Here is a 279,301-nt window from a genome sequence, read left to right as displayed (position 1 = left end):
TCTTCACTTCTCGGTTCCACTCACCCTCCGCCTTGGTGGGAGGGGCTTTTTAAAGCATGCTCGCGCTTCACAGTTACGCTGCGAAGGATTAGGATCTTAGCAAGAGCCAGGTTTGTTTGTCTGATGAGGGTTGCGCTCGAAGAAGCGAATTCATGCATGCAGCTCTTTGACAATGAGGGGCAGGCTCTGGGCCTTGGTGGTGCTGGCGGTGGGGGTGGAAGGCAGAGGGCGTGTGGGAGGGAGGGAGGGAGGGAAACTGAGGAAGCAGGAACTTGGGCACATGTGGAGTTTGACTCTGTGGGGTCTGCAAGGCGACTCGGTTGGAAGGAAATAGATGACTTTGTCATCTTCCGGACTCCCAGCTACCTGTGATCAGCTATGAGAAACGTTGGCTTCTTTCTGGAATTGGACTGTTTTAGGGGAGAGTACAACAGACCTTAACGCAGTGGCCCCCGTATTTGCTGCGTGCTGGCTCCGTGCTTCTTGGGAGGAGAGATGGAAGAACTTGTCAGGTGCTGAAGGGCTGGTGTACTTCCTGGAGGCGTGGGGGTGGGGAGGGGGGAGAAGTCCTGCGGTCAACAGCAGGAGCTAAGGAGCAGTGAGGGCCTCCTGTGGGTGATGGTCAAGGGAGGAGACACGGAAGAGGCAGATCTCCTGGCCCTGAGGGATGACAGGACAGAAACAGGGAATGGGAGTTGGGGTTGGGCCAAGCACACCGCATTCCAGAGCTGGCTTTCCAACCTGGCTGTAGCATAGCCTTTGAGGGGAAACTTTCCCTGCCTTCAGATCCTCCTTCCTGCCAGGGATTACTGTCCTCTGACCAGTCAGTGTGCAGGACTGGATACAGGCTGCAACGGCATTGAAGAGCTTGACCAATCTGGGTTTGATGGCTCAGGGAATTCTCTGGACTCTGGACTCCGTGATGTTGTACAAACCCCAGTTGTACATATGTGCTGGGAAATGAGGGAAGCTTATCCCTGTGCCAGGAATATGTGCCTTATGCCTGTGCTGAGGAAGACACCTGCAGAAGCTCAGGAGGTTTTGGCTGATGGGAGAACTAAGCATGCTGCCCACTGGGAGTGCAGGCAGCATCTCCGCCCAGACCCACTGCTGGGGGGTTACAGCTGAGCAGAGAGGGTGGGCGGCGCGCAGAGCTTGAAGGCTGGGCTGGGCTCGAGCATGTGCTCTTGCTCCAGGAGGTTCTGCTGGTGTCCAGATGGCTACAGAGCGCTTAGTATACCGCTCAAGTTCTGATGTCCAAGTCTGAAGAACCTCCCAGTCCCTCCTCCAGGGACTTCCTCCAGATAGATACAGCATCACATGATCTGGACTGTTCTCCCCAAGACCAACACCCACCCTGCCCCACCTTGTTTATCTGCCCTCTGTCCCATGGGCATATTATACCTCCTGGAAATGTATTGCTCCTCCCCCACTCCTTTCTGCAACTATTTCAAAAATGTTCTCCCTTTTGTTTTCTCCTTCAAGAATTTCATAGGACAGAAGAATCTCAGAATGGTTGGTGCAAGTAAGGAGAAAAGCAGGATGGGCTGGGTAGTTACAATGTCAGGGGATTTGGAAGAGGAAATTCTTCTTTTCTCTTGTCAGTGCACGCAGCAGGTAAATAGCTTTAGCCACTCCAAAAATGGGAGTGTTGCAGAGGATTGAATGTGACTTGGTAGCAAAGCACATCATATATGGTATCTTGTATTCATAAGCAGATTTTAAACATAATGAAGAATACCACTTTGAAACCAGGGCAAGGTGTCAGATTGATCTTACACGACGACAACCAGCATTTGCTAGCATGTACAAGGCATCCTGAGGTCAGAGCTGAGAGTTCTCTGGTCTATAGCATCCAAGGGGAAGGATCCAGAGAGGGAAGATTAAAAAATTTTATTTATCTATTTTTTAAAAAGATTTTATTTATTTATTTATTTAACACAGAGAGAGAGAGAGAGAGAGAGAGAGTGTGTGTGAGGAGGGGGAGCAGCAGGCAGAAGGAGAGGGAGAAGCAGGCTCCAGCTGAGCAAGGAGCCAGACGTGGGACTTGATGCCAAGGACCCCAAGATCATGACGTGAGCTGAAGGCGGATGCTTAACTGACTTGAGCCACCCAGGTGCCCCAAGAAATCTTTTCTAGATTTTTTAGAGTTGAACAGCAGACCTTAGAATTTAGGACTTTATACTGGTTTAGTAAGACCATGATTGCCATATATATATATTTTTTACACTGTAGACGATGTAGAGTTTATAAGATGTGTTTTTAGAATGTCATTTAACATGTGCTCTGATACCACACTATTTCATTGCTGGGTTTGTTTTTAGGATCTAAGTGTGCTTCGCTCCAATTCTCTGTGGAGGGTCTCTGTTAAGGCCTTTGATACTTAGCATGTTTATTTTTTATTTCCAACCAGAAAATTTTTAGTAACAGACTCTTTTATTCTTTTTGTCCAAATGAAGCCCTATCGATGCAAAACTTTCAGCAAAACAGCTCCATTTGCTATTGCCACATTGGAATGTGCACGTGATCCGACCTCTATTTTTTCAAATAGTTCAGGTCCCTACCATCTCTCCCTTTTATTATTGTAATTACATGACTGCTTTTCTTACCTCCACTCTTATCCCCACTCTTGTCCATCAACCATACTGTTGGTAGGAGCTATTGAAATGAATGATGGTGTTTGGATGATGGCATCTGTAAGAGCCATTTGCTAGTTGCTACCTTAGAATCCATTCCTTTTTGCTCCCTCCTAATTAATTGTTGGTTGGTATTAACCCCACTCTCACCTCCAGGGAGTGAACCAGTTGGTGGGAGCTAATCAGTCCATCCTATTTCCCTGGCCTTAGAACTGTTTTGTGTAAAATGAAATCTTGTCCATTCAGAATGACTATGAGGCCGGAAGAGCTACAGCCATGGGAGATAAGCCTGGAGCTTCTAGGAGACCAGAGTGGTAGATGCTGGGAAGGTGCTAATCCCACGATTTGTGGCTGGAGGAAGGAGCCCACTGATAGCAAGCTAGGTGACTTGTTTCCACTGGTTTGAGGTAAGTTGTCTTACATTACCGGCAGGATCCTCAGTGCTAAAGAATGCTGAACAGCCTTGAAAGAAAATGAAGTTGATCTGCTTTTGTCCATGAGGAATTACCTCTGTGATTCTTCGTAGAGTGAAGGTGTTAAACAATAAATAGAGAAGATATTCCCTTCTATATAAACAAAAGGCTGTGAGAATGAGTGCCTGTGTGTGTGTGTGATGTGTGTAAGTGGTCTCAGCTATCCATGCAGTGCCTTTGAACAAATTAGGAAAATGTACTTGTTCTGGTGAGTCTGATGAAGCCATGTCCACGGAGCAACTTGGCAAGCAAGTACGCAACGGGCTCATCCCCTGGGCTGGGTGGTTTTGCACAGTACACAATATGCTGTGGACCTTTATATATATGCTTGTATATACCTCTGTAGAATATATGTGAAACTAGAAATAGAGGTTGCTTCTGGGAAGAGAAGACTCAGAGTTTGGTGCTAGTGGGGCAAAGAGGAGTCTTGTCCTTCCCTATTGCTCTTGAGGGGGTGCCTGAATTTTGCTACCATGTATACAAATAACTTTTAAAACCGTTTCTTTAAATAAACAAGTAGGAAAGCGAACGAAAATATAGGTTTGATCTTAATTACTCCCTTGCTTAAGAAAGACCTTTAATGAATTCTTGTGGAGAAATGCCAGATCCTCTCAATCATCATGCAAAGCTTACAGCTGGCCTTGACCTGCCACCCTCCCTCCCTTGTCTCTGGCTGCTGCCTGCCCTCTCTCTCCCTGTGCTTCAGCAAGGCAGGTGTGCCCAAGATTTCTCTAACAGCACGCTCCTGGGCTTCTGTGCCTTTGCACAGGCTGTTCTGCTCTTCCCCAGGCTCTGCCCAAAGGACACTTGTGATCTTCTGGGGCCTGCTTCCTTGGAAGCCCCTGCAGACTTTGGTGCTTTCTGCTCTCTTGCTACCAATCGCTGTTCACTGTAATTAGTTGCTATCTGTGAGTGAGCTCTTTGAGACCACTGACAGGACCTCGGATAGTCAGTGCTGGTGACAGGATGGGAAGAGGCGCCTCGTAGCTGTTCTGTGAACAAAGGGAGGTCGGTTCCAATTCCAGCTGTCTCTTCACTGAACTGTTCTATCTCTTTCAGGTTTCTCTTCTCTTGAGGCTGCAAATTCTCATCTATGCTTGGTCCCCTTGCCCCGTAGCAATTAGCGAGGTTGTAGCAGAAGGAAGGTTTCCAGCCCAGAGCAGACTGCATTTCCTCACTCTGAGTGGCTCCGTGTGGAAGCAGAGGACAGGAGAAGAGCCTTTGTAAAGATACAGTCTTTCCCATCCAGCAGTCTGCCGGCTTGATAAGCCCGGTGACCTGGAGACTTGTCCAAGGGCTATTATGATGGAGCCTCCATTCCTGGGAAATAATTACCGCGCCCAGGACAAATCTGCCATCTGCCCACCAACTCAGTGAGGCAGTGTCCTTCCAGGAAAGGGATGGGATGGGGCAACAGTGCACCCCTCACTGGCACACAGGAAAGAGTGTTCATTTCTCTGGTGGGCATGACCCACTGAGAGCTCAGCTCCCACTCAAGCTCTCAGCTGGGAGCCATCATGGAGCTTGTGAATGGCACAACCATACTCGTGGCCCAGAAGGCATAATGCTGGGGGCATTTAAGAAAGGTGAGATGAGAGAAAAGTAAATTGGTAAGTGATTGGTCTTGCCATTATTTAGGGTTGTTTTTCTCAAAGTGCGGAACTCCTTATCAGAATCACCTCAAGTACTTGACAAGAATGCATATTTCGGGGACCCGTCTCGGAATAACTGAATTAAGCTCTCCAAAGGGTGAGACCCAGCAATCAGGATTTTAACCAGCCCCCCCAGACATTTCTAATGCCCACCAAAACCCACAAATTGCTGGCTTAGCCACTGTTCTGTCAGAAGTCCTTGGGATCTGTGTGCCTGGGAACCTAGAACTCTGACTGGACAGAGGAACAACAGACTAGGCCTCCTCGGAGCTCAGCAGCGTCCTCTCATGGGTCCTTGAGGACTCCCTGAAGGCCGCTTCTCTGGAGTGAGGGGCTGATGTCATTGTTTGTTCTGGCACCACTGCTTGGCTCTTTCTAAAAAGCACTTTTAAAAGTATCAGCTTTTAGGATAAAAACTCTAGGAATCTTGAAACAAAGAGTGGGTAGGACTCATAATGCCACGCTTGTCCTTCCTCCTCAGCCTCAGGCTCATTTCCTGCCTCCTGGTCCTGTGGTAGAGAATGTTTCGCCCTGCATCCCTTTAAAGGAAGTCTTCTGGAGACACTTTGTTTCCATCTCCCATGAAGGTTAAATGATATCCTAAATTCCAAGGGGTTGATCAGTTTGCTTTATTGAGCTGGTATTTCTGTCATTTTGAGTAATGCTTGAAATATGAATGTGATCTCCCATATCAGACCACCCCTCTTTTATTTAGAGAGTTTCACTGGAGGGCAATTTTAGCTGAACTCACACGTACAGATAGATACCCACTGCTCAGGGCCACAGCTCAGCCTTCCTCCCTTGGGGGATGAAGTCATTCAGACACATTGTTCACTACTATAGAAGGAATGTTTATGTCCCCTCAAAATTCATATGTTAAGTCCCAACTTCTCACGTGATGATCCGTTGGAATTGGGGCCTTTGGGAGGTGATTAGGGCATGAGTGTAGAGCCCTCATGAATGGAGATGAGTGCCCTTATGAAAGAGATCCCACAGAGCTCCCTTGCCACATGCTCCCCACCCCCTGTGAGGACTCATCAGGAAGATGGCCATCTGGGAATCAGGAGCCAAGCTGTCAGCAGACACTGAGTCCACCGGCTTCTTGACCTTGGACTTCCCAGCTTTCAGAATTGTGAGAAATTGAATGTTTTTTGTTTAAGCCACCCAGTCTATGGTGTTTTTGTTACAGGAGCCCAAACTAAGACGTTCACATTATTGTCCTTCTATCAAGCACAGTGTCAAGATATGCTAATGTGAGAAGTTGAGCATGTGCCTTGCCTTCAAGGTGTTTGATCTAGAATTTCACTGACTAATACGGTAGCCACCAGCCACATGTGGCTATTGAGCCCTTGAAATGTCCCAGTGGAGATATGCTGGAAATGTAAAATACATACCAGATTTGAAAGACCTCATAGGGGAAAAAAAAAAAAAGCATGTGAGAGATCTCATTAACAATTGTTTTATATTGATTACATGTTGAAATAGTATTTTGGATATATTGAAATTCATTAATAAAATTAATTTTACCTATTTCTTTTTACTTTTTTTCTAAAGATTTTATTTACCTATTTCTTTTTACTTTTATTCCCTAAGGACTTCATTTATTTATTTGACAAAGAGAGAGAGAGAGAGTGCACGAGGGGCTACAGGCAGAGGCAGAGGGAGAGGGAGAAGCAGGCTTCCTGTCTGAGCAGAGAGCCCGACTTGGGGCTCAGTCCCAGAACCTTGGGATCATGACCTGAGTCAAAGGCAGAGTTTAACCAACTGAGCCACCTATATGCCCCTCTTTTTACTTTTTAAAATGATTCCACTAGAAAATTAAAAATCACAGATAAAGCTCACGTTATATTATTATTGGACGGCACTGCTCTGGAGGTTGGGAAAGATAGGTAACTGACAATCATAAGGCCATGTGATTACTGTTGGGGGTAGTAGGGCAGGGTGAGCCAGGAGCAGTTTGAAAGAGCCCTAACTCAGACTTGGGAGCTAGGAAAAGGCTTCTGGGAGGAGCTGATATCCACCTCAGACCCAAAAGCTGAGTAGGAGGGACGTGCAGAGTGAGGTAGAGAGCAGTGCTGGAGGTGAAAAGAAATGGTACAATTGGGGAGCTGTAAGCCCTTGGGGGAGGCCGGCTACAGCTGGATGGTAGGGATGGGCGAGAAATCCACTGAGGGAGAAGGAAGGAGTCAGGCTATGGGGAGGGGGCACTTTGCTTCTTTCTGCATGGGAGCTCTGACCTCCTTTTCCTGGAAGTGGAATTGGAGGTGTTAGAAATGAACGGATATTTGGTTTCCTTTCCACCTGGGGTGGGCAGTTGGTGGGGGGGGGGGAGGAAATGCTCAGCAGTGCTGGGGGTAGGAGAATAGTGTTTAAGTATTTGACTGTTTTGCCATGTGTGGAACTGAGGAACGAGAGCAATTCTTATCAGTGAGAGCGTATATATGTATATGAAAGTGCTTTGTCCGTGTAATGCTCCTGTATAATATTGCTTTATTAAGCTTTAGTTGGCCCTTGATCTTTCTATAAGAATGTTGAAATTATAAATTCTATGTTTGGGAAAATTGCAACATTTGCTTCAGATTTTAGGCCATTTTATTTTTAGAGGAGGTGATTTTCAGTAACAGCGATCCTAATAATGATCATAATAATAGCAATCCTTTTTAAAGCAAAAGAATCCAAAGAAAGTAACAGTTCTGATGCTGAAGATTCCCAGTGCTAGAGGAATGGCACAGGCCAGGTGGTAAACCAAGGATATCATGCCATGTTACCTTCTCTCCTAAAGTATAGTGCATCCAGAAGTTCAAGACCAAAGGTTTTCACATAGAAGATCCATCAGAGCTTCTCTGTTCTTACACAGCTTGTCTTTACTCAGATGCCTATTGTCATCAAAATTCCAACAGAGTAGTAAACTGAATGCTTGGCGTGGGATGTTCAGGAAGTTTCGCTTCTGTGTGTGGTTTGGCTTTGCTCTTAAAGCACAGTAAAACTGTTAGCGTCTGGGAGCACACTTATCTGGAGGCGGTTAGTTTGCACATTGCCTTCTTTGCTTTGGGTTTTCTCTAGGGATTGGGGAAAGGCAGAATTTGTTCACAGCGGATGGCTTTCCACAGATAAATATCCTTTGGCCCCTGGAAGGCTCAGAACTGGATTACTTCCTCTTAAGAAAGGAGACTCTACAGAAAAGGAGATGATTTGGGCGGCTTGGTCCTTCACCCTTTTTATTCATTGAGCACCTATTATATACCAGGGACTGTACTGGTCCCTGAGGAGAGATGAATGAAAAAGGAGCCCTTTCTTGGATTGAACTCATAGCCAGGTCAGAGGGATGGACATAAATTCAAACAAGTCAGCTGCTCAGTGGTTTAATGTCACAGTGAAGGTTAGGACACAGCGCTTATGTCTGTGAAAGAAAGAAGGCACTCAGGTTCCGTCCGGATGAGGGCAGACAGGGCAGGAAAGCCTTCACCTGTGAGAGTACATGGCTTTTCTGGGGAGTTGTGGGCTGAAGGACGAAGGACATGAAAAGAGAAAGTGTCTGACAGGACTGGCCGGTATAGGAAGAACCAGGAAGAACCTGGTATATGGGCACGGACTTCTTCCAGGACCTTAGTCACCAAGTAGGGCTGTCTCGGTGAGTCTCAGTGTGCAGCCTGCTCTGGCAGGTGGTGTAGGGCCCGGCTCTGGTGCCTGTATCTCTAGGGCCTCCGGAGAGGCCGGACACTCTCCTGGGTGATGGTAGGCCGGCAGGACCACGACTGAGTGGCAGGAACCTTGGTGAAATGGGAAGTTTCCGTTGGCTGCCGGCCACTGTTCCCACTGCTCGCTGACGCTCCACCCAGAGGCAGGATGCCCTGCCCTGCGGAGCAGTGGGAAGTGATAAATACATTTGTTTTTGAATTAGAAGCTTTCCTGGCACTGGGGGGAAATGCATCTGTGGCCGGCCTGGCCTCACCGTCCCCTGGCTCGCTCTCCCGCACAATCCAGAGCCCTGGGTAATGATTACACAGGCTTTCGGGAGCCCAAACCTCCAAGGACGCTGGTACTGAGATGAAGGGCCTTGGGATGGCTTAAAAACATCAAAGATATCCTAATCACGCCGTGCTTGGTAATCAAAGCCTAGCCCCGCCTCTCCCCTCATTTCCCTTATTATGGCAATGCCTCTGCTTATCTCAACCCTGTGAGTGGCGGGAGGTCAGATTGCCCAAAGGTACTCATCCAGGCTGGGAAGCAGCATTATTTCAGTCGTCCCTTGCTTGGCCACATTGAGCAATCCAGTGCATTTTCTTAAAAGCACCAGAGGCTTCTGTGATCTCTAAAGCTGTGGGACACTCCTGAGAGCAGAATTGCCTTGGGCAGGAGCCTGCTGGCTGGGAGAGTTGAGCTTGCTCAAACAGGGGCAAGGGGCTCTTCCGGCTACTCGGCTGGGCAGCTGTCCCCTGCATTGGAAACTTGTCCTTGTGCAGCACACCTGTAGACAGATATTTGCTGGGCACCCGTTGTTACCACCTGCTTATTGTGGAACGAAGAAACTACATGGGTGTGTTCTCTTTTTTCCCCCTTTTTAAGTAATCTCTGCATGCAATGTGGGGCTCAAACTCACAACCCTGAGATCAAGAGATGACTGCTCCACGGACTGAGCCAGCCAGGTGTCCTCACCATAGTTTTCACTTGAGCTGTGCTATGTGTTATTAACTAGGCAGGGTTTTGGAAAGCCAATTATCTTTGGTTATTACGCTTTGGCTAACTTCTTAGGATGGAGAAATTAAAATACTAATAGTTGTTTTGCTTTTCACTGTCCCAAGCTGGTGAGATAGGTCGTCTGTTGATAAAGAACAAAATCCAGAAGTGGACTCTTCGTTTCTAAATCACAGTTGTTCTGTTTAACCTAAAAAGGGACTGTGGACCACAGATTTGCTGAACCAACAAACAGTATAGCTTTGCAGTTAAGAACATTCAGTCTGAAGACAGCCACTAAGCCAGAGCTTCCCAGATCTAACCCTGGGCAAATTACTCTCTTTCCTTAAGTTTCCTTTTCTATAAAAGAGGGACACAAATATTCACCCTCTCATAAGGCTACTGAAGATTAGGAGGAAATGGGGGTAAAGGTCCTGGATCAATGTTTGGTAACATTGTTACAGGCTACTCTGTGCTGGAATAGGTGAGCAGAATTTGACTCCTTTTTATAGGAGTTCCAAGTCCAGTGGGAGAAGCAGAAACTGACACCTATACTAAGCGAGGAAGTACAGGCATGTACAATGTGCCAGTGGATTAAGGAGTATTCATGGGGTCATTATGGAAGACTTCATGGAAGAGGTAACCCTGAACTGACAATGCAGACAAAGATGGGGAAGAATCCTCTGGATAGTGCCAGCAGCTGTACAAAGAGAGGCAGGAAAGAGCATGGCCCAATCAGAGAACCACAGGAGTTATCGAAAGGTTTAAAAATTTTAAGGGCGCCTGGGTGGCTCAGTGGTTAAGCAGCTGCCTTTGGCTCAGGTCATGATCTCAGGGTCCTGGGATGGAGTCCTGCATCAGGCTCTCTGCTCAGCGGGAAGCCTGCTTCTCCTCTGCCCCTCCCCCTGCTTGTGTTTCCTCTTGCTGTGTCTCTCTCTGTCAAGTAATAAATAAAGTCTTAAAAAAAAAGTTTAAAAATTTTAAAGAATAAAATTATGACACTCATAGAGTTATAAATCAAGTGTCTGTCAAAGGGTTAATTTAACTCATTAATTAATAAGGAAACCAGGAAAGATGTCACAAATGGTTCAAAAGAGAATTCAAAGAACATCTATATGTAAGTGACCAGAAAAGAATTTACAAATAGACACAAAACTGGTTAATATCCACAGGGCAAAAATCTGCATCTCTGGGGACACAGTTTGCCCTCCTAGGACCAAGAATCAGTTACCTTGCGTTCAGTAAGTACAAATAGAAAAATAAAAATGTAGCCTACATTTATGGAAATAAAACAGTCTACAAATTATAGAAAGAAAAGGGCTCAAAAACAAGGAAGGATGAAGGTAACTCAGTAAGATATGCAGAACAGGACCCCCAGTGGTGGTTTTTTGGCCTGTTTCAGAAATGTTCACAATTTTCCCTGTCAGTGGGTTATTTTTATTGGGGAATTAGAGGGGAGGATGGGAAGTAGGTGAGAGGGGGATGGGGCCTGAAATGCAGACCGGGACCAAGTGTATAGGTCTGACCTCGATGCTGGGAAGTCAGAACCGTACTCTGCAGCCCGCACTGCCCAGGGGCGGCTAAGTGAGACAGGCTGGAGTGTGAGGCCCCGGGGGGGAAGTGAGGAGGTCTTGGACCAGGCCCGGTGAGTGGAGATGAGGCATGGGAGTGAGCTGGGTATTGTATGAAGGGAAAGCTGAGGAGACTCTGGTTTCAGGAGGACAAAAGAATATGCCTGAAGAGATTTTGAGGGAAGAGTCCTTCTGTTTATATACCTGAGGGCACTGTTTTCTCAGAACACCCTCATGGAGTCATTTGAAGACATGGACCTTCGACTCTGACCTGACCTCTCAGTTAAAGAGAAGAATATTTCAGATAGCTTTCTTAGGAGAAAACACAGACCTTGATTTTTCTGTCCAGATTTTCTAAATACTCTGATTCCCAAGATAAAGTGTGGAAAAATCCTGTATAACAACTTCTTTCCCTAACCCATTAGGATCCCTTGATTCTGTCATGGAGACCGGAGCTCATTTCGCTGGTGTCCTTACACTATTGCCCTATCCCTGTCCATTTTTCTCACCTGGCTCCCTTGCCCTTTGCCTGGAGTGTAGGAGGGAGAGAGGCCAGGACTTTGTTTCCTCCCTGCTTTTGGTGGTTTCTGGCCCTGCAGAGCCCCCCATGACAACAGCCACTCTTGGGTTTCAGGTCCCAGCCAGGCTGTCCAATGGAACTTCTCCCCGCTTCTTGGGCCCTCTCCAGGCCCGAGAGTGTGGTGTAAGATGAACCGTGACCCTCTGAAATTCCTGTGTTGAAGTCCTAACCCCTAGGACCTCAGAACATAACTGTGTTTGAAATAGTAAGATATAATTGCAGATATAATTAGATAAGATGGGGTCATACTGGAGTAGGGTGAGTGCCTCATCCAATAGGGCTGGTGTCCTTATCCAAAAGGGGAAATCTGGACACAGACACACAGGGAGAATGCCACGTGAAGACTGGACTTATGCTGCCCCAAGCCAAGGGACTGCCAGTGTCTAGGAGAAGGGCATCAAACAGATTTTTCACCAGAGCCTTCAAAAGGAGCATGGCCTTGTTAACACCTTGATTTCAGTCTCCTGGACTCCAGAACGGTGAGACAATAAATTGCTGTTGGTCAAGGCACTCAGTCTGAGGTAACTTGTGGCAGCTTTGGCAAATGAATACAGGGTGGTAACGGCTCTCTGCTGTTGTGGGTTCCTTAACCCTACCTACACCTCCAAATATCAGTCTCTTCATTAAAAAGTCTCTTCAGAACTTCTAGTTGAGAGTGGTGTCTCTCTGGCCATGACCTTCATGACAGATTCTGTATTGTGCACCAGGTATAGGACTCCCCCGTCCCTCTTTGCCTTCCCTGCTGAGAAATGGTATGTTCCTGATCTTTTTGTGCTCCTCTGAGCTATTTCCCACTGGACTCATTGTTGTGGAGAATAGTTCGCATTTGCTGGGCTCCACCTCCGTGAATGGCAGCCTGCGAGAGGAGAAGGTGGTGGCAGGAGACACATGCGCCCCTTCTTTGTTGTTTCACAGGCAGACTCTTGAATGGTGGTGCCTACCAACTGGATGACCAGCATTCTAGGCCCTCATGCTTGGATTTCCATATTGGGATCACGTCCACGTCGGGGTCTTCACCTTAAACTCCAGGAAAAGCAATATTAGACCTAAATAGACACACTTGTTTGTGTCAAGCCTCAGTGTTGCCAAAGGGTTTGTTGTGTGCTGTGGAGTGGTGCGTCCTGTCTGCTCCCCCAAGCTGGACACACAAATATCTCTTTATCCCAGCAACACTCTGCTCTCTTCTTACGGGCCTCTGAACAAAGCTTAGCCTGTATTCTTTGGCTGGGTTTCCAGATTTCTCCCCTCACCAGCAAATGAAAAGATCTCTTCTTAGCCCAAGAAGGCTTATTTATTTTCTCCAGTTAAGGCTAGACACATCAGCTGTCATTATCGGGGGTGATAAAGTGACACTTGAGCAAGGTCATGCAGATGGCAGATGGCCATACAGTTAATTTTCTCAGATTTGAAATACCAACATCTGTGTTTTTAACTGTGGAGTGGCCCTTATGTGTTTAAAAGCTGGTTCGATTTATCTCAGTTCTGGCACTTTCTCTCCATAGAGCATTGTGCCAAACAGGTGGATCTGTGGTGGTTGGAGAATCCTTGTAGCACTGCACTCATAAAGTTTACAATAGTGAATTTCTTTCATATTGTTACTTAATGTTTTCCAGTAGTTTTCAAAGTGGTTCTGGTCATAAAAACTCTCTGGCCTGTGAGTGGTTGATCCTGCCCCAGTGTACCAACCATCTTTTTCTTGGCCATGGTATTCCTGATTTATAGAGAGTAAACTCTTTTATTTTAACATTTTTACTCTTGTCTTCGTGGTGGGTGATCTGACTTTTCCATTGGGGGAGCATTATAAAACTGTTTTTTATTTTTTTAATTAATTAATTAATTAATTTTTAAAGATTTTATTTATTTATTTGACAGACAGAGACCACAAGTAGGCAGAGGCAGGCAGAGAGAGAGAGGGAAGCAGGCTCCCCGCTGAGCAGAGAGCTCGATACGGGGCTTGATCCCAGGACCCTGAGATCATGACCTGAGCCAAAGGCAGAGGCTTAACCCACTGAGCCACTCAGGCACCCCTATTTTTTCTTTATTTTTAAAAAGATTTTATTAATTACACAATCCCAGGACCCTGAGATCATGACCTGAGCTGAAGGCAGAGGCTTACCCCACTGAGCCACCCAGGTGCCCCTATAAATGCTTTTTTAAGAAGAACAGGTGATGCACAGATTTGACAAATCTTTTTGATGGTAGAATGACTAAAAAGTATAGGAAATCCTGGTCTTTGAGAATGCAAATGCTTCCTTACTCAGCAAATAGATCCGGTTGCCGAGAAAGATTTTAGTGCAATCCAAATAAAAGTAGGCTAGAAGGAAAAGTCAGAGGCTTTTTCCCTATGCCCAGCCTTAATGGAACATGTGGGGCAGTTCTCATGGTTGTGGCTGAGCCACTCCAGCTGAACTCAGCATCTTACAGGTACATTTAGAGACCCATGCACCCTCTGCTCAGGGCACCATCTGGGTTCCCTTCTCACACCCAGGAGTATGCCTGGGAAGGACTTGCTTGGATTGTGGGCAATGCCTTCTTGGGAAGCTGAGGCTGTGGCCGTCTCCTGGTAGCTCCTGCAATGAACCTAGCCTGACCCAGGTGTGCTGGGGGTCAAGCCAGCTCTAGGCTGCACAAGGCTGTCATAGGGACCATCCAGTGTTCACATGCTGTGTTGGTTCCCTATGGCTGCTCTACCAAACTGCTACAAACATGATGGTTTAAAAATAGCAGATATTTATTCTCTTACAGGTCTGGAAGGCCCAGGACCTTCGGAGGACCTAAATCCAGCTGTTGGCAGGGTTAGTCTCTTCTGGGAGTTCTAAGAGAAGAACTAGTCCAGCACACTCTCAGAGCTTCTGGTGTTTGCACACCATCCTGGTTTTCCTTGGCTTGCGTGTGCTTTACTCCAGTCTCTGCTTCTGACTTCACATGGCCTTCTCTGTCTTTCTGTCCAAACGTCCCTTTTCTTAAATGGACAGCAGTCATTGGATTAGGACTCACCCTAATCCCAAATGAATGTATCTTAACAGGAGTCCATCTGCAAAGATCCTGTTTCTCAATAAGGTCACATTTACAGGCACGAAGGGTTAGAACTTAAACTTTTTTTTTTTTTTTTTTGGCAGACACGGGTCTATCCAGCCAGCGTGCATGGTTAACTAGGAGCCACAGAATTTTAGAATTGAGAAGTGGTGCTCAAGTGTTCCAGACAAGAGCGAGATAAAATCCTGGCTTTCCACTCTGACTGCGTTGGGGGCTGACTGTGCTCTGTCCCTGCTTCCCTGTCAACCAAGGTGAGACAGTCTTGGTGGGGCCTGCCCTGGGAGGCTGTGAGGGGATTAGGTGAGAATATCTGGGTGAAACCCAGTGGCCGGCACAGAGCAAAGCCCCGATCAGTGTTATGTAACTTTATATGACTTCCCCATACGTCCAGTCAGCCTCTCATAAACAAGGAAGTGTCATGAGGGATCCCTGACCATAAAAAATGACACTTTCCTGCTGGTCTGGGAAATGTAAGTAAGCTTTGGGGATCAGGGATAAGTGCTCATGTGTGGTTATACTTTGATTTGAAAGAATAACCCTTTTGATGGTTATACAACACTGTGGTTTCTTGTATAAACTGTCAAATGATAATCTTCTATTTGAACAAGTCTTCTCAGTTTTCAAAGTTTTTTCACGTCATTCTTGCCCAGACCCTAGGAAAGTGGCGGGGTAGGTATTGGTAATCCCATTTTATAGATAAGGAAACTAAAATGAGGGTTAAGAGATTTGCTTCAGATCAGTGAGTGTAGCCGAGATGGCCCACTGCCCACCTGATCTATATTCTGTCCTTTTCCTTGCTAACAAGACCTCTGTCTTGTTCAGATGGTGATATGTCTTGCTAAAAAAGAACATTCCCAGACTCTTTTCCTAACAGGGTTGGCCAGTGATGCGTAAGCAGCAGCAGAGGACAAGGGAGATCCAAGACAATGTTTTAGAGAAGGCCCATTCATCTGGCAACAGACCAACCACCACCACCCAGTGTGTGTGTGTGTGTGTGTGTGTTTAACATTTGAAGTCCCTAATTAAGAATCCACACCCAGGGGCAGCTGGGTGGTTCAGTGGGTTAAAGCCTCTGCCTTTGGCTCAGGTCATGATCTCAGGGTCCTGGGATTGAGCCCCGCATCGGGCTCTCTACTCAGTGGGGAGCCTGCTTCCCCACCCCTCTCTGTCTGCCTCTACACCTACTTGTGATCTCTGTCTGTCAAACAAATAAATAAAATCTTAAAAAAAAAAAAATCCACACCCAGGGCCTGGTGGGGGGTCCCGATCAGCACTCCCCAAACGTGGCTGAAGACAATCACTTGCATCCTGACTGGAGGGACTGTTAATTAGCATAAGGATTCTCAGGAACGAAAGGTGGATGGGCCAGAAATATTCTAAAGAAACCCATAGGCTTGCATTAGTGTGACATCAGAGCCAGCCCTCCAGTTTAACCTCCCTCAGAGAGGTGCTAGGAGGGGGCTCTTAGAGTTCTGTTCCCTGATGCGAATCAGAGGATTCTGCCACGCAGGAAGCTAGAAGCTGAACTAATTCTGTTATTGGAGCTCTGTCACTGCTGCCTTCCTCGAGTGAACTTTCCACTGAAAGTGTTGTCAGTTGCTGCTTCTCTGAGCAAATATGAACAAGTAGTATCACGTTTTTGTGCCTGCTTATTTGTAAACGTTGGTGTGTATGGCAGAATTCTGAATGAGACCTGCCCTCATTTTGACACCCCTCAGAGGGAGGTAGTTGAGGAGGGGAACGGTAGCTCTCAAGTACCTCAAACCAGTGGGGGTCAGCATTATCTTTAGACAAAGAACCTGACGAAGATGAATGATCAGATTGACTGAGGGCAGTTGTCAACACCTTGGCAGCCATGTTTGAATGGGTGACCGTCCTCTGGCTGTGGTTACTTGGAACAGAGGGAGACACAGGCCCAAGCATTGGTAGTTGGGTCCTTCCTCTTGCAGTTCTGTAAGAGAGACTGAAAAATACTGTTGTCAGGCTCTACTTATTGCTAAAATCGAGGTCGTGTAAAGGCAGGCGTGGTGGGGAGGCCATGTGGATGGACAGGGAAGGAAGAAGGTGGGCCAAGAGAGAAGGAGGGGGCCGCACATGCCAGAGACAGGGATAAGAGGCTACGTGGCCCTTTGGAGTGAGGATGGCAGAGGGCAAGACTGTAGGAGACTTCCTTGTTCCCATCAGCTTGATTTTTCTGGGTCTCAGTTCCTGGGGAATGTCTGACTGATCTTGTCCCAAGGTTCTGTGGATCTTGAGAGTAAATTACTCCTTATAGTTGCTTAAGTGTATTTAAAGTGCTCTCTTCCTTTAACCAAAGGGACCTTGATGCAATTCAATATCATGTTGGAATGTATATAAATACCTTCTTAAAAGGTTTGTATATCTGTGGGCTCTATTAATAATCCATTCCTCCAAACTCCATTAACATACATCATACATCTTGAGCACACACACACACACACACACACAAGCACACACACTCTGCACTTGGTCTGCTCAATTCAGTTCCTGGACTGGAATTCCACCCCCATACCTTGGTGTCTTAGCACCACATTCCTTTCTCAGACTCCAGAGTACTCTTGAGTAGGTTTTAAGCAGATCGAATAGATCAATGAATAGAACAATATTGCTAAAGTTTTCTTGGAGGGGAGTGCTCCTTCTCATCATTAAATTCAGCTCCAGGGTGAGTGTTAGGCAGACCTCCCAGCTTAGCTCTTGGACTGATTCCCGTCCTTTCCCACACAACATTCAAGAAAAGGAGGCACGTGTTAAACACAGCTCCATTCAGTAGTCATTCCCTCATTGCACTGGCATTTCTTGAGCCTACTGTGTGCTCTGCTCTGTTCCAGATGCCATGAGTCCAGGGGTGAGGGAAATTCAGTCCCAGTGTGTTCACACCCGGGGTGATTTCTTGAGTCTAAAGTGCTACTTTCATTTCTCAATGATATATTTTCTGGTTTTCCCTTGCCATTCTGCTCCCACTGCTACAGGTTTGTACCTCCAGGTTCTCACTTTTTCATTCTTTCTTTCTTGAAGTTTAATTTTTTGCATCTTTCTGGAATCGGGGAATGGTAACTCTCCCTGACTTAGGATTCTTTCCCCAATATGTCATCCATCAGCAGTATGTGTCCTTGACAGGACCACACACAGTCATCTTGGGAACTTCATCCTGGCTGTTCCCTCTGCTGAGAAAGCTCTTGCCTGGATATCTCCCTGGCTCATTCCATCACCTCCTTTGAGTCTTTGTGCAAACATTACCTTCTCCTGATCACCGTCCTTAGTGCTCCTGATCCCCCAAAACTTTGTTTTCTTTTTTTTTCCCCAGGGTATCTCCCATCTTCTAGAATGCTATATACTATACTTATTTTTAATGTGTACTGCCAGCATGTTAGCTCTCCTAGGGTAGAGGTCTTGGTTTTCTTGTCCTATATTCCCAGAACAGTGCCTGGCATTCAGTAGGCCCACAATGAATGTTTGCCAAGCGCATGGGTGGTGATGTGGGGGGCAAGTCTGCTGGGTGAGACACAGAGGCAAACAGCTGGAATCTACTTAAAATCAGGTGTTTGGATCTGTACTCACTCAAGTGACCGTAACAAAGGCAGTGTTATGATCAGAAAGCACAGAGGTCAGTTGGAGCTAGTTTTGTCAAGTTGAATGAAGTCAAGTTTCTGCAAGTGCACAAAGCATTTGACATCCATGGGCAGAAAATACGTGTATCTGTGACATGCTTTATGAGAACATGGGGTGATGGAAATATTGACGGGGAGTAGTTTCAATTGTGTATTATATTAGTGTCTATATGTAATCATGCAATATTTAAGATTGTGACTTTCCCCTTGATGTATTTAGTTAGTAGGTTTATGTTAAGTATTATTGCTGTTAAAAAAGCAGCATTTAAAAAGAAAAGAGGAGTGTCTGGGTGGCTCCGTGAGTTGAATATCCAGCTCCCGGTTTCAGCTCAGGTCTTGATCTTAGGGTCATGAGATCAACCCTTGGGTCAGGAACTCTGCTTGGAGCCTGCCTAAGATTCTCTCTCTCCCTCTCTGCCCCTCTACCACCCCCTCTCTTAAAAAAGTTTAAAAATTAAAAGAAAAGAGAAAGTTGGGCTATGATGGGATGAGCACAGAAGATCAGATTGTGATGTGTGCATAAGATATTTACTGAACATTGGTTCTGTGCAGCATGGTAGCATGGAGGGTGCTAGATTTGAGATGGGAGGTCCAGGCCAAGTTTTGGTTTGGCCTCTTCCTTGAGTTTTTTGGGTAAATCATTTCATCTGTTTGGGCTTGCCTAGACCCTCTGCAAAAGAAGGCGACTGAACCAGATAAATGTGAAGATCTCTTACAGCTCCCAAGGGCTGTGATGGGGAATGCTTTGGGCACTGTGATGTATCTGTGGCCAACAGAAGAATGGAGCCAGCCCTGAGCCCTCATGGAGGTCAATGTTCAGCAGGTGAAATAGCCATCAAATCTAACTTAGTTGATGAAGAGACAAAGTGCTATGGGAAAACATTTGTTTCTTCAATGATTATTGACTTAAAAATGTACCATGAAGTATGAGACCATTTTAAGTTAAAAATGGAGACATTGATCATCTAAGGAAAGAAAGATCATCTAAAATAAAGATAAGTAGAGAGACACGAAGAGAACTAGAATTTTCCCTCTTGCTATGGACTGAATGTTGTGTCTCCCCACTCCAAAGTTGTATTTTGAAATCCTAACCCCTGGTGTGATGGAATATGGAACTGAGGCCTTAGTTCATGAGGGTGGGGCCCTCATGGACGGGATCGGTGCCCTTATGAGAGAGACCCCAGAGAGCTCTCTTGCTCCTTTCACCTTGTGAGACGTATAAGAAGTGTGCAACCTGGGGAGAGCCCTCGCCAGAACCCAGCCATGATGGTGCCCCAGTCTCAGATTTGTGGCCTCCAGAATGGGGAGAAATAAATTTCTGTTGTTTGTGAGTCACCGAATCCACGGTACTTCATTATAGCTGCCCAAGTGGACTAAGACACCATCTCCCCATTATGGGCCTTGCTTTTCCTTCCTTTTATATTCTTTTTTTAAAGGATTTTATTTATTTATTTGAGAGAGAGAGAGAAAGAGAGAGTGAGAAAGAGCATGAAACGGGGAGAAGATCAGAGGGAGAAGCAGACTCCCCATGGAGCTGGGACCCCGATGTGGGACTCTATCCCAGGACTCCAGGTTCATGACCTGAGCCAAAGGCAGTCAGTTAACCAAGTGAGCCACCCAGGCATCCCCTTCCTTCTATATTCTTAAACACAATCATGTAGAACTCTTGTTTTTTTTTTTCCCCCAAATCACCATGTTTAACTATTTTTAAGCTAAAAAAAAGAAATGCCCTTTTAATGGAAAATCTGAATTTCACATGAAAGATGAAATAACGTAAGGAGAAGAGCTAGGTCACAGGGCACCGGGCAAGTATTGCCCCCCGCCACACACCCCACCCCTTGCCCTGCTACCAGGGCCAAGGCCACTTTTTGATAGAACTTATTGGAGAAATGGCGGTGCTGTACACCTACCTCACTTGGTTATTATTATGAATATTATCTTTAACACAATGGGCAATTTAATTTAATTTTATGTTAGTGATAGTTTAACAATTAACAAAAAAAAAATTCTTTTAATAGGTGGAAGCCCTCCTCTATCCCTAATTTTTACAGGAGGAAATGAAGCCCAGGGAGGTAAATAAGTTAACCCAAGAGCATACATCTGGTACCTGGCAGAGCCAAAGTCAGATTCTACCACTTTGCTCTGTGGACTACGGGCCAGCAGATTTCCGCAGAGCAAGTGTGAAATCCAAATAGTGAGAGAGGACTTTTGGTTAAGCATGGAAGGTTGAAGACATTCTCTTCCCAAATCCCAACTAAACATTTCAGTAGAAGAATAAAAAAGGTATAAATGCATAGAAACCAGATGCCCTGGAAGGGAAACTATGCAGGTTTTGAAAGGGCTACATAGTTTTGGCAGATGGGAAGCAGATGGAGAGGTGGTGACTAGTTTAGCCAGCAGGAAGGCATCCCAAGAAACCCCAGAAAGCCTGGGATTCTGTGGCACCTGGTAGGAAGGTGTGCAACTGAATATAGAGGATTGTTGGGAAGTTTAGGTCTAGAGCCCCAAGTGTCCTCCCCTTCCCATGCAATCAGACAGTGTTTCACCCTCTCCCTTCCTCCGCCCCCTACTTGCATTGCCTAGAAGGTTTTTTTCCCCCAGATGTATGGAACCAAAAAGACTCTGAACATAGCCACATTATGCAGCACAGGCCAGGAGTGAGGTTTGGGGTTGGTACCAGCAGAAAGTGAAAATCAGTACTGAAGTCATCATGGAATGACGGAATGACGGTAATTCTGGCACCCAGTGCCTCTGCTGGCATCCAGCATCTTTTCTAGCAGGACAGCAGGGGTTCCGCCATGGGGGAAGTGAGTGACTGCAGAGAGAGAAAAGCCCTGCAGAGAATGTCACTTGGGGTCCCACCCTGAAAAGGCTGAGCTCACTTCCTTGGCTCTGTCAATGAAATTCACCAGCTGATATGCCCTGCCCACGTGCCTCAAAGCAAACCCACAAATCAGATTGTGTGATTTTAGTCTTCAATGGGAATGAACATCCAGGGGTTGTCTGATTCTGGAGGAAAGGCTTCAACATGAAACAGACCAAAATTATTCAAGCAGGAAAAAAGATTTAGGAGGAAACAGAAACGAAGTAGGGGAGCAGAGTAAAATTTCTCAAACACACACCAAACATGTATTTAATATTCTTAGGGAGATAAGAGGTGGTGGTACACCCATTAATCAAAAACAGGATGCTTTAATTCAGGAATGATCAAAGAAGAAGAAAGGAGAGTTCTTAGAAATTAAAAATAGAAGAGCTTAAAAAAGAAGATTTGGCAGATGATAAAGTGGGAAAATCTCCCAGAAAGATGAACAAAAAACCAGAGATGGCCCCTAGGAAAGAAATGATAAGATAAGAAAATTAGACTGGTCCAGGAAGGCTAACAACATTTACCTAGTAGGAATTCCAGAAAGAGGGAATAAAGAAAATGAAGTTGAAAGCCTTGGGAAATCATATCATGTCCCTAGATGGGTGAAATAGCCTCTGTTCAAAGGATCAGAGCTAAAATGGCCCTGGGGGCTTCTCAATGGCAACACTAGATGCCAGAAGACCAAGGGACTCATTATAGTTCGCTGCGGTCCTCAACAGTGAGCAGTATGGGACAAATAAACATGGATTGTCAATTTCACCAAAAGTTGTAACTCATCTCTACTAAGAGAACAGGGGGAGGAGCATAGGGAAGAGGGTATCAGAGTCTTCTGACGTAATAGGAAGCCAATAGATGATGTCCCAGACGGATCAATTGATAGCTGTATAAGCTTATTATTTAGAAATCTGGAGGAAAATACAAGAAAGAGATAAAAGGGGACATATTAAAGGGGGGCAGAAGACTGTTTATGTTATAGGACTTGTGTTATTGGACCATTTCATCTACTTGCATGTTCAGATGAGAAAATCCATGGGAGAACTTGGAAAAAGATCCAATTTCCTTCTTCCCGTTCCCTGATCTTGGTGGCTTTGCCTTCTTGGAGGAGGCGGCCTAACTCTGGCTATGTCATAACCCCTTTGATGTTAGGTGATCTGGGCTGCCGTGCTTGGGTTTCCGTGGCTTGCCTTGTGGCATAGTGTTGTCACATCATGTGGAGGAGAAAGAAGTCTCCAGTATGGCTTTGTGCCTGAGCTCACATGGGTAGATAAAATACATGGACATTGTTCTTTGTTTTCATGGTGATATTTACGCAAAGTTCTTTTCCTTCTTGGTGTTTATCTTTTGGCCTGGTTGTAAGGACGGGATGGACTCAGGTGGTGAGTAATGGCTGAGTCCTATTGTTTCCCCTCCTGGTGACCCCACGAGAGCCTGAAACCTGGTAGCAACTTCATGCTGTCCAATGGGGTAAAGCCTGCCTTGCCTTTGATGTCCTATGAGTTATAAGGGTTGTTTTTTTTTTTTTTTTTTTTGGCTTTGATGTGCGCATGAATTTGGCTTTGCAAAACTCAACGCTGGACAATGTCACGATAAACCGAAGCTTAGAAGTTATACACAATGGAAATAAATCCTTGAAAAAGTTGGGGTGAGAGGAGGAAGCTAGATTAGGCAATAAACTATAGAGCCCCCCGATTTAGGTTTTTAATAGACCCCTCAGAAGTGCTATAGCTGAGGGAAAAGGAAGAATTAAAATATGGACTGTGTAGCCTTATCCCTTTGGGGTTTGTGTTATCACACCTATGGGGAAGGGGGTTCTCCCTCCTATGAATCACAAATTCCTGGAGCGCCTCACAAAGGGGGCTACTTCCTGGACCCTTTATTTGGTGGGGAGGCTGTACCCAGCAGTGGGCAGCCCCAAGGGAAGAGAGGAGAGGCTGCTCAGAGTGGAGGTCTCTTAGCAGTCAGCAGTGAGGCTGCAGACCAATCACGCAAGGGCAGTGGGAGGGGCCCTTGGCGGGCGTGGGGGATGGGGGGTGGGGGGTGGGGGGTAGGGGGTTGGGGGGGGCGGTACTGCCCATCCTGGGGGCTTTCTTCTTCCTCCAGGGCTTCAGGTCCATTTCACTGCACCAGACTGGGGAGTCCACAGGAATGTCCGGGCCGCACCACCCACTCCCCGTTTCTTGTTCTGTCCCCAACGTCCTCTCCTTTCTCTCTCATCTCTCCGTTCTCAGATAATCTGGTACCTTTTTTGGCTACGTGTTGAATTCTTTGGACAAAAGCGATCTGTGGGTGCTCCTGGTGAGTTTATTGGGACTGCGGGAAGTGAGGAATTGATAGTTCCCAAATTTGACTTACGTACAGCCCTCCTGGTGACTTGGGAGGAAAGCACCAGGCCTGCCCTTAGATGAGATCCTCGCTGAGCTTCCTCCAGGGCTCGCCGTCTCCCTCAGCCTCAGACCAGGGTGTGTGGGAGCAGAAGTCGTGGTGAAAGCCTCATTTATTTGATTAAGAACGCTCATGAACATTTGAAAAAGCAAACCCGGGCCTGTGCTTTGCTTCTGCTTGTCTGATGTCAAGAAGCTTGTCCAGTCCCTGATTTTCTCTTCTAGAAGATTCCTCTCATGACTCTTATTTTTTTTTTAAAGATTTTATTTATTTATTTGACAGAGAGAGATCACAAGTAGGCGGAGAGGCAGGCAGAGAGAGAGGAGGAAGCAGGCTCCCCACTGAGCAGAGAGCCCGATGCGGGACTCGATCCCAGGACCCTGAGATCATGACCTGAGCCGAAGGCAGCGGCTTAACCCACTGAGCCACCCAGGCCCACCCAGGCGCCCTCTCATGACTCTTATTTCTGCACCTGTCAGTGAAATTGATCACCCTCATCTCTTATAGGACCGTCTAGAAGATGCTCGTGTTTTTATGGTGTTTGCCACAAACAAAAGCCAATGCTTTCAGTGGCTGCCCAGTCAGAGGGGTTGTAAGTTCCAACATGTCTACCCTAAATTGCTGACCACCCTCCCTCCCTGGGGCTTTCCAGCCTCCCTAATAGTAGCCCCAGCCTCTGATGTCAAGATGGGCCTTTCCTAGCCTCTCCCTTAGAGTGAGCTTTCTTCCTTAAGAACAAAGGGAAGGATGTACCTCTTTCTTACCTCAGGGGAAAAGAAGTATTCAGTGTGCAGCTTGGGGAAATGGTATGGTATTTAAAAGAAATCATAGAGTTTTATGTGGCATTTCTATAGTATTGGCCACAGAATGCCAAAATTTCTTCGTTCTCTATGCAGAGAAACCAGGAATAAGAGAAATTCAATTCCATTCAGTTCATAGACAGTTTTCTTTTTTTAATGTACATTCAATTTAATTACCATATAGTGTATTATTAGTTTCAGGGGTAGAGGTCAGTGATTCATCAGTTGCATGTCATACTCAGTGCCCAGCCCATCAAGTGTCCCCCTTAATGCCCATCCCCCAGTTACCCCATCCCCCTAGCCCCTCCAACAACCCTCAGTTTGTTTCCTGTGGTTAAGAGTCTCATATGGTTTGTCTCCCTCTCTGTTTTCGTCTTATTTTATTTTTCCTTTCCTTCCCCTATGTTCATTTGTTTTGTTTCTTAAATTCCAAATATGATTGAAGTCATATGTTTGTCTTTCCCTGACTTATTTTGCTTAGTATAATAACTACCTTCTAGTTCCATCCACGTTGTTGCTAATGATAAGATTTCTTTTTTTTTTGATGGCTGAGGAATATTCCATCACACACGCATGCACGCACGTGTGCGCGCACACACTTTCTTTATCCATTCATCGCATAGGCAGTTTTCTTAAACATAACTGGCATCAGGATAACTTGGGAAACTAATAAAACGTGTCGGTGGGACTGCGTTTTGAGAGATCTTAACTCTCCAACTTATGACTTTAAGTATCACAAAATTGGACAGGATCTTAAAGCTCCTAAGTTTCAATCCCTCTTTGACAGAGGGAAGACTGGTTCCGAGACCTGAAGAGACCCTCCCAGGCTTCTACAGCTTTCATAGCCCATGTGGTTCCTGGGAGGCAGAGCCAGGTGGTGGTCTTGGTCCTGGGCTCCCTGAGAACCCCGCTCCTCCTGGTAACCCCAACTATCCTGTGACCTCATTTATTGTTCTCCGCCAACCTCCCCCATTCCTGCTTCCTCCCTTGTCTTTATTCTCACTCAAACCAGAATCCTAGACTTTGGTCCTTCCTTCTCTCTGATTTTATCCTCCCCCCTGGCCCCGCCCTCCTTACCATTCTTCTTCACATTCTCCTACCACACTGATGGAAAGGAACCCTTTCTGCTACCTGATGAACTGCTACTCAGCCTTCAACACCTAACTCAACTTTTATTTTCTGCCAGTCTTTCTGAGGCCCCCATCAGAAACTCGGGTAATTTCTCCTACCACTTAAACTTTCACGTCATCATGGTATTTCTATAGAGAGCACTCCTCCCACTGTATTTAATCTCTGTTGCTTGTCTGTCTCCACTAGAGAATGAGCGCTTTAAAGGCAGCTACTCTGTCTCTCTCCCTGTGCATCCCCTGTGCCTTGCTGTTCTGGTTAACTCTTGTGGAAAAAAGTACCCCAGGGCATAGTGGCCTAAAACAACAAAAATGATTTAACTAGCTCATGCGATGTGGGCAGGGTTTAGCTGGGACAGCTCGTCTCTGTTCCATGCCCTGTCTGCTAGGGTGGCTCTGGGTGACATTTCCAATATCAGTCACTCACATGGCTGGCCATTGGTGCAAACTGTCAGTTTCTCTCCACACTGCCTTCTTCATACAGCAGTGTCTGGGTTCCCAAAGCAAACATCCCGGGAGAACCACGTGGAGGAAGCTGTATTGCCTTTTATGACCTGGCCTTGGAAGTCAAATGATGTCTAGTGTGGTAGGGAAGGGAAGGAGGGTCCCATTCCTCCATGGGAGGAGTGCCAGCGTGTCAGGAGAGAAGAGCTTATGGGTAGGAAATGTTGGAAAACGCACCCATCACCCTAGCACAGGGCCTAGGGCATGATAAAGGATTGGTAGATGAATGAAGAACTGAATGAACAAATAAATGGCTAAATAAAGCCAAAATGCCAAATCTTTGCAGCACGAGAAGGAACAGTGGCTCCTAGGGGGTTCTAATAGGTATTGAGTCTCTTAGACTCTTTGTAGTAACGGTAATTTTCTCAGTTGTTTTGGATGTATGGAGTTTTTATATAATTGGTGAAGAAAATGGGTTCAGAGAATCTCAGGATGCCTTCTGAATTTTAAATTCTCATGCAGAGACATGGGGTGTCAATGGCATAGGATTGGAAGGGAGATTAATTTTTCACTCTTAAACCCTTGAGTACAGTTTGGATTTTGATCCAGGAAAATCATGTACAAGTATATATTCCTTTAAGTGTTAGGTCCTAAAATGAAATTTAAAATTAAATTTATTGTAATGGCCATCATCATCACTTACTCTCAAACGATTCAGAGAAAAATATGTATATAAATATGGAGAAAGACAGAGAACAATAGAGCAAATGGGCGAAATGTTGACCACAGAGACCTTTGGGTAAAGGACACTTGAATGTTCTTAATGTTTCTATTCTTTTGTATGCACAGCTTTCCTGCAGATTTGGCATTTTCCAAATAAAAAGTTTTTGAAAATCCTGATGGGATGAACATGGACCCAAACTTCGGGGAGACCAGCATGGCAGCTTCTTTTTGGGAAGGAAGAGTCTTCTTAGCTGTTTTTGTGGTTGCTTTCTTAATGCAAGTTTAGGTTTTCTTTTCTTTTTTCTTTTTTTTTTTTTTTAAAGATTCCATGTATTCATTTGACAGAGAGAAATCACAAGTAGATGGAGAGGCAGGCAGAGAGAGAGAGGGAAGCAGGCTCCCTGCCGAGCAGAGAGCCTGATGCAGGACTTGATCCCAGGACTTCGAGACCATGACCTGAGCTGAAGGCAGCGGCTCAACCTACTGAGCCACCCAGGCGCCCGCAAGTTTAGGTTTTCATTCACACACCCTCTTCTTTTTAAATTTTTATTAACATATACTGTATTATTTGTTTCAGGGGTACAAGTCTGTGAATCGTCAGGCTTACATACTTCACAGCACTCACCATAGCACATACCCTCCCCAATGTCCATCACCCAGCCACCCTACCCCATCTCTACACGCTCCAGCAGCCCTCAGTTTGTTTCCTGAGATTAGGAGTCTCTTATGGTTTGTCTCCCTCCCCGGTCCCATCTTGTTTCATTTTTCCCTCCCCTCCCCACCACAAACCCTCTCCCTGCCTCTCAAATTCCTCATATCAGAGAGATCATATGATAATTGTCTTTCTCTGATTGACTTATTTCGCTTAGCATAATACCCTCTAGTTCCATCCACATCGTTGCAAATGGCAAGATTTTGGGTTTTTTTGATGGCTGCATTGTATTCCTATATATATGTGTGTGTGTGTGTATACATACTTATTTCGCTTAGCATAATACCCTCTAGTTCCATCCACATCGTTGCAAATGGCAAGATTTTGGGTTTTTTTTGATGGCTGCATTGTATTCCTATATATATGTGTGTGTATACATACGCCAAATCTTCTTTATCCATATATATATATATATATATATATATATATATTCCACTAGAAATATATATATATCATATGTATACACACACACACACATATATGAATACCGAATCTTCTTTATCCATTCATAATGGATGTTGATGGACATCTAGGTTCTTTCCATACTTTGGCTATTGTGGACATTGCTGCTATAAACATTCAGGTGCACGTGCCCCTTCGGAGCACTACATTTGTATCTTTGGGTAAATACTCAGTGGTGCGATTGCTGAGTAATAGGGTAGCTCTATTTTCAACTTTTTGAGGAACCTCCATGCTGTTTTCCAGAGTGGCTGCACCAGCTTGCATTCCCATCAACAGTGTAGGAGGGTTCCCCTTTCTCCACATCCTCGCCAACACCTGTCATTTCCTGACTTGTTAATTTTAGCCATTCTGACTGGTGTGAGGCAGTATCTCACTGTGGTTTTGATTTGTATTTCCCTGATGCTAAGTGATCACAGACCCTCTATTAATAATTTTCTGGAATAAATCCTTTAGTGAGTTTCATAGTAGCAGAAGTGAGGAAAACATAGTTAATAGCAACAAGGAATCCTTTCAAAATTGGTGGCATCAAGACTAGCAGGTGACATAAAGGATAGACAGTCCTATAAGCTTTATGTGTGTTGAACATGGCCTCCCTAATATTTAAATGGAAAATTTCATAAGAGAGAAAGGGAGAAGAGAACTCATATGGACTTAGTACTTTCTGACACAAGCCACTGTGCAAGGAATTCTAAATGTATTAGCTCATTAACTATCCTCAAAATCCTTTCAAATAGATTTCACTATCCCTCTTCTGTAACTGAGGCAACAGGCAGTGGTTGTGTCCATTCTGATGCCCTTGGCTTCAAGTAAGAGAACTTCAACTTGACTGGCTCACACAGCAAGGACATTTATTCTCTCACATGCAAAGAGTCTGGGAGCAAGGAAAAAGGACTGATCATATGCCAAGGATTCTGCTAGCCTTGGCAAGATGAAGATGAGGAGACCTAGCTCCTGCTTATGGGAATTTATAAGAGTCGTAACACTGGAAAGTGGATTTGCCCGGTGTTTGCCATCACCTGGTCCTCCGTCTTTATGGTGATAGAAACACGTGATTATTATTAATGCGCTTATAGCTTAAAGATAGCTACTAAATAAGTCACTGCTTTCTAAGAGAAATATTTGCATTTCAAACCAATGATGTATTTTCTCACCAAGACTAATACTATTTCTGTGTATCTACATATGATTTTATTGGCTTATATTTTGTGTAATCTTAGATTATTTTGCTTCTTGGCCTTATTTGCAAATAAGGCAGCTTTCTGGCCTGAAGTGTCACTTTTATGTTAGGTCAAAAACAGTTGGAAGGGTGCCTGGGCGACGTAGTTGGTTAAGAATCCAACTCTTAATTTCAGCTCAGGTCATGATCCCAGGGTCGTGAGATTGGGCTCTGTGCTCAGTTGGGAGTTTGCTTGGGATTCTCTCTCTCCCTTTTCCTCCGCCACTCCCCCACTCACACACACTCTCTCCATCTCTCTAAAATAAATGAATAAATCTTTTTTTTATTAAACAACCCATTTGAGTAGTTTTAACATTTTTAGTATTAAAAATACAAAAAATAAGAATTCCATCCATTTCCTGGTAAATAATCCTTATTGTTGCATGGAAAATAGTCTTGGTCCTATGAAAAACAGATGTATTTAAAATCAGCACCACAATGCGTCATTGACATTCTTCAGAAGTTCCCATCTGACGTCTCTTTTACATCCTTGCTTTTTTTCTCATGATCTTCTACAAGCCTTTCCTTATCAGATTCTGGCTTCGATCTCTTGCCACTCCAATTTTCTCACACTTGGTTTGTGGAAAGTCCATTGGACTAGCAACTGGGAGACCTCAGTACCAGTTTCAGATGGCCCTGATTGGGCCAGCACTGGGGCCTCAGTTTTACACCACGTGTCTGACCTGCATGAGAGGTGTAAAGTAGATTGGGCCTCAGTTTTACACCACGTGTCTGACCTGTGTGAGAGGTGCAAAGTAGATTGGATCACAAGACCTGACTCTGGCGGGTAGTGTGGCAGGTAGTTATTGAGATATAACACATATTTAAAGCACAGTTTGATAAATTTTGTCATCTGTATTGTGTTAGGGTTTCCCAGGGAAACAGAACCCATCATGTTTAACTTACAAATGTTGAAGCATGCATCCCAAGGATAAACCCTATTTGGTCATAAGACATTACCCTTCTTATATATTGTCGGATTTGATTTACTAACATTTTGTTAAGAATTCTTGCATTTTTGCATGAAGAATATAGATCTGTAGTTTTCATTTCTTGTAAGAGCTTTGTCAAGATTTTGGTGTCAGACTATTGCTGACCCCAATGGAAGGAAAGTATTTCCTTCTCTTTAATTTTCTGGGAACATTTGTATAGAATTTATATTATTTCTTCTCTAAACATTTGGTAAAATTACCAAGTGAAGGCATTTGTGTCAGGAGTTGTTTTCTGGGGAAGGGTTTTAGCCTCAAATAAAATTTATTTAATAGGGCTATTCAGATGATCTGTTCCTTCTTAGGGAAACCTAGTGAGGGGGACTGATGGAGTGTTGAGTCTAGGGTTAGTTTCCCCCATGGCTGAGTTGACACCATTCTGAGTAGTCTACCCTATTCCCTGGTCCTGCGCAGTTTCCTGTCAGGCAGACCCAAAAGAACTTAACTGAATTCTTAAGGAGGACCCTCTGCAGAACTCCAGAGTCCTTTCTCTGTGCAGCTCTCCACCCCTCCCCCCATCCCCTGTGGATTCCAGTCACCTTGGCTTCTCCAGTTTTCTCTACTCAAGGACGCAGCCAGACCCTATCCAGTTCCCACTCCTTGTGCAGTGGCCTGGAAATTCTCTCAGTGCAATAAGCTGGAGCAATTTTAGGGCTCACCTGATCTGTTTCTCATCTTTCAGGGATCATGGCCCTTCACTACTTGATGTCCAATATCTTGAGAGCTACTGTTTCATATATTTTGTTTGGTTTTTCAGTTGTTCCGGATAGGAAAATAAATCTGGGTTTTGTTTCTCTAGCTTGGATGGTGCAGAGTGTAAGTCTCCAGGTTTGATAATTTTTTCAGGGTTATTTAACATCACGGTTCCAAATCTCCACCGTCACCTTCTTGTGATTTGGAACAGAGTTTGGTTGCTTAAGTTCCTGTTGTGTTTGAGAGTTCTTTGCTCTAGTGTGTTCTCTTTTATAGACAGATTTTGGTATTCTGCTTGGGCAGAATGAGTACACTTTTAAAGGAATACCAGAAAGTTCCCAACCTCACCGATGCTTAACCTTTCACCATCAGCCAGCCTTTTCTTTGGGTAAGGCAGCCCCCTTCTAAATTTCTCTTCCATAATCCAGATACCTCCAGGGAAAAATAATATACGTTAAGTCCTTAACATATATTTTTTAAAAGGTTTTATTTATTTATTTGATAGAGAGAGAGAGACATTGAGAGAAGGAATACAAATAGGGGAAGTAGGAAAGGGAAAAGCAGACTTCCCACTGAGCTTCTCGGCTTGCAGATGGTGGCCCTATTTTTTTTTTTTTTTTAAGATTTATTTTTTGATTTGAGAGAGAGTGGGAGAGATCACAGATGGAGAAGGAGAAGCAGACTCTCCGCTGAGCAGGGAGCCCACCACGGGGTTGGGTCCCAGGACCCTGGGATCACGACCTTAGCTGAAGGCAGACACTTAACGACTGAGCCACCCAAGGGCCCCAAGTTCTTAACATCTTAATGTTAACGAATTCATTACTTTTTTTTTCTCAATAATTCATTATTTTTTCTTTTTATAATTATGAGAATCCCAGTGTCAATAAATAAGTATAAAAGATGGGGAAAAGGATACAGAAATGGTGTTACCTCTAGGTCAGCTTTCTTTGCAAACTGAATGCCAGTAAGATTAAAATGTTCTTAATACTCCAAGAGACAACATCATGTGGAAAGAGTGTGGCTTGGTTCTGACCCAAGGATCAAGTCACTTAACTCATTTCTAGAATTCTCCTGTTACTGAAGTGCTCTACCTTGGACAAATAACTTACTCTTGCGGCCACAGAGGGGTTACTTATGAGAGGGTGGGTCAGTGTCTTCCGCCATGTCGGAGGACACACGGAATTAGGTGGACATGCTTTGAATTCTTCAGAGGCAACAGGCAGACACAGAATATGTGAAGGATGCGTTGTCAGTTTTGCTTGCTATTGAAACAAGTCTGTGGACCCAAAATTGATTTTTATCCCTCTGTTAACAGATGAAGAGTCATCTCGGGCATAGGAATAAGATCTCATTTGTTTTTGAAGGGAGTGGTGACTTCAGCATTCCTGTGAACTTTCTAAAAATAGAGTTGAAATTAGTTCTCAAAATCTTCACGTTATCTTATTTTCTAAACAAGTAAGATGGAGATCAATGGCTACAGAGACCTTGCTACCCAAAAAGAAATCCATAGGTTTGTGCCACCCCAAATGGGCACTAAACTATCACGTGGCTCTCATGGGATGGGAGTCGGAGGGGGGAAGGGCTAAAAATTCTGTATAGAGATGGGGAGGGAAGGTGGTCCACGAGCCTAGGTTTTTAGGTATCCTCCTTGTGCAATTATCCTACCTACTGCTGGGACTTGATAACGTGAAGTCAGGGAGAAAGAAATGGACTCCTGCCTCCAAATATTAATTATCTTAATCATTAAGCTGACATTTTCAAAGTTCTTTGTATTTTTTTTTTTTCCCACAGAAGTCTCATAAGAAAAGATCTGCAGGTCATAGCGTACAAAACTATACCCTACTGCCAGATGTAATTAGTCACACCCACACTGGGTCTTACAACTTTAGTGTACCTCACATTTACCCGGGGGGCTTATTCACAAGCCAGATTTCCAGGCTCTCCTCTAAGAGATTCTAGTCAGAAAGCTTGGGATGCAGCCCTTCACCGTTGTTTTTCACAAGCACCCCATGTTTCTTTTTTCATTTTCATTTTTATTTTAGTTATTTAAGTTAACTCTACACTCAGTGTGGGGGTTGAACTCAGGACCCTGAGATCAAGAGTCACATGCTCCTCCGACCCAGTCAGCCAGGTGCCCCAAGCACCCCATGTTTCTGATGTAGACCTCAGTTTGGAAACACTGACCTTGATATTTTAAGCTACTCAGTGATTTTTACTGAGTGTTTCAAGTTTCCCAGGAAAGGAGTTTTTCAGGACATGAAGAGCTGTAATAACTGAGGCGCAAAAGAATAATTAAAGAGAACCAACTGGCAGAAATGCTGGAGGGTGATTCTTGCATGTATGTGTGTATGTATTCATTTATTTGAAAGGGAGCATGGGCATGAGTCGGGGGAGAGGCAGAGGGAGAGGGAAAAGCAGACTCCTTGCTGAATATGGGGCTCCACATGGGACTCGAACCCAGGACCCTGAGATCATGACTTGAGCTGAAGTCGGATGTGTAACAGCCTCCACCCAGGGGCCCCCAGGAGGGTGATTCTTGAAAACTATTGGAGCTGTGGCTCCTGGAAACTCCAGTCTCCTCTTCTCCCCTGTGTCCAAGCCTTGGACCTGGGTTGCCCCAGGTCCTACATGACAGACTGTGAAGGTGGCATGGGCTTGCGGAGAGTGGGGGCAGGGGTGCCTGTGTCACAGTGGTAGGATGTGGAACTTGACCGTGCTTATCCACCGAACAAAGGCAGGACCTGTGACCGAACACGCCAGCAGCCAAGCTGGTACAGCTGTCCCACAGAGAGAGGTGGCAGCAGGGCCAGCCAGAAAGTCATGGGAGAGCTCTGTGTGTAGATAACGAGCCAGGGTGGGGCCTGAGTTTGGCAACCGGTCTGCTGGACATTTGTAAGGGCTGTTGGCAGGACGTTGCATGCCAGGGCTGGAAGCCAGGCCAGGCTGGTTGGTCCCATCAGACTGGGAGACAAAGGAGAATCTAAGGTTAGGGGGTCTTTAGACGAGGGTCATTTTTTTGGTGACCACGTCAAGCCTTGGTTTCATCTGGAAATGGAGGGTGTTATACTGGAAGGGGTTCCATGAGGTTCCTGTCCAGCTCCCTGTTTTGTGAGTGAATGATGTTACCTGTAAAGTCCTCATAACCTGGAAGCTGTTGCCCATGTCTGGAAGACACCAGACATGGTCCTTGGCTGCTGTGGTATTTAGTAGGTCCGCAAACTACTTGAGATGTTGGTGTTGGGCAGCGATGAGGGGAACTCTGGGAACATGCGGTAGAACGTGGGGTACTGTGCTTGTACCTGTGTGTCTGTGAGGGTGAGAGAGTGTGAGTGTGTGTGTGTTTCTAACCTAATTTTACTCATGGGGGAGCTGCAAGAGGAAAAGGAAAGGATTCTTTTGCCATGAGAACAACTTGGGTTATACAAGGAGATTTCATCTAATGCAATTGGTGGATTCTGTTTCCAGGAACAGGGGCCCTTCCCAGCCTTTGTAACTACTGCTCCATTGTTCCCGCCACACCCACACCCCCCTCCACCCCACACCCCTGCTCAGCACACTCCTCCCCCAGACAGACATTCAAGTGGCTCTGAGATAGTCCCTCCTCCCCCCGCAGCCTCGTCCCCTTGGCACTTTTTATTTCTGTGGATCTTCAGTTTCCTTTCTCCATGGCTCTTCCCTTAAAACTTCTGAATCACTCTGGAAGCCGTCATTGGCTGGGAAGGCAGCCACTCAAGTGGCCTCTCTTAGGCTTTATTTGTTTTATAAATATCAGAGCTCTGTGGGGGGGGGGGTGGGGGGGTGGTAAACTCTTTCTAAGAAGAATCCACTGGTCTCTTTGCTTTCTCCACAGACTATTTTCCCAAGTTGACGTCTCTTTTGCTTGCTGCTATACCAGGAAAAAATAAATACCCGTGGAAGAAGACAGGACACTCTAAGTGGGACATAGCGGGGGTGGCTATGGGCAAGCTGGGGAGATGAGGTAGGGGGGAGGGGCTATGTTTACCTGTCGGGTAAGGACCAGAGGGCAGGGGAGAACAGAGTCTCTGTCGGGACAAAGGAAATGGACAGTCTTTCCCAGCCTTTTCCAATCAAGTTTCCATTGCTGTGGGCAATGTACTTTCATTCAAGGTGGGCTCGTTCTTCCATGCAAGGAGTTATGAATTCCAGCAATTTAAACATATTCATTTCACAATGTCCCCCAGAGCCAAAAATGTCTTTGGATTATTAGCTATTTGGGATTATCTGCATCTTTTTTATATGAGGAAGGACATACTAGTGTTCAAATCCTCGTCATGGCTGATGTGAACGTAAGTAATGGCAATCAGAGCCAGCTCAAGGGGAAATGGGAAATTTCTCATAGGAAACAAAGATGTTTCAGGAAGATAAGAATGTCACTGGGACCCCGTGGGGGCCTAGAACCAGAGAGGGCAAAGCTGTTAGTGATCGGGGCAGCCATCTTCTCTGTCCCTGGGGATAGGCACACGGGATATAGGGGGCTGCTGTTCTCTGTTCTCTTTGTCCTGCTCCTTCAGAGGAATGCTTACCTACCCCGAGTGTAGAGGTACTCTGGATGACAATTCCAAATTCCCAGGAGAGAGAATTTGGCTCAGTTTGATCAGATATCCTCTCCTGTTCCAAACAGCCATGGCTGAGGTCAAGAGTGAGCAATGGTGAGCAAACATGGTTGTGGTGCAGTGTCTGAGGGGAGAGGCAGTTCTCAGAGAAAGCAGGTTATTGTGGGCGGGATGGATATCCCAGATACATTTTCTGTCGCTGTTCTTATTTTATGTGTGACCAATGTATCCCTTTTTCCTTTCTCCCTCAATATTTATATTAATCATTTGTACAGCTGGGTGCATCTTCATGTTGAAAGTTCTTGGAGACCAGGCCTACCCAGTTCTATAAACAAGCAGGTTGCCTCATACAACGTCTTGAACCTTATGAGGGTTACAGTAGAAAACACATGTGGGGGGCGCCTGGGTGGCTCAGTGGGTTAAAGCCTCTGCCTTGTGCTCAGGTCGTGATCCCAGGGTCCTGGGATTGAGCCCCGAGTTGGGCTCCTGCTCAGCGGGGAGCCTGCTTCCCTTCCTCTCTCTCTGCCTGCCTCTCTGTCTGCTTGTGATCTCTGTCAAATAAATAAATAAAATCTTAAAAAAAAAAAAAAAAAGAAAAGAAAAGAGAGCACATGTGGAATGCCTAACATCTCCAACTTGTGCTTCACTAAGGTCAGACACACTTTGGTCTAAGACTTAGCATCTACAGAATTTTAAGAGATTGACGATTAGCAGAATGAGACTTGCGTTCCTTTTCCAAAGGTAAAAATAATACTATGAGGATTATTTTATTGATTTAATAAAATTAAAGAGGGTTTCTTTGATATTCGCCTAAGGAAAAAGGGGCAGCTATTAGTAGCAAGGACTTTTCAAGATTTCTTCCAGCGGCCAGCTTCATGTAGCTCACATAAGAACTTACACATGGAGGAATTAAGTCATGGAGAAATTAAGAGGCATGGTTTTGGAGCACTTGTTGGTAGAACTAAGACTCAAGTGAGTTCTTCTTCTCAGGTGCCCTGCTCTATCCTTTGGTCTGTCCCTAATGAACTGGAGCTCCTGCCATTTGGAGCTCCTGGTAGACACACTGCCCTCATAGGCAAGGCAACAGCCTTTGGGGTTGCTGACCATGGCAAAGTGAGTGACTGCCAATTCTGTGCAACCAGCAAACAACTGGAAGTCCATTTTAAAAAGGAGACAGAGTCATTACAGCTTTTCTTACTGGGTGTTTTGTGGGTGGTGTTAGTGATATTGTATCACTAAAGTTTACTGAAATGATTTGACCTTCAAATATTTTGCCCCTAAGACTCCTTAAAAGAGCTAGAAACTGGAGGAATGAGCTAAGCTCCATCTATCTGAGAATAAACTGGTGAAGTTGGAAGTTGCTAATGGCTGTTTTTATGTCATTGACTGGTCATCTTGCATGTTGCTTGTGTCTTTAAAAAAAAGTAGGTTTGAAATGCAGCATTTGAATGGTAGGCTTGGAATATTGACCCTATTGAAGAGAGTGAGTACTTATCCCATGGAGGGTAGATTTAAATTCATTTAGACCCAGGTCTGATCACATCCCTTGAAACATAGCTATATATAGTGAAGGCTGACATTAAACCCTTTACTGATAAGGCAGGTGTCTGTTCTGTCCCCCAACACCACTCCTGTATCTGTGACCCCTGAGCACACTGACCTTGGGAAATGATACCTCTCACTCCTTCCATTACGCAGCTTGCCTATGTGCCCTTCATGGTGTTTGCTGAGCAGTCACAATGAGGATTCCAACTCCTGTCTGTCCCCGTGGCACACTGGAAAGCCACAGATAGGCTTCAAAGCAGCAAGAGGGAGCAGAGGAACATCACTGGAATGTTGTCATCAGCTCTTGGTGTCTTATGTTCTTTCTATCCTTGGTTCCTCTGGGTCAGCCTTGAGTCCTTCATGTCCATTCTCATGTTTGACCCCATTGATAAAAGCCAGGAGCGTTGCTGTCTTCATTCAGGCAACTTTAAAGCACATTAGGAGTGATTCAGACTGTTCCTCGTTGACAGGAGATAGGGAAAGAGAGAGTGTAACAAGCAGGTGGGGTGCGGATCTTGGGGGTATCCAGAGCAGGAATGTGGCCCAGCCTAAGGACTCAGGCAGCAGATTGGATGAAACAGAGAGGGTACAGGGCTCTGCCCTGCCTGGCCTTGCATCTCTTTTATACCCTATCATCTGCATCTTCAGGGGGTGAGGAAGGGCCTGACAGGTCATGGAGTTCAATACCGCCCGCCCATCCCCAGCTGTGTCTTATCTATTTCATCCTTCTGATGGAATGCTTCCAAGGGTGGGACTCCCAAGGCATACCATTCTGTGTCTGGAGCTGGTGGCTAGAAAGTTCTATTAACCTAGAAATAACATGCATGTCTAACAGTAGGGGAATGGTTGAATGAGAAATAGCATATGGGATATTCTGTAGCTACTGAAGATTGTATTTTCAAAGAATTTCAAAATATTATGGGAAGATACTCAAAATATTAAGTAGAAAAAACAGGAAATAAGAGTTTTTTACAATACACATATGTGAGAACTTATATGTGATCATATGTGTTTATTTGAACACACATATGTTTGCATTAAGGGGATTAAGACAATCTATTGGTAGTTGATTTACGGTGATTTTTTCTTATGGCAGATACTATTGAGATCTACTAAAATGTCATTTTCTTTTTCTTTTCCAGCTTCACACTATATAGGCTGGAAAAGCTAGATAATCCTTTTCTAGTCTCTCTTGTGGGTAGAATTGGCCACATGATCCAGTATGGCCAATGAGATATGAAGACATCTGAGAAATTATTTACCTTTTCACAAAAGTCTACCACCAATAAGGAAAAGGTCCTCTTTGTTACATTACCTACCCCTTCACCATCACCCCCCACCCTTGCTTTGAATGCTGATTTGTTTCTGTTAGAGCTTCAGCAGCCATCTTGTGATCATGAGGCCTCATAGGAGGGTGAAACCAGCACCCTGAGGTTGGTGGAGAAGAAGATTGGAAAAAGCCTGATATTTTAATTGTGGGTTATTTCTAGGCTTTTATTTAAGTAATGGAAAAAAATTTTAAGCTATGATTAATCAGATTTTCTATTACTTCCAGTTACATAAATCCTAATGGATACATTTACTTTCTTTATTATATATTATTCCACTTGCTCCCTGAAGCAGCCACCCACCATCTTGATTTCACTCCTCAGGGCTATCCATTTTAAGCCCAGTCTCCTTTTCACGAGGCAGAATTTAGATACTCATAAAGAATTCTTTTTTTTTTTAAAGGTTTTATTTATTTGACAGACAGAGATCACAAATAGGCAGAGAGGCAGATAGAGAGAGCGGGAAGCAGGCTCCCCGCTGAGCAGAGAGCCCGATGCGGGGCTCCATCCCAGGGCCCTGGGACCATGACCTGAGCTGAAAGCAGAGGCTTTAACCCACTGAGCCACCCAGGTGCCCCTTATAAAGAATTCTTACTTCTCCCCTGATGCTTCTTTTCTCCGGCAAAACAGCACTGTTCCAGTCTTCTGTGGATTGGAGTTCCCTGATCACACTGGTCATTCATTCTTTCCAGTTTGCTTCCTTCTCAATGTACAAGTGGACAGACCTGGAGTTGACATTACAGGGGTCTAGCCAGGAAGAATGGACCCGATCACCACCTCCTTCCTTCACATCCCATTTTTCTATTAGAATAGTTTCAGATGCCACCTGCTTTGAGGTATTCCCCATCTGAGTCAAACCCCTGACCCCTTTTTATGTGCTTGGTACAGATAGTTCGTTTTTTAAATCTCAAGTGCAGGACATTCCCTTTGTCCTTATTAAGTTTCCTCTTATTAAATTCAGCTGGCATTCTAGCTTGTTGAGACTTTTGTGGATTCTAATTATGTATTTGCTGTTCCTTTCAGCTTCCTGTCCTCTACAAATTTGATAAGCATGCCTCCTGTGTCTTCATTTCAACTCCTTGATAACAAGTATAACCCAGATGTCAGCTGACGTCACCCTGTCCTTTGAGATCTAAATAAAATTAGCTCAAGCCCCCTATCACACATCCTGTGGGAAGTCAGACGCCCTCCCAAAGATCTTTTGGAAACTCCCAGGGCTTCGTCACTTGTGGTTCCACGTTCCTCCTCCTGCTGGCCTCTGGCTCACACACACCCCACGTCTGTGGCTGCTCTCTCCTCTCAGGTTTGTGCGGGCCAGGCCCTTCCCTTGATGGCTTTAAAAAAACAGACATTTAGGGGTGTGGCAGATTCTGCTCAAGACTTGCAGAGATGGTATGTGTGTAGGCGTGGAGTCATGGTTGCAGAATAGGTCCTCAAATGGATTTCATAGGTCTCCTTGTTCTGTCCTTAAAGTCCCTCAGTAACACCACTGCTGGGACTTTCTTCTTGGTCTCCTTTCTCCCATGTTTCTCAAAACTACACAGAGAGCAAGGCCTTAGGATTTCCTAGGAGCAGCCTTTGTTCTGGAGCAGAGAAGGGGGGATGGGGAGACTTAGCGCAGACCCTGGACAAATATACAAGTGCTTTTAAGATGCCCCTCTCCTTCCTTTTAAATTTATATTTTAATAATAAATTCCATTTAATCCCAATTAACCCCAAATTTATTTTACCATCTATTATGGATTGGATTGGATTGATTTCCCCCCAAATTCATGTTGAAGCTCAAACTCTTATACCTCAGAACCTCAGACTGTGAATACACTTGGGGATAGGGGCTTTGAAGAGGTGATATTAAGTTAAAATGGGCTGTTCACCTGGACCCTGAGCCAATTTAACTGGTGTCTTTATGAGCAGAGGGGCTTTGGACACATGAGTGACCTCCAGGATGTGTGTGCATGGAGAAAAGACCGAGTGGAGAGGCAGCAGGAGGGCCACCATCCATAGTGCCTGGGTGGCTCAGTCAGTTAAGCGTCTGCCTTCAGCTGATGTCATGATTTCATGGTCCTAGGATCGAGCCGGGCGTCAGGCTTTCTGCTCAGCAGAGAGTCTGCTTCTCCCTCTGAGATCTCTCTCACTCTTGCTCTCTCTCAAATCAATAAATAAAATCTTTAAAAAAAGAAAAAAGAGGGCCACCATCTGCAAGCCAAGGGAGGACCAAACTTGGCTGCCATCTTGATCTTGGACTCACAGCCTCTGAGTCTGTGAGAAAATAGATTTCTGTTGTTTAAGCCACTGAGTCTGTGCATTTCGTTATGGCGGCCCTAAGTGAATTCATACCCTATCACCAACGCTAAAAAAAAAAAAAATCAACAAGTGTCGTGAGTGGAAAGTGGTCCCCTGAAAGTTATATCTGCATCCTAAACCCTGGAACCTGTGAATGTGACCTTATTTGGAAGAAGGGTCTTTGCAGGTGGAATTGAGTTAAGGATCTTGAGTTAAATCATGGGATTATCGGGCAGTGTCTTAAATCCCATGACAAGTGCCCTTATAAGGGACAGGAGAGGAGACACAGACCCCAGGGGGAAAGCCATGAGACTATGGAGGTGGAGGTCAGGTGCGCAGCCACGAGCCACGCCTGCCACCAGCCCTCTAAGAGAGCACAGCTTTCAGGCCCCCAGAAAGGTGAGAGAACACATTTCTGTTGTTTTAAACCATCAGATGTGTGGTGATTTGTTACATCAGGACTAGAGAACTAATATAAGGGGGTGCTTTATATGCTTTTTCATACCTTGACGTGTGGGAGATATTTTGTATTTCCAGCACAGCTTGATTCAGAATGCCCAAAGTGCATGCAGATTTATTTGGAAAGCCATCCCAGATAGCTAGAATGAGGGAAAAGATAGAGAAACAGGGGAGGGGGGAATGAAGCATTCTCAAGCCCGTCACCACTACACCCACCCTTCCTTTTAGAGCTCACGTTTCTATTTCCTGTGCCCTTGATGGTCAGTGCCTTCTGGTACAAGGTGACTCCCAGGACTCCCGCTAATGCCGGGGTTCCCCTCCAGAGCAGTGACTCTTTCATCCACCAGGAAACTACCTGAACAATCTTTCTCAGGGTGCCGGTACCCCAAACTAGTATGTGAGGTTTCTCTGGGGATGTTTGCATGCTGCCGCTTCCCATCAGTAAGGATTTATGGGGAGTCAAGCCTCCCCATAATTTTTTCCTCTGGTATCGATTTGCTAGGGCTTCCGTAACAAAGTACTGCAGACTGAGTGGCTTAAACATCAGAAGTTTATTGCCTCCCCGTTCTGGAGGCTAGAATTCAGAAATCAAGATGGCAGCAGTGTTAGTTCCCCCAATGGCTGTGAGGGAGGGCTCTGGTCCAGGCTTCTCTCCTTGGCTGGTAGATGGCTGTCTTCTTCCTGTGTCTCTTCACATTGCCTTCCCTCTAGGTGTGCTAATTTCTGTGTCCACATTTCTCCTTTTTGTAAGAACAGCATTTCTGTTGAGTTAGGGCCCTGAATATGACCTCCCTTTAACTCGATGCCCTCTGGAAAGATCTTATCTCTAAATAAGGTCCTATCCAAAATATTGGGGTTGGGTGTGTGAGGGCTCCAACATATCTTTCTTAGGGTGGGGTGGGGTCACAACTGAACCTATAATAGATACTTTTGAATTTCACTTCATCAACTGGCCCAGTGTTCCTGGATTTTACTTGATATATTTATGGGCCACTATATTTCTCTAAATCTAAGTTTTGTTTCCTCCTTTCTAACACAGGAACAATAATACTTGTTTCAAGCTATCATGAGGGTTAAATGTGATAAAAATTGGAACATGTCATACAATATGAGCTGGTGTTATTATTATCTCCCATCACCACCTCTGGCCCCCAAGTACCCTGGAACAAGGCCAGCGGGTCCCTGGAGTCTATCACTAATAGTAAAATAGCCCAAGATTGGTGATATAGCATCATGTGGAAATTTTCAAAAGGAACAAAATAAAACACAACTAGACACAAAATCATAGAAACATAAGTATATAGAACACCTTTGATGAATTTAACAATAATGGCCTTGGACTGGCTTGGCGGGATTATGGCCTATGAAGTGGCACCTGCCAGCCCTTTCCTCTGCCTCAGCTCTACTGCTCTCATCACCACCACCCCCACCCCCGCAGCAGGCATCCTTAGCTATGCCGATGGCCCAAGATAAGCCCGGATAGCCAGTCTTGTGCCATGATTCATGGCCTCCCCACTGAAAGGCTTCACCGTGGTGGAGATCGGTGCTCCTGTTTGGCTCATTCTTCACTTCCTTCCCTGGATCGGGGCAAGTCCCTTGGAAGCCTCATGGTCCAGCCCAATGGAGTTTTGACAGAGCCTGCTCTGTAGGGACCCACTCTCTCTAGAGTATTTTCTTGAGTAAATGGGGAAAATAAAATCTTCATTTCTTAGCCCCCTGTAAGTCTTACTTCACCAGTTGTGTTGAGAATATACTTTCATATACTCTCCAGAGTGGAGAGACAACAGACATGGTTGAATATTAATAGAAATTTGTGGGGCTATTTTCCCCACTGGGGGGAGGGACTTACTGTCATGGTTTCATGTATTTATTTTTACTGTGATGAAATTCATATAACATAAAAGGAACAATTTTCAACTGAAAAATTCACAGTATTGTATATCTACCACCCCTGCCTTATCCAAAATATTTTCTGTACCTCAGAAGGAGACCCTGTACTATTAAGCAGTCACCCCCATTGTCTCTTCCCTCTACTGGCCTGTGGTAGCCCCAATCTTCTTTCTGTTCTGTGGTTCTTCCTACTCAGAATATTTCATATAAATGGGACCTTATGACATGTGACCTTTGTGTCTGGTTTCTTTCACTTAGCGTCATATTTTTAAGATTCATCCATGTTGTAGCATGTGTCAGTGTTGCATTCTTTTTTAGGGCTGAGTAAGATTCCATTGCATGGATATGCCACCATGATTTTATTTTGCTAAGTGAGATATGCAAACTGAGCACCAGAACTGACTTCCCCTGGAGTTTCAGAAACTCTGTGAGGGAAAAGAGAGAGGAAGGAAAGTGAAGTGGTGACCCACAGAGAAAAATGTTGAGAAAAAATTATTGATGGTTAAAAAAAGTCTTCTATGAAGGGTTCAGTGTGCAGTATAAAGTGAAAAGTCTTTTTTTTTTTTTTTTTTTTTTTTTTTTTTTGCCTTCCTGTGAAATCTTCATTGAAGTTGACGTGACTGATGTTTTGTGACCTTATTCTTTTTTCCCATATAACAAACTGCCAAGTACAACCTGAAGGTATGATCAGGGCAAGAATGGAAGTTCCTGAGGCCAAACCTAGGTCATCTGCTTACCTGGGTTCATAGTTTGAGTTAGAACCAACTTTCTTCTGGAAGGTGAGTAAAGGCTTAGCTTCTCAGTAGGGCAGGTACAGATGTCGATGCTGCCACAACCTGCTAAGAGCTAAGTCCAGTTTTGGCATATCAGAATATCATTTGGCTGCTAAACCAATAGACAAATTTCCTTTTTTATATTTTTAATTTTTTTTTGAGAGAGAGAGAAAGAGAGCCAGGGGAGGGGCTGAGGGAGAGACCCCGAGATCATAACCTGAGCCGAAATCAAGAGCTGGTCTCTTAACTGACTGAGCCACCCAGGTGCCCCCAATGTTCCTTTTGATCCTGTGTAACTGGGCCCATTCTCTTCACCCTCAGCACTAATATAAATGACCAAGGTGGTGGTGGGAGGAGGGGGGTAAGACCTTTTGTACCAAGAGGGAGCTTCTCTGAAAGCACTGAGTTGTTTTACTTCCCTCCCTGAGATGGGTTAGAGAAGAAAAAACTGACTTTCCCATTCAGATTATATCGCAGGGAAATTCACTGTGGCACAAAAGCATAAACCTTTGGCTTCATGTTATAAAGGCTTTAAAAATCTGATTAGGTGCCTGGAATTCAGAAACATTTAGTGCCTATTGTACAAAATGAATAAAAATGTGCTGAACTTCAGCTGCTTAATAGAACAAATAAAATTATAATTTACTGGGCAAATATATCACAAGAAACAAAGCTGTTTCCCTTTGGGGAATCTAGAGACCTGTGATTCAGGAGCCTAGAGACTCATTCAAATTCTGAAGAACCCATAACAACAGGCTACACACAGGTCACAAGCCAGACAGCAGAGCACACCCTTTCCCAAATTCTTCCTCCACTCGTGTTTACCACATCTGGAACACACCAGTTCTAACAATATTTTTATAGGATTCGCTCATAAGACAATAACCTTACCACATTTGACTTTTACTACCCAAACTATCCCACCTAGAATGTATAAAAAAGCAGGGGAAGCTGCATTCGACCTCACCTTTCCATCTCTAATTTACTTCCTTTCTAGTCAGTTAATAGGCCCCAAGAGGATGCTTTAAGACAGCATGTTCAGAAGCTCTTGATTTTATTGATTCTGCTTGAAATCTGTTTTCTCTGATCCACAGTATCACCTTTCCACCAACCCCTGCCAAAAGAAGCCCCCCCCAAACCATTCTCACACACACACACACACACACACACACACACACGGCTATGGCTTTTCTTTAATAAGAAAGAGGAATAGGGGGAAGCTAGCTAGTGTGGGCAGAGGAAGGCACATGGGCTTGGAACTTAAGTGATGATATGTATGGCCAACAAGGATGCACAGAGAGCCTGGGTAGGATCTGCCTAACACAATCCAGTCTCTCCCTGTGAGGGCCATCTGCCTCTGAGCAGTAGAGAAGAGACATGAATGCCCGAAAACCATACATAATGGGCCATCTTGGACTTGATGTTGATTGTCCGGCATTACTCCTTAGAGAAGGAACATAGACAAATGAGCCCAAGTGTAGAAGTGCGGTTAAGCTTTAATACCTGGCCTCTGTACCCTGCCTTCATCAGTCACAAAGACACCCAGGCAAAGGCACCCTGTGCTGCTTCAATAGAATGGGGATTTTGCAGCCTTACAGCCATGGAAATCTGTTGTGTGAACATTTATTGGCTAAACAGGCTGTCAGGATGCCCCCATGGGCAAACCTGTTTGGGTGTTTGCTTTCATCTTGAGTGAATCCAACATTGGAGGACGTCTCCCACTACTTTCCCCTTGGGTGCTCTGGTCCACTCCTACTGTTCCTTGAACATACCAGGGAGGCTTCTACCCCAGGAGCTTTATACTTGAGTGTTCCCCTAGCCACAAGCGCTCTCCCGAGGGCTATATATTTGCTCCATCACCTCTTTCGTTAGATCTTTCTTCAAATGTCACCCTCAGAAAGAGTTCCGTCCCTCCCACTCCTGGCCCCTCAGTTTGGCTTTATCTTTTACTCACGGATTTGTTTGTTATCTCTTTCTTTGTCTCTGAGAGAGCAGGGAGTTTTGTCCTTTTGGTTCCCTGCTGTATCCTCATTACCTAATTTGTGCCTGACATGTAGTGTGCACTAAAGAAGTATTTGTACAATGGCTGGGCCGGTGAATGAAGGTCCTCCTGAAGCCACTTGCCTTGAGAAGATTGGCAGTTCTTCATAACATCAGCACATTTTAAGGGGATTATCATCTAGGGCCTCGAATGTACTTTTGTTATTTCCATGACCAGCCCTAGTCATGCTTTTTAGATATATTTATTTTCTGGATAAAAATCAGAACAACAGGAAAGTCATCCAATCATTTAGCAATTCTTCACTGAGCACTCACTTTATGACAGATCCTCTTCTAGGTGCTAGAAATTCCAAAATTAAGACATAATTGTTGATTTTTAGAAACTTCTAATGGGGAAAGGAAAACCAGTAAACAAAAAAGCAAATAACATGTGTTACAGGGGAGTGTGTACTATATTGGTCACAGTAGAGGGATAAACAGCTATAAAAATAGACCCAACAATTCGGTGGCGTAAAAAAATGAATTTATCTATCTCGCGTTAACAGAGAAGGTAGGTTAGGCAAGTTGCTCAGCTCCACAGTCCTTGAGAAATGCAGTTTCGCTTCCTATTGCCTTCCTTTCCTCCTAGGACTTAACTCTTGTCTGCATGGTTGAGTTGGTTAGATTATTTCCTTCCAAACCTAAGTGGGAAATACAATGTGCTCTTCCCCTTGAATTTGGACTCCATCATGTGACTTGCTTTGGCTAAGGTTAGAAGGTTCGTAGATATGGCTCAAGCACTCAAGCAGAACTTTGAAATGTGTTTGCATGCATAAACTTGCCCTCATGTCCCTGCGCTGTGATAATGAGACTTTATCTTGGTAGTTGCTGCCCCTCCAGCCTGGGCCACAGAGTGAACCTGTGAAGCAGATAGGACCTCAAGCCCAGCAAGGAGTCAGGTCCTGCCAGACCAACAGCTTGGAGTGGAATCACTTAGCTGACCCTTGGACAGATCAGATGATTATTGTTTTAGGTCTGAGCTTTGGGGTGATTTGTTACAGAGACAACTCACTGATACAGTGGTCAAAGCTGAGTCATGGTTCGTTCATGTTCCAGCTCACCTGACGGGGGTAGAGCATAGAGGAATGATGCTTGAAAGCCTGGAAGTGGCATGGATCACACCTATGTTCTATGTGGTCACACATAACTGGAGACTGGGTGTGGGCTGGGAAAGTAAGTCACTGGCTGGGTGACCCAATGTCCAGTTGCCACTCTGTTAAAGAAGAGAAGAATGAATTTTAGGGAACAACCAGCAGTATCCACCATATGAAGACAATGAAACTAATGCCTTACTTTGGAGAAGGTTGAGAGAGAGAGAGAGAGAGAGAGAGTCAGAAAAGTTTCCCCAGAAAGGCAAATTATTGAGCTGAGGTTTTAGGGGATGTGTAGGAGCTCGCCAGATGGAAAAGGACTGGGGAAAGCATTCTAAACAGAAAAAACACAAAAGGGAAAGGCAAATAGGAAACCTCAGCTTGATCATGGGGCAGCAACAAGCGTGGTGTAATTGGAATGTCCTCGGTGCTGCTAAAAGAGAGATAAGTGTAGGCATAGCATGACTGGGACACTTTATAGCAGACAGAGCACATAGTTTGTTTGATTTGACTTTCTTTCCTTAGATCTTCATGATTTTTATATTGTCACAGAGAAAATGAGAACTGAGGTATAAGCTTTATAATGGACAAGAACTGTGTGTGCCCTTTTTCCATTCTGATTTTGCCCCCTAGCAAATGGGGAGCTGGAGATGTGCTCCAAAATGGGTGCCCCCAGGAACCTTTGACATGATCCTCACCCTGGGGCTTCAGGGAACCACAGCACATCTTCTCCAAATCTCCGCACTCCCAGTTCAAACTCCCCATCTCCCCTTCTCCAGATGCTGTCTGGGAAGCACCCAGAGTTTTCTCCCCACCTCGGTAGCTCCAGACTTCCATGCAGAAACTAAATGAAGCCGAAAGATGAGCCTTCGACCAAGAAATGGGGCTTGAAATTTTCAATACCTCAATTACTGAATAATGTGAACCTGTTATAATGTAGCCTGTTACATGGGATTTGTGGTAACAATGTGACAGCTGGATAGGTTCATACCCTAGGCCGCTCTCCAGATATTAGTCTCATCTCTTGTCTCCTGGTAAGTCCCTTGTAACAGGGACTTCTGCTTTGGGCTTTGTTTCTTCTTGCTCCTTCTCCCAGGCCTGGCTAGCAGAAGCCGGAGCCCACATTTTATGTGGCTTCCTGATCTTTATTCCTTTTAAGTGCTCTTGGGGTGGGATGGGGGAGCTCTATAGAGAGATGAATTTATGTGGTGTCAGCAGAATCCAGCTCCAGATGCCGCAACGCTGAAAGAATTCTCTGCAGCAGGTGCTCCTATGCGTCTGCTTCACTTAGGAGCTGATAAATCACAGATGTCTTAAACATCTGCAGCCGTCAGTATGAGGTCCGGGTATAATCGTACCGCTGGACTCTTGTACTCGTCTTCGCAGCAATCTTATAAAACAGCTCAAGCTTCAGAACACTAAGCCAGCTGAATTACATAAATGGGGGAAATTAAGGCTCCTTCTAAGCCCATTATTTTCCACAAGGAAGCTCATTCTCCTGGTGCATTTTTTGAAACATACCCCCATGATATAAGGAGCCTGAAGCTATGGCAGGAAGAGATGGCAGGGAAATATCCCGCCCTCGGTGCATGCTGTGTGTTTGCAAGAAACTCTTGGAACCCGGCTTCCAGACAGCATGATCAGTTGGCTCCTTTGGAGCCAGAACTGAGTCGGTGGGCTTCTGGAGCTGATGTAGCTGCAATGGGAAGGTTAGACCTGTGTCCTGGCAATGTCCCGATTGTCCACCAGGGTGCCGAGTGTGGCAGCCCAAGGTGGTGTCCTGCTCATCGCCAACCCGATCTGCTGCATGTGAGAGCGGCACCAGGAGTTTCCACCCCAAGGGCTGCTGCTCTGCAGGCTTGCTGGGCAACAGTGGTTACCCGAGGGGTGGGGGTTGGTAAGGATGGAGACTAACTGGGCCAACCAGAGCCATGTCCTTCCAGGATTTGACTATAAAACGCAGCCAGACGGTAGGGATCAGGCCAAGAAGACAAGTCTGAAGAGAAGAAGAAATGGAGTGAGTGGACGCGTGTCATGACTGCTATGTCCTGGAGTACGAACCAGTGAACTTCTAAGCCTGAATCAACAGATAGGTAATCTGGTGTCCAGAGCGGCATTGTCTTTCAGTCCAGGGCTCTGTGCACGAAACAAAAATAAGCAAACGCTTGCATAGCACTTTGTGGCAGTCGCTGTTCTGAGCACCTTCATCAATCCCCTCATTCAGTCCTCACCAGCCTGAGCTAGGTGCTTTCACCATTCTCTCCATATGAGAGGGAAACGGATGATTCAGATTAGAAATTTGCCTAGAGGCACCGGGGTGGGTCAGTCGGTTGGGCAGCCCACTCTTGATTTCAGTTCAGGTTGTGATCTCAGGGTCGTGGGACGGAGCCCCGCAGGGAGGTCCAGGCTCTGCAGGGAGTCTCCTTGAGATCCTTTCCCCCTCCCTCGGGGAGGAAGGGAGGGAGGGAAGGAAAAAGAAAAGAAAAGAAAGGAAAGAAGGAAGGAAGAATGGAAGGAAGAAAAGGAAAAGCAAAAGAGGAAAGAAGAAAGGAAGGAGAAACAAAGAAAGGAAGGGGGAAGGAAGGAAGGAAGGAAAGAGAAAAGAAAAGAAAAAGGGAAGGAAGGACAGAAGAAAGAAAGAAAGGAAGGAGGGAGAGAGGAAGGAAGGAAGGAAAAGAAGGAAGGAAATTTGCCTAAAACCACACAGTTGGTAAGTGACAGAGGAAGATTTAAGGTTTGCCTTCTGGTTCTGGAACCCATGCTTTTCCCCATTCCACAGTGCTATCGGTCAATGCCCAGGGGCTTTAGTTTCATAATTTCTTTTCTTATTGCAAAGGGACTACATACATATTTAAGAGACAACATGCTTTGATGCAAGCAAAGAAACTGGTTGTACCAACTTGAACCAAAGGGAATCTATCTGAAGAGAACGAGACAGCTCAGAGAATGCAAGGAAACACCGAAGGCGCAGGCTTGCGTCCCACAGAAGCGAGGCTAGCTTGCAGCTCTTGGTACCAGAACCAAATACGCACTGCCACAGAGCGTGGAAGGAGCCCCAGGCACTTCTGTTCTTGCACATCCCAGGGAGACAGCGCTGCTGGTCCAGCCCGACTTCCACATCCATTCTTTGACTTAGGAGAGCGGGGTGCGCAGTGAATGGTTCCTCTAAGACAATGTGCATGTGGGGAGCAGAAATTTCCAGAAGGAAACTGGGAAGGCTTTCTGTGGAAGGGGAAAGATGTTGAGTAGGCAAAACCAAGCCGCATTCACCGCAGGATTCCCACATGAAATTTTCTAAAAATGGTCATCACTCGTGCTCACCACCCTCCTCTCTTCCTCTCTTGTTCTCGCTGAGGTCCAGAGCCTCACAGACCCTGCTGACCTCTTCAAAGTCTTTCTTCATCACTGCCCCTAGCTCAGTGTTTCTCTGAAAATCTGTGATGAAGAGCCAGATGGGTTTTTGCATTTTTTTTGAATTTCCAGTCTGACCTAATATTTTTTTTATAAAATACAATAAAGTTAATTACCAGAGACTGAAGTTTTAAAATCAGACACAAAGGACACTCCCCAATTTTTTAATGATTATGTCAGCAGACATAACACCAATTTGTTAAACTGTTATAAAATTGCTAAATGCTTAATTATCAATTTCTGTACTTAACCAGGGAAGACTGTTCACAAATAGACTGAGTGCACTGACACTTCTAAAAATTCCATTTATTGCAAATATAATTAACATACAGTGTTATATTAGTTTCAGGCATAAAAGATAGTGATTCAACAATTCTATTCATTACTAAATATTCATCATGGTAAGTGTAATCTCTCTCTCTCTCTCTATTTTTTTTAGATTTTATTTATTTATTTGACAGAGAGAGATAGAAAGTGAGCAAGCACAGGTAGGCAGAGAGGCAGGCAAAGGGAGAGGGAGAAGCAGGCTCTCCACTGAGTTGGAAGCCCGATGCGGGGCTCAGTCCCAGGACCCTAGGATCATGACCTGAGCCAGAGGAAGACGCTTAACACACTGAGCCACACAGTGGCTTAACACACTGAGTGTTAACACACTGGGCCATGATAAATGTATTCTTAGTCCCAACCCCTGTCACCTATTTCACCCATCCTCTCCACTAACCTACTGTCTGGTAACCATCAGTTTGTTCTCTAGATTTAAATACCTGTTTTTTGGTTTGTCTCTCTTTTCTTTGTTCCTTTGTTTTGTTTCTTAAATACCACATATGAGTCAAATCGTATGGTACTTCTCTTCTTCTGACTTATTTCACTTAGCATTATTCTGTCTAGATCCATCCATGTTGTTGCAAATGGCAAGATTTTGTTCTTTTTTATTGTTAAGTACTATTCTATTATATGTATACCCATAACTTCTTTATCCATTTATCTATCAATGGACAGTTGGGTTGCTTCCATATCTCAGATGTTGTAAATAGTGATGCAGTAAACATAGAGGTGCATATATATTTTTGAATTGGTAATTTTATTTTCTTTGGTTAAATACCCAGTAGTGGAATTACATATGGTAATGCTATTTTTAATTTTTTTGAGGAATCTTCATACTGTTTTCCATAGTGGCTATACCAGTTTGCCTTCCCACCAGCAGTGCACAAAGGTTCTTTCTTCCCCACATCCTCTCCAGCACTTGTTTCTTAGGTTTTTGATACTAGCCATTCTGACAGGTGTGAGGTAGTATCTCCTTGTGGTTCAGATTCACATTTCCCTGATGATGAGTGATATTGAACATCTTTTCATGTGTCTGTTGTCCATCTGTTTCTTCTTTGGAGAAATGTCTATTCATGCCTTCTGCCCATTTTTTAAGTGGATTACTTGTGTTTTTTGGTATGGAGTTATATAAGTTCTTTATATATTTTGGATACTAACCCCTTATTGGATATGCCATTTGTAAACATATTCTTCCATTTGGTGGGTTATCTTTTTGCTTGTTGATGGTTTCCTTCACTGTGTAAAAGCTTTAAATTTTGATGTCCCAGTAATTTAGTTTTGCTTTTGTTTCCCTTGCCTGAGGAGACATATCTAGAAAACTGTTTCTATAGCTGATGTCCAAGAGATTACTGCCTATGCTCCCTTCTAGACATTGTAAGGTTTCAGGTCTTCCATTTAGGTCTTCAGTCCATTTTGAGTTTATTTTTGTGTATGATATATGAACATGGTCCAGTTTCATTCTTTTGCATGTAGCATATAGCTACATTTTAGCAGGTAACATGTAGTAACATTACATGCATGTTACTACACAGCATGTAACTGCTATGTAGTTTCCCCAATACCATTTGTTGAAGAGACCATCTTTCTACCATTGTGTATTTTTGCCTCCTTTACTGAAGAATTAATGGACCATATCATCATGGGTTTACTTCTGGGTTTTGTATTCTGTTCCATTGATCATTGTGTCTATTTTTGTGCCGGTGCCATACTGTTTGGATTACTGCTGCTCTGTAGTATATCTTGAAATCTGGGTTTGTACTACTTCTGGTTTTGTTCTTTTTCAAAATTACTTTGGCTATTTGGGGTCTTTTGTGGTTCCATATAAAGTTTAGGATTATTTGCTCTGGTTCTGTGAAAAATGCTATTGGTATTTTGATAGGGATTATGTTAATTCTATGGATTGTGTTGGGTAGTATGGACATCTTAAAAATGTCTGTTCTCCTAATCCATGAGTATGGAAGATTTTTCCATATTTCTGTGTCATCTTCAATTTCTTTCATCAGTGTTTTACAGTTTTGAGAGGACAGGTCTTTCACTTCCTTGGTTAAATTTATTCCTAGGTATATTTTATTATTTTTGGTGCAATTGTAAATGGGACTGTTTTGTTAATTCTCTTTCCCCTTCTTTATTATTAGTGTATTGAAATGCAACAGATTTCTGTATATAGATTTTATATCCTGTGACTCTGTGAATTCATTTCTCAGTTCTAGTGGTTTTTTGGTGAAGTCTTCAAGGTTTTCTCTATATAGTAGCATGTCATCTGCAAATAGTGAAAGTTTTACTTCTTCCTTTCCAATCTAGATGCCTTAGTGGACACTGAGTAGAATTGTCTAGATAACTTTAATGCTTTCTTTCCTTCTCAGCTTAGTTATCACTTTCTTCAGAAGTCTTCCTGGCAGCCCTCCTCCAATTGCATGTGGCTGGCTGGTCTCAAAGATTTCTATGAGAGCAGTCACTAATCAAGCTGTGTTCTAAATGAATCAGTCCTACTTAGTTGATGGTACTGCTGGTTACTTCTGAATGTGTCAACCCCTTGCAAAAGTTCAAGGTCAAAAGCCAGCAAGGTCACCACAATCCCTTCAGCAAGCCTATTGGTCAAAGGAAGTAAGTCTATGTAAACCTGTTTGTTTAAATGAGAAAAGAAACAGCATGGTTCATTAACATTAAGATGACAGAAATTAGGGGCGCCTGGGTGGCTCAGTGGGTTAAGCCGCTGCCTTCGGCTCAGGTCATGATCTCAGGGTCCTGGGATCGAGTCCTGCATCGGGCTCTCTGCTCAGCAGGGAGCCTGCTTCCTCCTCTCTCTCTCTCTCTCTGCCTGCCTCTCTGCCTACTTGTGTTCTCTCTCTGTCAAATAAATAAATAAATAATCTAAAAAAAAAAAGACAGAAATTGTAAGATGCATCCCTAGTTCTGCAATGTGAAAACAAGAATTGTAAGACACATCTAGATTTCAGAAATGTTAAAATGCAGCAATAAGTATCTTTGAACAGATGAAATGTGGTTATTAAAATCTTAATATTCTCACCCCCTGGTAACATTGCCAAGAGCTATGTTGGGAAGATCGTCCTGTAAGGCAACTCAGGAAACTTAATTAACTGGGCAGGTCTCATTCTGACTCTATTTTCTCATCTTCATATGGACATTTCTCATCTTCATATGGAGATAAAATCTTGTTGGGATGCCTGGGTGGCTCAGTCCGTTAAGTGTCTGCCTTCTGCTCAGGTTATGATCCCAGGGTCCTGGGATCAAGTCCTGCATTAGGCTCCTTGCTCAGCGGGGAGCTGCTACTCCCTCTCCCTCTGCCCCTCTGCCCTGCTTGTGTGCTCTCTCTTGCTCTCTCAAATAAATGAATAAAATTTAAAAAATAAAATAAAACAAAAGCTCAGTTGTTTGTCTTTTGAATAATGAAAGTCTCACCTGTTTCTGGAGAGAAGATTTTATAGGAATGAAGAATACCCATAGTCAAGCATATTTACATTTCTGACTGTAGATATTCCTGCCCTACAAGGTGTCACCCCTTGCAGATATTGTCACTAATCCCTCCTCCATTCCTCTAAATTATGTAGTTACTTGGGATTCTTACTTCCTCATCCTCCTTCTTTCCCTGGGTGCTTGAGTAAGTTACCCAAGACACTGCAGTGAGTGACTCAGTGGGGAAAGGAATCTCTGTTCTCCTCACCCCTAGGTAACATTGCCTAGAGCTATGCTGGGAAGATCACCCTGTAAGGCAACTCAGGAAACGTAATTAACTGGGCAGGTCTCATCCTGACTCTGTTTTTCCATCTTCATATGGAAGACTGATGAGTAAGGGTTAGACAGAAGAATCCATATTGCCTAGTCTGGGAAATAATTCCTTTGAAAGGCTTATAAATTGATCTATACCTATTATCAGTATTCCAGAACCAAACAAGGGCCTCGGTGACAGACTCCAATGATATATAAGCATGACTCCATGTTAATTTGAATGTGAGAAGTACCCAGAAATCTCTTTGTGGCCAAATGTATATGTATTTTTTTTTCTCATCTTTGACAACTGATCTTATAGCTTCTATTACCTCCCAGATATCATGAATATATTTTTGGAGATTGAAATATCTATTAACTAGAATGATTTGGAATTTACTCAACTTGATCCAAAATGATGTTTGACCAGGGTATGGGTAATCCACGCATACTGGGGATATCAATATGTAAGTAGTTCATATTAATATCATATTAATTAATAGTTCATATTAATATCAATATGTAAATAGTTCATATTAATGTTGAAGAAGACCACAGATGTCAGCAACAATGCCAAGTCTTTCAGTTAGATTTCGTGATGCCAGAAGCAATGGAGGAGGTAGAGAAGTGGAACATTTAGAAAATGGTGGTCCAGAAAACGTGTCAATTCCTTGATACTAGAAAACAATGTTGCCATAAAGACAACAATAGACAGATCATTAGAGTTCTAGGCCTTCCCACGAACACCTGTGTACACATCAATGAAGCCACCCTCTTATCTAGATATCACTAACCTGATCTCTGGCAGCTGGGACCCAGGGATAAAGAAGAGGAAGGAGGAGAAATAAGACATTTGCCCCAGATCTTCCTTTATTCCTGTCTTTCACTTCCTGGAGCACCCCCACTCCTGGGTGGCAGTGCTCTCAAGCGCTTTTATGGAGATCTACCCCAGACTTGCTCAATTTCCCCATGGGCCTCAAACACTTCAATTACTTCCTTCTTTTTTGCCCAGGCAAGACTTGCATTCCCCTGTGGCAGCTGGAAAGCAATCTGATTGAACTGATTGGCACCAGTTTGTGTTTCACTGATCATTCCTATATCAGTCTATTCTCCATGCCTGCATTATAAAAAGTCTCCTTCAAATTATGTCCAATGGGTGGACTTCAGGCACGGAAACAGACAGAAGGGAAAAATATTCAGTTGTACAGTGGGATGCTGTTTAGACACATACCCATAAATACAACGTGTAAATAAATGTAGTGTAAGTATATATTTACATTGTATATCAATTATGATTCTTAGGTGCCAAGCAAGAGAAAGAAATTCTGGCTTATAAACAGAAAAGGCATTTACTTAATGGCTGTGGAGTAAGTCATAGAATCAAAAGGGAAGTTCAAGAAGTCAGCTTTGGACAGGCAGGAATTGTGAAGTTTAAGGGGAAGCAGAAGGCCTGTTCTAAGCATTAGGATTGTTGATGCTGTCCTATTAGGAGAAATTGACTCTAACAGTGATGTTGTCATTTTGTTCAAAATTCAGATTCCTGAGAGAGAGCATCTAAATAGTCTTGCTTGGGTCAGAGGCACTCTCTTTGGCTGTATGTGAGCAAGGTGTTTTGACTGATGGCCCCAACCAAGGAGAGACGCTAGGTCGCTAGGGTAAAATTAGAGAGTACTGCTTCTAGAAGAGTGGATGGACCCTGGTGAGAAGAACCACCATCTGCTAAGTGCTGTAGGTGCCAACCTCCTTGAGCAGCAATGCCTGGGAATCTGTCCTTGGGTTCAGTTCCCTATTCTCTTATTTTCACACCTTCTACCTTTTCTTATTTTAGAACTCACAGCTTCCTAAAAGATCCAAACTAGTTTACACAATAGTTCCTACAATAATAGTAGCTCTAATAAAGTGCCTGGTCAGCCTGTCCTGCCCTTAATTCCCAAGTTCTTGGTGTGTATAGGCCATTGGAAAGTCTGACTTGTTCATGTGAGCTTGGGAGGGAGTGGGGGCAGGGTGGGCTGGGTTGATTTCCAGGTGTAGCAGTCTTCATTTTGGCCCTCTGGCCAGTGTTCCAGTTAAAATGAGAAAAGCAGGATTAAATCCAGTGACATTCCCATTGCCCTATAAAACTCCAGAGTCCTTTATCTGTGACTGCCAAGTATCTGGCCTCTTAGAATGTGAAGAAACCCTTGCTTTGTTTAAGATAGCCTTCCTGGGAAGTGACTGTCGGAATTACTTATTTAAACAAAACCTAATTAATGCCCAAGGCAGGAGCACAGCCATGGATTAATATTTAACCATTTGGAACGGGTAATTGAGTATATGGGGTTTAGCAACAGATTTGCAGCACCGGGTGATTGGTCTCTGCCTAGACAGCGCTCTTGGGGTCTCTGTTCCCTGGACCACATTCTTTCTTTGCCTCCTCACCCTCTTCCCCATGAAGAAACCAGGAGGAAACATGGATGGTGAAGTGTCAAGCTGGGACTTGCTAACCAAAGGCGTAGCTGAATTTAAGTTTAATATTTACTCAGCCAGGAAATGCTCTAATTAAAACAAGCTCTTTCAGTATTAAAGCCCTACCCTAGAAGGACAGAAAAGAGCTCTCCCAAGAGGGTTCTGCCCTCAGGGGTGAGTAATCCTTTTCTGCCCTATACCCAGATGTCTTAGATATCTTCCTTCCAAACTCAAGTAAGACTATAACTAGGATTGTGGATTGAATTTTCATGGGATGTTCAATGGTTTCCAGAATAAGAGCTGGCTGTGTAGATCTCCAATCCTAGATGGTCAAAAAGAAAAAAACAAAACAAAACAAAAAAGAACAGGGGCAAAAAGAAGATTTTTCAGCGTGGGGGAGCAGATTCATATAGGAATAAAAGTAGGAGTAAGAAAGATGTCCTGGGTCAAATGTTGACTCCACCAGCGTTTCCTGTGTGACCTCAACTCTCTAAGCCTTGGTTTCCTCTTGGGTAAATTGGTTCTAGAATGAATCAGACATAATAATCCAGTAAAGTGTTTAATACATAATAAGTGCATATGAATTTATGCTACCATTAGTTTGATCATTCATGCCATCACTCATTCAAAGAATATGCCAAATGTTCAAAGCATACCAAATAATGAGCTAGGTAATGGTAATACAAGAAGCTGGCCCTTTCCTGAAGGAGCTCACAACAGTGTACAGAAACAAATATATAAAGTTTCCTCCCGTGTTGGGATAATTGCAATTGTGACAGTATGAACTAAAATGTTATTAATATGCAGCAAGGGCATTCTTTCCATGGGGAATTTCAAGAAGGCTTCCTAGTGACATTTAAACTGGGTATTTAAGGAAGGTTAGGACTTTTTCAGGAGGAGAAAAGAGAAAAGTTTATCCTGGGTAGAAGGATAGCACAAGTAGGAGCACAACAATAGAAAAAAGCCCAGTGTGTATGGGAAACAACAGGAAATTTGGACAGAATGCCCGAGGGCTAGGTATAAGGCAGGCATGTGAGCGAAGAGGCTAGAAAGCCAGGGTCAAGGACGTCCTGGGCTGTATCAAAGCATTTAGACTTTATTTGCATGATCAGATCTCTATTTAGGAAGATAATTCATAATTGGACAAATAAAGAGGGGATTAGAACAACAAGAACAGAGAGAAGAGTATAGCCACAATCCAGGCAGGATTCCCACAACAAGGGGAAAGGTGAGCAGGTCAGAATTAAGAGATACTTCAGTGAGACACTTGTCCAGTCTCCTTAGAGCAAATCACTTCCTTTGCCACTGCTCCTGGTACCTTATATCTAAAGCTGGTGTTAAGAAAGAGTTTGTTGGGGCACCTGTGTGGCTCAGTCAGCTAAGCATCTGCCTTTTTGCATGATCCGGGGGGCCTGGAGTGAGCCCTGTGTCAGGGCTCCCTGCTCAGTGGGGAGTCTGCTTCTCCTCCCTCTGGCCTTCCTCCTGCTTATACTCTCTCTCTCTCTCAAATAAAGAAATAAAATCTTTTTTTTTTTTTTTTTTTAAAGAGACAGTTTCTGAAAAAATGTCTGGAAACAGTTGAGTGTTTCAGAAGAATATTTATAATGATATTTTGGGTAATGATTCATCCATATTTTCCCCAAATGATCAAGAACTGTTAGGCAAATTTCCCAACTACCTCCCACACAGAATTATATCACTTAAATTTGACTTGATTTTATTTCCTTCCATCTTTTCCTTCCTCCCTCCCTCTTCCCTTCGTCCCTTCTCAGTGATTTTTTTTTTTAAGATTTTATTTATTTATTTGACAGAGAGAAATCGCAAGTAGACGGAGAGGCAGGCAGAGAGAGAGATAGGGAAGCAGGCTCCCTGCTGAGCAGAGAGCCCGATGCGGGACTCGATCCCAGGACCCCGAGATCATGACCTGAGCCGAAGGCAGCGGCTTAACCCACTGAGCCACCCAGGCGCCCTCCTTCTCAGTGATTTTTAACTAGAGATTTTGTTTTGCCTATTCCAATCTCTCTATTAATTAGGACTCTACTGCAAGTGGCAGAAACCAACTAGCTTAATTAAGAAGAGTTGGGAGGAGGAAGAAGAAGAATGGGTGGGGGCAGGGAGAAACTGATTACTTACCTGCCTGGGAACTGCAAAGTGCAAGGATCTAGTCTCAGCTGGATCCAGGGAGTCGAACACAGATGCCACAGACCAATGACTGTTCCCAGAGGGATGGAAGGAATGCTCTAATTTGGCAGAACTGAATTATAAACCCACTTCTGTGGTCAGGAGGGCTGGACCAGTTACCAAAAAATGGGTGTGTATGAAATTTTTAGACCCAAAGAAAAAATGTATGACCACGGTCCACTACCTGAAAAAAATTGCTGAATGAGAATTATGGCAGCCCCTTCTTTTATGTCTTTTGATCCACAGTCAAGGATATTTTCAGGCTACGGAAATATATTTTCTTTGCTAAAAATTCCAGTGTTGTAAATAAAAACATAGTGTCCTCTGCGTAATTTCACCAAAAGGATTGTGCTAAAATCCTAGGCTGTCAGCTAAGGTGGGAGTGCCTTTCCACTTTCAGCCTGTCACTAATGTCACCCACACTCTCGGGAGTCTTGAATTTATACTCTGGCTTTTGTTTTCAGTCTGGAGTCCTGATCTCGGTCAATTTTTGTTCTATTCCCTAGGCTTCCTGCCTTACTCTGGAATTCTTTTCAAACTCAGAGGGAAGGGTTCTAGAATTGGCACACTCCTTAGCCTATAGGTAAGCATATACTTTGTCCAGACCTCAATTAAATTCCATGTGCGTGTACATGCATGCACACACATTCACACGTGCACACACATGCACACACATGCACACACACACAAATGCACATGTCGGTGTGCTCCTGAGAGCCAGCTCTTAAATTTTCAGGAAATTGGGGTGCCTGGGTGGCTCAGTGGGTTAAAGCCTCTGCCTTCAGCTCAGGTCATGATCCCAGGGTCCTGGGATCGAGCCCTGCATTGGGCTCTCTGCTCGGCAGACAGCCTGCTTCCTCCACTCTCTCTCTCTGCCTGCTTCTCTGCCTACTTGTGATCTCTGTCTTTCAAATAAATAAATAAAATTAAAAAAAATTTTTTTTTCAGGAAATTTGCAAGCCAATGGCTAAACACAGCCATGACTAAAATTTACATAAACCTCACAATTAAATGAATTATTTTAAAAGCAGAATAAGAAATACTCAAGATCCATCCCTTTTTGATGATTTGCATCTATTATATGTGTATGCTGGGGACATTATATAATAATGTGCTGCCATATATTTCTTCCCAGCTGTGTTCAGTGAAGTCAACCTCTGGTAGCTTGAAATCACCTACGGTGGGAGTATTTACATCATGGGAATCTGCAAATGCTACAAACCAGGGCTTTATATCTCACAGGGTTGGTGGTCAAACATCTACCAGCATGTCCCTGTGTTGACACAGGCATACCCTTTTCTGCTGTAGACTTCTTCTACATCCTTCTTAACACTTGTGTTACTACCCTTTGTCTGAGCACAACGTATCAGGGAAAACCTTGTCATGCATCAAAATATTGTGCTGTGCACATCACTCATAGCTAGGATTTCTTACCGAGATATTTACCTTTCTGCTTATTGGGGCAAGTAGATGAGTATTACCAGACACCACAGTGATTAGATTCCACCTCAACTCCCTTTAAGGAAGTGCCTGTTGGGAGGGACCTCACCCAAATAAGATTCTTCCATCTATTTTCTTGGGTCTGGCGTTTCCCCCCTCTAAGATTGTATTTAAGAATATTGCTGGCACTGAACCACAAGTCTTGTCAATTTCCCAAGTCCTTGGAAGAGTAATCACTCAGGAGCCAAGGATAAATCTGCATTGGATGGCTCCTTTGGCCTCTCTCACTAACAGAAATATACTTATGAATGCAGTGGCTTCACTGTTACATTATTTCCTTGCTTTGTCAAATGAACCCAAGTGTAAGTTCACCATAGAACCAAACCCTGAATAAATACTGTCTTAAGGTTGATACAATTTTTAAATTTTTTTTGCAAGATGCAATTGAAAATATGTATCTAATAGATCTGCTGAATACGAGGCCAGTCAATGCTTTAGACTTTTAATCTATTTAATGAGATAGAGGTTAGACGTAATTAAAGGTCTTGAAGCTTGCCTCTCTCAGTGCAATAAGCAAATGACTGAATTAAATCCATCCAGGGGATAAAATAAAAACATTTATCAAGGTAGCGATTTTGAAGGAATAACTCTCCTTCTGGTTGAACTTAAAAATAGTTTAGTATTTTGGCTAAATACCTGAAAAATACATATCAATTTTAGTATATTAATAGTAAAGGCATTCATAAACAGAGTGGATAGAAAGATGAATTCCCTCATCTCAGTCTTCCCTGAGCCCCAGAATTTTTCTGTTTTTTGGGGTGGTGGCCTGGGTGGGGGGGGGTGTTGTTTCTTCTGTATTGTCTTGTGACCTTTTTGGGAGAATGTTGAAGGCCTTGAAGCAGCAGATGTCTTGGAATAGCAAAGGTCCAGCCTTCTAACTCTGACACACTGCAGATTTTCCTCCAGCTGATCACCAAAGGCACTGAGGACAGGCAAAGCCTCTGCTCTGAGAAGATGATCTGTTGCTAGAAGGAAGTGCTCAGCCCCTGAAATGGCGATGGCTCCCCATGGTCAATGAAGCCCAATTCCAGGGAGGCGCTCCCAAGCACATATCCTCTTGCCTCAGACTCTGTTTAGAACCACTGCTCCCAGATCTCGGTTCCAGTTCATCATGGAACTCTCTGGGCCCATGACAGCTGACCTCAGTCACCTCAGTCACCCTGTATCCTACTCTGCCTGAGCAGACTGGTTGGAATGGCTGCCTGTGCCAGCGTAGCTTGGCATCCCAGCTTGACACTCTTCTCTCTTACCTGTGGACAGAGAAGAACTCATCTACCTGCTGTCCCATAAACCAAACCAGGCAGAGAGTCCTTCCCTGAGAGAGTCTGTACCGTGTCTGCATAGAGACCTGCACTGTTCTGGGCCAGTGGCTTGAAGGTCAGAGGAAGGGAGTGAGTGAGTGACGGGAGAGAAGAAGGGGGCCAGGGAACCAGCATCCTGTACAAAGACAGATCACGTGAGTATTATGTGAATGTCAAATCAATTACCATTAGCTGTACTAATGCCCTCATCTCTAATGTCCTAGGCTTCCCTTCTAACTTAAAAACTTAATCTTGAGGGCTATTTTTTTTTTTTTTTGCGTCTTAGAATTAGGGAATGAAAGAAAGGGTCCAGTGGCCAAAAGATCGGTCCTCGCTTCTACCTTCCTCTCTTTATACATAGGCGTGTGTGTGTGTACATATGCACACCCACATACACATCTACAAGGGCACATGCACACACAGACCTGCACTCGTGTAAGTATGTGTAGTCCCAGTGTTTGTTTCTGACCATGTTGTGCATTTTAAGATACTTTCCTGGATGTCTGCTTTAAGAACTCCCTATTATATTATACTTCTGAGTTATGACCTATGTTAGCTGATCTTTTACCTCTGTGCATTTTGAGGCGCTGATCCTTGACACTACGTTTTTAATATTCTACATTTTAAATTCTATCAGTGTGCACTGTGTAACAGAACTTGTTTGGGGAGTGTGTGCTTAACAATTGAGTAGATTCTGTTTCCTGGTTGACTCACTTCAAGCCCTAGAGAATGGAATGCCTGGCCCTCACAGGCTGCCTGATAACGCCAAGTGGCCCTGTTTGACTAGGGGGATGGGGAGTGGACACAAGAAGAAGATGCTATTTAAGCTGTGATGACCACGTCAAGCCCTTCCCTCAGCTCAAACTCCCTCAGAGGAAATTCTCCCTGTGGAAATGCAGGGATAGAAATTTTTCATGAGACCTAGAGGTAGAGGAGTCGCGTTTATGACTGACAAATGGGGAGGGACAGACAGAACTGTGGTTTGAAGGAATTGGGCCCAAGACCAGGGCTTGCTGGGTGAGAGCCAAAGGTGCAACTGCTCCTTCCACCAGCCTGGGCCCCTACAATGCTACTTTCTGCCCACTCCTGGATCAAATACTTCCTATGGCCAGACCTCTGGGATGGCGCCATCTTTGAACCCCTGGAAGTCCTACTTCTGGGATGTCTGCTTGGTTTCCTAGGGCCATAAGCATGTCTTTCCTGGTGTTGAAGTGGTAACCCAACCCAGTCACGCTTTTCAGCATTGTTTCTGAAGTCATGGAAAGGAAACGAGGAGAGGGGTGTGATCAACATGGTGCCAGGGGTTCTCTGGCCCTGGTGCCTTTGTCCAGACTGATGGACACTGCTATTCCTCCCCTGAGGCCTGAGACTCTGGGGGAGTCCTCACGGGTGGGACCCCTATGGGATGGACCTGAGGTCTGAGCTGCTGGGGAGTATTCAGGCAGTGAGCAGCGGAGAACCCCGAGTTGGTTTAGAGCCTCTGAGATAAAGGCTGCTTATCCGCAGCCACCACTCTCACAGGCCCGCTGTCCTTTAAAATACAGCACATGTAACTCCAGCAGCTGGGCTCTTTGGTGCCAAACCTGTAAGACCTTGCCCCATGCTTTTCCCCACCGGCAGGGCTCTCTCAGTGCTTCGAGGTGATGGCCCTCCGCTTGCGTCATCTGCGATTTCTATTTAAAGGCAAATCCCAGACAGTGAAGTATTTGCTGTAAACTCTCGCAGCAATGTGACACATGGCTTTTCTGCCAGTCAGGTCACTCGGCCACAGGCCTCGTGCTTCCTCCTCAATCGTGGCTCATTCCAGGAGGTTTCCTCCATTTCAGCCATTCTGGGGCAGAGCTGCTGGCCCAGCCATTTATCACTGGTAATAACCAGCAGAGCTGTGATCTTTCACATCTCCCCACAATGACCTGAGTCTTGGAAGGCGTCCTAAACTCCCGGATCCCCTCTGCCTGGCCAGGGCCTCTCTTCCTTTCTAAGGGCAGCGGATCGAGTTCAGAGGCGGGGCTCTCCCGCTGCGTAGGAGCTTGTGGGTCACTGGGAGGGCCAACAGCCTCATTAACATAGCAATCGAAGGAGAGAAAAGAAGGCCGGGTTATTCTGGTGAATGCTGAGCTTGTTCTAAATCCTCATATAGAATCCTCTGAGGCCCACAGGAGGAGGATTTGAGGCACTGTGTTGCAACAGAATTTCTGAGCCACAAAGGCATGGGAATGGAGCCATTAGGAAGGAAAGCCAGGCACTGCGAAGACATACTGCAAACACGCTCAGCTCTTACCTTATGGGATGCCCTTTCAGAACCGGAGGAGCTTCCTGCAACTTCTAGACATTTCCATAGTGTTTGCTGGACCCGCCCTGGCTTTGAGCGTGGGTGTCTCGCTGCAAACTCCCAGGACCTACATTTCTTGAGGAAGCAGGCCTGAGTGTACCTACATTTATCTCAATTATTTCCTCAGAATTGTCCGGCCTGTGAGTGGCCTTTTAAGACAGGCACCCCTAGCTGGCTTGCATGGTGGCCTGTGAGGTTTTGCCTCTGAGGACTCTGGGGTAATCCGTAGCCAAGAGAGCATCAGCACATAGGATCTGAGCAATGAGCCATCTTGAACTCATAACTACATTTTGGGAACAAGAACTGTGCCTTGAGATTTCAGGAATTCAGCCTTCAGATACGGAGAACAATGTTATAGGAGAGGGGTGGGGGGCTGCCTTTTGGCCCACCTACTTCTCTTGGCCACAAATTCCATAAAACTTTGGGAATTGCTTATAAACAACTCCATCGGAGAAGAAGTCTGAAACGTTATCTCTAGTGGTGTATGTGTATTTGCCGGCCACTTTCTCATACACGAGTGTACTGTCCAAGTACCAGATTTGGGACTTAAAGAAGAATCCAACAGACCCATCACCCCACCCTACTTTGTGACTACTTGTAATCATGCTAGTAAGTTGCATTTTGGCTTTCGAAGATGTCCAGTTTCTCTCTCTTTCCTATTTATTTTGGCAATGAATTGCTGTATAGACATGTAGTGATAGATGTGTTCGCTCTCTCCTGGGCTTCCCTCCCTGCTGTTCTCATCAAAGAGCAAGCTGAATACCGATGGCTGTGCTGGTCCCTCATGAGGGGACCCCGTGTCACACGCTCTCTACTCAGAAGGGGCCCGGGTTGCCATTTGTCAGTGGCTCGTCGTCACGGCTGCCTCAGGTCATTGACCTGGATCCCTCTTGTGTCACAGCCAAAGGGGCTGTAATGGGAGCAAAGAGAGAAGGCTGACTTTGGTGTTTGAAAGTGACCAAGTTAGGGCTGTCTCTTGGAAGCGCAGTGAGATGGCCAAGGTTGGAGACACAGGGCAGGGGGACGGCTCCAGCCGCTGAGGAACGCGCTTTCCTGCCACTGCACCTTCTAAAAGGCTATGGGGCAGGACTGCCTTGCACAACTCCGGGGGTCCCATTCACCCTGGAACTGGATCATGCTGGCTCTGAGGTCTGTGGCTTCCCGACCTTGTGCCTGAGGGGAAGACGGGAGAGGAGTGGGCAGACCAGTGACTCCGCGCCCGCTCCTCCTGCAGGTCCTGGCATGCTTCCGTTCGGACATTGAGCCCATGTCTCAGGGCCAAGGTGTGCCCCTCCTGGGGGAGAGTCTCTTCTGGTTTTGCCACGTACTAAACATATGGCAGATTATTCTATTGCCCCCATAGAGACCCATGACCAAAAGAAGGCTCATGAACAAAACTGGCCTTTTATTATTATTCTTTTAAAATATAAAGATTTTATTTATTTAGTTATCTATCTATGGGGGAGGGGCAGGGAGAGAGGAAAAAACAGAATCCCAAGCAGACCCTGACACAGGGCTTGATCTCACGACCCTGAGATCATGACCTGCGGTGAAATCAAGAGCCTGACACCCAATTGACTGAGCCACCCCAGCGCCGCCATCTTCTTTCTATGCCAAGGGTTTCTGCTAGCCCACAGCTCAGGGATGTTCACTGACTAACGTTTACATAGAACTTTGGTTCACTTGCGGACTCTGCTCACTGCTGATCTGTGCTCTCATGCCTTATATTCAAGCATCTAGAAGGCACGGAATGTGACTGGTCTGGGTTTGTCACCAACAGTCCTCTGGGCTACACACCAGTCTGTGGATTGCCTGCCTAGTCCTGTCTCCTTGCAGGAGGCTCGGGTGCTTTCCCCAGTGGAAGACTGCGAGCTTACCGCACTTGATGGCTCCCTCTAGAACGTAAGACCAAAGGTGAGAAGGAAGAAAGTGAAATTTGCTATAATTCCGCAGCAATCCGACAGCACCCCTGATGTCAAGGCATCCTGGGTGGCACTATTACGGAGGTCCCTGTTATGTAGATGGCATTTCTACCAATGTCAGAGCCTGCAGGTTGCTGGCCTGAAAGCAAGGCTGCCTTCGTGTAGAACAGCAACAACAAAAACCCCCAAACTTTCACTCCAGGCTGTGACTACTCACATTTGCCAAAGGAAGCAGTGGGAACCGCATTACTTAAATCCTTTCAAAATAGCCTGAATAAAGCACTTCACTCAAGTAAGCAGAATAGACTGCCGCTGACCCTGCAGGGCATCCATAAGATGACCTCAGAGCTTTTTTTTTTTCTCGTGTCTGGTTTCTATGAAGGAGAAAGACTGGAGCTGAACCATGAAACAAAGAAGGAAGTTCACCCGCCCTCCCACCCCCCTCGCCCTTTAGTCCTCAGTTGCGTCCTGACCTCTATCTAGATGGTCTCCACCAATGAGGTTGTAAGACCGCTCACACATACTGCCGTCCTGAAATACCGTAGGATCCTTCTTGCCACTTTAAAGACAGAATTCGTTTCCAAAAGCCTTTCGTGGTCCCATTTCTTCTTCCATAATTCCTGCAGGTGTCCTTGTGAGTGGGCCCTGCGTAATTCTCCCGATGGGTTCCGGCGCCTCCAAGTGCGTCCCCTACAGCCGCCAAACAGGGTAAACCGCCCCTTTGCTCCGCTTTACCCTGTCAGTTATGGAGTCAGCCTTGTTTGCTCTTTGAGATCCAAAAAATCACAGGGCAGCGTCTCGGCAGCAGCTGGAATACAAAAAAGTGAAAGCAGAAGGAAGTGGACATCTTTGGCAGGAGGTGTAGTTTTGCTTTCCTTTCTCCTTCTTTCATTCATCTTTGTCTGGAAAACAGATAAGGAGGCATTATTTATTGAGAAGGAAGTGTGTGCATTAGCTACCATGGTAACTTATGTAACTATTGGCACTGTCCGGGCCAATTAAGGCCCTTTCTTAATGCTCATTTTCTTTCTAGAGGCTGAGAAAACCACTTACATAAGAGACTGATAAGTATTTTACAGGCTCTGAGCATGAGGCTTCAAAGGTTCCTCTACCTGACTCTCCCGGCAATCTGGGCACAATGGAGTTCCATTTATTCCAAGTCTCTGGGAGGACCCTGGGCCCCAGGAGTGCCCACCTGCCGCTTTGGCAGGAGTCAGTCTTGCCACTACACCCTTCCACACCTGCTACCCATTCACTCTGCAGTTAGATTCTGAGCCTCACATGGTTGGTGCTATGGAGATCCTCCCTCCCTGAGCTCTTTGCCCAGGTCCTTGGTCCCTGCTGTCATACCTCTTTGGTGCTAAAACTGTTGGTCTGCCTCTGATCGATCCATCCATCCATCTGTCCATCCCTCCATCCATCCATCTATTGATTACCTTCTTACCACATGCCAGGTGCGGGGGATACTGAGATGAATAGGGCATGGTTTCTGCCCTCAAGGAACTTACAGTTTAATGGACGAGGCAAAAAGGCCAGTGATTTTATACATGAACACACAAAATTCACAGCATATGGAAGATTTAGAGTGAACCGTTTTATTCCCATTCCTATTGTGCAGATTCCCAGTTCCCCTTTCCACTACCTTCAACCACTTAGTTGAATTGCCTCCAGGGATGCACATGTAAACACATGCAAGTACCTGGGGATTGGGGGTGGTGACATACAGTAGATGTCTTCTGGACGAGAGGACCCTGATTGAAGAAGGAAGTGTATGGTCACTCGAGCAGTGTCCCCAGCCCTTGTACACTGGCAAACACACTTTGATTTTTTTTTTACTCTCATTTGTACAGCTGTAGGTTAAACCTCCCAGTACTACTATTACTACCTGTGATGTGTACTGATCCTTAATTGCCTACTGACCTTGATATGTAAGTTTCCTTAGCCATCTGTTTGGAGGTGGCGCGAGGCCCCCTAAGATGTGCATTTCCAAATCCTACATTCCATATCACTTCCGTTGCTCCTTGGGAGGCCCAGTGCCATAATTTCACACCTTATTGGCCATGGTGGGTGTTCGGCATAATGTAAAATGATGGGCAGGGAGAAGGTCCATCTTGCGTTAAAAGTATGTTTGTTAACTGAGTGCTAGTGACTCATGGCATGGAAAAAATACATACTAACAGAAGATTTCTGGTGCATAAATTTTGAATTGTCAGTGGATGTTCAGCTCTTACATTCACCTAGTATGTACTGGGACAATACACTGGTTGTTAATAGCTGGTGTATTTTCTGATTAGTTGGTGTCATGCTATACAGATTGGAGACATTTCAGTGACTCACAACGTTAATATAAATAAGTATTTCATGGAACAATTTTAAATGAAGAATGCTGTATTTTATGCATAATCCATCACATGTATTGGGCCTGGGATTTTAAAAGCATTTCTGAGCCTCTTTAACCTTTCCTTGGCTATTGCTCAAGGCAGCCTCTTTGGGTAAAGAATGAGGCCAAACAGGCAGGTTGGCATAGAGTCTCCCTCTTTCTCTTGCTTCCACACTCTCAGAGCACTGGCTCTTTTGCACTGAGTTCTGAGTAAGATTTCTTTTGAAGAAAATGCTCTGCTAATTAGACGTAAGGTTGACACCCCATTCTAATACTCAGGCAGTGTCTCCATGAGGGCCATGAAGATACCTGAGGAAGGACACCTAGTCCATTTTTGAGGGTCAGGAATGCATGGGTTAAAGCTTTCCATGATAAAGTGATTCCTGAATGTGTGTGTAAGGTCAGGTGAGGAGGCTGTGTACCTCCCAGGCAGAGATAGCCATAAGTGGGAAGTCCCAGAAGCAAGGTGAGGAAAGTTTAGCTTCTTCAGGAAAGTTGCAAGGTATTCAATATGGCTGGAGTGTCTGGTTTCAGATGAGACTGGGGAGGTGAGCTGAAGTCAAACCTATGTTCTTGCCCATTCCACCTTGTCTGTTTCACTTGCTTTGACCAATGCTCTGTGTCTGGATGATGTCTCTCAAACTCTTGAACTTCAAATCTAATGTGGGTATCATCTGTTCCTCTCTCTATTCTTCTGGCACTATTGCACTTTGACCCCAACCCACATTCTCAGACCGTGTGATCTAGCTTGAGAGACCTGTCATTGACCAGTCAACTCACCCTTGTATTTGCTTTTCTGAAGTCTGTACTAATTCAGATACCAGATTCCTAAGCATTGAGCCCAGGACCTGATGTGTCTAAATCAAGTGCTGAACTTTTACTGGCCATGACCTTGCTTTTTGGCTCTCATTTGGTTTCTTAGTCAAGTCTTTGGATAAAAACCTTGTAATGGGATGATAGAATGACTCAACACCCTATAGTAAGCAAACATGGCATCCATGTTTTGGAAGCCAGCCTTTAGTTACCTACAGTTTCATCTGGCTAACCTTCAAGAATTACTGTGTCCTTTCTTCGGCTTGTGAAGCTATTTCTTGTACTAAGCTGTAATCAAATTTTTCATTTGTGGGAAATGTTCCATCCTTTTTTTATCACACTGGACTTCTCTTAGCCGAAAGGGATCTCCATGTTGTGAGAATTGAAAATGCCAGAAATCTCCACCACCATGGTTGCCGGCAAGGGACCTCTGGGCTCATCAAAATCAAAGAGCTCAGTTGAAAATCTTTAAAGAATGTCCTTACTGGTGGAGAAACCATCAAGTTCCACATTGCTTATTATGGTCTCCAAACTGTTGATTGTGACAAAGCAAGTTTTATGTACAGGAAACAACCACTTCCCTTCTCCCTTTGGAGGACCTAAAAAAGTTTGATCTTAGATAAGAAACCATAAATAATTACATAAACAATTACTCAGCCTTTGCCTTTCTTCTTGTAATCCTATAATGGTACTTTAGCAATAACATCAAACACCACTATTTTTCTTAAGTTTTTACAGTGAATAAAAATAGAAAATTTAAATATGATAAGTACTTGGTGTTTAAGACTTTAATTAGTTGTGAGAAGACACTGTTATTGATGAATTGCTGGCCCCATGCATGACTAGGACACTGAATGCAAGTTTTTGTTTTCCTCAACCAAAGAATTAGACCATTTTTACAGTGTGTCATTGAGGACATCAATTTTCCGGCTAAATGAAGTGCTTAGATGCATTTCGATGTGAACCCTAGCTCCAGTATTTAGTTTTAACTATCAGAATTTTAGGTTGTCCCAAACCATAACGAAGTTAAAAGCCAGGTCACTCCCTAAACAGAGGCTGGTCTTGTCCTTCCTTCCTTTCTTTCTTTCTTCCTCTTTCTTTCTTTTTCTTTTTTTAAAATTTTATTTATTTGTTTGAGAGAGAGAGTGAGTGAGAGAGAAAGCACAAATGGGAGGGGCAGGGCAGAGGAAGAAGAAAAAGTAAACTTCGGGTATGTGCTTTGGTGAGTGCTGTGAAGTGTCTAAACCTGGTGATTCACAGACCTGTACCCCTGGGGATAAAAATATATGTTTATAAAAAATAAAAAATTTTAAAAAAAAGTAAACTTCACACTCAGTGGGAAGCCCGATGTAGGGTTTGATCCAAGGTTCCTGAGATTATGACCTGATCCGAAAGCAGACACTTGACCAATTAAGCCACCCAGGCACCCTAGGTTGGGCTTTCTAATATGCTGTTATTTTTTTAATGGGACAAAAAGTGATGCAATACTTTATAAAGAGTAAGCTAGCTTATTTTATGTAGCATCTTATGGGAAGTTAGGAATAAAAATGTTAATAAATAAATAAATAATTTTAAAAGTTAGGACCCCATCAATGTGAGCAATAAATATTTGCCCTGGGCTTAGTGACAGATTAGACATGAACTGTTTGGCAATGTTTTAGAAAAAAAGTTTTAAAAAGGAGGGTGCCTGGGTGGCTCAGTGGGTTAAAGTCTCTGTTTTTGACTCAGGTCATGGTCCCAGGGTCCTGGGATGGAGCCCCGCATCGGGCTTTCTGCTCAGCAAGGAGCCTGCTTCCTTCTATCTCTGCCTGCTTGTGATCTCTGTCAAATAAATAAAATCTTAAAAAAAAAAAGTTTTAAAAAGGCAAGGCCATTTTACTATGGAGAATGCGACTGTCCATTAGAATGTTCCCTGGACTTGAAGTGACATGAAACAATTCATTTAATATTTAACATTCATGTTATATACATTTTTAATATTTTATAACCACAAAAATACTTGATATAATCTGAATGTTACAATGCTGGATAATACACTGTGACTAGGAAGGTTCATTTCATAAAAGTTATCAAGGTGTGAGCTTCATTTAATGCTCTAAAGGAATTGTGTAATTGTACCTTTTGTTCTCTTAAGCCTATTTGCTTCAGGATAGTAGAATTAATCACATAAACACCCTTTTCCATGTCGCCCTATGCCCCCTATTCATTCAGTCTCTGACTGGCCTGTTGAGCATCTACTGGGTCAACCCATTGTGTAAGGTAAGAGGATGCAGGATTCCAAGATGAGTAGGACCTGGTCTTTGCCCTCCAGTAGTAAAAAACAAGTGGAATGGAGTGTTTGCCTAGCTTTGACATAAGTGCGAAAAGAATGCAGTGGAACTATGGAGGAAGGGGCCTGGTCTACATAGACAGGGACCTGGTCCCCATAGTCCTTCTACAATGAAGGATTTACCCATGACAGATGATGAGAAGGTGTCAGGAAAAAGACCCTGCACTGGAGATTAGGTTTGAGTTTGGCTCATTGTTCAGTTACTTCCTAGATTTGTGACCCTGGGTAACTTACTTCAATTCCCCAAGTTTTCTCATCTACAAAATAGAAATAATAATAGCTGTTCACTGGTCTCATAGAATCTTGGTTTTAAGGCTCAAATGAGCTAGTGCAAATGGAAATCCTTTTTAAAGTTTATATATATAATCTTATTAGAACTAACAGATGAGTTCAGTTAAGTAGCAAGATATAAAATTAATATGCAAAAATCTGTAGCATTTGTATACACCAACAACAATCAGAGAGAGAAATTAAGAAAGCAATCCCGTTTGCAATCACATCAGAAAGAATTAAATACCTAGGAAAATATTAAACCAAGGTGGTGAAAGATTTATACTCTGAAAACTGTAAGGCACAATTAAAGAAATTGAAGAGGATGCACAAAAAAGGAAAGATATTCCATGTTCATAGGTTGGAAGAATCAATATTGTTAAAATGCCATATTACCCAAAGCAATCTACAGATTCAATGTAATCCCTATCAAATACCAATGGCATTTTTTTCACAGAGATTAAATATTCCTAAGTTTTGTATGGAACCACAAAAGACCCTGAATAGCCAAAACAGTCTTGAGAAAAAAGAACAAATCTGGAGGCATCAACCTTCCTGATTTCAGACTATGTTACAAAGCTTTAGTAATCAAAACAGTATGGTATTGGCATAAAACCAGATACATAGATCAATGAAATAGGATAGAGAACCCCAAAGAAAATCCACACATGTATAGTCAATTAATGTATGGCAAAGGAAGCAAGAATACACCTTGGGAAAGGACAGTATCTTCAATAAATGGTGTTGGGAAAACTGGACAGCCACATGTAGAAGAAAGAAATGTGACCACCATCTCATACCATAACACAAAAGTTAACTCAAAATAAATTAGAGATTTGAATGTAAGACCTGAAACCATAAAGCTCCTAGAATAAAACAGCTAGTGATCTCCTTGACATCGATCTTGGTGATGATTTTTTTGAATCTGACACCACAAGGAAAAATAAATAAGTGGGACTACATCATACTCAAAAGCATCTGCACAGCAAAAGAAACAATCAATAGACTGAAAGTCAACTTACCGAATGGGAAAAATATTTGCAAATCATATATTTGATAAGGGGCTAATACCCAAAATATGTAAAGAATTCATACAGCTCAACAGCAAAAAGCAAAAACAAAAACAAAAAACAATCTAATTAAAAAAATGAACAAAAGATCTGAGTAGACATTTTTCCAAAAGAGACAATACAGATGCCTAGCAGGTACATGAAAAGATGGCCAAAAGTAGGGAAATGTAAATCAAAACCACAATAAGATATTACCTCACACGTGTCACAATGGCTGTTATTGAAAAGGCAAGAGATAACAAGTGTTGGCAAGAATGGAACGGAAAGGGAGTCCTTGTGCCTTGTTGGTGAAAGTGTAACTTGGTGAAGCAACAGGGGAAAACAGCATGGAGTTTCCTCAAAAAATTAACAATAGAACTACCATATTATCCAGCAATTCCACTTCTGGGTATTTATACAAAGAAAACACAAAAGCACTTGAAGAGATAGATGCTTCTCCATGTTCACGGCAGCCTTAGTTACAAAAGCCAAGATATGGAAGCAAGATAAGCCAAGATATGGAAGTGTCCATCAATGGACACTTGGGTGTCCACTGGGTAAAGAAGACGGGCGTACACATTTACACAAATGGGTAAAGAAGACGTGGCGTACACATTTACATGATGTAATATTAGCTATTAAAAGAGAATAAAATCTTGCTATTTGCCATAACATGGAAGGGGCTCAAGGGCATTTTGCTAAGCGAAACAAGTCAGACGGAGAAAAACAAATGCCATGCGATCTCTCTTACATGTGGAATCAAGCAAAACAACGACGAACAAACAACCGAACCAAGGTCACAGATACTGAAAACGGATTAGTGGCTGCTAGTGGCAGGTTGTGGGGGGTGGAAGAAATGGATGAAGTGGGTCAAAAAAAAAAAAAAAAAGATTGTATGTATGTATAATTATATCATCTAATATTTATATTACATAAATCTCACATTGGGGCACTGGTATCGGATTTCAGGTATTGTGACTACTTCTGGATTTCCTAACAAGGCTAGATTTCCTAACAAGAGTTTAGAGGGGACTTAACCTCAGTGGAGTGTATTTCAAGGATTCCTGGTCTGTGGCTGGCGAGAAATCAGGTACATCGGGACCTAAAGACTTAACTTGCTTATTTTATTCACTCTATAAAGTGAATAAAGAGGAACAGAATCTTTAAGGCAGCCAGGTACAGACCTAGTCTAGGCGGAGGCCAAAGGATCGTTTGCATAACCAGGCCAAACGTACTTCGAAGAAACCATTAGTGCTGTTGGAATTGATTTGGATTGTTCCTGAATCTATGGCATGGTTACACCTGGCTTCCATTCCCCCAAAGAGACAAGACCTACACATGGTCAGAGGCCTGTGGGGGGTTTGCCCCTCTCGCTGTGGTTCAGTCCTGCCGTTAGTCCTTCCTCTGCCCTTCTCTGGCTGTGGGAGGTTAGAATTCGGGGCCAAAGGACACACTGATGGGTCCTCTACTGTCCAGGTGTGAGATCTGGGTCACCCTATTCTCGAAACAGCACTAGTCTTCCTTATTTCCCATCTGATTACACTGCAGCTTGGAGCTTGTGCTGCTTTTTCCACCCTTCCTGGTTGGAGTCGGCCTCCGTACTTGTGTAGCCAACAGGGAAAAATGGCAGAGGAAGGAGGGAGTTTCTGTTGTAACCGTCTATTTTTAGTGGCTCATAAACTTCTCCATATTCCTTTGGCCTGAAGCTACATATGCTTGGTCTCAGCCCAAAGGGAAGTTATTTTGGAAAGTCTGAGCAAAATCCTCTCCACTGCTGCTTGCATTGGCTTCAAGGAGACAGAAAAAAAATGGGCTTTTGGAAAATCAGGTCTGTAACTTTGGGGTTGGTGTAGAACTGGCCACTGGCCACTCTGTCCATCTCCCACCAGCCCCCATTAGAGGCCATGCCACTGGGTGGAACATTTAGGGGCCCTTTCATAGGCTGCTGTCTGGTCACGGAATAGTGACGGCATGGCTGTCCCGAAGCTGAGGGCTGATAGCAGGGCCATCAGTAGGCTGTGCTGTGGTGTGAAAGGAGAAGGAACTGGACCCAAACTCAGGAAGCTCTTACTAGTTGTGTTGGCTTGGACAGATCTAGTGGCTTCCTGGAGGAAGCAGCTAGGATGGCTCTCCGTTCCAATTCTGCTCCAGAATAAGGGGATAGAAATATATCTCTTCTTGGGATGAAAGTACTCAAATGATTGGGGGGGGAGGGGCAGAAATTGTCTTCATCCCTAAGGACACGGCTGGTAAGAGGCCATGGAGACCAAAGGCAGGCTTTTCCTACAGCTCATACGAGGGAGAATAAAAACTTGAGGTTCTCAAGCACAAATTTATAGAGAACTTCCTGTTTGTGGAGGATGGAGATGCAGGAGAGATATAAACAAAATTGAAATGATGATTCTCTTGTGGCCATTCCGTGTCGTTTCCCAGAATTGAAGCTATTTATCCATCAAAGCAGATGAAAGTCAATCTCAGCTGTTCCGAAAATGTGAAAAAAGCTCCCTTATTTATTTATTCAACTATTTATTTCTTCAACTAATATTTATCACATGCCCCCTGATTTTCACCCTTTCCTCTGGGAGCAGGAAAGGCAATGGACAGAGGAAGAAAAAAGTAAGAGAAAAAAACTGGTTGCCTGGGCACAGAAGATGGGCTTGGAGCTTAGGGAGCACCCCCAAGGTGAAAAATGGCAACCCCCATGGAGGACATAGAGCACCACTGAGCAAACAGAGCGACACTTAGATGATATGTTTGTGCTTCTTTTATGCTTCCAGGTTTCAGAGGCAAATCCCTCTCGATGATTAGTGGAGGTGCTGGGGCTCTGTGCTCAGGGGTGGCTGGCAGGAGGCCACCACACCTACATCAACCTTCTCGCTTCCCTGTTCTGTCATCTATTCCCATGGGAAGCTCAGAGTTCCCACACATCCTCAGCCAGGAAGGTCAGTGTGGACACATCTGTGTAGATGGTGGGGTGTGGCTGATAAGCGCCAGCTGCTGGACCCTGCTTGGCCCTGAGCACCACATCCTCTTCCGTATCAGCTCTTGCAGCAAATTACAGATCCCATCCCACAAGCCCCCAGGGCCAGCTTTTAAGAAGGGGAATGTGAAACAGCTCAAGGAACTTGACTGGGGTTCTCGCCACCCAGGCAAGACCTGGTGTGGGTTCTGCTGCTGTCAGAAGCAGAAAAGGGGGAGTGGTGGTGTCCTATTCCTGAGGCTTTGATGTGAAACCAAGAGAAAACAACACCCCTATTCTGGCCCACTGGAGAAAATGATGCAGAGCCTAGAGCCATCCTTCTCAAGCTTTCATGTGTGTACAGATCACTTGGGGGTCTTGTTGGAAAGCAGGCTCAGCAGATCTGAGATGGGTCTGAGGATATCTATGTCTAACAAGCACCTAGTAACGCTTGCATTGCTCATCTGTGGCCCTCCCTTTGAGAAGTGAGGCTTTATGTTCCGTTTCCTAGCACCCCTCCTCAGGGGTAAGAACTTGAACATGAACCAACAATAATATCCCAACACAAGTCAAGGGGTGGTACATGACAGCTGTGTGGCCCATCAGAGTTTTTGCTTTTTTTTATTGGGGGGGTTGGAGGGTGCAAAATGGAGGTGGAAGAAGGAAACCCTGTCCTCTTTAGTTGCTAAAGTGTGAATCAGAGCTGCTAGGCCCAGAGATTCCCATCTCACAGAAGAGTTGTTCTGAGATGTAGCAGAAACATGGAAGAAGTGAGCTGGGGAGCAGAGAGATCTTCACAGTGTTCAGTGTCCTGGCTCTGGTTGTCCCTTCGGGCAACTCCACTGGGCCCTTCCTCTGGTTTCCCTCTGTGAGTCTGCAAATTACTCTCTCTTGCTTCAGTTGGTGGTTCTCCATCTGGCTGCCCATTAGGCTGATGCTCAAAACCCCCTTCCTGGGGACTCTGATTCAGTCAGTCTGGAATAGGACTTGGGCACAGGTCGTTTTTAAAGCTCCCCAAGTGATTCTAATGTGCTACCAAGATGGAGATCCACCGCTAGGCACATTCAAACTGGGTGTGGATCCAGCAGCAACTGAGAGAGTGAGAGAGTCCTAAAGTGGGTTCTTGGAAACCACTGAAGTAGAAGATTTAGACTGAACAAGAAAACTGGGGCACACTCCTGAGAAGACAACATCCACAGAGGGCCTGAAGAAAGGGAGGCTGAGGACCACACTCCAGCCCTTAGTGACCTCTCTGGTCCCTAACCTGTAGTGTATGCCATACTAGATCTGAATTATGTGTAGAGCTTGTAATTTGGTCTTTTTTGCTGAAAGGGGTAGGTCTCATTCTAGACGGTATGCTGCTACAGGGCAGGGATGGTCATCTGACGCCTCTTTCATTTCTTCCAAACACCAGCCACTGTATGTGCACTTACTGGTATCCCCAAACACGATGAGATGACGAACAGATATCCAGATGTGCGTCATAACGGGTTAGTCTCATCTTTCAAAACCAAGTCTCCCCAACTTCCTCCCTCCATGACTGTGAGGAATTCCTGAAACCCTTCACTATGTTCCCAGCTTGTGTTGGGGGAGGGGGAAAGGAAGGTTCATCAAGTGCTTATTTTATAGTCCTGACCCACATCTTAGTCTTAAGAGTGGATGGAACGAGCCAGAAGTGGGCCATTAAAGGGTTTGTAAACTCTCTTGTCACTTCAGAGTCAACAACTTGTTCTCTTGAAATAGAAATAGTTGTTGGTTTTGTGGGGTTTTACCCCCCCAAGGTCAGGCCCTTTTCTCAGAAATGCAGTTGCCTATGGAAAACTGACACTCCCTAATGAGTCCTTACCAGCTGTCAGCCTCATAGGAACAGTAATTATTCTGCAGGCTTCTTGCTAAATTCCAACGATGGTCTCTGCCAGAGCCTCGGAACACAAGCACACTGGAGATGGCAGGAACTCACAGAGCTCTTTGGGTGGTATTCTCTTCCCTTCCCTCAGGAGGACTTGCCCTGGGAGGCTTCCAGGCGGCCCCTCCACAGCAGATGTGAGGAGACTGGGAAGTGCGAATAGATCTCTCAAGCTGTACTTTAGGGCTGTTCATCCTGACCTGAAGAACCCGAACCACAGAAAGGGACTGAGCTGATAGCCAGGAAGACACCAACCTTAACCTTATTTTTCCCAAGGAAAAAATAAAGTACACAAATGCTGGTGAATATGTAAGAAAATCTTTCACAATGTAAACACTATCATTCTTTCTTCTTCCATATTATTATATAGGAGAGAACCTTTACATATACAAGACACCTTTGGACCAAAGTCCTCAGATAGGAGTCCAGAGCTCAGCTATGGTCTTCTACACCTCAGTCTACCCAGACAGTTCATCTGTCTGGGCCTCAGACAGCTCTTCTACAGTGAGCAAATTCCTCCTTGCATGTGGTGTCAGTAGTCAACAGCCTTCCAATGCCACGTATGGGAAACTAATTATGATTATCGGCAGGAATGGTAGGGGGCTATCTCCAAGTAACTTGAGTCCACATGGATGGCAGTTCTTTTATTTCGTGGAAATGTGGTCAAAATGAAAGGCTCATCGGGAAGAAATTATAGCCTTCTGGGAGCCTCAGTCTCCTAAATGGATCCTCTTGGGCTTAGCAAGATGGGGAATTCATTTTTCTAACTCATTTGAGAATTTCTGTTGTGCTCTCTTTCTCTCTCTTTTCCTTAAGAGACTTTCTTTCCCAGACTCAATGGCTTCCGGGGGTGGGGTGCAGGGGTTTGAGCGGGACATCTGGGAAAGGCCTGGGGGTGTTGGGGGGGTGGTCCTAATGCAGTCAGCTGCTGCCTACAGCTCAGGCTGAAAGGGGTTTCTGCAAATAGCATGAGATGCCTATCCCCCAGAGCCGCCCCTCCCAGGCCATTCCCTAGAAGTGGAATCTGGCCAGTTCTTCCCAGCTGGCTCTGAAACCCGACGCCCCCGTGATTGATTTCACCATCTGACTCCAGAAGACTTGCACACAGGGGTGAAACGGACGCCTCTCAAGAGTGTGATAATCCACACTTCCTGGTAAGGTTCCCAAACACCACTCTTCCTGGGTCATCTTCTTACTTGGTCATCGATCTTTCTCTCGAGTCGGAAAGCACTCCTCGGGCTTTGTGATGATGGATTTCGTGCTTTTTCCCTTCATCTGCTCATAGCACCTGGCGCAGAATTTTGTCTGTGTCACGAGTCACTACGTATCATAATCCCTTGTGTACTTTTTCATCTGACAATGATCTCCTGAAGGTGGGAATTGTGCCTTGTTTATTCCTATACGTTCAGCCACTAACAGCCTGTAGTTCTTAGTGCATAGTAGGTCTTAACTATACGTTATTTTTTAAAAAAGATTTTTATTTATTTATTTGACAGACAGAGATCACAAGTAGGCAGAGAGGCAGGCAGAGGCGGGCAGGGGAAGCAGGCTCCCTGCTGAGCAGAGAGCCCGATGTGGGGCTCGATCCAAGACCCTGAGACCGTGACCTGAGCTGAAGGCAGAGACTTAACCCACTGAGCCACCCAGGTGCCCCAACTACATGTTACTTGAATGACTGCTTCGCATGAACGACCTCAGGGCGTTTCGGTGACTTTCCAGGAAAAGTGAGACCACCAAGAGTCAAAATATTTTAAAAACTGCATGGTTTCCAGGTATCAGGAGAGGAAATGCTATGAGTTCAGAGACCGGGTTAACTTTTGGTGGTGATGTAATAAGATTATTGGTTAAACTGGCTTTCTTTCTTACAAGTAAAATTCTAAAGTCTCCCAAGATAACATGAAGTAGTCCTATGAGGCCTTACGCATGCAGAAGGAAAAAGCCTGTATGCTCATGTCTCCATCCAGAAGTATTTGCCAAAGTATTTGCCTAATATACAGAAGATACATAAATTCCCTTTAACTTTCTTTGAACTCCATTATTAAAAGAAATACCCTACCTTTAAAGGCAGTAATATTTATAAACATAGCATGGTGTGTGGCACATAAATAGTAGCTGTTTTGATTATTTTAAATATTTTATTTATTTATTTGACAGAGAGAGAGATCACAAGTAGACAGAGGCAGTCAGAGAGAGAGAGAGAGGAGGGGAAACAGGCTCCTCGCCGAGCAGAGAGCCCGATGCAGGGCTCCATCCCAGGATGCTGGGATCATGACCTGAGCCGAAAGCAGAGGCTTTAACCCACTGAGCCACCCAGGTGCCCCACTATTTTGATTATTTTAATATAGATAATGAAGTGGCATGCTTCCTCCATCATTGCAAATCATGGTTAATGCCAAGAAGTCCCCTACCCTTTTGTTAAATTAAAAGTATATAAAAAGAATGATAAAAACAAATACAAAATAACTCTTGAAAAATTCTCTAGTTAAACACAGAGAATAATTTCTTGTATCTGAAGCCCATTTTGTTTTGTAGTTTTCATTCTTTAGGAACGCCTTCACACAGCAAGGCAAGAAAGGGTACCCTCAATGTATACGTGAAAAAATTGATGGTTTAGCTGAATTTGGCTCAATCTTAGGTCCCAGTCTCTTCAGAGACCCAAACCTGAGTTGGTAGTCCGTTTGTTTTTCATTTTACTTCTGCCTCATTCTTTTTGCTTTGCATGGAGCTCAACGAGGACAGTTCTACCACTGGGATACTGGACCCCAGGGTCTCTCTCCTAGAACACGAGGCTGGATTAAGGGACTGAGAGGAGAAACAGGGGAGATGGCATGCATTTCATCACTCAAAGCTGTCTTCAAAACTCCCGAGGTGATGGCTAGTCAGGGAACTAGAGAGGGTCTGATGTTTCTGATGTTTCCAATAATCCTGGTGAGGGAGGCTTTCTTACAGGCCAGACAGTCCCCTCACCCCCCTTATCTCCGTTAGTGAAGACAGGGTTCCATGATCCATGCTGGTTTTCCTTCTCCTTCCAACCTAGATTGGGTCCAGGATGGGTTTCCCTGCCTCTCCTCCCCAACCTAAGGAGGCACAGCTTTTAGGCAGTTTCTGGCCTCATGTGATTTTGGTGTTCCCAGATACGGACACACGAGCCACAGCCATTTTAAGGATTGTTTTGCTGTTTGGGACAGGAAGGCAGACAGCAGATGACAAAACTTACGCACAGAGGTGCACAGAGCCACCATCTCCAGAGCAAGACTGGAACTGGAATAAGGCAAGTGAGGACAAGTCACACAAACACAGGTCCTGAGCCCATCTTTATTTAAAATTTTGATATTTATTTTTGATTTTTGACATTAAAATATTACTGAAATTAATTAATTTCTTTGAAATTACTGACTTCTTTGGCGACCCCTTTCATTTTGTTGGAGCCAACAGTATTTCAATGACCACTACTGTCAGATTAGCTGTTGAATTTGTTCCTGTGATGGTCTCAGAGCCTGTCAAAACCCTGGCAGCGCTGCGCCACAGCACGCCATCTATTCTGAGGTAACGTAGATCAGGCATCTGTGCCTGGCCCAGAGCAGGGACTCGACTAACAAGTCTAGGTGCCCTTTCTTTCACCTGAGTGTGGAAACATCTCAAAGCTTGAGGCATTCTTCTCTGCCATATTGAATATGTTTAAAGTGAACGAGGTGAGCAACTGGTGATCTATTGTCCCCTGAAGTAGAATGGGTTGTTTTTCCTTCTGATGGAAAGAAGCTGTTTGCTTCCCCCTGTGGGCTCCCTCAGCACTTTGTCTATCCTGGATTATAGCTCTTACTCTGCTCATGTTCACAGACCCATCTTCCCAGGCTGTGAGTTTCTCTGTGCAAGGACGCTGTGTTGTGTCTCCCCAGCACTGTGTGTAGTGCCTGTAGTGCCTGGTCCTGGGCCTGCTCAGTACATTTTCATGGAGTGAAGGTAGAAATTTAGGCAGTGTTTCTGACTTATGTAAAATGCTTTTTGTTGGCATGAGCTTTCTGGACCAGAAATTCTTTGATAAAGCAGAACCAAGTGCTTTCTGGGACCCCTACCTAGCTCTCACTCCCAATATTTCCATTTGTGAGAGCTTAATATGTCAGGTCTAGTCATGTAAGGATGTCTTTAATAACTAGCCAGAATGCCTGTCACTTGAAACATTATGCTGGTGACTGAAAGTCTTCTTGAGTTAATCAGGACCTTCTGGTTTGTAAGCAACAGACTCCAACTCAAATGAGCTTGAGTGAAAATGAGAATTTTCTCAAATAACAGAGAAACCCAGGGATGAATATCAGCTCTAGAAGCTGAAATGAATGTCACCAGGACCCCATCTCTCACCACTAGTGCATGGTTTCTGGCATCCCAAGGCTCACATGCAACCTGCTTCCAGCTCCCAGTGAGGAAGAGGTCCTTCGTTAAACTCCACCAGAGGGGCACCTGGAGGGCTCTGTCGGTTAGGCATCTGCCTTCAGTTCAGGTCATGATCCAAGGTCCTGGGATCAAGCCTATATCCGACTTCCTTCTCAGTGGGGAGTCTGCTTCTCTCTCTCCCTCTGCGCCTCCCCCCCAGCTCCTGCTCTCTCTCAAAGAAATAAAATAAAATCTTTTAAACAAAACAAACGAAACTCTACCAGAAAGTCCTGGCAAAGAATCACTTGTGAACTTGTGAACCCATGGCTGAAGCTGGAGTGAATGGGCCACCTCAGACACTCTGGGGTCACATGTGGTGGAGGAGGGGCCTGGAGGGTGAGCTTAATCCCAGCCTCGAGCCTCATGGCTTTTGAGGTACTATCATACAATACAGATGAATAAGGGTGCGTGGGCAGGGAGAAACAGCAGGTGCTCACTATACTTACAACATTGGATTTACTCATTTTCCATTTAATTCTCATTTTTGCATTCAGTCTTATCAATTCCTCTTAAGTACCAAGTTATGTTATTGTTGGAGCAGTTTTATGGCTTAATCTTCCCTCTTTATCTCCCCTTTGGGCATTTTTTTTAAAGCCTTTCTTGAGGTAGGTTGTTTTCTTGTGTCTACCCTCTATCTGCGGCCTGCTTTTCTTTATTTACCAGTTTTCCCCTTCTTGTGCTTGCCTCAGAGGTTGGTCTTCAACATCCAGGGTATATTTTGGGCTTCTGGTTATGAACAGCAGTGGGGTGTGTGTGTGTGTGTGTGTGTACTATTGTTTTCAATCTTGCCAATTGTCAAATGTCTCCTCCAATGGCTTCTAGATGGTTTCAACAAGCAGGCTGCCTCACTTCACAGGGCATCCTCTGATAAACTCCTTTGGGTGTGTGTGGCCTGGGTGCTCATGGAGGGCGCAGGGGTGTTTGGTGAAGGCACACCAATTCTCCCGGGTGGGTACTGTGCTCACCCCACTAAGCATTTGCACGGGCTGTTAGCTCTGTCTGAAATGCCCTTGCCTGATCAATTTCTACTTAAAAGTGTCCGATCAGGCACTACTTCCTCCAGGAAATTTTCTGGCCATCCAGCCCAGCCTAGGGCCAGGGCTCTTTCATCATCAGCTGGTGTAGCCATTTATGGAACCAATTAATTACTTCTGGAGTCAGACCTGGTTGCTCAGGTATCTGTCATGAGTACCTATGCTTAGAGCCCCTTCTCTGAGTTCCATGGTATTTCTTATATCTCCCTGGTGTGCCATATATCACATTGTTTGGCATTCATCTGTGTATCTTGCTTTCTGCCAGTAGATAGGGAGCTCCTTGAAAACAGGAACTGTGGGGTTTTTTTTTAAGATTTTATTTATTTTTGAGAGAGAGCGAGCATGAGGTGGAGCAGGCAGAGGGAGAGGGAGAAGCAGACTCCCCACTGAGCAGAGAGCCCAACATGGGGGTCGATCCCAGGACTCTGGGATCATGACCTGAGCCGAAGGCAGACACTCAACAAACGGAGCCACCCAGGTGCCCCAGGAACTGTGTTTTAACTCTATTCCTAGTTTCAGGAACACGGTAGGCCTTTGATAAATGTTTGGGAAATGACCCATGCCTTCCTTAAAGTCCCTTAAGCTCTGCGGCAGATTGCTGTTGTGCCCAGAGCACACACCTGGTAGAGTACCATTGCTCTTGGTTTGTGTGTCTTATTTCCTGCCCTGCATTGTACACTTCCTTGTGGTAACTGACTGTGTCTTTATTAATTCCTGGTATCTGTCACCTTGTTCTGCGGTCTATTAAGTAGGTGCTAAGGAAGTATAAAAAAACATTTTAAACATAGATCGCTTTAATGAAACTGTTTCAAAGTGGTCAATTATTATACACTCTTTTGTTTGTATCTGCTGGAGTGCTTGCTCCTTGAATATGAACTAAGCCACGTGTCTTTTGTCAACACTTGGTTTGGATGTTCCTTAAATGTCCCCAGGTACCAGACTGTTAAGTAGCATGGCCAGACTGTTCTTACTCTTTTTTTTTTTTTTTTAAGATTTTATTTATTTATTTGACAGAGAGAGATCACAAGTAGGCAGAGAGGCAGGCAGAGAGAGAGAGGAGGAAGCAGACTCCCTGCTGAGCAGAGAGCCCAATGCGGGACTCGATCCCAGGACCCTGAAATCATGACCTGAGCCGAAGGCAGCGGCTTAACCCACTGAGCCACCCAGGCGCCCCTGTTCTTACTCTTGATATGAGAATGAGAACAAGCTCCGAGAGACCACGAGTACGATTTGGGCAGTCTGTGTACCACACAGCCATAATTATTTTTGTTCTGAGGTGTGCCTTGCAGAAGGGCCCCACGTCTTTGAGCTGAGCTGGGGTCTTAGGCCCTCAGACTGGTGGTGGAGGTGTGTGGGGGCTGGAGTCTGTGTCTAAAAATGAATGTGGGGCAAGGCTGTCTCAAGTCCACACTAGTACATGGAAAGCAAGAGCTGGATTCCAAGTAGAGAATCTAGAAGGGAGAGGAAACCAGGGAGACTCCTGAAGGAAGGTACTGGAAAGACTCCCAGAGACAACAGGATGCAGCAAGGACTTTGTCACCATGAACATGCAGCTGAGTGAACATGCAGCTGCGGGTGGAAAGGGATTGTTTGGGGTAATGAGTGAGCTCTGAAAGGGATAAGAAGGAGTTGGTCTGTTGGCTCTATACAGCGGCAAGCTGGAGGGCCACCACAAACACATCATCTGTGTCAGAGCACACCACGTAGACAAGTGTACCATGGGCCTGTCTCCTCCAGGCTTCCTTTGGGGCCTGAGATGATAGGAGGGGGTGGTTGCTCTCCTCTAACTGTTCTGAGCAGCCCAGATTCGGACAGCAAAACTCCTCCTCATCGCAGAATGAGGCAGAATGAGCTTAAATAAATATGACTAATGTTGTGCCAGAAGCAGTCTTGGCCAAGGAGTTCAGACCCAACCCCGTCCATCCAGCCAGTGACTCCCACTAGCTGAATGGCTGCGGATGCGTGGGCTGCATACCCGTGGGCTGCATGTGTGAGGGGAAGCTGGGACACAACTTCAGGGAAGGCAAGGAGGAAGCTTACTTCCACTTCTTTTGTTTTTAACTGAGGCAAAATTGGTATAGGACATTACATTGGTTTCAAATGTACGACATAAGAAGCTGATCTTTGTCTACACTGCAGTGTGGTCATACCAGTTGAATTGAGCAGGATAAAGTATGGAGAAAACAGACTTGGTCCACTTTCCTCTTGGAAGGAGACACTTTCTTTCCTAGCCAGCTTACGTCAGAGTAGAAGATGAGGATTTGATAAAACAATGTCTTTATTTCCTATGTATATTTCTTTGTTCCAAAAAGAGCTCTGATGTGTTTTCATGTTGGGTTCAAAGAAGAGATTGTCCTGGAAAATCACAGCTCCCTCAGAAGGGCAACCAGGACGTGAAAACCCTTCTGTGAAATCTTCACGCTGATAAGCTGAGGACTGAATTTCCTGGCTCAGGTGGTTTTTAATTAAAGCAATTTATATTCAAAGAATGTCTGCACATGCAGGCTCACACAAAATCAATGAAATCAAGAGAGGAAACGGAAAAAAAAAAACCCGCAAATGCAAACAAGAAGCACTTATGTGGAAGGGCAAATTTGTAATTTTGTGTGTGTGTGTTTACTTTCTGTTGAAAATATCCGTCTACGTAGGCTCATTTCAGCCAAAAGTCTAAATGTGTTGCATGCTGTTTCCTATTCTTCTTCCCTGGCTATACAATAAGCCTGAGGTTCGTTCTAGATTAAGCAGGACTCCTTATTTTTCTTACACTTAAACAAGGACGTGGTTTCAGCATCGAGCAGGACGCATGCAATAATTTGCTTCCACTTTCCCTCCACCAGCTCAATGAGAATGAGGGATTAATGAGAGTGTCTTCTTAAACAAGCCGCACAGTTTTGTCATTTCCATGAAGCTTGCTGGCATATAAATATAACCCCACATTCTTTTATGAAACACATAGATGCAATAAAATAGTTGCTTTGGTTCTTTTCTGGAGGCAGAAGGAGAAAAATGTCAAACTCTCATTGTTCAGTGTTTCTAACAGACCCCTTTTGTATAACTGCTATGACTTTCCAGCACAAAGTTCCAAACTGCAGATAATAGCTTAAAAGGCTATCTGAACCCATTCTGTTATGTAGATGAAAGGAAGTCTTTAAAATTAATCTGTGGCATCTCTGAATAAGAAAGAAGGGCACTCATCCAACTCATTTCCTTCGGCCAGAGTAGTGAGCAAGCAGAACAAAAATGTCAAAATTCTGCTGCTCACAAACTGGAGTTGAACATGGCACAGACACAGCCAATTAGCAACCGGATTTTTGCTTCTGACCTGTCACTGTTTGGAAATATGAAACAGTGTTATTATTTGATGTTACCACTAAATTCGGAGTTTACGTAAGGCACTGGACTCAAGTATAGTTTAAAGGTTAAGAACCTGTTATATTGCTGTTTTAGAACAAAGTATTCTGTGAGATATATATATATATATATATATATATATATATAATAATCTTATTTTAAAATCGAAAGACTGTCTACTAGAAGAAGATTGTCTAAATCAAGAGAAGCAACAAGAAAACAAAATTGGACCAAACATCCTGGGAACTATGTTTGCCACGTCATCCTCGAGAATTAGTTGTATGAATAAAATTGTATCACCAAATTTATTTCTATCACAGCAAGTACTGAAGTAAGGAATCAAATGCGAATATTGGCCAAATGTGAGATGGAAAGAGATGTTGAGTTAGTAAGCATTAGTTAAAATGGCATCTGCCGGGGCGCCTGGGTGGCTCAGTGGGTTAAAGCCTCGCCTTCGGCTCGGGTCATGAAGGCTCTCTGCTCAGCAGGGAAAAGAAAGAAAAGAAAAAAAAATTGGCATCTGCCATTGAGGGCATTCAGGTAAAAAGACTTGAAAGTACTCAGTTATCAGAACAAATAAGCATTTAGGAGGATTAGTTATGAAATAATTGTGTAGATCAAGACTGTTCCTCTATGAGAGTGATAAAGGGAAATATAAAAACACAGATTTTATTCACAATAAGACTTAGACACACACAAAACACAAACTATATAGGAATAGAAATATGCTAGATCTATCTGTAGGAAAAAAACCCATTTCCTTTTTGAGACAAGTAAGAGAAGATTTGAATCCATGAAGAAAGACGTTCTATTTTACTACCAGTATAGACATAATACCCTTTAGTAAGTCAATCTCCTCCAATTAAGCTTTGGTTTTTAACAAATTTATAATGAGAATGCTAAGGGGATTTTATGGAGAACTTCACAAAAATCTTCTAATGTTCATCAAAAAAAGAAAAAAAAAATCCCTGTTAAGAGTTATCTAGGAAAATCCTGAAAAAGTAGAATAATGATGTAGGACTTTCCCAGGCTTAAAAATGTATCATAAGGTTATTTTGATCAAAGCAATATGGTACTATCATGGGAACAGTTGACTAGGACAGGAATCAACATATTTGGTCATTCCACCAACTGAGTAGGCATGCTCAGGAGTGAACACATATAATTGGGCTTTTCCTTCCCAAAAAGGCTTCTCACCTCCCAGGCAAATATAAATTACTACTGGGTATTTTTTTTTCCAGTTTATCAACTATGCTGTGGACCCTGAGGGTAAAAATAATATCATATTCCTCATTCTCATGCCTGCAGGGTATGTAGTAAAGGTATTCAATGTTTGATGGGTGTATAAGTGACTGTATGAATACAGGTGCACTGGAAAGAAAACTTCGAACAATGTTAGGAAGATCCACTAGCTTTAAACCTCTGCTTGAGAGTTCCCGACAAAATTCCTTTTGAACAGCTGACATTTGAATGAAAGTTTCTGTTTAACAAACCAAACTGCAGCTAATGCCTTAGGCATTTTCCAAATTAATTTACAGACTGATGCTGTTCATGGAAAAATTCCTATTAGCTCAAGTGATGACTCAAATTATTTTTTTAATGTAACATTCCTTAAATATAAGCACACACAAAACCAGGTTTATGAATGTTAGGCAAGCATAATACCAGAATGGATGTATCAATTAAACATCCATACTTATAAAACCAGTAAAATCCAGATGAGCCATAGATGGTATTTTTATGGACACTAAATTGCTGATATTGGGTTTAATGATGGAAAGATGTGTTTAGTTGTTATACATTTCCCTAGTTGACTTGACTCTTACAGTCTTGGAAATGAAGGACAATTGTTTGAGGCTTCCTATTGTCACTGCTGTTATTTTTAGGTTTACAGTTTTTGAAGCTTTATCCATTGATCCATTATATTGGTTGTCCAATGAAGTTTGTACATTGCCTTGTATACAATTCGTGTATGGTGTTGTATACAATACTGAAGTTTGGCGCTGAGTCTCATGGAAGCACAAATGCAGGCGCTGAACTCAAAAGATAGGTTTGGTCACAAGCAGTTGTCATCCCAATGGTGCAGAACCCTCTTGTATTACTTTTCTTAGATCATAAGCTAAAAGAAAACCCCAAATTAAAAAATTCTTTCATGGGTACCTCTGTGGCTCAAGTGGCTAAGTTTCTGACTCTTGATTTCAGCTCGGGGCACGGTCTCAGCGTTATGAGATCAAGCCCCCACATTGGGCTCTGTGCTCAGTGGGGAGTCTGTCTGAGATTCTCTCCCTCTGCTTCTCCTCCCACTTTCATGCTCTCTCTCTTTAAAATAAATAAATATATCTTAAAAAATAATTCTTTCAGGGGTGCCGGGTTGGCTCAGTGGTTTAGAGCCTCTGCCTTCGGCTCAGGTCATGGTCCGGGAGTCCTGGCATCGAGCCCCGCATCAGGTCTCTGCTCAGCGGGGAGCCTGCTTCCCCCTCTCTCTCTGCCGTCCTCTCTGCCTACTTGTGATCTCTGTCAGTCAAATGGATAAATAAAAATCTTAAAAAAAATAATTCTTTCAGAAATCTTAGGTTGAGAAACATTGCCTTCGTTTCAAGTAGTAATTGATTTAAAAAAAACAAGAAATTCCAGAGTAACAGAAGAAAGGAGGAGCTCTTTGTGAATATGGTAAATAGATTTTGTGACCATTGACCCATATTTTCAGCACCCATCTCAGGCACAAACTAATCGATCTTCCTTTGGAGATAGGCACTGCTAACCCTCCTCTGCAGAACGAGAAATTGAGGCAGCAACAGCACTGGGAAGCACGAGAAAATGTGGTGAAATTTAGATTAGTGGTCAAAGTTGTTTGTATCTCATTAAGAGGGAAATTGAGTGGTAATGACACAAACTGCTTAGCCCTTGGCTTGCTCTATCAATCACTGAGACTTGACATTTTTTCTTTTCTGGCTACACAGGACTCCTTGGTATCTCAGACCACAATGCTCAGAACCTGGTGGAGCACTTGTGTTAAATACACACTCCCCGTACCTTATCCCCTGTGTGTCCTATTCATCTACAAAGGACTCAGTGAAAGCTAATAGCCTGTCTGAGACCACGAGAGCCAGGAGTTAGCCTGAAGCGTGCTGTCCACTTCTGATTAGAGACCTGTACGGGGTGAGTGCTTACCATAGGGAGTGACTGTTCTTTCCCTAGTCCAGGTGTCGCTTCTTCCTGAGCAGCTGCCGGGGGCCTGGCAGCCAGGCAGCCCTTCGGATAAATAGTACCTCAGATTCCGAGGCCTCACAGCGGCATGTGCAGACACAGCCCTCAGGTACGGGGCATGCACTTGCCTTAGTCATAGTGAGACTAGAGAGAATGTTCCTTCCAATCAGACCAAGTCATGAGCAAGTTCCCAAATATCAGGGGAACATCGCCTCGCCATAGTTACTAGTGTAGCCAAAAGAAATCACCAGAGAACACAGAATTCCAGAGAGACTGTGTCAAGTAGATTCCTCATGAATGTTAAACAAGATAACTGTTTAGGACGAAATAGAGCTTTCTCATGCTTGCAGCCTTCCTACAGCTCAGCACAATAGCACTGGGAACTAATTTTAGTTCCACAGTTCTTATGATAAACTCTAGTGAGAGTTGGAGTCCTGTTTTTAAATGACCAGAGTTGACTTATTTGCCTGTCGGGAGTAACCCACCCAAGCTAGTCACAGTAAGCCAGGTTGCCCTCTTCCATACTTATTATTAATTTTCAGGGTCCCCAAAGTAGGGCTTAATGCATCACTAAGAGGGAGTTTGACCTATGATCTTTAATGAGGAGCTCCTTAAATCATGCAAGGCTTGAAAGCCAAATATTTATAAACATGTTCCTACACGCATAAAAGGGAGGATGTAAACCCCACTGTTAACAATGTTTACCTCAGGGAGTGGCACTGGACGGGGTAGGAAATGTCACTTTCTGTTTTAGACACATCTATTGTCTAAGTTGCTTTCCGAGCGAGCGTGTGAGTCATATTTTAACTTTTTAAAAACATTGTTTTTATTTAGAATAATTTCATTCCCTATGAAACATGAACTGGATTCACACTCAGCCCAGGGCACGTAGGATAGAAGTACCAGTTTCTTTCTCATTGGTAAAAACCCAATTTTCTTCAAGAGCCCAACTTCCATTGTTTAAAAAGATTTTATTTGTTTATTTGACAGACAGAGATCATAAACAGGCAGAGAGGCAGGCAGAGAAGGAGGAGGAAGCAGGCTCCCTGCTGAGCAGAGAGCCCGATGCGGGGCTCGATCCCGGGACCCTGGGATCATGACCTGAGCCAGAAGGCAGAGGCTTAACCCACTGAGCCACCCAGGCGCCCCAAGAGCCTAACTTTAATTAAGCACAGCAATTCAGTCAGGTATGTGTACATCCTATGTAGCCCGCTATATCATCAAAGAAAAGTCAGCCTACCCTGGGTTATAGGAACAGAAATGGAGAACCAAGGAAAGTGGTACACTCCAGGTTTCTCATGAAATAAACACTGACTCAGAATTAGGATTCAGTCCTCCAAGCTCTAACATGGGGACATAGGTGCCTTTCATTTCTCCTCCTCAGCAAGGACACCCGCTGTCCTTCAAGTGACACCTTTGCCCAGAGGCAGAGCTGTGCATAGCTCGGGAAGTGCGGGGCGGGGCCATAGCTGATATTCCGGTCAAAGCTCCGGTGGGGGCCGTTCTCATGTGGGTTCCTGAAGGCAGCTGGTAAGTCAGTTGTAGCTTGACTCTTAGGCGTCTCCCCAGGGAGGTCTGGTGGAGAGGGAGGCAGGGCGACTGCACGTGAAGTGCCTAAACTCTTAGCCACTGTAGACGTCAAGCTCAACTTGGGTCACTTCTAATCCAGGATGTGGTTCAGTGACAAACCATCCTGTTACATACTATGCTATATGAAATAAGAGAGCAGAGAGTCACTTTGAACATCATCTGCAAAGCGAATGCTAACTTGACCACTTCTTCTGACATACGTCCCTGTCTGCTTGTTTCTTCTTCTTCCTCTCTTTTTCTTCTATTTCTATTTCTTCTATTTCTATTTCTTCCTTCTTCTCTGATCCATGGCCTCCCAGGGCACTTCTGCACGGTCATTAAACAATGGTTGGCAGCTCAGACCCAAAATGTTACTGAGTTCTATTTGTCAACCATGCAAGACTTCCACGTGTTTCCTAAATGTCTTCTTGAACATCTCTCCAGGACAGGACAGTCCTTGACTTTCTGTAGCCTATGTACAGACTCTTCCTCCTGTTTAACAGAGAACTTTAACCAAAGTTCATTCCTACTTTTTATGAATACAAGTCATAATTGTGAATAAAAAGCTTCCATATCTTTGAAGACAAAAGTCACTCCTTAACTTTCTTCTCTCTAGACCAAAGAGACCCAATTCCTAAACTTCCTAAATTCCTAGCTTCATGTAATCATAATTTAATAAATTTAATTACTCTTGGAACTCTCGCCAGGAGATCTATATCTCTATATCTTTTTTTGTTTTAAAGGGTGGCAAAAATGACAGTGTGGGCCAAGTAAGATTTAGTTAAAAGACAACAGAACGTTTTTAAAAATCTACCTCTTAAAAAATTATGATTTTTATATACTATATCCCTTGACCTATAGGTCAGTATTGTATTTTTTTTAAACAATGGTTTTGCATTGGTAAATTTTTCTTAATTTCAAGTCATTTTCCTTCTTCTTTTTATATATCTCTAGTGCCTTAACCTGTTTTGGAGTATAGAGAGGTTTTGTCCAGAAGTGAATTGCTTTTCACTCATTTGATTTTCAGGTTCAGTTTTTCAGTTTGCAAGGAACAAAGCCCCTCTTGAGTTCTAAGGCCACGGGACTTGTGAGAGTACCCGTGGCACACAGTGGAACCTAAGAGCCGCCAGAATCTGCGGGAGGACAAAACACAGCCGCGCTCGGATATCTCGCATTCGTCTGTGTATGTCCCTCTCCCTCCCTTTCTCTTTCACTCTCTATTTCTTCATTCTCCTCTCTCCATGGACCAGCTTCCTCAGCTCCCTCCTAGCTTTGGCTTGTGTGCACGTGAAGCCAAAAGGCCTCTCCTTTCCTTTCCCTACCTCATAACTCGTCAACTTTAAGTTACCATTACCAACTTTGTCACTCTGTTGTCCAGAGCAAACTCCCAGGAGCTAGCGTCTGATAGGCCTGCTCCAGTCCTGGATGGACTGTGACCCAGCGTGTCAACCCAGCCTTCCCAGGTCAGGTGTTTGTCCACATCCAGTCGCCTGTGCTGGGCATGTGAGTCTGTCAGAGCACATGCCACGTGGAATGGCTGATTTTGGCACTGGGATGAATAAACATCTCTGGAACAGCGTAAGTGAATTGAATAGTTTTTATGGAATAATTTCCCCCATTTTCTGAGCGTTGGTTTGAATTCCCATTGTCTTCCAAGATATTAACACTTTACGAAACTTATTAGCATATAAAAATTGAGGAAATACACTCTAACTCTTTCTGTCTACCTAATACTGATATTGAATGATATAGATTCTTTTTTTTTTTTTTAAGGAAAGTTGCATTTATTTATTTGAAGAGAGAGAGCAAGCAGAAGAAGGGCCAGAAGGAGAGAGAATCTCAAGCAGTCTCCCTGCTGAGTACAATGCTGGGCTTGATCTCACGACCCTGAGATTATGACCTGAGCTGAAATCAAGAGTTGGACACTTAACTGACTGAGCCACCCAGGTGCCCCTTGACAGAGAGAGATTTTAAGAATGAACGCCATCAGACTTTCCTTGGAACATCACAGGTGGACACTGTCCCATTGACCACTACTACCTTGTGATTTTAATGTGAAAGCCATGACTCCAACTCATACCAAAATAAAGGCAAAGGATAACACTTTTTCTTGATTGGTCACCTAAAAAAGTCACATATTCTGGGAATTGGTTGGGGGTGGAAGTCATGTGTGTGGGCTCTGGAGCTGGCCTGCCTGGGATCAAAAGTTGGCTTTGACATTTCTGATCTGTGTAATTTGGGGGACTTGTGTGACTCTGCTGCTTCTCAGTTTCCTCATGCATAAAATGGGGCCACTAAGAATATTTCTGATTCCCATTATTGTGAAGATTAAATGAATGAATCAATGAAAAATGTTTGCTGCAACTATCTATTGCATGGTCAAAATCCCATAAATGTTAGTTATTATTGTGATCATTAATTCCACAACCTTTGTTGAGTAGCAATTGTATAGCTTAAGTTAGTTTGAGGTGGGATTCTGAGATTTTTAAACCATGGTGGTCTTACTCAAGAAAATGCAGGTGGATCTCTCGTTTGCTATGCCAAGCTCTTTACAGAATCACATTGGCAATCTCCTGTTACCTTCATCTATGTTATCTCGCAAGTTCCCTGTTATGAATATTCAACTGCCTGGAATCAAATTGAGAGCAGTTGCACAATTCTTGTTGTCTTCCAGAATGTTAGATATTTAATTTCCTTTATTCCAATTAAAGTTTCCATAATTTAATAGGAAATGTTCTTACAAAGCTAATTCTCTGAATCTTGTAGTGGCATTGTTCTTCACTTCTTCCCTCTCTGCTACTTCTGGGTATGGTGACATGAAGCTTAAAGCGTATTGGTGTGAAAGTCTATAGTGACTAGATGGACAAGGCACTCTTGAATTCAAGTTCATGAACTGTGAAAAGCCCGATAAAGAAATATGGTATTGCTCATTGTCATCTGAACTAAGCTGTAAAAGTTCTGCTCCAAGGTTCTGTCACACTAAATACACTCATCTTGCTAAGTATACAGATCAGGTTCAATGCCTCTGAACAGGCAGCCTCTTCTAACCTAGTGGTAAACATTTTGATTAGTGAGAAGTGTTTTCACATCTGCTTATTTCAAGCTTAAGTGCTTTTCTCCTTCTCACAGAAAAACTGAGATAAGGCAAATATCATCATCGCCATTCATTTCCACTTGCAGTTTCAGCTAGTATGTAAATACGAGGCTCAGAGGACCAGAAAATGCCTTAAATTAGCACGGTATTATAACTGCATTGGCCAATGCTAGAGAATGATGGGAAATTGGTATTCCTAATGGAGCGGTGGTGAATATTCATTTTTCCATCTGGAAATGAAGCATATGCTATTTAAGAGATTGAAAAGTGACTTGAGCACTGTAACTACTAAACTTTACAATCTTGAGGGTGTAATTCACATGAAAAAAAAATAATGTGTGCTGTGAAAGTATACGGACGAGAACTAGAACTGAAATAGTGGCTGAAGTTAACCAAGTCCGTTTTTCAGAGGAAACCTGGGGCACAACCACGTTAAGAAAATTTCATGGGTGGGGACTCAGGACCACACTTTGATCACTATTATGAGGGGCCATGGGAACTTGGAGACGTTCTCTGCTCCTTTCTCCACAGGATTCCAATTTCAACAAGAATTGCCAGAATCTCCCTAGAAATACGGAATATTGAGGAAATGGAAAGAAACTGAGTAACACACAGACACACCTTATTCCTTAAATAAAATCCTGTAGTCAGAGCTTGGTTTGAAAGCCTCCTGGGGATTGACAGCTCGTTCCTCTGTTAGAACTGCTCTCTGGAAATTAATGGGCTTGGCTTTGTATCTCCAACTGTTCTGCACAAATGAACCAAACTGGGAATCAGTTGGAGTCAGTGAAGCTTAACACAACTCCAGTTATTGTTTACATGGCTCCCATGAAACCCCTGTGCCAAACTGATTAGATTTACAGTTCATTCGATAAGCTTGTCTGCTCATGGCACATCAGGCAGTGAACCCTTTCACAAAATGAAACTAGAGCTGGAGAGGGGGGAAAAAGACCTTTCATGAAGAGGGAGGCTGAGAGACAGTGCTGGGGGATCTTCTAAGCTTTTAGACAGCCTCCCTTATGCAGGGATTCGTATGCTCAGTGTTGGAATGACACTTCAGGATTTGCCGTCCTGCTCACCAGGCACTCTGCAGTGTTATTTTAAAATATGTTTGTTAAAGGAGATATATATATATGTGATATACATATGATGGATATATATATGTGATAATGGATATATATATATATATATATATGATGGATATATAATGGATAATAGAGATCTATCTATCTATCTATCTATAAAATCAATCACACTACTGGGAACTCGGGACAGTAAAAGGCTCTTGAGGGTAAAAGTGGGCCAGGGAGCCCCAAGTGGACCAGTGGAAGGCGATTACCCACTGCACAATGCCAGACAGAGCTGCTTTTTTGTTCTTCCCCTTTCCTCCATGCTAGAGGCTTCAAGAAACTGGACAAAGCCTACCCTATTTGTACATGCCTTGGATCTATTATCGAGTGATTGAGAATTAGTCATGGAGCCTCATCACCCTCAAAAACTCTATCTAGTTACCTTGAAGCAAGTAAAACTGATCTCATTTCTCTAAGAGCATGACCCAACAGTCCTGCCAACCATAGCCTTGCACTGTGGCCTTGCTCCCACTGAGCGGAGGAGGGGCCAGCTGAATTGAAGCTGATGACCACCCTCAGAGGAGTCGCACAAGCAAACTTTATACTCCATCTGTTTTGGCTAGCTATTGCTTCCTCACGAACTATTCTGAAACTTAATGGCTTCAAACAATAACCACTTTATTAATGTCTTACAGTTCTGTGGGTCTGGAATCCAGGCAGGGATTGGCTGGGTGCTGCTGCTTTTGCTCCATGTTCTCTCACCAGGTGTTACCTGATGGTATTCAGCTGGTGTCTGGGCAGGTTTGTAGGGTCCGAGATAGCGTCTCTCCCATACTTGGCACTTTGCCATGGACAGCTGAAGGCTGGCCTCCATTGCATCTATCCCTCTCCATATGGTCTCATGGTTGCTCCGCTAAAAGAAGTTGAACTTTTTACCTGGCAGCCGAGAGTCCAAGAATGAGTGTTCCAAGTGTCCCAGGAATGAGCTATAAGGCTTCTTATGCATCAGCCTGGAAAATTCCAGAACATCACTTCTGCTATTTTTTATTACTCAAGAAAATCTCTAAAGCCAGTTCTGATTCAAGGATGAGGGAGTTAGACCCCACCTCTCAATGAGGGAAAAGTTAAAACTTCCTTGTCTGTCTTGAGTCTTCCTCATACACTTTCTTATGACCTTAGAACTCTAAGAAAGAATTCAGTATTATAAGTCGTTTTCCAAATCTCTAACCCAATGATGGGAAAAAATATGGAAGAAAACTCTCAAGAACCCTTATACTGAGCACACATTGAATAATAATATTTAGTAATATTTAATAAGCTAAATTTAATTTAAAATATTTAGTATTTAATATATTAATATATAACATTAAATAATTAATTAGTATTTAGCAATTTAAAAATACTTAGTATTTATTTATTTATTTATTTATTTATACTTAGTATTTATTAATTTAATAATATTTAGTAAGCCCTGGTATGTGCCAAATGCTTAATATTTAGTAACAATTGAGGAATTCACTAAATGGAATATATAATTTAAAGTAACCATAGGGACGCCTGGGTTGCTCAGTGCGTTGGGCCTCTGCCTTCAGCTGAGGTCGTGACCTCAGGATCCTGGGATCGAGTCCCACATTGCGCTCTGTTCGGCTTCCTCCTCTCTTTCTCTGCCTGCCTCTCTGCCTACTTGTGATCTCTGTCAAATAAATAAATAAAATCTTTAAAAAAATAAAAAATAAAGTAACCATACAGGTTCCAAATAGATAATTCCTGGCTGACCATTTTACTATCAACCTTGAACAAATCCCAGAGAAAAAGGATGTTTCTATAAAAAAATTTAGTCCCTAAGTATTAAACCCCGGGACACACACTCTGGATGCATTTCCTCACTATTTACTTAATGCTTTGTCATTTTATTGCTATGACCATACTCCCTCACCCACTAACTGTGTCTCCAGAATTCTGTGTAAACTAGAGTTGTGATTCTGAACCATAATATTATCATATTTGCAGGTGCAAACTGAAGCCCATTTTCTCCAGGCTTTTGATTTTTATTGCATTAAAAAGCCACATGGGTAGTATTGGTTCAAGTTCATGAGCCTCAGTGTCTGCCATGTGTACTCCATGCTGCTTTCTCCAGAAATCTTTTCCTGAGAAAGTCTAGCTGGCATTGAGATTCCTCCCAGTTAGGCACGTACTGCTGGAATGGGGCGAGGGCAGGGTGCAGACTGCCTCAGGGATACACTGTTGAGTGGATCGAGTGGTAGAGCCGGGGGAGCTTAGGGAAACTCCCACTTCATGCCACCATGCCTTCTTTTTATCTGGTGACTATAGGATGAGGCACACTGATGCTGGCAGCATTGTGAGGACTTGGGGACAGCAGACCAAAGAGTGAAAAAGTAGATTTTCCGATTTAGGGGATCTAGCCTTCCAGGGACCCTGCTGCTTTCTTTGCTCAAAGGACTCCTGGAATTTCAGCCTTCATACCCACCTCCTCTCCACTCTCCCTCCAGCCTCCCTCAAACCCTAAGAATTTCCACTCTAGATTATGCAGCTCATTTTCACTTTTTCCTACCGGTCTTTGAACTGTTGGCAGGATGAGAGCATTGGAGACCTTGGGTCCAGAATGGTGCCTTATTAACTAGCTGCCTAGATGCAGGAGTTTTTCTTTTGCATGAGAATTACCAATCTTTAGAGGAATCAGGGTAGTGAGGATGTGCCCTTTGTATAAAGTACACTGCTGGGTATGCTCCACTGTAAGCATGTAGTACAAGGGTGACACATTTTCTTTAAAAAACCAACACCAACGGGGTGCCTGGGTGGCTCAGTGGGTTAAGCCTCTGCCTTCGGCTCCAGTCATGATCTCAGGGTCCTGGAATCGAGCCCCGCATCTGGCTCTCTGCTCAGCGGGGAGCCTGCTTCCCCCTTTCTCTCTGCCTACTTGTGATCTCTTTCTCTCTGTCAAATAAGTAAATAAAATCTTAAAAAAAAAAAAAAAAGAAAAGAAAAGCCACCACCACCACCACCAACAGAAGCAAACCCTCCAACTTCAAAGAAGCCTACTGGCATAAAAGGGAAAACCTAAGGTACCACAGTCAGTCATTTTTCAGTAGTTTCCATGTTCCAGGCCTAGGTATTGGTGCCAGGGATACAAAATACAGCCTCCAATTTCAAGGAACTAAGTTTAGTAGCAGACAGTTCTGTAAGCAGATGAATCGCAGTAGCACTCACTATGAAGTGGGGGAGAGGTGCATCCAGAGAGTTGATGGAGTCTGAGAAGGGAGTCCCTGGGCAGATGGTCAGGGTGTCGACTCAGTGCTACTCCCCTCTTTGAATAGTTATTGTAGTAGTTAATGGCTGGAATGAATATATATATATATATATATATTTGCTTTTTAATTAACACTTGCAAAGATTTCAACTTTGGAATATATTTTAAAAATACACGTAACACTACAACTATTTTTCCTGCATTTGAATTATCCAAAAAACACAGATTAAAATTATTTATAACCACTATAGACATTGCTAGATGACTGTAGTCAGCACATAAAGAAAGTCTCAGAGAAATAAATGTATTTTGCTTATTTACTGAGTGCAAATTAGGGAATTCTAAGAGCCCCTCAAAATCAAAGAGCTGACTGTCTCCCATACTCTCTTACCTTCTTTTCAACCAATGTGGCATTTACCCAAACTTTCCTGTAACCGGTAGCAACTGGGGGTGGGTTAGCTACTTGGGGAAAGTAAACTTCTGGAACACCAGGGACGGGGGAGACTCTATTTGCTAGTAGGGTCGAAGGCTGAAAATTTTCACCCTGGTTCACTGGACTGGGCAGGGCAGGAATCCCACCCCCTGCCCCCCACACCCCACTGCCCAGTCCCGCCCCAGCCATCCCATTAGCTTTTTGAGGCTTTCCGCCCTTCTGCAAGCAGGAAGAACATGCAGAAGTGTTTATGTCTGAGTAGCTCAACCTAACTGATACAATGTTCCTGGTGATGTTTTCCCCGCCAGAAGACACCTCCCATTAAGCTCACTCTTTGCGAACTGCTACAGTGCCTGGTTTGGGAGGCAGGAAATTTGGTCCTGCTGGCCAGAGCTGAAGAAGGCTATGAAGGTGTGCTCTTGGTTACCAAATCAGAAGCTGGGATATCCTGAGTCTTAATTTGGTCAGAGTCCCTGACATTCTCTCTTGCGAAAAGTCCCTGCTTTGATGTCTCCGGTTACAAAATTCGGAAATGGCTTTTGCCTTTGGAAATGCACTGACTTTCCATGACTTTTGAAAATGAAATGTGATATTAAGTGTCATTGAGTCCATTTTCCTCCTTTTTCACCGGGAATGGCCAGAAATGTGTTGTATAGTGTGGAACTGTTCGACGCCTCACTTTTAATCATGTGATCAGGGACAGCAAAGCCATTGTTACGGGAACATTCTCAGCTATCAGGTGGTCCAGATTTCTGCATTCTTTTCCTGCTTTCTTTGTTATTTGTTCTACATAGTGGGATGTTCACGGGGCCCTCATATTTCTTGTGAGATATAGTACTTACTTGTATGCAGATGGCTTGCTTTCCACATTCAAAATTTTCGAAGAAATTTTGAAGTTCAGGGTCTGGTTTCCCTATTAAGCTGCATGTTCTCCTAGCTCCCCTGCCAATTTATTTTCAGTGGTATGAGCTGCTTTAATATTAGCAGCAAGATGTATTCGATAAGCTAAAGCTTCAAACAGTAACAGTGATTTGTAAATCGGTCATGGTTTTGGATAATCCTTACCACTAACTCTCCTGCGGTTGAACAGATTGTGAAAAGAGGAAGATAAGAATGTGTTTGGGAATGTCCTTCAGCTTTCTTCTTATTCTCCCACCAGGCCTCCTAGCTGGCTAGTCCTCTGAGCTGTTTTTCTCTTTTCAGCTTATGGTGCCCAGTTTGGGGCCCATTGTTGCTTCTGCAAACACTGCGAGAGAAGCGAGTGATCTAGAGCCAGTGGGAAGCACGGACTTGCTTCCACCCAAACGTCAGGCACTGAGAAGCTGGAATGACAGGGACTATTTGCCAAGCTCTAATGGGAAGGAATGGTTTATCCTGACCATTTACATGAAGTGAATGTGGGGTACAGTGACCTCATATATGTGTTCTCTCTTCCTGCATTTATTGCCCATTACCTGAACCTACTCTTATTTTATTTTCTGGTATATTGTCTCCTCCTTCAATTTCTTTTCTTTCTTTCTTTCTTTTTTTTTTTTTAAGATTTTATTTATTTATTTGACACAGAGAGAGATCACAAGTAGGCAGAGAGGCAGGCAGAGAGAGAGAGGAAGCAGGTTCCCTGCTAAGTGGAGAGCCCAACGTAGGGCTTGATCCAGGACCCTGAGATCATGACCTGAGCCGAAAGCAAAGGCTTATCCCACTGAGCCACCCAGGTGCCCTCCTCCTTCATTTTCATAGCTACCATTTTATTCACTACATATTTAAGGGTAGACGCTGTGCTACATACCTCACTTATATAATAATTCATTTAATCGGTAGAACAATCTGGTGAGATCAGAATTTGGGCTGTTTCATGGATTAGAAAACTGAGTCCTAGAGAAGTAGAGGAACTTGTCCCAGCCCCTCAGCTGGGAAGTGGAAGAGGCTAAGGTGCCTCCTCGATAATGCAAACTGGTGCAGCCACTGTGGAAAACAGTAGAAGGTTCCTCAAAAAATTAAAAATAGAATTACCACATGTAATTCCACTACTGGGTATTTACCCAAAGAAAATGAAATTACTAATTCAAAAGGATATATGCACCCCTAGGTTTACTGCAGCACTATTTAAAACAGCTAAGATACGGAAGCAACTCAAGTGTCTGTCTATAGATGAATGGATAAAGAAGATGCGGTGGAGGGTACCATGCTAAGTGAAACAAGTCAGTCAGAGAAAGACAAATACCATATGATTTCACTCATCTGTGGAATTTAAGAAGCAAAACAAAGGAACAAAGAAAAAAAGAGACAAACCAAAATACAGGCTTTTAAATATGGAGAACAAACTGGTGGTTGCCAAAGGGGAGGTGAGTGGGGGGATGGGTGAGATAGGCAAAGGGGATTGAGAGAACACTTACCGTGAGGAGCAAGGAGTGATGTATAGAATTGTTGAATCACTATATTATATACCTGAAACTAATACAACACTGTATATTAATTACAACTGAATTTTTCAAAAGACAACATTATGTGTGGCATGAGATACACATAACTTCGTATTTGTTTCTGATGACGGTGGATGGAAAACCAAATTTTCCAAGAGGTGGTTTCATCTCAGTCATGGCAACTCCATTTTAAATTTAACATGATTCATTTAAGGTTTAGTTTATTTCTGGATGGCTGACAAGCTGTGGCTTCTTGGCTTAGAAAAATCCCTCAAAACAAACTTAAAAAAAAAAAAATCCCACCTGAAATGACAATGTAAAATACTATATGACATTTTGATGGGCTCCTTATAAATGAATTAGAAATAGTCAAATGAAATTTACTTTATTTTGTTAAAAGATATTATTTATTTATTTGACAGAGAGAGAGAGAGAGATCACAAGCAGGCACAATAGCAGGCATAGAGTAAGGGAGAAGTAGACTCCCTACTGAGCAGAGAGCCTGATGTGGGACTCAATCCCAGGACCCTGTGATCATGACCTGAGCCAAAGGCAGAGGCTTAACCAACTGAGCCACCTGGTGTTCTGAAATTTACTTAAAATATATCTTTAAAAATATATCTTTAAAATGTACATACTTTAAAATATATACCTTAATGTCCACTGATGGATTAATTGATAATGAAAACATGTTGTGAGTTTCTAAATAAACATATATACAGCAGAATATTATTCAGCCATAAAAAGAAGGAAATCCTGCCATTTGTGACAACATGGATGAAACTTGAGGACCTCATGCTAAATGAAATGAGGCAGACTGAGAAAGACAAATCCTGTATCATCTCGCTTATATGTGAAATCTAAAAAATCCCCCAAACCCCAAGCTCATAGAAACACAACAGATTGGTGGTTATCACAAGTAGAGATGTGTGTGTGTGTGTGTGTGTGTGTGTGTGTGTGTGTGTGACGGGTTGTCCAAAGGTACAACTTCTAGTTAATAGCATAAATAAGTTCTGGAGATTTAATGCACAGCAGAGTGACTGTAGTTAAAAATATTGTATTTTATATTTAAAAGTTGCTAAGAGAGCAAATCTGAAAGGTTCTCATCTCAAGGAAAAAATTGAACTATGAAGTAACAGGTTAACTAAATTTATTGTGGTGATTATTTCACAATACATATATATATATATAAAACATATTGTATGCCTTAAACTTATGTAAATTATCTCTCAATAAAACTGGAAAAAATAGATCTGAGTTTTAAAGGCATAGCTAGTAATTTGGATTCTCCTGATTCCAGCCAGAGGCAGGTTTGCCCCTATAAAATGCCCTGTGACTTAGAGCAAATGAAATGCCAAAAAAAGGCAGTAAGTTTCAGTATGGAAGGCAAACCCCTGACCACTAGTATAAAGAGACAAAAAAGTAAAATGGAAAACTTTCTTTTTCTGAAACATAAAGTTTGACATTGAATAGTACAATCCCTATTGGAAAAGTTTACTACATATGTCTAATTCATAAAACTGTTTGTTTATCATGGGTCAATACCTAACTTGTGAAAGCCAAATTTTGAAAGACGGTACACAAGTGGAAATTCTGATTTTAATACATTTTAAGTGCTTCAGATCCTGTTAACTTTACTAATGCTTAAGGCGAGGCAATTCTTTGGGGGTAGATGCTATCCTCATCCCCACTTCATAGCTGGAGAAACTGAGGCAGGGAGAAATGAAATGATTTACGGTCATCTGGCCAGGTTGGAAAAGAGACAGAATTTGAAGCAAGGGTCTTTGGTTCCACAGACCATGTGCTCTAGAGAACATATAAAACTATCAGTATAATGCAACCACAAAAGGAGAATAAAGAGAAGTTTTCCATAGCTAGTTTCCATGTGGCCTAAAAAGCAGCGAATATGATATTCTCTGCTGTTGGTGATGATGAAGTCAGTACAATAGTGAACTTGATAGCAAAATGATTACAGTAGGTCCCAGGAAATGGGAAATATTTCAGGCATGACATGAGTTTCTTTGACTTCTCTGCAGGTGACCAATAGTTTAAAATTATTTGAAAGCTCCCCTACCAAAGGTGGGATATAGAGCAAATGATTTCCTTTTGAAAAGTGTATTGGTAAAATATAATTCAAAAGCTCTCATCTGAGCAAATATCTATTCAAAGCTTCCACTGCCTTTTTTATTTAAAATTTTCAGTTTGTAGAAGTATCTTCAGTGATTTTATAATCATATTCTTAGGTATTGCTGTTTGTTTTCTAATCGACCTTTTTTTGGAACATGACGTGATTTTGTCATAACTGGATTTGAAGAACCCTTTTTGCGATATGCGCACATGCGCATGGGGACACACACACACACACACACACACACACACACACCATGCCCTATACAGTCAGCACATCTTTATCACCAAGCTAACTTTCTCCCTTTGGTTCCAGACAAGTGTCTTCTTGTCTCAGATTTATTTTTTTCATTAAAACTATGTACCTCCCTCCCTAGGTCTTGACCTCTTAATTTTTAAGTTTCTTGCTTCTTTCATTTCTTCAGCCCCAGAAACTGACAATATCCTCAGCAGATCCTGAAAGACGGCTACATCTCCCTTTCCTAAGATACTTCTCTCTTATGTTAGCCTAACCCTATTTACTATGGAAATGACAACTGATTCACAAAACTTGATTGTTACAGTTAATCAGGAAAAGCTGACTGTCTTCAAAGAGATTATTGTCAAGAGTCTGAGTTTGATTCAATTTCAAGTATGTCTGGCATCCTAGGCAGGAGGTAGGTGAAAGGCAGGAGTGTGGCTGAAAGTTTTCCATCGGCAATGGGCACTCGGGACACTCCAGAACACATCTCTCATCCCTGTTTTTCTTCATCCCTTCCTTTTCCCAAACAAGTGTCGTTCAGTTTAGTAGCACTCTATTGTTAGTTGCTCTTTTAAATTTCACATTATTTAAAATGTCAATTTGAGCACAATCAATATTTGGGATCAAGTAGGGAACTGGCTATTCAAATGTCCTCTACTAATCGTATCTTGGGAAGAAAGCGGAGAATGGTGCACAGAAGCAAGGCATCATATTCAGGATCATTAACAGCTGCTATGACACGGACATACCCGACCTTGCAGCACAAAGGCTTATGGGTTTAAAACTTTAGTTGCTGTATTGTGGGGAGGCTGGTGAGTCCTAGGAAAGTGGCCAGGGTGGGGGCAGTTGAAACTAGAGAGCTCAGGGCACAGCTTTTATCAACCAGTTCAGAAATATTTCAGCAACTGTTACAGGCATGTCAGTGGCTCGCACTGGGTACCAGGCTGCAGTGAAGCTTACTGTACTCTACCTGTAATAGTCTGGACCTGTTTCTCTGGAATAGTATGTGTTCCACATGAAGAAAAAAGGCTATCTTGTGTGAAAAAAAAATCATAATACAGATGTTTCTTTTTTTTTTTTTTTTAAGATTTTATTCGTCCATTTGACAGACAGAGATCACAAGTAGGCAGAGAGGCAGGCAGAGAGAGAGAGGAGGAAGCAGGCTCCCTGCCAAGCAGAGAGCCCGACGCGGGGCTCAATCCCAGGACCCTGGGATCATGACCCCAGCCGAAGGCAGAGGCTCTAACCCACTGAGCCACCCAGGCGCCCCATAATACAGATGTTTCTTAACTTACTCAGTTGCCAACAGTCACATAATCTTAACAAGGTTATTACACATTTGTGAAAACAGTCTGATTTCCTGCATTGCCTGCTGAATTTGAACTCACTGCACCCCACTTTTGTCTGTACTTGACTGGAGCTGTTGATTGGCAGACAAGTGGGACCTCCCCCTCCTAAGCTGAGGGACTTGCTCCAGAAGCTGTTATCACCCAACAACCCTTGATGACGTTCAGGCAGCCTTTTTGTGCGGTGTGGGCTGTTCCCTTGGTACAAATACTCCTTTAGGTGAAGGGCACCCCCATTCCTATCTCCACTTGCACACACAGAACTTTAGGTCTTCCCCAGGACTGTACTCTGCTTCTGTTTCTAATGCAGGGATATCAGATTCCAAGGCAGTTTCCCCAAGGCATTCCAGAAGTCTTCAGGCTAGCATTTCTTAAACTATTTTAGGGGCATGGGACCCCATTTTGTCAGGCTGCCCAAAACCATGAATCCCTTTTCAGAACAAGGTTTTTAAAAGCATAAAATACACGGGATTTCAAATGAAACCAATTATTTTGAAATACAGTTAACAAAATGTTAAAAAGTTGTTGTATAAATATATATACTTTAAAAAATTTTTATGCTTTTTTAAAAGGAACTTTTTTCTTTTTTTTTTTTAAGATTTATTTATTTTTCAAAGAGAGAGAGAGAGAGAGAGAGAGAGAGCAAGCAAAGCAGGGGGAGAAGCAGGCAGAGGGAAAAGCAGGCTTCCCCCAGAGTAGGGAGCCAGATGTGGGACCCCAGCCCAAGGCAGACACTTAACCAACTGAGCCACCCAGGTGTCCCAATATATATACTTTTTAATTGGCCTATTGCATAACAAGATCTAGTGGCGGGTCTATTTAATAACTACTGTAATTAATGATATTGTAACAACTATGCTGTGATGTAAAAAACAAAAACAAAAACAAAAAAACCCCAGCGAAAAACAAAACCTGTGGGTTCTACTGGAGACTAAGTCCTAGATACATATCCCACTGCCACTGTGGTGTTTCCCTTCCATTTATAAAGGAAGGAAATGCTAAATGTCAGAAGAGAGTGAAAATAAAAAAGTAAAATTTTTTTGTCACCCCAGTACCACAGTAACCCTGTCTGTCTCTGCGGCTGAAGAACCCCGCCAATAAAGTTGCCCCAGAGGTCAACACCGTGCTGAGGCCCCACCCCAAGCTCTAGAGGCAGGAGACTTCAGGCCACCCACACAGAGCTCAGAGCTGCCTCTTGGCAAGAATCTAGTCCTGGGAATTTGGGGAGGAAATAAGAGCTCCTGAGATCGTAGGTACCACCTTACACACCCATCCTTTCCTGTTGAGAAGCTGCTTCTCCGCTTTAGAGCACCTAGAAAATGAAATTGCTTACACCAGGGTGACTTGTCCCCAAAGCTCTCCTTTTCACGGGGCATATCCCTGGGTGCTCAGGGTTAAGGCTGAGCTTCAGTTTTCTAATCTGCGAATTGTTATGCAGATTGTTATGAGGGCTAAATGGGCTATAAAATGAGCTATATAAATTGTATAGCACTATCCAAGTTTGCGCTATCATTTTGGACGGTTAGTTCTTTGAGGGCCGAAAACAATCCACGCAGCTCCCTTCCCCAAGGATCTGGCGAGCGTTAAGCGGTCCAGAAGCACTCGTGGACTGAATGAATGAAGCGAGCATTTGCACGTGGGCTCGGGTCGGCGAGAATCCGCTGCTTAAGGCGGTCGGGGACAGTGCATCATAGCACTTCTTGCGTAACAGGTAGTAAACGCCTTTCTGGCTCCGCACGGAACGGCAACCACAATTCCAGGGCTTCTTTCCCGGAGGACCCTGGGGATGGAGCTGCGGGGCCGGGAGCTCGTCTCCCCCCAGCACCCAGATGTCCCACGCCGGCTTCCGGGCCAGGTAGGCGGCGGCGGGAGAGGCGTGGGGTGGCGCGGGAGGGGCAGCACCGCGACCCCGCGCAGCCAGGCCGGCCGGGAAGGTGCAGGCAACCCGGCCCCGCGCCGGGCGCGCGAGGAGGGGCCAGAGGGGTGGGGAGGGGCGGGGCCGGCGTCCTAGTCACTTGATAAAACGCCTGCGAGTCTCCAGAGAACAACGGGCTCATTCAGCGGTCAGGAGCTGCCCGCGAGGGGGAGCGGCCGGGCGGCTAGCGCGACTCGTCCCGGGGGTGGGGCCGGCGCGGTGGCCAGAGGAGACGAAGGTGGCTGCGGCGGCGGCGGCGGCGGCGGCGGCGGCGGCGGCGGCGGCGGCGGCGGCGGCAGCAGCAGCAGCAGCAGCAGCAGCAGCAGCAGCAGCAGCAGCCCCGCAGCCCGGCAGCCTCGAACCCGGCCCGGAGCGCAGGGCTGCAGCCTCGGCTCCCGCTCCACCTCCCGGTGCGCCCGTCCATGGCGGCCACGGGGCAGCTGTGGCTGCTCTACCTGTCGGCGGGGCTCCTGTCCCGGCTCGGCGCCGCCTTCAACTTGGACACCCGCGAGGACAATGTGATCCGGAAAACGGGGGACCCCGGGAGCCTCTTCGGCTTCTCGCTGGCCATGCACCGGCAGCTGGAGCCGGAGGACAGGCGGCTGTAAGTTCCCGACTTCCCAGCCCCGCGGCGGCGCCGGCCCGCGCGCGAGGAGGGGCGAGGGCGAGCCGCGTTCCCGCCCGCGGGCCCTGCCGGTGCGGCTGCCCCGCCCGGGACTCCGCGGGCCCCCGGGGGAGCGCGGCCAGCCGCAGAGCCGGTCGCGGCGCCTCCCCCATTCAGCCCTAGAAACCCGAGGACCCCGGGGCCGAGCCCCGCGGACTGCGGCCCCGGTGCCAGGCCAGGCTGTTCTTGGCCCCGGGAGAGTTTACTATTTTTTTTTTCTCTCTCTCTCTCTTTCTTTTTAAACAAAGTGTTTTCCGGCGGTCCTTCCCTTCGGGCATGTTTGCTGGGAACCCGGCAGGTGGCACGCTTTGCTGAGCCTCACGTGTGTGTTTGGAGCGGAGGTGGTGGTGGTGGTGGTGGGGGGGTGACCCAGGGTGTAGGGTCGCCGTGTCGCCGCTGTGGGCTTGCTGGGAGCGTTGTTCCGGAAGATCCAGGCCTTTCCCAACTTCACGCAACACCCGGCTTCCCCGCAGACTAGGGAGCCCCGCAGAAGTTGGAAAGCCACTTTTCATCTTGCCCTGGCGTGGCTTTCCCCGCACGGCGGGCGCTCCTGTGGGAGCTACTCTAACATACCCCCTCCCCTCCTTTTGAAAGATGGAATTGACCAAGCACCTGTTCGCATGACTAGATCAGCTGAGAAAAACAAGATCTTATGAGTGGTGTGCCCCGTCCCCCGCCCAGGCCCCGAAGCGTCTGGCGGTACCCAAAGACCCTTTAGGCCCCTGCATTGCGCAGGCCCAAGCCGAAGGGTTAAAGCAAAATATCAGATCTGGGCTGGGGCTTTGCAAACACAGTTTAGAAGATCACTACCTCCCCCCCGCCCCCCCGGCCCGCCCATAGTATAGCGGTGTTCCTCCCGCGAGAAAGTGGAGACTGGCACTGCTCAGCTTCTCTTTTTTTTCTTAGACAGTGTTTGGTTCCCACATGATCTAACTCTTGAGGCTGGAGAGGGTTTGGGAGTCTTCATCTAGATCTGTACTACTGAGAAATAAACTCACCGAGGTCCCCTCCTCCCCTAACGCTTTTAGTTGAACCAAGGTCCTTCCAGGACCAACAGACCGGAGAAAGCAAAGGGCAGCCACGGCAAGAGAGGACTTTGTGTTTATGAGGGCGGAATGGGACGTTAGAGCTGGAGGAAACCTCTTGATTTCTGCGACTAACAACTTCGGAGCTGGTGAATCTTCACGTCAGATTTTTCTGCTAACACCTGGTGGTGAAGCAAAGATATTTGTTGGGGGTGGGGAGGCTGAGGGCTGGTGGTCTGCAGGGCTGGCCGGTTGCTTGTACTCGGCCTTCTCTCAGAAATAATTGCTAAGCTGTAAATCTGAAATGAGAGGTGGTTTCTGTGACCTCAGTTAATGGATGACGTTTGGTGTCTCTGAATCCTTAGGGTGTGTAAATGTGCATCCGCCCACATGGTGCATTTGAACTGCTTAGTGCAGCCGTGGTTGTGGACTGGCAGAGGGGACACCTTCAGCCTGATATTCTTGTGCACCTGACGCCTACTGACGGTCATGGCTTCCTTGAAATACTTGTTCAAGCCAGCGTTGTAAAGGGGGTGTATTGGGCCAAGAAAATATCTTTGGGATGGAGACTTAGAAAATGTGAGGCTAGCGAGGAATCTGTCGCTGAGCAGCATGCTTGCTGAAACTTGTTATTGCTGTTGCTGCTGCAAGTGCTCCTGTGGGTAGGAATAAGCCTGCCATTGGCGTCTGTGCCTTCTAGAAAGGCTCTGCTTGGAGGGAGTGGCTGATTAGACCCTGGAGTGTATCTTTCCCTTGAGCTTGGAGTGTGGCAGTAACCACACTGCTGGGGGGTGTGGTTTATATTAAATCCTGTCCCCTACTTCCCTTCTTTTGGTAAAGTGTTCCAGCTTCAGCAGCAGCTTTGGGCCTCCCAGGAGAACCAGCACACACAGGCCATCATCACATCAGTTGTCACCTTTGTCTGTAACTGATGTGGGTGCAAATAACAGCCAGTGAGGTTGAGACCCCACAACTTCTGGTCCAGCCTCCTAAACTCTTGCATTCTGAGGAAAAGTTCAGTGGGGAACTGATGAGAGGGAGGTGGGGAGAGAGAAAGAGAGACATGACTTGAGCTCAAATTCCTTCTGGGCTGTGGAGAAGCTGTTAATAATTTTAAGCCTTAGTTTCTTTATCCGTAAAATGGAGGTATTTAATAAGGTTGTTGTGAGGAGTAAGAGACCGCACGTACAATGCTTAACTCCTGCCTGATGTGGAGACTTGCTGACTAAGCACTGGGGGTTAGTGATGATGCATTGAGAAGCACTAATTGAATTCCTACTGTGTGCCAGCTACTGGACAGGTGCTAACCATTCACATTCTGACTGCCAAAGAGCAAAGCCAAAGTTTATTGTAGGTGGGGTAACCGATAATTTAAACTCTTAGTCATATTTATGAAACTCATATTCAAAGCAGTCTGACTTTAACTGGACTTAATTAGACTTGATAAAGTAAATTTGCTGAACAAGAGACTTTATTGAAGCAGGAGAAGTGAAGATTATAGAAAGTGCCGTAGATTTTTGGTGGGTTAAATTTTCTACAACTTTTAAATTTTCAGAAGTTGTGGGGTCTCAACCTCACTTCTTTTTTTTTTTTTCTACAGTGCTATTTAAATATTTAATACCACCTTGAACTCCAGTTAAGATTTTATAACAGAATAATGTATCTGAGAGCCTCAGAACATGTTGGGTGTTTGTAAAACTTTGGGACTGTAAAACTTCACTCAGGGTTTTAGGCTGTGCCTTAAGGGAGTTTGAGACTCCAAATGATGGTGAGGTAGTTGTCTGAATTACTGAGGTCAGGGTGTGTACTCTTGGGGATCTTTTCATTTCCCTTAGGTAGGTAAGCTTAAGTTACCCCTTCCAAGAAGACTGTGTGGGACGACATCTATGGGTATGTCCCTTCTGTGACTCTTAACTGTTCTGGGAAGAGATGGATCTATGTTTGACTATAAGGCAGAACCTAGAAGAAAGAAATCTGTAGATATTCTTATAGAGCAATTCTGGGTTTTCCCTAGTCCATTATCTTCTGAAACTTTCAGATCATCATCTTCCAGAGCTTTTTCTGCTTCTGCTTCTTCTTCTTCTTCTTTTTTTTTTTTTTTTAAGATTTTATGTATTTATTCAAGAGAGAGCATGTGCACACTTAGGGGGAGGGAGAGGAACAAGCAGAGTCCATACTGAGCACAGAGCCTGACATGGGGGCTGGATCCATGACCCTGAGATCATGGCCTGAGTGGAAATCAAGTCGGACACTCAACCGACTGAGCCACCCAGGTAACCTACCCCCTCAACCATTGTCCCTTCTATTCTGACTCTGATGTTTGCTTTCAATTTTTCTCAGACTTGTGATACTTCTGCCTTTAAAATCATTAATTAGTCATCTAGTCATAAAAGTCATCTAGTCCTACTGGCTCTCTTTATAGATGAAGAAACTAAAGTTGAAACTTAGGAAATGTCTGAAGTCTCACAAGTGCTTCAGCAGAATCTTAATAGAATCTGGATTTGAATTGGTATTTCTGGTATTGTAATAATTGTATAATTGGTATTGTGCTCATGCCATCTCTTGAAGGAAATGTCAGAAATGTCTTTCAGACCTGGAGAAATTGGCCAGTATCTGAATTTTTGGAAATGTACTATGTTATGTTGATTTATTAAACTACTTCCCGTATGAATCAGGGCTACCTATTTAAATATCTATGCCTGGATTCTTCTAGTTGACCCTTATTCCAGCTGGCTTTGGATCAGATTTGGGTCCTTCTTTGTCTCTTACTCCCTTCCCTTCTGAAAAAGCCCAGTGAGGGGTGAGTGGAGCTAGCCAGGGATGAGAGCTGTGTCCAAAATGTGGACCTAAGCACTGGCTCCCTTACATTCATTCACAGTGAGGCCCAGGGCCAGTGTCCAGGGACTGTGCTCAGTCACCTTGAGTCCTGAGAGTGGAGAAAGTGCCAAAATGGACAGGGAAACTTAGAGAAGGTCATAGGACTCTGCAAGAAAGGGAAATAGAAAAGATTAATTTTAACACAGGCTGGTATGAGACGATCCAAGTAATGCCTTAGGGTTTGAAAGAATGGATCAGGATACTCGTATGAATAATTTGTCAGGAAAGTCAGGTTAAATGCTCACGTAAGAGTCTCTGTGATTGTAAAGAAGCAGTTAGCATGTTGTTCTTAGTTGTATAGTCCTCTATTTTAGCATAACAATAACATCAAGATTTAGCTTAAGCTTTGGCAACCATGTAGAACTTGAACTATGGTGCCTGGTTACCCTGCGACCTTGGCGCAACATAGTACCGTGGACAGTGTTGGTCAGTGAATTAGTTGGCACTTTCAAGAGGGAGAGTGGAGACATAATAGAAAATACCACTGTATGCTTAGATGACCAGGTCAGTTTTGTGTGGAACACTCATTGGTTCTCAGTCCACCCATCTTAAGAAAGAATGTGATCAATACCTCAAGAGCCAGTTTAAATTTCTCCATGAAAGTCTTTTGAGCCCACCCTACACTATAGCATTTATTTTTCCTTTGAATGTCTGTAGCACTTAGTATCCGACGTCTGTCAGTTCTGATGGCTTCGTGTTTAACTGTTATCTATGATTTTCAGAGGATGAACCAATCTTTCCCAACTGGGTTATAGGTAAGTTGAGGGCAGCGGTTTTAGATTCATTTCTTTGCTTGATGGCACCTAATATATGCCTTGCAGATACGGTGGAGTCCTATCATCATACACTCAATTTAACTTGTGAAATCAGCTCTTTTAGCTCAGGGTAGAGAGAGCAAGAAATCCCTTGATTTAACCCTTTGCCATTCACTGCTCAAAGGAGCTCTTGGACTCTGCTGCCCCCAGGGAAAGGGAAGCTATTGGCATAATGCAAATAGACACCCAAGGTGATAATTCTTGGTTTTTGAGTTGTCGAGAGGACACCTGTCCCAACTCAGGGATTTTCCTGAGTGATTTTAAATTATATTTGATTTTTGCCTTAAAGGCTGACTTGAGAAATACACGTTGACCTGCCCTGCAGTGGGTGCTCAGCATTTGTTGGTTGTTAAAATGAGATGAAATGGAGAGGCTGGCTGTAGGGCAAGATGCTAAAAGCCCTGGACCAGGGCATGTGGAGATCACATGAGAGTAAGCACGTGGGGGTACTTGGGAATTGATGGCTAAAGCTTTACTTATTCAAGGCTTGCAAGGGACTCTTGAATGTGTGTATCTCTCAGGGGAGCGGTGGGGAAGCTGTTGAGCTCCTCCATTGAGAGCTGTGGAGTGGTGATCTGGTTGGACCTTGTCAGAACCAGAGTTCTGCCGGCTTCTTGGGAGGGTGGCCAAGACTCAGCCCTACAGTGATGGTCACCAGGGCCAGCCCCAACCATTTCTTACCCTTTGTGTTTGTTAGATAAATGTTCAAACCTGGGCTGTAAGCAGTGAAGTGGCCATGGCACGTCATTGGGCAAGCTGGTTCTTGGTCTACATCTTCCATGCTTCTGGGACTGTGCAGCATGTGGTTTCTCTCATTGGGTTTGATTATGATCATGGTTACGTGTATATCCTTCTTTCCATTCTACAGTGACCCTGTTTGGAAAGTACATCTCCAAGGAACTATGCCTTATAGCCCTTTGGTAGCTGCCAAGCAGTGGGTAAATACCAGTCGGGGTTCAGTATGTAGATATCAGTGGGCAGACAGATAATCGGCATGGTGAGGGGCTGGGTGGGCAGCGACTTTGTGCACGGGTACCCATGGAGGGTGGACTGTGAAGTAATGGGGCAGAGTTAATGAGGAATACAAACTTCCTGGCATCCAGATCTTCTCAGAGCTCTATGACTTTGGAAGTATCCCCGTACCTTATCCTTGGGGGGCTGGGTAATTTGCACTCTACCCAGGGCAGGGTTGATGATGATTTATTTTCCTGGTCCTTTGTTTGGCATTAATGTACAATAGGAAGGCTGGGTCTGATTGTTCCCAGTGAAGCTGCCTGAGGTTGAAGACGTATGGACGAAGTGTGGAAGTAGTGTGTTCTAGCAGGTTTTTGTTTGTTAAACTGGCACTTGGAATTGGAAACCGTGATTCCTTGGAAATAAATCAAGAGCCTAATTGTTAATTAAGCCCCGAACTGGAACAGGTAGATTGGCTCTTCACCAGTGTGGGTCCCTGTAAGCCTAATAACAGGATGGAATGATCACCATCTCCTCTGTTGCTGTCTGGCTTTTCTGTTTAGGTAAACAAGGCAAGACGGTTCCAAATCCATTTATTCCAGAATTGTTGTGCTTGTAGAATGACTTCTCTCACCAGCCACAGTGTCGCCTCAGATTCTCCCCACATCTCCCTCCGTCCCTCTGTCCCTCCACCCCTACATATACGTGCTGGATTCCAGCACTGGATTCTGCTGTCACTTCACCTAATCCCAAATTGGCAGAAAGACTTGGAAAACTTTGAAGACTCTAAAACCAATGAAGTGGCCAAGAGGGCCATTCTGAATTAGGGGGAAGTGTCACTAAAGCAAGTGCAGAAGGCAAAAGCAAGTGACATGGAGCCACGGACATCCGCTCGCAAGTTTATTTGCTAAGCGGCTACATCTATTTTGCATGTCACACAATCCGAAGATTCCTTTTTTTGAAGAGCCACTTCAGATACAGTAAAAGAAAACCTTTTAACGAAATTTGCTTTCTAAGCCTGAAAGTATAGAAATAAAAATAAACTTTGGAATGGTATGAAAGGGGCACATTGGTTAGCGATATGAAGAATAAACAGAGCAGAGTAATGCCTGTTTCCCCAGGGCTGTGTTTGCTTTATTTGGCGATATCAATGTCACTATAGTTTCTTCATTTTATAAAGGATATTGATTTGTACTAAGGTTAAGTGTGGGTGTTAGGGGAAGTGTACAGATGATAAACATTTTAGAGCCATAAGGGTAGGAGGTCACTGAACTGTAGGTCTCCTGAGCAAAAAACCCTTTTGTCCTGACAGAATTAGAGCCCTCCTCTTTAGGATATATTGCTGTCGGTCAGGTGGTCACAGTCTTCTGTGGTCCTGATAAAGCCACGTAATCTGAAGTTAGCAAGAAGATCCTCAGCAAGGATGGGGTGTGGGAGGGTTGTTCCTGGTGCGAACAGACCACTTGGCAGCAGGAGGAATTTGAAGTCCTGTTTCTGTTTCAGCCCTTCCTGGGTCCTCTTTCTAAGGACTCATCTGTCAGATCATGGCCCGACACCCCTCCAACTGGCAGCATAGGACTGTCTCTTGAGAACAAGGATATTTTGAAGTGAAATGGAAATTAGAATCCTGCAAGGCTTTGGTGAGATTGGAGATGAAAAGTGTTGAAAAACCAGTGGGTTAGGACTTAAGGAATCCCGCTTTGCTGTGACACAAAGAAACCTAAGAGTTTTCAAACAAGGGAAAGCTTAAAGAGGCTCGGACATGATCAGGTGGCTATGTGGAGACATCTTATTCTAGGAAAATGGCTATTGCATCTGAGGCCTCCTGGCTGCTCGTGAGACCTGGCCCAGGTGCCAACTTAGGATACTCAGCAAAAGTTGAGAGCTGGCTTTAAGATCTGAGTGATGAAGAGGCTTCACATGAACCCACAAGTGCAAGAAAAGTTGGTTTTGGACACTGTTGGGCCTTCTAGACACCCAAGAATAGAGAACCTGGAGAAGATGTGTATGAAGCTCAAGGGAGGGTTTCAGGGGCCAGCTGGAAATGTGCTTTAATGTTCAGGGCGTGATAAAGTCATATCAGATGCTGTATCCCAGATGCCAGTTTCGAAAGAAAAAGTATTTTCCATATCTTCTATTTAGAAAGAGTTTGGAGCTGCTACAGAGATGAACTGAGGTCATGGGCATGTGGAGAAGCATCCTGGGGCTCCTGCTCAGGATGATCCCAGAGGTGGGGGCTGCAAAGTGAGGATCCCCCAAGTTCAGCAGCACCACCAGCCATGGCCATCTGAGAAGCTTTTTCACTGTCCTAGAGTAAGAGATGGATCTTTGGTAAGCTCATTTGTTTCTGTGTGCATATTTATGTATAATTATATATATATATATAATATATATATAAATTATATATAATATATATATAAGATATATATAGATAATATATATATAATCTATATATAAGATAATATATAATCTTATATATATATATAAGATTATATATAATTTATATATAATTTTATATTTCAACATAAAAGAAAGTAGGGGTTTTTATCCTTACTTGAACATGAGGAACAAGTAAAAATTGAGAGGGAAATGTGTTCTGGAATTCCAGAGAAACCATAATCAACATTTTTTTTTTAATAGAAGTTGTAAGTTCAACAGATATTCACTGAGCATTTACTATGTACTAGGTACTCTTCTGGTGCTAGAGATATGGAAGCAAACTAAAGTCACTGTTTACTTCTGTTGGGGGAGACACAAAATAAATAGGGGTATTATGTTAGGAGGTAGTGAGTGACATAGAGGAAAAGAAGGTGGAGACAGGTACTGCGGAGTGGTCAGCAGTGGGTCAGCCAGGGAAGACTTCACTGAAAAGGCAAAGCTGTAAGCCATGTTAGTACCGGGGGGAAGAGTGTTTTTGGTAGCAGGACCACCCAGTGCAAAGGCCCTGGGGCAGAAGCATGCCTAGCAAATTTAGAACACCAAGGAAGCTTATGGTCTCCTTGGAGGCAAATTGCGTGGAGCCTTATCGGCCACTGAAAGACTTTGGGTTTTACTCCTGACTTCAATAGGAATCCTTGCAGGGTTCTGAGAAGAGTATGACCTGAGCTGACTTTGATTATCAATGGTTTTCTCTAGCTGCTAGATTGAACATAGACAAGCATGAGGGCAAGGAGAGATGTAGTGATATTAATTAGGAGGCACTTATAAATGACAGATAAGATATGATGGTAGTTTGGGCCATGGTGGTAACAATGAAGATAGAAGTGGTTAGATTCTAGATATATTTTAAAAGTAGAGTTAACAGATGAAGAGAGTGAAAGAAAAAAAGAATGTCCTCAAGATTTTTTGCCTGAGCAACTGGAAGGATGAAGTTGTCCTATGATGGGTTAGGACAGAACATAAGAGGAACGGATTTTGGAGTAAGAGTGAAAGTTTGATTTTTAGACGTGTTAGGTTTGAGATGTCTGGACATCCCAGTGGAGGTGCTGTGTAGGCAGTTGAATGCTGTGTAGGCAGTGGAGGAGGTCTGGGCAGGAGATACAAATAGTGGAGTCTTGGGGGTCTAGGTTGTATTTCCGGTGGAGGACTAAATGCTGAATGAGGTCATGAAGGAAGTGGGGATAGTTACTGAGGGTAAAGCTGTAGGGCACTCCCCAGGCAGAGGTTAGGGAGAGGAAGGCCATGGCCAGTAAGCGGGAGAACTAGGTGTGCTAACCTGGGAGCCATGTGATGAAGGCAGTGATCCATGAGTTGTGTCAGCGACCTGAGAGCTGATCACTGGGATAGCAATGTGGAGACCAGCAGCAGCCTGAGCAGAGCACTTGTGGGGGTGCTGGGAGCAGTGCCTGGTTGGAAAGATGGGTGAGAAGAGAAGATGAATTGGAGACCAAAAAAAAAAAAAAAAGGAACAAAGGAACTCAGTTTTGTTGAAGAGGGGAGCAGAGCAAGAGATAGAAGAGAAATAGGCTCAGGAGGCAACATTATTATTATTGTTTATGATGAAAGCAAGTTACAGCGAGCTGTAACTCACCAGCATGAGGATGTTTCAGTAGAGAAGGCAAAGTGAGCACAGGAGAGGAGAGAGTTGCGGGTGTGCCGTGTGTGGGTGGGTGAGGGGGTGGACCTGCGGAGGGGCAGTCTCCTCATTGGAGCACAGGGGGCTCATCTCCCCACAGAATAAGGGGGCACAGGTGTGGGTAGCTGGGTGCTTGTCCTAGTGGGAGGTTGTAGGAGATTTTTCCTGGTTGCTTCTCATCTCTCATCAATAACCATACTCATTAGCCCTCAGTTCCTCAATAACCTGTGTAGAAGTTTACCTTGTAAGGGATAAGAACTCCATTCTAGAGCTAGAAGAATGTGGGGCTTGAATCCCAGCTTCTTCACGTTCTGTGGATTTGATCTTGGGCAAGGTACTTGTCCTCCTTGGGAAGGTGGTGGTGCTGATAGTACCTGCCCGAGGGGGTTGTGGAGAAGCACTTAGCCTTGTGCCTGGCATATCCAGTAGACCTCAGCCTTTACTGTTATGGGCTCCTTGAAATAGGAGTCGAGTTTCCTCCCCCACCCCGGAGCTTTAGTAGCTATCTTGTCTTGAAAGTCTGGTGGCTAGGAAGCCCTCCCCTCTGAGGGTTAGGTCACAGGTGCAGCTGCCCTATGGTCAAGGGGACTACAGTCATACTTAGGGGCAGTTCATAGGCTGTGGACAACTACAGTATCGTCTTGAAGAGAAGAAGGGGAAATGTCGTGGCTGGTGCAACAGATCGACCAGGAACGTGAGGGTAAGAGGATGAAGAAAAGAACTCGAGAAGCAGAGAGATGGGGTCAGGAGGAGCACTGAGGAGGATGTCCAACAGTGTTAAGTTTATTCAAAGCATTAAGACCATATATGTAGTGATATTACAATAGGAGAAGCAATACATCTGTGTCTAGTTAAACATCCACAAGTTCCCGTAATAAGTTTCACAATTGACTGTAAGCAGACCTCATGACGCCAAATGGCTAATGCCAGTACAATTGTTCTGTATTGATACAGCAAACCTGAAAGTAATTTATGGGCTGTACTAGGGCAGCAAGGACCAGCCATGAACTTATGACCCCAACTAAATTGTTCTCAGTTGTTTAGCAAACGTGTGGGAAGTCACATAGGTGAGGGCACAACACATAGCACAGACCCTTTCTCAGTGCTACTCAACTTTTCCCGTCCTAAACCTTTTATTAGGTTATTCGGACTTTAAAGGAGGCACAAGTCAGGGCCTGGTTTGGTCCTCGTCGCAAGCCTTATTGTGGCCTCCCACAGGGAAACATGGGACTTGGAAGAAGAAAGACAAAATGGCAACACATCAAAACTGTTCAACTATCTCGAGTTCCTTACCATATTTGAGATGCAGAAGACCACAGCTCTCTATATTGTTAAATTCTTACAAGGCTCACATTAGATATCGAGTGAGCATTGCCTGCATGGGAGCATTTGCAGCTCCAGAATCTGGTCCCGTCTAGGATGGCATGGTGTCTGTCACTCCCACTCCCTGCCCTCCCACCATAGACACCAGGACATTGACAGGAGACGTGTGCTGTGCAGGGCAGAACTGAGTCAGGAACATGCCAGGGGGGCTGCAGCCTGACTTCTTGCTCTCGGGGCCTGGTTGCTTGTCTTTGTCATCCTGGTCAACGTTATCTTGTGTATCATGGGGTGTATGGAGTAAAAATAAGGCATGGCCTTGTCGAATTGTCAGGAATGTGGAAGACCAGGCTAAATAGCCCTTTGGGTTCTAAAATACTAGCAGTTTTCAGTCTGTTCTTTCAAGATAAGTGGTAGAGGCTAACAAGGTAGCTTGAGAGAAATGTGAATCTGAAAGGAAATAGAATATCTCTGAAATTATGCAAGAGGGTGACTCATCAGGACCTTAGCATCCATGGCCCTGGGGGTGCCACAGATTAATCATAGCACATCTCCCTGACACAGCATGGTGGGGAGTTATTTTTTTAAATTATCTCTTTGTAGTGCAGAATGGAATATGGGTAAGTTTTTAATATAAAACAGGCTTTAAAGAGAATGCCAGTTTCTGGTGGGCTTGGGTTATGTCTCCTGTACATGTTCACCTCCCTTTGTCATTCATTGCTTTCGTGGAAATGACTGAGAGGCACTGACCAGCCCAAACTCTTCTCCTCAGATGGACAGCTAAGACCTTGAACAGTCAAGTGACACTTGGCTATTATAGATGTGGGTCCTGAAACACAGCTGCCTGGTGCCCAGTCCAGCCGATGCTATGCCATCCACTCCTACCTTTTGGTGAAATAGCCCATTCTTGGCATCAGTCCTGTGCTACATCATCTTGCACTTGACAGAACAGGGTATTACATTTTTAAATGTCCCTGTGGAGTAGTGATAGCAAATATACAGCCACCATTGCCCTTTCCCTTGCTGACTGGGGACACTCCAAACCACCATAGCAATTTTTCCAGCCAAGTCCCAGAATTCTCCAGATCAGCAGAGGTTAGCCTCCACTGATGAATCAGGGTCTGCACCTAAGACAACACTTGTTTGCTTACTTGGTCTGGCCAAATCCCTTGCTGTAGAAGGCACTCTATAAATGTCTCCTGATGGATATTATCCCATCTTGTCTGAGAGCTTCTCAAGAGCAAGGCTGACAGCTTGTCCATTTTTGGTTCAAACTTAATAGAGATGAGTACCCAGTGGTACTGGTTGAGCTCTTTGAGTTGATTTAATTTTCCAGGTACATTAAAGACTTCTGGAGGAGAGAAGTGGGAGGACCATTTTTTTAGGATGACCCTTTACACCATGGTTTTTTTTTTTTTTTTTTTTTAAAGTTGTGGTAATATACGTAGAACATAAAATTTACTATCTTAACCATTTTTAGGTGTCCAATTCTGGAGTGTTAAATATATTCACATGGTTGTGACTACTTCAGTCTTCCTTGAACTTGTTTTGGAGGGTCCAGAAATCAGAATGTCCATGTTAACGAGGCCCTAAAATATTGATAACTAAACTTAAAAGAACTAAATTGAGAATTGTGCTATGTCCTTTCATCGGATAGATAGGATGTTCTAATGAGGATCACTGGCAACAAAATCAAAAGTTGAACACATTTACGGTAGAAGTTCAAAGTCCTTTCTCCCAGTGCAGCCTGTGTTTTCCGCTTTGGGAGATGACTGGTCCTGGTTGGGTCTAGCAGCTGCGCAGCTGGCTACACGTGTGGAACCCCTGGGTTCCTCAACACCTGTCCTTGACAAGCCAAAGTTCTTGTCTCTAGTTTCTAATGGAGTGAAAGAGAGAATCACTGCAGATGCGAAGCCTGGCCGTAGTCGGTTTCTCACTTTCGTCTTGCTGCTCTTCCTATCAGACTCAGCAGGTTTAGAAGGAGCCCTCCATCTCAGTGGCTGCAGAGGTCAGGCTGGAGCTGAGGTTTGGTGGGACAGTCGCACATTAAGGGCTGAAGTTTGAAAGGCAGTGCGTCTGCATTCAGGGAACGTCTGATTAGACTAACAGCTGTCCCTAGCAGTAAGGTATCTTCAGTTTGTCTTGCACATTCTTTCCTTGTTGGTACCTCCCACCCCTCACTCACCCCAGCCTTCCTTTAGAGACTTGTTCATCTGTTACCTCGGAGCAGCTTGCTTTTCTTTCCCCGTTCCTTATCTCTTTGATTTTCTAATGATTAATTTCTCTCTTGCCTGGATTCAATATAGTTTAATAGACTCTCTTTATTTTTACTGATGTATTTATCATGGAATTTCTTTTTCCTTTTCCTTTTCTTTCTTTCTTTCTTTCTTTTTTTTTTTTTTAATTTAGAGAGCCAGGAAGGGGCAGAGGGAGAGGTAGAAGAGGTAGAAGGAGAAAGGATCTCAAGCAGACTCTGCATGGAGCCCGGAACCCGACGGGGACTCGATCTCATGACCCCGAGATCATGACCTGAGCTGAAACCAAGAGTCGGACACTTTACCAACCATGCTGCCCAGGTGCCCCCTATCCCTATCATGGAATTTCTAACAAACTTTTAGGGAGCTGTGAGAAGCTCACTGATGATTCTGAATTTGGGGCCCCCTGAAGGTAGGGATTTGGGTCCGATTTATCTGTGCTTTCCCAGGACTTTAATGTGGAGCCTGGCACATGTCATTCCTCAAAAATAAAAAAGTGCTGTTTTAAAAGAAATCTAGGCCATATGCAATGCAAGTCATAGGTGTTTCATCTGCATGGAGAGAGCAGGTGTATTCTAGTAATATCACTCACTAATGCTTTTGTGGATTTCTTTATCACTGGAACTGTTCAGCACCTACTGAAGTTGGGAAGGAACCCAGGAAATGTTCTAGGAAGACGGACCATCTCCCTTATTATGTGGATCAAGAAATGGAGGCCTAGGATTTGTTGTAGGTCCTGCAGCCCCCTGATGGAGCTGCACCTACACCCTCATCCCCCCTCACTTCCTGTACTTGAACCCCTGGCCTCTACCTCTACTCCCAAGCAAGGGTTGGTCTAGTCAGTGCCGCTGTTTTAATACGCTGTCCACAGATGCTTAAGCAGATGTGTTCCTGTCTCACCAAGCTGCTCTGAAAAAGAGAGCTCTCTTTTCTCTTGTGGAAAAGAGCTGCCCTCCGGAGTTCCCAAGATAAGGATTTCTTGAGGAGGAACCGGGCGTGGATTTGCCTTTGACCACACATGGAGAAGCAGTTGCTGTTCCCCAGATGGATCCCTACCCCCTCTGGCTTGTTCCCGGACAAGGAGTCCTAGGTCGCTTCACTCCTCTCATTCATGCTGTAGATGAGATGAAAGGTGAGGTGCCTGACTCAGCCCAGTGACTCACCCCTGCTCCGCCCTGTAGCAAGTGGGTGCCGCGGAGTGGGTGCGTCCGTGTCTGTGGCTCGGAAGACTGGGCGCCGGCACCGAAAGCCCGGGGCTCTTTCCCAGCCGTGCTCATTGCGCGTTAGCTCTGCGTGTGGGGATGCCCCCGAGCTGACAGATTCACCCCCTTCGAAAGCAGGACCTGAGGTATGCGGATTTGGGGTCGCTGGTCCTCCATAGCAGAGACGTTCCTCCCAATGCCAGCAGCGCTGACCGCCCCAGACTTCTGGGGGCAGGGGCTAGATCCTCTCTGGAGTCCTGACAGCTGGCTCGGGGGCTCCCTTGGCCGTGGTGGGAAGCTGGTCTACCCCCTCAGCTCTGTGGATTGCAGCCTCTGCCCCCGCCCCAGGGGACCTTTACTGTAGTGCCCGCATGGCTGCTGCTTTACTGGTGTGTCCTTCTTGCACTGGAAGGGGCTGAACCCGTCCCTGCCAGCTTTTGCTTGCCTGTAGCTGCATACATAAAGATGGCATGTGTGAGCTTGCCCCATATGGTCACGAGGTTTGATTTTTCCGTGACTTCTGGGCACTTCTATAACACTCAGTGCCCATGACATCACATGCCCTAGGAGAAGAAGACTGACGAATGACAGACCTGTGACTCTGAAACCAGCAATACATTATATGTTAGTTAATTGAATAAAAATTTTAAAAATGTAAAAAAAAAATTCCCCCTCTTAGTCCTGGTCTCCATTTACCCTGTACTTGCCAGCTCAACTGTCTTTTCACCCGTTTGTTGTAAATCCTTGCACAGGTGTCTGTACATGTTATCAGCGAATACATACATTTTGTTATACATACTGTAGCACGCCGTATGTTCTTCTGCACCTTGCTCTTTTTTCTCTCTTGGTATGTTTTAGAGCTTAGGTGAGGTGTTAAATAGAGAGCTTCCTTAGTATTTTTTTTTAAAATATTTTATTTATTTATTTGACAGGCAGAGATCACAAGTAGGCAGAGAGGCAGGCAGAGAGAGAGAGAGAGAGAGGAGGAAGCAGGCTCCCCACTGAGAAGAGAGCCCGACGCGGGGATCGATCTCAGGACCCCGAGATCACGACCCCAGCCGAAGGCAGAGGATTTAACCACTGAGCCACCCAGGCGCCCCGCTTCCTTAGTATTTTTAACGTCTGTATAGTATTCAGTTTTAATGGTGAACTATGATTAATTTAGCCAGTCTGGATCTTCAAGTGATTTCTCATCATTTACTGTTAAAAAGTGGAGCTGTGGTGAAGAGCTTGGTACCCGCTTTGCTTTCTCTTAAGTCGTGGGTCCATTCCCAGGGCCGTGGTTTTCCCCGCATTGTTGGAACGATCCAGACTGATTCTCGAGGAGTGACTGGCTGCTCTCCATGACTGTCACAAATGATGTCCTACCATCCGATAGGGTCAGAGACCACTTCTCTGCCTGTGGGATTACTGGAATCTCGGCAGCAACTAGACCTGACCATCTCACACTCAGGCTGTTGGATTCCTGACAGCTTCAGCATTTGGACTCCACCTGTACCTATGCTTGTTAAAAAACGTTTGAACGTGAGAACGGTTGGTTGGAGTGTGTGTGAGCTGAATAGCACCGAGAGCTCTCCACTGCTTCATCGCTACCTCAGTCTATGAGGTTGTTTGATGTTCTCTTCTTTGATCCTTACAACACCCTGTGAGAATATTTAGAACTGAGTAACAGATGACACCCAGCAAATAGATGGTCTGGCCTGGATTTGAACCCATCAGGTCTGCCAATCACTGCCTCGCTATTTTTAAAAAATATTTTATTTATTTATTTGACAGAGAGAGATCACAAGTAGGCAGAGAGAGAGGGAGGAAGCAGGCTCCCCGCTGAGCAGAGAGCCCGATGCGGGACTCGATCCCAGGACCCTGAGATCATGACCTGAGCTGAAGGCAGAGGCTTAACGCACTGAGCCACCCAGGCGCCCCTGCCTCGCTATTTCTAATGACGGTTTTGGCTTGCCAGTCTGTTATGGGGCAGGTAAGAAGGCATGTGCTCTTGGGAGGTCATAGCTGCTGCAAACATGTACCATGTTATCCCGATAATGGCGGCTCCAAGAAGGACTGTTGTTCAGCCAGTGAATGGATGGCAGTGAAGCAGTCCTTGGGGTTAAGCTATTGAAATACTTGTTTGGGAAAGAGTTTTGCCCCAGTCCCCCTGAGTGTCCCTCAACATGGCCTTGGCCATGTTCTATGTACAGCCCCCTCCCACCCTCCATGTTTCCCTACAATCCAGCAACTAAAGGGGAAGGACCCCAACACAACAGGGGCCCCGGCAGCTGCAGCACTGTGCCACTGTCTGAGATTAGTTGGTTTCCAAGCCATACTGGCCGCTAAATATTTTCAGGTATCTTTAAATGCAGGAGTGGAGTCGTAAACAGTATGAATGTTCAGCAGTGTAGCTTCTGTAAATATTTTTATGTACATACACTTCTGAAGTTGTATTTTTTTATTGCTCACAGTATCCTATTTCAAATTTTTTTTTTTTTTAACCCAAAAGGCCTCTCTTGGCTTTGCATTTTGTGTTGTTTTTGTTGTTGTTTTGCTGTTGGATGTAAAAATCTGGGTAGTTGGTTTGAGGCGTCCAGGGACTGGAACTCCCTCTCCCTGTTGCTCCCCCATGTGTAGCCTCAACCTCCTACTCCCAGAGGGCGGCATCTGTGTTCTAGGCAGGGCGATCAAGGGGTCAAAGAAGAGTAGAGCCGAAGACCCACGAGCACCATCTTTTAAGGAAAGTTCCTGAAGCAGCAATGTGATCCTTCATTGTGTGTCTCCTTTAGCAGGGCCAAGTTATAGATCACGTCCTGCTGGAAAGAGAGGCTGTGATGAGCCATCTTTATTTGGGGAGCCGTCTTTATTTAGCCTTGTGCCTAGGCAATCTGTTCACTATGGAAAAAAGGGAGAACCAGCCCTGGGCCACAGCTCACAGTGACTGGCACAGCTACTAGACCTGTTATTTCAGTTATCTCCTATAGAAAATAAACTATGTGGGACTAATTTCCTTTTCTAAACATTGAAAAATTTGGATTTCCTAAGCTGTTGGAATAGTAAAATGGATATGGTGACTTACCAGGTATGTGTGTATGTTTTAAATATACCTTTTATCTTCTTGGTTCTTAATTAAAAACATGTTACTGAAGAAGATGGAAATTGAAGAGTCACTTTTTACTTTGCAAATGAACTACTTGATAACAGCTTTTAAGAAAGACTTTTTTTTTTAAGAGTTAGCACTGATACTGTTGATGCTTAGCACACTTGGCATATAAAAACCTGCTTGGTAATAATATACTCAAATTGAAAATTATTAAATGTAATAAGCTAATTATCAAATAAACTTCATTCATCTATCTGCCTACCTACTATGTGCCGAGCGGCATGGGAAGATCAAAGATGGGAGGCTGGGCTCCAGGTCCGGCTCATACAGCTTCTTAGACTTGGTTCCTTGAAAGGTCAAGTCTCTAGAAGGACAAATGCGATTCTGTTTGGCAGCTGGAAAGTCAGGTATCTGATAATTCAGAAACACAGGAAGTGTTCAAATGGCGCATTTGACAAGGTCAAGCAGCAGCTTTGTAAAACTGAAAGAACAGTTTTGCTTGGAGACCTTTTATTTTCCCTTGCTTTACTGCAGTGGATAACAACATTTTTCATCTAATTATTTGAGGACTTACTGGTAATGAGTGGCTGGATCAGCTGAAAAGCACTTTCAGCTAATGACTTTATTTTTTAATTGAACTGGTTATACCTACACTTTCTAAATTTTTGCTGAAGTGGCATTGTTGGACATTTTAAATATAGTCTATTGCAATTTTAACTTGTTGGATGCTGATTGTATGTTTCCTGTAGATCATTTAAATCCTTACTGTTGGGAGATTGGAAGCCAGTGTTGAACCCAACTCACTCCAAAAATTGGTGCCGGGATGGAACCAGAATTCCTTCTCCACCCCTCCTCCCTTTTGCTGATCTGACTGTTCTTGTTGGTATTCCATTTAAGTGGTTGAAATTGGTGCCCTGACTTCACTTTTTCCCCACCCTGGTAATGGTGGACGTTTCTGAGCTGGAAGACGAGATGAATGTTGTGGATAATAAAGACACTTTGAGTGTTTCTTTATTGCATGGGCTCCCTTGTTCTTGGTCAGAGACACACCTATCGTAAAATGTCCCTAGTCAGGTAAGAACCAGAACCTTCCGGCTCAAACATCACAGGACCTTCACAGTCACTGAAAACTGGATTTAGTTCCAGCATGTTTCTTCAAGGAGACCGGGAGAGAGTCTCTTATAAAATGTTTGGATGGCCAGGACGAGATGAATAGTTTTGTGGACCACATAAGGGAGGCAGATACTCTTTAGGCCCATGTGCCATGGAGCTCATAGTACTTTACAGACCTTAATTATAACTGGCCATGCTCTTGTAAAGTGTAGAGGTAGATAAATGAAAGTGCTTTAGTGTTGTTCTGTGATGAAGCAGAAAGGAGATTTGGGGTGGGGTGGTTTAGAGCACAGGATGATCAGAGAGTATGGGGCCCAACTTCTGTTTCATTACTTGGCAGCTGTGTGACACCAGACGAGTTACTTGTCCTCTCTGAACCTGCATCCACGTCTGTAAACTAGGTGGTGATAATGGTGTCTGCTTCTTCATGAACTCAGAGTGCCTCTTCTATAATGAGACATGATAGCTGCCAGTGCATTCTCAGTAATAGCTTGTTTGCCCTACTTTGCGGGTCGGATATGTGTTTATGTGATTTCTTGGAAGGTCATTAGAAATCTAGTCTTTTGAAAGTGAGACTGCAGTTCAGAAGGGAGTGCCAGCCTTTCAGTCACCTTTCTGTGGAAGCGTGAAAACCCGAGGCAAGGAGGTGAACAGATTTGTTCCACTGTGAATTTTAACTTGTACTTGCCCAACTGGATCAGCCAGTTAGTACAGTTAAATAGGGTTTTGGTTTTCCTTGGCCGCTCTTGCCATATCACACACACACACACACACACACACACACACACGCCGGCGCGACCAAATGCCTGCCCTTGAGGAGTTTATAGCCTGATTTAAAGCAGGGCGGGGAAGCTTGCTGTGGGGAGGGTGAAATATGAGTGCGGAGGGTTGAAGGCTGCTTCATGTGTAAAGCCTGGAGCTGGAGTTTGGAAATTCTTGGTGAGGAGAGCTCTGGGGGAGCCGGGTAGGCTGGCAGGAAACTCTTGAGAGAAGGCTCTGGGGCCTCTATGCTGGGGAGGTGGGGGCAACTCGTGCTGAATGGCTGGGTGTGGCCCCCAGGTGTGGCAGGCAGGATATGGCATGGAGGGAGGGTGCTATCCCTCCGTGTCTGAGCCTCGCTTTCTTTGTCTCAGATGCAGACGCCTGCCTGCCGATGACTGAAACATTTGAATAAAGGTCAAGGTGAATAACTTTATAATTACAGTCTCCTATCCACGCAAGCAGTCTCCCCCCTCCTCAGGGTTGCTGCCTCCCCTACTCAGAAGAGCATGGGAATGCCAGAGCAGTATCTACCCTGGGTGGACTACCTGTAGTCCGTGAGCATATCCAATGCCACGGCTGTGTCGGGTACTATCTCAGCTGTTGTGCTCAGGGAGTAAGGGAGAGCCCCTGCTCCCCTGGACCAGCAGCATTCTGGAGGACAGATGGAGAATTGACACACAAAAAAATGGGATATGCTAATCTCAAGTGCTGATAAGGACTGGGGATATGATGAACCAGGGCAGATGTGGGGAGGACCGAGGGAGAGCTCCAGCTGGGATGATCAGGGTAGGGCCTTTCTGAGGTGGTGGTGACGGGTGTTGAGCCATGACGGATGCGAAAGAGCCGGGGCAAGAATGTTTTGAGCCTGAGGAAGCAACTGCAGAGACCCTGAGGTGGAAGCCAGGTGGGTGTGGTTGAAGGACAGAAATCAGGCCAGTGTTGGGGGAATGAGTGGGGACAGATGAAGGGCTCTTCCAATAGTGTCCTGCGGAGCACAGCACAATTTGAATTTCGTGCCAGTGGCCCTGGGGGCTGATTGGGGGGTGGTAAGCAGAGGACTGTTGTGATATGCCTCACAAGGTAGAACAGGGGTTCCTCTGGGGGGTGGGGAGATGGGGTGGGGTGGAAAAGAGCGGAAAGAGGTAGACCAGTTGAAACGATACTACCCTGGTCCAGCTGTGACCAGACAGTGGCGTGCATAGCAGAGACATGGGTCAGAGTGAGATGCGAGGCAGAGCCAGGAGGAGGTACAGGTACCCTGGATATGGGATGGGAGGGGAAAATGAGCCATTGAGGGGGCTCCTAGGTGCCTGGCCTGAGCACCGGGGTAGAGAGTATATGTTTGCTAAGTGAGAGAGGGAAGACTTCTGGGGAGCATGGAGGGGAGTGGGCTTGTGTTTTTGAACATACTGAATGTGAGATGCCTGGCAGGCAATTTGGTATTAGAGTGTGGAGCTTAGGGAAAACATGTGAGCTGAAAGAGCTGTTTTGAGAGTACTCTGTTAATAGAAGGAATATCTAGCACAACGATAGGACTACAGTGAGAGACTAGGGGAGGGTCTGAGATCTTATGGAGAAGGAGCAGCCAGTGAACGGGGCATAAGAATCCACAGGCTGGCACAGACTTTACAGCCCTTTCTTCAGCCGGGCCAGTCTAGTTCCTACTTGGACAGGATTCAAGGGTCAAAATTGAACTAGCATGGCAATTCACAGAGACTCTCTCATATCCCTCTCCTCCTAATAAATAAGGGAAGGGAGCCCACAGTTCTTGTGGGGCAAGACAGTAATGGTCATAGTGGACATAGTTCCCAACTGTGAAGGATATACAGGTAATAGACACTTTGTGTTAAACCGGGGGGAGAAGAGGTTAGAAGGGGCTCTGTCTGCATGGTACCCTTCTAGAATAATCATTTAAAGCTCTCACAATGAACAGGGGCCCCTGGTGCTTAATCTCACTGGTAAGATTGTGAAGGAGTTTGACATTCTGGGAATTCCTCTGGAATGATACAAAGAAATGTGGTTTAGGGGCACCTGAGTGGCTCAGTCGGTTGGATGTCTGACTCTTGGTTTCGGCTCAGGTCGTGATCTTATGGTTCTGAGACTGAGCCCTGCATCTGGCTCTGCACTCAGTGGGGAATCTGCTTGAGGATTCTTTTTCTCCCCCAACCCGCCCCAACTTGTGCATGTTCTCTCAAAAAAAAAAAAAAAAAAAAAATCTTTTAAAAAATGTGATTTAGAATTTGATTAGGTAGTCTGTTTCCTTGACCAGCTTTCTTGGACCTTCTAGTTCCTCTCTCCGGGTGGCTAATTGTTTTAACTATTTAGGTCTTAAATGCAAGCTGCATAATTAATATTGGGACCTGGGCAGGTCCTCCGTGAAACTTCATTCTTGTTTCCCTAAAATTAGGAAATCAAATGAGATCAAGCTGGGCTCCTTGAGCTCCTCCAGGAAACCAGGGACTGGTGGGGGTCGAAGGGCAGTGGCTCTGTCCAAGGGTACCAGGGCTCAGTTCCTGTGTGCGTGGCAGCCAGTGCTGGAGGAGGCAGCAGGGGCTGGGCCTCATACAGGGGGTGACACTCCAGTGGAATGAAAATGTCGGGAAGAGCTGGCAACAGGGCAGATGTTCTGCGGGGAATGGACAGCACTGGCAGAGCTTCTGCAGGGTGTGGGAATGTTGGTGAAGAGCTTGGTGGGAAGGATGCTTTCAGAGAGGGAGGGTTGGTCTGATTGGAGCCTGGGTGGTTGTGGTGGGGGAGGTGACGAGGCTGCAGTGTCGTAGGACCAGCTCCAGTGGTGACCTCATACTCCGCAGTGCTGCCTTATCTGAGGGGGATACATTCCCAAGACCCCTTGGGATCTTGGCTGCCTGAGACTGCAATAGTACCGAACCCTATATATACTCTGTGTTTTCCTATTCCTATTCCCTATTCTGCTTACCTCTGAAAAAGCTTCATTTATAAGTTGGGCACAGTAGGAGACTCATAACAATGGTAAAATTAAACAGTTATAACAATTTACCATAATAAAAATGGTGAATGTGGTCTCTTAAAATATCTTATCGTACTCTGCTCATCCTTTGTGTGATGTTGTGAGGTGTTTGTTACCTCACGTTTGTAAGCCATGTTCGGTGGCGTGATGAGGTGAAGTGAGGTGACTGATGTCAGCACAGGGACACTAGTGACTCTGTGTTAGCCTACTCCTGACCTTCCGACTAGGGTTGGAAGGAGGATAGCCTGCTTGCGGACCACGACTGACCATGGCTAACTGAAGCTACAGAAAGAGAAACCACGTATAAGGGAGACTATTGTATGGGAAGAGGTGATTGTCCTGTATTTTCTCATCTGTAAGCAGCCATGTGGAAAATCCAAAATGGGTTGAGTTAAAGACCTTCAGAAACATTGGGGCTGTGAATTCTGTGTGTTTCAAACCAGAAACCACGTTCAAGCTTCCTTTGACAAGAAGTTTTAAAGCTTTCTCTCAAAACCCATCTAATGGGCTCATTTTGGTGTTTTTCCTTTTAGTTGAGGGCATTTATGTTATCTAAAGCTACCTTTTGATACCTTCCAGCCTTTCCAAATGTGGTGTGGGCATTTGAGGCAAACAGCTCACTGCGTAAGATGTTGCTAAGTGTTTCGTTTTCAAAGACTGGTTTTCTCTGCAAATATATTCATCAGTAGGAATCGCTGAAATTAGGGCTGCTGACAACTCTAATAGGTCTAGTTGAGTTGGGGAAGTGGGTCAGCTACAGCGTGGGCCAGAGCACTCGTTTAGTGAGGGTCTTGGGAAGTATTTGCTGAATGAGTGAAGGAATGAACAGATGACTGAGGGGTTGTGCTAGCAAATTGGCAGCCAGCATTTCCATGTCATTTTACTCAGACTTACAGACAAAACTAAGAGAATATCACATCATTACAGTCTCACTTTTACATTTAAAAACTCCCAGTGCAGGGGCACCTGGGTGGCTCAGTCGGGCTGTGGGCTCCCTGTGCAGTGGGGAGGCTGCTTCTCCCTCTCCCTCTGCCCCTCCCCCCTGCTCCTGTGCACTCTCTCTTTCTCTCATTTCTTTAAAAACAATCTAGAGCCCTCAGAGGAGTGTCTGACTTGCGCTATGAGGATAACCAGCAGTGGGCAGTGCTCCTCATTGTCCACTGCTTTTAGAAGGCTCCCTGTAGAAATTGTTGAAGGTTCAAGGTTCCTCAGATTTTAAATCTGCTGGGTTGAAACTGTCAAGAATGAGTTGTGCAAGCTACTGTATGGACATGGCTCGTTTATTAAACGTACTGGCTGAGTGTCCTTGAAGCACTGAGCATGGAGCTGGATGGGAGGGGAGGCAGCAGTGAGCAGAACAGATGTGGCCTCGGCCCCTGGGCAGCTGACCCTGTGACAGGGGAGATGGACAGACAATAGGCAAGTCCTCCTAGGACTGACCATGGCTATTGCTATGAAAGTAAGGTAAATGCGAATGGACACCTGACCTAGCCTGGAAGGTATAGGAGGGTTTTTAAACAGAGACCTCAAGTTGAGTAAGGGGATTCGAGGGAGAGAGGAACGTGTACGAAAGTCCTGAGCCAGGAGAGAGAGCATGTGGTCGAGGGTTTGAAAGAGGCCCGGTCTAGCTAAAGGGTCCAAAGTGAGGGAAAACTTTAACTCAGACTGTGCTCTTCAGAAATACCTAGCCTCAGCAAAAATATTTTAGGTTATCATCAAAATTTAAGTTCCCAGTGGCTGAGGACAATTTACTGTGGATAAGGAAGGGGACTGTTTAGATTTCTGGCCATGGTAGAAACCCTAGTGCCTATGAGGAAGTCTGTGTCCTAACCCCCTGTAAATTATCAGACTAAGTGGCATGGGGGACTTAAAGTTGCAAGTTAGGGGTTCTTCATCAGATGACATTAAGGCTAAGGAGATTATCCTGGATTACCCATGCCAGGCCAGTGTAATCAGAGGGAGCCTGCTAATGTGGAAGAAGGAGGCAGAAGATAGATTTGGAGCCGCATCACTGCTAGCCTCACAGAAGGAGGAAGGGGCCAGGAGTCAAGGAATGCTGGCAGCCTTGGAAGCCAGCTAGGGCAAGACCGAGTCTCCCATAGAACCTTCAGAGAGTAACTGCCGACACTTTGACTTTTACTTCTGAGCTACGGAACTGTAAGATGCTAAGTTTGTGTTGTTTTTAAGCCACCAAGTTTGTGGTGACGTGTTACAGCAGCCAGAGAAAACTAGTACACCTGCCCAGGTCAGGGTCTCCTTGCAGAGATGGCTGTTGCCACCAAGTCAGTTGGTAGTAACGACCTCTGATGATGTGTTCGGCTCCAACACATCCTGTCTTTTTTTTTTTTTTAATTATTATTATTTTTTATTATGTTAGTCACCATACAGTATATCATTAGTTTTTGGTGTAGTGTTCCATGATTCATTGTTAACATATAATACCCAGTGCTCCATGCATTCCATGCCCTCCTTAATACTCATCACCAGGCTTACCCATCCCCCCACCACTTCCCCTCTAAAACCCTTAGTTTGATTCCTGGAGTTCATGGTCTCTCATGGTTCATCTCCCCCTCTGATTCCCACCCACCCCCCGCTTCATTTTTTTCCTTCCTTCTAATGTCCTTCATGCTATTCTTTATGTTCTGCAAATAAGTGAAACCATATGAGAATTGACTCTCTCTGCTTGATTTATTTCACTCAGCATAATCTCCTTGAGTCCCACCCATGGTGATGTAAAATTTGGGTATTCTTCCTTTTTAATGGCCAAGTAATATTCCATTGTATATATGGACCATATCTTCTTTATCCATTTGTTTATCGAAGGGCATTTTGGCTCTTTCCACAGTTTGGCTATTGTGGCCATTGCTGCTATGAATGTTGGGGTGCATATAGCCCTCCTTTTCACTACATCTGCATATTTGGGGTAAATACCCAGTAGTGCAATTGCCAGGTCATAGGGTAGCTCTACTTTTAATTTTTTGAGGAACCTCCATACCATTTTCCAAAGCTGTGCCAATTTACATTCCTACCAACAACTACACATCCTGTCTTGAAGCAGCTGGCTGTGATGGTTCCTTAGTACATATTGATTATGCACTGCTGTGAGCCAGAGCCTGCTCTAGGAGCTTGGGATGAGTCTCTGGGTTTAAGACAGAAAGATCTGTGCCCTCCGAGAGCTTTAGTCCGTGTGCCGCACAGCCCTGAGCTCCACAGAGGGCTGATGAGAGTAGAGATTTCTAGCTCACCACCACTGGATATAAACTTGTGAGTGCAGAGTTCTCAGATCTATTTTTGAAATCTCCAAAAGACCGGTCACCAAAATAAGGAAAACATTTTAAGGTTTCATAACTTATATGTGTATATAGCTACACACACAGAGACAAGTATATTATAAATACACACACACACACACACACACACACACATTTTGGCTGGAAAGGCTAATAGGAGGTATTAGTCCGATGATTGATTTTTCTGGTTGCAAAGGAGAGAGAAGCAGGCCCTTTCTCCCCCATGAAAGAGCCTGACGCAGGCAGAGTTGCTGGGTTTAGATAAAAGCACAGGCAAGCTTTAATGCCTCCTTGCTTCTCTTTACCAGGTGGGGAAGAGAGGAGAAGAGGATCTTTAAGGAGAGGGAAGGACAAGACTCCTTAGCAATCTGGGCAGGCTGTCTGGGGTGCTGATGGTAACCGGGGGTGGTGCAGAAGTACTGTCCTGCTTCTGGCTGGAGGGAGAAGTATCTGTCAGTGGACACCTGGAGAGTCCATGTCGTTGGTTCTGGAGATGGCCTCTCCTAAGGCCAGGAGAGCTTTGGTGACCAGACATGGTGACCTCAGGTAGCCCAGACATGGGGAGATGGGTTGTAGGGCCTCCCAGGCCAAAATAACTCACTAGTGCTTGTGAAACCATCCCCAGATCCAGCCATATAACTGGAATTTCAGGCGCAGGGTTTTAAAACTCAAGCTGTTGCATCAGTCAAGTTCCATTGCTAGCTTTATATCTGAGGCTGGGGTGACTGCATAATTTGTCTACCAAACTGGAATTATTTGTGTGAGGGAGAGGGAGTCCAGAACAACAGGTGTGAGCGAGGACTATTCTGGGAAGCCCTGGGTGCGTGGTCAGCTGAGCTAAGAGCTGAAAACTTTAACCGCTCTGTGGATAGTCTGGTGAGCAAAAATGACTCCATACAACGTGGCCTCTGTGTCGAGGGGACTAGGGTTTCCAGGAGAGAAGGTGCGACTGAGGGGCTTTCCTGAGATGCTTGTCCATAGCCCAGGGGGCCTCGAAGAGTTGTTTTCTGTATAGCCTGGACTATAATGCAAGATCCATTTTTTTCACCTCCAAATCATTTCACCTTATGTATGAGTTCTTAAAAAGTTGTTCTCCTGTGAGAGTTGCCTTCTTGATTACTTTATTTTGAACAAGAAAGTTCTTTTAGTTATAAACACATTAGCCTAATAGGACCTCCATCAGTTATAATTGTGGATGCGGATAGAGGTTAAATTGGTTTTAATATATTTTAAATAAAATAAATTGCTTTTAAAAAGGAGGCAAGGAAATTTACCTCCCATTTAGTAATAATTCCTCAGGATATGACACCATAATTGTAAGTCTTGGTTTGTGTTTATAAACTTTAAAATGTCCTGGGAATGCTCCTGAAAACTGAGTTAGATACGGTTTTCAGAAAGTAATGTCAAAGAAATATACGGAGTGTGAATAAAATCACTTCATGGAATACAAGTAAAGCTACTTTTAATGTTTAATATGTTATTTAAATGTTTGTACAGAGGATCAGATGTCAATTGGCTATTTCATCTATATTCAAAAAAACTTGTAATACAAATTGGCCAAAAAAAATACGTTTTGAAAATTTTTTTTTTCCAAGTGAGGAAATCGTATCTGTAGGCATCCATAGTCGATGAAGGGTGGTAGTAAGAGGCATTTTGGGAATCGCTGGGAGAAAGACCTCTTCAGACTGCAAGGAAATAGGGCTGAGGTGAACATTGGATTCCTTCACATGACTGGGGTTTGACTTAAGGTTGCAGATGGTGGACTCGCTGTGCGGTTTCCCTCCAGGCTCCTCAAGGCTCCATAAAGGGTGAGATTAGGTTACTACAAAATAGGAGGCAGATAGTCTGGCTTACGACTGTAACAAGGGGGAGGAGCTACAGTCTGGAGCAGGTCATGCCGGGACTAGGGCAAACTGGAAAGGGTTTGCCCGGTGACCTGGGAATGATCAGGTAAGGCAGGGACTTGGGACTGAGGTCTAGATCTGGAAGGGGAGATCTATGTGCAAGACCACAGATGGCAGAGAGCACCATCAGCCCCCATGTCTGTACAGAGTATAGGCTGCTGGCATTCACACCTTGGCCAAAAACGAAACCAGAGCATTTTTTTGGTTGGGTTGGGGGTAGGGGATGGGAAGGTTGGCAGGTTTTACAGAGCTTAAATTGATTATAGCTCAAAAATACAGAATAGATTCTTACAGACAAGGCGGTTATGGTTATTTAAAAAAAAAAAAACACAACTAAAAACCAGGGTTTTTCTAGTGTGAATGCTGGCACCCCCAAAATTTAAGGCTTCCTCCTCTAGCATTTGCTTTACAAGTGGTTTGCAATCTGATGGCAGCTCCCTATCCACTCAGTGTAAAGTGAATCCTGACCCCACCCAGTGCTCCCTTCAGAATTCCTACTCAGGGTGACACTAAGCCAAAAATGGACATTTTTTAGACAACACCAACACAGGAGAACCGAGGACTATGAGGCATATGGTGAGAGCTAGCAGCACAAAAGGGAATGGCTGAAGTAAGCCGAGAGAAACACTGGAAGAAACAGATAATCCAGGAACAGAACAAGAACTGGGTCGGGGTTGGGGGGAGACCTTACAGGTAAAATGCAATGCTTAGAATGTTAAGAACTCGTTGATCCACAAATTAAGAATAGAGTGTGCTATTAAGTAAAAGGCACAACTGGAACCAAGAAAGATCTTTTGGAGATAGAACTCCTGAAATTTAACTTTTTCAGTAGAAATATTAGAAAATCAAGTTGGAAAAACCTCAGAACCATAGACAGGGAGGGAGGCCAGGAGACCCAACACCTGAGCAGTTAAGGGGTTCCAGAAAGAGCACAGAAAATGGGATGCATGAAGTGATCGACGTGCCATGAGTCGGTCGGTCGAAAGAGCATGCAGTCAGAACACAGTAAGTGAATAAAGGCTCACATGCAGGTGCGTGGCTGTGCCTTGCAGAATGCCTAGGGTAAGTGAAGAGACTGAAGGTTCAAACAAATGAGAATTGGACTTCCATTAGGATTTTCGTTGGCACCGCTAGATACTAGGGTAAAGGCTGTAGCATCTAAGTTCTGAAGAAATTGTTTTTCAACCCAGAGTCCTACAATGCCATTTTTGTATCTGGAGGGACTAAGTTTATTTGTCATGTACTATACCCTAGGATGATTTTTAAGAAAGTAATTAGAATAAGAGGGAAACCTGTTTTCTGAAGCAGATGAGCCCAGCAAGGCAGTCCTAGAACAGTTCGTGCAGTTGCAGAAGATCTGAGGCCTCTGAGGAGGAAACCCGAGCAAAGAAGCAGTCCTGATTTAATACAAGGTATGCAAGGGAGCTTAGAAATGATCGAGGCAAACAGTGTAAGGAAAAAGGCAATGAGAAATGCTAAGACAAGCCAAAGTCATGGTTCAAATGGGAAGTACAGCAAGCCGTTGATAGAATGAATGGAAGAAACGTCTGTTTGACCTTGATGCTGGGAGCAGTTTCCTTTGAGGCCAAGGGCTCTGATACTGGTCCCAGAGAGAAAGCACGTAAGTTCAATGTGGTCTGATTGAACACTGAATTTTTACCTGGTTATGTAAAAGAGCATGTGTCTTGTGGTTACACAAGACAGCATGTAAGTGGTAGGCTAGTCTGACAATAGTGTAAAAATTTAGCTAATCGGTGGTAGGAGTTGGGGGGAAAGTGAGGGAGAAAGGGTCAGGGTGCTGATGGCTGCATCTCACCATTCAGGGAAGGGAGAGATGGTATGGAAAGTCAGTGAAGGGAAAATAGAAGGTTAAATACATTGTGTAAAACTTTAGGGGTAACAAATAGAAGAACTAAGATAATATAGTTACTAAACATGGGAAGGAAAGTGAAGAAGCAAGTAGTGTAATTTCTTCCCTTTCCATGTTGTGGGGTCCTCAGTTATGATCCAAAGCTGACAAATCAAGAAATAAAAGTAGAAGCAGAAGTAATGGAGATCCAGAGAAGTAAATCCAGATTTTTTTTTTTAAGAGGTTTTCCTCGATAATGGGGCTTGGGATGAGTTTGGAATTTGCTGCTTTCCATTATAAGTCCTTTCTTACTTTTTGGTTTCTTGTCATTTATTTATATGTATTTAACAAAAATTAAAAATGGAGTTTGAACTTGGGTTAAAGGTAGAGGTGACACAAATGCCATGGTAATGCCATCTTTTAATTTTTTTATTACTTAATTTGGACAAACTAAGAAGGCTGCACTTTATATTCACCAATAATAGTGTCCTTGTTCTAATGAAGCAATAGTTCATATTTCCTGGGACAAAGTCGTGGAGCTAGAAGGCAGAATCTTTAATCCTTGAGGAAACGAATTACTGCCAAAAACAATGAAGTAAAGCTGCTATTGTCCTTAGAGTTTTAAAAGTGGTCCAGTGTTTAGATCTTTTGGTTTGAAGTAGTTACACAAAAGTATACCAGCTCTATTTGGGAGAGAACTTGAGGATATGAAATAGGAGTGTGGCTCTCTTGAAGTCTGAAATAACTCTGAAATAGCATGAGAGTGGGTCCCGAATACTTGTGCCAGAAATTCTCATCTAGACTCCACAAAGACCTGAATTTATATCCTACCCTCAGTTTTATGTCAAGCTTGTGTCATCATTAGCCTTTGATATTGTATTTTGCTATTTCAAATTTTATTTTTTCTCTTTAAAGATGACGTGGTTTTGCAGGTTTTAGGTTTTTTTTTTTTTTTTTTAAAGTTTTATCTAAGTAATCTTTACACCCAACCTGGGATCTGAACTCATGACCCCAGGATCAAGAGTTGTGCATTATTCCTACTGAGCCAGCCAGGCGCCTAGAGTTTTGTATTTTAAATGTGGCTTTTCAATATGTTGGAATCCCAAGCCGGGTTTTTATATCCTTATAGCTTCAAAATCGTGGAGGTGATTGTTCACTAGCCCCATGGAAAGCACTCTCGGAAGTAATTCTTCCTGTTCCTTTTGGTGTCTAAAACAATCCCAGTTCAAACTTAGATCCTCACCCTTCCTTGACAGTTTTTCTTTTGACCTGATAGGGGACTAGGCTTCTCAGACCCCCTTATGTTAATTTCTGCCATTTCCCTTTGAAGGCCGTAACTTCTATCCCCCGGTCCCTGTCACTGTGAATGTGACAGTTGAATTTGTCACTGTAGTTTTGAATTCCTCCATGCATACGGGGTGGGTCAGTAGTGACAGCAGCTGCTGTCACTGCTTCTTAGGAGGAAATGACCTGACTAGCCTAGCAGCTGCTGCCCAAGTCCCGGGCGTTGCTGTGGGTGTCCTGGCAGTGCCCAGAGAATGTGTGCTGCTTATACTGAGCCAGCATCAAGGGGCATTGAGGTCAAAGTGAAGAAAGCTGGGATTTGAACAGAAACTAGGTTCTGGTGTGGCCTTTGTGTTCCTCTGCATGCTGACTAACCCTTTTGGAGCTGTATGCAGTCCGCTAACTCAGGAGCCAGCGGTGTTTGAATGGCTTAGTCCAGTGCGCATCCTATAGGGCTTGGATGGGCTACATCAGGGATGGTGCCTTTGTTTGACTGGACACAGCTCTTTTTGATCATTTGTTCCTGCTAAGCATAACCTCCTCGAATGGGCTATGACCTCCTGATTCAGTCAGGGTTCAAGCTCCATTAAGAGTCTGCTTATTTCCTGACCCAGAGAAGACCACTTTTCCCTTGAGAATTAGGACACCTGCCACTTGAGTTTGGTTGGGGTTAGTTACTGTGTTCTTCCATCGAGGTGCTTCCTCATGTTTTCTATGATTCTGATTTTATCCAACTTACTTGCACCTGCCCCCCTGCCCCCACTGGTCATTGTTTTCCTGATTGTCCTATGAAGTGTGGTCCCAGGGAACCAGATGCAGCCAGAGCAGGGGCAGCCCCCCTGGTGATCGCTGCCTCTCTTTCCTCTGGCTGATGGGTGCCCAAGGCCAGGGACCAGAGGGCTCTGCCAAGGGCTGCAGAGCACCCGGGCCGCCCTCCATCTAAGGTAGCACAGATTCTGGAGTGGGCTCACTGTGCCAATTGTCCAGGGCCCTTGGAGGAAGAACTATGCTGTAAAAACGTGGGGGCAGCCCCCCCCCCCGCCAGAAGGCAGTGTGGCTGTTTATGTTATTCTCCAGAGGCACATTTCTCTTATTTGCTGAGTTCTCTTTTCTTCTGTGTTTTCTGCCCCTCCCCACCCCCTCAAACCTTACCCTTTCCAGTCTTCTGTATGGTTGGCTTTCCCCTGCAGTAAAATGTGTGGACTCCTGCAAGAGCTTGGCGTTTTTATTCTAAATAGCACCATAATAAATTTTGTTAAGCATAAAAAGAAAAAAAAAGAACTTGGTATTTTTAGCACATGTGAAATTGTGCTGCTACAGTCTCTGTAACCAGTTGGCAAAGTGGAATGAAATGCCTCCTCTTTCTCACTTGCCTGCTAAAGGCTTGCCTTAGCCACCTCCTGGTTGAGCAGAACCCGTGGAGGGCATGGAGGGCGGAGGTACCAAGGAGGGAGAACTAGGCAGTGGGCAGGCAGTTGGGAGAAAGGGGGCTGGGGGTAGGGGTGGGGTTGGGGTGGGGAGCTGCGGGTCTGCTCTGAAGGAGGACCGACTGTCCGACTGCAGAAAATAGAACAAGCTCCACAGCTTTTGAAACAACAGGAAAGCCGTCCATGCGCCTCCCCTGTAGAGCACAGCAGTGCCGGCAGTCCCTGGGCTCTGAGGGCTCTGCAGGTGCACATCTCTGGCCCTTTACCCCAGAACCCCCAGCTCTGCAGAGCAGACTGGCTCGTCCCCCAGCCCATAATATGGCATCACTGATTCCTACACCGCCGTGTCCTCTGGCTCTTGCCCTGTCAGCCTCTGCACACTCCAGGCCCCTCCCTTGCCGCCTCTCACCCCATGGCTGCCTTGGGGACCCCGTTCCTTGCAGGCAGCTTTGAGTGCCCCCTGCTCCTGACCAAGGCACACCACCTGGGCTGCTCTTGGGTTTCATACCTGCCTATGGGTCTGGTCCCCGAGGGCCAGAGTTTGGCAGGGAGGGGGCAATCCTTGCTCATTCTAGAAAGCTCTTGAAGGTTCATGGAATGAATGCCTGAATGAGTGAGTACAATGAACAGGAACTAGTAAGCCCAGCACCTGCCTTGGGTAGCTGCTGGGCTCCTCAGGTGCCAGGCTCCTCGGGTGTGGCTAAGGAGAGGAAGTGGTCAGAGAAGACTCTGTAATGACCTTGGAACTCCGGGGCTGCTCTTTACAGCCTTCCTGCTGGAGCTGGTTGCCTCTGCAGATAACCTCTCCCCAGTCTTCACCCCGCCCGATTCCAGGAACGCTTTCACTCTGCCTGCTGGCAGCCTTTCCATATTTTGCCTCCATCTGTTGGTTAACAGAGCGGTTCTTGTTTCTGTGTTTCATTGTGTAGGTTTTGCCCTTTCCCCTAGGTTAAAAATGCCTTATAGCCTAGGAAGCATTTGACAGGAATGGGAAAAATAGTGCTCCAAAGTAATTTTTTGTCCCTACACATATATATTTGTGTGTGTGTGTGTGTGTGTGTATGTATGTATATATCTAGCAGTGATCTTAGGGGATCTTAGGGGAGAGTAATTATCCTCCTTGCAAGGCCTCTGTTTTCTTTTCTATAGAATTAGAGGGCTGTATGCTCTCTGCTGTTTCCCAGGCTCACATCCTGTGACTCAGTGCTATGGAGCCCAGCACTTGGCTAATCCCGCCCAGTCCCTGGGTCAGGGTTCCTTCCCCAGACCAGCCAGGTAATTGAGCTCGTTCACTTACGGCCGAGTCCAGTTCACCTCTCAACTGTTTGTGGGAGCTCCTGGGATCTGGGACGACATTGGTGGAATGTGTGTGTGGTGGTCCTGTGGCGATGCCTGTGGCCCTTTACCTTGCCCCTACCTTCTGCCAAGAAAACTTTCAGGCCCCAGGGACCTTGCCTTGGTCCTAAGTCTCCACTCCAGTTCTCTGTGTTGGTTCATGCTACTCATGCCTTTGTATGTGGGACAGAGAGTGGGTGCAAGTGGGCTGTGCCTGCCATGCAGGGGTGTGGGAGGAGGGATGGTACTAGGGACGTGTGATCCCACTTGAGCCAGCCCTCATTCTAGAACACTGTGCTTCGCTGGCCCTCCCCTCCCTGGACAAACTCTTGCCCCCTCCCTGTTTTTTTTTTTTTTTTTTTTTTTTTTTTAAAGATTTTATTTATTTATTTGTCAGAGATAGAGCGTGAGCGAAAGAAAGCGAGCACAGGCAGACAGAGTGGAAGGCAGAGTCAGAGGGAGAAGCAGGCTCCCCGTGGAGCAAGGAGCCCAATGTGGGACTCGATCCCAGGACGCTGGGATCATGACCTGAGCCGAAGGCAGCTGCTTAACCAACTGAGCCACCCAGGCGTCCCCCCCCTCCCTGTTTTTTGAGTGCATTTCCTTCTTCTGCACCTGCTGCATTGTGTCAGTTTAAATTTTCCTTATTGTTCAATCCTTTATTGGGATCAGAAAGACAGGTGGGAGGGACTGTTTTGTTTGTAGGGGTTTTTTTGGTGTGTGTATGGTTTTTTGTTTTTGCATCTGAGATCTGTGGGTTTCTTAAAGGCAGGGAGTGGCTTGTTTTCTGTTTGAGGAGTTGTTGGTTCACATGTGTGTGTGTGTCCAGCTCTTTCCCCCAGCTTTAGCCTCATTTCTCTATCCCCTGAGGTGTGTTCCTTCCCTTTGTTACTGTTCCTAGCTGTTCTGTGAGTCAACCAGACCCACAGATGTGTGTGGACAGCATTATCAAAAGGAGCCCTGCAGAAACAGTGGGTTTCTGAAGATCTCTCCTGGCTGTGAAACTGAGATTTTTAAGGCTTGTCGGTTGGATTAGGGCCTCCTCTTTTTTTTTTTTTTTTTAAAGATTTTATTTATTTATTTGACAGACAGAGATCACAAGTAAGCAGAGAGGCAGGCAGAGAGAGAGAGAGAGAGGAGGAAGCAGGCTCCCTGCCAAGCAGAGAGCCCAATGTGGGGCTCGATCCCAGGACCCTGGGATTATAACCTGAGCCAAAGGCAGAGGCTTTAACCCACTGAGCCACCCAGGTGCCCCTGGATTAGGGCCTCCTCTTAATGGAGCTAGCATTATTGGGGAGGGAGGGAAGAAGGCATAGTAGGATACCGAGTACACCAGTCATGTTGCCTAGACCCCCCCTGCCATGTCTGCAGACTGATGGGATGTTGGAGGCTGAACCCATTTGGGTCAGGAGTTCCCAGAGTAAGAGCTGCTCTGGAAAGGCAGAGAAAGAAAGCACGAGAGCCGGGCAGAGGGAAGGAGACTCAGGCCAGTTGTATCTTGGGCAAGTTTAGGTTCTAAACAGTATTATTAAAAGATAAACTAACTAAGGCATATTAAAAAAAAAACTTTACAAGTTGGAGCAAAAATCAATAGGAATCTGGCAGCGGCAGGTTGGAAGTGGTTAGGAGTGCTCTGCCAACAGGCACCAGGGGAAAGTCTCCTACAGAGAAAGTAGAAAAGCAAAGAAAAATTATTTAATCAGCTGTAGCTTAAAGCCTGGTTGGCTGTGTGTGATTGGTTGTCCCTTGGGTTTGATTTTATAACCTTGAGGCATTTACAGGCTTAGATAACTGCCACATCATTAAGCCACATGGGCCTAATGGCCTCCTTGTTTAATTAATTAGACAGAATGTGAACCGAAGATTCAGCGTCTAGCCAAAATTACCTTTGAGAAAAATGCCTCAGGAAGGCATAGTGTTAGATGTTGACATATCATTGCTTGTTAAGTTTAATGGGGCCATTTTCCCCCTCCAGTGTATGTTGAGTTCCATATGTCCTTGAATTAGGTTTAGGGGTCATGTTCTATAAAATGTATCTTTTAAATAAAACACCAGAATCCTACTCTGAGAGGTGCTGATACCATGAGAGATGGCACACTTTTCACGTTGTTTCAACAACCCCTTTCTGGGCTTGACTCGCCTAGCTCTGTGTGTGTGTCTGTGTGTGTGTGTGTGTGTTGCAGGGACCAGCTACAGGACTCCACCCAGCACCTAAGCCAGTGGGGCATCTGGGAACTCTTGACCACGAATAATGCTGACATCTCCACATCACGGTTCTAACTGAAATGTTAATTGTGTTTGTTAAACTCAACTCTCCAAATTCTCTGCTTTGTCAACAGGCTGCTGGTGGGGGCCCCTCGGGCTGCGGCCCTTCCACTGCAGAGGGCCAACAGAACAGGAGGCTTGTACAGCTGTGACATCACCTCCCCGGGACCTTGTACACGGATCGAATTCGATAACGATGGTGTGTCCTTCTGTCCTCACTCTGTTCACTTGGCCAGACCCCACTTGCCTTTTCCATGAGGAGGGAGGGGGAGCCCAAGCCTTTGTTCTTGGAGAGAGAGCCTCTCTTAAATACATGTCTTGACTGTTTCTTGTTTGCCTTGAAAACATCTACTTTTTAAATGACGTTGGGATGCATACTGACTTGCCGCCCTTCCTAAGCTTGCTTTCTAAAACGATATGGTGTATGGATGTCGCCACCTAGTGTTGTTCTGAGGTTCTACAGGAGGCTGTTGAAAAACTAAATTCAGAGCAGCAAAGAGAATTGTGCAGAGCTTGTACTTGGCTGCCAAAAGTTCTCGCTTGCTGTTAAAATAGAAAGAGAAAGGCTGTTTTAAATATCAGAGCTCTCTAAAGTGAGAGCTGACCATCATGGATAATTTTGCCCTCTGGCTCCAACAGAGGCTTGTCTTGTGAGGGATCTATGCTGAGCCGAGCAGTTAGCATACTGACAGGCTCCAAGCGAGCCAGATTTGACATACTTGGTCTAAGTAGACTTGCAGATTCATGTTTATGTTCTTCTCTTTTTCATCTTTTAGAAATAACCTTTGGTTTTTTCTTTACTTATTAGAAAATGATATATGTTAATTGTGAGAAAGTTGCAAAAGACATCAACCTATATAAAGAAAAATCCCAAAACCATGGGTAATCTAGACATAATCACTCTTTAACATTATGGCATTTTGGCTTCACTCTACTTAAAGTTGTTTAGTTTTCACATTTTTGTAATGATTCAAGATTAAAAAAAAAGGGGGTACCTGTCTTCTCACTGAGGAAGGCAAAACTTTAGATATAGATTGATACTGAAATAGACACATACATGATGGTGTTTGGGGTTTCTCTCTTTTTTGTGTGGGAGAGGTAAAAACTAAATAAGTTGCTTTCCTTTTTGGTATTGATAGAAAGATGTAAAGTGAATCTGAGGCCTTGTCTTCTCTCCTCCAGAAAAGAAGAGAATAGTGCATGCTGTTATATGACAGATTTAGGACTATGTAGAGAAGTGCCCAGTTCTTGTTAGTTTGGATGACAGTTGGAGTTTGGAGACTGGATTTTCACATCACTGCTTTAAGCCGCACATGTTGGAAGATTACCCCTGAGTCTTATAATTTTCAAATAGGTTTTTGTACTCAGAATCCTGGTTGTCAGAGTGTAGGGCCACCACGTAAAAGCTATATAGTTTATGTAAAGAATTTTTAAGAAGGTTTTTTTTTACCAGGAACCACTTACCTGTTTCTTCAAAGGAGAAATAATTTTTCTGGATCGAGTAACTGAATTTACTAAGGAGCAAGACTTGGAACCTAGGCAGAGTAGAAACCATCTTGTGTTTGTGTTCCTCTCTTGCTTCATTGCCTGCTTCATGACTTTGAAGTGCTAACTGTGTGTACGTAACCTGCGCTGCTTTCCACAGCCGACCCTTCATCAGAAAGCAAGGAAGATCAGTGGATGGGGGTCACCGTGCAGAGCCAAGGTCCAGGGGGCAAAGTTGTGGTAAGTGTGGAGAAGCATGCCCATTCCACAAGGTCTGAGTGCCTGTCGTCTGCCAGCACCAGGCCGACAACAGTGCGCAAGGCGGGCAGGGGCTCTGTACGTGGACAGTACAGAGGACTTGCTGCTTTGCAGCAGGAATTGATGTCAAGAAGAAATCAGGCATTATTTTTTCTGTGCTTCCTAAAGATGTTATTTATTTATTTATTTATCTGAGAGAGAGCAAGCAGAGGGAGAAGGGGAGAGAATCTCAAGCGGACTCCATGCTAAGCATGGAGCCTGACTCGAGACTTGATCCTGTGATCCTGAGATCATGACCTGAGCTAAAACCAAGAGTCAGATGAGTGACAGAGCCACCCAGGCGCCCTTCTGTGATTTCTGATACACTTGGAAATAGTCATAAAACCTGCTTTTCTTTAGAGCTTTCAGACTCAAGGAACTTATTACTATACCTTCACTGAATATTCCTAAAATGCCAGCTGGTCTTTAGAATGCAGGAAAAAACTAGACGTGGTTTATGTCCCAGAAACTATGTGGCTTTTTTAGATGAGTTATAAAGAACATGGGAATGGTCATGGAAAGTAAGAGCGGGTAATTTAAGTCTGGTTGTTTGTTCTGAACATCTTCAAATATAAGTAGCAGTGGAGGAAGAAAGGGGTTTTTTAGTGGATTGTGGGAGGTGGCCTTGGAAATGCCTGCCTGGCTGGATCACAATGCTCTGTCTCTATCTCTTTTAAAATCCTCTTGCTCGGGGCGCCTGGGTGGCTCAGTGGGTTAAGCCTCTGCCTTCGGCTCAGGTCATGATCTCAGGGTCCTGGGATCGAGTCCCGCATCGGGCTCTCTGCTCAGCAGGGAGCCTGCTTCCTTCTCTCTCTCTCTGCCTGCCTCTCAGTGTACTTGTAATTTCTCTCTGTCAAATAAATAAATAAAATCTTTAAAAAAAAAAAAAAATCCTCTTGCTCTAACAAATTGATACAGGATTTTGAAAAAAAAAAAAAATGAGAATTTTACTGAATCCTAAGTTTTGATAATTAAGAGATCATCATTATAGGAAATCAACTTGAATGTCAAAAAGTCTATTCAGCCTGTGTTGTATGGAAAGTAACCATGAATACCTTGTAAAATTATAGAGTATTTCATTTTTTCTGGCGTGATTCACTCTGCTTTTAAAATAATCTTAATCTGAGTTTAGAGTACAAGTTAGGACTGATTATAAGGAAAAAGTAGTGTGGGAAAAAGGGAAATGTCTTTGTTTTAGCTATGTCTGCCTCGTCCTAGGAAAATATGTCCGTGATTTCTCCCCTCTGGGACATAATTACAAATTTTCACCAACATACTGATGGGAAAGTTTATATGGCCAATAAAAGCCAATTAAGAAAATGAGAGACGATATTTCCTATTGTTTATGTGACAGGTCAGTTTACAAATACATTGCCTGTGGATTACAGACCGGCATTCAGTATTTGGACTGGAGCATTATCTTCCAGGCGAGAATAAGACAGAAGTCCTAGTTCTGATAATGCTAGATTGTGGTCCCCTCATGCCACTTTGGAGAACCGTTGCTGGTTTTGGATCCCATTCCAGGATGTGGGACACGTTTAACATCCTATTTAGAATTAAGCTCTCTTTATTACAAATTGATAAAATGGTCACTAATAAGCGTAAAGTCTGTAAAAATGAATGGGCTGCTTTATTCCTTCTGTTTGTAGACTTGTGCTCACCGATATGAAAAAAGGCAACATGTCAATACAAAGCAGGAATCCCGAGATATCTTTGGAAGATGTTATGTCCTGAGTCAGAATCTGAGGATTGAGGATGACATGGATGGAGGAGACTGGAGTTTTTGCGATGGCCGATTGCGAGGCCATGAAAAATTTGGTTCTTGCCAGCAAGGAGTAGCTGCTACTTTCACTAAAGACTTTCATTACATTGTGTTTGGAGCCCCGGGCACTTACAACTGGAAAGGTAGGATGTGTATTTATAGCAACAGAGATTAGAATGACTGCATAATTTGTGTTACGTGCACCTGTGATTGAGTACATTTGAAGTTAAAACAAAATGTTACAAGGCACTTGTATATTACAGAAGTAAGGTAGGATTTGTAATCTCTCAATTATATGATCTCAAAAACAGTGTTGGAAATGTTTCTCCTTTCTCAGCAATTTGCGTTAATACAAGTAGTTAACTTTTTTCTCTAAGAATATAATAATTAACATCCGTAGTTTTTTCTGTTTTGTATTTTCCTGTTTCTTGAGGCTAAAAGTGTTTTAAGTTTTAATGTTGGCAGACATTTCATTTTAAGGTAGTGATCTGAAAACAAAATAATTGTGTAGTATCATGTACAAGTAACAGTATATTAATACAGACATTTTTTTCATTATATCTTAAAAGACTGTTTTGCTAGTAAAGCAGAGAAGTTAGAAGGGTAGATGACAAATTAGAGCATTGTGAGATGATAAATTTAGATAATTTATGGGAAAGTTGTTTAATGGTATCATTTAATTATGATTGTGATGTGGGTAAAAGGAGACACTGGGAGGGAGTGGGGAGAAGGGCCCTCAGTTTGACAGAGTTTAACTTCTCTCAAGAAATGAGGCTGGCATAGAAAATCACTGTGTCACGAAGGACAGTTAACTCTAACGTATAATGAGGAGAAATGCATGGGATTTAGACATCATTTTTCTAAGAAATTTATTAAAATAAATGTGTTATAATATTTTCTGTAGTTAAGAATAACTTAGGAAAATTTTCCCTTTTGCACTCGAAAAAAACTCCCAAGTTTGAATTCCTATTAGATATAGAATCCTTGAGGAACATCTTCCCCTTTATGTCATCCATAGTAACCTTTGGGAGGAGTTTCCTTTGACCTCCCCACTCCCAACATAGTATTTGTCAGGTATGTTTACCTCATCCAAATAACACATAGAATTTAGAAATAGTTTTGTCATAACAAGAATAAATGCCATTTATGGTTGAAATAACAAAAACACCCATGAGTTATGTATGTATGTATTTATGGGAAACATCTTTTACCTGCTTTAAAAACCCTGATTTAAAATGTTACCATTTTTAAAAAGTCACATAGTGGGCTTACTATATGAAATCTTTTCTTTTTAATTGTTAATTTTGAACATTTTAGAAAGATGAAATCTTGGTTCGGGTGGTTTGGAGAAAGGATCAAAACATTTCAGCTTTACACTCTGGTAAAGTAGGTAAATTGATGGTAGGATGACAGACAATATAAAATACATCAGGCTCTTGTAATTTCTAAAAAGTTACTTTCTCTAGATTTAGTTAACCAAGTAAACATTTCATTTTCCATCCAGTTTTGTGGCATTACAGAGAATTCCTAAAAATGCATTTTTTTTTCATTACTAGAACAAACTTCTTTGTAAAAATTCACATAAACATGATTCTTTAAACTTTAATAACCTCAAAAGCCCTCTATTTCCTCTGCCCTTCTTCCTCCAGACTCCTCTTCTTGTCCTTATGAACATGAGGCATGTGTATTAGGAACCATCTCTTTTATTTTGTTCCATCTTCATGGTTTTTTGTTGTTTTTTTGCCATTTCATTTCTTTAGGCATCGTTCGCGTAGAGCAAAAGAATAACACTTTTTTTGACATGAACATCTTTGAAGATGGGCCTTATGAAGTTGGTGGAGAGACTGACCATGATGAAAGTCTAGTTCCTGTTCCCGCGAACAGTTACTTAGGTAGGAATGAGTGCAGCTGGTATGCCCGCCTTTCCAGATACCTCAGTGAGACCCTGTCCGCCCAGGACCCTGGACCTCGAGGCTGAGAATAGGCCAGGAGGAGCCAGGGGCCTGTGGCTGTGCTGATGGGAATTGGATTTAAGCTTTGGTGATCCTGAGGTAACCTGGGTGATGCTTGGGACTCTTCCCTTCCGACCTGGGCCAGCAGTGGCCTCTAACTGGAAACAGGCTGTTGGGACAGGGGGTGGTGGGGAGAGGCAGGGATGTCGGCAGTGAGCTGAGCTGCCTCCTCTCTCCCTCCAGTGCCTCTTTCTAGAGATACTCTTAAGAGCTACATTTATGAAGTTACTCTGAAGTGGCAGGTCAAGACCTTCAGGTCCTTTCTTGGTGACTGTTGTTCTCCAAGGGTCAGCTCTGCTTCCGGACTGGGGCCCCCCTGTCACAGGCCCCCTGGCCGGTGGCATGGTGGCTTTCCAGTGGCAGCTGAACAGCACTGCCAGAGCAGCTTGGAGGACCCCCAGACTGTGTCTAAGTGCCAGTTCCCTAACTCCTCAGGCTCATTTGCATTACTAATGGGTGTCCTAAATTATTCATGTGCATTATGGTAATTACACAAAGGCTTTTAAAAGCTTTAATTCTTGGTATGAGTTGACATAAAGAATAATTACTGTACATTTCTTGGGAAAAAATGTAAAAAAATCTCCTAAACCTAAATAGTGACCTACTTTTTTTTTTTTTTTTTTAAAAGTACCCCTGTGCTAGAGATGTTACTGGAACAATGGAAGGTAAAAAGTAAAAACACAAGAATAATTCTAAACAATGTGTTAGTAAGCATATTCTAAAATATTCTAATTATAGAGATATGCATAAATGGTACTGTTAATTAATAAAACAAAAAACAAAAAGCCACAACTTTTCAGACACTCCTTATTCCAAATAAAAATCTGGAAGAGGGCAGAGAAGAGGGCAGAGACAAATTAAACTTACCACTTGTTAAGTGCCAACCATGTGCTGTATTTATTGCTGTACAAGTTGTACTTGACCTTCCCAACAATATTATAAAATCAGTATGATTATCCCTCTTTAGCTGATGGAAAAAAACTGTGACCTAAGGAGATTCATTTCTTAGTCCAAGGTCACACATTTGCTCATCCCTCAGCCAAGGAAAGAAAGGCTCGTGGAAATGAGGCAGGATGCGAAGCAGCTGGGTGTGTGAGTGCTGGGTCCGTGGCTTTGCAGGACACAAACGGGACGCAGACGCCATCCGTTTGCAATCTCAATTACTCAGTATGGTTTTTCAGGGTAAATACCATCAACACACAAGTATGTTCTTTGAATATATTTTAACAGGCAGTCTCTCATCAAATGTGTTATTTAGGGATTGTTTTTGATGAGCAGTAATTTTAAATTAAAATTTAATGTAATGGTCAAGAAACCCGGTCAGGGTTTTCTGGTCAAGAAACTACCACTTTGGTCTTTAAGATAGATGCCCGTGGATTTTTACAAACAGTTGCTCTTGGAGCATTCAGGAAGTTTCAGTGTATTTTATTAAACACATTAGCCCCTTTTAAGAACAGGTTGCCTCAAAAGAGGCTGCCTGGAGGGGGAAAGAATCCAGTTCGTGTTGTCACATTTTTGTTGTCCGTGCTGTCCGTGTGTCTATGGTTTCAAAAAAATCAATGGGCTTGAGGAAGCAAGTGACCTGCTTGTGGTTTTGGAAGCTGGTGAGGCTGGCCAGCTAGAGGCGGGGGTGGTCACCTCGTGCAGCGGGAGCCTCGGGAGCTGGCAGGCCTCTTACAAAGCATAATTGCTTTCTCTTCAATCTTTTCCGTTCCATGCGTGTGTCCAGGCCTGCTGTTTCTGACCAGCGTTTCCTATACAGATCCTGATCAGTTTGTTTATAAAACACAGCCTCCCAGGGAGCTGCCCGGCACATCCCCCGATGTGATGATGAATAGCTACCTAGGTTTGTGACCTCTGAGATGACAAATAAATCGTCTTGGTCATGGTCATTTAAAGAAATTTTTTTTGGGGGGGGAGATCCATAAATCTTTTTATTTTCTATTCCATTTCGAGTGAAGCACACTTAAAAGCACGCCAGGCTGAGGCTCTGCCGCCAGGTGGTTTGCAGAGCTGGATTTGATTACATCACCCTGTTAGAAACTCGGAGCTCATCATATTCTCCAACTCACTTCACAGTTTGAGAACTGCAACAGTAGTGGTGAAGCTTTTTGTAAATCACAATAAGAAGGGTGAGCTTATGCTCTCTGGCATCTGCCTCCCCTCCCTATAGGAATATTTGCTCAGTTTGAGTGGTTTTGACAGAGACATTGATATGCACCTGCTGGCAGATCTTGGTCTGTTATCTGACCTCCCAGCTGATGCTTCCTAAACGTGATGCGCCTCACGTTTTCTGCCCTCCGAATGAGTATGTGATTATCATCAGTGAGAACGTGCTCACCTCTATTGTTTTTACGAGGTTCTCAAATACTCCCATCTCACCGGTCATGGTCTTGTTTGCATGTTTGTGTCTGAGAATTAAGTTGGTCCGAAATACTGAAATGCTGTCTGTGGTAGATGAAGGATATTAGCATTTGTTTTACCAAGGAGACTGATGAATGTAGAAGTTACTAATCATTACGTTATAGCAGAACCCTATAATGTGCACTCAGGTATGTTGGTCTGTACTTTCCCATGATAATTTAGGATCTAGCTTGATCTCCTTTTATCACAGTTCTAGTATCAAAGTAGAGTGCACATAGCTTTGGAAGATGCGTGAGTGTTTTCATGATTCAAGTTACACATAAGCTAAGTAGCACAGGTAATTTCTGTGAAAAAAGTCTTCATGTATGTCACAGAAAGCCATGACCCTAGCCTACTGCTTTGTACTTGGGTCAAACTCTTTCATGTTGTAAGTGTGACAGCTGCTAAAAAAGGCCTGGAAGGAGTGGGGTGGGAAGCCAGAGGCAAAGGTGGTGATGGCGTTACCGTGTTAGATGCCTCCTGAAATACATGGTGACGTGAACTATGACTTTGTTTTTCTAGGCTTTTCTTTAGACTCAGGAAAAGGTATTGTTTCTAAAGATGAGATCACTTTTGTGTCTGGTGCTCCAAGAGCCAATCATAGTGGAGCTGTGGTTTTGCTAAAAAGGGACATGAAGTCTGCTCATCTCCTCCCTGAATACATCTTTGACGGGGAAGGTCTGGCTTCTTCATTCGGTTATGACGTGGCAGTGGCGGACCTTAACAAAGATGGGTAAGTGCGTCTTCGGTTACTTTCCATCTGCCAAGAAACCGTGGGTTCTTGGGCATTTTTCAGTCTTGAGCCATCCTTTCAGGTTCGTTGACTCAAAGAATATTTTTGCTGCCAGATCTTTACTTTCCTGCCATGTTTTTATCACTTGTCTTTTGGCAGCAGATGTTCATTACCGTCCTCGGGTTATTTACATTTTCAGTTTTTCGTTTTCACTCATATTTTGGGTCTGTGAGAATTAAAATACGGAAAACCACTAACTCGAAAAATGACACCTACGTGGTTCTTTTGCTGTGGCTTCTCATGGGGCTGTGGGAGCATCCAGAATGTCCTTTTAAAAACCGGAATCGGCGACAAAGTAATAGTTATGTCCGGGGGTGGAGGTTTGGGGGGTGGGTGGAGGGGAGCAGAGTCTGCGCACTCTCGTTCCAACTCGGGGCCTGTCTTCAGGTTCTTCCCGCTGATACCTTCCTGTGGGCATTCATCGTGGGCTATTGTGTAAAATGTTTTACCTAAACCTAAACACTTACATACCTAAACATTACATTACCTGAACATTACATAAATACACCTTCAAAAATGTTTTAATGGATGAGAAATCAATTCCAGATTTGAGGTCCTTTCTGCGTCCCGTCTCTGTGTCCTTAGTACCTTGGCTGATGGCATTCTCTGTGAGCTCCCTGGTATTTTAGCCGATGGTTCAGTTTTATCCCTCGTTATGTTTTTAGGTGGCAAGATATAATTATTGGAGCCCCACAGTATTTTGACAGAGATGGAGAAGTTGGAGGTGCCGTGTATGTTTACATTAACCAGCAAGGCAGGTGGAGTAAAGTCAAGCCCATTCGTCTTAATGGAACCAAAGATTCTATGTTTGGCATTGCAGTAAAAAATATTGGCGACATTAATCAAGACGGCTACCCAGGTAATAGATTGTGAAATAGTTATGATGCTCACAGGCTGATTATTTGATTGTCCAAAATAATGAATGCTTATGGCATTGTACTGGGATTTTGTTCGTTGATTTGTGATTTTTGTTTGTTGATTCTGTTGATTTTGTTTGTTGAAATGTGATGTTGTCAACAGATATTGCAGTTGGAGCTCCCTACGATGATATGGGAAAGGTTTTTATCTATCATGGATCCCCGAATGGAATAAATACCAAGCCAACACAGGTAACCAGACAGCCTCGGTTTCTACAATGAGGGTCTCCATGTTTTGCCTTGTAGTAGGATATTGGGTTTATGTGCATTTTCATGCTACTCATGTTTGATTGACAAATCTGTAATAGTATGAACTTTGTGCTTTTTAAAAAATGTACCATTAGAAGATAGCTTGAAAATAGATTTAAAATAAGCACATCGTTGCATTTATTTGTAAAATTTCTTAGATAAATTGGGAATCAAAGTAGTCCCAGGAAAAAGACTGTTTTACCCAGATAGCATAAATAAATGGAAATGTGAGCTCTTTCCTTTAGCGGGATACTAACTGGAGGTAAAATGTGCAAAAAACTGAAACAAACCAACCAGATGGTTGTGATGACATGGAGAATTGAGATGCCAAAAATTTAAAATTGCCTTTGAGAAAAACAAGACATTTGGAGGGCAGGTAGAGAGGTTTGGTATATAGTAAAAGAAGCTCATCAAAAATTGGCCCCTTTATTCTTTGAGATAGAATGTAAATCAGATGACTTCTATGAGATAAAATGTATGAAGTGTTGGAGCACATGTGTGCTTATAATTTATTTATAATTTAGTATAATTTATAAGTAAACTCTTAGACTTCAGTGTATGAGGAAACATTTGGCTTTTTCAAAGCATCAAGAAGCTCATTTTGGTGGCCCATTGTTGATTCTGATGCCCTGTTCATTTCAGATTCTTGAGGGTAAATCCCCTTATTTTGGATATTCAATTGCTGGAAATATGGACCTTGATAGAAATTCCTACCCTGATGTTGCAGTTGGTTCCCTCTCAGACTCAGTGGCTGTGTTCAGGTGTGTGATCTCTGACTTCAGTTAAGTATGTTCAATATTCAGCTTTAACTCAGATTTTGACCTTTTTAATTGAAAATCCTAATACCCATATTTCAAAGTTTAAGGTTTATATGAATTTTGAAGATTTTTTAAAAAAGTGATATAACAATATAAGAACTATTTTGTAATGCCTCACTAATTTTGAATTGAGAAAGAAAATCAGAACTGGTGAAAATTTTTACTTCATAGGTACTTTTAAAACCTTATATTTTCTTAAAAGAGGCAACATAAAATTTGACAGTACAAAAGATATAAGGAAGGAAATAAGAACCCCCCTGTCTCTCATGATCCATTAGCTCCAAAATTTTGGTTTATATCCTTTTAGTCTTTTGTGTTCTGTGAGTGCCTGTGTATATTTAACAAAACGGAGCTCACAGTGTACGTATTGTTTTGTAATCTGCATTTGTCTGTAATGCTCAGTGGACTTTGTCCACGTCCGTGAGTTTATCGCGCACAGGGGCTTTTCCCCTGTCCTTGAATACTTTTCTGCGATGAGGTTACCGGCTGCCTGTAAGGTGTCACGAGGCCAGGTCTGGTTTATTTAACCATCACCCTACTGTCCTTGGATATTTATGTCCCTTTCTAGGTTTGTTTGTTGTTTTTTTTTTTTTCGTGATACACCAGCTGGCCAGCATCCTTTACTTTTGTTCAAGTCCTGAATTCTTCCCTCACGATAAATTCCCAGAAGTGAGTTTGCCGAGTGGAGGGCATATGTGTTTTCAGACTTTTGATTCACATTCACCAAAACGACCTCCAGAAAGGCTGCCTCGGTTTGCTCATCAGCTTTGCTTGAGTCCCCATTTTCCTAGCGAATTTCATCACTGCTGGGACTCACCATTTAACATCATTTATTTCATTTGTAATTTGAGAAGTAGCACGTTCTTGTAAAAGAGTTAATACACAGTTGTGGAAAATGCAAGTTCCCCAATATTCCCATCGTCCACAAAACAACTTTGGATAGTTTTAGGTATCTTTCTGCTTCGAGGGCTTCCTCAAAGGGCCATTCTCACTGCTCTAACCTGGGTCTTAAAAATCTAATCTTTGTTGGTTCTCTGTCCTTGTCAGTATAGACACATCCATCTTATTTTTTTAAACAAGCTAATATTGTTTCGTTATAAGCATTTAGTCTTCAATTAATGGAATTTTTAGTCTCTGATCTTTAGCTAATGTAAACAGTGTGCTACAGAATATTATACATCTCTATTTGTTTTTTGTTGTTGTTGTTGTTTTTTTAAGAAAAATTCCTAGAAATAGAATCCCCAGGATACAGGTTAGAACATTTTTGTATTAATACATATATCTACAGAGAGGTTGTGACAGTTTATTGTCATGGCAGCAAGCTGTGAGAAAGCCCATTTCCTTGTACCCTTAACAGCATCAGACATGATGAATCTGGTTTTTGCTTGTGTGCTCTGTGTCCCCATCCTTTGGCTGAATTTGCATTTCTTGGATTCTTAGCGAGAATTAACCATTTGGGTTTTTCCTTTTTCTTTCTTTCTTCCTTCCTTTCTTCCTTTCTTTCTTAACTATTTGGCTTTACAGTTATTTTATCTTAAAGAGATCTTTAAATATATATTTTTAAGATTTTATTGAGAGAGCAAGAACGAGAGAGCACAAGCAGAGGGCAGGGGCAGAGGGAAAGAGAGAAGCAGACCCCCTGAGCAGGGAGCCCGATGTGGGGCTTCATCCCAGAACCCTAAGATCATGACCTGAGACAAAGGCAGATGCTTAACTGACTGAGCCACCCAGACACCCCTCTTTAAAGATGTTTTAAATGGGTGTTAATATACAGTGAGACCCTAAAGGGGAAAAAAAGAAAAAAAAATCATTACCCTGTAGAATTCCAGAGAGTGTCAAGTAGAGATGTAGCCCCAACATCTAAAATATAATCCTAAGCCAAACCCCTCAGTCTTATAAGAAACTGATGCCAGGAGGACATTTCTGAAGAGAATAATATAAAAAAGTACAATATAGTATATTATGTAGTATATATATATGTATAGTATATACAATATAGTATAGAATGTAGTGTAGAATATCATAGAAAATAGAACAATAGTTTTCTGGTTAGATGGCAAGATCTATGAAAAACGAAGAACCACCACAGAAGTTGGAGATGGCAAGAGTAGGAGACATAAAAAGAAGTAGAGAAGGATGTATCTGAGATGTTAGTGAGGACAAAGGAAGTTAAAAAAAAAGTTAACTAAATGAACCGTGTGTAAGTGATTGAGAAAAGAGAGACCTCGGGAAAACATGGCTAGCTCAGTAGTGGTTTGTGTTGGTGGTTATACATATCTGTCCTAGGAACCCAGTTTCCTTCTGAACTGTCACACTGGGGACACTTGTGTGTGGTACTGTGTGCCTTCTAAGGTTAATTAATACGTTCAGTCTGTGTGCTGTCTGGTGGTTCTCAAGCACTGCCTATAATATGCCTGTTTCTCTTTGTTCCTATAGGTATTAATCTTAAAATATTCAATGTTTATTAAGGCAGGGGCACAGGGAGGAGGGGCACAGGCAGGAGGGGCAGGGGCACAGGGAGAGGTTCTCAAGCAGACTTCACGCTGAACATGGAGCCCATGGTGGGGCTTGATCCTGTGACCCTAAGATCACGACCGAGTGGAAACCAAGAGTTGGATGCTTAACTGATTGCACTACCCAGGCATCCCTTAAAATAGTCAGTATTTTTAAAAGGTGGAAGACTAGAACATTGATCAAAATGCAGTTTGCATTTCTAGTTGCGGTATAGCCCTCAGGTATCAAGAAGACTTGACCTCCTGTACCAGAATTTGCTTACCATGTTTTCACAGCACACAGCCCATTTTTAGTGAGTTAATAAATATTTGCTTCTGAATATAGCTGGTATATTAAAATACTATTTTCCTATCTTAGTAAGTGGGTTGAGTATGAACCCTGTGGACTTGTTCCGAGAAGAGCCTTCTTTCTTTGGAGATAGCACAAAGGTAAATTTTAAAATCCTTTCATTAAAAAAATGAGATCCCAATTCCCTTATTTTACAAATGGGGAAACGGAGGCCCAGGACTGCTTAAGATTTGAAGACTGGATCCTGGGAGCCCAGGATCTCTACGTCTGGGAATTTTTCCCACTTACTAGTACTTCAAGGTAGATCCTAAATACATGCCAGTCCAACAAGAGGTAGCTGAACCAGTAAGATTTGCTTTATGTGTTAAGGCACATGTTTCCCGATTTGTCATGTACTATGCGCTTGAAATTGTGTTTGTTGTTATGTTTAAAAAAAACAGAAGGGGCACCTGGCTGGCTCAGTCGGAAGAGCATGAGACTCTTGATCTCAGGGTCTTGGGGTTTAAGTCCTGGGATAGGTGTAGAGATGACTGCAAAAACAAACTTAAAAGGATTTTAAATAAAAAACAAATAGAAATGTTTTAGGGAGGAGTGTGTGTTAATATTTACTTCTGATATCTATGTCCCCTTAACACTATGATCTATAAAACATTCTTCCATCTCTAGCAATTGGTTTCAATTTGTGGATTTTTGCCTCTTAAATATGCTCTCAAAACTTTAATTAGGAATGTGTCTAGTCAGTATCTTAGAAACTAGCAGCTGTCTACAATAACAGTGGAAAGGTCAACCACTGAGATAGAAGTCATTTAGAAGCAGGAGTGTGGGGGCGCCTGGGTGGCTCAGTGGGTTGGGCCACTGCCTTCGGCTCAGGTCATGATCTCAGGGTCCTGGGATCGAGCCCGGCGTCGGGCTCTCTGCTCGGCAGGGAGCCTGCTTCCTTTCCTCTCTCTCTGCCTGCCTCTCTCTCTACTTGTGATCTCTCTCTGTCAAATAAATAAATAAAATCTTAAAAAAAAAAAAAAAAGAAGCAGGAGTGTGGGCAGCATTTGTCCTTCTGCAGGCTTGTGCCTTGCCCATGAATGTCCACGCATCTTTTCTAGCCTACCGACAGATTGATTCCAGAAGTTCCAGCTTGCTGTCTGGGGTTTGGAATGCATTTTCCTGTGTTCCCCAGGATGGCTGGGTTACCAGAAGCCCATTAAAGTCAGTCTAATTGGCTCCATTCCGCATCCTGGCTGGGCAGTGATAGGGATGAGAGGGACCCTCTCCCCGTTCTCTTGCACCGTATACTTGGACTTGCTGTATCTGCAGCGGAGGTCAGGACATAGGCTGGTGGTAACGCCTTAGGCTGAGGAAGTAGGGGAGAAGATGGAAGGGAGAGCAGAGATGTTTTTATATAGCGAGAAGGGCCCAAGGTGTGGGATTCCAGCTGCTTGAGTGGGTTTGCCAGGATGGGGTTAGGCAGAGCAGAGATGGGACAGGCTGAGGGCTTGAAGCTTTTGCTCATGGAGATCCTGTGGGGGTGGAAAAGTTGTGGTCCCTTCTGCTGACAGGAGGACAAGGACTTAAGGCTAAGAATGGGATGTTCTGAGGAAGGGCAGGGGTTTGTGGGATGGAGTCCTGTCAGCTCAGGGTTGCCTGTATTCCTTAAAATTTACATGTACCTAGAAACCCTGATAGAGAGCGTCCCAGGTAATTAGGGGTATGTGGGTTTTTCACCTTTTTGGAAGGTATTTTGGCAAGATGACTCATAATTAAACGTGCACATATTCTTCAACTCAGAAATTCTGCTAGGAGTTTATCCTACAGGGGAATTCAAATGTGTGCCTAGAAACCTGTCCTTGGAGGTCTGTCAGAGCCGAAAGCCCCAAAACAGCATAAACGTCTACCCCTGAGGGACTGGTTGGGTCCCTGCTGTTGCTGCGTGGGTGCAGAACAGCGCCGCTGGCCTGAGAACCCGGGGACTAGACCTAGGGAGAGACAGGAGGAGGCCACTGAAAGGTCAGCGAGAAAAAGCAGCACAGAGGGGCGTCTGGAAGGACAAACCCGGCCCCTTGGGGGTTTAGGTGAGGACGGAGCCATAATACGTGTCTTGAACATTCTAGAACTTTGACAAATTGTCCATGTTCCTTTGAAAACTTCTATTAAAATGACAAGACATTTTATAATTATAAATAAATGTATTTAAAATTTTGGGGTAAAATTCATATAATGAGGTTTTATTTATTTATTATTTTTGTCAAGGTGTTCAGAAGAGAAGTGGATTTTATTTTTGGGATTTTTTTTACTAATAGAGACTAGACTAATCCTTTGGGTGATGAGATCTTTTTGAGATCATACAGAAATCTAATTTGTTTTGTTTTGTTTTTATTGTGTTATGTTAGTCACCATAAAATACATCATTAGTTTTTGATGCAGTGTTCCAAGATTCATAGTTTAGGTATAACACCCAGTGATCCATGTAATCTGTGCCCTCCTTAATACCCATCACCAGGCTCGCCGATCCCCCTCATCCCCTCCCCTCTAAAACCCTCAGTTTGTTTATCAGAGTCCACAGTCTCTCATGGTTCATCTTTCCCTCCAATTTCCCCCAATTCACTTTTTCTTTCCTTCTCCTAATGTTCTCCATTCTATTCCTTATGCTCCACAAATAAGTGAAGCCATATGAAAATTGACTTTCTCTGCTTGACTTATTTCACTCAGCATAATCTCCTCCAGTCCCATCCATGTTGATACAGAAGTTGGGTATTCGTCCTTTCTGATGGCTGCATAATATTCCATTGTACATATGGACCACATCTTCTTTATTCATTTGTCTGTTCAAGGGCATCTCAGTTCTTTCCACAGTTTGGCTATTGTGGCCAGTGCTGCTATAAACATTGAGGGCATATAATGAGGTTTTAAATGAGGACTTTTCTTTGGCCACTGGGGAACGTCTCCCCTGCCCCCTGCCGCCCCCCTGCCCCATGGTTTTTAAGATGTAGTGGTAGACAGCTTGAGAGTATGTGAATTCTTCTCACACTGAAGGTAGTAAGAGGCCAAGCCTGTGTTTTGCTCCATTTTTTTTCAGGTCCCGGCCTGTGATTAATATTCAGAAAACGGTCACTGTGACACCAAGCACGATTGATCTCCGCCAGAAAACGTTCTGTGGGGCACCTAGCGGGATATGGTGAGAGCTCCCACCATATGCACAGAACGCCCTCACTTTCATATGTCTGCTTTAGGGGGACTCTATTGCTCTGAGGAGCCATGGGCAACAGTGGGACAGAAATGAGCAAGGGGACAAGGAATCTGTCAAGTGAACATAGAACATTTTACTCATCAGTGGGCAGTGGGGGGATTCGAGACCTGGGGACCATGGGGTTTTGTTTCTCTCTACTGCAGTGATACATCTTTTAAGGAATATGTGTTTGATTTTATATAGCCTCAAGGTGAAGGCCTGTTTTGAATACACTGCCAAACCCACAGGTTACAATCCTTCGATAAGTAAGTACCTAGTACCTTTAAAAATTATATGTTCTGTCCACCAGGTTGAAAGTAATGCATAAGTAACAAAAACAAAACTGCTGTGGCCAACCTTGGTTTATAAATTCTTGTATGAGGCATTCAGTGGCTCTGCTGTCTTCTCTTTAATCAGGAGGGTAAAGTGCAGGAGGGGAGAACTTTCCATTTGGTCCTTATTTGAATTTTCCAGAGCAGATGGTTTAGGACAGCAAGACTTGGCAAAATACTCATTTGCTACCACAACTGTTTCCTCCATTTCTGCCTTTGAAGAGCAACATGGAAAATTGGTTTTGCGGTTGTGAGGTGGTGGGTGGTGGTTGTAAGAGATGAGTCCCAGAGCCCAAGCTTTGTGCAGAATTGTTGGGTTAGCCTTTCCTTGCTGCGTCATCCCCTCCAGGCGGCCTCCGAGGCCCAGGACACCCACGCCACACTCCTGCGGGCGGGCTCCTTGGGGACCAGAAGGCTGGGCTTGGGATTTCAGAGCCCGGGGCTCTGCTCTGGGCTGTAGCTCCGAGACCGGCTCACCCCGCCGCACAGCAGAAACATTGGAGTCTCCATTTTCCTATCAGGAATAAAAATGTCTCTAGTAGGAATTCCTTCATAGGACTGTGGTGGAAAGCAAAGGAGATACTCTGGTGAAAGCCATCTGTCATTTGTAAGGTATTATGTGGCTTCCTTTCTTTATAATCCAAACGGGCTTTTTGGCTGCACGTTTAGACAAGGCTAATGACACTCTAATGGTGGTGATCGTCCTCAAAGCCTTCTGCGGTAGGTTTTAGTAAGAGCTATATGCTTTCAGGTGTAAGCAACCTGCTCCAGCTCCAGAGTGAAGATGGGGTCATGGGAATTTAAGGAAAGTTTTTCCCCAAAGAGTGAGGGTGATCAGATGGTCCTGGTGGCCCCGTGTGATGGCGTTGCATGCCACCAGCGGAAGCCTTCTACGGGGATAGGGTGGTCTGCAGTTTTTATTTTACCTTGATGTAATGAGTTTTCTTAAGTTTCCTTCTTGTTATGTAAAGTATTACTCTGTTTTCTTTATTAAAAAGATACTGCTTTTCATACTTCAGAATTTGGCAAATAAGTCTGTCTTCCCCCAGTTCACCCTGTGAATCCATGTAATCTGTGCCCTCCTTAATACCCTTAATACCCCCTTTTCCTATTTTAAGCCTCCATCTTCCCCTATTTTAAGCCATCCTCAGGTAGTTGCTTTGCCTCCCTGAGCTTTTTGGGCCCATCTGCAGGGCTGTCTTCTGCTCTAGCCTCTCCCAGGATCTATCCACCTTGTGGGACGTGTGCTTGGTATTGCTGTATCATGGTTTGTGCACAGGGCAGTGGTAGCCTCTCACTTGGCCTTTTGATGTGGCTGGTATTTCACTGAATACTGGAAACAGTTCTTGGGGTGGCTTTCATTGAGAAGAAAATGTCTTCTAGGCTTTCTCACACTCTGTTATCCTGTTAGTTTATTTTGTGTTATTTTTACCCAGACACCATACCTTACACTTGCCTGTTTGGATAATGGGTGTTTGACCATTGTGTTTCAAGTAGACTAGAGAGACAAGGAGAAATTGTGATTCTTTGACTAGGTGAGGAGAGGAAATGGGGAAACATTTTATTCTATGAGTCATTTACCCACACCACTCTGACCGTAGATGTGATGAAATCTCATCAGAGCCATCCTTGTCTTCCCCTACATCAATCATTTCCATAAAATTACAGGCGTTGTTCTAGCTTTCATGTAGCATTTGATGCCCTGTGTATTAATTTCATGTTCAGTAGCTACACCATTAACCAAGGGTTTAACAACTCCGTTATCCGAGTGTTTACTGATGGCCTATCACAAATAGAACTTTTTTCTGTGAAGACATTTAAAGGGACCCTGTATTTCCTTGCCTGTACTTCCCCAGCACTGGGAAATTCTACATCAGATAGGACTTCCACCGAGCTGCATAAGTGAATCCATCTAAAATCCGTTCCCGGTGTCTGAGAATGTGAGCTTACTGTTTGATCAGGCCCTTTTAACTCGGTGGTCCTTGGTTGTGGTGTTGCCTACAGACAGATATTTATAATTGAGCCTTAATGAGTATTCTGGTTTGCCCCTTGAAAGGTCAGCAAAGGCAGCCTGCAAGGATTTTAAGATAACGTGAACTGTGGGGGGGGGGTCAGGGAAGGTTAGAGTGGGCTTGGTAGATAAACGGTTTTAACACACCCACACCCTCCCCTGCTTTTGCCATGAGGGGCACTCAGCACTGAGCCTTGGTCGGGTTCACTGTGGAGTTAACAGGTCATTGATAAATGGATGATGTCAAGGCTACAAGGCTAAAATGGAGGCACATTCCATTTGGCAGAAATTACTACTGAAACTGTCAGTGTTTCTAAATTTTGGTCTTGCTGTAGCTGTTGTTTTGGCGTAAGGGTAACATTCTGTGGTCTGTGTGCATGTCTCTCCGTGCACGGGTGGGTATGTGGGTGTGGTGCAATCCCTCCCACTTCCATTCAGCTGTTCTAAAATCATACTTATGGCAGGCGTTGTCCCGTTGCCGGGGAACACGGTGGCGAGCAGACTGATGGGGTCCCCGTCCACACCTTTGCCTGGGGAAGATGGTCGGGCAGTCCCAGTGGCTAAGTGTAGTGAGTGGGGAAGTAGAATACTGTCCGATCCCCTCCGGAGAAGTCAGCGGCTTCCAAGCCCCTGAGGAAGTGATGTCTACACTGGGATCTGAAGGAGGAGTGAGTTAGGCAGTCGGGGGCAGGTAGAGAGGGCCAGGGCCCTGCTGGCGGAGGAAGAGAGTGACCCAAGCAGAGGCCCGGAGGAAGTGGAAACCTGGACATCCAAAGAGGCTTCGTAAAGCAGTTGTCTTATGTGTTTGTGACAGACTTTGAAGCTGGTGCCGCCCCTGTCCCTCGCTGTGTGACTCTGGGCCAGGGCTCTAGCTCTGTGGGCATCCATTCCTCATCTGCAAGAAGAGGGTGTTAAAATAGATGCTCTTTAAGGCCTCTTTTGAACTCCACCGTGAATATTAGAATATGGGTGGTTCATTTTCTGTGTTTTCTGGAGAAGATTTTTTTTTTTCCCCTTGTAGCTGTCTTCTCTGACCCTATACGCACTTTGGTTTACTTCCCCTTCTAGTGGTTAGTGAGTGATTGATGAATGAATGTCAGTAATTTAGATGTTACCCCATAAAGAAACATAGTAACTCCATCCAGCAAAGAATGCATTCTAAAGCCAAGAAATGAGATTTTGATCATCCAAATCCTGGCTTGCCTCCGAGCTCCATTAGTAGAAGTAATCAAGAACAGGAGGTGTCTTCTAGGCCTTTGGAGGTCAGAAACTTTGGTGTGGGAGACATGGCAGCTGGCAAATGGATCCTCTAGTCTTGAAAAGGAATATGTTTTACCTTTCAGTTCTTTAAAGTGAGAAGTCTCCGCCTGTTGTCAAAAGACTTCTCTATCTCTCGTATGTATTATTCCCGTTTCAGACACCTGTCCGTTATCTGTGCTTCTTAAACTTTAATGGGTCTAAGACCCACCTGATGGTCCTGTTAAAATGCAGATTCTGGTTAAGTAGGTCTGGCTGGAGCTTGAGGTTCTTAGTGCCCAGCAGATGCGAGGAGAAGCTGCCACTGCTCTCCAGGTGTGGGGCCCCGTCAGGGACAGCCTGCTGGATGCGAGTCAGTGCAGGCCTTTCAGGAGTGCCGCGTGTCCGTTCTCTTTAGTGCTCTGAGTACCTGATGTAGAGCCAGAAATCCTTGGATGCCGCTCAGAGGTTCTGACTTATTCTTGGGCTCCCCCAGGTGGCCCAATGGAAATTTAACCTCACAAACTCTTGACACCAGCGGGCAGGAAAGGACCGCTTGATCTGAAAGGCCGTAACGTAGGCAAAATGTACATTACCGGGAAATGTGATCAGCAAGAAGGGCAGTGGGAGACATATTCTATGAGGGATTAAAATAACATCGAAGGGAACTCACTGTCCTTATAGCTGAACTGTATGTGGATATACTCTGAGTTCAGAGGCTTTTGTTCATTGTATCTAGCCATTTTGGGCACGCTCGAGGCTGAAAAGGAGAGAAGGAAATCTGGACTGTCATCAAGAGTTCACTTTCGAAACCAAGGCTCTGAGGCCAAGTATACTGAAGAGCTCACTTTGACCAGGCAGAAGCAGAAGGCGTGCATGGAGGAGACCCTCTGGCTCCAGGTGAGGGCGGCCCTGCTCAGGCCGGTCGTTACAGGGGACTGAGCTGGGTTCTGTGGTGGCCTAGGGAGATCTCTGAGCCTGACACCAGCGACCTCTCATTCAGGACTGTTGGGAGCTCCCCAGGAGTGTTGATACCATACTCTGCACACTTTTCAGGAAAATATCCGAGATAAACTGCGTCCCATTCCCATAAGCGCTTCGGTAGAGATCCAAGAGCCAAACACGCGGAGGAGAGTGAATTCGCTTCCGGAAGTTCTTCCCATTCTGAATTCAAACGAACCCAAGACGGTTCACAGAGATGTAAGTTTTCTGACTTGGGTGTTGCCAAAGCTTCTGCTGTATTACGCTGCTCCATCATGTGTCTTTGAAGGGGGAGGACTGACTAGTGGTTTGCGTTTTTAAAGTCCATTCCTTTGTATCAAGTAAGCTTTTTAATATATGCAAAGTTTGTTTCAGATTGGTTTCCCAACTTAACAGTGAATATAGAAACATGTGGACTACAGTTTGGAGCCAGAGTATTGTTCTTAATGACTTCTGGCTGCTGCGGCTTACTGCGACTATAACTGGCAGAACTCATTCTCACATCCAGTTTCTCCTGTGGCCGTATGGAGAAAAATACAGTGCATTTTACCATTGAGAACATTAAAATGTAGAAAATAAACTTGTTAGTCCAGATGTTAAAATCAAGGAATATGAAATTCAACAAGGCCATGAAATAGTCACTTCGTGGCTAATGTAGCCTGTGTAGTCTTAGGAAGACCATTTCTGTGACATGCCCTGCTGTATGCCTCCTACGGGGGAGGGGGACCTATTTGCTGGTATTTAAGGTGGCTGAGGCATGAGAAAGGGTGGGGGAGCTGTGGTGTCTGGATTTGGCATTGTGTACCTGCCGTCAAAATCCAGCTGGTGCCAGAGTGTCTACTCTGTGGCTTTTGGTTCTGATGGCCCCCGACAAAGCCTCTCAGAAGCGAGTACTTACTGCTTCAGGCCTAGGACATGGCTCCTCAGTCTGCACACTGTCTTTATCGTCACAAAGTGTAGTTCCTTGTACTTTTACATACTTTTTCATAGACTTTAGATGTTACTGCTTCTCACATGACTGTTTCTTGTGGGTGTTCCCAGCTCTGTAGTCATGTTGAACACAACAAGCAAGGAACATAAATAGCAAGCAGCTATTTATTGATCAGTGTGATTGTGAAGCACCCATTAGCGCTGTGCCGTTTGTTTTCTTCACCTTAGACTGTTTCCTCTTCTGTTCAACAGAGCCCATAACCGTATCCTCATGGTCTGTTGTGAGGATTAAAGGAGTTAAAATAAGTAATCACACATGTTAGGTAGCATCATCACTACTACTGGCACTTCTTACATTATCCCTATAAAGTCGGCTGGTGGCATCCGCATATCACCAGGGACGTCCCTTGGAGTCTGAAAGGTTAGGTGACTTGCCCAGAGCCCCACGGCTAAGTGCGCGGCAGAGCCGGGTTTGGAAGGCGGAGCTGTGTGGCTGTGGGGCTCACGCTCGTCACTACACCTCGGGGGCCTGGTCAGCGTGTTCTTACAGCACTGCTCTGTTCAAGGACAGAGTTAAAAGACAATTCCCTTAAAGGCACTGGCTGCACGGCTGAGTATTTTTGAAGCTTCTGCTGTGGTAATTTTTGCACAGGGACAGGGGTATATGGAAACAGCCAGTCACTGTCCCAGTCCCCAACGGCAAGAATTGTGATGGTTTTGTTTTCACCAGAGAGAGACAAATCCTAAGAGACTCTAATCTTCAAAAACAAACTGACAGTTGCTGGAGGGGTAGTGGGTGGAGGGATCGAGTAACTGGGTGAGGGACATTAAGGAAGGCACGTGATGTAAGGAGCACTGGGTGTTCTGTAAGACTGATGAATCACAGACCTGTACTTCTGAGACAAATAATACATTATATGTCACTTAATTTGAATTTACATTAAAAAATTAAAAATAATTAATCTCCAACACAAAACAACAATGGTTTTGTTCTCCTACAGGTGCACTTCTTAAAAGAGGGATGTGGAGACGACAATGTATGTAACAGCAACCTTAAACTAGAATACAAGTTTTGTACCCGAGAAGGAAATCAAGACAAATTTTCTTACTTACCAATGTAAGAGTCACTCTGTCATCCTGGCAAAAATGACTGGCTTTGCACTGGGTTACTGAAAACATCCTGAGGTCTTTGTCATTTTTGTTTTTGTGCGTATGTGTGTGTGTTTTGTAGTCAAAAAGGTGTACCAGAACTAGTTCTAAAAGACCAGAAGGACATTGCTTTGGAAATAACCGTGACCAACAGCCCTTCCGATCCGAGAGACCCTGCAAAAGACGGAGACGACGCTCACGAAGCAAAGCTTGTGGCCACTTTCCCCGACACTCTGACTTACTCAGCATACCGAGAACTGCGGGCTTTCCCTGTAAGTGGTTTCACAGCCGCTGGGAGCAAACAAGCCAGCCCGGGGGATGGGGGGGATTCAGGCTTTTGGAGGGGGGCAAGCAATCGGAGGGTAATCTGTTTTTCTGTTACAGGAGAAGCAGCTGAGTTGTGTTGCCAATCAAAATGGCTCACAAGCGGACTGTGAGCTTGGAAATCCTTTCAAAAGAAATTCCAGTGTAGGTGATGCCTTCCCATCCCACACCGTGCCGTGTCGGGTGCCATTACAGGGTCAACACGCTTGGTCTGTGTTAATGCCTGTTTCTGTTTTTCAGGTGACTTTCTATTTGATTTTAAGCACAACCGAGGTTACCTTTGACACCACGGATCTGGATATTAATCTGAAGCTGGAAACGTAAGAATTGCTTCAACCTTTCCATTCAGAATTATTTCATGAAAACGCAGCCCGTCAATGAATTGGCTGTGCTTCTGACTCATAAAAGGAGTGTAATTGTAATGAGAAAACTGACTGTTAAAATGAAACCCTATTGTTTCCTTTTCATTTTCAGAACAAGCAATCAAGATAATTTGGCTTCAATTACAGCTACAGCAAAAGTGGTTATTGAACTGCTTTTATCGGTCTCTGGGTAAGTGTTTGTGTTTAGCGTAACAAATCAGTGTTTAAAAGAACCGTTTACAATCCTCACTAAAACTGGTGTTTTTTAATTTAACAGAGTTGCCAAACCTTCCCAGGTGTATTTTGGAGGTACAGTTGTTGGTGAGCAAGCAATGAAGTCTGAAGACGAGGTGGGAAGTTTAATAGAGTATGAGTTCAGGGTAAGTTTCAGCAGTTAGTCTTTTTTATTCTATATATCAAAGGCGAACATCTACTGTATATGTTAATATATGTAATGTAATTTTAGTAAATGTGGATATGTAGCTTTAATATGTAATAGCAACATTAATAAAAATAAGCATGATAAATCCTCAGTTAAAAGTGAGTTCACCAATGTTTATATCACATACCGGCTTACAGTAGAAGTTTTGTCCTTCAGAATGGAGAACACAACTATCATTCGACATGGGACTTGTTCAAAATCCAGTTTAGTTTTTGTGTATAAGCGATGTAGGGACAAAGGAATACCCCGCCCCTCTCTCTCCCCAGAGTCTGTCTGTAACACACAAATCTCAAAATAGTTGATATCTGGCTTTAGACTGTGTTGGGATTTCTTTCTTCCGTTGTGAGGTCCTCTCTCTTACGGCGTATGGTTAATGTTCCTTCACATTTTACAAGCCCGGTGCCGGTGAGGAAGCATTTCTAAGCAAGAATCACAGTGACTCTCAGTCCAGTTGGGTGAACATGAGGGCATGGTGCGGAGGGGGCTTGTGACTCATCTGTGGGTTTGGGTCTGCGTGGCTCAAATCAGCCAAGACAGCCCAGTGGCTGTGTCTGAGATGGCAAGAATGCACCCACCCCTGACTCCAGCAGGATGGGGGGCTGAGTTCTGCTTGGGGTGTCTCTCAGCATTGTAGACACAGCTGGGATAGGTGGTGGTGGCAGAGGTGAGGACGCCTGCATGGGTGTGGCTGCCACCGGTGGCCCTGGGTGCCACAGCGGTCCTGCCCCACACACAGAGCTCACTCCTCATTTGGCTTCTGCCTAGGAAGCTGCTCTGTTCCCGGCTTGAATCCGGATTCATGGCCTTTGTAATAGTTTTATTCCCACTCTCAGTTGCTACCCAACCACCGTCCCCTGCCCTCCCTTGTGGTAGCGGACTGAGGTGACTTCATTTTGGCATAAGGAGGGGCTTCCTAGAAGCAGATTGCTGGCGGGCTGCCACAGGCCACACTCCTCTACAGGGCCCAGGAGGTTATAGAACGACTCGTAGACCCCGCCACCTTCCGGGTCGGGAGCAGATTCTCTTGCTCACAGGAGTTGCCGGGTTGAAGGAGCAGTCCTCCATCTCTGACCTTTCCTAGGCCTGCATCTCTGCTGTGGGCGCCGGGCTCTCTGCAGTCCAGCTCTGGAGCCTGTACTTTTCATCGTAGGGTCATGCTTTTTCTCCCTGGCTGCAGGAGTGGCTATTTAATTTTAGATTGAGAGACTTACACGGGGATATAATACGTGTTATTTTCTTACAGGTAATTAACTTGGGGAAACCTCTTAAAAACCTTGGCACGGCAACCTTGAACATCCAGTGGCCAAAAGAAATTAGCAACGGCAAATGGTTGCTTTATTTGGTGAAAGTAGAATCCAAAGGATTGGAAAAGATCGCTTGTGAGCCACGAAGTGAAATAAACTTCCTGAACCTCAAGGTACATCGATTTACCCTGCATCTCTGTAGCACATATAAGGAAAGCGAACTTCTGTGGGGGAACATCCTTAATTTCCCGAGGAAAAGTGACATAGTGGTGTGCTGACTTCTCTGGTGTCACATCTTCTGTCATAGTTGAATAACCAAGTCAGGCTGAGGATTTCTGCTGATCAGCTGCCATGATGGCACATCAGTCTGACCCAGGGCTTGTTGAAGGAAATGATGTTTTCTGAAGTTTTGGACCCAGTATAACCTATAAACAGAACTGGGATATGCGTCTGGGGTGGGCCAGTCAGTGTTCACCCCCCCATAGAACCAAACTCATTATAGAAGAGATTGGCACGTTAGCAAGAGACCTTCAAAGCTTTCATTCTTATTTATTTTTTAAAAAAGATTTATTTATGAGAGGGAGAGAGAGAGCAAGTACACAGAGAGAGCAGGAGAAGCACACTGCCCGCTGAGCAGGGAGCCAACATGGGGCTCGATCCCAGGGCCCCAGGATCATGACCTGAGCCAAAGGCAGATGCTTTACTGACTGAGCCACCCAGGTGTCCCTCGTTCTTATTTTTTAAAATAGTAAATATTTATAAGTGTTGATTGTGCCTCAGGCACTATGCTAAAATAAACATTTTATTTGCTTTTTCTCATTTCATCCCCTTGATAGTTCTTTGAGGTATTTTTTCTTATCCCTACCATTTCACAGATGAGAGAAGAGAGATTCAGAGAGATTAATGTTTTAAGACTCCCTCAGCAGTTATGAGGCTGATTCTGCATCCGAGCTCTGCTTTGTTTTCAAAGCCTATACTCGTAACTGCATGTGCTGCTGCACGCTGACAGTCCTGGTTTATCATACGCTCCAGTGTGACCATCTGCTTAATTACCGTGTGTCTGTTTCTTCTCTTCTGGTTTTAATCCTCGTGTTGAGGGCTGACTTTCAGTAGATCGCAGTGAGGGAGCTCCTCTGTTTAAGTGATGGTGTGCTCTGTGTTCACTGTTGGCAGCTTCTAGAAGGATCTTCTGTTCATCAACTGAAAAACAAGATGGTCCATGATTCTTAATCCATCTTAAGGAAAATGCTATCTTAAAACTCCTTAGTGGATTAGTTTTCTACTTTGAATAAGTCACATACCAGTTCTTTTGCTTTTTTCTGTTTGTCGGTGTCATTTATTTATTCAAGATGTGCTGACTTTTTACCATGCGTCAGTTACCAAGCTGGGCGCTAGGGACATAGGGATGAGACTTGATGCCTGATCTCAGGCTGCTCAGTTTGGTGAGGAGACAGAAGAGCAAAGAAAGTGTGCTTTCTCCTCGCCTGAGTTTTAAAAGTCAGAGTGAAAATAATAAACTACTTCAGTCAATGAACTTGCAAGGAGATTGAAACATTTGTAGATTTTACACTTATTTCTGTGGCTTTGGTGACAGGAGATGGGGAGATATTAATTGTTGATGATGTGAATTTGGCATCATTTGGGAGAGGTGCCCAAGAGGTCTAGGCAGTGGTGACCGTTACATTCAGTAGAACTGTTTTGGATATAATTTCTTTTCAGGAGTCTCACAACTCAAGAAGGAAACGGGAAATTGCTGAAAAACAGATAGATGATAGCCGAAAATTTTCGTTATTTGCTGAAAGAAAATATCAAACCCTTGTAAGTATTTTTCAATAGCCGTGACTCAATTGGACAAGATGGTGGCAGGAAGGTCTTCCCCTGCCAACACTGTTGGATTTTTTTTTATTTTAATTTTTTGTTTTATTTTAATTTTTAAAGATTTTTATTTATTTGACAGAGACACAGCAAGAGAGGGAACACAAGCAGGGGGAGTGGGAGAGGGAGAAGCAGTCTCCCTGGTAAGCAGGGAGCCCGAGGCAGGGCTCGATCCCAGAACCCCTGGGATCATGACCTGAGCCGAAGTCAGGCACTTAACGACTGAGCCCCCTGGGCCCCCAGTCTGTTGGGTTTTAACTACCATCCTTTTCTCTCCAGAACTGCAGCACGAACGTGAACTGCGTGAACATCAGCTGCCCGCTGCGAGGGCTGGACAGCAAGGCTTCTGTTGTTCTGCGCTCAAGGTTATGGAACAGCACGTTTCTAGAGGTTCGGCCCTGCCACGAGGCTGTCCCCTGGAAATCATTGGCCATCTCGTAGAACGTTTCTCACTTCCTTGACGCATTTGCTAACTTTGTCTCCGAACAGGAATATTCCAAAATGAACTACTTGGACATTCTCGTGCGGGCTTCCATCGATGTGGCCGCCGCCGCCGAGAACATCAAGCTGCCAAACGCAGGCACTCAGGTGAGCGGCTTCCCCACCTTCACACAGCTCAGAGCCCAGCAGGCTCATGGCATGTGTGGCCAGCTATAGTTAGTAGAAAAGATCTCTTCCTATATGAACCCAGGCTTGAATCTTACAAAGTCAGTCCCTGGTTATGCCCCTTGGGATAAGTCCCAAATAAGTCCTCATTCTCAGCCACATAATAGCCTTTGGAATAACGGAAGGAAACTGGCATGGCCCTGGGATGGGTCTCTCATTCTGTTCAGAGCAAAGCCTCCAGCCTTTCAGGTACCCGTCAGGCCAGGTGCTTTCCTTCCTGGGCTGGCCCTAGTCGGGCAGTGTTACTCCTGGGTGGGCAGAGCACGGATGCATGATCTGCCTAGTTTGGCTCGCCCTGAGGTCCTTCCCTCCAGACACAGTGGCCCCACACTGCTCTCAGTCAGCCTAAGACTGGGTTTTTCCAGTGTACACAGGAGATTGTGTTTGTACTTCCAGCAGCTGTGTTTCTGTTCTGCTGAAATTTGCAAGTGTTTTCAACAGGATGTGTTGTCAAGAGATAGCTCCCATATCCCATCCTTGACCAATTTTTTAAAAATTCTAAATGCATGCCTTTAAATGTAAACCTCACATTTTAGGTGGATTGTTTGTGGCCCATTGTTTCAGTTCACAAAGTAGTGATGAGTCTTGACCATTTGACCTCTCTGAGCTTTCTTCTGCTGCCAGCTTTATCATTTTCAAAGCTGGGAAGCACAGCTTCTCTGTCCTCATCCAGGCAGTTTAGAAAATACTGAACAGAACTGGGAGCAGTGGGGGGGGGGCACACTGGGAAGGGTTCCTTGTTTGGGGGGAGGGGCTGTGGAGCCCAAAGGGCCTTGTGTCATGCTCTTGAGATCTAATGCCTGCATGTCATGTGCCAGAATGTTTTGTAAAAGAGACTGAATGGAGAGAAAGGTGGTCACTTACTATTCTCCAGCTGATCTCCTGATGTGCCTATGGACGGGTTCTGGCTTCGGACATTGAGCCGGCCGAAAGCGCAGTGAGCCTCCTGAGCACTGGCTTCTGAAGACAGCGATCCCTGGCTGTTCAAGTATATTATTCACACCTGAAGACATTTGTCTGGAGCAAATGCTAACCTGGGCGGGATGCTGGGACAAGGGTTAAAAAATCAGGACCGTTCCAGACTTAACCATACATCTGGTTACCCTAGCCTTAGATGCTCTCTGCCTGCTACTCCAGCCCACCTCCCCGCCTCTTACCAATAAGGCATCATAAGGGATCGTCACCCAAGCCAGAGCCTCCCTGAGAAGCTCTTCTCTTCCCCTCTGACCTAGGCAGTGGTCATAGCATTCTGTAACTTGAAACCGACAACCTGGAGAATCACTGGGTATTTAAGAGTTGGAAGAACACCACACTCTCGAGAGGGAAGGGACAGGAAGGGACAGACATTAATAGCACCTTAATAAAAGGTCTGCAGTTTACTGGACTTTTTATCTGTGTGTAGTCCTGTAAACCTCAGAATGACGAGGTAGATGGACTCATTTTCCAAAAAAGGAAGCAGGCACAGCGGGAGATGCCAGTGCGGTCCTGTATGGAAACCTGTAAACCCATCTGGTTTCAGGGCTCCTGTTCTTAACTCTGTAAGTCCCCAGATCTCAAATTCAGATGAGAAAACAATCCAAGGAAGGTTATCTCTCCTTCAAGGTCACATTACTGGCAGACATGTGGAGGGGAGACCAGACGGTGGGCTCCTAAGTCCTCCTCGGGTGCTCTTGTTGGCTGGAAGATGATGGAACGGGGGTGCTGGTAACCAGTCTAGCGGCTGGGTCACACAGGAAAGTGAGGCTCTCTTGGGCCTTTCATGTTGGGGCTTGGAGAACTCATGCCTGCTCATGGGAGTTGGGATCCCTGCTGTGATCCTCCTTGGTTTAATAATTGGTAGGTACGTGAGTGGATCAATGTCTTGTATCTAGAGTGCATTTATTTTGAAGAGAGAGACATTTTCTTGCCTCTAGTCTTCTGGCACCTCTTCTCTTGACTGATTTCTGAGTGACAACAGCTCCCATGTTCTCCCTATAGGTTTCTTCAGTATTTTAAAGTGTACTTTTTCTGGGCCTAAAGATTTAAGCTTGATTCAAGTGTTACAGTGCTTTCCTTTCTTATTCCCTCACTTATTTGGGGTTTCAGTTCTGTCTTTATCTTGGTTCCTCTGTCCTTTCCAGCCCAAAGATCATCTTTCTTTGGAGAGAGAAGCGAGGAGGTGGGGTTATTCAGCCTTATCTTTTGGTCTTCATATTAAAACTTCCCCTTGCTCTTACTCTACTCCTGGCTTTAAAAGAGAAGAAAAAAAAAAAAAACCTTTTTGTTTCCTTTATAACCCAACAATTTTAAGAGTTTTGTGTTCACTTCTTAATATGAACATTTTAGTACATTGTTAGAACAAAGTCCAATAGAACTGGTCTCCTAACTAAACCAGATAAAATGGTTACATTTTAGCACCAGTGAAATCCATCTGGTTTATAAGCACTTACTAAGGACACACTGTGTGCCTTCCCTGCATGAATGATAGAGAAGCAAAAGTAATAAGATTCGCCTTGTGAACTGTTAAGAATTTCATGATTCATGGTGAACCAGGAGATAATTGTTGAATTGAGCTGAGGAACGAATTGTTTATTAGTTGTATTTCTATATCCCCCACTTCATTCCTAAGGAAGTTGGAAAGAGTATCTGTTTCCTGGATGCCAGAGATGAGAAAATATGGTAGGTGAAAAACACAGCATTCTTTAGGGAAATGTGATTTTCTTCTTTTGGCTCTAAATGTGGAGAATTTGAGATATGGATCCTTTTATAAGATGAGTTTCTGGTATGAGGAACACTCACTAAGGGAATGAGGTCTTTAACATAGCTTTGTGAAAGACATGAAAATACCTTCACGGAGTGATTTCTTACACTGATGTGCAGTAAGAATAGAGGGTATGACGTTAGAGTGATTCAGGGCAACGATTCTGGCAGCGAGCAAGTGAATGAGGGGTAAGCCCTGCTCACTCACGATCGCACTGACTCATCAGCAGACCTTTGGCCCCATTTCCCCTTCATGGGCACATGATGGATGAGGTTCACATGCATAGATCATCCCTATGGAAATGCCTAGATTTTAAATCTAGGCACCCCCCCCCATTGTTTTTGGAGTTGGAGTAATTGCTACTCACCTCAACCTGTCACTGTCCATTAACAACAGCTGCTGTGGCAAGATCTGACCAGGCCTCCCAGAGCTCCCCTGACCCTATGCTGAGGCTCTATCCCCCTTTATTCCCAGTCCCTGCTGGAGAAAGACCATCCTACAGGAACAAAACTTTAGTTGACAGTTTCAGGAAACAAAATCTTGGCTGACTGGCCTTCCTCCCTTTTGTGGACTACAGTGTGGCCTTACACCCAGCCTGGGTTTGCGGAGCCCGTCTGCCCTTTAAGTGTGTGGCTCTGCCCCTGGCTTCAGTCCTCTGTCTTTGATGCCCAGTGAGTTGTTCTAAAAGGCTCCCAAATCTGGTTTGAATGGTAGCCAGACTTGGGGCTAGATCTCCCAGCTGGATTTCCATACACAGTCCTCCCCCCCCCCCATACTGTTGGATTGCTGCCATTTATAGGAATGATTTTCCCTATTACCAGCCATTTGAAAGGCTCTGGTATGCGGTCTGATTATAAAAGCTGATTCCCCTGCCATGGACCATTCTCTACTCTCCACTTCCAGGTTTAACAGAGCTTAGGCTTAAAAATGAGGATGGCCCTTCCAGGTTGTCCCCTTGCCCCCAGGACGTACTCTATGCTTCCTTCTACTAGATAGGCAGAATAAGTGATAGGGAGCTGGCTCATTAGTGGTTTTGTTTGGGTTCACAGTAGGGAGGCTTACTGATCCCAAGTGCCCTCTTTTATCACTGTTTCCACTGTTCTTCCCATTTCGTGGATGCCCCTGTGCTAGACCTCGTCATCTCAAGAAAGGGTTGTTCTAGCTTAAAGCTGGGGTGCCTGTCGGGCGAAGGGTGGTGAGGGGAAGTGAGCCACGGGGCACCCCTTCCCTGGGGGTAGGGCTGGCTGCCAGTTTGGGCCAAACCTCACTGAGAGCATAACAGGAAACACAGTAGCTGATAAAGGTGTTGGAGTCAGGAGAGCAGGCTGAAAAGGACTTCTTCGTTCTTAAATGTTCCAAGAAAAGCAGTTCTCTTTCTTCAGAGTATATTCTAAAGTCAGATGAGTTGAGAGGCTGTTTTCTAGTATAAGTAGAAAAGGAAGTATTTTAGTGAAGACTTTTTGTTTATCAAAGCAGAATGTTGGCAGACATGGAAGCCTTTTTAGGCAGCATCCGGGACTAACAGTACTGGACTGAAACCACTTCTCAGAACTTAATGGCTCGCACTTTTTGTTTATCCTTCACTTTACATTCTCTTAAGTCAGAAATACCAGAAACTTCAAACTGGAAGCTCGCTAATCTATTGGCTTATGAAATCCTATTTGTAGCAAACACCAGGTCTTTCAGGAGCTTTGAAAAATAGTCTCCTGGAATTATGGAAATCCACTAAAGGCACAGAACCGAGTTGTTGCAAATTGCCAGAAGCAACTTTTTAGATTTCTGAATAAACACCACTTCTGTTTAATTGATATTTGCCAACTATCAAATGTCTAGAGCTTAGGCTTCTCATCAGCTACTGTTTACAGCTCGAAGTCACCTCTGAAAGGGTCTGCTCTATCCAAATACACTGTTGGAGAGCATGCACCAGGCCGTTTAAGGAAGTCTTCTTGTGCCTGACGGTCCTTCATTAGACATCCTAAGGGGAAGTTACCGTGGTATCAGCACTATAGCTCCGTCCCTGTTTTTATTTTTCACAACAACTTTAAAGTCCAAGTGAGGAATATAGGTTAATTCTACATAAAATGGCCCCTTTATTTCCACTACTGAAAACGAAAAGCGAAGGTGATCGTTCTCAACAAGATGCCAGGTTATACAGATGAAGCAAGATGGGCTGTATATTGATGATTGTTGAATGTTGGAGATGAAAAAAAGTGCTTTATTATACAATTACTTTGATTCAATACAAAAGTTTAAAAAAGATGAGTTACCAAAAAAAATATTAATAATAACTTTGTCAAAACACAGTCCAGCATTTTCCAGGTTCTGGGAAAAGATCTCACATCAGAAAGGCATCTCATTCCTCCACAGGCTGCATTGTTCAAAATGTGTCTGGAAGCAGACTTGGAACTATAAACTCCTGGTATTCTCACTTGCCTTACAGTGGCGCTTGCTTTTATGCCCCATAGATTCGTGTGACTGTGTTTCCCTCCAAGACCGTCGCTCAGTACTCAGGAGTACCGTGGTGGATTATCCTAGTGGCTATCCTCGCTGGGATCCTGATGCTGGCTCTCTTAGTATTTATACTATGGAAGGTAAGTCCTATTTGGCATTTGAGTTCTAACAACCTAATTTTTATCTCTTGCTTTTTAAAAGAGTGAATTTACACTGATAGAATCTGTGTATTCCTTTGTATTGCTTCCCTTTTCTCAACATTTCATTATGAAACTTTGCCAACATGAAGCAAACTTGAGAATTTTATGATGAACACCCGTATATTTCCTCATACCTGAAATTTAAAAGTATTTGTATATTATAAGGAGTTTCTTAAATAAATTTTGGTGTTTATCACATAACTTAGCAAGTTTGGCAAATACCAATTTAAAAAACGTTACCACTTCAGCATTTTCTTTATATAAAATTCTGAATCAAAGCCAAATTGTTGGCTGTCACATTAATCTGAACTTGTATCCTTGTTAATTTCATCTTTTGTAAAGAAATGTTCACGGTAGCCATGGGGGCTTGTGAAAGCTGCAACTAGATTAGGAACAGAAAAGCAAGAAATTCGTAACTCCATTGCAAGGGGGTCCTCACTGCATCTCTCAAACAAGATCCGGGTTTAATAGGATATTCTTCATTAGAATTTGGTCCTGCAAGTAAAATTAGTATCTTCTCCTGGATTTCTGCCAATAAACAGTCTATATTATAAAAATGTATGTATGAGATGGATGCATACTTTTGTTGGCAAAGATTATGACCCATAGTTTGGATTATTCTAAGTGACTAATGAAGGTTCATAGTCCCTTATCGACAACTACAAATTGCAGAAAACTCTGAAAGCTGAAAGTTCATAATGACTTACTTGGCCGCAGAACTGGACTACATGTGAAGAGAAGCTATTTGTATTCTTTATCCTTTATTTAATGGTTCTGCTGTGAAACTAATAATGTTTTGGTTAGAGTAGTTTTATGCATGCAACATATTACTTTTCTAAAATGCCAAAATTCTAGATTTCCACACCTCTCTGGTCCAGAGGATTTTGAATTAAATGATTATAAACCTCTACCAACAATCTCTAGGATTAGACCATCTTTATCCTTTCCCTTGGATCCAAGAGTATAACTGACAGATTCAGATACTGTCACTTTCAAATATTGGGGATTTTTTTGGTATGTTATTTTTCCAAACAACTGCCTTTTACCAGTCTGAGTGAGTTTTCTGGTGTTCCTCAAATGTGTGATTTGGAGGTTGGTGACTGTCTCCTTCCTTGCATTGCAAGACTCCTCCCTGCATTGGGTACTGGCCAGTTTTACTGCTGACATCCCCTCCGGGCAGCCGGTTACTCTGGTCAGCACAGCCAGCAATAGGAGATGCTCTGAAAATTATTCTGTATCAAAAACTAAATTTGAAATTTAGTATTTGAGGATGGCTTTTGTGTGCTTTCTGGAGGAGGTCACAAGGATAGTCTTCTTCAGAGCAGGTCCTACTGGCAGTCTTTAATGAGGATGAGACATAGCTGTGGGGTGAGAATTAAAAAACACCCAAGCTCTATAATTTTAGGCAAATCATTTCATCTTCCTGGGGCACTGGTTTGCTTTCGATTTTTAGTGAGTGGACTGGACTAGATAATCTCATGGGTTGTTTGTAGCTCTAAGGTATCCAGAACTCACAAGTGAACCCTAATCAACCTCCTATGAGCCCTACACGAAGACCACTTTTATTACTTTACTGATACTCTTCTTTCTCAAGATAAATGATGCCTTTTCATGTATTAAAATCATGGAGCTTAAGGGCCATAAAGGACTCCAGTTCAGTGGCCATTAAACCGGGTTTTACACATCCACGTAGGTGCCAAGATTAAGCTAGGGTGGTGCAGCTAGGGCCAATATCCCCGCTTCAGCCAGAGTCATTCTGATGTTATGTGCTTTATTTCTTTATTTGACACAGAGAGAGAGAGAGACAGTGAGAGAGGGAATACAAGCAGGGGTCATGGGAGAGGGAAAAGCAGGCTCTCGATCCCCTGACCCCGGGATTATGACCTGGGTTGAAGGCAGACACTTAATGACTGAGCCACCCAGGCACCCCTGATGTTATCTGCTTTAAATACTAGGATATTGCAGAGGGTTTTGTTTGGAGGTAAAGAGGAAAGTCCTTCCTTCAGGCTGGTCTAGTCACCTTCATTTTGCCAACAAGGATGCTCATGCCTGTGGATGGTAAGAATGCTGCCAGACTGGAAGCAGGACAAGGACACTTGGTTCCCTATCGACCGCATGTGTTACTGCAAGTTGGCTGGGTGTGGTCACTGTGTATTAGATGGAGGGAGTCACAAGTAGACATCAAGATAAAGGGTAAAACTATGATAACGGAGCCATTATGAAGCTGTACTAGCCAGCGGGACACATGTGGCTACTGAACACTTGGCATGTGGCTGTTGCCATGCAGGTGTTTTTGATTTAACTTTGAAATACCCACATGTAGTTCGTAGTTACCATGCCGTACAAAACATCTAGATTTTCACTTTAACGAGTGGCCAGACTAGGAAGCAGAGTTTTCCAGGAGGGCAGACTTACTTGACCAAGCTGATTCCAAAGGGTAGTTCTACAGCCTTACAAACAAGAAAATAGAAAAAGTCCTCCCTCGTTGAATGAAGGAAATTATAGTAAAAAGGGGAATTACATCTCTGTGATGATTGAGAGTGACCTAACCTGAGGAGCACAGGTTCCTACCATTTAGCGATTACCTGGTGTGTTAGAATTTGGGAACATAACAGCTGTCATTCTTTCATGATGGTGTATTCGAATTTATATTACGATTTACCCACAAATACAAAGTCCTCAAGTACACAGCAGTTGTTCCATGAAACTTCCTGTGAAAGGCAGAAAAATGTCGTATCTATTTTATTTGGATTTATGCTAAGTCTAGATCATCTTTGTCACAGAAAAACTGCAGAAATCAATCTTTTGCCTATTTTAGAGTTCATATTCTCCTGCATGAAGAAACCACCCAAAGCTATAATCAGAAGGATATATGATTTTCCTTTTAGGATGATTTTTTTTGTCCTCTGGATGTTGGTTACAGATGGAAAAACCAATTAGCGAATTAATGTCATCCGGTTTAAGTATCAGACCAGAGACCCATGGTAATCAGGTCGGTTTGGTGGCTGTTCACTTCTGGTTGATCCATAAGTGGGCTCTTTGTAACAAGCTATTGGTTGATCCCTAAGTGGTCTCTTTGTAACAAGCCATAACTAGAAAACAGATTACAATCTGAGATTTTTCTTTTGTTTCTCTCTTATACACAAAACTGTAAAACTGACTAAATACCTTGCTTCCTTATAGTGTGGTTTCTTCAAGAGAAATAAGAAAGATCATTATGATGCCACCTATCACAAGGCTGAGATCCATGCTCAGCCGTCTGATAAAGAGAGGCTTACTTCTGATGCATAGTATTGATCTACTTCTGTGGTAATTGATCAATGTTTTTTCATTGCTAGCTGTGGGACCTGCTATGGTTGTGGTGGCTAACTTTAAGAGCAACAGCTTGCTGTGTGTGTCCCATTAACAGATGTTTCCAAATGTCCACACTGGCTTGCCTTGCTTGGATTTGTTTTATTTCACTTGAAAGCTCAGTTTTGTTTGTGTTTTAGAAATGCACAAAGAATCTTTTATTGCAGGTGAGTTATTTTGTGTTGTTAAATGTCACCCACAGCAATGAAGATGATTGGACTCTATGTACACACAAAAGGAGGCATTAGACCTCCTAGGAGCCCAGTTTGCCATGTGTTGTAAACCCAGTATATAGCATCCCACTTGGAATTTCAAAGGTGAATAAGAAATCACTGCAGATTTCTTGTCCACTTTGGGATTTTCCACAGATAGAAGCTTGTGTTGACTGCCTAATTAACCTGTTGCATGTTGGAAACATTGTGTTTCTCTTGAGAAGGCTTCCTTACTGTCCTTTCTGATCTTGCTATAAAGTGATGGGGGAAGGCTTGGAATGCTTTTGTTGCTCAGAAATTGTTTTATGCTCGCTAAGCATGCGACTTCCTTTTCCTGCATATCTACTACGGGTCAAAGACCACTACAACAAACTATGAATGTGTTGACCTGGTGGACACGATGGCCAATTTCAGAAGATCGCTCTTTACCAAGTGACCTTCATTATACAAAATTCTAATATAAAAATGCTCTGGACAGTTACGGTTTCAATATGTTGTAATGGAGTTTGACCTTGTTTCATGTTCCTAGAGATCTTATTCAACTTTGGGTCTTGATTGATTTTAAGTTTGTGTTTTGCTTCCCTTGTTTGTAAATCCATGGAAACAGGAATTGGTGGTAATTCCTTTTTCCATTTATGTGGGCACGAGGGGATGGAATTCTTCCTATAATCCCTTTCCATGACACTGTCACAATGAATCCCAGCCTTTCCATTTCAGTTCTACATACCACCCTTGACTTCCTCCTCTTTTAAAATGAAGCAAGAGCCACATTTTGTAACAGGTATTTTGGCTTTTTGCACAAAATAATAAAGGAATGTGGAAATGGCCTTACGACAAAACTTCTTGGTCCATTTTTCCCAATGATTTAGTGATGACTGAATCTAATTTTACTTTGCCCCATGACATTTTTACATGATACACATTAACCATTCCAAATATCTTCCTCATCCTCCTCCTAGCTGCATTTAAATCGAAGCACATCTTTTCCATGAAACATATTTTATTCATTTAAAAATTTCAATTTGATTAAAAATTTTCCTGATATGTTCTTCATAAAAATCTACTTTGGATCAGATTGAATATTTTTAAAAAAATGAATAAAATATATATTCATAAATAATTTACGTGTAAATGTCTTCTGCAAAAAAACAATTAGGGGTGCTCTGAAATTTAATGGCATACTTTCCTCAAGTTCTTTGCAGTACCTGATTGATTTTATTATAGGACACGGTTACTACATGATTTAATGAAACGGCTTAAATTTGGAAGCACAACAGGAAATCCACACAGTGTATATTATCTTACAGCTCATGAGAGATGTGTACTTAGCCTCGGAGGAGAGAAAGTTCTTAAAATGACTCATTTGAACACTGGCATAGTCGAATAGTAATCTGTAAAAATATGGGTGATTTGATTTCATTTTGTTAGTGAGACAAGGACACAAAATATTCTTTAGTTCGTGGCCTTTAAAAAGATTGTTCTTTAACATCTAATCCAAAATTGAGATCTTTTAAACAGAGTATTGTGATTATAAAAAACGGAAGCACTGTTCCAGAGCTCTGAAATTGTTAGTAAAGAGGCAGCTTACTACATTGTTATAAAATGTAAAGACAAGATGGAAAAAACGGACTTTCCTTCTAGTTTTACAGCTGTCTTCTCTTCCGCTTATCCCCAATGGCTGTTGTCTTTTCAACCTGCTCGTTCCTTCTTAAAAGAAACCATGTCTTTTTTCCCTTCGTCCAGAGGTAGGCGTAGCTGAACAGGAAGCTTAGACATTCCCATTTTGTGCACTTGCTTTTCCTGCAATCCTTAATTTGTTTCTGCTTCTCTCTCCCTTTGATCAGTGCGGATTCTTTAAACGCTCCAGGTACGACGATAGCGTTCCCCGATACCATGCTGTGAGGATCCGGAAGGAAGAGCGGGAGATCAAAGATGAAAAATACATTGATAACCTTGAAAAAAAACAGTGGATCACAAGGTGGAATGAAAATGAAAGCTACTCCTAAGAGGGGCCAAAAAAAAGCTTCCCAGTACCCAAACTGCTCTTCCCCGCCCAACTCCGACATCTAAGTGGACTTGCGAGCCTGCTCGATCCCTGAATATTAATTTCAGACAGACTACGCCCAGTACGAACTTGGACAGTTTTCACTGTGGACGCTGACGTGTAGCCTGGGGCTCTCTGGTCTGGCACAGCCGAATTTAAGACTGTTGGAATGGAGTTTTCTTTAACTGCCTTAATTTAACTTTCCGGGTTGCCTTTGTTTTTGGTGTGGCTGACTTGCCTGGGCCCCAGTAGGGCCTCCCCCGCGGTGCTCCCGCCCTGTCCTACCCCTAGCATAGCTGAAGACGGCACCAGTCACGGTCACTGTGCTGATAGGCCGGCCGCGGTGGTTGGCACTGCCTCTGCACACCTCCCTCCCCTAGGACCGGAGAGCCGCAAGGGAGCAGTGGCAGCACCAGACTGTGCCCTCGGGTAGCTGTGTTTCACTTCAGAGTGCTACCTTCAGTGCAATGTGCAATAGGTGGCGTTGCCATCCTGCCATCTGTCCCCATTTCCTAGACGTGTGAACACTTCTCCCACCAGGTAACATACAGCTTTCACCCTTCCTGCTCACACACACAGGTGCAACAGACTTGAATGCTACCTTAGACTTACTTGTATATGCTATTTATTTTTTCTTTTTCTTTCTTTTTTTTTTTTACGACCGTTTTGTCATTGACAGGCCAAAGATTCTCCACTTTACCCTTGGATTGAACAATCAGAATTAGAACATGGGAGGTCATGGGTTTGAATTTCATGCAAAAAAAAAAAAAAAATCCTTTGTAAGTTATTACATCTCCCTTCCTGACAGCCCTCACCCCCCTCTTCCAGACCCAAACTGTTTCAGAAAGAGAAGTTAACCGTAAGATGCTCAATTCTTACCGGACAACGCATATTGTTGAGTTTAGAGCCCTGTGTGAGGTCTTCTGCACCCTTTGTGCTGTAACTTTCAGGAACTCTTGGAAATAATGGGTTGGTTTGCTGGACTTGGGTGCGGTGTAAGCCCTGCTGCCCACACTGTACTGTCAGGACTTGAAAGAGAGGGTCGGTGCCTATGGTGGGTCCAGACGGATCCAGTGCGAGACTACTGAGTATCTGATCCCGGAAGTCAGAACATCACGGCTTTTATGTTTTTAAATGTTGGAACCATTTAATCGGTGAGTCAGTGTTCTGGTTTTTGTCTCCTCCCCTATCTGTAGCCCCCCACATTACTTTGGGACTACGCTAACTACAGTTTTCAATGGTTTTAATTGTAAAAATGAACTGGCAGAAGAGGAAAACATTTCTATACATTCAAGAGACAATGAACAAGATAGGAAATCCAAATTTTTAAAAATTACTATACTTCAAAATGTTAAGTTAGATGGGGAATAATAGCAAACAGGTGCTAATTTGTTGGAACAAATTGTTGCTTCAGAGTTTTTTTTCTTTACAGAAATTGTATGCTCTGAAGATACTAAGGACATTATTCTCATTGTACTTTGGAACTTTCATTCACAAAGATGGTTTTACAAATGATACTTTGTTTACAAAAGTTTCTCTAAAACAGGTCATACCAGTGTTTGAAATCTAGGTTTCTTGCTTAGGTAGGTACCTTGTAACCAAATATACTGGCTTTATAGGTTGCCATGGAGCTGGTATTTTGAAAGTGTCTGTAGATCTTTGTTAGAAAGCAAAGAATGTCCTATAAGGGAAGAGGTGGAAGGCTGGTCCAACAAGGAACATCATGGTGTTTATTGTTAAAAATGTCATCTCAAGTCAAGTCACTGGGTCTGTTTGCATTTGATACATTTTAATCCTAAGTAGCACTGTAAAATTATGATTAGAAAATACCTGTGGATATTTGTATAAAAGTGTGAAATAAATTTTTTTATGAAAGTGTTCATTGCTTATTAACACAGCATTATATATGTGAAACTCTAAAATTATAAATAACCTAATTGTTTTTTTATTTAATGAAGGCTAACTCAAGTTTTTAAGATTTTATTTTGTTTGATTGAAGGTTTTCTTTTTTTCCTTTGGGCTCTACTGTTCATTTTTTTTTTTTTGACATCAACTGACATCAACTGATCTGAAAGATCGCCTTATTTGAGATCCCTACAAATTGGGAGATGTCGTTTAGCAATGATACCATGGCACGAAGAGTAAGAGTTCTTGTGGCAAAGTTGCTCTCTTCTGAGAAGATATTTTGGACGTGAGAGCAGTTTGGCTGTGGCACTACTGATCACCAAGGACTGATGTGGTAGAACTGATGGGCCTGAAAATATTTTCTTCACCAAAGTTTTCTGTTTAGATTTATAAGCAATTTTATGAAACTTCTTTAGCTAGATTATCACAATCTAAATGAAACTAAGGCATGGAGATAGAGCTCAGATATTAAAGCAAATAGCATGCCCTGTCCCGAATAAATTTCCAATGTAAAATGTATCATCTGTACAGTAAATTAAGTAATAGTTTTCTATTAAGTATTATATAGTGAATCTTGGTTCTTTGAAGATCAGACAGGTTTTACCACCCAAAGAAATGTGATGGGTACTTTCTAATGACAGATCAGTGTGAACCTTTATTCAGAGTCCCCTGGACCTACCCAGATTAATGACTACAATCTGTAATCACCGTCATTGTTCCAAGTGCCCGTGGCTGTACTTGGACTATGGTGTAGGTTTCCTGCACTGGACATCATGGCAATACTTGATAGGATTATATCCCTTCCTCTCCCTCTTAAAAATTTCTACAGGAATGCCTAGGAATGACAGTAGAAGATAAATAGGAATATCCTTGGATCCATTTACAAACACTGACATTTTGTTGCTGGTTGCACAGTCTCACACGGGGTCATGCCTTTGGGGTTGGGACTGTTCTGGAATGTGGGGCAGATATAAGTGGTAATGCTTTAAATTGTCCACATTAGGGAAGTAAGGGTAAGATCAAGCCTTCTATCCTACATGACAACATGGTAATGAGAACTGACCCCTGGCATACTACCTCATGAGAGGACAATGTGGGAAGACAGATTGGGGTTAATAGACTGTTCTGTTTTAAAGAAGAAAAGAGTGAAATGCTCTAGGTGCCTGGGTTCCAGATAAGTACAACCTTAAGGCTGAGAAAACAAAGTAATGAGAGTTGTGATCAGGAGGCATAGCATGAAGTAAATGGCTGAAGGCAGTTCCTTAAGACCAGAGGGTAGGGTCTAATCATGGGTCAACCACTGAGGAAAAAGCAAGTTCAAAGAGATGAAGAAAATGAACTTAAGGATCTCAAAACAGGAACTACCACAAAAAAGCCAGTAGGTCTCTGTTCTTCCACTAGTTCCTGTTTACAATCACAGGGGAAGTGAGTGTTTTTTCTCCTGTACCTTTAAAAAACAGGTTTTGCGGACTCTGAAAGGCATCTGGCCCAGCTGTTAGGATGGGGAAAGTGCTGAAGACCAGTGGCTGAGGCCAGGTCTACAGAGACGTTAACCAACAGATCCCAAGAAATCTAGAAGAAAAGTTGTAGAGGGATTCATGGTTAAACCCTCTAAGTGAATTAGAAGACAGAAATCAGGAAAAAACTGGTCTAGCACAGTGCAAGGGTAGACCACGTGCCACACAACACATAACCAACCAGGGAATGGTTAATGAGGACACTGGAGTGAAGAAGTCAAGTGCAATTCCTGTAGAGTCAGCAGAGCTTAAGGGCCTCGGTCACTCTTCGCCCTCTCCCCCAAGCCATCTCTCAGACTGTTCCAGGGAAACAAGCAGTGACAGACCCACGTTAGCAGAGGTCAGGTAAAATTTTACTATTCATACTTCTAGAACATTCACCGTCCCAAACTACAGGGAGAGCATGTACTTCTTTCATTATCCAGAGCTTAGTGCATAAGGAAATAACCAGTAGATAGGTGTAAGTGTTAAGATCCTGTCATTGTGGGGCGTCTGGGTGGCTCAGTGGGTTAAGCCTCTGCCTTTGACTCAGGTCATGATCCCAGGCTCCTGGGATTGAGCCCGACATCAGGCTCCCTGCAGGGAGCCTGCTTCCTCTCTCTGCCTGCCTCACTGCCTGCCTCTCTGCCTAATTGTGATCTATCAAATAAACAAAACCTAAAAAAAAAAAAAAAAAAGATCCTGTCATTGTAAGGTGTGCCTTTGTGGCTCAGTCACTTGAGCATCTGACGCTTGTTTTTGGCTCTGGTCATGATCTCACGGTCATGAATCCAGACCCGTGTCGGGCTTCATTCTCTCTCCCTCTACCCCTCCCCTCATGTGTGCTTTTTCTCTCTCAAATCTTAAAATCCTGTCATTGTGAAAGAGACAGGTGTAGTTTAATAACTGTTAGATGAATGGAAAAAGAAGATATGGTATACATGATCTCTGGAATATTATGCAGCCATAAAAAGAGATCTTGCCATTTGTGACAACATGGATGGAACTAGAGGGTATAATGCTAAGTGACATAAGTCAGAGAAAGACAAATGCCATGTGATTTCACTTAGACGCAGAATATAAAAAAGCAAACAAAGGAGAAACAGACACATAAACAGAGAACAAACTGGTGGTTGCCAGAGGGGAGAAGGGTATAGAGAGGAAACAAGAAAATCATAAAGGAGAGTGGGAGGTACAGGCTTTCAGTTTTGGAACGTGTAAGTCACAGGGATGAAAGAGACAGCATAGTGAATATAGTTAATAATGTAACAGCATTTTATGGTAAATGGCAGCTACACTTGGGTTGAATATGACAATGTATGGAATTGTCTAATTACTGTGTTGTACACCTGTAACTAATGTAACACCGTGTGTTAACTGCACCTCAATAAAAAACAAACAAGGGGCACCCATCTGGCTCAGTCAGTTAAGTGTCCAGTTCTTGGTTTTGACTCAGGTCATGATCTCAGGGTAGTGAGATCGAGCTCTGTGTCAGTCTCTGCACTAGGTGTGAAGCCTGCTTAAGATTCTCTCTCCCTCTGCCCCTCATCATTTCTAACAACAACAACAACCCCCAATTCTCTATTACTACAGTCCTTCCCTCCCCAACATCTTTTATGTGGCCTGTAAGAATGAGAGAAGGTCTGGGCACCTGGGTGGCTCAGTGGGTTAAGCCACTGCCTTCGGCTCGGGTCATGATCTCAGGATCCTGGGATCAAGTCCCGCGTCGGGCTCTCTGCTCAGCGGGAAGCCTGCTTCCTCCTCTCTCTCTGCCTGCCTCTCTGCCTACTTGTGATCTCTCTCTGTCAAATAAATAAAATCTTTAAAAAAAAATTGAGGATACACCTCATTCTTAAAGAATGAGAGAAGGTCTTAAACAGAAGTGCTATTTTCTTTTGACATAGTCATTTTTTGGTATGAGTGTACAATAGTTTGCGTTTCCTCATTATGTGAAGCTATTTATAATTCATTCACTTATTTCCATATTCATTAGTTGTAGAGAAGTCTTACAGTACCCATTACAGGCCAAGGTCTGTGTCTGGGGATGAAGATACAGAAGTAACACAGACATGGTTCTTGCTCTTGGGGAACTTATGTGATAACTAATATTTGATTTTAAAAAATAGATGGACATCACAATAGCTAATTTATTTGTACTTTTAAATATAAAATGCACTGCCATTTGTCTATGCAGGGATATTACTTCCTGTTTTACACAGAAGGGGCCAAAAGTCATAATCACAATTTGTGAAAAAGTTGCTTCCAAAGAGTAAAATAACATAATGGCTGCTTTCAGTAGGAATTAATTTGTGTTCTTTTCCTTTCTTTTAACTTAGTGTGTAATAAAATACTGGAATAGTTAAAAGACTCTAAGAAAAAATTTTAAACAAAACAGATGGAAATGAATCCACTTTAAGTAGCAGAATTTAAAATCTTGCATTATAATAAAAAAGGTTAACATATAAGGTCAGTACGTGATGCTATGTGAGTGGAACTTGCTTCCAGAACCAACCCCAACCCCAGAAAATCCAGAACAGACACTCCACCTGGGCTGCACATTTGAATTTCTAAGGAACATTTAAGAAAAAAAACCCCAATACCTAGACTACACACCAGACTGACTATCAGAATCTCAGGGTAGGATCCAGGCATCAGCACCACTGAAGGATCCCAGAGGACTCGAAGTGTAGCCGAGTTAGACACTTATTTAGGAAGTCGCTGGATGGCATGAATATTTATGGAAAGGGCTCTGCCCTGCATGTGGAAATGCCTCATTTTGTTTCCACTGGTGATTCCAGTGCACCAGTAACAAGAGTTGAGAAGCTAGAGGCATCTTTGCGGTAAAGAGAGAGGGCAAGTTGTTAGCGTCACCTCTTAGAGTATAACCTGGTGAGTGACTGGCATGTTTGTGCCCCAGTTTCCTCCTCTGTAAAACAGGATCAATAATAGGAATCTCCTAGGTTTTTGTAAGGAGTAAAGGAGACTATTTGGAAGTGCTCCGTAATTATAATTACGCTTGTTTATATAAAATCCTAAGACGTTAAGGTAGGAAGGAAGCATAGAAATTTAGTTCTACTTCCTCATTTCACAGATGGGGAGACACAGTTCCTTTTAATTCTCACTGACTTTTTGTTTCACACTTCAATGCCTGTCATACCCCATGACTTACCAGTGGGTGTTCTAGCCCCTGCCTGCAAGCTTAAGTACCCTGAACGGACTATAAAATACTGTGAACCAAACTCTTGAATCTGAACTCCTTATCAACATAGGTCACTTTGTACAAGAGTGACCTGATTTCTGATAACCTGGGTCTTGGCTCCTTAATACAATGATGAATGTAGGTCGGGGCATGTGCACAAAGTCAGTGTGTAGGCGTCTTGAAACTGTATTCATTCTGGTTGTTGTTGTTCTTCCTGACACGGAAGAATGTAAAAGGAGCAGATTCTTTTTGAAAATGCTTTCTCAGTTCTTTATGCACACCATCAATTCTTTGTTTCCTTTAGTGGGAAGATGCCCTACATACAGTTTTGTTGCTTATTACCTTTATTGCTATGCAGAAGAGGAAATGCTCACAGAGCCCAGTTTGTGCTTGGGTTACCATCATGAAGATGAAAAATTAGAGCTTATGATTGGAAGAACAGCTTGAAAACTCCCATTCCTCCCTTCCACCTGTCCCAATGCACTGACTGGAAGACCCATTAAAGGCAAAAAACAAAAAAGGGCACCTTCCCCTGGGAAGACAGGTTTTATCTGACTACAAGGTGTCATCAAATGACACAAAGTACTGAAGTCCCAGGATACCTGCCTAATGGAGAAAGTGCCCTTGATTAGGAAGTTGCCATCAGCAGTGGCGAAGAGTAGGCTGGTCCCACAGTGACATGTCGAGAATGACCTGGGGGTCTCGTGAAGACACAGGGTCTGATGCGGGCAGTCTGCAGCAGAGCCTAAGAGTCAACATTTCCAACAAGCTCCAGGTGCCGCAAAGCTGTGGGTCCATGGCTTATACTGTGGGGAGCAAGAGGCTCTGGGGTCCATCTCTGTCCAAGTCACGTCTCTACCACTTCCTTCTTGTCTGACCTTGGACAAATAGGCTAACCCCTGACTTCCGGGAAAGATGGCAGAGGAGAAGGACCCTAGTTTCATCTTGTCCCACAGACACAACTAGCTACCAACCCACATCAGTGTGAGTAACCAAGAAAACAACCCAAAGACTGGCAGAACAGACTCCACTGGTAAATGTAGAGAATAGGCCACACTGAAGAGGGCAGGAAGGGTAGACACAATGTTGGCTGGGGCCGGGGCAGTGGGTGGGGGGGTGGGCAGCACTAACCGGACTTGCACTATGGTTTGCAGGAGAGAGGGAACCATAGGCATGGGGAAGGGAGGCAAACGGACTACCACACCAGAGAACCTGCACAGGGAAGACAATCCCTATAACATTTGGCTTTGAAAGTGAAAGGGGTCGAATTTAATAAGTTCTTAAGATCAGCAGGACTTAAAGCCCGGAATTTTAAAAAATCAGTGGTCTCCATTCTGGAAGATCCAGAGGGTGATAGGGACATGACAAAAAGTCTGTGGAGAAACAGAAAGAAGAACTGAAAAATGTCTGAGATATAAGGGAGAGTTATTTACCAATCTCACAGGACGTGTCAGAAGGGCAGGTTTGCTGAGGAACTTCTCTAGTAACAAAGGAGCGCTGGAAGACACCACCAGAGGCCCCAGCATTAAGTTATGGCCCTCTGTGGGCAATGATGCGGCACCAACATTCACTACTTTACTTGTTTACACCAAGCCCTGTGTTTGGGGGGTCCTGAGTCCTGGTGGCAGTGGTGGTGGGCCGAGCAGAAGCTCAAGGCACGGCTTATTAAAATTATGTGTCCTGCCCAGGTGTGCTCTGCGGATCTTCCCAGGCCAGCCCTGGTCCTGGCTTAGCGGGTCTCCTTTTGTAAGCTGACTGGTGCAAACTTTGTTAAAATTGCATGTCCCATCCCAGCTGGGGACAAAACACTGGCCACAACAAGCAAAGAGAGCCTCTGCAGACACCTGAACTGAAGGGAAAAGCACCCAGAACACAACAGCCGGGCACATGCAGTACACACAGGAGTTTTGGTACACGGGGCACACTGCACTGAAGGCACTACAGGACTTCTTCAGGCCATTACTTTCAAGCGGAGATGTAGCTGACTTTCCCAACACCACAGTGAGACAAAATGAGGAGACAGAGGAATATGTCCCAAAGAATAGGACCAAAGCACCAGAGACCTAAGCAACACAGATGTAAGTAATAAGTGTGATCGAGAATTTAAAGAGGACACTATATAATTATAAAGAGGACAATCCAACAAGAAGATATAACAGTTACAAGTATTTATGTACCCAAAATGGGAACAACCAAACACATGAAGCAGTTAATAACACACACAAAGGAACTAATTGAGAGTAATACAATAATAACAGGGGACTTTAAAACCCCACTTACATCAATGGACAGATCATCCAAACAGAAAATCAACAAGGAAATAGTGCATCTGAATGACACACTGGACCAGAGGGATTTAACAGATATATACAGAACATACTATCCTAAGACAGCAGAATACACGTTCTTTTCAAGTACACACAGAACATTCTCCAGGACAGATCACATATTAGGCCACAAAACAACTCTCAACACATTCAAAAAGATCGAGGACATACCATGCATCTTTTCTGACCACAATGCTATGAAACTACAAATCAGCCACAAGAGAAAATCTGAAAATAGCACAAATACATGGAGGTTAAATAACACATTACTACACAATGAATGAATCAACCAGAAGTCAAAGAAGAAATAAAAAATTACATGTAGAGAAATGACAATGAAAATACAATGGTCCAAAATCTTTGGGATGCAGCAAAAGCAGTTCTAAAAAGGACATTTATAGCAATAGAGCCCTACCTCAGGAAGCAAAAAAAAAATCTCCAATAAACAACCTAACCTTATACATAAAGGAGCTAAAAAAAGGAAGACCAAACAAAACCCAAAGCTAGCAGAAGGAAGGAAACAATAAATATTAGAGCAGAAGTAAGTGAAATAGAAGCTAAAAAAAAAAAAACAACCAACAGAACAGATCAAGGGAACCAGGAGCTGGTTCTTTAAAAACACCAACAAAATTGATAAACCTCTAGCAAGACTCACCAAAAGAGAGGGGGGGGGGGGGACTCAAACAAAATCACAAATGGAAGAGTAGAAGTAACAACTGACAACACAGAAATATAAAGGATTATAAGAGAATTATGACAAGACTATATGCCAACAAACTGGACAACCTGGAAGAAATGGATAAATTCCTAGAAACATATAACCCACCAAAACTGAAGCAGGTAAAATAGAAAATTTGAACAGATTGATGACCAGCAATGAAACTGAATCAATAATCAAAAACTTCCGCCCCACCAAAAAAAAGTCCAGGACTAGATGGCTTCACAAACAAATTCTACCAATATTTAAAGAAGAGCTAATACCTACTCTTTTCAAATTATTTCAAGTACTACAAGACAAAAGGAAACTTTCAAATTCATTCTATGAAGCCAGCATTACTTAAAATCAAACAAAAACAGCAAAAACAGGAGAACTATGGACAAATATCTCTGAACATAGGTGCAAAAATCCTCAACAAAATATTAGCAAACTGAATCCAATAATACATTTAAACAAATCATTTGCCAGGATCAAGTGGGATTTACTCCCAGGATGCAAGGGCTGTGCAATATTTTGTAAATCAATCAATGTGATACATCACATCAATAAGGGAAAGGGTAAAAACCATATGATCATTTCGGGGTGCCTAGGTGGCTTAGTGGGTTAAAGCCTCTGCCTTCAGCTCAGGTCATGATCCCAGGGTCCTAGGAATCCAGCCCCACATCACACACTCTGCTCAGTAGGGAGCCTGCTTCCTCCTCTCTCTCTCTGCCTACTTGTGATCTCTGTCTGCCAAATAAATAAAATCTTAAAAAACAAAACAAAACCTTATGATCATTTCAATAGATGCAGAAAAATTATTTGACAAAGTATTAGATCCATTCATGATAAAAACTGCCAAAAAAGGAGATTTAGAGGGAACATACCTCAACAGAATAAAGGTCTTATATGAAAAACCCACAGCGAACATCAAACTCATGGGAAAAATCTGAGAGCTTTTCCTCTAAGGTCTGGAAGAAGCCAAGGATGTCCACTCTCACCATTTTTATTCAACATAACACCAGAAGTTCTAGCAGCAATCAGACAACAAAAAGAAATAAAAGGCTCCAAATTGGTAAGGAATAAGTAAAACTTTCACTATTTGCAGATGACATAAGACCACAGAAAACCCCAAAGACTCCACTAAAAAACTAGAACTGATTAATGAATTCAGTAAAGTCACAGGATACAAAATCAATGTACAGAACTCCATTGCATTTCTACACATTAATAATGAAGCAGCAGAAAGATAAATTAAGAAAACAATCCTATCTACAACTGAAACTAAAATAATAAAATACCTAGGGATAAACCTAAATAGAGAGGAGAGAGACCTGTCCTCTGTAAACTACAAAACATTGATAAAAGAAATAGAAGATGACACAAAGAAATGGAAAGACATTCTGTGTTCATGGAATTGAAGAACAAATATCGTTAGAGTGTCTATACTATCCAAAGCAATCTGCAGATTTAATGCAATCCCTATCAGAATACCAACGGCATTTTTCACAGAGCCAGAACAAACAATCCTAAACTTTGTATGGACCCACAAAAGACTGAGAAGAGCCAAAGCCACTCTGAAAAAGAACAAAACTGGAGGTATCCCAACTCCAGATTTCAAGATATACTGCAAAGATATAGTAATAAAAACAGTACGGTATTGGCATAAAAATAGACACATAGACCGATGAAACGGAATAGAGAGCCCAGAAATAAACACATGATTATAGGGCCAATTAATCTTTGACAAAAGAGGCAAGAATACACAACAGGAGAGTCTCTGCAACAAATGGCATTGGGAAAACTGGACAGCTACATGTGGAAGAATGGACTGGACCACTTCTTTACAACATACACAAAAGTAAACTCAAAATGGATTAGGGACTTATATGTGAGATCTGAAACCATAAAACTCCTAGAAGAAAGGGCAGTAACTTCTCTGACATTGACCATAGCAATATCTCCTGAGGCAAGGGAAACATAAGCCAAAGTAAACTGTCAGGACTACATCAAAATAAAAAGCTTCTGTACAAAAAAGGAACCATCAACAAAACTAAAAGACAACCTACTGAATGGCAGAAGGTATCTGCAAATGACATATCTGATAAAGGGTTAATATCCAAAATATGTAAAGAACTTATACAGCTCAGGACACCTAGGTGGTTGAGTTGGGTGTCCGACTCTTGATTTCAGCTTGAATTATGATCTTGGCGTCATGGGATTGAGCTCTATATTGCGCTCCAGATTGAATGTGGGGCCTGCTTAAGATTCTCTCTCCCTCTCTGCTCTCCCTCACCCCCACTCGTATGCATTCTAAAAGAAAAAAAAAAAAAAGAACTCATACAACTGAACACCAAATAATCCGATTAAAAATGGAAAAATGCGCAGAAGGCATGAACAGACTTTTCTCCAAAGACGACATCCAGATGGCCAATAGACACATGAAAAGATGCTCAACATCACTCACCATCAGGGAAATGCAAATCAAAACCACAATGAGATGTCACTTCATACCTGTCAAAATGGTTTAAATTAAAAACTGAAGAAACAGTAAGTGTTGACGAGGATGTAGAGAAAAAGGAATCCTCAAGCCCTGTTGATGGGAATGCAAATTGGTGCAGGCATAGTGGAAAACAGCATAAAGGTTCTGCAAAAAGTTAAAAATAGAGCTACCATATGATCCAGTAATCACACCACTGAGTTTTTAACAAAGAATATGAAAACACTAACTCATATATATAAAACCCCATGTTTAAGGGATAAATGAAACCCTATGTTTATTGCAGCAGTACTTACAATAGGCAAACTTTGGAAACAGCCCAAGTGTCCATCAATAGATGAATGGGTGAAGAAGATGTGGGATATATACATAGATGCACAAACATAATACAATGCAATACTATTCAGCCACAAAAAAGAGTGAAATCTTGCCATTTGCAACAATACAAATGGATCTAGAGTATAATGCTAAGTGAAATAAACCAGTCAGAAAAAGACAAATCCATATGATTTCACTCATATGTGTAATTTAAGAAACAAATGAATAAAAGGAAAACAAAAGAGACAAACCAGAAAACAAACTTTTAACTACAGACTACAAACAGATGGTCACTTACCAGAGGCGGGGTCGGGGAGACAGGTGAAACAGAAGTGCATTAAGAGTACACTTACTTGGGCGCCTGGGTGGCTCAGTGGGTTAAGCCGCTGCCTTCGGCTCGGGTCATGATCTCAGGGTCCTGGGATCGAGTCCCGCATCGGGCTCTCTGCTCAGCGGGGAGCCTGCTTCCTCCTCTCTCTCTGCCTGCCTCTCTGCCTACTTGTGATCTCTCTCTGTCAAATGAATAAATAAAATCTTAAAAAAAAAAAAAAAAAGAGTACACTTACTTGATTAGCACTAAGTAATATATGGAATTGTTGAATCATTATATTGCACACCTGAAACTAATATAACCCTCTATGTTAACTACACTGGAATTGAAATTTTTAAAGATATGTTGCCCCTAATTGCTTACTTTCTTCATCTATAAAACGGCATATGGAATAACCAGGGCCCTACGAAAAACACTCCACCCTACTCACCTGTACACGACTTCCAACACCATAACAGCCTCAGACATGTGGATCAAGAGCAAATCGGGCCCATTTTCATCTTTGCTATAGCTTAGTATGCAGTGTTCATGGTCTTGAAAGGCTACATGACTCTGGTCTTAGGCCCCTCTTGTTGTCATGCCTTCAAGACACTTGCAAAACCCCATTGTAGTGAACACCATTAGCAGTGAATGAGGAACACTACGCCAGTTCTTGCAGATGACCCACAGAAACAGGGATATGTTGGTCTGGTTTTAGTGACTTCTCTAAATCCGTAACAAAACAGAAAGATTGAAACAAGGTTCAGGCTGACTCTAAGAGCTTTTGCTTTTTGCATTTCGACATTTCCTTTCCTTTTCCAAGCAGCAACTGTTCTTCAGTTTTCCTCTGCCTATTCCCAACACAATCCAACCACTCCTGCCAGAAACCCAGCAAAAGTAAAGAAAATGTCCAAGCCTCTGCGACAGATAACTGTGGACTAGCCTGCTCAACCTCTATTCGATCCATCTAGTTGGAAAGGCTGGGAAGCTAAAAAGACATTTCTAGACACCCTCACAGCTAGGGTTTTGCATGTGAGTTAGAGTCTATGAATACATACCTTCATTTGAGATCTGAAAGGTAAACTTCCAGGGGTATGTCTACTAACAAGCACACTGGTGGAGACTGAAGTCTCTGTGTTTGGAGTCTTCTAGCTTTCTGAGTATCACGGCAGGGTTAACTGGTGGTGGCCTCTTCATTCCACACCTTGGACTGCAGCTATAAAATATACATCTTTACCTCAATTTCCATTGACTTCCCCAGAGCTTCTCAGGTGGGTCATTATTCTAGAAATATCCTCAGAGGTCTAGCCTAGGACTCACCTTAGTCTCTTGTATATATGTAATCTCGCCAATTAAATCCCTTCATGCTAATAATAGTTAGAGTGGTTTCTATTTTATGCACTGAACTCTGATTGATATGGCCACTCACCCAAAGAAAATGCTGAAAGGTCTAGGAAATTGAAACAGAAAATAGGTAAAGAGATGTGGCTGCCTTTTTCTAGCTAATGGCTGGATTCAGAATACTTTTACTGCTTTGAAGACCAACTTGATCCTCTACGATTTATGTCCAATCAACTCATATCAAGGTTGATCTAAATTCCTCTGTATTCTAAATCTCCTCTAAGAGAGAGTGGAAATGTGCATGTGCATTACCTGACTTAAAAAAGAAACATCAGGAAATGAGAGGAATACAAAGAGAGAAGAGTACAGAGAATCATCATTCCTTAAATGTCAGAATGTCGTATTTCATGGACTGAATATATTCATTAAATCCCAATAACAAATTCTAGCAAAAATGAAAAAGTCTTCAGTAAGAAATTTGTAAGTATAAACACAATGTAAGAAAACATATTTCCAGTCTGCAGGACATGGGTACAGATGATCAATGTGTGTTTTCACCTGCCCACTGTCCTTTCTTTGAGTGAAAGAATCTACTGTATCCTCTGGAAACTCTTCCCTTTCCTAAATTAATCCAAGAGGGAGCGAGGGAGGGATGGTGTGTGCCTGTGTGCGTTATGTGTATGTACCACATCTCCAGATGTATTCCCAATGTCCAGGGAGGGTAATGTGGCCCATGCCTGGCCAGAGTCCAATCCTGGTGCTTCTCTAGGGCAATTAAGGAAAGAGGTGCTCATTAGGGAGATTTTGCACATCTAGGACTGCTGAAGGCTGGTGCTACTTTGTCCATCTCTGGCATTACAAGGATAGAGTCAGCCTTGTGAAGACAACATCAACAACAACAACAAAAAACAGAACTGAGGGAAGCCTGGGTGGCTCCCTGCTTAGTGGGGAAACTGTCCTTCTCCCTGCTCATGGGCGCTCTCTCTCTCTCTCCCTCTCATTCTCTCTCTCTCAAATGAATAAATAAAATCTTAAAAAAAAAAATCAGAGCTGAAATATGGGGAGAAACAGAGAGGAGGTGGAGGGTAGGGCACACTCCATACTTTGGTTCCAGCTGAAGAATTTTTAAGTGACTTGAAACAAAACAGTCTCTTTTTATTTAAGTAAGTTTGAACTGGCTTTTCTGTACCTGAATCTGTAAGATCTTGCCTGATACCTGTCAACTCTATGACATCACTGAAAGGATTATTTCAAGTAGATAAATGGGGCGCCTGGGTGGCTCAGTCGGTTAAGTGTCTGCCTTCAGCTCAGGTCATGATTCCAGCATCCTGGGATTGAGCCCCATATGGGCTCCCCACTTAGTGGGGAGTCTGTTTCTCCTTCTCCCTCTGCCCCTTCTCTCCTGCTTGTGTGTGCTTTCTCTGCTCTGCTCTTCTCTCAAGTCAACCAATCAATCAATTATTAAAAAAAAAAAAAAGTAGAAAAATATTTGGTTATTTTGAATTTCCTTTCCTTACATGGTTTACCCAGTGGGCTTCCCACCTTTCCCCTTAGCTTGAGCTGCACTCTGTCTCCTGCTCACACAAAAAAATGTCAATTATAGATTTCAGCCTTGGTATAACTTACTTTAACAAATATGTTCTCTCCACTAAGCTATGCAACCTTGGCATTCTCCTATGTAAAACCACCACCACCACCACCACCACCACCACCCAACCCAACCCTATTTCACTGGTTAGTGCCTGTATCACAGGGAGTGCTAAGTAAGAGAAATAGCCATAATCACTGGAGACAGTGAGCAGCTTAGCCAAGGTTACATAATTAGCAAGTGGAGATGTCTTGATTCCAAAACTGCCCATCCCCATCAGAGACATGCTCCTCCTCCCATTGGAGGCAACCCTTCAATCCTTGAGGACCCTATTAGGTACTTAACCTCTCCTTCTTCTTTATCCACAGCTTGCTTCATTGGTCCCTCACCTCTAGCATTTAGACATACTCAAAACTATCCCTCTGTAAAATACACAAAGAAACACATTCAACTCCATGATTCTTCTCAATGACTTTATTTATAGTTATCTTTTGCTTCCCCACTACTTTTCTCATGAAACCACTCATTCCAAAGCCATCAACAACATTTTGATTAAGTCTAAAGCACACTTCTCAGTTCTCATCTTACCTAACTGCTGGGGAATATCTAACAGCATTGAATGCCCCCTCATTTTTTAGAGCACTCTTTCTTTGGCTCCTACAATTGGTCATCCCTTAAATGCTATTGCTTTGGAGGACTATCTCTGGCTTCATACACTCTCCCGGTGATCTCAATAACTCCAATGATCATTTTCATTACAAAGAGTGAGTTGTCTCTGTAGGAGCTAGTATCAGGCCTCCTCCAAATGGACCACTTTGGCACACAGCTTATGCCTAGCTGATAACCATCAAAGCCCAAAAAACTCATGAAGAAACTCTGACCCTATGACTCCCCCAACAACTGCCGAAATTTAGATGGAGGACCTGCTCCAAGAAGAGAGCTGCAATCATAGATAACTACATTATAATATGAACTAAGACAGTATATAAGAAGGAATCAGAAGGCCTATCTGATCAAAGCTCTCCCTATGGTTGTTTCTGAATGGTCCAGAAAACAATTGTTTAGTGAGCATTAACTTTTCATCCTCCTGTGAACTGCATTCCTTCCCTTTGAAGTCCCAGACCCTTATCCTTCTTCTTAGTTCACAATGACATATATAACTTATTGTACCTGACTTCAGACTCTCACATCAATGTGGATCCTCTGTACATACAAAATTACAGTTAATTTTCAGTTAATCTGTTTCACATCAATTTACTGCCTAGTTCAGTTACAAGAACCTCGCAGGGCAGAACAGCATTTCTTCCTCCCCAACAGTGGGCACAGTAGGCAGGACACTTTAACTTTCTGGACAACTGCTTGCCCTAGTATTGCTACAGCTGAAATCCTTGGGCATCTGACATAAGTAGATGCCAGCAGAAAGTAAGTTTTCTTACCATGTCAGCCTCCCAGAATTTCTGTCTACAGAGTTCAAATGAATAAAAGTGGTGACAGTCCTTTTTTTTTTTTTTTCTAAATTTAGATTAGCAGGAGAAAATACTTGTAGAACTAGTTCCTTGGGCTTAGCAACTCTTACTAAGTTTGGTAGAGTACTCTTGGTTTTATTAATCCATTTCCTCCCAGAGATGGTCTTGTTTTTATCTATCTGTTGTGTTGTTTGTCATAAAGAGGAAAAAAAAAAACATACGGTAAGAATGCAAGCATAGTCCCTACATTAAGTTTGCTGTTCCAGTTAAACTCACAGACTGGTGAGTTCATGATTCTTGCTGGGCTGGCATCTGTTTAGATAAACCTTGTTGTAGGTTAATGGACACATGAAGGGAAGGCTGTTGCTAAGGGATATCTTGGAAACCAAAGCCACAAAATAGGTGGGCATGGGTCACACAATTAGAAGCTGTTAGAATGCAGGGCATCCTAACTCAAAGACTCCTGTGTTAGGATATGTTGGTCACAGGATGGGTTAGATTGATACTAGGTCACGAGTCAACCTCGAGTAAACTTGCCATACAACAAGACACACTGCAAAACACCAAACAAGCCCCAACTCCATGGCACATCCCTCCTAATATTAGTTTGGCTCCAAAGATCCATGGCTTAGCTAAAGCTGTTGATGTAAACAGAAGAAAAATCACGAGATCTCCTTTCATCTTAAACGTCCTGAGAGCTTGGCATAAGCTCTGAAGGATGCTCGTACCTGTGTGCTTCTGGTGGACAACTGGATAGGCTGCGGGTCCAAATGTAAGGAATTAAACAAAAATTTGGGTGAAGTTTTGGCTTGGTAAGTCATCCCATTCTGTTCAAAGCAGGGAAAATACATACGATTCCTTGTGTTCTGACACAGCTGCTTTACAGAGTCCCTCATCGCTCTTGTCTGACTGTGCCAGTTCTCAGGAACATTGGTCATAAGAGGTCCAAGACCATAAGGAACCTTTGTTGTCTCAACCTTCACTGCTTGTTAGTGCTGAAAAGTCCCATTCCAGTAGCACCTGCCTGTGATATAGGCAAATCTGTGGCTGGGGGCACCTCAAGTGTTTGTGTGAGACCAGGGACACTATTTCCACTACACCATCCTTACTGCCTGTGCAATGAAGGCCTTTGCTTTCTTAGGAACTTTTGGATCATGGGGGCTGCATCACCTATGCCCTCTCTAGGGACACCTCTTGTATCTTTGGTTAAGCCATTAAAAGTCTTACTGGTTTGAATCACTATTAATAGATCTTACTTACCAATGGCCAGAGGGTGGATCCTTTAAATTGGCTACATTTGCAAGAAAACAAATTGTTTATGGAGAGCTATTGATTGTCTTATTAGTATAATGGCTAGCCTTGGATGACTCCCTTTCAAGATGAAAGAACAGAAATTGCACTTAAGACAAAAATTAACGGCACAACTAAGAAAAGCAGTAAAGGGAAACTTAACTAAAACAGACTTAGGAGGATAGAAGGGGAGGCTGGGAGGGGGAATAGTACTACTCAACGTCAATTACAGGAAGACTTGTCAATTACAGACTGTGACAGAGGGACCATCAAAGAAAAGAATCATCCATGGCAGATCCCGACAGGGAAAGACATACATTGCATTTTCCTTTTTTGGGAGGAGGGGGGTTCATTTCATTTTATTTTATTATTAAAAACTAAACATGTGGAACACAGATAATTTGATTCTGCATGAGGGAGGCTTCCTTTGACTCCTACATCTGAGGAATTTAATGAGGGGAAAACACAGAGAGAAATATATACATAGCTATTTGGTATATTTGGGAAGGTTGAAAGCAAAGTTTTACTTCAAAGGATTATTAGGGTAACCTCTCTGCACAAGTTATAATCACTAATGCTGCCTGGATTGTTATATTGTGGGCTTTTTAAAGAATTGGGAGGTGGGTGGGTGATTCTAAGATTTTTGTTTTTGTTTTCCAATTACTTTTAACCCACTGAGCCACCCAGGTGCCCTCCAATTACTTTTAAAAGGAGGAGTCGAGTGATGGGTAGAGCCAAACTTTTAAATATCCTTCTTGGGATGGTCAGAATTGAATTTCAAACCTTAATATACTCCAAGGGACCATAACACAGGCTGGAAAATAATTACTTTCCAAGCTCCAGAGTTCCTCTGCCCCCTCTCGGCACTGTCCCAGGCTCATCTGGTCCCCACACAGGGCATGCTGAACCATGTCACTCTCCTCGGACCCTGCCTCTGTCTGTGCTATGAGGGGGGCAGGTTCCTCAGGGTAAACTCCTATTGATCCTTCTAAGACTGCTACTAGCGACTTGTTTTAAAAAAAAGGTTTTTTTTTTCCATTTCATATATATCTTTTTATGTTATGTTAGTCACCATATAGTACATCATTAGTTTTTGATGTAGTGTTCCGTGATTCATTGTTTGCATATAACACCCAGTGCTCCATGTAATACGTTCCCTCCTTAATACCCTTCACCTGGCTCACCCATCCTTCCATTCCCCCCTTCTAAAACCCTCCATTTGTTTCCTGGAGTCCACAGTCTCTCATGGTTTGTCTCCCACTCCTATTTCTCCCCCTTCATTTTGCCCTTCCTTCTCCTAATGTCCTCCATGCTATTCCTTATATTCCACAAATAAGTGAAACCATATGATAATTGACTTGCTCTGTTTGACTTATTTCACTTAGCACAAACTCTACCAGTACCATCCATGTTGATGTTGATACAAAAGTTGGGTATTCATCCTTTCTAATGGCTGAGTAATATTCCCTTGTGTATATGGACCCCATCTTTTTTATCCATTTGTCTGTTGAAGGGTTTCTTGGCTCTTTCCACAGTTTGGCTATTCTGGACATTGCTGCTGATGAGGGAGCAGGAGGCTGGCTGAGGACAAAGCAAAAGCTGGCGCCTTGCACCCCCCCTTCCATCCGCTCCCCTCCATATGTGTAGCATTCCTCAGGCACCCCTGACTGCCATAAAATGATAAATAGTTAACTTGCTGAGATCACAATCCTACAAGACAGGAGTCTCCCTTGGTTTGCAAATGTCCTTGAGATTACAACAAAGAAGTTACCTTATCAATAGCCCAATTTCCAAAGACACAGAACTCAGTTCCTCAAGCCTAATGTTACCCTCCCCTCCATAAAAACCGAAGGAGGTGGAGGTAGAAGGAAAAGTAAATAAAGTTAAATTTCTTCTAAACCTAAATCTCATTAACAAGGATGCTTGATAGCAGGAATGTAACATTCCACCAGACTCCCAATTGTCTTTAAACCTAAATCTCATTAACAGGGATGCTTGATAGCAGGAATGTAACATTCCACCAGGAGACTCTCAATTGTCTTTACTTGATAGTATTCTTTGCCCCAATAGCCCTTTGTCCTCACCTACCCAACTCCTACGTATATAACCAACCACCCCTCACAACCCGGGGGCGGCAGCAGCTCTTCCTGCCCACGGGTCCTGTCCCCGTGCTTTAATAAACCACCATTTTGCACCAATGACGTCTTAAGAATTCTTTCTTTAGTCGTCGGCTCCGAACCTCCTCACCCCACCGAACCTGACTTAGGTTCTGGGACTTCATCACTGCTATGAACATTGGGGTGCATATGGCCCTTCTTTTCACTATATCTGTATCCTGGGGTAAATACCCAGTAATGCAATTGCTGGGTCATAGGGTAGTTCTATTTTCAATTTTTTGAGGAACCTCCACACTGTTTTGAAAAGTGGCTGCACATGCTCAGACCACAATGTTTTGAAACTAGAACTCAATCACAAGAAAAAGTTTGGAAGACATTCAAAAACCCTTGGAAGCTAAAGACCATCCTGCTCAAGAATGTTTGGGTCAATCAGGAAATCAAAGAAGAACTTAATCAATTCATGGAAACCAATGAGAATGAAGACACATTGATCCAAAATTTATGGGATACAGCAAAGGTGGTCCTAAGGGGGAAATACATAGCCATCCAAGTGTCACTCAAAATAAACCAGAAAAATCCTGAATACACAAACTATCTTTACACCTTAAAAATCTGGAGAATCAACATAAATTAAAGCCTAACCCACACACAAGAAGGGAAATAATTAAGATTAGAGCAGAGACCAATGAATTAAAAACCAGTAATACAGCAGAATACATGAACGAAACTAGAAGTTGGTTCTTTGAAAAGAATTAATAAGATCAATAAACCACTGGTTAGACTTATCCAAAAGAAAAGAGAAAGGACCCAAATTAATAAAATTACGAATGAAAGGGGAGAGATTATGGCTAACATCAAGGAAATAAATACACTTATCAGAAATTAACATCAACAACTATATGCCAATAAATTAAGCAACCTGGAAGAAATGGATGCATTCCTGGAAACCTATAAACTACCAAGACTGAAAGAGGAAGAAATAGGCCTAAATAGACCCATAACCAGTAACGACATTGAAGCAGTGATCAAAAACCTCCCAAAAAACAAAGAGTCCAAGGTCTGATGGATTCCCTGGGGAATCCTATCAAACATTCAAAGAAGAAATAATATCTATTCTCCTGAAGCTGTTTCAAAAAAAGAAAGAAGGAAAACTTCCAGACTCTTTCTATGAGGCCAGCATAACCTTGATCGCAAAACCAGGCAAAGACCCCATCAAAAAGGAAAATTTCAGGGGCGCCTGGGTAGCTCAGTGGGTTAAAGCCTCTGCCTTCGGGTTGGGTCATGATCCGGTCATGATCCGGGTCCTGGGATTGAGCCCTGCATCTGGCTCTCTGCTTGGCGGGGAGCCTGCTTCCTCCTCTCTCTCTGCCTGCTTCTCTGCCTACTTGTGATCTCTGTCAAATAAATAAATAAAATCTTTAAAAAAAAAGAAGAATTTCAGACTAATATCCCTGATGAATACGGATGCCAAAAATGTCACCAAGATCCTAGTAAATAGAACCCAACAGAACATTAAAAGGATTATCTATCACGACCCCATACATACATAGGGATGCAAGGATAGTTCAACATTCACAAATCAATCAATGTGATAGAACACATAAATAAGGGAAGAGAGAAGAAGCACATGGTCCTCTCAACTGATGTAGAAAAAGCATCTGACAAAATACAGCATCCTTTCCTGATTAAAACTCTTCAGAGTATAGGGATAGAGGAAACATTCCTCAACTTCATAAAATCCATCTATGAAAAACACACAGCGAATATCATTGTCAGTGAGGGAAAATCTAAGAGCCTTTCCACTGAGATCAGGAACACAAGAATGCCCACTCTCGCCACTGTTGTTCAACATAGTACTACAAGTCCCAGCAATAGCAATTAGAGAGCAAAAAGAAATAAAAGGCATTCAAACTGGCAAAGAAGTCAAAACTCTCTCTTCACAGATGACACAATACTCTATATGGAAAACCCAGAAGACTCCATCCCCAAATCTCTAGAACTCATACAGCAATTCAGTGATGTGGCAGGATACAAAAATCAATGCACAGAAATCAGTTATTTCCTTATACACTACTAGCAATGTAACCATAGGAAGATAAATTAGAGAATCGATTCCATTTACAATAGTACTAAAAACCGTAAGATACCTTGGAATAAGCCTAACTTAAGAGGTAAAGGATCTATACTTGAGGAACTACAGAACACTCATGAAAGAAATTGAAGAAGACACAAAACGATGGAAAACCATTCCACGCCTATGGATTGGAAGAATAAACATTGTTAAAATGTCTATGCTGCCCAGAGCAATCTATACTTTCAATGCCATCCCAATCAAAATACCACTGGCATTTTTCAAAATGCTGGAACAAACAATGCTAAAATTTGTATAGAACCAGAAGAGACACCAAATTGCCAAGGAAATTGTAAGGGCCTATTTAGCCAGAGAGGCCCCACCTCGGTTGAACAGCCATTTTGTTGTTAATGCAGTAAAACTTAAACTGACCCTCCACCCTGAAATTACTTAAAAGCAAGTCCCGGAAACCAGTCTCAGGGGGAGATAACAGCCCGAATGCAGGGATGGGTCAGGTCAGGTGGAGACATCCAATCAGTGGAGTATGCATATTGTCTCCCTAGCTACCAAGGAGTGTAGGCCCCACCTTTTGGGCACCTTTTGGGAGCCAATTCTGACTAAGGTGATAGGCTACTTGAAATAGCTACTATGGGGTCAATTGTAGTTCAACTGGCCACCCGTGTGTGACCTAGCACGACTGTGCAGCTTTCTCTGTGTGTTGTAATCTCATTGGCCACCTGTGTGTGGCCAGGCTCAACTACAGGACCAATACACCCAGTACGCTATCAGGAACTGAACCTGGAGACGGAGTCCACGTCCCTTATTGGAAATCCCCCCAAACAATACATAAATACCATGCTATAACCAGATTGGGGGTCCAAGTCCCTGCTCTGTTGTGCTGGGTATACTTGGACCCAAGCTTGAGCTTGCTGAATAAACCCTGGTGTGATTCCATTGGTTTTGGCTCCTTGGTGGTCTCTTGGACACAAAACTTGGGCACAACAGAAATGTTGAAAAAGAAAAACAAAGCTGGGGGCATCACATTGTCTGATTTCAAGCTATCTTACAAGGCTGTGATCACCAACAGTATGGTACTGGCACAAAAACAGACACCTAGATCAATGGAACAGAATAGAGAGCCCAGAAATAGACCCTCAACTCTAAGGTCAAATAATCTTCAACAAAGCAGGAAAAAATATCCAATGGAGAAAAGACAGTTTCTTCAATAAATGGTGCTTGGAGAATTAGACAGCTATGTATAGAAGAATGATACTTGACTATTCTCTTACACCATACACAAAGATAAACTCAAAATGATTAAAGACCTCAAAGTGAGACAGGAATCCACCAAAATCCTAGAGAACACAGGCAGTAATCTCTCAGACAACAACCACAGAAGCTTCTTTCAAGACAGGTCTCCAAAGGTAAGGGAAACAAAAGCGATAAAAAGAAGATCAAAATCTTCTGCACAGCAAAGGAAACACTTAACAAAACAAAGAGGCAACCTAAGGAATGCGAGAAGATATTTGCAAATGACACCACAGACAAAGGGCTGATATCCAAGATCTATAAAGAACTCCTCACACTCAATGCCCCAAAACCAAATAATCAAGCCCAAAAATGGGCAGAATATATCACATTTCCCATGAGAAATTGACCACTTCAGCAATTCAGCCAATGAGAATCGGTCATCTCTCTTAACTCTCACTCTTCTCTGAGAGACTTTCAGTCAGAACAACCCCTCCCAACCTCCTCCCTCTTCTCCATAAAAACAGCATTCCTTTCCTTTGTTTGTTAGACTTGCTTATGGTTTTGCCATAGCTTTTTTGGAAATGCAATTCTTATTTCTGACTAAACCCGTTCTGCTGGTAAAGTAACTGACAGCTTTCTTTTCAAGGTTAACATTACTTGGTGATCAGAAGTGCGATCCAGAGAAGATCCCCTGACAACTTTAAAGCTGATAAGCTAATAGGTGCGGATACCCACAGAGCCAACTGGGTCCACTGCTTTGTCACTGGCCGTAGGGTTTAGGGGTAATTTTCTTCTAGATTTCAGGCTCCACTCTCCGTGTTTGAGCTCTCCAGGCTTTATATGGAACCTGTTTTCAGACTTTGTTCTTTCTGAGAGTACTCCTTGGGCCTTCAGTCTAATCCCTTTTCAGAACCAGACTGTACCCCTTGGAACTGTGCCAGTGTTTGGTCTGGTTCCTCTTTTAGGACTGGACTGTTCTTGTTGGAACTGTGCCTGTCGGAATTACGATGGTCTTTTAATCTGACTCCTTTTAGGAATCAGACTATTCCTATTGGAAATGTGCCTGTTGGAATTAAGCTAGCTTTTGATCCAATTCCTTTCTGGAACTGGACCGTTCCTTGTAAAAAATGTGCTAGCCTTTGGTCCAACTCCTATTTGGAACCAAACTGCTCCTATTGCAACTATGCTAGCCTTTGGTCCAATTCTTTTCTGGAACCAGACTGTTCCTACGGGAACTCTGCTGGTCTTTGCTCTGACTCCTTTTTGGAACTGGACCAATCCTACTGGAACTGTGCTGGCCTTTGGTCCACTTTTTGAAATTGGGCCGTTTTACTGGAACTGTACTGGTCTTTGGTCCAATTCCTTTTGTAATGAGGCTGTGACTGTTGAAATTGTATTGTCTAGGAATTTTTCTTCTTACCCTAGAGAAAAACCTCTAAGAAATGAGATCCCAGCCATCAAAATGTGTTTAGGGTGCCCCCCTCACTGGACCCTGATTGCATGTTTAAAGACCAGGATCCCTCCTCACAACCATTTCTAACTAAATGGATGAATTTAACCAAAAGTATTTGAGAGCTTCAATGGCTATTGTGGGGAACTTTCAATCTCCCCAAACTTGTTTTTTCAAAGTTAGAAAGCCAGAGCTCCTAAAAACACAAAACAAAATGGGATGCATATTTTAATTGGTACCTTAGGCTTCCAAATGTTTTCAGGATTCTCCTGCAAAATACTATTTATACAAGAAGAAGTTAAATGGCTTCTGAGGCCTTTTTTTTTTTTTTTTTTTAAACCTCCCTCGTCTTCTCTGCAGACATGTAGCCTCTTGCTCAGGCCCTGCCTCCGGCACCATTTTCTTTCTGCTGATCTTCCCTTTTCCTCTGAACCAAACCCCCACCACCCCCGAACCTTTTAAAACCTGCTCCTTTAAAGCTAGGTCTTTTGAGGTACTAAATAAACTGCAGGCTTCTTATAGTCCCTGAACTAAGCTGAATTGGGAGCCACAGTTAAGAAGTTTTCTAAGGTGACTGATGCCCCCCTCTAAGTTTGCTTAAGAATTGAACATCGTTAAATTCAAACTTACCAACCTGGTTTCTCAGACTTACGTCAATTAGTCTCCATGCTTAGTGAGGGTAGGCCAAACGCTGGATGAAACCAGTCCAATAGGAACCTCCTGAAAGTTACAAACCCCTAACTTCTGGCAAGATGCTAGAACACCAGGAACCCCCATCAAGCAATGAGAGTGGCTTTTCCCAAGCCTGCTGATTGGAACAAAATTCAGGCTTGCGGGCAAAAGCCTGATGAACCAGTTCATGACTCTTCCAATCAACTCCAAATGGTCTTTTAAGAAAATTCTGGTCTTCCTTTAGATACTGAATCTAAAGTAGAGCACTCGGTCTGGTTCTGAAAAGGGGTTGGACTGAAGGCCAAAGCAGTACTCTTAGGGTAGCATTTAAAATCTACATTTATCAATAGGCTGAACTGGGATCTTTCGTTTTCAGTTAAGAAGACAAGGATGGAATGAGAAACTGCCCGCTCAAGATGTGTTAAATGGCAAATCAGCTCACTCACATCCTAGATGAGTCATGTGAAAGAAAAATCACTAGGGGCATGTAGGTGGCTCAGTGGGCTAAAGCCTCTGCCTTCGGCTCAGGACATGATCCCAGGGTCCTGGGATTGAGCCCTGCATCAGGCTCTCTGCTCAGCGGGGAGCTTGCTTCCTCCTCTCTCTCTCTCTGCCTACTTGTGATCTGTCAAATAAATAAATAAATAAATAAATATCTGGGGGGAAAAAAAAGAAAGTTCACTAAAATTCTTGGTTTTCAACTCTAGCAGATGAGGGCCCCTAAACCTAATCCCTCCCCCTCCCACCCACCCAATTTCTGATATTATTGTAGAGACCCAGGGCATTGGAAAAGAGATTGTTACAAACTTAAGCATTCCAGGCACTTTCTGCTACCTTGTCATTCTCTCCAGTGTCCTCCTAATTCCCAATGATGGGGCTCTAAGGAACTACAGAGGCTCTTCCCAATTCTCCCTCATAGTAGGCCTGCAGAAATCACTCTGCAGACTGGAAATCACTAGCCCTCTGTGCATGCTGACCTAGGCAGTATAATCTCAGCACACCACCCCTGCCTCGGGGCACCAAAAACAGTTCCAACAGCAGGGTCTGGAATAAACCTCAATGGATCCCTGCCTCTGAACCTACTCCCTTCTAAGGCCTTCAAGAAACACACATGCTTTTCTCCTTAGTTCTTCTATCCCTATTTATGTATTGCCCCAAGATTTCTCTGGAAAGTATCATGCTGGAATTTCTTTCTGCCAATAGGGGGGAAATGATTCTAGAACTGGCCAGTAGTAATCAAAATAGCCGGTCAGGACTTAAATGACCCTCTGACATCTTTTATTTGTTCGGTCTCTGGACAACACAAGAGCTGGGACACTGATTATTCCCACTAGACCAGATACCATCTCCTTCACCGGCAAGATGTTTAGCTGACAATCCAGAGAGCCTCTCCCATTAAGGTTCAAATAGATCCTGCAAACCATCTCCACAAAATTAACCAATACCTGTAAATAAAGAAGCCCTTCAAAGCATCGAGCCCATAACAGAACACAAGGCTCAGCACCTCAATGTCTTCTGTACTCCTAGTCCCTGTAATACCCCTATTTTACCTGTGAGAAAACCCGGTGGCCGAGGATGAAGCTTTGTTCAGGACCTCTGAGCAATAGATAGCACTGGTATCCCTCAGGATGCTGTTGTTCCTGACCCCATATACTACAGACGTCTATTCCCACTGAGAGCTATTTTCAATATAATTGACGTATGCAGTGCATTTTTAGTATTCCAGTTGACAGGAGAGAAAAATACTTTTTGCTTTCACATGGGAAGAATGGAAATGCACCTGTCACAAACATGAAAAGCAGAATTGGATGAGGGGTGCCTGGCTGGCTCAGTCGGTAGAGCACAGGACTCTTGATCTTGGGGTTGACCGAGCCCCAAGTTAGGGGTAGAGTTTACTTAAAAAGATTTTTTTTAAAAAGCTGATTTGGATGATAGAAAGTTTTCTGCAGGCTCTACTCTGTTACAATATATAGATGATTTGCTTCTCTGGTCCCCCTTTCAAACCTCTTCACAGGAAAACCAAATCTACCTGTTAAAATTTCTGACTCTAAAGGAATGTAAAGTCTCTGAAAAAAACTGCAGTTTGCTCAAACTCGGGTTTGATACTTAGGGTACCTCCTCTGGGAATAAGGACCACATCTGGATCTAGGTAGATTTCAAGGCATCCCGAACTCCCCCAAAGCTAAACTAAGTACCAGTTATAAGGTTTTCCTGGACTGACCAGCTACTGTTGAAAATGGATTCCAAATTTCTCTCTTATGGCTCAATCTCTGTATGCTTTACTAAAAGATGACAGACTGGTGCCATTATTTAGAAAGATCAGGGTCATGTAAGCTTTTGAAAAAAAAAAAAAAAAAAAAGCCTAATAAAGCCCCCTGCCCTTGGACTTCCTAATTATCAACTTCCCTTTTTCTTGTGAGAAGGAAGGAAATGACCTTGGAGTACTCACCCCAAAACACGGACCATTACTGCCCACAGAGTAATTATAGCCAAAAGCTTGACCCTGTGGCATGGGGCTAACCCCTTGTCTCAGAGCCATTCCTGCCATTGTCCTCTTAGTTAAGGTCACTAAGAATTAATCATGGATCAATCCCCTTTAACCATCCTTGTATTTTAGCCTAGGGAGAAACTGTAAACATTTACACTGATAGTCAGTATGCCTTTGGGGTAGCTCATGACTTTGGAATATTGTGGAAATAATGAGGTATCCTTACCTCCAATGGCAATAAAATTAAAAATGGCTCCTATGTTCAAATTTTTTAAATGCTATACTTTCACTGGCTGCTCTGGCTATTATTAAAGTCCCTGGGCATTTCAGACTCTATTTCCTCGAGGCCAAAGTAAATCACCTGATATTTCCACCAAAAATACTGCTGTCAAGGAAACCAATAACCAAACCTCTGTAGTGGTCCAAAGGGATATTCACCCAAATGATAATCTGGAAAAATTGATAAGAGATATCCAACAATTACTCCCAGAGAAGGAAAAACAATATTGAAAATCTAGTAACAGTTGGTTCAATAAAAGGAGAACTCTGGTTTGGACCAAATAACAACCTGACCCCACCAGTAAATTCTTACTACTTACTATTATATGTGCATTAATGTCATTGGTCTACTTACAACATGATAGCATTTGTGAACCAGTGTTGGTGGAGAAATATCAGTAAGGTCACAGAAGTGCCCATCTCGCTTGTCCCACCTGCTCTCATCCCTTGAGATAGTCACAGATGTCCAATGTACTTGGCCTCCTTTGACCACAACTGGTAAAGGAGATATACTTCAATATTGTAAAGGCCTAACTGTTACTATTAAAATAATCATGCTTTGATAGACCAGTCTTTTCACAGTACTCTCCTAGGAGACAAGACCTGAAGCATCACACCTTGCTAGAGATTTTGTCTACTGGAAGACACCTTTTGTCTATTGGAAAGACCCTCTTCAGCCTCAAAGAACGGTCCTTAATAGGTACCGATAACCAAACTTTGTGCTGCCAAGTTCCAAGGCATAGACTCTTAGATTCATGCGACATATTTAAACAAAGTACCAAACCCTAACCAGACCTGCACACCATCTGGTGACCGGACAGTAAAAATTTTCCAAAATCGAAGCAGAGGACTTCTGATGAGACAGCTTTCCCAAGAAGTCTGGATAGGCCTATATACCTTTTTCTCATTGATTGCGTTTACTATCTCTTTTGTGGAAACACAAAGCCCTTGTCTGCATTTCCCAAGCCTTGCAAAAGGTGGAAACCTCTTTTGACCGTGGTTTACCGACCTTTTGGAAATAGGCTGGTCATGATCTCATGACAAACCAATACTTGCTTTTTCTGAAGGATTAGAAGGTTCAGGATTCACAAAAGTCTCTTTTCATCTAGACTATCAACTGTCTCTGGATTCTTATCCAAATTCATAGTTTCTGGATTTATAATTTTGAGGACTATATTATTGATAACATATTTGGTCCCAAACAGTTCTCTTGTGATAACAAGACTGTGTTAATACGTCCTTGATGTTTTGCTATTTTTGCAAAAAGTTCATTAGCTACTGCTTCATGTATACGCCTGCACGGTATTTTCCCAAATGTACTTGGTGAATTCTTTCAGTGTTCCTGCAGTTTTCATTATTCTGCTCTCATGGCCACTTTAGGCAGAGACTTGCAGAAGGCATACTTGACTCTGGATTTGCCCTTATAGAAAGAACCTTTCTTCCCTAAGTCTGAATAACTGCCAATAAATGTTTCAAATGGCTACTCTCAGATCTAGGGTCCAGTTGTAGAGCTACCATACCATTTGGAGTTGTTATGTTATGTATAATTACATTTTGTATTTTGTTGCTTGTGAAACTTTTGTAAAAATGATGTACCTAATAAGGAGATGATCTCCAATGCTTAGGACCTCAACCCTGATAAATGTGAACTGATGTAGGAAAGATGTTAGGGTTTGAACTCGATGGCCAAGAAAGAATTCTTGAGATGTCTTTGGTGCGAAAAGGTGGTTTTATTAAAGTATGGGGACAGGACCCATGGGCAGAAAGAGCAGCACTGGGGTCATGAGGAGTGGCCCATTATACACTTTAAAGTTGGGAGGGGTTTCAGAAATAGCATAAATGTCTAAGGAATTTTGGAAGCAAGGTTTCCGGGACCTTGAGGGGGCTAACTATTGTTGGGAAATGGTCACTTATTATGGTTTAATAAAACCTGAATCATGAGACCCTTCAGATGTATAAGGGTGGGTAATACACTTGCGGGATGACTGCCAACATGTATCTTGGGGGGTAGAGATAAAGGAAGTTTCCAAAGGAACTTTTGTACGTTAAAGTAGAACTTATAGGATCCTGGGGGTCGGGCTAAGATTGCCTTTTGCCCTTAGCAAAGTATTAACATTAAGGCAGCTGAGTTCCTAGAGGAATGTCACTCTGCCTATTTGAAGGACTTGTCAGTGGTCTGTAGGTAGTAAGGAAACTAAGGAATTTTTCTTCGGCTTTTGTTTCCCACATCATGAACTACTAATGATAAATGCCCAAGGGTTCTCCCTCCTAACCCTCTCTGTTACTCAAATATGGCCTTCTTTCTAACTGCTCTGCCCTTTCCCTCTGGCACAGGGAAAGGTCTTTCCTGGCACAGAAGGACAAAACCACTAAATACGGAAAACCTGACTTTTGATCAGTAATGCTTTCAGAGAAAGATCTTGATCAAAATGAAGAAATGAGAAAATTAATAAGGGAAATCACTAAAATGGACTTGGGATGCTAGAAGGGGAGGTAAGAAGGGGGAGCAGTACCACTCAAAGGCAATCTTAGGAAGATCTGTCAGTTACAGACTCCAGCAGAAGAATCACCAACAAGAAAGAATCATCCATGACAGATGCCAACAGAGAAAGACATATACTGAAACCTGTAAGAAACAGATGAGTCTGGCAACTCAGCCAATGAGAAACCATCATTATTCTTGAACTCTTGCTTTTCTCCAGTGGACTTTCATTCAAAACAACTCCTCCCAACATTCTCTCCCCTTTCCATAAAATATCACTCATCTTTGTTGGACTTGCCTATAATCCTGCCATCCTTGCTTGTCCTGAATTGCAACTCTCTGTTATTCTTGAATAAACTCATTTTGCTGGTAAAATAATTAAGTTTTATTTTTAAGGTTAACACAACAAATGTAAATTCCCCTTCTTATAATCCAGCCACATTTGACTGTTTTAACTTTCCTTTTCCCTACAGGATTTACAGAGAGCACTCTGGTCTAATCCCTACATCCAAAGTATACAGATTACTCATGTAAATACTGAAAGCCAAGAAGTGAATTTAACAAAAAGCCCCCAAGACTGGCAGTAAGGCTCACTTTGCTCCTGCTTTCTAGGGCTCTGCTAGCTTCAGGTATTCCTATGCAGCATCCATTTTAGGTGTATCCTAGACACCCCCCCCCCAAAGGATTCATGTTCCCTGAACAACAGATCTTTTCAATTATAAAGCCCTTTTATCTAGCCTTTCAGAAGATCCTATCAAATTTAGAGAGGAATCAGATTAGTGGCCATTCACAACCCCTATACCCCCCACCCCCCTCACCCTGAGGAAACAGACGACTTGACTCTTCTACAAATGATCTCCAGAAGGCCAAAATTCAGGGGCTAACAGACACCAACCTGAACTGTGTACTTTGGAAAAATGCTTTATAAATGCTTTATACAGACTTTACAAAGCCATAAATCTTTTCATTCCCATTTTAGTTAAAAAGAGTCTTCCTTAAAAAAAAAAAAAAATCTTCCTGAAGCAAGTTTAGTTAAAAAGACAGGTCAAACCCTTGATATTCAGGCTACAGGGGTGTGTTGGGGGGGGGATTAAAAACAACTATCTTGGGCATCGGGCTCTCTGCTCAGCAGGGAGCCTGCTTCCCTTCCTCTCTCTCTGCCTGCCTCTCTGCCTACCTGTGATCTCTGTCAAATAAATAAATAAAATATTTAAAAAACAAACAAAAAAGCCAACTATCTTTGTTGTGCCAATCTCTACAAAACCAGAAATACAACTGTAGAAACAAGTTGAAATTCAACTATCTTTACCAATCCCCAAACCTTGCCTATTCCTCTCAAAATGCTTACAGATATTATCAAAGATCAGGATATTATAACAAAATTGTCCTGTACTTTAAAAAGGTTAATTTTAAATAGCAATTACCCTGGAACTCTTAGGAAAAAGAATTTTTTTGGCATTCTTTCTCTGTCCCTTATAAATTTTATGTTTTTGAAAACATAGCTTGTATCACCTGAGACTAATGACAAAAAGGTGTGGAGAGGCTTTTTAAAATACAAACTATTGGGGCACCTGGCGGGCATAGTCAGTACAGCATATGACCATGTGACTTTTTTTTTTTAAGAGAGTGTATGCATGCACCTGTGTGCTCGTGGGAGGTGGGAGAGAATTTTAAACAGGCTCCATGCCCATCACAGAGCCCAATGGGGGGCTTAATCTCAGGACCCTGAGATTGTGACCTGAGCCAAAATCGAGTCCCACACCTAACTGACTGAGCCACCCAGGCACCCCAGAGCATGTAACTCTTCATCTTGGGGTTATGAGTTCAAGCCCCATGCTGAAGGTTAGTTTATTTAAAAAAAACAAACAAAAAAAAAAAACAAAAAAACAAGCTGCTATAAGGGCTCTAGCATCTCTGATAATAGGCATAATGCCCCAAATCTCCACCTTGAAAAAAAATGTGATACTTTCTCCATGCCTTTGTGATAAGAATTTTCCCATCCCCCTCTTCTCTAGGACCTAAGAGCCATTTTTTGAAATGCAAACTTCAGGGAGAAATTTTTCATGAGGAGTAAAGGAAACAAGAAAGAGACATAGATATTAAGTATTTAATTGGGCCTATACTGTCTTCTCCACAAATATTTGTAAAACAAACCTATTAGATTTCCTGTGTTTACATGTTTGTCCCTATATATATGGTGCAAATGTGAGATATTTTTCTCTACCTCCAAATGGTATTGCTAAAATGAATTTGTAAAAGAGCTCTATTTAGTTGTTTTGAAGGCAAGTGCTTGTAAGGACTGTGTATTCTAGTACTTTCAGAAAGAAAGTAACCCAAATGTTTTGCAAGTTCACATGATCTGGGGAAATATCTGGTATTAAAACTAATAAAAAGTTGATTTAATTCAAATAGACATCTTTTTAGAGTTATCAGCATTGAATACAAAACATTTGTTGTGCCTGTGATTACTGAAAGTTGAATAAGTTTCTTATCTCTGTTGCAAAATTTGTCAGGAAAAAAAAAGAAAACAGAGTAACAGTTGACACTTTGATGCATCATGAAGTTCTGTGGGTAATCTAAACAATTAAGAACAAGTAAATAGATTTAAGTAAGAACGTTTACAGTAAGCTTTTAAATAGCTTCCAAAATCTTTTGGGTAACCTGAAACATTAAAGTTCTGTAAAATTAAATGATGAGTCAAGTTAAATTCATTGACTATCTAGATCATTTCCAAATAAATTAATAAACATTAAGTAAATAACACAGGTTTATCTATTTGTCTTATTACAAAGAAACTATAGATAAATTAGAGTCTGTTTGTAAACATGCTTTGTGCTTAACTGAAAGATTATACTATGAAGACAAACGCTTCTAGAAATTATGAAATGAATTCATAAATTTGCCAATCTAAAGAATACTGGTATAACAGTTCACAATTGCTTACTACTTAGATTCCACTAAAAATTAAGGGTTTGTCACCAGCAAGATCCCAAGACCTGACTTTTACTGCCCACCTGCACATATTCACTCATCTTTGTCCCAAGTTTTCCTTATGTTCTTCTTTCCAGCTTATTTTTTAACTTAGGCAAAAGACCCAATGGGCACAGCATCCCGTGTTGGAAACTGAAACTACCCCTCAAGCAATAATTACTGCCCTGATGAAGAGCTCTGGCCAGCCCAAACCACTTGGATGTGTTTGAGCGCAAGTCCTGACTCACAGCTGCACAGATGGACCACAGAGTGACCAGGAGTTACCTTTACCTCATCATAATGCTAAAATCTCTAGCTGAGAAGCATGAACCTCATTAACATAACATAAAATGCATGCATAGGCCCCTTTCCTTAAGATACCGGTAGGAACTTATGCCCACCTCTACATATGATGACAAGGCTCCCCTTTCTAAATTATCATCCTAACCCTAAATAAAAGGAACCCAGGGGTGCCTGGGTAGATCAGTTGGTTAAGTGTCTAGGTCTTGACTTAGCCTCAGGTCATGATATCAGGGTTGTGAGATGGAGCCGTATGTTGGGCTCTGTGCTCAGGGGGAGTCTGCTTGAGATTCCTCTCCCCTGTTCCCTCTTGGGCCTCCCCAGCCCTCTAAAATAAACAAATAAATCTTTTTTAAAAAAATAAAGGAACCCATTCACACTTGCTGGGGGAGTCATAGCTTTGGAAGTTATTCCCTGTGACCTTCTGTGACAACTCCAACTGCTGTAGTCTCTATCTGTAACTCACCAAGGAACAAATTGATACTGGTTCAGTCACAGTTTCTCATAGTTAAGGATTCTAATAAATGTAATGAAAACTACTGGAAATAATATGAAAAACAAATCTATAGGCAAGTGTTGGGGAGGAAAAAATTTTTATTCTTCCCTTCAAGGTTCTCCTAGTTGATATAAAAATGAACTTGACAGGAAACAGGAGAAAATCAAATAAAATTTATTAACATGTATACACAGGAGAGACTCAGGAAAACTGAGTAAGTCTCTGAAATGGAATAAGCCATCACCTTAATACCATCTTCAACTAAAGACAGAGGTGGAGGAAGTGGGTAGCTGGCTGTGAAAAGCAACCAGGAAAAGGACAAATGGGTAAGAGTATTAAATGCTTATCGTCTCCAATGATAAGAGTTTCTAGAGATTTAGAATCATCCCTCTCTTCTTGGTGCTGAGGGAGACAGTCTTACAAATAGAGATATCATTACACATGTAAAGGTCTCTTACAAAAGGACTACTTCTTCATTCTCAGAGTTTCTCCTGTGTCTGCAGTTTCTTAAAAAATAATCAACCTAAAATAATCAATATGCCAAAGAGGCATATCTTGGGATAGCAAAATATGCTCCCCTATACAGAAAGTAAGATGTGTGTTTCTGGTAAGAAAAATTATGAGGAATGGGAATATATTTTTGTTGAAAGAAAATAATTATGTCCTAAGTGAGACCGGTTAAAGAGGGAAAACTCAGGATAGAATCTTAATGTAAAAAAGAAAGTTATAAAAGATTTACGGAAAAGAAATCTTTTTTAAAATTAATTTATTTGTCAGAGAGAGAGAGAATAGAAGGAAAGAAAGCAGTGGGCAGAGCAGGCAGAGCAGGCAAAGGGAGAAGCAGGCTTCTCACTGAGCAAGGAGTTCAATGTAGGACTTGATCCCAGGACACTGGGATCATGACCTGAGCTGAAGGCAGATGCTTAACTGACTGAGCCACCCAGGTGTCCCCAGAAAATGAATCTTTGAAAAGAAATTTTAGGTGTGTTCAGTATGGCTAAGTTTAGAATAAATTAAGTAAATGAATTTTAATACCAACTTATGCTGGTCCAAAATCAAAACTTTATTTTCTTTTTAAAAGGACAACGTTTTCGGGGCACCTAGGTGGCTCAGTGGGCTAAGCCTCTGTCTTCGGCTCAGGTCCTGATCTCAGGGTCCTGGGATCAAGTCCTGCACTGGGCTCTCTGCTCAGCAGGGAGTCTGCTTTCTCCTCTCTCTCTGCCTGCCTCTTTGCCTACTTGTGATCTCTGTCTGTCAAATGAATAAATAAAACCTTAAAAAAAAAAAAAAGGACCAAGTTTTCTGGAACTGTGGGTCTGCTTTCAATAAGAAATTGCAAACAAAAACAAAAGGGCTTTTGTTAACCTTTAAAGTTATCTGCCTAGAAAACAAAAATTCTGTATTATGCCAAAATAATTTCCTATGTATATCAGGTCTTTGATTACTTAAGAAACTAAGTCTTAATTTGAAAAGAGCTAGATTTTGCTCACAACTACTAACATTCTGCATTTGCCTTTGAGATTTTGATGTCAGTTCAGTTAAAGGTATAATTATTGTTTCATAATAATCTGTGATCCTATTTAATCAAATGATTAAACCTTTTGATGTTTCTGATAAATTTCCCAAAATCAAATTCCAAAATGAAGTCTATTGACCATAATGTAACTGAGATGTTCCAGAGGGCCCCTGAAACATACCAGAGGTTTTGTTCCTCCTTATAAAAGAGAGATATTAAGCTATTTAGACCTATTTGGTATGCTAAATTACATGAGAATCATTGTCAAATAAATTATTAAACCCTCTTATATTACATGTGTGTAGATATTAGTTATTAAAGTATTCTAAAAATTGTATAAAACACCTAGAAATCTTATATACCCTGATTTAATCTAGAAGTGTCATGTATCACAAAAATAACCAAATTTCCTTAACTAAATTGTAATGAAATTAAATCAGATATTTATCATTGCCATTTTTAAGTCTTTTGTCAGTTACAGTCAATATTTTACTCTCTTGCTTTTGCAAAAGTGCTTCATCTTCAGTGAGGCACACGGAAAGAACTTTGAGTACATGTTTCTGATAACTTTAAAAAAATAAAACAGAACTGGATGGGAATGTCTAGAACTAGTGAAAACACTGGATTCAAGCAGAACAAGAATAACATGTGACTGAATGAACCGAGGGGGGGTGATTATAATTTTCATGACTTTTAGTTTGAAACAATTGATTTTTTAATTTTTAATTTTTAAATTTTTAAAAAAGATTTTATTTATTTATTTGACAGACAGAGATCACAAGTAGGCAGAGAGGTAGGCAGAGAGAGAGGAGGAAGCAGGCTCCCTGCTGAGCAGAGAGCCTGATGTAGGACTTGATCCCAGGACCCTGGGATCATGACCTGAGCTGAAGGTAGAGGCTTTAAACCACTGAGCTACCCAGGCGCCCCAAAACAACTGATTCTTAAAAAAGATTTATTTATTCGTTTTTGCAGGGAGGAGCAATGGGAAAGAGAGAGAATCTCAAGCAGACTCCCCATCGAGCAGGGAGCCCAACACGGGGCTTGATCCAGGACCCTGAGATCAAGACCCAAGCTGAAATCAAGAGACAGATGCTTAACCAACTGAGCCACCCAGGCACCCCTCAACTGCTGATTTTTTAAAAAATGTTTTAGTTTTCCTAAAGGAAACTTTTTAAGGAAACTTTTTCTCTTAAGCTAACTGACTTATAGCAATTTGATAAATAATATTTGTGTAAGCAGAACTGAAACATTTATTTTTTCCTCCCTACCTGATCCCTCCAGATTTCAGGAATTCTCAGCATTCTTATAGTTTTATGGCAATGTACTTATTTTCATAAGTTCAATAAGAATCTATTCACCCTGTAACAGGTCACAACTGGAAATGTTGCATATATCACCAAGGTTTTGACTTGAATGTCACATTTGAGAGACACAAGCATAGACTCAGATTTGACCAGATAGCCTTAAGGAACTAATGTTGACTTTAGGCAAGTAATAAAGCACATTGCAAATATTAACCTGATACCTTACTTAGAGAATTCCTACAGCCTTCCCATGTGAGTAAAAGAGGTCACTCCCCAGGAGGTACACACATTTCAAGATATTTGGGGGACCTGGAGAGGAGAGGAATTCAACCATATCTATAGGTGTTTCAGGTGAAACCTAATGGCAAGTAGATGGCTTGGCTTTTGGACCCCAGAGCCTATTAACAGTTCATTCTGGAGATTCCTTATGAAAAGTTCCAGCAAAGCAGATTTAAAAGAGCCTACATGGTCAACCACTATTCTTGATGGACTTATATATAAATAATCAGGCTAAGATTTTTAGAAAGTAGACTTATTTTGCAAACAAATTAGTTTAATAAATTGGGCTATCTCTGGTAGAAATGACGGAAAAATAGAAAAAGTATGTTATAAAAATTATAAATATAAAATTATAGAGAGAAAAATTATATTTCAATAACACACTTCAGTGGATATTAAGAGTATAATACTGCTCATCATAAACTGGACTAGTTCTTGATTCTTTTAGTTCCCTCCAAAACCTCACTACAGTTCTCTAAACAAATATTTTTCATTTTTCTTCCACGTTTCTGACTTGGATCATTTGAGAACTAAAACTTCCCTTCTTCCTGAAGCCAGGTAGACTGAATATGAACAACTTGATGTAAACTTCAGAGAAATTCCAATAGCTCATATACAGACAACCTCTGTGCTTTCTGTTGCTCTGTGGGTCATTCAAAAAGATCAAACTACAAACTAGGAGAATCTGACAGTTGCCACTGCCTGCTCTCACGCTATCTGAAGACGCTTTTCAAGCCTAACATCTAGAAATCTTCTCTACCGGCTACTTTGAGAACTCAGAAACTGGTTCATAATTTGATCTAATCATTAACCATTGTTCTTCTGTTTCCATAAAAATGCCTCCTATTTAATTCTTGATTATTTGAACCACAGGTCTAACTTTGACTGTGTCACTGTGTCCTGAAATGAGTTTAACTGAACTGATCTACTGTCAGGACTAAGAGAATTATTCAACAAGATGGAACAATCCACCAACTCTTTTTTAAAAAAATTTTTCCAACTCAACTTTTAAGGCATGAAACTTCCAGGGAAATTTCAAAAGAGGTAACTGTAGGGGCTAAGGGCAGGCTACCCCAAGATATGACTAGCTGAAAATAATCAAGGCCAAGACTCAGGAAGAAACTTTGACCTCTCTAACCTCATCAACAACTGCCTAAAAGAATTTAGATAAAGCATCTACTCCAGGAAGAGAGCTAGCACCATAGATAACTACTTTATAATATGAACTAGGTATGGTATACAGGGAGGAACATAGCAAGGCCTGTTAGATCAAGGTCCTCTATGTCCCATTGTTTCTGAGTGGCCCAGAAAAAATTTGCTTAACAAATATTTACTCTTTTTATTTCCCTGTGAATTATACTCCTTCACTTTGAAGTCCTACACTCCTCCTCTCTTTAGTTCAGAATGACATATATACCTCATTTTCCTTGTCTTTGGAATCTCATCTCTATTTGGACTACCAGCACATACAAAATTAAGTCTGATTTTCAGCTGTTAATTTGTCTTATGTCAATTTAATTCTTAGTCCAGCTAGAACAATCTTAAAAGGCATAAAAAATTTTCTTCCTCCCCAACACCTCCCAATATCCATTCTCTCTTTTTCTTTTTAACCACAACAAAACAAATATTAGGTAGACAGATATACTACCCAGAATAAAATCCCATGTGGCATTAGCTCCATGGCAATATTTGGATACAGTCAAAAAGAAGTCAGAAGTTACAGACTGGAATGCTGTGTTCCTTACTGTGCTGTACAAAACATTTAATAACACCATCTACCATCTGTTACACCTTCAAAGACATCCCAGCCAAGGAAGAAACTAGAAAGATTCAGTGTTGACATATGTTGGCTGCTTCTTGCTGTTTTTAGCACAGTCCTATGAAAGCACTGAGCTAACACAGGAGCTAAACAGTTTGAGGCAAAATGGAAGGGAATACAACTCTGATTAGGGGCCTGTTTTCTGCTTACTGTCTAAAATTTCAACCAACCTAATGTGGATCTTAGAGAGTGGAGAGGGAAAAAGCCATGGAAATTTTATAGTCCAAACAGAAATAGTAAAATCAAATTTCATCATATCTAGGACACTATCAATTTTAAGATACACCACTATTTATGAAAAAATAAGAAAAAATTAAGGTTGCTAATAACATAGTGCTTCCTTCTCCATCAGAATTATATTTTATATTCTATTTTTAAACTACATTTAGACAGATTTTAATACTATTCCTGTATATACAAAAATAGAAAAATACAGGGGCGCCTGGGTGGCTCAGTGGGTTAAGCCGCTGCCTTCGGCTCAGGTCATGATCTCAGGGTCCTGGGATCAAGTCCCGCATCGGGCTCTCTGCTCAGCAGGGAGCCTGCTTCCCTCTCTCTCTCTGCCTGCCTCTCTGCCTACTTGTGATTTCTCTCTGTCAAATAAATAAATAAAATTTAAAAAAAAAAAAAAAAAAAAAAAATAGAAAAATACAAATAAAATAAATTGGTTAACTCTCTCCTGGAACTTCTATACCTTTTTACATTTGCAGTCTGAATCTCTGGGATTACACTTTAATGTAAAATAATAAATGCTTTGTTTTCCCCAAAATAGAATTATGATGGAGCATTTCTTAAGAGAATGCCCCACTAGTATCTCCAGGTAGCTAACACCCATTCTGCAAGTTGTTTTTTTGTTGTTGTTGTTAAGATTTTATTTATTTATCTGACAGACAGAGATCACAAGTAGGCAGAGAGGCAGGCAGAGAGACAGAGAGGAGGAAGCAGGCTCCCTGCAGAGCTGAGAGCCCGATGTGGGGCTCGATCCCAGGACCCTGGGACCATGACCCAAGCCGAAGGCAGAGGCTTTAACCCACTGAGCCACCCAGGCGCCCCCCATTCTGCAAGTTTTGATAATGGAACATAGGCAATGATGGGGATTCTAAGACCCTACTGATTTGTTAAGTATTTAGACATGAAAGAAGAAGAAAAAGCCTATTATGTATTAATAAAATACAGCAATTATATCATTCTGAAGAAAAAAATGACTGTAGCTGTGAGATTTCTTTTTTTAAGAGAAAGAGGGTGCACGTGTGGGGGGAGGGCCAAAGGGAGAGGGAGAGAGATAATCTTAAACAGATTTTATGCTCAGCTGGGAGCTTCACATGGGGATTGATCTCATGACCCTGAGATCATGATTTGAGCTGAAATCAAGAGTAAGATGTTTAACCAATTGAGCCACCCAGGCACTCCTGTAGTTCCAAGATTTTTAAGGTATCTGCAGTTATAGTTTCCTGATAGTGGGGGCATCTCAGCAAGCAAAGAGCAAACGGGAAAGGACCTTTCAACAAAGCCTTTGTCTTCAGTTGGTTTGCTGACAGAAGAGCTAGGGACAGAGCAGCACGGATGACAGTAAGTAAAATATTAGCTCTTTGTGCTTAACACTATGTCTTGGCTATGGTTATTTGCAATTGGAGGTTGCAATAAGGGGGCTATACATTTTGAGTAAATCACAACAATTATAATCAAAAGTTTCACCTAATGACTTTTGTACTGAACTATAAATGAATAAAGGCCAACAAGCTTAGGGATTTTTTTTTCTTTTTTTCTTTTCTTTTTTTTTTTTTTACAGAGAGAGATTACAAGTAGGCAAGTAGGCAGAGAAGCAGACAGAGAGAGAGAGGAGGAAGCAGGCTCCCTGCTCAGCAGAGAGCCCGATGCGGGACTCGATCCCAGGACCCTGAGATCATGACCTGAGCTGAAGGCAGCGGCTTAACCCACTGAGCCACCCAGGCGCCCAAGCTTAGGGATTTTTGTTTGTTTGTTTGTTTTGTCTCTTGAAGTAGGGAGGGTTGGTTTTTTGAGCATCATGGTGGAATGGGTACCATTAATACCTTTTCTCTTAGGTCCTCTTAAAGTCTTAATTTTTCAGTGGCCTTTGCTGACTTCCTCTGTAAAGTAGCCTCTATACAACATACAACACATTCACACAATTTATCACAGAATTTTCTTTTATTATCTTGATAGCCTTTAGCACTGAGACAATCTTATATATTTATTTATTATCCAACTCTTTCCCCTAGAATAGAAGTCCCACTGTTCAAGTAAGCAGTTAGTTAGGTGCTAACAGGATATATGAAGGCCAGCAAAGAGAAGTCTTGGCCAACTACTGGGAAAGTCAGAGGCCCCTCCTGGCAGTACTCTACAAGAAGCTGGATCAAACCAGACAGGCCTAAGATGGCAGGTGCCATGACAGGAAACCCGGTCCAAATAAGAAAAGGCACAAAACCTTGTTCCCAAGAAATCCCTGGCCCATGTAATAAATATTCTACCCTTTAGTTAACAACTCTCAATAAAAGAGAGAAACCCAACCCCCAGTTGCATGCAGCTCTCGTTCCCACTAGAGCTCACCCACTCTCACATCTCAAGATGTGATTTACTTAAGATTCACTTTAAAAAACTTCTCCACTTGTGTTGCTCATATAATTGTGTCATGTCTGTCCTTGAATTCTTTCTGGTGATAAGACCAAGAACCTTCAGTGACATCTTTGGGATGGGCTAGGTCAAGGCCGCAAGGACCCAGTTCACCCAGCAACATCTTTTTGGTGGCCACAAAAGACAGGTAACAGTGTACTGATTACCCTCTTTATCTATGAGCCTCCAACTCTCACCTTCCTTGTGCTAGAGAGTTGTTCAGTTACTCTTCCTCCTTTTTTCTACTCTCTTTCCAGTCTACCTAGGAACAAATGGTCTGACAGCATCAAAGAGAGACTGATTTTCAGCTTCAAAGAATGAAGGGCACTTTCTCCTTCCAGCTGAAAGGCACTCTTAGGCAACTAAGAGTTTCATGCAAGTGTCAGCACTTATTCCTCAGGACATGTAACAGTCCCATAGGGTTTTCTACCTTACTGGTAATTAAAACCTTGGCTCATCTGGGGATCCTCCAGTACTCTGAACCCCTCTGTCTTAAACCTCCAGCGGGAGAAACCAAGACATGTAAAAGAGTGCTTGGTGGCCACTCCTGGAAGTGACACTCACAATCAGCCCTCCAAGATCCATTGCATGGATCCCTAGGTAACTGTTCCACATTCCCAGGCTGTCTCTGTCTCACCAGAAGTCTTTATTTTGGTCCTTCCCTTATGTGTTAGCATCTTGTGCTCATTTCTCTCATCTTTTCTGAACAGCTTCTCAGCCCATTTGTGTCTGCTCCTTCTGACAATGACCGGTGGTGGGATGACTCAGACAGACACCAGACAGATCAGATGCACCTAGGTTCACTCTGAAGGTAACCCTGAGAGGGGCAGAGGCTCATCCACGTGCTGTGCAGCATCTGAAAGGTCTATTTCACACCTCCCAGGTCTGATCCCTCATTTAGTTTCAGCAACCTGCAACCTCCTCTTAAACCTACTTCCATGCTCTCTGTTGATGGCTGGGGAGAGAGACCCATGGGATGTTCTGCTGCCTATTGCAGCGATCCTGTAACTCACACTGTTGTATTTGCAAGCACACCAAAATATAGGCTATAAGCCATTGTACTCCCTAACAAGGGACCCTGCCCAACCATAATTTCCCTCTAGGTTTACCTTATTTATCATTTAACTGAATATCATCTGACCCAAGCAATTCACAGGTTCAGGAGAGAACTGGATAAAAGAGGTTAATTCCACCTGCACTGGTCACAAAGTAGAAGGGATCAAAATATTTCTGTGGCTCAGATAAGAAACATTTAGACCATCAGAGGGACTCCCAGCCCTGGAAGCTACTGTTTGCCTCTGGTTGTTGAGGGGCCTAACAGAATGAGGGGAAGGAGATACTTAGAGATCATAGAATCATGTTGATGTCCACCCTAGGACATCAGGGTTATTGCTTAGTGAACACTGTCCTTATTGTTCCTACTGGGGTCTTCAGGAAGACTGTCACTCCTGTGACTGAAGGCGCCAGGATGAGGCATGGGCCCTATAATGCCAGGGCTGGGCAGGTCCCCACCCAGCATGTTGGCCACTGCTGTGAAGACAGGGGGCAAACGGACCACTGGATCCACTTGCCACCAGAACTCCCTGGGAGGGTTCCTAATTAAGATCCTATCAAGATTCTGAGAGGAATTGCCTCTCCTCAGGGTAATAGAAGACTCTGAGCTTCTGTTGAGATTCCCAGGAGAGGATCAGAGGCCCCTCTTGGGAACAACAGCAGCCCATGTTTAGTTGCTTCTTTTCTCATTACATGAGTCAACTCTCTCCCTGAAGACAACAGGAAATTCCACCTCTGTCTTCATGGATTCTTCCCTAAGATGGATCTTCATACACTGGGAACTGGGACCAGCTTCCACTAAAAAGCTTAAAAAGAAAAAGTACTTATCCTCTTTTGTAACACTGCTTGGCCCCATATAAACTAGAGGATGGGGAAGTCTGATAGGAAAAGCCTAGTCTTTTAAAAAAATTATTATTATTTTTTGTTAACCTATAACGTAGTATTTGTTTCAGGGGTACGCATATGTCAATCATCAGTCTTACACAACTCCCAGCACTCACCATAGCACATACCCTCCCCAGTGGCCCTCATCAGCCACCCACCCTGTCGATCCCATCCCTCACCCCTCCAGCAACCCTCAGTTTGTTTCCTGAGATGAAGAGTCTCCTATTGTCTCCCTCTCTGGTTTCATCTTGTTTCAAGGAAAATGCTACTCTTAACTATAACACCATATTACAGCTTGATCTCCTTTGTAAAAGGCAAGGAAATGAACCGAAATTCCATATGGTCAGGACTTTATGGCTATACCCTATGATCAGTCCATACTCCTTTAGGGGTCCTGAAGACACCCTTCTCCTCATCCTCTACCCTTCAATCCACCATCAGCTCAGCTGCCTCAGGCCCTTATATACTTCTGTTAATCTGCCACCTCACCTGAGTTCTGTCATATTCTCTATGTGCCCCCCATTGTCTTGTAAACAGGTTGTGCCAAGATCGTGTTTTTCTCTCCGTTTCTCCTGAGTCTCTCAGGAGTCTCTCAGTCTTCTCTGTTTGCTTCTTTTGTGCGTCACATCTGAACTGTATCTTGAGAGGACTGGAGGATCGTTGCCTGACTCTTGCTAGATGTGGGGACTTCTCCCTCATTCATTTCCTGGGTTAATGGCTCTAAGTGGGGCCAACTGTCTGTGGTTAGTCTACCTCAGAACTGGGACTTTGAGGAATAGTCCCAAGCAGCTGCCAAGGAGATTCCCAGTCTTCTCTTAGCCCAATGTGGACTGCCAGTTTTCTCTTTCCTGCTGGAACAAAAACACGTGTCTGTTCACCTGCACAAGCTAATGAGCTACAGGACTAGCACACCTCTTTCTCTGCCCTCTGGGCTCTGCACCTCCTTGGCCACCACCTCCCCTTTGTTCTGTTCTGCATCACCATGGCTGTGGCTTCCAGAACCAGCTTCTCTACCACCCTGGGGGCCTCTGGTGCCAGTGGCTCCTGTTCCTCTTACACTCACCAAGGAGCCAACAGCACCCTGAGCTGTTGGGCCACCTCCTTATGAGGTTCAAACTGGAGCACCTCCTAAATCAGCACAAGGGGGTTCAGAAACTTCCCTGGACTTAAAATACCCACTTCAGATTTCCTCACAGGAGTCCCAAGTACAAGTGACAGCAGGGAACAAACTGATCGATTTTTAGTGGACACAGATACAACCTCCTCAGTATCTGCTGCAATTTGTCAGCAAAGGATGGCTTAAAATGATGGTTGACTTTGTCTCATAAAACTTTTCATGGGTAATTGTTAAGCATGAGTAGGTTGAATAGATTAAAAAAAAAAGGCTTACAGGTAAACTTTTAAATAGCTTTCAAAATCTTTGGCCTAAAACTTCGAAGTTTTGCTAAGTTAGATGATACATTAGATCAAATTCATTGGATATTTAAGTCTTTTCCAAGTAAGATAAAATGCTACTGGCATGTTATTACAGAGAAACTGAGGATTCTAAAAACCATAAAATGTACTCATAAATTTTAGATCTAAAGAATTCTGGTTTAACAGACAGTTCAACAGCTCAAAATTACTTACTACTTAATTTTCACTGGAGACTAAGGTTTCTAAGAGTTAAAATTCTGCCAAATATAATTAAGACTGATAGAAATGATAAAGAAAGCAACTCATATGTAGGAAAGTAGGAGATATGTAAAACAACATGTTACTAAATAACCAATGGGCCAATGAAGAAATCAAAGAAGAAATAAAAAAATGACTGTAAGAAAATGAAAATGGAAACAGGATGGTCTAAAGTCGTTGAGACATAGCAAAAGCAATTTAAAGAAGGAGGTTTATAGCAATAAGGGCCTACCTCAACAAACAAGAAAAATCTTAAGCAATCCAACCTTCCACGTGAAGGAACAAGAAAAAGAACAAACAAAGCCCAACAATAGGAGGAAGAAGAGCAGAAATAAAGAAAGATGTAAATTAATAGAATATATTAATGAAACCAGGAGCTGGATTTTTTTCGAAAGATAAACAAAACTTTTGTTAAATCTTTAGCCAGGCTAATCAACAAAAAAAGATAGAGGACTCAAATAAATTAAATCAGAAATGAAAGAAGAGAAATAACAAGTGACACCAAGAAATACATTCTAAGAGATTACTAAAAAAAAAAAATAAGAGACTACTAAAAAAAAAAAAAAATATATATATATATATATATATATATATATATATATGCCAACAAGCTGGACAACTTAAAAGAAATGGATAAGTTCCTAGAAACACATAGTCTTCAAGACTGAATCACAAAGAAACAGAAAATTTTAATAGATTGATTATTAGTAACAAAGTTCGATCAGTAATCAAAAACTCCCAACAAACAAAAGTCCAGGACCAGATGACTTCACAGGTAAATTTTACCAAACACTTAAAGAGTTAATACCTACTCTTCTCAACTCATTCCAAAAACAAAACAAAACAAAAAAACAAACAAACAAGGAGGAGAATTTGTAAATTCATTCAAAAGGGGCCAGCATTACTCTGATATAGAACCAGACAAAAACACTAAGAAAAAAGAAAAGAAAACTATAGGCCAATAACCCTAATGAACACAGCTGCAAAAAAAACAAAATCCTTATAAAATATTAGTAAACCAATTCAACAACACATTAAAAGGATCATTCACCAACAGTACATTAAAAGGATTATTCACTACAACCAAGTGGGATTTATTCCTGGACTGCCAGGTTGGTTAGACATCTGCAAATCAATGTGATACAATACATTAATAAAAGAGAGAACAAGAACTGTATGATACTCTCAGTAGATGCTGAAAAAGCATTTGACAAAGTACAGCACCCTTTCTCGATCAAAACTCTTCACAGTGTAGGCATAGAGGGTACATACCTCATATCATCAAAGCCATCTATGAAAAACCCACAGTGAATATCATTCTCAATGGGGAAAAACAGAACTTTTCTCCTAAGGTCAGAACACAGCAGGGATGTCCTCTATCACCACTGCTATTCAACATAGTACTAGAAGTCCTAGCCTCAGCAATCAGACAACAAAAAGAAATAAAAGACATCTGAAGTGGCAAAGAAGAAGTCAAACTCTCACTCTTTGAAGATGATACTTTATGTGGAACACCTGAAAGACTCCACTCCAAAACTGCTAGAACTCATACAGGAATTCAGTCAAGTGACAGGATATAAAATCAATGCACAGAAACCAGATGCATTTCTACACACCAACAGTGAGACAGAAGAAAGAGAAATCAAGGAGTTGATCTCATTTACAATTGCACCCAAACCCGTAAGATACCTAGGAATAAACCTAACCAGAGAGGCAAAGAATCTGTATGCAAAAAACTACAAAGTACTCATGAAAAAAATGGAGGAAGACACAAAGAAATGGAAAAATGTTCCATGCTCATGGATTGGAAGAACAAATATTGTGAAAATGTCTATGCTACCTAAAGCAATCTACACATTTAATGCAATCCCTATCAAAATACCATCAAGTTTTTTCAACAAAATGGAACAAATAATCCTAAAATTTATATGGAACCAGAAAAGGCCCTGAATAGCCAAAGGAATGTTGAAAAAGAAAGCCAAAGTAGGTGGCATCATAATTCCAGACTTCAAGCTGTCTTACAAAGCTGTAATCATCAAGACAGTATGGTACTGGCACAAAAACAGACACATAGATCAATGGAACAAAATAAAGAGTCCAGAAATAGACCCTCAACTTTATGGTCAACTAATCTGGGACAAAGCAGGAAAGAATGTCCAATAGAAAAAAGACAGTGTTTTCCACAAATGGTGTTGGGAAAATTGGGCAGCCACTTGCAGAAGAATGAAACTGGACCATTTCCTTACACCACACGCAAAAATACACTGAAAATGGATGAAAGCCCTCCATGTGAGACAGGAATCCATCAAAATCCTTGAGGAAAACACAGGCAGCAACCTCTTCAACCTCAAGCCGCAGCAACTTCTTCCTAGAAACATTCCCAAAGGCAAGGGAAGCAAGGGCACAAATGAACTATTGGAACTTCATCAAGATCAAAAGCTTCTGCAAAACAAAGGAAACAGTAAACAAAATCAAAAGACAAAGGACAGAATGGGAGAAGATATTTGGAAATGACATATCAGATAAAGAGCTAGTATCCAAAATCTATAAAGAACTTATCAAACTCAACACCCAAAGAACAAATAATCCAATCAAGAAATGGGCAGAAGACATGAACAGACATTTCTCCAAAGACATCCAAATGGCCAACAGACACATGAAAAAGTGCTCCACATCACTTGGCATCAGAGAAATACAAATCAAAACCACAATGAGATACCACCTCACGCCAGTCAGAATGGTTAAAATTAACCAGTCAGGAAATGACAGATGTTGACAAGGATGAGGAGAAAGGGGAACCCTCCTTCACTGCTGGTGGAAATGCAAGCTGGTATAGCCACTCTGGAAAACAGTATGAAGGTTCCTCAAAGAGTTGAAAATAGAGCTACCCTACGACGCAGCAATAGCACTACTGGGTATTTACCCTAAAGATATAAATGTAGTGATTCAAAGGGGCATGTGCACCCGAATGTTTATAGCAGCGATGTCCACAATAGTCAAACTATGAAGGAACCAAGATGTCCATCAACAGATGAATGGATAAAGAAGATGTGGTGTGATATATAAAGTGGAATACTATGCAACCATCAGAAGAAATGATATCTTGCCATTTGCAATGATGTGGATGGACCTAGAGGGTATTATGTTGAGTGAAATAAGTCAAACAGAGAAAGACAATTGTTATACGATGTTCCTCATATGAGGAATTTGAGATGTAGCACAGGGGGTTTGGGGTGTGGGGAAGGAAAAAATGAAACAAGATGGGGTCAGGAAGGAGACAAACCATAAGAGACTCTTACTCTCACAAAACAACCTAAGGGTTGCTGGGGGCTGGGTGGTTGGGATAGGATGGCTGCGTTATGGACACTGGGTAAGGTATGTGCTATGGTGAGTCCTGTGAAATGTGTAAGATGATTCACAGACCTGTACCCCTGGGGTAAATAATACATGATATGGTAAGTAAACAGACAAACAAATAAATAAAAGGATCATTCACCACAATCAAGGGGGATTTATTCCAGGGATGCAAGGATGGTTCAATATCTGTGTATCACTCAACATAATACATCCCATTCAAAAATGAAGAATAAAAACCATATGATCGCCTGAACAGATGCACAAAAAGCATTTGAAATAATACAACATCCATTCATGAAAAAAGCTTTCAACAAAGCTGGCACAGAGAAAACATACCTCAAAATGATAAAGGCCATATATGACAAAGCCAAAGCTAACATTATACTCAATGATGAAAATTGAAAGCTTTTCCCCTAAGGTCAGGAACAAGACAAGGATATCCACTCTCACCCTTTTATTCAACAGAGTACTGGAAATTTTATCATAGCAATCAGACAAGAAAAAGAAATCAAAGGTATCCAAATTAGTTAAGGAAAATGTAAAACCGTCACTATTTGCAGATGACATGATACTATATATCCCTAAAGACTCCACCAAAAAACCATTAAACCTAATAAATGAATGCAATAAAGTTTCAAGGTATAAAATTAATATATAGAAATCTACTCTATTTTTATACAGTAATAATAAAGTAGGAAAAAAGAAATTAACAAAATAATCCCCCTTACAATTGCGCCAAAAAGAATAAAATATCTAGAGATAGATTTAACCAAGGAGGTAAAAGACCTATACTCTGGAAATTGTAAGACACTGATGAAAGAAATTGAACACAACCAAATGGAAAGATATACCATGTTCATGGACTAAATGAATTAATATTGTTAAAATGTCCATACTACTCAAAACAATCTACAGATTCAGTATAATTCCTATCAAAATAACAATAATATTTTCCAGAGAACTAGAACAAATTTGTATGGAACCATAAAAGACCCCCCAAATAGCTAAAGCAATCTTGAGAAGGAACAAAGCTGGGTATCACAGTCCCAAATTTCAAGCTATCCAACAAAGCTATAGTAATCAAAACAGTATGGTACTGGCACAAAAACAGATACACATATCAATAGAACAGGATGGGAAGCCCAAATACAAACCCATGCTTATATGGCCAATTAATCTATGACAAAGGTGGCAAGAATATATAATGGGGAAAAGACAGTCTCATCAATAAAAGATGCTGGGAGAACTGGACAGGTATGTGCAAAAGGATACAACTGAGGGTGCCTGGGTGGCTTCTTTGGTTAAGCACTGGACTCTTGATTTTGGCTCAGGTTGTAATCTCAAGATCACGAGATGGAGCTCTACGGTCAGGCTCTGTGCTCAGTGTGGAGTCTGCTTAAGACTCTCCCTCTCCTTCTCCCCTCCTCTAATCTCTCTCTCTCTCTCTCTCCCTCTAAAATAAATAAATACATCTTTAAAAAAAAAAAAACAACTGGTCCACTTTCTCAGAACACGTAAAGATAAGCTCAAGGGGTGCCTGGGTGGCTCAGTAGGTTAAAGCCTCTGCCTTCGTCTCAGGTCATGATCCCAGGGTTCTGGGATCAAGCCCCACATCAGGCTCTCTGCTCAGCAGGGAGCCTGCTTCCCCTTCTCACTCTGCCTGCCTCTCTGCCTACTTGTGATCTCTGTCTGTCAAATAAATAAATAAAATCTTAAAAAAAAAAACAAAGATAAGCTCAAAATGAATTAAACACCTCAATGTGAGACCTGGAACCATAAAACTCCTAGGACAAAATAAGCAGTAATCTCCTGGATATCAACCTTAGCAACATATTTATAGATATGTCTCCTCAGGCAAAAGAAACAAAAAGCAGAATTAAACTATAAGGACTACAACAAAATAACTTTTATAGTAAAGAAAACCATCAACAAAATGAAAAGGCAACCTACTGAATGAGAGAAGATATTTGCAAATGACATATCCAATAAGGGGTTAATATATGAAATATATAAAGAACGTATACAATTCAACATCAAAAATACAAATAACACAATTAAAAAATGAGAAAACCTGAACATTTTTCCAAAGAAGACACAGATGACCAATAGATACATAAAAAGATGCTCAATATGACTAATCATCAGGGAAAAGCAAATCAAACCAGAAGACTATCTTCATACCAGTAAGAATGGTTAGTAACAAAAAGACTCCCAATAACAAGTGTTAGTGACGATGTGGAAAACAGAACCCTCATGCACTACTGGTGGGTATACTGGTGCAACTACCGTGGAAACAGTATGGAGATTTGACAAGAAAACTGACATATAAATACTATATGATCCAGTAATTCTGCTACTGGGTATTTACCCAAAGAAAGCAAATACTAATTTGAAAAGATATATGCACCCCTATGTTTATTGTAGCATTATTTACATTAACCAAGATATGGAAGCAACCTTAGTGTCTCTCAATAAATGAATAAAGACGTGGTGTATATGTCCAATGGAATATTACTCAGCCATAAAAAGTGAGTGAGATCTTGTCTTTGTGACAACATGGATGGACATAGAGAGCATTATGACAAGTAAAATAAGTCAGAAAGACAAAGACAAATACCATATAATGGTATCTGAATATTAAAAAACAAATATAAAAATATAAAAAACATTTTTTATTTGAATATTAAAAAAACAAATGAACAAACAAAAACAAAACAGAAATTATTCATAGATACAGAGAAAAAACTCTTGCTTGCCAGAAGAGACAAGGATTGGGGATGGGCAAAATAGGCAAAGGAGATTAAGAGGCACAAACTGCTGGGCATCTGGTGGCTCAGTAAGTTAAGTGTCCGCCTTTGTCTCAGGTCATGATCCCGGGGACCTGAGATAGAGCCCTGTATTAGGCTCCTTACTCAGCAGGAGTGGGAGGAGTGACTGCTTCTTCCTCTCCCTCTGCCCCTCCCCTCTGCTTGTGCTCTCTTTCTCTCACAATAAATAAATAAAATCTTCAAAAAAAAAAGGCAGGGTGGTACAAATTTCTGGTTATAAAATAAATACATTACTGAGATGAAAGTACAGAATAGGGAATATAGTCAACAGTACTGTAATAACGTTGTATGGTGATGTATGGTAACTACACTCATTGTGGTGAGCACTGCATAATGTACGGAACTGCTGATTTGCTATGTTGTACACCTGAAACTAATAACATTGTATGTCAACTATACTTCAATAATAACAAATTTTTAAAAATTTTAAAAATTGTATTTTTGTTCTCCTTAAGGGAAGAAGGCAACTGTATGTGGGAAAAAAAAATCATGGCCCAGGAGAATACAAAACTCTGTTTACAGCATGACTTTCTAAGGTATCTGATTCTGATTCATTCTCTTTGAGCTGTAACTCTGTAAATTGTAGATAACTGATAATGCAAATAATTCTTGCCTATATCCATGAAAACAAACTGTCAGATGGAGAGTTTCTGATTCCTAAGGGGTTAAAAGGCAATTTTGATGCCCTTTGCTAATTCACTCCTCTTTTCCTATATTTTTAGTTCTCCTTTGAACTGATAACATTTTTTCTGGTCCCCTCAACTAATTGATATGTTAATTAAATTTTTGGCATGTTCATTTTTTTCAGCTTAACTTAAATAAAATGGACAAAACTATAAGATACTTAAAGCACACAATGTGATAATGACATGTTCATTTTAGAGCTATTTTCAAAGCCATGATTTTACCTTTTTCAAAAATTGGCTTTTTTGATGTATCAGTCACTGTTGTGGGGCGGGAAATAGCAGTACACTGGAAGAGGAGACTGAAACGTGCTTGAAGTGACTATTAACAGAGGTGTTGGCCGAGTTAAATAGCCAGGATGCTGAAGCATCCCAATTAACACAGGGAAATTGGTACCACTTCTAGGGCCCATTGGGCATGGGGAGAGAGCTGTGGCCACACTAAAGCAGGACACAAATCAAGGCCTGGCAGGAGGGGACAAGAAAACAAATACAACTTTTCTCTCCTCTTGTTCTCTGAGCCTCATGAAGCCAGAGAGTAATGTATCAGCAACAGGCTGATACAGTCTAGCTTGTTCATTGCTGTTTTGACTTTTTTTCAGTCAAACCAGCCAACATGAATAATAAATTCTCAGTGAATTGAGATCTAGCCCAAATATGTGATATACGAAGACTTTTACAGAACCTTGGAATATAAGTGTGGCTTATATTTACATAGTTAAATAATATGGCCCCTTGGTAAAGCTCATATAAAAGAGCTATGTTTTGATCACTTTCTCTATATCTCTTGTCTTATGCTCATGCTGTATAGGGGTCCGGGGAAGGCCACTCCAAAATAATACTGGTTACTTTGAATTGAAGCTACTTGGGCAACAGCTAGTGCAAGACACTCAGACCCTCCTCCACATCTGCTTTAGGTAGGAAATAAATCGTTCACACGAAAGTTACCTTTCCTGTACTAACAAGTAAAAAGACACCCTTATCACCGGAGTAGAGACTTTAAAGTTGAGAGAGCTGCAGAAACAAACCTTGTTACCATTTACTAATCTACAACCCCAGCCCAAATTCTGCTTAGAATTCCTTACTAGTTAAAGCTCCCAAATATCTGCTTTATTTATCTCATCAATTCCTCACAAACTTATTGTCTCTGTCTAAAATGTATAAAAACTGCCTGCCTTGGTCATTTCTTTGGGTCTCAATTTCATTACTGGGCCTCCAAGCACACATAGTAAAACTTTGGGGTTTTTTCTCTTTTTAGTCTGTCTCATGTCAATTTAATTCCTAAAACAGCTAGAAGAACCTTGGGGGGAAAAAAGCAAATTTTTTCCTCCCATACAGTTGGCGTAGTCAGCAGGATACTCTAACTTGCTGGAGATTGCTCACTCTGCCTCAGCTGAGAGACTGTGGGACATCTGACATACAGCTAGTCAAGGTAAGATTTCCTACCATGTCAGCCTAGTGGAATCTCTGTCTGCAGGGTCCAGTGGTATGAGACTAGCTTCCTTGCTTGTCAGAGCTGGAGAAATCCCACTTGAGTACTCCTTGCCTGGTGTCACAGATTAGGGGGTCTGTGACTAGATATGTCACACATTTGTGGGAGGCCAGAGACACCTACACACCACATCATTTTTACCACCTGGGCAACAGAGTTTTTGCTTTCTTGGATTATTCTGGGAGTAAACTTTGGATCATGGGGTGTTGCATCATCTATGCCCTCTCCAGGGTCACCTCTTATATCCATGGTAAAGGTTTATTCTAAGCCTGTGAAGTTGCTTTTCGGTTCTATATATTTAGTATTGGAATTAATATATTAATGGTGATCCCACATGTTTATGGCCAAACAACAGATGTTTTGAATTAGAAAAATTTCTACATTTAAATAGCTTTTTGTTGTGGTGGTGGTTTTTTGTCCACACCACCCGCCGCCCCCCCACCCCCCCAAGCTCTGACTGCAAACAGTTGTCTTACTGGTATTTATGGGAGTATCAAACTGAAAGGAAAACATGAAAGTACAGCAGATAACCTTAGAGAATCCCTTAATAAAATCAAAGAACCAAAGTCAGATTTATTTATTTATTTTTAAAGATTTTATTTATTTGTTAGAGAGAGAGGGAGAGAGCAAGCACAGGCAGACAGAGCGGTAGGCAGAGGCAGAGGGAGAAGCAGGCTCCCTGCCAAGCAAGAAGCCTGATGTGGGACTCGATCCCAGGACGCTGGGATCATGACCTGAGCCGAAGGCAGACGCTTAACCAACTGAGCCACCCAGGCGTCCCCCAAAGTCAGATTTAAAACAAGAATTAGAAATCAAATCGGACATAAGTCTTTCTTATGCCCTTCTTTTATCCCCCAATCCCTATCACTGACCTTCCCAAAGATCTTTTGGATCTGTTCCCCATCTTTTGGATGGCACCACAGATGGCATCTGTGGTGCCATCTCCTCAACCAATTTCTTTAAATCCTAGAACTACAATTTCCCCCAAGAAACCTTCCCTTTCTTGGAAGATTTACAGAGAGCATGTTGGCCTTTCTCTAGGCCCTGGGAAAACAGATCATTTGTTTACTCCCTGGACTCAGGGAGTAAATCTAGCAGCAACACCTGGAAGTCCAACAAAGCTCATTTTGCTGTACCTTATAATTCCTCCTATTTTCCAGGGCTTTGTAATCAGGCTCTGCCAGTTTTAAGCACTCCTATGCAATGTCTATGGATATACCCTGGACATCCACTGCAAAGAGTTCATGTCCCCTGGACAGTAAAAGACCTTCTTTTTTTTTTTTTTTTTTTTAAGATTTTATTTATTTATTTGACAGACAGAGATCACAAGCAGGCAGAGAGAGAGGTAGGGAAGCAGGCTCCCTGCCCAATAGAGAGCCGGATGCAGGGCTCAATCCCAGGACCCTGGGATCATGACCTGAGACGAAGGCAGAGGCTTTAACCCACTGAGCCACCCAGGAGCCCCAGTAACAGACCTTCTAAACTGTAAACTCCTTTACCTCTTTTCTTAGAGAATCCTACTAAATTTAGAGAGGAATTACAAAGACGAGCAACTGTCCACAATCTCACCTCCCTCACAGAGACCGTGTCTGGCTACTGCAGGGGTTCTTCCAGCCTGTGATTATCAGGTGGTTTTCAGACAGGCCAAATGGCTCCCAGGAGAAAAGTCCCCTGACAAGGGAAACAGATGGCCAGAGCCTCTCTCCAGTGCTCCTATGAATGACCAGAAGATGACTCAGCTAGAGGCAGATATTCAAGAGTCAACAGAGCAACACTGGAGCACTTCCCTCCCCAAATCAGTCTGTCTAAGGTTGAAATATGCACTCAGAAAGAACACCAAAGAGACTTTGTTGAACATTTTACACAACCTTTTCCAAGGCATACTGCATTCATTCCAGAAGCCTCACAACATAGAATCTTCTAATCTCTGCTGTAATGGGAAACTTCCTCCCAATGTGAAAAAACAAATCCACAAGAATGTGGTCAGTTGGGTGGGGCAACTGCGGAGTCTAAGACCGGAGGCATCCACCCAGTTCTTTGAAAATAGTTCTTAGGAAAGCAGGGAGAACAAGGAACCAAAAGCAATAATTCTTGCCTTGCAACTTCAGTCTTTGGAAAGGTGAAGCATGACGCTGAGAATAACTCAGAGCCCAATCAGAAATCTCCCTATTTGCCTCTAAGCAATTGCTGATATTGCAAAAAACAAAAGCAGATATTGGAAGAGAATTTGTCCTGCACTTAAGAAAAAGAAGGGCTTAACAAGCAATTCTCTTAAACCCCACACCCTCAGAAAATTCCTATTGCTCCTGAGGGACAATTCTCCCTTAAGTGACAGCTGATCCCCAGTAGCATGCCAGACCTACCACAAAACTTAAAGCGGGAACTGGATCTCTTAATTGACACTGGTGCAACTTCCTCTACCATCTATCTTCTCAGAAGATTTATCTCTATTTGCCACTTCTGATTCTATTCAGGTTATCAGAGTCTCAGGGTAATCTATTTTATTGCCTGTGTGTCAGTCCACCCCAAGACCCTTAGGCCCTATTCATCCTCATCATGCCTTTCTTATTTCCAGCTGCTCACCAGTAAACTTTCTTGGTAGTGAACTCTGTTAATTTAATGCCACTATACACTTAGTAAGAAAAGCATTTTTGTTTCTTTACCAATAGACCAAATCCCAAATTTCCTACTTTAGTGAAACTCATCTTAATCTAAATTCCTCAGAAGAGGATGAATCTTTAAAAGATGTCCCATCTATCTTTGGGCTACACATGCAAATGAAGCTGAACTGTCATGAGGTGCAGAGCCTGGGTTCATTTCTTGGAAAAGGAATAAACCATTTCAATCAGTAGCTCAAAATCGTCTCTCTAGAAACCAGAGCAAGGAATTAACCCTATAACAGGCCCTCTCTCTCTTTTTTTAAAGACTTATTCATTTATTTGAGAGAGAAAGCACCAGTGTATGCACATGAAGTGTGGGCGTGGGCAGAGGGAAAGGGTATCTCAAGCGAAGTCCATCCTGAGCATGGAGCCTGATGTAGGGCTTGGTCCCATTACCCTGAGATCATGACCAGAGTGGAAATCGAGAGCCACCCAGGTATAATGGACCCTCTCTTAAAACATGATGTTCTTGTCTTTACCACCTCACCCCATAACACCTCAATCTTGCCAGTAAAGAAAGAAGGCAGAGGTTGACTTGGAAACCAAATTTATTAATTTGTAAAGGGCTTGAGGGACATAAATAAACTCTTTTGGGACTCCTTGGCACCTTCCTCAGTTTTCTTTTCAATCTCACCCAGACTCGAAATTTCTTTTTGCATTTCCATGTAAAGGGGGACAACTGCCACAGACTCCCAGTCCAAGAGGCTACTATGAGTCTCTCTCAATATTTCCTCAAGTCCTTCAAGCCAACCTGGACCCTATAATCCTTACCCAAGATTCCATCCTAGTGCACTATGCTGATGCCCTTTTGCTCTGTAATCAACCTGAGTGGGGAACTTTTATAGCTCCTTCATTCACTTAAAGGCAGTAATTAAACAAAGCCATAAAACCTCTAAATCGAAACATGAGTAGGTATATGCAACTGTTACCTATTTAGGACACGAGATATCGCAGGGCATTCTAAAGCTCACTCCAAAACACCTTGAGTCTCTTTTGTCCAGCCCTTTCCCCCAAATAGTTAAGTCCATTTTTATGGACAGCTGGATTTTGCCACCAACGGATTCCTAATTCTACAGTTTTTGTTAAACCTTTGTGTGCTCTTTTCTCAGGCATCACCCCACTCTGGTCTTCAGAGACATTAATCTCTTTTGAAGTTTTGAAATGACCTCTGTCCACACTCCTCACTTACCGAATTTCGACAAGCCCGTCCGTTCATACTGCATGAAAATAACAGCTTTGCTGCGGGGATTCTAGGACAAGCTTCTGCCTCCTAGAAGAATGCCAACAGCACAGTTCTCATGCCAAGTGGACCAGGTGGCATCAGGTGCACCCCCATACTTCCATGCAGCTGCCTCCTTGCTGGACAAAACGAGGACTCTTACGTTAGGCTCCTCTGTTGACTTGTGTGTCCCCAAAATATACCTGCGCCCTTACAAGTTTGTAAGACACAGCATCTCTCAACAAAACGACAGACCACTTACAAATAAGCTCTTCTAACTAACTTGTCATCTTATATCATTGAGAAACTTTAAATCCAGCTACCTTACTCTCTAATAATGGAGAGCCCCACTCTCTTCCCCACTATCGCCTTACAACTGTAGGATCTCAAAACCACGACAGCATCTCTCAGACATCCCTCCAAATAATCCAGACTAACTTTTATTTTGTCATGGCTCCTGTAAACAAAATTTCCAGGGATACATAATGACTGGTTGTGCCATAATTTTCCCACACAAAACAACCAAGGCATATTCTTTGCTCGCTGTAAAATAGCCCAAGTGGCTGAACTCATAGCTCTGGCCTGCAGAGTTTACATGCTGGTGGGAGGGGAAAACTGCTTTTACACTGATTCTGCAGGTTGCCATGCTGTTGGCACAATTTGGAAATCTCATGGATTCTTACCTTTGGTGGATACTCCCATTGCTAAAGGGCTCATAATTGCTGACCTAGTAAAAGTTACTCACCTCCCTTCTAAAATTATAATTATTCACTATTTAGTTCATACAAAGGAAATCGATACTGTATCTTTAGAAACCAGAAGGCTAACAGAACTGTTAAGTATTCGGCCCAAAAGAGACCACACCCTCATGCCCCCCCATCCTCAGTCTGCCCAATTTTTTTTTTCCATTAGCAAGGATTTTCTTTTTTATTTTTATATTAACATATAATGTATTATCAGCCCCAGGGGTACAGGTCTGTGAATCACCAGGTTTACACACTTCGTAGCACTCACCATAGCACATACCTTCCCCAATGTCCATAACCCCACCACCCTCTCCCTACCCCCCCACCCTGCAACCCTCCATTTGTTTTGTGAGATTAAGAGTATCTTACTGTTTGTCTCCCTCCCGATCCCAACTTGTTTCATTTATTCTTTTCCTACCCCCAAACCCCCCACGTTGCATCTCCACTTCCTCATAAAAGGGAGATCATATGATAGTTGTCTTTCTCCAATTGTCAGTCCACCCAATTTTTAACCCTACCTTTATCCCGGACTGATAGTATTAATTATCAGGCAAATACCCTTCAACCTGAAGAAGATAACTGGATACAAAAGGGTGCAAATGATTGCCAGATGGATTCTATTGTAGCGCCTTTTAACCTTTTGGCTAGCACTTACCTCCCCCCAAATGGGACACGTGTGAAAATTAATGAAGGGAAAACTCACTGGGAGGTTGGGGTGGGGGGAGCTCTCACACTCTACTACTGCTTTTCAGTTGCAGACCCAACAGAAGACACGACCTTGCTATCGCAGCAGCTCAACTAATGAGAGACAGTCACATATCGGCCAATGCAAAGCTACCATACTTCAAACTCCCAGTTTACTCCAATGGACTTGCTTGTAACAGCCTTCCCCAACTGCACCCCACACCCGTCCGCTCTATAAAAAAGCACTCCTCTCCTTTGTTCTGCAGACTTGCCTACAATTTTGCCATAAACTGCTTGTCCCAAATTGCAATTTTCTGTTTTTCCCATATAAGCCCATTTTGCTGGTAAAATAACTGGCAGTTTGTTTTTAGGTTAACATGAGCAAACAGAATAATTAAGGAACTAAAATACAGTTGGTTCTGCCCTGGCAACCTCAAAATTTCTGACCAAATTATTTTGCAGTACACTAGGTGCCTCGTTAGCGCAGTAGGTAGCGCATCAGTCTCATATTTTTCAGTACACTATTTGTAATCTCACCAAATCAGTGCGCCCCCAAGCAGTCCTTCTAGGTCCATATTGCCCTTTGTGGCATTTCAAATGGATTTTATAGACTTGTCCCCAGCCCTGAGCTATTCTTCCTATTTGGCCTGTTTAGTGAATAGACTGGGTGCTATCCAACCAGATGTGTTAAACATGTCGCCACGGTGGTAAAGAAATTAACAACCGGATTATTCCTCATTTTGGCATTCATTTATGGATTGAGTTAAACCAAAGAACTCATATTACAGCAGAGATAAACAGTCTGCTTGCAAGAACACAGGGGCACTCATTAAAATTTCACACCCCATATCAACTTTAATCATCAGGGCAAATGGAACATAAAAATCTAGACCTAGAAAGGCCTTTAGAAAAGACTTGCCAAGAAACTGGACTTCAACGGCCAGAAGAACTGCACTTGGCCCTTATTAAGATCCAGAATATTCAAAATGGAAGCCATGGATTGATCTGCTTAAAAGAAAAAAAAAAAAAAAGTATTGGGGCACCTGGGTGGCCCAGTTGAGCAACTGCCTTTAGCTCAGGTCATGATCCTGGAGTCCTGGGATCAAGTCCCACATTGGGCTCCCTGCTAGGTGGGGAGTGTGCTTCTCCCTCTGACCTCTCCCCTCTCATGCTCTCTCTCTCTCTCATTCTCTTTCTTTCCCAAATAACTAAATAAAATCCATAAAAAAAATAAAAAATAAATAAAACTATAAAAACAGTGTTGGTCACCCATTGCCTACTGACATCTTTAAACCTTTCATTTTTGAGTTAAATGAACAACCTGATGCTATGACTAACTATACACAAGAACTACTAAACTTGAAGCATATCACCAACAGGTCCCACTGATGAACCTTGCCATCCCTTTCGACCTGGAGGCTGGATGTACATCAAATTCTTTAGAAGGGAACAAGCACTGTACCCTTGCTGAAAAGGCGCTTATGAGGTGTTACTGACCACCTACACTGCCATCGAAAGAGAAAAGAAATCCCCCTGAGATTCATGCAAGCCACACTAAAACAGACCCAGATCATCACTCACAAGACAACTGGGAGAGGACTTTTATAGGTGACCTGAAAATAAGGATTTGTAGGGCTCAGTTCCAGGTCTCAGAAGCAGATGGCACCATGTTATAGACAGCCCTTCCTAAGATCATGGATCAATAAACTTCTCTTTCCCTACCCCTTATTTTTAAAAAGACCCCATGATATTAAAACAAAGCACTTCTCTTTTTAATAGTTTATCCACATTTATAAATCATTTAATAAAATACAGACTTCTAGAGAATGCTTGTCTCTACCTATGCTATTTAGCTACTCTAAGTTTCCACTATGGGCTGGTTTCCAGCCCCTGTCGTCTTCTTACCAACTCTCTTTGAACAAGTTGGTCGCAGACCAAACACCCACTGGTGCCAGTTTACCAAACGTTAATCAGTCCGACTGTTGACTATGTGTACATCTAGATAATGCACAAAATACCCTGGTCTTTGTCCCTGCTGATGTAAACACCGAGGGACTGAGCTTGAGCAAAGGGTAAACAACACAGTGTCATATCCATGATCAGAAAAAAGTCACTCTGCCTTTCTCCCTGGTGAGTTACATAGGCCCCAGAAAAATCTCACCAGAAGCTCAAGGACTATCCCTTGTCAGGGTTAAAAGAACAGCTGAAGATTTTTCCCTTTACTCGGAACACAGACATGCCACTCAACTTTTCCTGGGTGATATACCATTACAATCAAACTCTCTGGTTTGATGCTGAAAATGGCATTTTCAAACTCAGCAAGGAGATTAAAAATAACCCTAGCATAAAAGTTTGCCAGATCACCCAATGGTTTACATAACAGCCTTGTACGAGAGGCCATAGCTCAGTTGCCCCTCTTGTTAGACTGCCCAATACCACAAACTATATTCAGGTGGATGGAAATTGCAGATTTCCTTGGCTGAGTGACAAAAGTAAGCTTTACAGCTGCCAGCAGCGAACTCCAGACCTACATCAGCTACTTTACAGACTCTTCTGCTCTCACACACTGGTAAGACCACATGAAAAATAGAGATGTACAGACATTAACATAATCAATGGCAAAGGTCATGGAATGCTCCAGGCCTCAAAAATTACAGGTTTCAACCTGACTTTGTCTGTAAATCATACCCCTCTTTTTATTTTATGTGGCAACAAGGTGTATAAAGCGTTCCCACGTAAGTGTTCAGGACAATATGGACTGATACCTGGCTCCTGTCACTAAACACTTCACCCTAAATGCTAACGACAAGCTTGGCTCCTTTGTTCGTAAAATTATGCCACATAAATATGCCTGTTGAAAAATCACAGAAATTCTGCTTGTGTATCACAGGTCTGCCTTCTTTTCAGCATTTAGGGTCTTTCTTCCCAAATCTTGGAGATCATGAATTAGAAAAGGCAATCCCAAGTCTCCCTATATAGTGGAATAAGAGCTCAATACTACCTCAAGAACTCTGACATGACTCCGGTCAGAAGTTAACAGCTTAGTCTCTCTGGAAGTCCAAAATCCTCATACCCGACACACGCTGGCAGCCCAGCACGGGGGGACTAAGGCAGTCTCTGGTGAAAAAGTGTTCTTTCCGCATAAACCAAATAGGACAAGTTCTACCTAACTTCAATATGTTAGAAAAAAAGGCCTAGTATTTTCAGCAGATAAACGAAGCACGGACATTTTATAGGACTGATCCATCTCTGGGGCTGGGGGACTAGCTTAATGGGGTGCGAAGGAAAGGGCTCAGACTTTTTCTTTCCTGTTGGTTCGTCCTCATTCTCATCTATATTCCTTTTTCTCTTTGCAGATCTCTTACCACTCATTTACTAACTCAGTTTGTCTCTCCATAGTCACCAGCTCACCTTTTCTATGGGAACTGGAGGGGCCCAAGGCAGGCCACCCTAATATATGCCACAACGGCATATTGGTTATTTTGAATTGAAGCTACTTGGAAAAAGACGGACCTTCCCCTGTATCCCCTGAAGGCCCAAAGTAAATCTTCTGTGTGAAAGGTACCTACGCTTTATTAAGAAGTAAAAAGACATCCCTACCCCCAGAGACTTTAAAGCTGTAGAAACAAACCTTGTTCCTTTTTACTAATCTACAACCTCAGCCCAAATCTTAGAATTCCTTACTAACGAAAGCTCCCAAACATCTGTTTTCTTTATGCTGTCAATACCTCAAATTTATTGTCTCTTTGTCTAAAATGTATGAACTCTGCCTGCCATGGTCATTTCTTTGGGTGTCAATTTCATTATTGGGTCTCCGTGTGCACATAATAAATCTTGGGTTTTTCTCCTGTTAATCTGTCTCATGTCAATTGAATCCTTAAAGCAGCTGGAAAAACCTGACAGGGAAGGACATTTTTTTTCCTTCCCTACAACTGCTTACTCTAAGATATTTTTACCATAGTCTTAAAAACCATCATGTTAACAAATACCTGAAAAAAAAAAAATCTAATGTTCTCTTCAGCTTCTGGACACTAAGTCTTTGACCAAAAAGCAAAATGTTGATATCATTTTTTATGTGTTTTCCTATACTCAGTCTCTGGATATTGGGTGGAAGTTCGGTGAATATACTTTGATGTGGGAAACAAAGGCAGAAGAAAAATTACTGAATTTCCTTACTACCTGCAGCCCATTGCCAGGTCCTTGAGATGGACAGAGTGACATTCCTCTAGGGACTCCACTGCTTCGATGTTAAATGCTTTGTTAAGGGCAAAAGGCAATCTTAACCCAACCCCAAGGACCCTGTAAGTCTCCTTAATATAAAAAAATTCCTTTGGAAGCTTACTTTATCTCTACCCTGGCCAAGATACATGTTGGAAATCATCCCCCAAGCATATGACCCACCAATATACATCTGAAGGGTCTCATGACTAAGTTTCTACTAAACAGTAGTAAATGACCTTTCCTAACAATACCAAGCTCCCTCAGTATCCTGGAAACCCTATTTCCAAAATACCTGGGAGGCTTACACTATTCCTAACCCCTTCCCAACTTTAAAGTATACAATGGACCATCCATCCCATATGACCCCAGAGCAGTTCTTTCTGCCCCAGGAGTCTTGTCTGTGCTTTAATAAAACTACCTTTTTGCACCAAAGGCATCTCAAGAACTCTTTCTTGCCCATCAGTTTTGAACCCTAACTTCTTTTCTACATCACTTTGGAAAAAAGAAAAGAACCATTTCATTAAACAGTTGAATGGTGGGGGTGGGGGGTGGCGTCCAGCCCTTGGTTTCCGCTTAGGTCATGATCTCAGGGTAGTGAGATCTAGCCCTGCATCAGGCTCGGGCTCAGGGCCTAGTCTGCTTGTCCCTCTCCCTGTGCTTCCCCTGTCCACCCTCCAACCGCTCATTTTCACTCTCTCCTTCAAACAAACAAATAAATAAAATCTTTAAAGAAAAAAACCACACAGTCGGATTGGTTTCTGGGAGAATGAAGTTGCTAAAATAAACCTCAAGATTTTGCTGGGCCTTTGTGCTTCTACAGAAGTTACTGTTCAGCTGAACAACTTGACATGCTCAGGGCGAAAGCAGCAGAGCTGCAAACAGGGGTCAAGGGAGATGAATAATACCGTGGGTACTATACTATAATCAGTTAAGATTCTGGAGTTCAGGGAGTGGTATAGAAGGAAGGAAAAGGAAAAGGAAGGTAACCAACAGAGGCTGGAGCAGAGTTGTAGAAATGGTTGAGAGACAATATTTTAAGGATAACTAATATTTAAATTTTAATTGTTTTATCCCAAACGTTTGGTAAAGTTGGCTTTAGGCAAAACATGAATATGAGCTGTTCGGATAAAATCCTAATCAGGAAATAATAATAATTACAACAGCAACAATGGGGCGCCTGGGTGGCTCAGCGGGTTAAAGCCTCTGCTTTTGGCTCGGGTCATGGTCTCAGGGTCCTGGGATCAAGCCCCGCATCAGGCTCTCGGCTCAGCAGAGAGCCTGCTTCCCCTTCTCTTTCTGCCTGTCTCTCTGCCTACTTGTGATCTCTGTCTGTCAAATAAATAAATAAAATCTTTAAAAACAAAACAAAACAAAAAAACTACAATGATTAAAAAAAATAGATGTCATTTACTGAGGGTTTGGTACATCCTGGGCTTTGTCCTAACACAGACAGCTACACTATGCATATCACAGTCACTGAAGGAGACAGTAATTTTCCCCCCTTTATAGGTAAGGAGGCTGAGCTCAGACAGTTTAAGTAACTCCCTCAAGGCTACAGAGCTAGTATACAGCAGGGCCTGGATTTGAAACCAGGCACTAGGCTCTTTTCATTACACCATACTGCTTTCCTGTAATTCTCCCTGCAGTGTTATTACAAAACCGCTCTAGATGCTAATGATAACTGACAAGAACCCCCTGGTACTCTAAGGCTGCCAGTTCATAGTCAAATGGTGATAACCATCCAAAGTTTTCCCATACATGAGTCAGATCTGTTTCCTATGGTTTCTACCCCTAAGACTCCCATCAGCTGTTTCAGCCATTCAAAACAACTCTAATCCTTCTTCCATGGAGGAGACGCTCTAATATTGGTGTGGTATAAAATTCTTCTACCATGTCAGACCCTACAGTACATGCTTTCTAAGAGCAGGCATATCTGAATATAGGATCCTATCTGAATTGCATATGGCTTTATTCCCAGCCGCCCAGAACATTGCCTGGTACCTACAGGAAGCATTCAACAAGCATTCACAGAACGAATGAAGCAAGGCCAAATTTGGAGGATACAGAGTATTTCCGGTAGAACAGCAAAGGTATGAAAGATACCACCTCTTACTTTCTCTACATATCTCATCTTATGTTCATACTACTTCCTCTAAGATATTTTCACCAAAGTCATAACAACAACGATGTTAATAGATACCTGAAAAAACTGTAAGAGGCACAGCTTTCAGAGACTATGTTCAGGTGCTGTTTCCACCCCATTCCCTCAACTACCTACCCCTGTTTCCAGTTGGGCACTGTTCTCCTTCAAGCTAACCTTGTGGGACTAATACAGCCTAAAAAGAGACTGTCATCTCATTCTTTATACATATACTTTATATAACCCAAGACCTGACCACTATGGAGAAATGAATTGTTATTCTACACCAGTAACTGCTGGAGATATAGATGTATACATGTTTTATAGATAAACTACCCATGAAAAAGTAATTTTTCAAAAATTAAGACATACCAAAGCCCTGGTGATGGATATATGGGGAAGTAGCCCTGGAGATAAGGGAGTGCTGTGGGGATTTTCAGCATAGATTGCTGCCTTTGCAGCTCTGTGGGGTTAAAACAATACGAGAAATTGTCTAGTCTTGGATTCACTACAGACATTTCCCGATTTTCAACAGTTCAACTTACGATTTTTCTACTTTACAATGGTGAGAAACTGATACTCATTCAGTGGAAATCATACCTTGAATTTTGATCTTTTCCCAAGCAAGCTGAAATGGGATACAATATTCTTTCGTGATGCTTGCAGCAGCAGCAGCAGCAGCAGCAGCTCCAACTCAGCCCTACAATCCCCAGGGTAAACAACCCACGTACAGCCATTCTGCTTTTCACTTTCAGGGCAGTTCTTCAGTAAAGTGTTATTATAAAATAGGCTTTGATTTAGAGGATTTTGCCCAACTGTTGGCTAACGGAAATGTTCCGAGCACGCTTAAGGTCGGCTAGGTTAAGCTATGATGCTGGACAAGCGTATTAAATGGATTTTCAACTTACCATATCCAACCCCATCATAAGTTCAGGAAATCTGAGAAGAGGAAAAGCTGGAACAGGCAAACTGTGAAGCTGAAAAGACGTTAAGAGAATGTCAGTCAAGGGGAGGGACCCCTCATCGTGGTTGCTGACCATGCCTAGAAGGCCTGCACATGAAGCTTCAAGCTGGGCTGCCAATCATCACCTGGGTCTGCAGTCGCTGGTAATATTTAGGGATACGTTCCCTTGGCTTCATTCGCATTTTTGTACCGCTGCTTGGCAAGGGTCAGATCTTGAAGCTCTCTGGGTCTTGGCTTCTTTTTACCTGTGAAACGTGGGGCTTGCCTCCCAGTGGTTTCTGGCTCGCACTCGGACTCGCAGAAGCACACCGTTGTGGAAAGCGGAGTGCGCGGCCCGGTTCTTGAGGCTTTCGGCAGAGGCTGGGGAGGTACAGGGAGCAGGAAGGTGTGGTTCGCTCCGAAAGAGCGTGGGAAGGGGGCGCACCACTGGGCGAGCCCCGCTTAGCAGCCCCGGCGCCGCCGCCACCTGCGGGCTTCCCAGCTGCGCGGCGGGGCGGGGCGGGGCCTGCGGGGACCCATTGCTTTCCAGCTCCGGCCCGCAGAGCGGCGCACACACTAACTGTCCCGTGGCTCACCGGCCCCGCCCCGGCGCGCGGGGGCTGGACTTCGGCCCATGGGCGGACCCTGCGCACGGTCCCGCCTCCCTCCCCGGGTCCCGCCCAGCGGCGCAGGGGGCCGGGCTCCGACGAGGGGGGCGGTGGCCGCGGCGGTGACAGCCGCTCCCCGCCCCTGAGGGTCGCCACGTCCCTCACGTACCGCCCGGCCCAGGCGCGGAGCGGCGACCTGGCGGCCGCGGCTCCGGCACCTCCGGCGGGGCTCGGCATGAGGCTGGCGCGGCTGCTGCGCGGAGCCGCCTCGGCCGGCCCGGGCTCCGGGCTGCGCGCAGCTAGCCCCGCCGGCGCCAGCCGCAGCCTCAGCTCGGATTCGGGCTCGGGGCCGGCGCCCGAGAGCGGCGTTCCGGGCCAGGTGGACTTCTACGCGCGCTTCTCGCCGTCCCCGCTTTCCATGAAGCAGTTCTTGGACTTCGGTGAGTGGGGCCCGGGCCTCGGGCCTTTGTGCGCGGCCCTGCGCGGGGAAATGCGGCCCCTGACCCGGCCCGGGCCCGGCCGACGCGGGCCTCCTCTCACCTCCGGCGCACCCCCTCCTCCGTAACGTCTCTCCCCCAGCGCTTGAGACGCTTCCTTCCCCCCCTTGCGGACAGATCCTCTAGCTCAGGTGCTGGCGCCGGCGGGCGGCATAAATAACAGGGGGCGTGTGCCTTTTGACTGTGTATGGTTGAAAAACAAACCCGGAGGGCCGCGGGCGGAACGACCTCCCGCCTTTCGGCGCACGTGTGCAGAACCGCGCGCTCTGCCATATCCCTTCTAGAGGCAAGTGTGTGCACACCTCCGGGAGTCGTGTTCGGATTCTTCACAGTGATGATGAATGCTCAGCTTTGTACAATGATGCATTACATTGACGTGATGAACGGAGAAGCAAGTTATAACTGGCCCGAGTGTTTCATAGAATGTTTTCCTTGCCGCTTGCCTAATAGCGTTTCCACCAACAGCACATTCATTTCATCAGCAGCAGTCTTGAGCACGTGTAAAGTGCGTGAACACTAGTGCTGTGGGGATTGCCACATTTCACCTTGCAGAAGCGACTATCCACGCCGCTCTTCCTCTGGTGGACGCTTCTTGATTTTCTCTGGAAAGGATGCAACAGATTCCAGAGAAATTTGCAAAGTTAGGCTTTTAACGTAGACTTCTCATAGGGGGTTTGGAGGGGGAAGGGAAAACTAATAAACCAATAAAGTAAAATTTCAGTAGAAAAACTTATCTTCTGCATTGTGAGTACTGACTTAAGTCTGTAAGGGATCATTAGTGGGCTTAAAAGATATCAGCATAGCTGGCAGCTTTATCTTAAAATTGTGTACAGTGGCAATTTTGGGGGAATGTGGGGGGGGAAAGCCCTGGGTTTTTTGCTTTTACCTTAAAATGATTGTAGTGTGATTAAGGGGTGAGTTTGGTCTTGTTCACAGTATCCTATTAAATTTTCACAAGAAAATGCTTTCCTTTAATTCAGCAATTCCTGCTATGGACAATCTAGTTTTTGTTTTGTTTTGTTTTGTTTGTTTGTTTTTTAAAGGTTTTATTTATTTATTTGTCAGAGAGAGAGAGGAGGGAGAGTGAGCACAAGCAGACAGAGTGGTAGGCAGAGGCAGAGGGAGAAGCAGGCTCCCAGCTGAGCAAGGAGCCTGATGCGGGACTTGATCCCAGGATGCTGGGATCATGACCTGAGCGGAAGGCAGCCGCTTAACCAGCTGAGCCACCCAGGCATCCCTGGACAATCTAGTTTTTGCTAAGGTTGCCTCTTGCTAAAACAGCAAGATTACATTCTTGAGTTTAAAACACATTGCTGAAATAACAAGTTAGTTTTACTTCATATAGAACTGCTTGCCAAAGGCTATTCTACAACTGTTCTGCTTAGCCTCTTGATGGGAGTGGAAGAAGAGCAGGCTTCTTTCCAGGAATCACACAATTGAATAAAACCAGGTGGGGGGGGCAGTGAGTGGTTGGGGAGCGGTGCTGCAGGGATTCAAAGCTTGAAGATTGTTGCTCTACAGGCATTGGTATTTTTTGCTTTCTGCTGCTTGAAAGCCCTCCTCTACATTGAGTCTTGCTTTTCATGGTTCCCAAGCATCTGATAACATTTCTCTGTTTATCTTAGACAGGTATTCATTTCTTATAAAGCTGGAGTTAGGAAACAGATTTTCTAAATAATAGCAGCAACAGGTTACATAGGGTAGGCTTTGGCAGGTTCTACTCTCAGTTAGATTCCACGCCTTGCTCAGACTTGCTCAGGTTCCCTTGGTTCTAAGATGATCCCAGTAAAGATGCAAGTGATGGAGACAGGAAAGTATCTTCATCATCACTCTACAAAGCAATTGGAATGTCAGGAATTAGGAGGTCATTTAGGATGCCTCACAACCCTGGGTTATCTTGTCCCTTGCCTCCTCTTCCTTTCCCTCTCATTATGGTGATGCTGCCACTCCGACATTGCCCAGTAACTGTGTTTCTCCCTGCCTCTTGGCTTCTGTGCCTTATGGCCTCTACTTATTGCTGTTCCTATCGTGTTTGGTTTTAGGATCTATGAATGCTTGTGAAAAGACTTCATTTATGTTTCTGCGGCAAGAGCTGCCTGTTAGATTGGCAAATATAATGAAAGAAATAAGTCTTCTTCCAGATAACCTTCTCAGGACTCCATCAGTTCAATTGGTACAAAGCTGGTAAGATTCCCATTTTGTATTTGCAATTTCAGTGGGCTTGTAGACTTCATGTAGGGTGAAAGCAAATACTTTTTTTACTCTTCAGTGGAATCTGTTAGTAAGAGTATTCCCCTTACTTTTATGGGTATATCTAGGCTTGTCCCTTGAATCTTGGACTCTACCATAACTTGGCTTTGGAAAAAAAAAAACAATCAGAACTACACAGAAATACACATACTAAACTTAGGATTTGTTATTGAATATGCAGGATGTTACAATAAAAAATATCTACCATGTGTTGATGGTTAGGAATTTATATATATTACCTTTAATCTCTTCGACAACTCTGCTCATTAATCATTTTTATGGCCATTTTATAGATGAGGAAACTGAGACACCTACAGGTCTTTTGCTAAAGGCAGTACCAATCATAGTGGAGCTGAGATTCAAGCCCGGATTTGTTTCTTTCTACTATACCATGTTATAGTCAGAATGATAAAATGTATTAAAGCGTGTATATATTTTTTAATAAACTGAATTTGTTTTATTGCAGTATATCTTTATCGAACACAAATGTTAAAATCTTTTTCCTACCATTTAAAAATAATTAGAAGTTAGAGGAATCATATAAGAAACTATGATCTCTCTTCCGAAATATGACAGTAGGGGTGCAGAAATATGTGGTCACTTAAATACAGCCTTTCTTGGTAATCTTATTAATTTAAGAGTACTAGTCTCTTAAGCACTATACATTTCAAATGAATGAGTTTACCACTGTTCAGTCTTAGATAGAAAACAAAAGGTAGGTGCAAGATTTTTTCCCAGTTATTATTCATGGAGATCTTAGCCCTTTTTTGTAGGTATCATAGTTTGTAGGAGAAACTGATAGAACTTTAATTTTAAAAGACAAGTGAGGGGCACCTGGGTGGCTCAGTCATTAAGCATCTGCCTTCAGCTCAGGTTACGGTCCCAGTGTCCTGGAATCAAGCCCCACATCAGGCTCCTTGCTTGGTGGGAAGCCTGCTTCTCCCTCTCCTGCTCTGTCTTTCTCCGTGTCAAATAAATAAAATCTTATTAAAAAAAAAAGCAAAAGAAGTATGATTGCTATAATACGTCTTACCGAGATGCTTGCTATCTGTAGTTCAAATATGGGACAGTTATAAATATGGTTTAAAGAAGAGGCATTTGTTTAGGAAGTATGATGGAATATAAGTGAGAACATGTAGTTTTCTGCATATTACTGTTTTAAAAATTCTTTGCTAAAAATAGAATATGCTACATTTTGGAATCTAATCTGCCCTCAAAACATTGTAGGTGCTCAACTGTCTTTTGAATAAAGAGCATAATTTTTTTTTTGCCAGTGAAGAGAAAAGTGAGGGTTAAAGCAAATTTCAGAATCACTTGACTTTAGAATGCTTTGGACTGCAGAGAGGCGCCGTGCTTGTCAAGAACAGCTTTCCAAACCAACATATGGATTTACAGATTTTTAAAACACTTTCATTGCCTGCTGGATCCCTACTAAAGATATTTGTAGATCAAGTGCCAACCGAGCAGCCAAAGCAGACCCTGTATGTTTGAAGGTTACTGAAAAGTAGTCGTGAAGTGTTTTCACCTCTGGCCCTGTACCGCTATTGTGCCTGGCAACATGACCTTGATGAAGTCATTTGGCTCTCCTCATTTTGCTCTGTCCTTAACAGGTGATTTGCCACCTTGAATTGTTAGGTAAATTAAAAACCTGCATTTTCATGACTTTTGTTTTTGTTCAGCTCTGTTTAAAAGAACTATGTGGTAAATTATTTTAACAAGTGTTTGTTGACTGGATGTTGACTGGACATAAGCTATTAACCTGGAGCATGCACGCTTCCAAAGGATAACCGCCTTCAGTGCCAGCCGATCATTGCCAATGCAGAAACCCTGTCCAGATCATCTGACTTTTGTGTATTTAAAGAAGAGTCAAAAGTCTAGATTTTTAATGTAGAATCTCCCAGTTTTGAAAGATTGCAACTAATTAAACATTAAAAAAAAAACAAAACACTCAAGTCCTGTAAGGTATATAGGTTTTAAAGCTCAAGTGTTAAATTAGACTCCTAGACTGAGGTAGGCAGGCTAGCACATTTTATTGAAACTGAGACAAGGGGCACCTGGGTGGCTCAGTGGGTTAAGCTGCTGCCTTCGGCTCAGGTCATGATCTCAGGGTCCTGGGATCGAGTCCCACATCGGGCTCTCTGCTCAGCAGGGAGCCTGCTTCCTCCTCTCTCTCTCTCTCTCTCTGCTTGCCTCTCTGCCTACTTGTGATCTCTGTCTGTCAAATAAATAATAAAAATCTTAAAAAAATTAAAAAAAAAAAGAAACTGAGACAAGTTATTTGCCCCAGATCACATAGTTCTGGTAACAAACTCAGTTCTCATGACAATCAGCATTTATAATGTAGAGTGGTAAATTTAAGATAATGAAACACTAATTTAGAGTATATAACTTAAAAAAAAAGAAGTTGGAAATCTTAAAATCACTATTTTTAAAGATTTTATTTATTTATTTATTTATTGGATTTATTTGAGAGAGTGTGCTCACGCACCAGCTTGCACAGAAGTAGGGAGAGGGGCAAAAGGGGAGGAAGAAGCAGACTCCCTGCTGATGGGGTGGCTCCATCCCAGGACCCTGAGATCATAACCTGAGACAAAGGAAGCCACTTAACCAACTGAGCCACCCAGGTGCTGCAAAATCTTGAAATTCTTTTTTTTTTTTAAGATTTTATTTATTTGACAGAGAGAGAGAGACAGCACAAGCAGGGGGAGTGGCAGGCAGAGGTAGAAGGAGAAACAAGCTCCCTGCAAAGTAGGGAGAGCCCGTTGTGTGACTGGATCCCAGGATGCTGGGATCATGATCCAAGCCGAAGGCAGTCACTTAACCAACTGCATCACCCAGGCACCCAACATCCTGAAATTCTTAATTTAACCAATGTTTTTAGGGAAAAAGGCACTTTCTACTACTTTGTGCCAGACTTTGCTTAAATGTGAATGGGTCTAAAAATCCTACTTCAACCATAATTTGTAGCAGTATTGTAAATTTAAAATAAAAAGATGTTAAAATTAAAAATACCTTCTTAGTATTTTTACAATATTGAACTTTCAAAATGTAAAAGAACAAATTTACCCCACTGATTTGCATTTTAGGTATATCCAGAGTCTTCAGGAGCTTCTTGAATTTAAAGACAAAAGTGCTGAAGATGCTAAAACTATTTATGAGTAAGTTCACTATTTTGATCCTGTTCTGAATATAATTTTCATACTCTTTAAATGTCATATAAAAAATATAAGTATATCAAGCTTAAACCTGCTATTGGGTCACTTTAGGGAAATGAACTTTCAATTTCTCTCCCCTCCAGAACATACGATAGTATGTGTCTATAGAAGCTCATGTAGGTATGACAAATACCATAAGGCAGTAAATACAAGAAAAGACACAGTTAAAGTGTGGTGATCAGTGGAAATCTAGATGTGGCCTCAGAGCCATTTGGATGGTAGGGAGCTGGTGAGGACTCAACCTGGAGAGTGCATGCCACCTTCAACTCTGGCAGATTATTGCCAATGCACAAACACTATCCAGATTGTCTGATTTTTGTGTGTGTGTTTAAGGAAAAGCAGTAAACTTAGACTTTTAAAATCTCCCAATTTTGAAGATTGCAACTAATTAAAAATTTTTTAAAAAATACTGAAGTCCTATAAAAACATATCTATGAGTCTCACTTTATGACCTTTGGCCTGTAAGATAATGAAAGAAATATAACCAGTTTAATAACCAGCATAACAGAATTGATAAAACCAGGTAGTCCTCTAAGAAGTTACCTGCTTATTCCAATGAATGTTGCTCAGAATTTAAAGACTACTTCTTTCACTGTCCTCAGAGTTCACTATACTTTTTTTTTTAACTGTCTTTAAAGATGATGGCAACATTTCACTTTTTAAATGTGTTTTGGTCTGAAAATAAGATCAAGGATTTACTCTCTGCCTACGTATGAAGCACACTATGTATTAAATCTTTAAAACAATGCTATTGAGTTAATGCTGTCTGTGCACAAAGAAGTTAAGAAACTTAGGGTAGCATTGAACTCAAATAGCCAACTAGTGGTAGCATCAGGATTTGAACTGAAGCCCTCTTTCTTAAAAATAAATGTTATGCTACGAAACCTTCTGAAAATGGTTAGAGCTGAATCTAAAAAAGACGGAGAGCGATCAAGCAAAATAATACTGTTTGGGGTTTTGAGAAGAGAGAAGTGAAATAAAGAGTGACTAGAAATGATGACTTGTTTGTTGTTTTTGAGGAGTTTTCTTGTTTGTATTTGAGATTAGCGGTTTGGTTTTGAAGCAGATTACAACTAGGAATTCCAAAAATATTTTGAGCCGTGAGAGCATCATTGGAATAAGTTAATAGTACTCAAGATGATGACTTTGAATGGGAAAGCACTCATTCAGAAGTGTAAATTCTCATGGGTATGTTACAAGATGGATTTTGTTATTTCATAATTAAGACTTTTCTCTTTTATTTAGGTCTTTAAATGCAATAATGTCTTCTAAATGACGGAAGTGGGAAGGCTGGGTGACTCAGAAATTTTTCTTTTAACACAACAGTAGACTCTTCCTCTCCCATTTTTAAATTTAATAGATTCAATGAAATTAGAATTTCTTTTACTTTTCTCAGTGGTTCTTTCTCTCTTGGAACCATAGGGAATAGTCCTAAACAGGCAGGCTTTATTGGTTCATTCATCTTTATTCCTTACAGAGCATGTGTTCCCTAGAAGCAAGCGCTCTGTCTTCTCTTAATGCTGAACATCCCAGCAATACTATCCTTATTGGGAGTGCTTAGATGATCTGAGATGGTAATGGTTAAAGAAAACCCTTAACATTTTTAGGATTGTGTTTTGTGGCAGCCTTATTTTTTAGGAGTTCCAAGAAAATAAGTTTCAAAAGTTTTATTTTGGAGAATTTTGTACTGTCATTGATTTTGTGTATTTATGATCTGAAATTTATTTAAATAAGCATAAGAAAACATACACCAGTTGTCTTTTATTGTATCAGGAATTTCTTGCCTAGTATAGGTTAGTTAAACTTACATTTTAGTATTAAATTCACTTGTCTAAACATTTGGCAATTTTGACAAGTCAGGTTTGTTTAGCTTTACAGATACTGTGATCCGGATCAGGAACCGACACAACGATGTTATTCCCACGATGGCCCAGGGTGTGATTGAATACAAGGAAAGCTTCGGGGTGGATCCTGTCACCAGCCAGAATGTTCAGTACTTTTTGGATCGTTTCTACATGAGTCGCATTTCAATTAGAATGTTACTCAATCAGCACTGTAAGTATCCAGAAGTCAAGAGAAAAAGCAAAATGAAATGAATATATAAGTATATTTTAAACTTATTTAGAAAACTTCTCTTTAGAAATATTTAATTTCGCTTTTTTGTATATTAAGTAAATTACCTTACAAAGGAGGTATTTTCATTGAATGTAAAATACTATGTGTGTATTTAAGGAAAATATCTACTGTTTGGTACCATTTAGAAAAACTGGAAAAAGCAGTTATAGAGAGTTACAGCTTATTTTGTTGTTGGTTTTTTGTTTGTTTGTTTGTTTGTTTTTTGATAGCTTTATTGTTTGGTGGAAAAGGCAAAGGAAGCCCAGCTCATCGAAAACACATTGGAAGCATAAATCCAAACTGCAATGTAGTTGAAGTTATTAAAGGTAAATATTTTTATTTCTCCTTTCGGGAAAGATGCAAAAATTAAAATTGTTGAGTTTTTCCTTTTTTTTAAGATTTTATTTATTTATTTGACAGACGGAGATCACAAGTAGGCAGAGAGAAAGGAAGGGAAGCAGGCTCCCTGCTGAGCAGAGAGCCCAATGTGGGGCTTGATCCCAAGACTTTGGGATCATGACCCGAGCCGAAGGCAGAGGCTTCAACCCACTGAGCCACCCAGGCGCCCCGGGTGTTATTTCTTGCTATTAAAACAATTATTTATATCTTGAGATAAAATGTTAGGGCAAATATATGGATTTGAAAATAAGTTTATGACGTTAATTGTACATTATATATAGAATGAATATTTTGTTGATATACTTTGTTAGGCAAAGTATGGTGATACTGTGGGGGTATCTGTTTCACTTCAACAAGAAGTATATATCACCCTATACGAGGAGCCATAATTCATAATAGTTTGGTTTGCATCTTTCCACACTTTTTCCTCTTATGCCACGTATACTCCTATACATATGTAATTGTTGGTCTTACATTGTTTGTTTTGGAAAATGGGTGCTATATGTATATTTCTCTACAAGGTTAGAGCCATCATTCCATGTTCAATATATATCGATACACTTCAGGGTTTTGAATGGCTTCATGGGTATATCAGAATGTATTAATCCATCCTTCTGTTGCTTCATGTTTAGGCGGTTTTCTTTTTTTTTTTTAATTACCAGCAGCAATACTGCAGTGAACATCTTTAATATCTGCTGACTTTGCTAGTATTTTAGAAGGAAAGATTCCTAACATTCAAGACATTTAAAATGCATTTAAAATTTTGATACCTCCAAAAAGGTATCAAATAATGAATGAGAGTGTCTGTATTCTAAACTTTCACCAACTCTACATGTTTGTTACATGTATTGTAAATAGTTCCTTCACCTTGCTGTTTTTACTTTGTTTATGGTGTCTTCTATTTTGATGTCTTTATTTTTATATAATCATATCTGTCATTTTTCCTTCATGGGTATTAGGTTTTGTCATGTCATACTTAAGAAGATCTTCCCCAAATAAGATAATCGAAGTATATTTTCATCTATAGACAGTTTTAAAATTTCATTGATCAGTACTATTGCCACCTTAATGCGTGATATAGAAGTAAATTTATTTTAATGCTTTTTTTGTTTGTTTTGATTCACACTAGATGGCTATGAAAATGCTAGGCGTCTGTGTGATTTGTATTATATTAACTCTCCTGAACTAGAACTTGAAGAACTAAATGGTAAGTGTGATGGTGTCTTTTCCTCAATGATTAGTGTTGTAATTATCTGAGAAGCAGTGATAAGAAGAATTTAGATGTGTCTTAATATAAAAGGAGTTTTCATCAACTTCTTTACTGAAGATGAAGGCTGAGGGAGAGCAATCATGTTAAGAATTATGCGCGCGCGCGCGTGTGTGTGTGTAATTTAGTTGGATTCTGTTCGAAAAGCATTTTTGGCTCTTCTTCCCCATTTTGTTTATATTTAATTGATGATGTTCATTCTTTCCTTATTTTTGTTTCTGTTTTGGTTGTAGAAAAAATGATGCCAAGAAAATTACATTTGACTGTTATATGTACTCCAATAATGTAAAATTCACCCTTTAAGAATTCTATTTCCTGAGTAGTAAATCATTTTTTATTGTTGAGGAAGTAAAAAGGCTGGCGGTATAAAAATGAAAGAAAAATGCTCTTCTGTTTGAGAATCTGTTTATCTTTGATGATCTTTTCACCCTGACTAGTACCTTTTCAAAAAAAAATTCTGATGTCTTGGAAGGAGGTTGATAAATCTGATTGTGTTTCTGTGGGGGTGGGGTAGTTGGGTAGAGGGAAAAACAGTTACTAAGTTAAGTTACTTAAGATGTCCCTTTAAGAATACAATTAAATAGGTTTTTCCTAAACTGTATTCTGGACCTTACAGTGGGAGAACAGTGGAAGAAGTTCTTCACTTGAAAATAGAATTGCTTGGTGTTTTTCTAAAGCCATATTAACTCTTTTGTTTCATAACAATACCACTCAGTAAAGAATCACAATGCACAAATGATAGTTTAGGAACCTGAACTGTGAGCAGTTTCCAGGTGTCCCATCCATGTTTCCACGGGGCGGTTTATTCAGAGGAGAGTCCCAATTTATTGGATCAATTAGAATTCTAAGGTATGGTGAGTCTTACTCCTTTGCTCTACTTAAAGTTCTGTTTTACATACTTCCTTCCTGCCCCCCTCCCCCTGCCCTGCCACTGCATCTCCAATTGGGCTTCTAAATTTAATAAAATGTTTGTAGAATTCATATCCCTTGATACATTGATGCTAGCTTAATTTAATTCAGATCTGTATCCATAGAAATGCCTGAAATAAAACAGAAAACATTGCATATGGTGAAACATTTAAAAAATGGCTTTAAAAAAAAATAGTATATTGATGTGACTTGGACCATGGAACTTAGATAAGACTTTAACACTTTTGTTTTGGAAAATAAAATTCTGACCTTAAGGCCCAGAGTTCTTTTAAAAGACTCACCATCATAGTGAAAATGGGAAGCTGGGTTGGCTAGACAGTTATGCAGGATCACAAGAATGACTGCAAACTCATGTTGTCACCATCAGTTATAAATCTTTGTGAATGTGGGGTCAAACACTAACGCAGTGAAGAACCGGGATGTCAGTTCTCCCCCAAATAATACTACCCTCCCTAGTAAATGTTTTTCTTTTCATCACTACACAATATATTCTTGAAAATGCTTTAAGCACATCTCTCTGTACTTTCATATTTTTCTCTTCTGCTCTGTAGCAAAATCACCAGGACAGCCAATACAAGTGGTTTATGTACCATCCCATCTCTATCACATGGTGTTTGAACTTTTCAAGGTTTGTAAAATAGTATTACATAACCTTTATCAGTCCTTTCCTGAGGTTAGGGATCTGCTCTACCAGGTTTTCCTCCCTTGCATTTCAAGATGTCATTTCATGCTCAGTGTCATGTCACGTTGCTGGAGATCAGCGTTTTATCCATGCTGATGGGAACTTCAGTGTAGTGGTAAGTTTGTACTTGGAAGACAGGAAGAGTTGGGCCTGAATTCCAGTTCTGCCATTTAATCTCTGTGTGACATTGGACAAATCAGTCAACCTTTTTGAGCCTATGTTTCCTCTTCTATAAAATGAGGATAATACTATCCAGGTTGTTAGGAAGATTGGGAGTAGCCTACTAAGGTGTCCAGAACAATGGTAGCTCAGTGTAAATGTTCAATAAAGTTCTGTTTTTACAAAATAGAATATTTAGAAGAATGGTTTTCAATTTTCCCCCTTAGAAGACCAGAATCCAACTATTATATATTTGTGGGGGGTTTTGAGAAAGTCATTTATATTGACTTACAGGGCTTTTGCTATTATATTCGCTCTTTACAACAAATTTCAAAAACTAAATAAAATTATGCTAGAAATGTTGAGTATTTTATCCCCCAATAACCCACCAGTGACACTTGGTGATACACAGAAAAGTGAGTGATGAGGAGTGGTACAGGTCCTTGTAGCTGAAAATGACTGCCCTAAATCGAGCCTATATAGTCAGTTTCTCTTACTTTAGTTACCATGTCTTGAGCCAGTAGTCATCTAGTAGAGAGCAGAGGTGACTTTCAGTCTGATCGTGTAAAAGAAAAATACTCTGAAACACAGAAAATCTGACTGAATTCTTAGAACAACAAGAGTTCAAGAATGCTCTTTTGTTGCTAGGACAGCAAGAATGTATCTAATACTTTACAAAAAATCTTTCTATCCAACTGTTTAAATAAATAAGTAATTGGCACTTAAAGGATTAAAATTAATTTTTTCCTTAAAATTTCAGTTACTAGAGATCTTATTCCCCATGATGCTTAATAAAAGAAGTATCATATTCTATAATATATTTTACATAGTGTCATTAATAATGGCTTTCATTTGGAACCAAATCTTAAATAGCCTTTGGTAGAGATGGTAGCATCTTTTCCCCAGGGATACTCAACCCTGATGGGTATGCCTTGGTCACACACTCCTATTTCCAAATTCAGTCCCACCTTTTGCCTTTTTAACCGTATCGAGTTTTATCAATTTCTATTGCAATGCTACATGTCATGTTATCTTTTCGTGCTTATACTATTTTGGCATTGTGTACTGTGTATCCTTTAGGAATTGATCAAAAGAGTTTCACAGTGTAAATATCCTTAGTTTCAAACTAGTGGAGAATTGGATTAGTTTCTACATCATAGTAAGACCACTGCTGAGAATACTACATGAAAAAAATTTTTTTTTCCTTCAAAGTAATCTATGGCCATTAAAATGATTCTTAAAAATAGGGACAAAACTTTTCAAAAATAAGGTTTGCTTGTTATCTACTAAATTATAGATGTATTTGGATAGAATCTTCAGCTTCAGTGTAAACTAGTCAAAATGTTGAGATGCCTGGTTTTGGAAAATGTGCAGAATTTAGTTGAAATCTTTAAATCAGAGTATTTCAAAAGTCCTCCAAAATTGACAATAATTTTTAAAATTCTTCAAATATAAGAATTGTGATACTTTGGCCTATCTCCAACAAATTAAAAAATTTTTAAATTTCATATTATATATATATATATTTGAAAATTATAATTAATCTTTTTTTGAAGTTTTATTTTGAATGGAACCCTAATATATTTCAGAATGCAATGAGAGCAACGATGGAACACCATGCTGACAAAGGTGTTTACCCTCCTATTCAAGTCCACATCACACTGGGTAATGAGGATTTGACCGTGAAGGTAAGTGCTTTCTGGCTTGTTTGTTTGTTTTAATTGATGCACAGGCATGTACATAATTTCCTGAAGACATAACTTATTCTTGGGAGAAAGAAATCCTACCTCTGATCGTTAATAAGCACATTGCTTCAGGGCACTTGAGTGGCTCAGTGGGTTAAGCCACTGCCTTCTGCTCGGGTCATGGTCTCAGGGTCCTGGGATCAAATCCTCCTCTCTCTCTCTCTGCCTATTTGTGATCTTTCTCTGTCAAATAAATGAATTCTTTAAAAAAAAAAAAAGCACATTGCTTCATTTATCTGGCAGAGTCTGGAAATTATCCCCTGAGTCTGTTTCTATTCTGGTCCATAATCCAGATTATTCAAGGAAAAGTAAATCCTGAAGACAGACAGTTTAGCAGTGATCTTGAATATCCACTTGGATAAGTAAAAGCTAAAAAATCTGAATGTTCACAGTGTTATATAGATAGTATATAATGTTGCATTTTTAAACAATGTTTTTCGATCTACTTTTATTTCATTTGCTTCTCATAAAAGCTCTTTACTTAGGAGCACAGATAATCTTATTGTTGATTTTACAGATGAGGAAACTAAGACACAATGTGTAGCTCATAATTTCAGAGCAAATAAATGCCACAGAACATGAAATCAGGCTCTGACTCCAGGGTTTTTCTACTTCATCGTTCAGATAGTCCAGTTTCTTAGAGTATGATGAGTCTCTTTTTAAAATAATCATTGTAAATTTTGTTTTAAAGTAATAAATGCAAAGAGTTTAAGAATCAAATATATTAGTTCCTGGCCATTTGTGGGTCACTATTGTCTTTTAGTTATTTTTTTCTGGGACTTATTGGGATATTTTTCATTAGTATCCTGATATTACAATTTCCAAAACACAAAAATTTTCAAGAGCAAATACTAACCTTCTGTTACAATAGCTGAGGAGTTAGCTCTTTTAGAGCACCTCCCCTCCCTGACCTAACCTCCCCTGCTCTTTTCCCAGTATTTAAGTTCATACTTGAAATTCTAGATTAAAAATAATCATCTTGGAGAATTTTGAAGGCATCTACTGTTCCTTATTTCAAAAGCATATAATTCAGTTACTCAGCCATCAAAAAAGAATGAAATCTTAGCCATTTGCAATGATGTGGATGGAGCTAGAGTGTATTATGCTAAGCGAAATAAGTCAGAGAAAGACAAATACTGCAAGATTTCACTCATATGTGGAATTTAGTGAACAAAATGGATGAACATGTGTGAGAGGGGGAAAAAAGAGAGGGAAACAAACCATAACAGACTCTTAATGATAGAGAACAGCAGGGGGTTTGATGGAGGGAGGTGGGTGCGGTGTGGGTAATGGCAGATGAGTATTAAGGAGAGCACTTGTTATGATGAGCACTGGGTGTTGTGTGTAAGTGATGAACCACTGAATTATATTCCTGAAACCAATATTGCACTGTATGTTTACTAACTAGAATTTACATAAAAATTTGAAAAAAATGTTAAAATATGTATAATTCAGTGGTTTTTAAGAATATTCACCACTGTGTTATTTCAGAACATTTTCATCACTCCCAAAAAAACCTCCATACCCATTAGCAGTCACTCCCCAATTTCTCCTTCTCCCCAGTCCTTGGCAACTACTAATGTATTGTCTGTGTATGGATTTCCCTATTCCGGACTTTTCATAAAAAGGAAATTCTGTAGTATGTAGTCTTTTGTGACTGACTTCTCCCACTTGATATAATGTTAGAGCAGGTATCAGTACTTCATTACTTTTTGTGGTTGAAGGATACTCTGCAGTATGCGCATGACACATTTTGTTTATCCATTCATCACGCTGATGAACATCTGAGTGGTTTCCATTTTTGGGGTGTTACGAATAATGCTGCCATTCATGTCAAAGTCTTTGTGTGAACATAGGTTTTCAGTTCTCTTATGTATACACAAAGAAGTTGAACTGCTTATAGGTAACTGTGTTTAAGTTTTGAGGAATTGCTGAACTGTTTTCCAAAGTGATGATACCATTTTACGTTTCCACCAGCAACATATAGAAATTCCAATTTTTCCACATCATTGTCAACATTTGTTAGAATCAGTCTTTTTGATTATAGCCATACTATACTGTGTACAGAACCTCAGTCTGCCAGAGATGAAAACTTTCCTGAACATGAACAGAGCCCTGGTATACATATGACCTTTTAGATTCCCAGGATATCCTCGAGCTTTTCTAAGCCCCTAAGGACATCTGATTTGCTAACTTCCTGTTAAGGTTTTTGTTTAGTCTGTTGTTTGCCTTAACTGTTGTACACTGCCCTAGGCAGCCTTCAAATTAATTAATTATCTCTAACTGTTTTTGATAAATGTTTCTGAGGATGGGAAGTAGGTGCACACAAGACTTTCTGCATTGGTGAGTACAGAATCAGGCCAAAGAACGATAGCCTTCCCAGTGGCTACCATGCTGCCGGTTTCACTCTTGATGGGAGATGGGGGTGGAAAGAAGCCAAGTTAAAACACCACAGAGTCCGTTGTTTTTCTTCACTAAATGCTCCCCAGGTTGCTGCAAGCCTTTGGTTAATTTCTAGAGTTCTGATCAAAGTTGACTCTGACAGTATTTGCCTTTTTCTTGGTGCTTTGATGGATGAGACACTTTTCCTTTTTCCACTGTTTTTGCTGACGTAACTCCTGCTATTCCTTTTGAGAAGACTTCTGCTTATTCCAATTCCTGTTCTTTTGTATACGACCAGTTTTAAGTGTCAGGTTTTGTTGTTTTGTCTCTTTTAACTAAAGCTTTTAAGATCTTCAGCTCTGTTCTGATATTTCTTAATGATGTGACTTGGTATGGGTCTTTTCTTACTCATTGAGCTGGGCCCTTTAGAATTTCCACTGTTTCCTTGGTGCTTTCTTCCCTACTGCTTCATTTTCTGATAGTCCCATTTGGAGGATGTTGGGCTTCATGAATTGATCCTCTGATTTTTCTTATCTTTTTTCTGCTGCTTTTTATCTCTTTAAACTTTTCATTCTACTCTGTGAGATGCCCTCAACTTTGAATTCCCAACTCTTGTATTGAATTTTTGTTTCTATTATCTTACAAATTTCCGGGAACTTTTTATTTTTTATTACTCCTTTTTTATAGTATTCTGTTTAGTTTTACCTTCTTTTATCACTCTGAGGATAATAATAGCTGTTTTTTTCTAAAAAATTAATATGCCTTAACTCTCTACACTGTTTCCTCTGAGTTTCTTTTTTCTGTTTATCTCTCTTGGCTGTTCATTTAAAAAGAGTGATGCACACATAAATGTATGGCAAATACCATCTGTTTGCTAAGAAAGTAATGTGAATGCATCACTTTTTTTCAGCCTAGATGCTAATGTATGTCTATTTTTTGGTTGGTTATGTGTCAGCTACTTGCTTGTTAAGGTTTACTTGATTCAAAATAAATCCCACATGTCTTCTGCTTGGGGACCTCAGTTGTGCTACAGCATTGCCTTTCTCATAATCTTTTGCTGTTTTGTCTTTCATGTGCTTTTGCATGTTGGTCTGTAGCTGTTTGCTTTTACTTGCGGTTATCCATCACAGCGGATTAAGAGTCACTGAATTCTTAGACACTTAGCAGAGACTTGGCCTGTGCTGGTGGGAAGGATTTGTTTGGGGAATCTGTCTCTTTAGTGTCAAGAAAGTTTCATAATGACCCAGCGATTCCATTCCTAGGTATATACCCAAAGAAATGAGAACAGGTATTCAAGCAAAAATTTATACAGGAAGGTTCATAGTAGCATTATGCATAATAGCCAAAAATTGGAAATGTCCCAGATGTCCATCAACTGATGAACAGTTCAATGAAATGTGGTACATCCATCTGATGGAGTATTGTTGGGCCATAAAAATAGATGAAGTATGGGTACCTGCTCCAGTGTAGCTGCTAGCTACAATACTGAAAAGATTACACTAAGTGAAAGAAACCAATCATATCAGACAATTCTATTTATATGAAATGTCCAGAATTGGCAAATGTATAGGGACAAGAAACAGATTAGTAGTTGCTTAGGAGTCTGACCAATAAAGAGTCCAGGGTTTCTTTTTGAAGTAATAAAAATATTCTAAAATTTGTGGTGAATGTTGTACATACCTACTTATATATTAAAAACTATCGAGTTTCACAGTTTAAATAGGTGAATTTTATGGTACATGAATTACTTTAATAAAGCTGTTAAAAAAAAAAAAAGGAAAGGAAGACTCAGAAGGGTCTTGAAAAGGCTGTTCTAGAAGCCCCTGTAAAGGCCCCACCCATATTAGGCTCTTCCTCCACACATCCAAGGTCACATGACCAAATCTCCTGTTAAATAGATGCTTGCTTTAATTTCTTCAGTAGAGTTTTCATCCCCATCACTAGTACTGGATTTTCAGGATCAAGATCTGTTTTTAATCCCTCTATAGAAACTTAGAAAACTAGTACTAAATGATATATATTAGAAAGTCAACAGGATGGCTTATAGTTGAGTTTTTAAATAATCTTTATATAGTCTTTCTTTCCATTCTTTTAGCTTATTCAATTTTTTGATATTTTTCACCTTTTTTTCCGTTGGCTAAGAATCCTGTGAGAGAGTTGTTTTTTTCTGGCTGATGACTTTAGCTGCTCTTTTAGATTTGGTGTTTGTGCTATACTCAGTAAATAAAATAAGTGTTAACAGCCACATGTCTTTCGAACTAAAATGTCAGTGTCTTGATTCATTCCCTATCGGTGATTTTACAAACTAGACATTGAGAAAGCTGTTGAGGAGGAGACTTCAGGAGCTCTGGGTGAGTTCAGGGTTAGTAAATCTCCTGCCTTTAGAGCTGTCATCAAGTTAGTGGTTCATTTCCCTTGGATCTGAAATTCCCACAAATTACCCCAGGGAGGCCAGTGTCTTGGGGAACAGGAAATTAGGGATGGCAACTCTTGGTTAGACGACATTGCAAAGTGGTGATTTCATACACCAAAGAGAAAACTTTAAAAATAAAAATTTTGGCAAACTTCTCTTTCTCAGCCTTTCGGTTGACATTACTGTGTATCACCCATCTCTTTTGTAATATCTTTACATTTCCTTGGCATAGGCTTCTTCTGATGATTCTCGATTTTTTCTTCAAATTATCTTGATCAGAAGTTTAATTTTCACATATCTTTCTCAACATATTTCTCATCAGACTGCCATTCTTCTTAAATATATACAGACCAACTGTCTGTCCCTCTCTGCCATTAATCCCTTTTCCCCTTTTATCAATGAATTCAAATCTTCTGGCATAATATTATCTGTTACAATTCCATTAGAAACTCTTTCGACCTCTTTAAAAATCTGGCTCCACTTTATTATGTCTTTGGCTGCAAAGCAAAGGAGGTTAGCTTTATCAGTTTTTAGTTACATTCTATGGCTTAGTTTACCCCCTTCACCTGTAAGAAGAAGAAGACGCTTCTCGAAGTCACCTTTGTCCTTTCTACTCAGCTCTCTGCTTTTCTCATACTGGCCTCTAGCGAGAAATTACTTCTTGTTTCATTTGATTGTTGTCGCCTTTTCTGGCCAAAGATTAAGGAAAACCAGGAAGTATTTACTGAAGTCTACTTTTTATCTTAATATCTATTCTAATACATTGTTTACTTACTTAATATTTACAGAACACCCACACTTCTTACTCACATTGCCAGTAAATGTGCAGCAGAACATTAAAGGATGAGTAATTAACAAATTGATGGATTCCAGAAAATACCCAGAGCTCTTTATTAATTTTATGAAAATAAATCTCTTCACTGGACTTTGAATTCATAGCCAAAAACAATTTCAAGCATGCTTATGTTCAAGTTCTAACTAAAGTCTTTGTATATTTTTATACTGTAATTTTCTAATTGTAGATGTATCAGAGGCAAGCCCTCAAGTGGTATTTCAAAACATATTTTTATTTTAAAAATTAAAATCTCTGTCATTTTCACTATGAAAGTAATATATATGCATACTGTAAAGATATTTAAAATTCATATAAAAACTCAACTATAAGCTATCCAGGCTTGACCTTTTTTTTTAAATTAATTTTGACCTTTTTTTTTTTAATAATGCTCTTTTAAACTTATTTGTGATCAAGTCTTTGATTTTTTTATCTCTGTCTTTTTTTTTTTTTTTTTTTTTTTTTTTTTTTTTTTTTGAGTAGTCTCTACACCCTGTGTAGGGCTCAAATTCATGACCCTTAGATTAAGAGTTGGATGCTATACCAATTAAACCAGCCAGGCACCCCCAGCCTACTGACTTTTTAACTGTTCAACACTATGTATCCATCTACCTACTTATTCACTCATTCACATATGTGTACCACACACGCACACATACATGTACACATACACATTAAACCAGATTTGTTTGTATATTAATGTTACACATAGTAGACTCAATTTAGATTTTGTGACAAAGGAAAATGTACAATAATTTGGAAAATAAGGCCCCATTAACTGTAAAGGAAAACAGAATGAAAATAGTCTCTAAATAAATTACTAAATTCAGCCTAACATGTGATTTGAGTTGAGAAATGACATTAGAACAATCCAAAGACCAGTGTACTCTAAACTCAAAAGGAAGTTGTCTGGGGGGGGGGGTCTGTGCTGCCGAATAGTATTATGTGGACCTCTTTCACCCCGGTACCTACAGTTCTACACAATATTTCATGGCTCAGTGGTTTTCTATTTTAGAATGTGCTTTAGTTTACTTCAGTAGTCCCCTTTTTAGGTTATAATCCAGTTTTAGCTATTCTGCATAGTGCTGTGGTGGATATTCTCATACATACTTTGCGTACTTCTTTGATTATTTTTTTAGGATAAACACTGTTGGGTCAGAGGGTGCATGCATTTTGAATCTGATTGCCAGACCATCCCCCAGAAAGGAATAACAAATTCATTGTTACATACTGGGTAGACTTAGTTTATGCCCCGTTCTATGCTCACTGCACTGTGGATGTGTGGCCAGTGAGAGGCAGAGCCACAGCACTGACTCTGTATTATGATGGAGTTTATTATTCATTAGAATTGTGCACATTGGAGGAGTTCTATGAAGTCTACCAGTGAGGAAAACGTTTACACTCACAACTTGGATTGCATAGTACTTGTTTTGAAAAGCAGTACTTTCTTTGGGCACCTGTGTGGCTCAGGTGGTTAAGCAGCTTCCTTCAGCTCAGGTCATGATCTCAGGGTCCTGGGATCGAGCCCCGCTCTGGCTTCTTGCTCAGCGGGGTCTCTGCTTGTCTCTCTCCTTCTGCCCCTGCTCTTGCTTGTGTGCTTCTCTCCCTCTCAAATAAAAAACAATCCTGAAAGAGAGAGAGAAGGAAAGAAAGAGCAATACTTTCCCATCAGCAGTTAAACTGTGATTGTGTCTTGGTGTTTTGCTGTTTATGGGACTTGGTCATAAGGCATGATCCTTTCTCACCTTAGATGAGTGACCGAGGAGGTGGTGTTCCTTTGAGGAAAATTGACAGACTCTTCAACTATATGTATTCAACTGCACCCCGGCCTCGTGTTGAGACGTCCCGAGCAGTGCCCCTGGTATGTGATCAAGAAATAACAAAGTGTAAAAAAAAGAAGAAATAATTGAATGTGTTTCTGTGAATTGGAAAAAAAAAATCAAATGAATACCAAATAAATTACCAAATAAATCTGTTAAGCAATTGTGTAGGGTATCCATGAGGGAGAAAGGAAGCTATTAGAAAAAAAACACTTTACTCTGAATTTAAACAGCCTGTGGCTCATTTCTTCATTTGATTGAAAAGAGCACAAGACAGCAAATATTGTTTTACAGTTCTTACTACCAAGCTGGATAGTGATATGTCAGTAGTTTCATGTGGTTAACCACATTTTGATATACTATGTCTAATAGGAAGACTGAGTTACCAGTTTTGCTAGCATTTGGTCAACACTGATTGAATCTTCAGTGTTGATTTTTTTTTCCCCTCATGTACTTATAATTAGAAAAAAATCTCATAATCTGGACCCAGAAAAAAGCCTAGAGTTCTCATCACTTAATTGCCCACCTGGAAAAGGCTCAAATTATAATTGTTGTGGTGGTATTTTTTATTGATTTCAGTCACCTGTTCTCGGGTCTCCTTGCTTTTAAAGCGCTTTGCCAAATATCTGACCTGTAACTTGGGGAGAACTATTCTTTCGGGCTTTGAAACTTCTCTGGCATATGTGCTGGAATTAGGCTAGAACAGATGAAATGCAGTATAAAATAGATGGATCTATTTTAGATTCTTCCTAAGAAGTTACTAGAAGGACTTAGAGTTGTACCTGTTACACAGCACAGTTTCCGTAGCTCAGCTGTAATCTAGTTCATGTCTTACCATACTTTTAAAATGATTACGCCAGGACTGCGCTGCTCACACACAGTTGTGTATGCCTCCATGCACTGGCAGACAGACACAGTCAAATAACAAACATGAGCCCCTTCTTAGATTCTGATCTTATTGTAAGAAGTAAGGGAGGGAGGGGTGTATAAATCACAGAGCTGTGGGTAGGGATGGTAAGGAATCCAGGGCTAGGAACAGGAGAGCTGTCACCACCCTGAATTGAAGGAAGAAGTTGTTAGCGGAACCCAGAAGAAAGGATAGTAACCAAGCAGCTGCTTACACTCAAGGGGTCTAATCCCAAGGGAAGCTCCCCTCAGCGGGAAGGAAACAGAGGAATGACTTCTGTGACTGGACTCCCTCTGAGCTCCTACTGGGTTCCTCATTGTCTGGACCCACTGGAAGCAGAGGGCAGGGGAATCGTTGATAGCATCCTCTCAGGGCAAGGAGCCATGTGGAGAGTGGGTAGTTGATTTGGAAGGGTAAACAGAAACTCTGGTCAGAAAAGCCAAGGAATAAACAAATGGGAGAGGTAGATGAAACCAGAGCCTACATTTGTTAACAGCACTCTGATTCCTGAATCTGCGTAAGCTCTTAACTAAAGTGTTACATTGGAATATCATTGAACGTCTGGCTTGGTGATAAAAACTGTTTTTACACTTGTCCAAATGTTCTGCTTTGTATTAAAGAATTTGTAAGATTTATTCAGGTAAAGAAGGCCATTCCAGGAACTGGAGACAGGATGAACAAAGACACAGAAATGAAAAATAACATTTGTTTGAGGAACTTAAGAGCTGGAGATTTGGTCCAGCTGGACTAGAAAGTGAGAGGCAGAGACCTGAGGTCTTGAAAGTTCTTTTTAGAAGCTTGAATTTTTATCTCAAGGCAGTGGGTTGGGGATGGTAGGCAGGTAGGTCATGGTGTTAGTGGCGATGTGCTTTGAAGGTTTTTAAACAGGGGAGTGATTCGTCAGTGAGTGACAAAGTGGACTTACTATTGATCTATCCAGGTTCAGAACACAGGCTGAAAATTCATGGTATGAAGTCAAGAGATGTATCTCTGAGACTGCCAACAAAGCTTTTTCTACTCTTGCTCCTAAAAGAGAGAACATGTTTAATCTGATATTGCCAAAAGCAGTATTGGGATACCCTAGAGGAAGGCAGCAAAGAAGAGCAGTGTGCTGTTCTAGGTCTACATGAGTCATTTTATAGGAAAAAGAAAAATGAGTTTTAAATGACCAGAGGGGAGCCATCTAATGTAGTACCCCAACTAGGCTTCAGCTTGATCTGTATTAGTGGTTAGGTATTAATGAGCTCTTAGATGCAGGCTCTGATAGCTTCAGGATACTCAGAAGCATTCATTTTAACTAGAAAAGTGTGTCACTGTGTGGCTTTCTGAATAGAATTTCACTTTTCTCATCTCACAGGCTGGGTTTGGTTATGGATTGCCCATATCACGTCTTTATGCCCAATACTTCCAAGGAGACCTAAAGCTATATTCTCTAGAGGGTTATGGGACAGATGCAGTCATCTACATTAAGGTAATAACTGTAGTCTTTTTGATTTAATGATAATTCTTTTGGTTATAAGAAAAGATGCCAGTATTTAGCTGTAATGAAATTTTCCTCTACCTCATCACTGTTAAGATATAAGAATATGGTTTTTACATTGGATCCCATGTATTTTCAGAAATGATCTCCTTAACTGGGGGAAAGGACACACTCTGACCTGTGATGATCAGAACTATAACAGAAAAAAAGTCGGGCTGAAGTGGGAAATCACGTTATATATTACACAAATTTAATGTTAATGCAAAACACATGAATGGGCATTGATCCCCCAATCTTTTGATGTACTGCCAGTGTCTTTTCTCCGTATATGAGTCTGCAGATTCACGTTTCAGTTGTCTCTCCTGCAGAAGCTATACTTACCATGCATTGTTTTGATTTCTTGAAACAAAGAAACAACCAACTGCATAGTCTTTTTATTTATATGTAGTCCTTCACAGATGTCTTCTGACTCAGATCTGACAGCAATCTGTGTATAACTTTTACTTCATGAGTCTTTCCAAAGCATTCATCTTAGTTTTCAAAGCACCTCCACCTACCCTCCATCCATCCATCCATCCGTCCATCCATTTATTTATTTGTTTGTTTATTTATTTTGCATTTTGTTTAAGCAATACTTGATTAAATTATGTGATTACAGTGATAGATGTAAGTGCATAAACATATTTGGGAACAAGCACAGGGGACGCTTGTCTGACATATAGCTTACCTGGTGGGAGCAGAAGCACTTAACCTGCTGGCCTGTGGTGTTCCATGTGTTTATCTGAGTTCAACATATTTTACAGTGTTGGAGAGCCACCGAGCCCCATCAGCCCCCTGGATTGGTTAAGCAGTGGGCAGTTGGTGCCTAACTTAGTGACTCAAGTTTCTTGTTCTGGCCACTAGATGGCACCTGTTTTATAGGAAATGGTGAAGACTGTAATGTAAAAAATAAGTTTATCCAAAAAGGTTAAATTTTTTCAAGATAATAATTCTTTCTCTTTTCTTTTAAACCATCTCAATTGTAAATAACTTGAAAAGGGCAACATGAAGGTAACATTTTTATCACCAAACATAACATTTTTTATCTAGCCCATAAATCAAGTTCCGGTAGTTCTGGCATATTTAAAGAGAATATGTAGGTGAAAGGGGTTTTTTCCCACTTTGTAAAAAAAGCAGAAGACCAGAATCTCATAAAATCATTAAAATAATCTTGATACCACCTCAGGTTGTGATCTTCAAGTCCTGAGTTCAAGCCCCCATTGGGCTCCACAGTGGATGTGGAGCCTACTTAAAAAAAAAAAAAGAAAAAGAAAAAGAAATTTAAAATCAATGTCAAAAATTTCCTTACCATTATCAGAATGAAATTTCCTGTTCAATATTTTCTACGTCTTGGGAATACCCATGACCTAAGGTCAGAATCCTACTAAAATACCTCAACTTGAAAAAGATAAGGAGGAACATGGTTTATCTCAGGTTCCAGAAATTTGCAGGAAACTGAAACAAAACAGTGTGAATCAATGGTAATGATATGTTGGAAATGTGAAATGATGCACAATGCAGGTATCCCATCCGCTATAACCGAAATTGGTGGCTTGAATGGCAGGAGGAGAAGACACAGGGTCAAACCCAAGGCCAAGAATTTGTCAGTCAAAAGCCTTAGACATAGTTTTGTATTTATTGATAATGTTGTTATGATGACTTTTCAAAGTCCGTGACTATGCTGGAAAAAATAGTATTTTTTCTAACAAATAATTGAAATAGATTTCATGAAATGATTTTACAATTATGTATATTAAGGTGCATATGTCAGTTTTTATGCATTTACACTTAAATGGCTTTTTCAGTTAACCAGCTTCTGTTCTGGGTCATGTTTTTATAAGAAGCATCTCCTATACCTATGTAAAATTTCATTCCAGCAGCTTCCAGGCTGTTTGGACAATTACTGCAAACAAAAAACTCAATCAATGTGCACACAAAGCAGTGCCATAGACTTAGTCAATAATGCATTGCAAATATGTACACTGTTTCAAAATGTATATAGATGGTGTGAATGATTAATAAAGTACAAATTCAATAAAGCACTGTTTAATTTGGAGTAACCTTTTGCCACTGTATACTTTCTCAAATAGTGGATTCTAAAAAAAAAAATGCCAGACTTAGGTCCCACTTTTTCTTTCAGGCTTTGTCAACAGAATCGATAGAGAGACTCCCAGTGTATAACAAAGCTGCCTGGAAACATTACAACACCAACCATGAGGCTGATGACTGGTGTGTCCCCAGCAGAGAACCAAAAGACATGACAACATTTCGCAGTGCCTAGATACGCTTGGAACACCTGGCAAATCCAGATGTGGCTTTTGTATTAAATTTGGAAGGGATGACATTCAGAACTACATTATACCAAATACTTCACATGTTTTTTTTCAAAATTAATTATTTGGGTAGAATAAATGGAAAGTGAATTCCATTTATATCTGTTAAACCTCCTAAAGAATGAAATTGTACCTATTTTGCACTTATATTTTCACAGTTAATTGAGCATATTTTTAAACAACTGCAGTTTTGGTCAACTTTCCTCTTTATGGTAGACTTCAGAAGCATGGGAGTCTTTGGGTTTCTGCAGAAAGCTGTGTGGTTTTTAAAGAACTTTTCATTTATGTGTGTTGGAAACCTTTCCTTAATGATTCTGATTAGCTAGTTAGCCATCCACCTGTTTTTTGGAATTCTGCCATCCTTGCTTACTCTGTAATGACAGCTGTAATAAGATGGTCTTCAGATGTACCAGTGAGTAAGTAGAAAACAGTTGCCATGTAAATGGGGCACCAGCCCCCTTTCAGCATCTACATGCATCACCTTCACTCTGAAGTTGATTTTTCATTTTTTAATTCCATTGCAGAGGATCGTAATGGGTTCCCTGTGGAGCTAAGCCAAGATCATAAGCAATCTACTCTGAATGTGCTTGTGATTAGTGCAGGGGGAAGTTTTTATACTAAAAACAAATTAGCAGCGGCTAAAATTCTAGAGAAGAAATTGAGGTGGAAGTAGTGAGTCCACAAAATTGAACTATTGATTATTGATATTACCTAGGGGAGCTTTTGAGAGACAAGAGTTTTTTGGGGGGTCTGACTCCAGACATACAGAATCAGACTCTCAACTGAGTCTGGGGCCCAGAAATATCAATTTTTAGAATGCTTCCCAGGTGAGTCTGTTGCCTCACCTAGTTAAGAAACCACCCTTTTAAAGTGAATGTTATAAAGTAACAGAGATCTTTAGGTTTTGATTTTCACTTACTGCAAGGTCAGGCTTCTAGACTCCAGGAGAGACCCAACACTCTCAGGCCTGGTGCAATTAAAAGCAGGTAGGCAAAGTGCATGAGAACAGTCAGGTAACCGAAAAATTAGAACCATAAAAGCACAAGTATTGATGAAGAACATGTATTTTATAAGAAATATTTAGACTTTTTTATCAGGAAAAATTCAACCAGGGCTTATCAGCAATTCTTTGCATTCATATGGTGATTTCTAGTTTACAAATACTTTGGTGTAATATGATAACTCTGTTGGGCTTTACAACAGATGTAGAGCAGGTGGTATCATCCTTGTTTTGAGACTCAGAGTGTGGCCCAAGGTTGCACAGAATTGGAGTCAGGGCCTGAGTGGTCTCTGCTGATCACTGTTAGCTGCCAGGTCTGGGAAGCCGTGAAATTAGGAGACTATGTTATTAGTCAAACCTCGACTTTTAAGGTAACAGGGAACTATATTGAAAATGAATTTTAAAGTAAGATTTTAAATATTTAAAAAACAACCTTAATACTTAAAGGTGGGAACTTTATCTGGAAAATGCATTGGGCTGAAACACCTCATTCTCAAAAGGATTATGTAAGTTTAACAATTCTGTATAAATTTGTAAATCAGAAGGGATGGAAGAGGGCAGTGAATCCGGACCGCTCTGTGAGAGGTAATAGTCCCGAGCCTCAGGGCGAATGGTTTGCCTGGGCCTTCTTAGCCAATTTGACCAAATGTTGGAAAAAGAGAAGTTTTACCCAATATAGCATTCCTTAATTATGGATTTTGTGAAAAATAATAGAATATGCTAATGGTGACTTATATTAGTCCAAGGTGTTAAAGTTTATTAGCTTTAAATTACACTTTTTTGGTAATGATGAAATATTTTAGAATTCTTTGAATCAAAATACTTTCTTTCCTAAATGAGACATTTGTATAACTGACATAAACTTGATGCTTTACTTATAAAACACTTTCCCTCCCTCCCCCAAATTAAAGTTTTTCTCTATTTATGAGCTAACAATAATGTTTTTAAAGCAAAAGTGAAATGTTTTCCTTTAGCTTCTTTTTAAGCTATAGCCTCTTTTTTACTTTGTTATATGGTAATGGACATAAAATTACATAAAAAAGTGTTGGAGGGGTAGCATTCTCCTCTATGGTTTCAAATCATTGTGCTACCTAGAAAGTTTTTAGATTCTTAACCTGTTTTCTCCACCAGCATTTAGTGTGATGCCATGTAGATACAGAAGTATATACAAGGATGAGAAGTGGATACTAAGTGATTTCTTCTTATAACCTGGGCATTTAATAAATGTGCCAACATTTTTTAGGAAGATTCGCAAAAATATTCTGCCCTATCCTTAAAATACTGGCTGACTTTAGATATCTTGATACTTAATAGTGATCACTTTCTTGCACTGTGAAGTTTTTACATGAAGATGTTGAAGTGGAAGTCTACCATATGATATTATAAAATGTTTTGTGTGTGGCAATAAACTAAAAACGTGGACCAACTCTTACTTTGAAAATTAATTGGGTCAATTTAGGGTTTTCTAATATAATTATATTTTTAAAATTAAAATCTCTTTCATTACCAAGTGTCAGTGTTCCATAAACATTCAAATAGTTGCAACTAGGTGGCTCACATTGAGACACTGTCTTCAGTAGAACTGAACTGGAACTTAGGTCTCTAATGTGTATATTCTAATGGAGAAGGCGAGAGGTAGAATTTGTATGGTTTGAGTTATACCAGGTTTTAAATATCCAAAATCTACTGATGACTGACTCATTGCTTAAGTGAAGATCTTCTGTTGTGTGATTTTTGAAAGGTTGTATTAATGTGCTCTTTGAATAATTTCACAGTATAAGTAATATAGGAAGGGCCTTTATTTGACTAGCATTACCCTCTGTACCCTCAGTTGAAGAGTCAGAACTAAATTTAGTCAAAGGTAGATTCCTGTCTTTATTCCTGAATAATGGAACATGATGGCAACTTCCATCATTGTTAAATCCAGCAAGCTCTATAACCAACTCCATAGATGAAAAAGTGGGGAAACCAACCACTAGTGTTTCTGTTCCTTTGTGGCCCGTGAGTGACTCATCAGAGAGGAAGCCAGAAATCAGTCAACCAGTTTCAGTTTGTGTCTTCAATTGCTTTGTTATAAATGTAAAGTTTTCACAGATGGGTAATCGGGATTGAGCTAGCTGGTTTGCAAATAGGGCTTTTCCTGGAGGAACTTTACATCCTATGTGAGTAACTTCTGACCCCAGTGATTAATCTTCTTACAGCCAAGCCCAGTGCTTGAAAAAATACTATAATGAGGTATGAAGGATTTTATATATGTCAAAAAAGAACACACGCTGGTTTG

At 42.6% G+C, this 279,301-nt stretch overlaps 3 protein-coding genes across 7 annotated transcripts; 2 read left to right on the top strand and 1 right to left on the bottom strand.

The window, feature by feature from the left end:
• The first annotated feature begins 107,149 nt into the window (after positions 1-107,149).
• ITGA6 (integrin subunit alpha 6) lies at positions 107,150-184,678 on the top strand. Of its 2 annotated transcripts, none has more exons than XM_045066567.1 (27): positions 107,150-107,258; positions 107,316-107,603; positions 143,567-143,691; positions 145,138-145,217; positions 146,924-147,179; positions 148,797-148,928; positions 150,778-150,894; positions 151,974-152,184; positions 152,910-153,103; positions 153,265-153,353; positions 154,053-154,171; positions 160,101-160,199; positions 160,455-160,516; positions 164,569-164,729; positions 164,886-165,029; positions 166,742-166,857; positions 166,972-167,161; positions 167,274-167,357; positions 167,454-167,533; positions 167,688-167,765; positions 167,853-167,955; positions 169,261-169,434; positions 170,981-171,079; positions 171,416-171,526; positions 171,626-171,724; positions 177,008-177,133; positions 182,601-184,678. In XM_045066567.1, exons 2-27 carry the CDS (start codon positions 107,422-107,424, stop codon positions 182,760-182,762), a joined length of 3,393 nt encoding a protein of 1,130 aa, XP_044922502.1. In that variant the 5' UTR covers positions 107,150-107,258; positions 107,316-107,421; the 3' UTR covers positions 182,763-184,678. The 2 variants fall into 2 exon arrangements, with proteins under 2 accessions (XP_044922502.1, XP_044922501.1); XM_045066566.1 differs by lacking the exon at positions 150,778-150,894 and adding an exon at positions 180,377-180,502 and having other exon boundaries at positions 182,601-182,711.
• LOC106004982 (tropomyosin-1, isoforms 33/34-like) lies at positions 182,691-250,792 on the bottom strand. 4 transcript variants are annotated; one of them, XM_045066568.1, is made up of 4 exons: positions 250,214-250,792; positions 249,913-249,981; positions 196,611-196,768; positions 195,696-195,754 (listed from the first exon to the last, which is right to left on the bottom strand). In XM_045066568.1, exons 1-3 carry the CDS (start codon positions 250,790-250,792, stop codon positions 196,727-196,729), a joined length of 690 nt encoding a protein of 229 aa, XP_044922503.1. In that variant the 3' UTR covers positions 195,696-195,754; positions 196,611-196,726. The 4 variants fall into 4 exon arrangements, 3 of the variants coding, with proteins under 3 accessions (XP_044922505.1, XP_044922503.1, XP_044922504.1); XM_045066569.1 differs by having other exon boundaries at positions 195,719-195,776; XR_006602461.1 differs by lacking the exon at positions 195,696-195,754 and having other exon boundaries at positions 196,702-196,768; positions 250,094-250,355.
• Positions 250,791-278,447, top strand: PDK1 (pyruvate dehydrogenase kinase 1). The gene is made up of 11 exons (XM_004744080.3): positions 250,791-250,995; positions 253,095-253,236; positions 256,389-256,460; positions 258,388-258,572; positions 258,863-258,958; positions 260,161-260,238; positions 261,780-261,856; positions 263,659-263,757; positions 271,192-271,302; positions 273,526-273,639; positions 275,828-278,447. Exons 1-11 carry the CDS (start codon positions 250,791-250,793, stop codon positions 275,966-275,968), a joined length of 1,320 nt encoding a protein of 439 aa, XP_004744137.2. The 3' UTR covers positions 275,969-278,447.
• The last annotated feature ends 854 nt before the right edge of the window (positions 278,448-279,301 follow it).

This window comes from Mustela putorius, unplaced genomic scaffold, assembly GCF_011764305.1.
Source record: "Mustela putorius furo isolate JIRA1106 unplaced genomic scaffold, ASM1176430v1.1 tig00003869_pilon_pilon_pilon, whole genome shotgun sequence".
Taxonomy (NCBI): domain Eukaryota; kingdom Metazoa; phylum Chordata; class Mammalia; order Carnivora; family Mustelidae; genus Mustela; species Mustela putorius.
Note: the sequence above shows the minus strand (reverse complement) of the source record. Positions and strands in the feature narration are given on the sequence as shown.

What these genes read in the sequence shown, in the direction of transcription:
- LOC106004982 (XM_045066568.1), bottom strand. Translation starts at nt 250,792, where the DNA reads ATGCCGAGCCCCGCCGGAGGTGCCGGAGCCGCGGCCGCCAGGTCGCCG. An exon ending in GCAAGCCCCACGTTTCACAG is followed by an intron (nt 249,982 to 250,213) that starts GTAAAAAGAAGC and finishes ACGTCTTTTCAG; the next exon opens with CTTCACAGTTTGCCTGTTCC. An exon ending in TTATGATGGGGTTGGATATG is followed by an intron (nt 196,769 to 249,912) that starts GTAAGTTGAAAA and finishes TATATTTTATAG; the next exon opens with CTGCAGTCCAAGGTGTGGAA.
- PDK1 (XM_004744080.3), top strand. Translation starts at nt 250,791, where the DNA reads ATGAGGCTGGCGCGGCTGCTGCGCGGAGCCGCCTCGGCCGGCCCGGGC. An exon ending in TGTAGTTGAAGTTATTAAAG is followed by an intron (nt 258,959 to 260,160) that starts GTAAATATTTTT and finishes GATTCACACTAG; the next exon opens with ATGGCTATGAAAATGCTAGG. An exon ending in AGAACTTGAAGAACTAAATG is followed by an intron (nt 260,239 to 261,779) that starts GTAAGTGTGATG and finishes TCTGCTCTGTAG; the next exon opens with CAAAATCACCAGGACAGCCA.
- ITGA6 (XM_045066567.1), top strand. Translation starts at nt 107,422, where the DNA reads ATGGCGGCCACGGGGCAGCTGTGGCTGCTCTACCTGTCGGCGGGGCTC. An exon ending in AGGAGACCCTCTGGCTCCAG is followed by an intron (nt 164,730 to 164,885) that starts GTGAGGGCGGCC and finishes CACACTTTTCAG; the next exon opens with GAAAATATCCGAGATAAACT. An exon ending in TAATAGAGTATGAGTTCAGG is followed by an intron (nt 167,956 to 169,260) that starts GTAAGTTTCAGC and finishes ATTTTCTTACAG; the next exon opens with GTAATTAACTTGGGGAAACC.